Below are 288,358 nucleotides of genomic sequence, written 5' to 3' on the forward strand. Positions count from 1 at the left end.
AACATTCGATAGTCAGCCAAAGCTAAACTCAAATTCACCTAACACCTATAAACATACAAACATTAACCAAATCAAAAACACTCACCCCAACCAACGATTCATTCGCCCCTTTATTCCATCAAATCCCACACAGACCCAAAACACTAACGTAAACAATCAAACCCCTTTTAGACAAATTCCTCCGACCAGACAACAACAACTTAATCAGTACAGAAATTTATACAACGGATTCAGAACAGACTTACTTCAGGACCGTCAAAACGACACCCGAAACTACTATCAGCCCCCCCAACAACCAAGAGTGCCAAAAAAGCGTTTTAGAGAAAGCAGCGAACAATCGCGTATGCAGACAAATGAAAATTTTCACCAGCACGAATTAGATTACGATAACGAAATTGAACACTACATTAATAACGACGAACAGTTCCACGAAGATCAATTACAGAATACTCAGACAGAATTGTTTACAGATCAGCAATATCAACAAGCTGAAAATTTTCCAATACCAGCCTGGGATCCCACCAATACATAGAGATCATGTTTAATAACCACAGATATAGATGCATAGTTGATACTGGCTCTTCGATAAACTTGATGAGCTCAAACTTTTTCAATCTTCAAGTTAACAATAAGCAAATAACTGTCCGAAGTATGACAGGTTATTCTAAATTAAATAAATATGTAGACCTTCCAGCCAACGGTCTTTTTCAACAAACGCAAAAATTCTATATTCATTCATTTTCACCTTATTATGATATTCTGTTAGGAAGAAGAATACTAATGGAGAATAACGGTTTAATAGACTACTCTCGGAAAGAAACAATAATTAACGAAAGAACATTCATTCACAAAGAACTAGATCCATGTGATGAGAACTCTTCGGAAAACTTTAATGCACACTTACAAGAAAACAACTTTACATCAGAAATAAACTATGCCATGGACAACAACATAGACTCAGAACACACATACCGACTAGAACATTTAAATAGTGAGGAAAAATACAGACTTACAAATTTATTAAAAGAGGTCAATGACATTCAATATTCCAAAAATGAAAACCTTACATTCACAAGTATAATACGTCACGATATAAAAACCTCTCACGAAAACCCAGTTTACAAAAGACCATACTCGTACCCGTTTTCCTACGAAGCAGAAGTAAATAAGCAAATTGAGGAAATGTTAAAACAAGGCATTATACGCGAAAGCGACTCCCCTTATTGCAGTCCATTATGGATTGTCCCCAAAAAGATGGATGCCTCTGGCAAACCGAAATTCAGGTTGGTCGTGGACTATCGAAATCTAAATGAAATAACAATAAATGATAAATTTCCGATTTCTAACATGGACGAAATACTAGGCAAATTAGGAAAATGCCAGTATTTTACTACAACTGACTTAGCAAAAGGCTTTCATCAAATCGAAATGGACCCTAAGTCTATACCAAAAACGGCGTTTTCGACCAAACATGGTCACTATGAGTACACTCGCATGCCATATGGCTTAAAAAATGCTCCTGCATCCTTCCAACGGTGCACGAATTACGTCCTAAAATACCTCATAAATAAGCATTGCCTTGTTTATTTAGATGATGTGATCATCTATTCAACATCTCTGAACGAACACCTAGACTCACTGAGGAAGGTTTTTGAGAAACTTAAAGAGGCCAATCTTAAACTCCAATTGGACAAATGCGAATTTTTAAAAAAGCAAACAAATTTCTTAGTTCATATTATAAGTCCAGAAGGCATACAACCAAATAAAGAGAAAGTTAAGGCAATCGAAAAATTTCCTCTCCCAAAGACACCAAATGAAATCAAATCTTTTTTAGGCTTATGCGGATACTACCGTAAGTTCATTCCAGACTTTGCAAAGATTGCAAAACCTCTGACAATATTTCTAAAAAAAGAGCTAAAATAGACACAAGAAACGAAGAATACAATAAATCATTTGAAAAATTGAAAACACTCATATTGAACGACCCAATTTTAATATGCCCTGATTTCACAAAAACATTTCAAGTCACTACTGACGCTAGCAATTTCGCCATAGGAGCCGTATTATCGCAAGACAATAAGCCAGTAAGCTTTGCAAGCAGAACATTAAATGATCATGAACAAAATTATAGCACTATTGAAAAAGAACTACTAACAATCGTTTGGGCAACCAAGTATTTCCGCCCATATTTATAAGGAGTCCCCTTTGAGATTTTGAGCGATCACAAACCCCTTGTTTGGCTAAATAATATTAAAGAGCCTAACATAAAACTACAACGTTGACGAATTAGACTTAGTGAATATAATTTCAAAATCAAATATTTAGAAGGTAAACTTAATCATGTAGCAGACGCTTTATCTCGCGTCAAAATTGAAGAAAACATGGTAGGCGAAGAAGAAAATATTTCAACAGCAGCAACAATACACAGTTCATCAGAAAGCAACGAAACCTACATTGAAATTACAGAAAAACCCATAAACTATTTTGCAAGACAAATTGAATTTATAAAAGATACCATAGATCAAGTAGAGACAACGAAATACTTTTCCAAAATAAAACTAACCATCAAATACGCTGACATGACTCTGACAAAGGCAAAAGATATCCTTATTAAATACTTCTTAAATAATAGCAGTGTTATTTACCTAGAAAACGATAAAGACTTTTTAGTTTTTCAAAAAGCATATCGAGAAACCATTAACCCACATAGTAACGTGAAAATTCTGAAAAGTATCATAATGTTAAAAGACATAAAATCTTATCCTGAATTTAAAGAATTCATTATTAGTCAACATTCTAAATTGTTACACCCTGGTATTGAAAAAACGATACGATTATTTAAAGAAACTCACTATTTTCCCGATTATAATAAATGAATTCAAAACATTATCAATGATTGTGAAGTCTGTAACCTTGCAAAGACAGAACATAGACCAACAAAACTAGTTTTCGAAATAACTCCAGAGACAAATAACCCACGCGAAATTTATGTTATTGACGTTTATGCTATTGACAACAAACAGTATTTATCTTGTATAGACGTTTATTCAAAATTTGCTTCACTTATTAAAACAAACAGTTGAGATTGGTTAGAGGCAAAACGAGCCCTTACTAGAATTTTTAACGACATGGGAAAACCACAGAAAATTAAAGCTGACAAGGACTCCGCGTTTATAAGCACTTCTTTAAAAACTTGGCTAAATAACGAAGACATACAAATAGATATTACCACAAGTAAAACAGGAATAGCAGACATAGAACGCCTTCATAAAACCATAAATGAAAAAATCAGAATTATCAATACTGAAAACAACAGAGAAAATAAAGAAACACGAATGGAAACAATTTTATACATATACAACCACAAGACTAAACATAATACAACCGGACAGATACCGGCTAACATCCTTCTTTACGCAGATACACCTACTTATGATACCCAGATGATTAAAGAAATTAAAATCAAAAATCTTAACAAAAAACGACAGGATTTCGAAATCGACACAAAATTTAGACAAGCACCCTTAACGCGCGCAAAATCAAAGAATCCCTTTAGAAAAACAGGCAGAATAGAACAATTAGACGAAAAACATTATAACGAAAATAATAGAGGTCAAAACGTTATTCATTATAAAAGCAAATTTAAAAAGGAAAAAGAAAGTTAATGACAGCAAATACTTGCAGCAAACCGACACCTCCCAATCATCGGACTCATAATCACCATAATAACTTGTATTGCGACACAAACTACAGCAGGAACAATCGAAATCAACCCAATAGAAAACAATCAAGGATTTATCTTGTTTGAATCTGGAACAATACAAATCCCCATCACCTTTATGCATCACTGTCTCACCATACATATTACAGAAGTTGAAGAAACATTTAATAGTATAATTAAACAATGTCAAGAATTTAAAAATGTCACACAAATTAAATATTTAACCGAGAAAATGGAAAGAGAAATAAATGGCAAACGCATCTCAAAACGAAACAAACGAGGACTGGCTAACTTTGTAGGTTCTACATTAAGATATCTTTTTGGCACACTAGACGAAGACGACAGACAACATATTGAACAACAAATTTCGACTCTATCACAAGACACAGTACAGGCCAGCACTCTAAACCACGTTATTGACAGTCTCAATAATGGCATAGAAATAATTAACAACCAGTCCAATTCGTTGAAAAAGGAACAAAAATTGAATCTATTAATATTTAATATTGAACATTTTACTGAATATATCGAAGACATTGAAATGGGTTCACAACTAACACGACTAGGAATATTTAATCCTAAACTACTAAAACATGACAATATTGGAAACATTAATTACAAAAATCTGATAAACATAAAAACTTCAGCTTGGTATAACGTACCTACTAATGAAATATTCCTAATGTCCCACATTCCTATGAATTCAATTGAACGACCAACTTTCATAATTGCACCTTACCCCGACAATAATGGCCAAATTATTAAGGAAAATATTGAAGGCAAATTCTACTCACATAACAACTATGTTCTAAATACACTAACAAAGAATATTGTCAAAGACCATTGCATAGCTAACATAATAAAACACGAACCACCAACTTGTACTTTTCAAAAATATCGTAAACAATCCTATATTCAATACATTAAACCAAATATACTTATAACCTGGAATATGACCAGAGAAAAACTTTATCACAATTGTAACGGTCAAGAAATTTATATTGAAAATAATAAAATTATAAAAATATCCAACTGCACAGCAGAAATAAAACAAATTACAATATCTAATAGTATTCAACAATACACAAATGTAATATTTACTGAACAATGTAACAAAATGAACAATTCACACATAGAAATTAAAGACATGATTTTGTTAAACAATAAGAGTAACACAATTTACAGAAACATACTAATAATCTTCATATCTGTTTTAGTTTTATTTTACATATTTTACTTTTATATGAAATGTAAAACAGCGCCACACAAAATTATTATCTCTTACCTAAACCAAGTAAAACCACTAACAAAAATATCGAAAAAGAAACAGAAATAGCTGAAATTGCAAATCCAGTACCACACTTATATCCAGAAATAATCGCTTGAGGACAAGCTAATATCTAAAAGGTGGGGGAGTGACATATTCATTTCTTCATACGACATATAGTGACATATTCATTTCTTCATACGACATATTCACTCTAAAGCCGCTAAAGCCGATCTTTTGGAAAGCTTCACTCTCCAAAAGCCTCATAAATAACATACGAACCGTTTAACGGTAACGAGCTTAATGATCTGTTAAGCTTGACATATAAAGCTAAGTAGAACTTAAAAGGCTTATGTTAATCCTCTGTAAAAGGTTTGCTGAGCCGAAAGAATACATTTGTAAATTAGTTCTTAACTGACCTCTGGTGAAACTTATTCAAATAAAGATCATAAAAAGGAAAATATATTTTTTTTCATTAAATCTATCACCAAAAAAAGTTTATTATATAATATATACTAGTGGGCCCTGCGCTTCGCCGCATGTAGTCTTAAAATTCAATGAAAAATTCCTAGAATTGGTTATATGAAAGTCATTTATTTTATTTGAAAATTGTTATTTTCAATCCAAAACATTTGGATAAACTATATTTTTCGTTTGTCCGTTTGGAGCGAATACAAATAAAGAGTTTGGAATGCCAACTCTTGAACAGGCTACGTATAGCTGCACATGAGAAAAACACGGCTCTTCCAAATTCAACCCGCATACTTGAAGCGTTTGTCCTTGTGCCTTATTGATGGACATGGCAAATGATAGACGCACTGGGAATTGCAGTCGCTTAAATTCAAACGGCATGTCTGTTGGTATCAACGGAATACGCGGAATGAGCACCATTTATCCGTTCGCTTTTCCAGTCAATATCGTGGCTTTAATTAAATTCGGCATCAATTACAGTAGCCACATCATCGATTGTCGGTGCATTAAATCGTCTTGCATGCTCTCCGATGGGTGTTATATCGGCTTTTATGATGATTTTAGGAGGAGAAAGAAGAAGGAGGAAGGAGGATGAAGAAGGAAGAAGAACTAATCACCTTGAACGTCGGCTTAAAATTGTCTCTTACAATTTTTGTCGCACCAAAAGAAGTCATTTGAAATGATGCATTGTATTCTTGAATATGAGACAAAAAGTGTGTCGACGGTGATACCATTCCAAAAATCAGCGAACGTAGTGGATCGGGTGGAGATTTAAATGTTGGCAATTTTACTTTGCCGTTAGCACAGCACATGCCATCTGTTTCATTTGGAAATTTGGCTGCACCACAATGTGCACATCTCACCGTCATTCCACCAATACAACCATATGCACTGTAATCAATCGCACTATCGTAATTAAAAGCAGCAAGGAGCGTTTGCTGCAAAACACGAACTCCCGCTCGCATTGGCCGATTTCGAGGTGGCTGCCTATCAAGAGATCGATTAGGTGAGTTTTGATTTCGTGCATATCGATCTCTTCTATCTGCATTAATTTGTGCACGCTCTTCCTCACTTTGCAATGTTCTATTCGACCTTAAAGTATAAGCATTACGTGTACGGCGACTAATATTAGTACGCCTTGGTCGTGGCATTTTATTTGCTGAATGATGAAATTTAAGGCACAACTAACACTATAAATATATGATGCAAAATACTTACATGGAATACGATTTCCAAATAAAATATCCAATCTGATTTCCAAAAGCACAACATTTAATGAAATATAATAGTACTCTAGAACTAAGTGAGCAGAGAAAAATTACATCCTATATTTCAGAAATGGCGCTGCAGCTTAAATGCGGATGAAGAAGAAGAAGGAATAAGGAGCATGAAGACTCCTTATTCCTTCTTCTTCTTCATCCGCATTCTTCCTCCTCCATCTTCTTAATCCTTCTCCTTCTTCTTCCTCTTCCATCTTCTTAATCCTCCTTCTTCTTCTTCCTTCTCCTTCTTCCTTCTTCGTCTTCCTCTTCCTTCTTCTTCATCCTTCTTTTTCTTCTTCATCCTCTTTCTTCTTCCTCTACCTTTTTCTTCTTCCTTCTTCGTCTTCCTCCTCTTCCTTCTTCTGAAAACCTGCGTGATTGTTGATGCTTTAGTCTTCTTGCTTTATTGCGTTCGGCTCGTGTAAATTCTAATTGATGAAGAAGAAGGAGGATGAGGATGAGGAAGTCGAAGAAGGTGGAAGTGGTGAGTTTAACCTCAAATGCACGATACACATAATTAACACAGTTCAACTTACCACCTCAAAAACAAATGCCTGCTGTTACAATTTATTTATGAACCAAATAAAGTTTGTCTCATAAATTAAATAAAACGAAAAGAACAGAGAGGAATAACATCCTATGTTTTAGAAATGGCGCTGCATGTAAAAAACGGTTTTCCCGCTTTTCTTTTGACTTTTTCCAGAATTTCCTTTGCTCTTTTCCTAACGGAGCCCGAGACCTATCCAACGAATGCAAAACCGTTGAAATCGGCTCATGCGTTCTGGAGTTATAATCATTGGTGAAACTTGTTCTCAATTTTCAAGTCGATCTGGCCATGTTCGTCCATCTGTCCGTCTGCCTCTCCGGCCGTATGCACGTCGAGATCTCAGGAACTATAAAAGCTGGAAAGTTGAGATTCAGCACGTAGACACTATAGACTTAGACGCACCGCAAGTTTGTTCACCCATGATGCCTCGCCCACTCTAATGCCCACACACCGACCAAAACTGCCACGCCCACAAATGTTTTGATATTTTTTCACATTTTGGTTAGGCTTGTAAATTTCTATATATATATATTAAACAAAACGTAATGCACATAGATTTTTTGAAATGTTTTAGAAGCTATTTTTTTTATTTTGTTTTTGATGGCATTTGAAAAAAAAAGCATAGGTCAAATATTTTTGTTTGCTCGTTTTGCCGGCTGTTTTATGCTCAGCCATATATGTGCTCTGCTCATATATGCTAAACGGACTCCTTTCACGATGTAAATTATTGAGGGTGCGGGAAGCTGGATACAATCCTTTCTTTGATGATCGTAACGACGCCGCAGCACTACTTCCGCTCATTACTTCTTGTTTATTGCTATAAAAAGCTGATTTTTATACACAAGTCGTCCTCTTGACATACAGTAAGTTGATCTGAAAAAGTGGATCTTCCTTTCATTCCAGTCCCGGAATCCCGGAATTTGGTAGATGATCGGAACGAAGATGTCCTCTCTGGGCTCACTGGACTTCTATTGATTCTGGATGGTTTTATTGGTGAATCTTCAAAGTCTTATGATCTTAGAAATAGGGTGTACGTAGTAAGTGTGATCATCTTTTTTGGGTATCTCTGTATTCGTTGATATCATTGACAAACATATTTTAGGTTGAACAGGGCTTAAGACTAGCTATTTTTGGGATGTTCTGAACTTGCAAAAAGAAATGCACTATAAAATATTACTGAAAGGTATACGTACCTTTTTCACATTGTACAATTTGAAGATATTATTAAAGATCAGTGACCAAAATTCAAATTTATATTATATTTATAACGTATTGCATAGAAGAGTTAATCCATATAGATTCTTTATTCACTAAGCACCAACAAAATTTTTGAATGGATGCATTACACATAAAATATTTTTTTATTCTTTTGGGAATGTTAACAAAAATAAAAAAAACCCAAGTTGCCTATTGTCTATTATAACTCTGTATACTATTGCAGCATTAGTATATATATAATACAAATTGGTTATAGCGAGTTTAGATCATAAACAACGGAATTTATGATTTCTTTCTATAACATTTTTTAAATTAATTTTTCGGCTTTAAATATATTATGGATTGCTTTTTTAGAGAAGCACTTAAGAATGCAAAGAATTTATTCTTCACAATCTTATGCCCAAATGCAAATAACAAAATTCCCTTAAAAAAAATATTATAAAACATGTTGTAGGAAAATTTTACTTGCCAATGGGGTACCCTCTGGTAATCATATTCACAAAGTTATTTTAAACTTAAAGATAGTTAAACCTATATCCTGCATGAAAATACAATGATCATGGAATTTTATCGATTATAATGATTAAGTATTTGGACCATTGGTTAAATGTGATGTATTTAATGCAGATGCTGATCCGTGGAAACGCTATATTACAACAAACTTGTTTGCGTATCATTTATTTGCGTTCGTTTTTCAATATTTCTAAAGTGCTAGAAAACACTCCTAACATTAAATCCATTGATATAAATTCCGCCGGTTTATTATTGTTTAGAGCGGTTTAGTTGTTGAAAAAGTTTACGGTTTACGATGTCGCTAATCGAAAATGTACCGGTGAATACCTTTCGGAATTATTTAAATATTCTAAATGATTCCTCTTCTAAAGACGAACTTAAGCTGAAAGCTACTCAAGAGCTAAGTGAACACTTTGAAATGATAATGCAAAGTCCAGCATATCCATCTTTCTTAGAAAATTCGTTAAAAATATTTTTGCGTATACTTCAGGATGGTGAGCCTCAGTTTATTCAAGAAAATACAATGCAGCACGTAAGTTCCATAAACTCAAGTAACACTTTGTTTATAATGACAAATTAGGACTTCCTGCTTGATATATTTAACTTTAAAATGCAAATTTAAACTTTTTTAAATGTTTTCTTAACAAATAATTAGAACTTTTGTACATATGCATATATATAATTGTGTATAGCTTAATACATATGCATGTATATAGGTATTGACATTTTTTATGTAGAACATATGGTAAAATTGCTTGTCGATCGGGTGACCCAAAGCTCCAGGAACAATCGGTTAAAACAAAAACCACAGTTTTGAATCAAATTTTGGACGTTAAGGGCCATTATTAATCCTTAATCAAGTCTATTCTTTTCACAAAAAACCCCTTTCCTCTATTATTTGATATAAATTGCTCTGTTTCGTTGTTGCTTTCAGCAGCTTAATGGAACGTTTTCACCAACAAACTGATACAATAAAGAAGAATTAGGATCGTAAAAAAAAGTCTATAGTGTATAGTGCTCACAGCATTTTAGCAAAGACCAATAATATTTTCAGGATGCAATGTAGCGCCAAAATTGTATGGACCTAAAAATATAATACCATTGCATGTGTTAGTAATACAACAACCCTTCAGTATTTTTCCTCGCGAGAGTTTGAAAAAACAAATCTCACAGGCTTTTTCTAGCAAAGTTTTGAAAGCTCAAAGAAGCTGGGTCCGCAAAAATCGAATTTTTGAAATTTGAAAGATAGAATCGTTTGACCATGTTTGACCACCAATTACTTTTTTTTGACCACGTCCTGTTTTCAAGATATGAAATTTCGAAAATTTTCGAACTTCAAAAAGTTGACTTTTTTTTTAAATCGCAATAACTTCGTTTGACCACGTTTGACCACCCTTTAGAATTTTGAAAAAACTTTTAGTTTAGAAAATATAAACACTTAAGGAATTCAGCATTTTCCATACCACACAACTCAATATTTTCAAAAAAAAAGGTTAGACCATCCTTTAAAAATGCTTTTTATCGTTTGACCACCCTTTAAAAATTGATTTTTTCGTTTGCCCACCCTTAAAAAAAAATATTTTCGTTTGCCCACCTCTTAAAACTAAATATTTTCAAAAAAAAAGGTTTGACCATCCTTTAAAAATGCTTTTTATCGTTTGACCACCCTTTAAAAATTGATTTTTTCGTTTGCCCACCCACAATTTTTAAAGTGTGGTCAAACGATAAAAAGCATTTTTAAAGGATGGTCAAACGATTTTTTTTGAAAATATTTAGTTTTAAGAGGTGGGCAAACGAAAATTTTTTTTTTTAAGGGTGGGCAAACGAAAAAAAACAATTTTTAAAGGGTGGTCAAACGATAAAAAGCATTTTTAAAGGATGGTCAAACCTTTTTGTTTCAAAATATTGAGTTGTGTGGTATGGAAAATGCTGAATTCCTTAAGTGCTTATATTTTCTAAACTAAAAGTTTTTTCAAAATTCTAAAGGGTGGTCAAACGTGGTCAAACGATGTTATTTCGATTAAAAAAAAAAAATTTGTTTTGAGGTATAGAAAATGCCTAATTCTCTAAGTGTTTATATTTTCTAAACTAAAAGTTTTTTCAAAATTCTAAACGAAGTTATTGCGATTTAAAAAAAAACAAGAGAGAACGCTATAGTCGAGTTCCCCGACTATTAGATACCCGTTACTCAGCAGCTAAATTTAAAAAACAATAAATATGCCTTCATATATTTACGTAACTTTTCGCCGCTCGAATTAGCTTCCGATTAAAATTTTGAAATCGGTACCCAGGGAACACCACGTGGAGGCCGTTGAGTTACAACGGGGTCGTTTAAACCAAAATCAGTTTTGGGGACCTACGAGTCGACTTGAGTTTTCAAACTTTGAAAAATTTATAAAACTCCATGTTCCCCAAAAATTTCGTTTGTCCGTAGCATACGGAGGCATAGATATTGTTATTATTATATTAAATAATTAAAAAATAAATTAAATTAAATTAGCAAACTTATTTAAAAATATTTATTATTATTTTTTTTTTTTTTATTTTTTTGTGGGTTTTTTCTTGTTTTTGTTTTAAATTAAATTAAATTATTAGACTTATTTAAAAATATTAATTATTTTTTTTAAGTTTTTTTTTGTGGTTTTTATTTTTTTTTATTTAATAATAAATACATCTAATAACTAAAAAATTCAATTTTTTTTTTGGGGTTTTTCTTGTTTTTTTTTTAATTAAATTAAATTATCAGACTTATATAATAATATTAATTTTTGTTCTTTTTTTGTTTTTTTTTTTTTTAATAATAAATACTTATAATGAAAATAAATAATAATAATAAATACTTATTTAGTTTATATTTAATAAAATAACTACAATACCTAATCTGCCTCCCTAACGCTAACTAATATACCACTGTGGTAACTATATGTGGTCTCAAATGTGCGCGCAGTGGCCCTATTATCGAAAATATTTGAAAACGCCCAATCAATATGCGTATTGCAATTGGTTGTAGACGAATCCAAATCTAGCAAAGAACCAAAACCCTTTACATCTACTAAAAAATCGAAAATTTGCTTGCAGCAGCCAGAGATGGAGTGGAGGCACAAGTTAAAATCTCCTAACACTAAACAATTACTATTTAAAAATGTGTGGTTCTGAAATAACTCCTTAAATTCAGTTTCAAACTTCTTTAAGGGATAGGTCGGACTTTTATATAAAACTAGAATCCCTAAAGATCGGTACTTAAAGATAGCAAACTCAAACACTGGAGAGGCTAAATTTAAAGGATTTGAAAAAAATCGACCACTTGAGCAAAGACTAACATTCTCAAATAGTTCGTTTCGAATAAAAACGAGAATGCCTCATTTTGGTCGGGCTCCGCTAGCTACTGACTGGCAATCTAATCTCACTGCTGTGGTAAAGCCAGGAATTTCATATACTTCATTTGAGTATGTTGATGCTTCAACGAAGCACAAAATAGAAGACCTAAGCATTAGCCGATCGGAACAAACATCGCTAATGTGGCAGTGTAAACTTTCCGTATTATGGAAAAAAATATGAAGGTTCGGACTATTGATTAAACAATCGAAATGGGTATTCAGTAGCTTAGTGGAACGCAATTCTCGGAGCTCTGCTTCTGAAGCTGAATCCTGAGCGGATCTTGGGGGGAAATAAGGTCCAATAATGAAGAGACCTGCCGCAGTTGTTGCTCTACTACAGGCTACATACAGCGCAGCTCTCTGCATGCTGGAGTTAGTGTGAACTACCACTTTACTGTACGTAGCTCCTTGACTTTTATGAATAGTAATGGCTTCTGCAGGAACCACTGGAAACTGCTTTCGGTCAATTGTAGTTGCCTGATTAGAATTAATTTGAAAATTTTTTATTATTTTCGAAATCGGCGTCCATAAAGCCTCCTCACAATGTCTGCGCTTGGAACGCGCATTTACTCCTATGCTTTCATCTAAAAATTGTATCCAAAGAAGATCTGGAGTGTTGGACGTACTGAAGCCTATCTCCCTAAGGACACCAGTGGCTCCGTTTACGAGGCCATCTGATGTATCTACATTGACCGTCATCATATATTTGGCAGTGGTTTTTAAAGTCAGAGAGGTACACAATCCTTGTGTCTCAGATGTTTTTAGGGACCTAGCTTGTTCCAGACATCTGTTCCTCTGCTCTAAGCTTATTTGAGCGGACTTAACTGAGTCTATAGCTTCCGAGAGAAATTGAGCAGTGGGAATCGAGTTAAGCTTCTCCCTATTGTACCGATCTGTGTCCTGATTACTTGTAAAAAGGTGAATTGAGTCATTTGGAATTTGACTTTCATTGGAAATTCTAGATCTAAGCAAGCTAACATCATCAGACGTCATTTGGCCGGATGCCATGTTATTGAGTGCAATAGCAAACGGTTGGTCATCTCGCTGTCGCATTATTTCTGTGAGTTCAAAAAACCTAAAAGGACTCCACAGATACGATCCAAATATAGCACTGTATGGATCATGCGCCGGGGGCTGAAAAATCCAGCGATCACATACGGGCCGCAACTGTCTAAGATCGCCGAACACGATAACCGAAATACCTCCGAAAGGAGTTTCAACATTAGAAAATATTTGCTTTAGGCGAGAGTCTAAATGAGAAAACATTGTTGCACCGACCATAGAAATTTCGTCTATTATAAGAATTTTAAGATCAAGAAATCTTGAACGAAGGGTATTCAACAAATCAGGACTTAAACTTCTAAATGCGGACCCAGCCTGATTTACAGGGAGAGAGAACATGGAATGAAGAGTGGATCCTCCGATTCCGAAAGCAGCTTTGCCTGTGGGAGCACACAGTAAAATTTTTACCGAAGTTGGGTCGCATCCTACTCTACCATTATACTCCTTGGATAGGGACTGAAATAAGGTTGATATTAATCTACTTTTGCCGACACCTGCTCCGCCACCTACGAACTCATAAAAAGTTCGATTTGTCCTTGCATTATGCAAGACATGAGTAAGAAAAGTTTTTTGCTCCAAATTTAGTGATCTAACTAAATTGGCTAAGTTTAAAGGGGATATAAGTGGCGGAAGCTTTATTACCCGGATATTGCTATCCGGATCAACATCTAACAAATTGTTGCTGAAGTTTAAAACATTAATTTGAGAAGATATTTCAGGAATAGCTAATGCCCTAAACTCCTCATTATGTTCGACCTCCTCTTCTTCATTTTCTTCTATATTATCTGCCTCCATGGCCCTTCTAAGCGCGTCTTCTAAACTATCTATGGCATTATACTTTTCAAAGTTGGCTTTAATAGCCTCCTCATTCTCCTTATAAAATTCCTCGCAATTTCTTTGAATTAAATCTACCTGTTCGTTTCGCCACGGAGAAAAGAGCATAACTAACGATCTAAAATAGTTAATCCTATCTGTATTAATATTAAATGGCCTATACCTAATAATACTAGCCCTATTTCTTTCCCTAATAAAACCGCTTCCATCTCGGAGCGGAAAATATACTTCTCCTAACACGTCATTGCCTTCTTCAGTTTCATCGTCACTATTTGCCCTCTGACGAGTACTTCTACGGCTTTTCGAAAACTCAAAATTTGCTGAAAAATCGGCTAAACACAGGCCTTCATGGAAATCTGGTCTTTGTTCGTATCTATCCAGCAATCCTTTCAGAAATATGTCAGTTGAATTCTGAGGCATATTTTGAAGGTCGCGTGTAGGTCTAAGCATACGAACTCGTTGTTCTGGAGGGAAGGTGTTGATATGAACGCACTTATTACTTGCTTCGGACAACGCCATTCCCAGACAACAATACACGGCTTCCTGAGCAGATATCTCAGTGCCTGAAATAAACTTGTAACCGAGATACTGTAGCTTTTGTCGAGTGCTTGAATTGCCTCTTCTAATGTCATTAGCTGCTTCTCGCATTAACTTCGAAATACCCCGTTGGGATTTGTTAATATAATTAATAATGTAGCTACAGCAAGCAAAAGGGTCCAAAATTAACTGGATATCCATATTTGCCCTTTGCATAGAAAGAATGTGTTTATTATAAGCATTTACTTGAATTTCTGCAAATGTTCTCTTCAGAAAAATCTGTGGTTTTTTCAAACTAGACCTAATATCACATGGTTGTGAGTAAGAAAATTTTCAAATATGCTTAAATGGCTAATCATGTCATCTGCATGATTGCGAAGCAGAAAATCTCGAATTTTTTTGAAGTTTTCGTGATGAAGAGAATTTTGAGTTGCTTCGGGAAGTGGATTTAAAATTTCCGTCTGGGGCATTGGAGGGTATGGAATACCGAAACGACAAATAGATTGTTCCCGCACTTTTTTAAGACACGAATGCCCGTGCTTATGCTTTTGGTATTCAATATACGGAGCCAAATCTGGGTTTGTAACATCCACAGTTACAAACTGATCAATGAAGGCTATTACAGTACGTATAGACTCTTCATTGTTTAAATTGTTTCATTGTGAATATGAGGCGAACCTCTCTGTTGAAACTCAACTCGCCAGTAATAGGTAGTAACGAAATTACTTCCAAAGACACCCCCTGGCTTTTTCATAAGTTTTAAAACTTCTCTATACCTGTAATCAAAATATCTAGCGCACGTCACTGGGTCTGTTCTTATAAGGCGCGCCTTTTCCCCAAACTGCAAACTTGAAGCTTCTTCTTCACTTATATTAACCCTATCTACATTGCGCTTGAGCAGTACTAGCAGCTCTGGCCACCTAGTTTCAGCGGCCGATAAAGTTATGAAAAAAGTTGGCAGCCCAAATTGGCGAATGAGCAGGAGACGTGCGAATGTCCCTAAGGATCCTATATCCCTCATCATGACAAATGAGGTTGCCAATAAAATCTTCATTTAGGACGTTAGCAGCTGTTATGGCACTGGAGGCACTCCGCTTACGTAAGCAAGTTGAAATATTATTTCGAATTTTTATCAATTCCAAGAAAACCTTATCAGTTCGACAACCTCGTCTATCTACATTCCTAAGTTCAGATCTAACTATGGTTGTGTAGCTTTCTGAAGATGGTCTTTTTATGCCAGCATATATGCTAGGGAATGCCAGTTCTTCAGAATCAGTATCGAGAATTACGTCGAGAGGCTTTTGGCCCTCACCTGGAGCTATTGTAATTCTCGTCATTCCTACATTATGTGTCTGGTTATTCTCAAGCAATGTTTCTTGTCCTCCAGGGTTTAGTTCTTCGGCTTCTGTATTCAGATCCGAATTACGCGCCTCCGAATTTTCATCCTCCTGCTGGATGGCTAGTTGTCCCTCTACAAAGGCTACATCAGCTTGAGATGCTACGAATGGAACAGTATCGGATGTGAAGTCAGAGATCCACTGCTCGTTAACTGACACATTGTGCTTCCTATAAAGCTCAGTATTAACTAAATACCTAATAGCGTCAGCAATTTTGGCAGGCCGTATGGTTTCTGCCATGAAATCATGTCCATATTCCATTCTTCGTTTGAGGTGGAGCTGTATTACCTCAGCCTCATTGAAAGCTCGTGGAAGAGACGTCACGATATTGCTTACCGGAATTGGGACATTGACAACTGCTCCTTTAATAGCACTTTGACGCTCGTGACCTATTGATTTAATTATCATAAATGGAAGGCGAGGTGAAATCAGTCGTTCTTCCAAGGGAGTTAGGCCCCTCAAAGAGTTATGAATTTCTGGGAAATCTAAGCCGTTTGAAATGGCTCCTTTGGGCTTTCGGCCGGCTTTTATGTTGCTATGACAAGTTTTGCAAAACTTGAAAAGATTACCAATAAAGCAAGATGTCTTGCATTTTGGTATATCTCTTCCCTGAACTCGCAATGTTCTTCCAAATAAGTCCTAGAAAGCTTACTTATTTGCTTGGGGAACCACAATCCTTTGCAACAAAAGCAAATCTGATCTGGGCCAAGCTTAACATTCCTATTGAATGTAGCTATGTGAGCTTCTATTTCAATAGGCCTGATTCTAATAGTCCTATTTTCCTGAGCTATATCAAGTCTAATCTCCTGACTTCGAAATGCATTCCGAAGATTTTCTGCTTCCCTATTAGCACTAAGGCTTCTATACTGACTAACTCTTTGACTTATATTTCTAATTGCATCGATAGTTGCTTGTCGAGCAGCTAATCGTGCGCTTCGTCGAGCAAGTGTATTTCTTGCCTGCTCGACTACCCTGCGATCCCTACCGGCCCTATCCCTAGCTCTGTTAGCCCTATCACGCTCTCTTTCTAATAAGCGTTCCTGTGTATCTCTTGCTAGTGCTCGACGCAGGGTATTTGCTTCTTGCTCACCCGCGCGATACACGATATCCAAGCGCCTTCTTCTATGGTTGGCAGTGTTTTGTTCCTGCTCCATAAACCTAATCTCGCTATCTTGTCGCCTTACAGAACGACGTCGAGTATCGGCTGCTTGCTCAATTGCGCGAAAAGCAGGATCCAAGCGCCTTTCCCTATGGTCAGCAGTATTTTGAACCTGCTCCACAGCTCGATTCTCGCTATTTTGTCGCCTTTCAGAACGACGTCGAGTATCGGCTGCTTGCTCAATTGCGCGAAGAGCGGGATCCAAACGTCTTTCCCTATGCTCAGCAGTGTTTTGGACCTGCTCGACAGCTCGATTATCGCTGATTCGCCGTCTTATAGAACGGCGCCGAGTATCGGCTGCTTGCTCAACTACGCGAAGAGCAGGATCCAAGCGCCTTTCTCTATGGCCAGCAGTATTTTGAACCTGCTCCATAGCTCGATTCTCGCTATTTTGTCGCCATTCAGAACGACGTCGAGAATCAGCTGCTTGCTCAATTGCGCGAAGAGCGGGATCCAAACGTCTTTCCCTATGCTCAGCAGTGTTTTGGACCTGCTCGACAGCTCGATTATCGCTGATTCGCCGTCTTATAGAACGGCGCCGAGTATCGGCTGCTTGCTCAACCACGCGAAGAGCAGGATTCAAGCGCCTTTCCCTATGCTCTGCAGTGTTTTGGACCTGCTCCACAGCTCGATTCTCGCTGATTCGCCGTCTTATAGAACGGCGCCGAGTATCGACTGCTTGCTCAACTACGCGAATTGCAGGATCTAGTCGCCTTTGAGAACGAAACTGAGTGTCAGTCGCTTGCTCAATCGCACGAACAGAGCGATTCAAGCGTCTAGACAGACACTGTATTGACGCCCTGCTCTGCATTCCTGACTAAGGAATCTTCCCTCCGCCTACGCTGAGATACTGTGTTTGCCACTCTCTCCATCTCTGCATATCCTTCATTTTCCCTATTTATCCTATATCTCAACAATTGCGTTCTTGCACGTTGAGAAGCAGTGGGTCTATTTAAGCGAGGCATTTCTAGCAATTATATACACGACTTAATAAAGTATTTATAAATATATATATTAAATATTTCGAATTTATTATTTATTGAACCCAGAAACAATACTTAACAGAAAAATAATATTATAAGAATGAGTATTTAAAAAGACTCAAGCTTATATTATTATTTTAAATATCAATATAATTTAATTAATAGTATTAGAAGTATAAGTCTTTATAAAGACTAACACTTGCAGCACTATTAAACAAATACGTATAAATATGTAAAATATGTATGTATAAAAATATATAACTTATTCTTTTAAAAAGTATAATTCTTATATTTACAAAAAATTTATAGAATTTGTATAATGGATTTAAATTAACTGTGAAAAAAGCGAAATAATATTAAGTTAAGAAAAAGTCTATATAAAGACTTAAGCTTAAATTATTATTATTAGAACCAACCTAACTAAATGAATAGTATTATAAGTGCAAGTCTTTAAAAAGACTTAAACTTTTAGTACTATTAAGATTATATACGCTGAGTACGTATATGAATAAAAATATAAGAGTAAGCTTTTAAAAATGCTTATATTTCTATTAATGGGAAAATTTATAGAATATATTGAGATTAAATGTGAAAATGGGAAAATTTATAGAATATATTAAGATTAAATGTGAAAAAAATAAATAATAATAAGTTAAGAAGTCTTTAAAAAGACTTAAGTCTTAAATTATTATTATTTCAATATAGTATAATTATATAGTATAATATTATAGTATAGTATTAATAGTATTGTAAGTGTAAGTCTTTAAAAAGACTTAAACTTTTAGTACTATTAAGTTTATATACGCTGAATACGTATATGGATAAAAATATAAGAATAAGCCTTTAAAAAGGCTCAGTTCTTATATTAATATGGGTAGAAAAGCGCGGGCGATATTAGGATGAAGAAAAAACAATACAAATTTGATACTTAGCAATGAGCGCAGCGACGAGACAGCAGCGGGCCAAACGGCTGCGACGTCAATCGAAGCAGCAACCGCACTCACGACCGCGTTCTAATTTAAATTTTACGTTAATTTATGCAACTTTTTATTCAAAAATGTAATCTTTACGTTAAAAATTGAGCCTAACACTTATGGGTTGGCAAGAAAATGTGTGGAACTTGAAAAATCAATTAAAAATCGCACTTGGCTCTAAATAGATGTTGTAATACAAAAATTTAGTCTTCGACTGACTCCCTTCTTTATTCTTTTCTTTTACTATTTACTTTTTCAAGAAAAGCGCGGGAAAGCACCGTAAGCTAAGAGCGAGTTCTACCATTTAGATTTAACATTCTCTAAGAGCAATGCTCTTATTAACATTTCATTCTATGTAACACTAGATCAATATATATTGAATTATTGAAGAGTACCTGAGAAAAGCCAAATAGCCATAACATATGATTAATAGCGCCTGCCAGCTCATAAGAAAAACAAACTTTAAGTTTATAGAATTTAACTTTTCTCTTACCAAAAGAAACTAGAAACCAAGAAACATATAATTTACTATAGTAAAATAAGATAAATAAAAGGTCAGAAAGGAAAAATGGCACATATTGATAATATTATGTTTGTTCAAAAACTGAGTTTCTCTCTTTATAAAGAGTGCGCATCAATTTCTATTTTCAAAGTGTCAACAGAGACATCCCTCTCTCTCTAACATTCACCTGCCACGCACTTGTAAAAATCGTGGAAAAGCGCTCTAAGAGAGAGAGAGAGAAGCTGAGAGCGAGATTTAACACCAAAATTCTTTTCAGCACTTGTAAAAAACGTGAAAAAGCGCCCTAAGAAAGAGAAGCTAAGAGCGAGTTTTAACACAAAAATTCTTTTCAACACTAGATCAATATATATTGAATTATTGAGAAGTGGGAAAGAAAAGCAAAACAACATATGATTTCATTTATTTATTAGAACATTGATCAGCGCAGGATAAATCTTACTCCGATTTACCATTGCTCTGATCGAAATTATATAAATTATATTATAAGATAATATTTAAACATTATATAATCCAAACTAATTACTCTACGTATAACGGGTATAATAACTCAATATTTAGTTATTTATGGGCATGGCATTTTTGCGGCTTGTGGGCGTTAGAGTGAGCGTGGCAAAAAGTAGTTTGGCAATTAGAAATTTACAACAACACATTTTTCTGTGGGCTTGAAAGTTTTGGGCGATTTGTGGGCGTAAGATTGGGCGTGACAAACAAATTTTTGGAACACCGATAGGAATTTACAAAAGAAACACAAAACTGAACAAATATCATAACATTATTCAAAAGTGTGGGCGTGGCAGTGTCGGTCGGTTTGTGGGCGTTAGAGTGGGCGTGGCAAAAAGTTTTTCTGCAAATCGATAGAAATTCACAAGACTAATAATAAAATGAAAAAATATCATAACATTTTTCAAAAGTGTGGGCGTGGCAGTTTCGGCCGGTTTGTGGGCGTTAGAGTGGGCGTGGCCAAAAGTTGTTCTGCAAATCGATAGAAATTCACAAGACTAATAATAAAATGAAAAAATATCAAAACATTTTTAAAAAGTGTGGGCGTGACAGTTTTGGGCGGTTTGTGGGCGTTAGAGTGGGCGTGGCAACATGAATCGACAAACTTGCGCTGCGTCTATGTCTCTGGAGTGTGCATGCTTAGTCTCAACTTTCTACCTTTTGTAGTTCCTGAGATCTCGACGTTCATACGGACAGACAAACGGACAGACGGACGGACGGACAGACGGACGGACAGACGATCATGGCCAGATCGACTCGGCTATTAATCCTGATCAAGAATATATATACTTTATATGGTCGGAAACGCTTCCTTCTGCCTGTTACATACTTTTCAACGAATCTAGTATACCCTTTTACTCTACGAGTAACGGGTATAAAAAGTCAACTTTTTGAAGTTCGAAAATTTTCGAAATTTCATATCTTGAAAACTGGACGTGGTCAAAAAAAAGTAATTGGTGGTCAAACATGGTCAAACGATGGTCAAACGATTCCACCTTTCAAATTTCAAAAATTCGAGTTTTTCAGACCCAGCTTCTTTGAGCTAGTTTTGAACACCGAAGTCAAGCCGACTGTATAGACTTCTGAATACCGTTCTAATAATTGGTGGGATATTTATATATTTTTAAGTGTATATTTAATTTATATTTGTTGATCTAAGGATTTTGAATTTTATAAGAAATTAAACTGTCGCTATAGGCAACGCCAATGCCTCCGTGATTAATTATTTGTTGGAAATACCCTGGAACGCGCCTGTTAGAATTTTCGGTTTTACAGATAGCATGAGCACATTAGAAGGCCAGCAGCCAGCGGCCTTGGCCCTCGCACTGGCATGTGTAAAAAACAATGGAAACAAACAAAAAACAAAAATAATGGAATAAAAGAAAAATAAAAATTTAATTTAACATTTAAATAATTTTTTTACGTTTTTAGGAGATTTTTCTGGATTTACAGGTATTTTCCCGAGGAATACTAAAGGAGTTCCTCTAGTATTCCTCGGAAAAAGACCTTGCTTATTTTTCGATATTCCCCGGGAATTCCTCGAGAAAACCCTTGCTTATTTTTCAAAATTCCCCAGGCATACCTCGGGAACTTCGAATTCGTCGGCTGCCGCTGCGTTCATTAAAGCAGCTGGCTAACATACAATTTATTATGCTGCTAAACAAGTATTATTGTTTGCCTTTGTAAGCGTTATGTTTGGACTACTCGTTCCATACAAACATGGTACCATAACTGGCGTTTACAAAGTGAATTGGACATCGTCTATTGACATAAATTCTGTCGAGAATCAGCACCCGAAACCACAACTTGTTTGTGTTCGTGGAGTTACTGTTTGACAGCTGTATTTGGATGAGTAATTTATAAATAAATAACATGAAAATATCATAATAATATTCATATACGTATTATATTAGCTATAACGGAACTATTTGTGAAAACTGCCTAGATACACGGGTATAATACGGGTATAATTAAACATAATATACCTATATAAGTTCACGGCTTTGAGTTTTTACGACGCGGCTCCCTATTGGGACACTGGAGGTAACGGGGAGAATACAAGAAAGATGATATTTTAAAAGATTCTAACATTTCTAAATTCAGGCTCACACTTTTCTCCTTAAATTTTTTGTGTTATCGATATGCCACAAAAAATTGTGAGCCTGAATTTTCGACGAATCGAAAAATCTCTACTTTGACACGCAAAAACTCACAGACTTTTACTCCCACTGTTCACACTATAAACTAATGCATACACTTAATGAGTTCAATTCGGGTGTTTGATTCTAACTGACTCGCTACTGCGAGGGCATCGCCTTTTAGTCATTCTTACATAGGTTCTTATCATCTAATTATATAATGCAGCGCTTGTAAGACGCTGCAGTCTCCGTTGGTCAATGCAGCTGAGATTTATCTTAAATCTATGTTTGTGGCCTATGACCGCGCTAATCACCTCCCGCGTGATCATATCTCTTGGCACGCTGTCCCGTGCCATGTTGAGTCTTGATGCACATTTGAAGATTTTGCAGTTCATTAGTGTTATTGACAATCAAGTGCTTCAGCGGGACCACGTTCCATGTCTCCTTGTCATCTATAATTCGTAAACTGGGGAAGATAGACATTTCAGACGCTGTTGAAATTACTTTTTGAGGAGTAATTATTGTTGTATCCCCTAATATTGCTGTGAATCCTGCAAGTAGTTGTATAATGCATTGATTGGGCAGTCTTATAACTTGATGCTGTTCGTTGCATCTTATATTAGCAGTTGTATTCCGAAACAGTCTAAATAGCCAACGATTGGATCCACTTATCTCTTTGATGAACGAATTGCCTTGGAATTCCATCATTTCGCATGAGTGTGCCTTGCTTGGTTTCAATGGAGATATTTCGCAAGAGTGATCATCCGCGATTTTCCATGCCCAATTACTTTCGCACAGCCATGTTGTCGAATCCTCTTGTCTGCATTGGTTAATTTCCATTTCAGACATTAGGTGATATGCGTTAATGTCTGTATTGAACGCAAAAAATGTAGAATTCAATTTCGGAATAAGCTTTGTTCCGTTTGTCCACAGTGGTATTGGGATTACTTCAAAGAGATCCGTTTCCTGATTGTTGTATATCGGCAATTTTGCTTCAATGAATAGGACATTATCCTTCAACATAGCTTGTGCCTTCATCAGTTTATAGATCAGTGTTAATTGTATAACTGAATTTCCACCCGGTAGCATTTGTTTTCGTCCTAATTTTTGCTTAACTTTTTCGAGCTCCTCTAGCATTTTATTAGGCGCAATTAGTGTAGGATAAATTCTTCCTTCACTAATGTTCGTTACCATTGATATCGCTGTTGCTTGTAGGCTTTCTGCCTCTTCAATCCAGTTTCGCACTTGATTTGATAACATAAGGAATTTAATTGATAATAATTATATACCATAAAGAGCTCCTTCATGGTTTCTGCAATAATATTGACTTGTAGGGTCAGTTTTCCAAATTCCGGTTTGCTTCTATTGTAGTTGCTCTTATTAATTCTTCCGTGGCATTGATGACCGAGGTCTGATTGTCAACATATTCCATTAGATGTTTTTCGTTTTTTATGATCGTTTGCATATTTTCCTGTATTCTATTTGCATTTCCGATATCAAAGAACAGTATAAACCTTTTCTTTCGGTTGGTACGGTGCCGTAGTATTTTGCCTTTTCTTTTATGTTGTCAATTTTTGTCCGTATTGTCGTGCCGAAGAAATCGCAGTAGTCCCTGAAGTCTCCCATTTTTTTGCAAACCAAGCGGGATTTTTCCAGGAAGTCCTCTGATTGTGTTATGACATCAAAATAGGCTTGCATGTCATAATAAAACAATAATTGCCAACTGGATGTAGCGACTTCAATTTTACCAATTTGGTTCACCATAACTGCAGCTTTTGCGTCGATGTCGTAAATTTTCCCAAGTTCTTTGGGAATTTCTTCCGAATTTTCTGTCGCAGTTGTAGCTTGCAACATCAATAAACAGCATAGCACACTAGCTATGCTTCCAGTGCCATTCCATTTGCCTTTTGGAACTCGCTGCCTAAGCTTCTTGTCCTTGCGTAGCTGCATTGACTCCGTTATAGATGGCGTTGCAGCTCCAGCTGCTTTTGGACTTTATCATCTTGTCCTTTAGTCGCACTAATGATTCTTCCCATTGGCCATCTTGCAGGGTGAGTGTTCTCATGTTTTAAAAGAACCAGCTATCCCACCTTCAGATTTGGCTTTACTTGGCGCCATTTGGTTCGCTGTTGCAATGACACCAGATACTCCTCTTTCCATTTCTTCCAAAAATCACCTCTGATGCGTTGAATAAGCTTCCATCTATCCAAAGAGCTGATTGTCTTACTTTCGTCAAAATGTTCAGGAGCTCCAATTAATATGTCCGTTAATGCTTCGATTTGACATAGCAGCGATGCAAATTCTTCATATGTAAAGCGGTTTTCACCAATAACTCGTTTAAGGTGATGCTTCACTGATTTTACACCGGCTTCCCATAAACCTTAATTTTTAATGGCAGCTACAAATTCTTTGTCCATTTGCATAAGCCTTGCCATTGCCTGTTTGCGAGAGTCCCCCAGCTTTGCCTCTTGGTGGAAAATCTGCCTTCGACGATGACAGTTGTTTCTTGGAATTTTCTCTCGCATTCTGCATTGTCTGTAATCGTCTTATTCGCTTCGTCTTCCAATTCCCAAAAGCGTTCCAGGTCCTTTAGATTTATTGTTGTAGTGGCACTTATAATTTTTTGCTTTGCTGCTCGAGTTATATTTCCGGACACAATCCATCCAAATCTGGTTTTTTGTCCCAAGATTCCATTCACGGTTTTTATTTTCTCCATCATAATCAGGGGAAATAGAGCCACACCTATCACCATGTCAATTCTGCATGGCTCGTTGAATCGTGGATCTGCTAGCCTGTAGCCCTTCCACTCTTTGTTGATTTCAATATCAAACTTCTTGCTGGGAAGGGCTCTATGGAGTGTTGGTAAAACCAATGCTTCCGATGATGTTTTGAAGCTGCTTGGAATTTTTGGTTTGATCGTCAGGTGGACACTATTTTTTGATAATTCAGTAGTCTGGGAGATACCTTCGACCTCTATAGTACTCCTTACTCTGGGAATCCTTAATATTTGTGCTGCTTCCTCTGAAATCAGCGTCTTCTGGGATCCACCGTCAATAAGCGCCCTCAACTCGTTGTAACCTCCAGCTTTGTTTTTCACTAACACAACAGCTGTAGCCAATAGTGTGTCTTGGCCTTGCTTAAGGCTATTGGTGTTGATACTGCGTTTTGTGTCTTTATGAAGAAGGCTGTTGTGTCCTTTGGAGCATCGATTGCATGTAATTTCCTTTCTGCAGTCGATAGCATTATGCTTTCCAAAGCATCTAAAGCACTTGCTGTTCTTTTGAACGAATTCTTTTCTTTTTTCGATTGATTGTGCTCTGAATTTGAGACACTTCATCATATCGTGGCCATCCTTAGAGCAAAAGGCACACGATCTAACTTGCACTTTTCTTGTAGCAAGCTGAGCGGTATTTTTGGTAATGGAATTTACTGAGTTGTATTGTTGCTCAATAAACTCCAGTACATCTTGTGGGGACTGTATAGTTCTTGCCTTTTTTACATGCTGTTCATACAGCTGCAAGGCTTCTGGAGAAAATTTCCGCAGCAGCATTTCTGCTAAAATTACGTCAGCAGAGCTTCCTATTTTTCCTTTTTGATTTATGATGAATATGCTCTCGGTCGCAGTATCCAAAATCTTCCCTACATTTTTCTCATCATGGGGCAGCAAGCACTCCAGTTCCATTAATTTGTTGAAGTGTTGGGAGAATATTTTTCTGCTATTCTCATAGCGTTTGCAGATAAGCTCCCACGCTGCTGCATAGCTAGCCGCTGATCCCGTTATCAAATGGCTAACCACCATTTGAGCTTCTCCTTTTAAGCAGGCTCTTAAATATCCCAGCTTCCTTGTGTTGCTGAGATCCTTCCTGCTGTCTATTAGCTCAGAAAACAGCTCGTAAAATGTTGACCATTCCTTCGCACTTCCATTAAACGTTGGAAGGTCCACAGTTTCAGTGTGTCCGTCACGTTGGACCAATGACTTTTCATCATTGCCAGCTGCTTGACTAGTTCAATCTCACTTGGACTATCCAGGGTTTCGAAGATTAGGCTTATCTGTTGCCTCACCCTGTCCGCTCTTCTGACCACCAGCTGAACCAGATTATCAACTGGAATGGAGCTCCGAGCTGATGCGGTATCAGATAATTTTGATCCACTTGGTATATTTATCTCTTCAAGTGTTTCTACCTTTAACTGCGACTCCTTGTAGGCCTTGACAGCATCCATAGTTTTAATAAATATTTTATCATTAAACAAGAGAGAACGCTATAGTCGAGTTCCCCGACTATCTGATACCCGTTAGTCAGCTATTCGAAGATGCGAAGCAGAGTCTTCAGCACATACAGTTTTTGGCGGTTTTGTGGGCGTTAGAGTGGGCGTGGCAAAAATTTTTTTTGGCAAATCGATAGAAATTTACAAGACTAATACAAAAATGAAAAAATATCGAAACATTTTTCAAAAGTGTGGACGTGGCAGTTTTGGGCGGTTTGTAGGCGTTAGAGTGGGCGTGGCAACATGAATCGACAAACTTGCGCTGCGTCTATGCCTCTGGAGTCTGTATGCTTAATCTCAATCTTTCTAGCTTTTGTAGTTCCTGAGATCTCGACGTTCATACGGACGGACAGACGGACATGGCCAAATCGACTCGGCTACTGATCCTGATCAAGAATATATATACTTTATATTGTCGGAAACGCTTCCTTCTTCCTGTTACATACTTTTCAACGAATCTAGTATACCCTTTTACTCTACGAGTAACGGGTATAAATATTGATGATCGTCAACTCCCAATTTTACCAGCGCATTGTTGTTAGTAGTAAATTGGTCTACCAATGCTTCTATTGCTGGTATAGATGTCTTGTCCTTGATGGCTTGCAGTATTTTGTTTTGCAGCTCTCCTTGGTCTTGCATCAATTTCACAGATCTTTCCGACAACATCTTGGGAAAACAATCACTGTGACTTGTGCTTTCTGCTTGTATTCTTTGGCGTGATCTGTTGGAGGCTTTTTTGATTGGTCGCCCAGTTGACCTAGCTGTGCCTCGACTCACAGCTGATTGATCATCCAAGGAAAAGCAAGAACACAATGTTTCACCTTATAGTCCTAGTACTTTAACGCGTGGTCTTTTATTCTGTGTTTCTTACCACTGATGGGGGAAACAACAGAATCACTCGAATAACCTTGCTCTTTTTACTTTGAAGCGCTGGTTTTTTTCTTCTGTGTGTGGTGGGGGAAACAACAGAATTTCTCGAAGGACCAAAATGCTTACACTTAATGAGTTCAATTCGGGCGTTTGAATCTAACTGACTCGCTACTGCGAGGGCATCGCCTTTTATTCATTCTTACATAGGTTCTTATCATCTAATTAATATAAATATAATGCAGCGCTTGTAAGACGCTGCAGTCTGCGTTGGTCAATGCAGCTGAGATTTATCTTAAATCTATGTTTGTGGCCTATGACCGCGCTAATCACCTTCCGCGTGATCATATCTCTTGAGACTTTGGCAATAGACCACTGCAATCGTACTTATCTGTAGTTGCCACTTATGCTGTTCCGTGACATGTTTATTACAGCCCATAAATAGAACATATTTATAGTTTGTCTACTTATCATGTCTAAACACATGTTTAGACACCCACACTTCAAAAATGATTTCATTTCTTTTTAGTTTATTATTTGTTTTACAAAATCTGACACGGCCCCGATTTATTATTTATTCCCAATTTCTATCGCTTTTTCAACCAACGTTGAAATTTCCCCTTAGCACTTCCATTAGTTGAGAAACTAGTAAAATACTCAAGAAAATCGTTCTATCTGGTTTCCTTTCTGAATTTTTCAACTGTTAATATGAGCGGTTTGACGTAGAACTCTATTAGTGCCCTTGAACTGGAGAAGGACTTGGGCCGAGGGAGAGGCATTCGATGTTCAGGCACCAGGTTGCCAGCGTAAGTTCATCGTATTTGGTTCGTAGGATCTTGGTACGCCTATCACCTCTCCAACAAATCGAGAATAAATATTAAAAGTGCCTGGAAAATAATTAGATTCGTACAGTTTAACTTCCTTACTGCCACACAAGCTAAGCTATTGCTTGATCGTTCGGGTAATATTTCGCTCATACTCCCTCATCTTCACACGTTCGTATTCCAAATAGATCTTCGCATGCCGCGCTTTGATCCGTCAAAAGTTATGTCATCATTTTTAACCTCACGTCAGCGTGACCTTGAAATTCACGTACTCATTTTATTGTATTTGCATTCACAATATATTTTATTGAATAATATATTTTTTACTAGGGCCATGTGTAAGTTGAGTTGTATAGTCGAATTTTCCTACTATCAGATACCCGTTACTCAGGTAGTGGAAGTGCGAACTAGAAATGTCAACATTTTCTGGAATATTGGTTGAAATTGGGAAAAAGATAATAAAATGAAAAAAAAATAAAATATTATGGCGTGTTAGATATGGGCGGTTTGTGGACTTGGTAAAAAGTGTTTTTTGGCACATCTATAGAAATTTACAAAAAAAAAAATACACAGGGGTAGGCGTTACTGTTTTGGGAAGTATGTGGGCATTAAAGTGGGCGTGGCAAAAATATACAAATTTACTAAAAGTATCAAAAAATGAAAAAATATCAAATTTTTCAAGAGTGTGGGCGTTACAGTATTGGGCAGTTCGTAGGCGTTATGGTGGCAAATCTAACATTAATCTCAACATTCTAGATTTAATGGATCAAGGCGTTCATACTGTCCACATACGGCCCTCACTGGCATGTGTAAACAATAATGCAAATAAAAGACAAATTCCTTTGGTATACCTGTAGAAAAAACCATGCTATTTTCGGGGAATCCTGCGGACTCCCTAAGGATTCCTTAGAATATTCTTAGGGATTTATATTGAATGGAATAATGTTGAAATTATACATACATATTTACGTGGTCCAACTAATTATATATATAAATATATGTATGGTCGTATGTATGCTTCTTTGCGTCATTTAGAAATGCATAGAATCAATATTTTATTTCGTTTGTTTAGCCGGCTGTAATTATTTGAGTTTAATTTGAGTTAAGCGGACTCCGTATTTTATTGGTGCTTTCATGTTATACATATATCGCACATGTGGGATGCTGGGCACGATCCTCTCTATCGCATGATGATGGTCACGACGGCTCTGTACTGATCTCTTGCATGTCTTTACCGGTTTTAGTATCTCTAGAATAAACAACGTTATGGCGATGAAATTAAGAGAGTGCTGCACGCCTATGATCTCGTCCTTGTGGTCCTGTGTTGTCGAAGGCCTTGGATTGCTTGCCGCCCATCTTGGAAATTTCGATCTACTGGTTTGAAATGAGGGCCTTCCCTCTACACTAGTAGCCTCCCTCTGCTTTAGATACTTGGCTGTTTGTTGTGTGAATCTTAAAATTCTTACGATCTCATAAAGAGGGCGTATGTTACAGTGTCCAAGTCGCAGACACCCCTCTCATAGTTCATACATATGTTCAGTTTCAGTGTTTTACTCATTACAGTATTCATGACTTATTTTGTGCTGCTAACTGATCAAACGAACCGATTGGCGTTGCCAGACCAACTGTGCAGCCAGACTTTGTCCGTTTGGTGCGAATCGTTAAACTTCAAATTTGAACTTAAATTTAAATCTCGTGCGAAAAGACGCTAACTAATCAAAAAAATATATTCCTCAAAAAATATTACATCTATAACTAGTGTTATGACTAAGACAAGTGCATATTTGTTATAAATTAATAAGTGCCACGAGAGCGTAGAAGCTCCGTAAATCCAAGAAACGCCCGTTTCTCTTACTTCTCAACACGCGATATCGACGAAGTAAGCAAGTCATCAAAGAGCAACCCGGCTCTACTGACCGTCGATGAGAGCGAGCTCTTGCTCACTCCAACTCCTACATCATGGAGCTACCAAAGTCAAACCCCACCACCGCCGGCTTCGATGGAAATAGCCCCAACAACTAGCAGTGCTACAATTACAGCAGTCGCAGCAAAAGCACCACCAGCTACTAAACCAACTAACATTATGGCGAATTCGGTACCAACAGATGGAGAGCAAAATACAATTGCAACTAAAACCGTATGCTTCGATAAGCCACAAGCGGTCTCGGTTATACAGAGCGGTATGGATCGCTACATCCAGATTAAGCGTAAACTCAGTCCACTAAACACGGTCGGTAATAAACCAAAGATCAACCGTACCAAAAAAAGCAACGAACAAACTAAGAGTCAGATTGACAACCGTTTTCCATCTTAGCAGAGGCGGAGAACAACCAAGCAGAGTTGGGGTAGGGTACCCAAAAGAAACCAAAGCCCCCACCTATTTAAATATGGTAAAAAAAAAACTCAAACGCCCTGGTCAACAAAATTGTTGCGCTGGTAGGGGACGATAATTTCCATGTTGTTCCGCTTATTAAAGGAAGAACACTTCCGAGCTGTGTCTAAATACCTGGAGGAAACGAAAAAGGACTTCTACATCTACCAACTAAAGAGCAGCAAGGGACTGCAAGTTGTATTAAAAGGAATCGAACCTGACGACGCTTCCTCTGAGATTCAAGAAGCCCTTAATGCCAAGGGCTTCTGTGCCCAAAATGTCAGTAACATTATTAACATAACCAAAAAGCAGCAACCACTCTTCAAGGTCGAGTTCAAACCAAATAGCAAACCCTTCAGGAAAAACGAAGTGCACCCGATCTACAAGCTGCAGCTCCTTCTGCATCGAAGGATCACCGTGGAAGAACCACACAAACGCAACGGCCCTGTACAATGCTCAAAGTGCCAGGAGTATGGAAACACAAAGCCATACTCCGTAAACTGCCCCACAAACAAAGAAGACCCCTTAAAGAAAAAATGTGGCAACTGTGGAGGAAACCATTCGTCAAACTACAGAGACTGTGCGGTCTAAAAGGAGTTCAAAAGTCGCATGAAACGAGCTACAGCTATGCGTTAACAAAATATGCAAAACGCGTATCATAACCCAAAAAGTACCCCAGACGTATTTTTCGGCAAGGCAGCCAGATCTTCATTCGGTCCGCTAAATACCACTAAGGGCATCTCCTACGCAGAAGCACTACAAACAGACATGGAAAACAAGAGAGAACGCTATAGTCGAGTTCCCCGACTATCTCATACCCGTTACTCAGCTATTTGAAGTGCGAGTAACACTGGCAGTTTTTGCCGGTTTGTGGACGTTAGAGTGGGCGTGGCAAAAAAGTCTTTGGCAAATCGTTAGAAATTTACAAGACTGATACAAAAATGAAAAAATATCAAAACTTTTTTCAAAAGTGTGGGCGTGGCAGTTTTGGGCGGTTTGTGGGCGTTAGAGTGGGCGTGGCAACATGAATCGACAAACGTTCATACGGACGGACAGACAGACGGACATGGCCAGATCGACTCTGCTATTGATCCTGGTCAAGAATATATATATATATGCATATATAATATATACATATCTACTTTATATGGTCGGAAACGCTTCCTTCTCCCTGTTACATACTTTTCAACGAATCTAGTATACCCTTTTACTCTACGAGTAACGGGTATAATAACTCCAGCCACACTCAGAAAACGCTCAGCAGGTCCCAAGGCAGCCGCAAAGCAATTTGGAAACTTTGCTGGTCACCATGCAACAAAGTATGATGGAACTCATGTCGTTTATGAAAACAACAATGCAAACCCTTGTCCAGAACCAGAACATGGAGATTCGGTTGCTTGTAGCACAACAGTCTTTCCATGAGGAATGCCAACGACATATTACGGAATAAACCTGAAATAGCGCAATTCCTAAATTCAAATCACATCGACGCCATGCTGCGGGTTGAAACGGACCTCACTGGGCGATATAACTTCCATATATGAGGTTACACCTTCTACATCTACAGATCATCCGGATTCAGATCATCTTAATCAGAGAACGCATCAAACACCACTTTCACGAAAGGTTTGCAACAAATAACTTGCAAGCCACGTCCATAAAAGTGCAGTCAGGAAACGGCAACCTTTGCATTGCCGCTGTCTACTGCCCACCTCGCTTTACTATCTCTGAAGGTCAATTCATGGAATTTTACAACACACTGGGAGATCACTTCATAGCTGCAGGAGACTTCAATGCCAAACACACGCACTGGGGATCACGCCAAGGGAAGACAACTGTATACTACACTTATAAAAGTGAGCAACTACGTTTTTCCAGGTAGCCCCACAATAAATAAAATGAAAAAGTCTTATTTACTTTATTTTTATACCCGTTACTCGTAGAGTAAAAGGGCATACTAGATTCGTTGAAAAGTATGTAACAGGCAGAAGAAAGTGCTTCCGACCATATAAAGTAAATATTCTTAATCAGGATCAATAGCCGAGTCGATATGGCCATGCCTGTCTGTCCGTCCGTATGAACGTCGAGATCTCAGGAACTACAAAAGCTAGAAAGTTGAGATTAAGCATACAGACTCCAGAGACATAGTTACCACCTTAACGCCCACTGTAGCGTTCTTTCTTGTTTTTATTTAAATGCATGGATATTCTATTTATAATGCAGATAATAATACATTGTGTTTATATAAATTTCATATTATATTGATACCAGTACATAGAATTAAGTGATAATATTGTGTTTCTGTCATTCGGCTTCTTAAGGTGCAAAGACAACCTTAAAGAGTTTCCAGTTGTATTAATAATTCGGTCGCAGAGTTTGCACTTTGAAGTCCCGTTTTTTTTATCAGTGTAATTGGATTTTATGTTCATTTTAACACGTGCACTTTTACTCGGTATCGCTTTGGAAATCAGAGTGAACGAAGGGAATATATCAAAAAAAAAATATCGCAATATCGATATTTGTTCAAAAAAAATATCATGGTATAAATATATCATTTTTAGGAAAAAATATCGATATATTGATATATTATCAACAACCCTATTCAACACCCAGAAATTACGAACCACCCCTATAGGCTGACGTCGCTCAACACTAACTGGATGAAATACAGAAAGTATGTGAGTTCCCACATTGAGCTAACTCCTCAGCTTAATATAAAAGCGGACATTAACCACTCTACCGCCGCTCTGGAAGAGGTACTAGTTATGGAAAAGAGGCGTCTGCGACGGGCGTGGCAAACCAGCAGATCGCCATGCTCAAAGCAACGTCTCAATGAAGACACCCGAAAACTAAACTGGGCTCTGAAGCAAGATGCTGAAAATGCCCAACTAAACTATATTGAAATACTCTCGCCAACCAGTACAAAGCATCCCTTGTGGAGGGATCACCCATCTCTAAGCTCTCCAATTTAAACCGTCAGCCCGATAAAAAATTCTTCAGGTCGCTAGGCCCGCAGCAACAAAGACAGAGCCGAAACATTTGCCTTACATCTCAGGGGCGTCTTTTAGCCGAACCGCTCAGCAATTGCATATGTTCTTCCCCAAATCCACTCCGATTTGGAACTCACGCCAACTTCATTTCAGATGAGATTACAAAAGTCATTAGGGAGCTAATGACCTAATAAGTACAAAAATAATAATGGAACTTCCGTACTGTGCTGTTGAAATCATATGTAAACTCTTCAACGGAATCATATGCCTCAGCTACTACCCAAGTAAATGGAAATCAATTATTATAAAGATACCGAATGATTAAAAAAATGCCTTCTAACTCGCATAATACCATATATACCAAAGCTCACAACATTTTCCCAGCACATCAATTTGGCTTCAGAGGAAAACACGGAACTATCGAGTAAGTTAACAGAATAACATCAGAGATTCGCACAGCCTTGGAGCGTAGAGAATATTGCAGCGCTATATTCCTCGATGTATCTCAAGCATTCGACCGCGTCTGGCTCGAAGGACTTATGCATAAAATTAAAACACACTTGCCTGGGTACACTCATAAACTCCTTAAATCTTACCTCTACAACTGCCAAGGCTCAGTGAGGTGCAATATAACAATATCCGACAACTACTCTATCGAAGCTGGAGTCCCACAAGGCAGCGCAATTGGGCCAACTCTATTCGTCCTCTACACAGCGGATATTCCCACGAGTGACCGACTAACAACATCCACCTTTGCTGACGACACTGCGATTCTTAGCCGCTCCAGAGGCCGATTCGGTGCAACCACCCAACTCGCCAACCATCTCATGGTAGTTGAGACGTGGCTATCTGACTGGCGTATTAAAATAAACGAACAAAAGTGCAAGCACATAACGTTTACTATTAACAGACAAACTTGCACTCCGCTCTGCCTGAATAGCATGCAGATCCCCAAGTCAAAGAAGTAACGTATCTCGGCATCCACCTCTACAGACGCCTAACATAGCGTAGGCACATCGAATGCAAAGTACACCAAATACTGAAAGCCAGCAGCCTCCACTGGATCATAAACGCCCGATCGCCCTTGTGTCTGGACTACAAGGTCCTGCTCTACACCTCCACTCTTAAGCCAATCTGGACGTATGGCTCCCAGCTTTGGGGGAACGCGAGCAGAACCAACATAGACATCATACAGCGCGCTCAATATAAGATCCTGCGAACTATCACTGGGGCACAATGGTATATTCGAAACCAAAAGATCCACAGAGACCTCGGCATTCTCGCAGTAAAAGATGAAATAGACAAACAAAAAGCGTCGTACAATGAAAAACTCTCTGCCCACCCAAAGGGTCTTGATTCGGGTTTCCAACCGAACCGGCCTTCAACGTACCGACCTTCCAACCCAGCCATAATTTGTCAGGGCCATTTCTACTGTTACAGTCCACATGACTCCTAGTTAGGTTATAGTATACGATTTGTTACACTTATTGTTAGTCTCGAAAATGAGAAGATTCAATAAATAAAAGCAAAGTATCTGTACTTCACAACATACATCTGTGCACTCCGTTAAGAGGCTTTTCGCAGGAAAAAAAACCAAAAAGTAACGATCCGACTCCGAAATATAGCTTTGTGATGTGCTGCATGCCATCAACAGAATTGACCGATGGTCAAAAATCTTGTGGCGGTAAACTAATTCAAAAGGTGAATTTACTGGTACTGCGGACGAAACAGAAGTTCTGAGTCTGCGGCTTCAGAGACTTCTCTAGTGGATTAAAACTATTATACCACAAGTCTAGCTTAACGGGTGAACGATTTAATCTCGTTCCCAACCCCTAGACTAGTGTCACAACTGGGACCTTAAACTAATTTGGTCGCTTAAGCCAGGTCTTTCCCCCGTTTTTAATGAAGATGGGAGATTTTTACAATATCCAGCTTTTCTTTTACACTCATTATGATATCAAACAAACGGTTTACGGCGCTGTTCCTGTAGCAAAAAGCCTAGTGAAAGACAGACGTTGCACCCTAACCTTTCCTCAAGCTGGTGCGCACAGACCTGGACGGGAAGGGCGACGGCAACATTTCTGCAGTCCTGCCATTTTAATTTTTTCTGTCACTTTCCCATGCCTTTTCTTAATGATTTTTTTTGTGGTCAAAAAGCAAAAACTGCCTTCTGTTGGAGTAGTTGTAGAAAATGTGTAAACAGCATTGCTACGCGCTATAAATGGGTTGCTTCACATCAAGCGTCCCAAATAATCTAAATTAAAAACAAGAGAGAACGCTATAGTCGAGTTTCCCGACTATCTGATACCCGTTACTTAGCTAGTGAAAGTGCGAAACAATTTTTACCAAATTTTAGCAAATAGAGTTAAATTTACAAGACGAACCAAAATGTGAAAAAATTTCAAAACATTTTTCAAAAGTATTGGCGTGGCAGTTTTGGGCGTTAGGAGCGTTGAGCGTGGCAACAAGTTTTTCTGTAGATCGATAGAAATTTACAATACCAATAACAAAATGAAAGAATATCAAACCATTTTTCAAAAGTGTGGGCGTGGCAACATGAATCGACATGCTTAATCTCAACTTTCTAGCTTTTATAGTTCCTGAGATCTCGACGTTCATACGGACACACTGACGGACGGACAGACCAGATCGACTCGGCTATCATGAATATACTGTGTGGAAATAAATGCTGATTATGGCCAGGACACTTGTAGCAAGCAGATTAAATGAAGCCTCGCTCTTTGGACGCTACAGCAGACGAAAACTACTGCTTTCAAAGAAAAATATAGCAAAACGCCTGCACTTTGCTAAGACCAACAAGGACAAAGATCCGTTATTTTGGAGGATCGTATTGTGGAGCGACGAAAGAAAAATAAATAGGATGGGACCCGATGGAAAAACATTTGTGCGTCGTCCAAAAGGTCAAGCTCTCAATCCAAAGTACACAATGAAGTCCATAAAGCATGGAAGAGGCAGTATTCATTGTTGGGGAGCATTTTCCTGGCACGGTGTGGGTCCGATCTTCCGAATCAATGGAATAATGGATCGATTCCAATATTTAGATATTTAAAAAAACACAATGGAGCCATATGTTTTTGAAAACATGCCTGTTAAGTGGACATTTATGCATGATAAAGACCTAAAGCATTCCTCAAAAATTGTGAAGAAGTGGTTGCAGGAGGAGAAAATAAAGGTTTTAGATTGGCCAGCACAAAGTCCAGACTTGTACCCAATCGAAAACCTTTGGAACGATGTAAAAGTGGCCATTTCTCAAAAAAAAAATTTAAAAATTTTGATGATTTGTGGGAGGGTGTTCAAGAAGCTTGGAATTCTATCCCCAAGGATCGGTGCCAAAAGAGGTGGAGAGTATGAGCAGCAGATTTGAAGCAGTACTCCGAAATAATGGTTACAGTACCAAGTACTAATACCAAGAACAAATAACCAATTCAAAATAATAATAGTTTTAATTTTATAACAATTTAAATGAATCTGTGCCAATTATATGAGCATGCAACTTTTGCCTTTTTTTGAATATTTTGAAAATATCTTTTGAAATTTTATGTTAATTTTAAATTTTTCTTTCTTATTTAAGAGCCCCCAGCATAGGCTTAAAAATTTCATTTCAGTTTGTTTCTTTTCATCAACATTTAATAAAAAAAAAAATTTTTTTTATACGTAAATTTTGTTGTGCCAATTATCGGCCCATAGCTGTATATACCTTATATGGTCGGAAACGCTTCCTTCTGCCTATTACATACTTTTTAACGAATCTAGTATACCCTTTTACTCTACGAGTAACGGGTATAATTACAAATAAGTAATCTCATAACCTTCTCTTTTTAATTTCAGATTCGTAAGCTGATTTTAGAAATGATTCATCGATTGCCTATAACAGAAAGCTTAAGGCAACATGTAAAGACAATAATAACAATGATGCTTAAAATACTTAAAACAGATAACGAAGAAAATGTTCTTGTAAGTCTTCGCATTATAATTGAACTGCATAAGCATTTTCGACCATCGTTTAATCCTGAGGTCAGTAAAAGTTTATTATAGTACTCATTATACGAAAATATATATGTTTGGTTTTCGGTTCGAAATTAAAAATTTGAAAAAATGTATAAAACAAACGATATTATTATGTATTAAATTTCCACATTGACAGTTTTTTGCCGCTTGTGGGCGTTAGAGTGGGCGTGGCAAAAAGATTTTTGGCAAATGGAGAAATATGTACAAGACTAACAAAAATATGAAAAATATCACAACATTTTACAAAAGTGTGGGCGTGGCAGCTTAGGGCGGTTTGTGGGCGTGACAAAAAATTTGTTTGCACATCGATAGAAATATACAATACTAATAAAAACAAGACAGAACGCTATAGTCGACCATCTGATACCCGTTACTCAGCTAGTGGAAGTGCGAATGAGAGTCAAAAGGTGGCAAAAGATTTTTGGAAAATCGATAGAAATTTACAAGACTAATACAAAAATGAATAAATAAAACATTTTTTAAAAGTGTGGGCGTGGCAGCTTTGGCGGTTTATGGGCGTGGCAAAAAGTTTTTTGGCAAATCGATAGAAATTTACAAGACTAATACAAAAATGAAAAAAGATCAATAACATTTTCAAAAGTGTGGGCGTGGCAGTTTTTGGCGGTTTGTGGGACGGACAGACGGACATGCCCTGATCGACTCGGCTATTGATCCTGATCAAGAATATATAATATAATAAACTTTTTTGGTGATAGATTTAATGAAAAAAATATATTTTCCTTTTAATGATCTTTATTTGAATCAGTTTTACCAGAGATCAGTTAAGAACTAATTTACAAATGTATTCTTTCGGCCCAGCAAACCTTTTACAGAGGATTAACATAACCCTTTTAAGTTCTACTTAGCTTTATATGTCAAGCTTAACAGATCATTAAGCTCGTTACCGTTAAGCGGTTCGTATCTTGGGGGAATGTTATTTATGAGGCTTTTGGAGAGTGAAGCTTTCCAAAAGATCGGCTTTAGCTTTTTTATATGAAGAGTGAATATGTCACTCCCCCACCTTTCAGATATTAGCTTGTCCTCAAGCGATTATTTCTGGATATAAGTGTGGTACTGGATTTGCAATTTCAGCTATTTCTGTTTTGGATTCTGTTTCTTTTTCGATATTTTTGTTAGTGGTTTTACTTGGTTTTAGGTAAGAGATAATAATTTTGTGTGGCGCTGTTTTACATTTCATATAAAAGTAAAATATGTAAATTAAAACTAAAACAGATATGAAGATTATTAGTATGTTTCTGTAAATTGTGTTACTCTTATTGTTTAACAAAATCATTTCTTTAATTTCTATGTGTGACATTGGTTCGATTTTTGTTACATTGTGTTCAGTAAATATTACATTTGTGTATTGTTGAATACTATTAGATATTGTAATTTGTTTTAATTTTTCTGTGCAGTTGGATATTTTTATAATTTTCATATAAATCTCTTGACCGTTACAATTGTGATAAAGTTTTCCTCTGGTCATATTCCAGGTTATAAGTATATTTGGTTTAATGTATTGAATATAGGATTGTTTACGATATTTTTGAAAAGTACAAGTTGGTGTTTCGTGTTTTATTATGTTAGCTATGCAATGGTCTTTGACAATGTTCTTTGTTAGTGTATTTAGAACATAGTTGTTATGTGAGTAGAATTTGCCTTCAATATTTTCCTTAATAATTTGGCCATTATTGTCGGGGTAAGGTGCAATTATGAAAGTTGGTCGTTCAATTGAATTCATAGGAATGTCGGACATTAGGAATATTTCATTAGTAGCTACGTTATATCAAGCGGAAGTTTTTATGTTTATCAGATTTTTGTAATTAATGTTGCAAATATTGTCATGTTTTAGTAGTTTTGGATTAAATATTCCAAGTCGTGTGAGTTGTGAACCCATTTCAATGTCTTCGATATATTCCGTAAAATGTTCAATATTAAATATTAATATATAAATTTTTTGTTCTTTTTTCAAAGAATTGGACTGGTTGTTAATTATTTCTATGCCATTATTGAGACTGTCAATACTGTGTCTTGTGATAGAGTCGAAATTTGTTGTTCAATATGTTGTCTGTCGTTTTCGTCTAGTGTGCCAAAGAGATATCTTAATGTGGAAAGTTAGCCAGTCCTCGTTTGTTTCGTTTTGAGATGCGTATGCCATTTATTTCTCTTTCCATTGTGACATTTTTAAATTCTTGACATTGTTTAATTATACTATTAAATGTTTCTTCAACTTCTGTAATATTTATGGTGAGACAGTGATGCATAAAGGTGATGGGGATTTGTATTGTTCCAGATTCAAACAAGATAAATCCTTGGTTGTTTTCTATTGGGTTGATTTCGATTGTTCCTGCTGTAGTTTGTGTCGCAATACAAGTTATTATGGTGATTATGAGTCCGATGATTGCGAGGTGTCGGTTTGCTGCAAGTATTTGCTGTCATTAACTTATTTTTCTTTTTAAATTTGATTTTATAGTGAATAACATTTTGACCTCTTTTATTTTCGTTATAATGTTTTTCGTCTAATTGTTCTATTCTGCCTGTTTTTCTAAAGGGATTCTTTGATTTTGCGCGCATTTAGGGTGCTTGTCTAAATTTTGTGTCCATTTCGAAATCCTGTCGTTTTTTGTTAAGATTTTTGATTTAAATTTCTTTAATCATCTGGGTATCATAAGTAGGTGTGTCTGCATAAAGAAGGATGTTAGCCGGTATCTGTCCGGTTGTGTTATGTTTAGTCTTGTGGTTGTATATGTATAAAATTGTTTCCATTCGTGTTTCTTTATTTTCTCTATTGTTTTCAGTATTGATAATTCTGATTTTTTCATTTATGGTTTTATGAAGGCGTTCTATGTCTGCTATTCCTGTTTTACTTGTGGTAATATCTATTTGTATGTCTTCGTTGTTTAGTCAAGTTTTTAAAGAAGTGCTTATAAACGCGGAGTCCTTGTCTGCTTTAATTTTCTGTGGTTTTCCCATGTCGTTAAAAATTCTGGTAAGGGCTCGTTTTGCTTCTAACCAATCTCTACTGTTTGTTTTAATAAGTGAAGCAAATTTTGAATAAACGTCTATACAAGATAAATACTGTTCGTTGTCAATAGCATAAAAGTCAATAACATAAATTTCGCGTGGGTTATTTGTCTCTGGAGTTATTTCGAAAACTTGTTTTGTTGGTCTATGTTCTGTCTTTGCAAGGTTACAGACTTCACAATCATTGATAATGTTTTGAATTAGTTTATTATAATCGGGAAAATAGTGAGTTTCTTTAAATAATCGTATCATTTTTTCAATACCAGGGTGTAACAATTTAGAATGTTGAGTAATAATGAATTCTTTAAATTCAGGATAATATTTTATGTCTTTTAACATTATGATACTTTTCAGAATTTTCACGTTACTATGTGGGTTAATGGTTTCTCGATATGCTTTTTGAAAAACTAAAAAGTCTTTATCGTTTTCTAGGTAAATAACACTGCTATTATTTAAGAAGTATTCAATATGGATATCTTTTGCCTTTGTCAGGGTCATGTCGGTGTATTTGATGGTCAGTTTTATTTTGGAAAAGTATTTCGTTGTCTCTACTTGGTCTACGGTATCTTTTATAAATTCAATTTGTCTTGCAAAATAGTTTATGGGTTTTTCTGTAATTTCAATGTAGGTTTCAATGCTTTCTTATGAACTGTGTATTGTTGCTGCTGTTGAAATATTTTCTTCTTCGCCTACCATGTTTTCTTCAATTTTGACGCGAGATAAAGCGTCTGCTACATGATTAAGTTTTCCTTTTAAATATTTGATTTTGAAATTATATTCACTAAGTCTAATTCGCCAACGTTGTAGTTTTATGTTAGGCTCTTTAATATTATTTAGCCAAACAAGGGGTTTGTGATCGCTCAAAATTTCAAAGGGGACTCCTTATAGATATGGGCGGAAATATTTGGTTGCCCAAACGATTGCTAGTAGTTCTTTTTCAATAGTGCTATAATTTTGTTCATGATCATTTAATGTTCTGCTTGCAAAGCTTACTGGCTTATTGTCTTGCGATAATACGGCTCCTATGGCGAAATTGCTAGCGTCAGTAGTGACTTGAAATGTTTTTGTGAAATCAGGGCATATTAAAATTGGGTCGTTCAATATGTGTGTTTTCAATTTTTCAAATGATTTATTGTATTCTTCGTTTCTTGTGTCTATTTTAGCTCTTTTTTTAGAAATATTGTCAGAGGTTTTGCAATCTTTGCAAAGTCTGGAATGAACTTACGGTAGTATCCGCATAAGCCTAAAAAAGATTTGATTTCATTTGGTGTCTTTGGGAGAGGAAATTTTTCGATTGCCTTAACTTTCTCTTTATTAGGTTGTATGCCTTCTGGACTTATAATATGAACTAAGAAATTTGTTTGCTTTTTTAAAAATTCGCATTTGTCCAATTGGAGTTTAAGATTGGCCTCTTTAAGTTTCTCAAAAACCTTCCTCAGTGAGTCTAGGTGTTCGTTCAGAGATGTTGAATAGATGATCACATCATCTAAATAAACAAGGCAATGCTTATTTATGAGGTATTTTAGGACGTAATTCGTGCACCGTTGGAAGGTTGCAGGAGCATTTTTTATATATGGCATGCGAGTGTACTCATAGTGACCATGTTTGGTCGAAAACGCCGTTTTTGGTATAGACTTAGGGTCCATTTCGATTTGATGAAAGCCTTTTGCTAAGTCAGTTGTAGTAAAATACTGGCATTTTCCTAATTTGCCTAGTATTTCGTCCATGTTAGAAATCGGAAATTTATCATTTATTGTTATTTCATTTAGATTTCGATAGTCCACGACCAACCTGAATTTCGGTTTGCCAGAGGCATCCATCTTTTTGGGGACAATCCATAATGGACTGAAATAAGGGGAGTCGCTTTCGCGTATAATGCCTTGTTTTAACATTTCCTCAATTTGCTTATTTACTTCTGCTTCGTAGGAAAACGGGTACGAGTATGGTCTTTTGTAAACTGGGTTTTCGTGAGAGGTTTTTATATCGTGACGTATTATACTTGTGAATGTAAGGTTTTCATTTTTGGAATATTGAATGTCATTGACCTCTTTTAATAAATTTGTAAGTCTGTATTTTTCCTCACTATTTAAATGTTCTAGTCGGTATGTGTGTTCTGAGTCTATGTTGTTGTCCATGGCATAGTTTATTTCTGATGTAAAGAAGAGTTCTCATCACATGGATCTAGTTCTTTGTGAATGAATGTTCTTTCGTTAATTATTGTTTCTTCCCGAGAGTAGTCTATTAAACCGTTATTCTCCATTAGTATTTTTCTTCCTGACAGAATATCATAATAAGGTGAAAATGAATGAATATAGAATTGTTGCGTTTGTTGAAAAAGACCGTTGGCTGGAGGGTCTACATATTTATTTAATTTAGAATAGCCTGTCATACTTCGGACAGTTATTTGCTTATCTTTAACTTGAAGATTGAAAAAGTTTGAGCTCATCAAGTTTATCGAAGAGCCAGTATCAACTATGCATCTATATCTGTGGTTATTAAACATGATCTCTATGTATTGGTGGGATCCCAGGCTGGTATTGGAAAATTTTCAGCTTGTTGATATTGCTGATCTGTAAACAATTCTGTCTGAGTATTCTGTAATTGATCTTCGTGGAACTGTTCGTCGTTATTAATGTAGTGTTCAGTTTCGTTATCGTAATCTAATTCGTGCTGGTGAAAATTTTCATTTGTCTGCATACGCGATTGTTCGCTGCTTTCTCTAAAACGCTTTTTTGGCACTCTTGGTTGTTGGGGGGGCTGATAGTAGTTTCGGGTGTCGTTTTGACGGTCCTGAAGTAAGTCTGTTCTGAATCCGTTGTATAAATTTCTGTACTGATTAAGTTGTTGTTGTCTGGTCGGAGGAATTTGTCTAAAAGGGGTTTGATTGTTTACGTTAGTGTTTTGGGTCTGTGTGGGATTTGATGGAATAAAGGGGCGAATGAATCGATGGTTGGGGTGAGTGTTTTTGATTTGGTTAATGTTTGTATGTTTATAGGTGTTAGGTGAATTTGAGTTTAGCTTTGGCTGACTATCGAATGTTTTTGAAATTGGGTCTTCGTATAGACCTTCGTGTTGTGCGGTTTGCCTTAATTTTTGAACGGTTGAAATGTCATATCTCGCTAAGGTCATGAACAACCTATCGGGGAGTGAGCGTTGAATTGTATTTTTTATTGTGGTTGCCATTACTTGTGTATAAACCACCATATTATTTCGGTCATTCTCTAATGCTAACTTATTTATAATTACAGTGGACTTATCTTCTAATTGTTCACAGAATAGACGTAAGTTACCCTTAAAAGGTGTGCGATACAATCTTCCTAGTAGTTCCTCCAGGGGCGTCTGAGTCTTGAATTCCGTGATTAGGGAGTCTCTTAAAGTTGTCCATTCGTTGTGCATTCCAAATTGGGTAACCTTTTCCGCATCTCCGACAATTTGAAGTTCGATGGCTCAAAATATAACCGCCTTCTGTCGAGCGTCGTTTGAAGGGTATAAGTTCAACAGGTATTCGATACGTCTGATGAACGAGCTGAGATTTGATGGGTCTCCAGAGAATTTCGGTACTTGGCGTATTTGCCGAAGTAATTGAGACATATTTTCCGCTGGTAACTCCATTTTAGTTTTATTTAAAAGTTAGTTTCTGTTCTTGTTTACAGACTGCTGCAGTATGTAGAGACTTATGCCTTAAGTGAACTGCACTGTTTTAACTTTTTATTGTTTTATACAATAGTAGCGGTCGCACTTTGGATTTTAGTGGGCTACTGTTTTTGTTCACAGACTGCTACAGTATGTCGAGACTTATGTCTTAGTGAACTGCACTGTGCGCCTTTTAATTGTATTACACCTTAGTGGAGGTCTCACTTCACGAAGCGGTCCACAAAATTAGGTCTTTAAATTAACTCCGATCGCACAGGTTCTTGTGCGGATACCGATTTTAGTCACTTTAAACGAACCGAAATCACTTTGTTGCTGCCAATTCGCGGGTACAATCAGAAAAGGTTACTTGGTCGTACAAGTTTCCTCTTTTCACTAGATTGTCAAAGGATAACGAGTTTACTAGGACTTTTTTCAGTATCCTACCGACTGCTCCAATAAACTTTTTTGGTGATAGATTTAATGAAAAAATATATTTTCCTTTTAATGATCTTTATTTGAATCAGTTTCACCAGAGGTCAGTTAAGAACTAATTTACAAATGTATTCTTTCGGCCCAGCAAACCTTTTACAGAGGATTAACATAAGCCTTTTAAGTTCTACTTAGGTTTATATGTCAAGCCTAACAAATCATTAAGCTCGTTACCGTGAAGCGGTTCGTATTTTGGGGGAATGTTATTTATGAGGCTTTTGGAGAGTGAAGCTTTCCAAAAGAACGGCTTTAGCTTTTTTATATGAAGAGTGAATATGTCGTATGAAGAAATGAATATGACACTATATATACTTTATATGATCGGAAACGCCTTCCTTCTGCCTGTTACATACTTTTCAACGAATCTAGTATACCCTTTTACTCTGCGAGTAACGGGAATAACTACGCTTTTTGAAATGGAAAATTGCGACGAGCATGCCGGTTCACAAAAATATTAGTAAAACTGTTGTCTCCCAACTATTGCAAAGTTTGTAAAAAATTATCCTTCCTAGTTCATGCTTATATCGATACCAATTGGGCTTATGCCTTTCTATGGGTTATGTATCTCACAGCTTTGAGGACCAGTTTCTTTTTTATTCGGTGTACACAGATTTCGCTAAAGGCTTTTACAAAGTTTGTCATTTCGATTTACGGGACAAACGTTACTCAGCTGGTGGAAGTGCAAAGGAGAAATTTCCACAATGACAGTTTTTGGCGGTTTGTGGGTGTTGCAAAAAGTTTTTCTGCAGATCGATAGAAATTTACAATACTAATAAAAACAAGAGAGAACGCTATAGTCGAGTTCCCCGACTATCTGATACCCGTTACTCAGCTAGTGGAAGTGCAAAGGAGAAATTTCAACACTGACACTTGTTGGCGGTTTGTGGACGTGGCAAAAACTTTTTTGACAAGTCAATAGAAATTTTCAAGACTAATACAAAAATGAAAAAAAATCGAAACATTTTTCAAAAGTGTGGGCGTAGCAGCTTTGGGCGGCTTGTGGGCGTTAGAATGGGCGTGGCAAAACGTTTTTTGGCAAATCGTTAGAAATTTACAAGACTAATACAAAATTGAAAAAATATCAAAACCTTTTTTAAAAGTGTGGTCGTGGCAGTTTTGGGTGGCTTGTGGGCGTTAGAGTGGGCGTGGCAACATGAATCGACAAACTTGCGCTGCGTCTATGTCTCTGGAGTCTGTATGCTTAGCCTCAACTTTCTACCTTTTGTAGTTCCTGAGATCTGGACGTTAATACGGACAGACAGACGGACAGACGGACGGACGGACAGACGGACATGGCTAGATCGACTCAGCTATTGATTCTGATCAAGAATATATATACTTTATATGTTCGGAAACGCTTCCTTGCATGTTACATACTTTTCAGCGAATCTAGTATACCCTTTTACTCTACGAGTAACGGGTATAAATACAATAGGTCTCGATTTTGAAAAGTTTTTATGCTAGCTACTTCTAAAATATCTGATACGCTAACGTTTGTGGGATGTTTACCTTCATCTCCCTTGCATCGACGTCATTCTGGATTATTGGACTTATTACGTTTAATTTGGATAGGGTGATTGCAAGTATTAAGTTTTCAAGTTCTTGAATTACAATACGGTTTCTTGCCAAAATCGTCTCGTACAAATGTTCTGTGTCCAAGTTGTCCGACTTTAAAATAGAATTCATGGATGAGGTCAGTGTGTTAAGTTGCAATTGTATTTTGTCGTTTATTTCTATCTGTACGTTTACCGAGTTAGTTAGCTGTCCCTGTCTAAATTGTGTGTATTTCGTCTCGTCTGCGTAGGTCTCGTATGATGTAACGTACGTTGAAAAATATAAAATATAGAGAGTTACTAAAGTATAAAAAGGTAGTTGACGACGCTCGAACTATCACGGGGTGCATTGCAAGTTAACGCCCAAGAAAACACCTCGTGTTCGATAACAAACAGAGTATTTGGGTCTTGTGTTTTATTCTGTGGGATATACAATGGTTAACTTAACCTGCAATACAGTCTTTATCTTACATACCGCAGTTTCCCTTCCCACTCAGTGTGATGCTCAAATCGTAGTAATACTATCCGCCAAAATTAAGCATAACTTTACATGATTTAGTGTGCCCGAATTACACATTCACGAGATTCCTGACACAAATATCTCTAAGTTCTGGCGGCTCTAAAATGCAACTTGACTAACTATCGATAGCCCTAAACCGTTCCGCGACATCCCCACCCCCGTGAAGCACTCGCCTTCACCACGTCCAGGACAGCTAGCCTCGAAGCGGGACGCATCATCGTCTTGGCTCGATCGTTAGTCCGCACCGCCGCTCGACGAGGGATTCCATCTCTTCCGGTGAACACCTCTTCCACGACGCCTCGCTTCCACTCTCTTCGTGGTATGGCCGGATCACATATGAACACCAGGTCTCCTCGACGAATGGGCTCGACATGCTTGCACCATCTCTCCCTGCGCACAAGCGTTGGCAGGTACTCATGCACCCATCTCTTCCAGAATCGATCCCGCATCATTCTCGCTATGCGCCACTGCTTCCTGGTAGCGCATCCGTTGGACTCCTGTCCATTATCCTTGGGAAGATCCGGAACATCGGGTACTCCTTTCAGCAGATCGTTGGGTGTCAGTGGAGCCTCCTGGTCCACCGTCACTGGTAGATGAGTGAGCGGACGAGAGTTCACTATACTCTCCGCCTCAATCAACAGGTTCTCCAGTACGTGCTCCTTGGGCGCGAGCTCCTTCATTGTGTGCGCCAGCACCTTCTTCACGCACTGCACCATCCTTTCCCAGGCGCCTCCCTCAGCTGGGTTCGCCGGGCAATTGAAGATCCATTCGATTCCTCTGGACGACAGCTCGCCCTGGATCTTTGCAGGCTCAAACACTTCGCTGAACTTCCTGGCCTCTCTGTCGGCTCCAACGAAGTTCTTCCCGTTGTCGCTCCTTATCCTGACCACCGGTCCACGGCGGCTCATGAAGTTCCTCATGGCGATTATACAGGAATCTGTAGACAAATCGTGGGCCATCTCCAAGTGGATAGCCCTTGTGGTTAGACACGTAAACAATGCCACCCACCTTTTCTCTGTGTGACGTCCAACAGTCACAAATAGCGGTCCAAAATAGTCCAGGCCGGTATACTTAAATGGCCATCCGTTGGCTTCCAGCCGGTCCTCTGGCAGGGGACCCATCTCTGGCTGCGTAGGCCGCGCCTTCCGCAGCTTGCATACATTGCAGTTGCTCATCACCTTCCGTAGCAGCCTCCTTAAGTTCGTAATCCAGAACTTCTGCCGGATCGCTCCAATAGTTGCCTCCACGTTTTGGTGGCACATCTTCTCGTGGTGATGCTGCACGATCATCTCCGCCAGTGCCTCTTCGTGAGACAGTATGATCGGCCGTCGCGCGCTGTATGGCACACACGCCGCGTCGTCGATCCTTCCGCTGGCTCTCATCACTCCGTCCTTGTCGAAGTACGGTGACAACCCATACAGTCGGCTGCCCTTGGCGGCCTTTCCATGGCTGTCCACGGCAAACGCTTCTCGCTGTGATTGCCTTATCAGTGTGCGCTCTGCCTCAGCGCACTCCATCGACGTCAGTCCGTGGTCCTCTCGAACGCTACGTAGTCCACGACATCGTCGAATAAATCTGAGCACCCATGCGGTGCTCCTCACCAATCGGTTGTAACTTGAAAATCTCTGTAACGATATAAAGTTCGCCATGACTAGGGCAAACTCACATTTCATCTCCTCTTCATCTGGCGTCGGGGGATTCCAGTCCTCGCGCGATCTCGGCCAGCTTTCTTCTGATCCTCGTAAGAATGGTGGACCACTCAGCCACCGCGATCCAATGGACAGGTCCACGCACTCGCGCGGCCTTGTCGCGTCATCTGCCACGTTTTCGGCAGACGGAATCCATCTCCATTGGGACGCCTCCGTGGATTCTAAGATCTCTGCCACCCGGTTTCCGACGAATTGCTTGTATCTCCGGTGGGTGCTGCTTATCCAGTGCAGCACAGTCTTAGAATCCGTCCATAGTACGCAGCTGCTGATCGCCACACCGTGCTCTTGCTTGACGGTGTCCATCAGTCTCGTTCCTAATACTGCTGCTTGAAGTTCCAGTCGCGGGATTGACATAGTCCTCATCGGAGCGCACTTCGTCTTCGAACATATGAAATGCGCCTGCACATCTCCGCTTGCGTATGTGGCCCGCCAATAGGCCGCTGCTGCGAACGCCGACTGGCTTGAATCCACGAAGATATGCAGCTGTAGTGTCCGCACTCGTCCATCGCCGAAATAGTAGCGTGGACATCGGAATTCTTCGATCTTCTTCATCCCTTGCCGCCAGCTCTCAAAGGCTGCGGCCAACGTGTCTGGTAGCGGCTCGTCCCAGCCGACTCCTCTCCGCCAAATCTCTCGCATTAGTACTTTAGCGGTCACCATGTAGCAGCTCAAAAACCCAATCGGGTCGAACGTGGACATGACCAGGCTCAGGAACTCCCTCTTCGTGGGGACGCGTTCTCCTGTCATCACACTTCTTGGGACTCGATGGTATTTGACGCCGAACTTGAAGTCATCTGTAGCTGGCTGCCAGTACATTCCTAGTACCTTCTCCTCAGCTTCGGTCCATCTAACGCTAGCGATGGATTCAAGTGGGTTCAACGCTCTGACCACACTTGCCGAACTGGAAGTAAATCGACACAAATTAAAACCAGCTTCTGCATGTATATCTCTCACCCGTGACGAGACGGCGATAGCTTCTTCTTCACTGGGGAAACTGTCGACGTAGTCATCCACGTAGTGATACTCGTTGATCGCCAGGACTGCTCGCGGATCCGTGCTGCTATACTGCGAAGCATTCACGGTCTTCACATAATCCGCCGAGCATGGTGAGCAGGCCGCTCCAAACGTCATCACCTGCATCTCGTATATGTCGGGCTCCCGACGATCTTCTCCGTTCCTCCATAGGAACCTCTGGGCACATCTGTCCTTTGGCTGCATCAATACCTGATGAAACATCTCCTTGATGTCGGCACAAACCCCAACTGCTCCTTCCCGGAAATGGAAGAGCACCGCTGGGAGGGGTTTGTAGCGCTGTGGGCCTTTCATCAGCGCTGAGTTCAGGGACACTCCGTTCACCTTGGCAGCCGCGTCGAAGACCAGCCGGATTTTTCCAGGCTTGTTCGGGTTCTCTACTCCGAAGTGCGGCAGGTACCATACCTTGCCTTCCTGGGACCTCTGGACTTCCTGGGGCTCCAGTCGTCGTGCGTAACCCTTCTTGACGTAATCGTCCATAATTCCTTTGTAGGCCCGCGCGAAGTCCACATCGCGCTTCATTTTCCGCTCAATGTTGACAAGTCTGTTGAGTGCCATACTGTAGCTCTCTGGCAGTCTCACCTCGTCGTCTCTCCATAGCAGCCCAGTCTCGTATCGTCGGCCTACTCGCTTAGTCGTCTCCTCCAGGATACTCAGGGCCCGTGCGTTGCCGTCATCTGCGACTGACGGCGCCAGCTCCACTCCGCCAGCTGCGACTGGCTGTGCCGGCTTCACTCCGAAACTCTCGATCTCGAAGTAATCGCTGACCATCTTCTCCAGAAGATTATCCTGTGGCACGGCTAGGAGGCACGATCTCTGAAGCGGTGAACTTGCCTTTCCTTTCACCGGTCCATATACCACCCACCCAAGTGGCGTGGCTGCTGCGTATGGCCCTCCAGATCCATAGCTCCTGGTTCTGAAGGGTATTCCTAGGTGCGCATGATCCAATCCAATTAGGATCCTTGGCGCCGCATTGTTGTACGGCTTTACAGGCAGACGCACACTCGCGCCCGCTGCCTTCACATCCTCTCGACGCAAGCTCTGCATCGGGAGACTCAGGTTTGCTACTCCGTACACATTCTTCAGCGCATGGCGCTTCGGCTTGCCCGCTGCGCTGATCTGCAGGCTAACCATCCTTGTGTGCTCTTTGACGGATTTTCCGCCGAACCATTGCACATTTAGTTGTCGACTCTCGCCTCTCAGGTTCAGGCTGCGGATGAGCTCGTCGTCAATGAGCGTGACGGACGAACCTTCATCCAGCAGTGCGTAGGTGTCGACCTGCGTATTCTCCCCGTACAACGTCACGGGCAAAATCCGGAACAGCAGGTGACCTCCATCCGAATCGACACAACTCAAGTTCCGGTGCGATAATTCCTGGCGGTCGCATGTCGATCGCCTCTCATCCTCCTTACGTCCCGCGTCTATAACTGCAGCTGACGTAGGCAGGCTCTTCTCGTTGGAATCCACTGACTGTGGCATTCGTATCCGTCGGCCGCTGTCTCTGTACAGCTGCCGGTCTTGACTGCTCCGCTGATCCCTCCTGCGGCCTCCATCTGCGACTGGCGGTCGTCTGGGATGTCCAGCTGGGTCATGGAGTAGGTAATGATGCCTCATCCGGCATCCGTAGACGTTGCATCCTCGATCCTTCGTGCAGAACCGGGCCATATGTCCATACTCCAGACACGAAAAACATAACCTCAACCTCTTCGCGGACTCGATCCGCCTCGTTGTAGAAGCTCGGTTGAATTCCTTGCAGTCCTTGATGCTGTGTTGTCCCTCACACAAGGGGCAACATCTGGGGCGGTCTGCATACCGCTCCTCCTCGCGAACACTATTCGCGTGCAATACCCTTCGTCTCGGGTGCTCCTTGATTCCGACGTCCGTGACAGTGCACACCAATTTAGCGAATTCATGAAGCCACTCGCTTAGATGCACCACTGTCGGATATGGCTGTATCGTAGCCGCGTGCTTCGCCCAGTCCAACCTCTTGCTCACAGGCAACTTGGCGATCAGCTCCTCCATTAGGGTTGGATTCCCTAAGTGCTGGCTGCCGGTCGTGGTTGACTGCAGGAACGCTGCCAGGTTGCTCACCCTTGTGGCGAACGGCACGATCCTTGCGATGTTGGCCTCCTGTATTGGCTGCACATCGCGCACGCTCTCCAGTTGGCTACGGATCAAAAGCTCCGGACGTCCATACCGGAATCGTAGCTGCTCCATAACAGCTTGCACATTGCTGGGGTGGATGAGCAGCGACTTCACAGCTGCTCGGGCTTCACCCTTCAGGGCTTTCACTAGCCTCTGGTTATTCTCCAAATCTGTACACTGGTAAGCTGCCGTTGTCTCCGTGAACGCGCACAAGAATATTGGCCATTCCTCTGGCTGACCCTCAAACTCGGGAAGATCAGGCAGTCTGCGTGGCGTCCATCCAGGTATGCTCGTCGCCGCCATTCCATATGATAGGGGCGATGGCGTTGATACCTCCAAATTGTGTGTTGGCTCCCGTGGCGGGTGAACATAACCTCGTTCAGGCTGCGCCGTGGCGGTAACACAAAATGGCGGAGAATAGCTCACTGTTGTTGTTGTACAACTCCGTGTGACAGGTTGCCCGTTTGCCCAATGGCCGCCAAGCGTCGGCGCCAAATTTCCACTCAATTGTGGCGGCAAACTTGCACTCAATTGTGCCGGCAACTGCGCATCCAAAGATGGCGTCACTCCAAGCTCCGGTTGCAGATTGTCACTCATAATCTGCCTGGGCAGGCTCTCACTCGAGCCCTGCCGTGGTGCTGCTCTCAGACATGGCACCGTTTCACTCAAACATGGCGGTGTATTCGCCGTACCGCTCACTCCAACGCCGCGTGCCCCGACTCCAACGGGATCCCTGGCGGCCTCTGCATGCCCTTCATTTGCCCTTGCCTTCACCAGCTCCGACTCTAGATGTGCGATCCTTTCCATGAGGGCCGCCACTTGTACAGTCGTGGAGTCCGTAAGCTGCCCCGTAGCTGCGGGCTGCAGGTTACTTGCCGCTTCACTGGCGGCTACTCCACTTTCCTTCGGAGTCTGTGGCCGCTGCCGATCACCAGCCACACTCGCAGAGCTGGCCGGCTTGCCAGTTGCTGTGGCCGTGGTGGTCGCAGTTGCGGGAGCACCCCCGACATCCAGTCTGGGGCTCCGCCGGGGCGAATGCTTCATTGGCATCTTCTCGCAGAGTGCAAATCCAATGCACCTTGCGAATGCAGAGTGCGAATAAAAGAAAATGACGACGCTCGAACTATCACGGGGTGCATTGCAAGTTAACGCCCAAGAAAACACCTCGTGTTCGATAACAAACAGAGTATTTGGGTCTTGTGTTTTATTCTGTGGGATATACAATGGTTAACTTAACCTGCAATACAGTCTTTATCTTACATACCGCAGTTTCCCTTCCCACTCAGTGTGATGCTCAAATCGTAGTAATACTATCCGCCAAAATTAAGCATAACTTTACATGATTTAGTGTGCCCGAATTACACATTCACGAGATTCCTGACACAAATATCTCTAAGTTCTGGCGGCTCTAAAATGCAACTTGACTAACTATCGATAGCCCTAAACCGTTCCGCGACAGTAGTAATATGAACAAGAGAGAACGCTATAGCCGAGTTCCCCAACTATCTGATACCCGTTACTCAGCTGGTGGAAGTGCAAAGGAGAATTGCCACACTGACAGTTTTTGGCGGTTTGTGGGCGTTGAGTGGCCGTGGCAAAAAGTTTTTTGGCAAATCGATATAAAATTTACAATACTAATGCAAAAATGAAAAAATATCCAATATTTGGAGAACCACCAGAACCATCTAGCAATTAGCCTCCTTGACAACAGCCCACAGCGCAGAAGGCTCCGAAGATATCATCCACTTGACCTGCCCTTCCGGATTCCCTAAAGGAATCCTCTGATGACCATATATATCAAATATAAGATTCTCTAGGGAATCTACATAACCGGCCACGTAACACAAAAATTTAATTGATTGCCCTCTTGGGGAGATGTATATAAAAATACTGTTATACAAAAAAAAAAAAATCAAAAAAAAAATTACCAAGCTCTTACAATGTCTAAATGTCGTTGAGGGAAAAGCGACGATAAAATCGTGCTTAATGAATTGGATTGCATTGACGACATATATTTTTACTAAATATTTTAGTGAGTGAAGCAATGTTGTGCGGTCTGTAAATCGCACAATGTGACGCGTTTTTGATTAAAAAGGATGATTGACTTTATAGACGGGAAATCCGCCTGTTCGATCACTATTTGGTTCCTGAAACAGTTTAGAGGTTTTCCTGTTGACTCTACATTGTAGGTCAACGACTCATCGCTGTGGAGAGTAGCGATGTCTGACATCTGACATAAGTGGTTGATGGTAGGTAAAGATGTTTAACTTCTTTCTGAGATTTAGAAGATCCCATACTATGGCTACTAGTTCTCGTTCATTTGTTGCCATTGAAATCTCGGTTTCGCGTAACGTGCGAGAAATCATTGTGATCGAACGACCTTTCTGTGAAAGAACAGCCCCTAAGCCGCTTCCAGAAGCGTCAGTGGTCAAGGCAAATGGCTGAGTGAAATCTGGGTATGCCAACATGACATCCTCAGACTCCAGGATGTAACTCGGGTATAACCCGTAACTCGCAGAGTAAAAGGGTATACTAGATTCGTTGAAAAGTATGTAACAGACAGAAGGAAGCGTTTCCGACCATATAAAGTATATATATTCTTGATCAGGATCAGTAGCCGAGTCGATCTGGCCATGTCCGTCTGGCCGTCTGTCCGTGTGAACGTCGAGATCTCAGGAACTACATAAGCTAGAAAGTTGAGATTAAGCATACAGACTCCAGGGACATAGACGCAGCGCAAGTTGGTCGATTCATGTTGCCACGCCCACTCTAACGCCCACAAACCGCCCAAAACTGTCACGCCCACACTTTTGGAAAAGGTTTTAATATTTTTTAATTTTTGTATTAGTCTTGTAAATTTCTAACGATTTGTCAAAAAACTTTTTGACACGTCCACTCTAACGCCCACAAGCCGCCAAAAACTGTCAGTGTTGACTCTCCTTCGCACTTCCACTAGCTGTGTAACGGGTATCAGATAGTCAGGGATCCGACTATAGCGTTCTCTCTTGTTTTTCGAATGATTTTCGCTGCTCGGTGGTCAGTTCCAGTTTGACTTTATTTGAGTGGTTTGCACAAATTTTTCCGTTGTCACTTTTTAGAATATTCGTCAGAGGTCTTGCGATGCTAGCAAACCCCTTTATGAATAACTGGCCAGTCCCTGAAATGACCTGAGACTGAACAATGTGGATGGAGGTTGGAATTCTTTTATAGCTTTAACCTTTTCTGGTGAAGTTTTAATTCTTCCTCGGGACACTATGAATCCCAAATATTCTACGTTCTCTTTAAAGACCTAGATTTTTTTACAGACACTCTCATGCCTGCATCGCACAAAGTTTTTAGAACCGTGTTTATATCATTTACATGACTCTCCATTGTTTGAGAGAAAATGATTACGTCATCGGCGTAGACATAGCAAGTTTCCCCGGTTCCCCGTCATTGCGAATCGTGGCGACCGTATTTATGTTAAAGGGGAAGGACTCGTTTGGGTCCGCAAAGGCTTTTGATCTGTTTTTGATCATCTTTTTGAAATCTTCGCTGACGGCGTTTAGCACGTGCACGTCATCGATGTTAATAAAGTTTACGTATTTGCATTTTGAGTTAAAAATTTGTTCCAAACCATCATGCTTGATTATATTTTTTGTTAGATCGATTTTTGCATTGACCCTTTTTAGCACATCCAGTCCGACAATTCCGTCATATCCGTTCAGGTTGTTTAACAAGAAGAAGTATGACTTAACATTGAATAGATGGATCAGACACTTTTGTTCTATTTTTGTATGACCATGAATTGACGTGACTTCAAATGGTGTTTCCACCGGTTTAAAGTGTTTTAATTGTGTTAGAGGTTTTATGTAATTTTTGGAGGCTCCTGTATCCAACAGTAACCTAATTTCCCGCCCCGCTATCGTACGAATTATGTATGGGCAGGGACGTTCCCCTATAAAATTACATGATTCGGAATCGAACGTGTTATCTGCCTCGATTTCCGCTGCTTCGTAGGATGACTGGTCATTTGACTTCTCTTGGGTCGTATGGTTCAACCATTGACGACTGCGAGCTGTCTGCTCGCCCCTAAATTTAGAACGTGACGTGGGATCGACGTCCATTGGTTCAGGACCTAGATTTTGAGTATAGCTTTTACGAGGATTATTTGATTCACTGTTCTGTTGCGTTTGGCCTTTATGTCCTTGGTTTTTAGAAAATTGAGAGCCTCTAGTTTGGGTACTAGTGCCCGGCGCATTATTGTTTTGGTTTCTCTGGAAAGCACCTTGGAAGTTGTTGTGGTTATTACCTTGTGGGGTGTTATGAAAACGGTTACCCTGGCGACGGTTTTCCGGATTGTAAGATTTTTCTTTTAAAGTTTTATTAAAGCTTGCAACGAACCAGGCTCGTTCATTGCAAGACTCTGCCCGTTGAGCCACGGCCAATGCTGATGGCAAATCTTTGGGCGCAGCTGAGAGAACTACATGTCAGACTGATTTTTTTAACCCGGTCACAAAGGCGTTTAAAGCGTCCTGCCGAGATCTATTATTTAAGATAGCGGCAGTATTTGTGTCATAGGACAACAATGTCTTACTAATAATAAGAGTTAGCTTTTTCTCAATCTCATTATAAAAGGTCATTAGGGGAAGTTCTCACTGACACATAGTAACCATTTGCTGCTGGGTTGCCTCAATTGGAGTTTGTTCTGCATATGCGCAGTCCATTCTAGCTATTATAGCATCGAAATTTAGTACTGTATTATGTGAAATAAGCATTACTCCCGCGGGAACTATTACCTTGTTAGGTATGATTCCTACGGCCTGATAGGTTCTAGAACTACCCAATTATGGTTTCTAGACTTCGTAGGCGTTAACTGCTGCGGTTCGCCATGCCATCTTGTTTGCCGTCAAAAATTTGTATGAACTTTACCTAGTCCATAGCGGTTCATTACAAGGGATAGCTGAGTTGTGTGGTATTTGCTCGTATACTATTAAGGGTCCACCCTCATTAATTCTATATCTATTTTTAACTTTATTAAGCTTGTCTGAGAATATTTTTTGCTGATGCTCTAGTGCGCCATTTACGGCCGCTTACATGAGTCTAATTACATATTTATTATTAATGGTACCTGAGGTTTTTGCCTGTTCTTGTGTTGGTGTTGCCTCTTGCTTGAATTCTTGATCGTTAACCATTTCTACTTTGTCTGTAAAGCGATCAATTAAGTATTTTAATTCTATATCTTTGTCGGTCTCAATACCGTCAATGTAACACCCTTGCTGGTTACTATTTCTTATGTCTTTATAGCTCTGTAGTAAGTCCTCGTCACTGTCGTTGTTTTCGTTACTGCTTCTATGCATCGATCAATGATACGTTTGTGATTATTTATTTTATAATTTGTATGAGAAAGAATTACTTTTTAGGAAAGATATTAATTATTTTTTTTTTAATTTGTAAATGAAAATCACTATACTTGAACTTTTTATTTCAATCACTTTTTATACCCGTTACTCGTAAAGTAAAAGGGTATACTAGATTCGTTGAAAAGTATGTAACAGGCAGAAGGAAGCGTTTCCGACCATATAAAGTATATATATTCTTGATCAGGATCAGTAGCCGAGTCGATTTGGCCATGTCCGTCTGTCCGTCCGTATGAACGTCGAGATCTCAGGAACTACAAAAGCTAGAAAGTTGAGATTAAGCATACAGACTCCAGGCATATAGACGCAGCGCAAGTTTGTCGATATATGTTGCCATGCCCACTCTAACGCCCACAAACCGCCCAAAACTGCCACATCCACACTTTTGAAAAATGTTTCGATATTTTTTCATTTTTGTATTAGTCTTGTAAATTTTTATCGATTTGCCAAAAAACTTTTTGCCAACCCACTCTAACGCCCACAAAACCGCCAAAAACTGTATGTGCTGAAGACTCTCCTTCGCACTTCGAATAGCTGAGTAACGGGTATCAGATAGTCGGGGAACTCGACTATAGCGTTCTCTCTTGTTATACCCGTTACTCGTAGAGTAAAAGGGTATACTAGATTCGTTGAAAAGTATGTAACAGGCAGAAGGAAGCGTTTCCGACCATATATATATATATTCTTGATCAGGATCAATAGCCGAGTCGATCTGGCCATGTCCGTCCGTCTGTCGGTCCGTATGAACGTCGAGATCTCAGGAACTACAAAAGGTAGAAAGTTGAGATTAAGCATACTGACTCCTAAGACATAGACGCAGCGCAAGTTTGTCGATTCCTGTTTTGCCACGCCCATTCTAACGCCCACAAACCACCCAAAACTGCCACGCCCACACTTTTAAAAAATGTTTTGATATTTTTTCAATTTTGTATTAATCTTATAAATTTCTAACGTTTTGCCAAAAAACTTTTTGCCACGCCCACTCTAGCGCCCACAAACCGCCAAAAACTGTCAGTGCTGAAGACTCCTTCGCACTTTCACTAACTGAGTAACGGGTATCAGATAGTCGGGGAACTCGACTATAGCGTTCTCTCTTGTTTTTTCATTATATCATTATTTATTATGTGTATTTTTTTCAAAAAGTGGCACACATGTCTTGTTGACGTTCAAAGAGGTAAATAGAAAATAAAGATCTCACTTACATGTTATATTGGTATATTGAAATGCAGCGAAGACGGTAGTCGGTTGATCTGTTTGTCCTCTGGTTGTCGTTGATTTTGTTGTTTTACTGTTGATATGCAGCGGTTTTTCACTGCTGCTGTGCAGCGTTGTTGTTATTCACTGTTGTTGTGCAGTGCGTGAGTCCGAAGTGTTTTTAAAGAAAACCCGATCACGAGACCTTGATTACTTGATCTTTTTATTACGGATTTTACTTTATTGCAGAGCTCGCAAATAACAGTTGACCGTTTCTTGCAGTCACCAAATAACTGTTTTATGCGCACCACTTGCGCAAAAAATCAGACAAGAACCGTTCACCAGTGTCTCTTGAACGAATGGTCTGTGCTCAACCAAAAACCAATTTCGTGTTTCCCTATTGCTCTGCTTATTCGCTGACCGTTTTGCAACGAGCGAAGAAAATAAAAGTCTTTTGCATTTGTGTATGTACATATATGCGAATTATCAGTCAATTTGTAAGTCACACGTGCTTGTGGATTCGGTGCGTTTGGAGTGTTCTAATTTTTGTGCCAAAAAAAAAAAAATTTTTGCTAAGCTTTGTTTAAAAGGCTCTGAAGACAAAAGACTGTTTACGATGAGTCTTTCGTTTTTTCGGTCTTCTGCTGACCCTCAACGAGCGAGCGTTCAGTTGGCTCGCTCTCTCTGAGTTGTTGTTGAGTGAGCATAACAAGAACCACGCGACTGAAAACAGTTGACCGAAAACCAAAACAAAGAAAAACGAAAAGTTCTGTTTAGAGCGAGAGCACTCGCGTGTCGTCTTTTTCGGTTGTGTTCGAGTGCCGACCGCGAAACGAAAAACGGTTGACAGTTATTTGCGAGCTATGCTTTATTGCGACACTTAGGCGTGTTGGGCGCCAATTAAACCAGTTAAGTTATTATTTGAATTATTTATTTGTATTAGTTTATTAGAGCCAACTGCTCTTAATTCTGGTCAATTACGAACTAAATACAAATTAAATATAATATATTCAGGTCGCTAAGTCTTCGGTTGGAGGCAGCGGTCTTAGCAGCGCGCACATGCCCGCCTCACATTACGCTGGCCCTTGTACATCGCTGGCTCAGTGTCGTCGTTGTTGTTGTTGGCGCATCCGGTCTTGGATGGCATTTCGGCGGGTCGTTGCACCCCTCTGACTTGCTCAGAAAAATTTTATGTGGTCAAAATCACAACATTGCATTTTATTTTGTATAAACTCACGCGCAACAAAAAATAATTGTTTAGATTTAATAACCATTTCGAAAAAATTTTTAACGGCGGAAGACACATTTGCAATTTACTTTCAAATTTTCATCGTCTCGCGTGTTATTGGCAATCAAATTATTCCCGCTGCTGACGGCAGTAGCTCAGTACATTTTTCACACCGGTAATGCCAAGATCTTTCTAAGTCACATACACACCCTTTTCGTCAATCAAAGGGTCCCAGGTTCTGCACTTTCTGGTACAGTTTTCGCTTTTCGGTATATACCAAAATGTACATGGAGGTAAATCTTGGCATCGATGACCGAATTTATCAGAACGTTTTTTGTAGAGCACTTTCAGACAATAGTTTTAACTTGGTCGGGCTAAACACGCTAACATTCGATACCTCTTCAGCCAAATACTCGGCAATACGCAGCTTGTTTCTTCTCGCTGAGATGCATCGCCCCACTTGACTCCTGTCGGAAAATATTTTTGTTGCTAAGACTTTCCAAAAAGCTCGCTGACGACAGCGTGCCACAAACCATTTACATAGCTTGGATCAAGTGTCTGGATTCGATTTAATCGGTGTCATTATTCCCATTCTCAGCTATTGTTGCTTCGGTCGTTCCACTGGTTTTGCTAACCATCTATTCACAGACAGCATGTGAAAACATCGCTGTTCACTTGCTGACTGGAAAATTGCGTCACCCGTAATGAAAAAATGCTTTTCCTAATTGGAATTATGTGGAGCGCAACTGTACGCACCTCTTCGCTGACAGCAGTACCTAGCTGACCCAAACAGTCTGATATTGTTTCATATTTTATGTGCAACTACATAAGAACTCAAAGCATCTATGTGGCTATTATGACCATCGCTCTTGATGCAGTCATCTGCACCTTGGCCAACTTTATCCCAAATCGTGGATCGTGAAATATTGATGCGGACGCCGTCAAATCAGAACACAGAAAGATAACGTTCAGCACAACAGTTGTCGAATACTATGTTCTTTACAAATGAACGAACATCGCTGACGTCTTCCGTTTCGTACTACTCCTGGCACACTTTTTTCGCCTAAAGAGCTTCGGCGCACATCGTTGTGCCTTATTTGGAATGTGCAGCACCACTCGTATACATTTACGATACTTACGATTATTACGAAATCCAAACCAGTAATTTGTTCTTTAATCTATTTGCTAACAGTTCGTCAGGATATCGTGCTTATCCGGGTTGGAGGACGATTAGACAATGCCGACATTCCTGAATACGAAAAACATCATATCCGCATGAATATACCCTCGTCATTTGCATCTGCGGAATTGTCATACAGGACCCAATGCTCTAGGGCGACAACCTATTCAAAAGTATGGAGCCATACTTACGTATCAGAGGATAGTGTCCTTAAAAGTCGGTTTTAGCCGTCATTATTTGCATGGCAACCAAAGCAAATCAAATCGAAGTGGTTTCTGATCCTCCGAACGAACCATTTTCCGCAGCGCTGAAGAGAATGGTTTCTCATCATATCCAGTAAATCACATTCCGCATGAATATACGCTCGTCATTTGCATCTGCGGAATTGTCATACAGGACCCAATGCTCTAGAGCGACTGAAGAGAATGGTTTCTCGGTCTTTAATTTATAAAGGCACCTACTGCGGAAAAGAAAGAACCCAATTCGTTGGAGCTGCGAATAAGTGTAAGTTTCTGAAGGAAAATTATACTCAAAAGACCAGCGAAGAATAACGCCACCGATTTTTTAAAGTTTAATTTTTTTCCTGCCAGAGCTGCCAAATTTGGAGCCCTTTGGGCAGCGGCTGCGAAGAGCGCAAATGGCCTACTTTACAATAATATTGACTTTATGATTTACGTTTGAGGAGCTTTAAATTGTCACAGCCGAAGTGGTACCCATTCTCGCCCGTTTTCCCCACGATCTCCATATCCCACCGTTCTCGGACTATTTCCTGAAAATGGTCATGATATTAACCTTGTTATTTTTAAAAAACCAATTCATTTATTTTTTGCATCTGTAGTGTATTTATAATTCTAGACATTCTAGACAGAAGATTAACATTTGGAAAACATGTACCCTCGGTTCAGCAAGCATTCAAGTCCAAGCTTGCAAAATTGTCCTGTCTGACGGCACCAAGAAATAAACTGTCCTTGGAAAATAAAGTTGGGATCTATAAGTGCATATTAGCTCCTGGCCTATTTTATGCTATCCAAGTGCCAAAACCCACCTACAAAAAAATGACGAATACTACAGTCGAAAAGCCTGTGTAAAATTACCGGTGCTCCGTGGTATATATGGAACTCTGATATCGAACGTGATTTCAAGGTCACAAAAATAGGAGATAAAATCCAGGAGGTGATAAAAAAATACAAGGAGAGATTGGATTTACTACCTGGGCAACGCGGCACTGCAAATTGCAGATTTCCGGACAGAAGACTCAAACGTCACCACCCTCAAGATCTGCCAGACCGGGTTTTGACTTAACATGTATGAACAAAGTTCCCATTGATGTTATTTGTTGTGTTTCAAATAATACGACGACACGATCGGGTTGAGGGTAATTATGCGAGTGACTTTATTTGGCTATGTTCGGCTCCTTTTATACATGTCTCTGTTATGTTAGTATTTGTGTATACATGTAAAAAGATGATGCAATGTTAATATATAGGTTGCGTAAGAAAGGCTCTTTTCAGGGAATTCTTGTAGGAATATATGATGCAATATTTTTTAGAAATTACAATACATATCACATCTCTCCCCTAAAATTTTATATTGTTAGTAGTTTTACGACTTTTGAAATCTGTTGGCTGGAATCTGTTCTTGGCGAGGTCGGGTACTGCTTCGGATGGGGATACTCGATCGGCGTGGCTGTGGCTTTTGAAGGACTTCTTGCTGTGAAGTGCTGCCCATAGTGCAAACCGCTGTTCTCGCACGTATTTATCTGTACGGCGCTCATTCCTTGTTCTCTTTGTTATCTACCTACATTAAGCTTGGGGGCTGCGCGATTTGTTGCTATGCCCGCTGAAAGTGACAAAAACAGGGTGACCTTTTTAAAGCGCAAATCCAATGCGCTGTTCAGCAGAGGCTACAAACGTCGCTGTCTAATGATACGCTAAGCGGTTACGACGAACCCACTCTTACGGTGAGGCTGGAGCAGATTGATGAGCTGCAAAGTGCCTTCAATGTTCTGCATACAGAACTGGAGGAATTGGATTTCGACGAAATTGGCAGTGAAATGAGCGAGAGTTTCGATGAATTCATCGTTGAATTCAAGGCTAGTGTGCGCGCGGAAATAGCCAAACGCAATGTGCATTTCGCGCCGCACTCAACGCTTGCGGAAGGTGTTGTGCCCCACCAGTGTAGTGGTCATCAGACGCAGCCGTGGCCGAGGCCGATGCCGTTGCCGCCTGTGCAGCTGCCAACGTTTGGCGGAGGCTACGCAAACTGGGCGGATTTTTACTCCGTGTTCACGAGTATAATCGACAGCCATCCGGACCTCTCCAACATTGAGAAATTTCAACATCTGCGGTCATGTTTGAGGGATTCAGCGCTGGAAACTATCCGATCATTGGAGATCTCAAACGGCAATTACGAAGCGGCTTTAGAGTTGCTTCAAAAAAGGATTGATAATCGGCGTCTCGTTTTTCAGGCGCACATCACCGAGATTCTGGGTTTAAAGGTAGTACGGAATGGTTCAGTGGCATCGCTTCGGGAATTGTCGGACAAGTTTAACGCTCACATTCGTGCGTTGAAGGGTTTGGGCACCACTGAGCAAATCGCTGGCTGTATCATAGTGCAAGTGCTGCTGCAAAAGCTGGATGCGGCGAGCCAAGCTAAGTGGGAGGAGCGCTTGGAGGATCCGGTCTTTGTCAACCTTATTCCGTCGTGGGAATCGATGGCTGCATTCCTGGAGCAGCGATGAAGGACTTTGGAGGCCGTGGATTGCGCCATGGCCACCTATGCGCCAGGCGTTCAGGTGGGCAGAAATCGTTCGACGCTAGTTGCTACCACCCAAAATTCTGTTGGTTGCGTGCTTTGCCATAGTGCAGAGCATGCCATATATTATTGCCCGCAATTTAGAGACTTAGCGCCAGTAGATCGTCTGCGCGAGGCAAAGAGACTAGCACTTTGCCTAAATTGCCTAAAGGCAGGTCATCAGCTACGCCAGTGCAGCTCGAGCCGCTGCCGCACCTGTGGAATCAGGCATCATACGCTGCTCCATCTAGATGGTCCGACCTCCTCGCAGCCACATGTTCCGGTGTCTTCAAGCTCCCACACTGAGCCTTCTGCCCCGCTTTCGACTTCTTCTACTCTAATTGCCCAGGCTCTCGGTAATGACCTTGTGCTGCTAGCCACTGCAACCGTTCTAGTGCAGAATCGGTCGGGACTGTTCGTTCCCTGCAGGGCCTTGTTAGATACTGGCTCTCAACTGCACTTGGTCACCTCTCGGTTTGCAAATCAACTGCAACTTAAGAGGTCGAGATCGTCCGGCTCCGTCACTGGAATCGGGGATTCCGATTTCGCGACTGATGGATTCTCGGTAGGAATTGCGATGCGGTCTGTCACTTCGGATTTCTCAACGAGCATAACAGCAGTTATCGCTCCCAATATCACGGATCGCCAGCCAAGTTTTAATGTGGACATTGGGGACTGGAAGATTCCAGAAAACCTGCAGCTTGCCGACCCGGAATTTCATAAAGCTCAGCGTGTTGACCTGTTAATAGGAGCTAGCCTGTTTTATGAGCTGCTGTGCGTAGGTCAGATAAAGTTGTTGCCAGGACTGCCATTGCTTCAAAAAACTCGTCTGGGCTGGGTTGTGTCTGGAGGCTGCGCGCGCCCTTGTGGTAGCGCCTTAATTGCTTCACGTGTTCCTTCTTCAGCCAGCAAGGAAAACAGCATTGATGTTGAACTTGATGCACTTCTGCAGCGCTTTTGGGAGGTAGAAAATTGTCCCGGCCCAATAGTTCTAGCCACTAAGGAGGAGCTAGATTGCGAGGCCCACTTTGTTAAAAATTACACCCGATTGCCAGCTGGCGATTACTCGGTACGGTTGCCGCTAAAACTCCATTTGGATTCTTTAGGAGATTCCTATCCTCAGGCGTTGCGGAGATTCTTGTCGCTGGAGAGGAAGCTTACAAAGCACCCTGGCTTGAGGGTTAAATATGCGGCGTTCATGAAGGAATATCGTGATCTGGGACATATGTCGCCTGTGCCTGCATCTGAGGTCAGCTCGTGCCGATATTTTTTACCACATCACTGCGTCATGAAGGAGGATAGCACTACCACCAAGCTTCGCGTTGTCTTTGACGGATCAGCTGCCACTTCCACTGCTTACTCGCTTAACGATGTGTTAATGGCTGGCCCGGTCATCCAGCCCAAGCTATTTCACATCCTAATTCGATTTCGCTCACACCCAGTTGCCGTTACAGGAGACATACAGTGGCGAGCAAAAGTGAGTGCATGTTCATAACTCTCGACTTTCATCATCTAAAAAAACAAAACTAAAGCAAGTAATCCAATAATTTTTTTAATTTTTGTTTACCTATCCTATTTTTAACAAATAGGACAAAGAAAACCGTAACAATATGTATTCAGCGAAGACTTAGAAAATAAAAACCAAAAAAAGTCGCAAAAAATCACTTTTGCACGTTATAAGAAAATAAAGAAAAAATTAATTTTTAATATATTGTCCATAGAGCCTTATTATGAATTACTTGATTTACTTGAGATGGCATACTCTCTACCAAGTTTTTCAGTAAAGCTTCTAACTTCAAAGCGAACGGTCGCTTTTTTTTTTTGCGCTCCGAATTTATTTTTGTTTTGCTAAATCCAACGGTGGAATTTAACAAATTATTTAATAATTCAATTTCATAATCCGTACTAGTTAAAGTGCCGTTCGTTTCGCGAGTGAATCTTTTGTGATATGTGCATTATTTTAATAAATTAATTCAATCTGTTCTCTTTCTGTCTTTGCGTTTTGTTTACTCTATTTTTCGTGCGTTGTCCGTAGTGCTGTTTGGTGTTGTTTTTGTACTCAACTGCACGGTGCACCCGCTCTCTCGCTCTCCCACACAAAATCTTAAAGTGCACACTGCGCTCTTGCGGTACATTTTCTGATTTTGTCCTTTGGTACAGTGGTCAAAACCCAATTAAACATGGAAACCAATGTTGTCTGCTTCCATAACAAATGCCGTCAGGTAATAAAGCCTGATCAGTCAAAAATGACCTGTTGGCTATGTGATAGAATGGTGCACACTAAGTGCGCTGGTTTTAACGGCCGAACAAGTGATGACCTAGCTAAAGGCCCTAATCTAAAATACTGTTGTGATACTTGCCTAGGAGTTGCGAATGAAATGCAACCATTTGTCCGCTATCCAATCCGTTACAAACAGACTGTCCGATAGAGACCAAGGTGACTTTAATATACCAGGCACTAAGTGGTCCACAGAGGAACAGTCAAATATTCTCCTGCCTATAGCACAGCATGACTTTATTGACGGCTTGCTTGACATATCGTTGTCGCAAGTTAATTATATTCGAAATTCTCTTGGTCGTTTATTGGATCTATGTTTTGTTTCAAGTCCTGAAAGTGTGTTTCTGACTAGAGTAGCACCTCTTAGTCAACCAGAAGATCCATACCATCCAACTTTCGAGGTGACAATTGACTCAGGTACCATAATAAAAGAGAGGCCAGAAAAGTCAACCAAACGAATTCATTGTTTTCGTAAGGCAAACTTTCAGAGGTTAAATCTTTTTATATCTGGCTTTAAATGGTCCGATCTATATTCTTGCAACATAATGGCCGATGCCATAGATATTTTTATACCCGTTACTCGTAGAGTAAAAGGGTATACTAGATTCGTTGAAAAGTATGTAACAGGCAGAAGGAAGCGTTTCCGACCATATAAAGTATATATATTCATGATCAGGATCAATAGCTGAGTCGATCTGGCCATGTCCGTCTGTCCGTCCGTCTGTCCGTCCGTATGAACGTCGAGATCTCAGGAACTACAAAAGGTAGAAAGTTGAGATTAAGCATACTAACTCCTGAGACATAGACGCAGCGCAAGTTTGTCGATTCATGTTGCCACGCCCACTCTAACGCCCACAAACCGCCCAAAACTGCCACGCCCACACTATTGAAAAATGTTTTGATATTTTTTCATTTTTGTATTAGTCTTATAAATTTCTATCGATTTACCAAAAAACCTTTTTGCCACGCCCACTCTAACGCCCACAAACCGCCCAAAGCTGCTACGCCCACACTATTGAAAAATGTTTTGATATTTTTTCATTTTTGTATTAGTCTTATAAATTTCTATCGATTTGCCAAAAAACTTTTTGCCACGCCCACTCTAGCGCCCACAAACCGCCAAAAACTGTCAGTGCTGAAGACTCCTTCGCACTTTCACTAGCTGAGTAACGGGTATCAGATAGTCGGGGAACTCGACTATAGCGTTTTCTCTTGTTTATACTGCAATTAAATCATTTTTCAACTCTTGTGTTCCGATGTACTATCCGTCTATCTCTAATAAACCACCTTGGTTTAATAAAGAGTTGACACATCTAAGAAATGTTAAGTCCAGACTTTATATAAAATTTAAAAATACCGGTTCTCAATCTATATTTTCTAATTATGTAAGTGCTCGGTTAAATTTTACCGTGCTTAATGCTCAGTGTTTAAGAATTATTTAAACCGTTGTAGTTCCAGTTCGCACAGGATTCGTTAACTACCAGTTCGATTTTTGAAATACTTCGTAACATCGATCAGGCAATAGCCGATCTATTTGCCAAGTTTTTCAAACACATATTCTACGTTACTCATTCGAACGACCTTACTCTTACGCAGTATCAAAGTCAAATTAATATTCTGTAAAAAAGTAGCAAATCGATGCAAGCAATTACAGAGGAATCTCCAAATTATCTGCTATCCTAAGCTTTTGAAACGTTATCACTCCTCATTTGCAGCACTTTGTAGGTCAATTATTTCACCATGTCAGCATGGTTCATGAAACGCAGATCAACAACTACTAACCTTCTGGAGCTAACCTCTTCGTAGTACAGGTTCAAAATAATCTTCAAACAGATGTCATTTATACGGATTTTAGTAAAGCATTCGACTCTGTTAATCATTCACTTTTAATAAAAAAACTTGATTTATTAGGTTTCCTGTTATCTCCTAAATTGGATTCTAAGTTATCTGAATGGCTGGACGCAACGGGTCCTCTTTAAAAATTCTCTTTCTTGTATTCTCCGAGTCACATCCGGCGTCCCACAAGGGAGCCACCTAGGTCCGCTCCTTTTTACCTTATTTATTAACGACCTTCCCTTAATAATAAATCATTCGCGTGTACTAATGTACGCTGATGATGTAAAACTATGCTTGCAATATAAGGACATTTCTCGCCATTTGGACTTACAATCCGATCTAGATTGCTTTTAAACATGGTGCCGTGATAACGTATTAAACTTAAATGGCTCTAAGTGTAAAGTTATGACCTTTTGTCGTGCCAACTCAATGCACGCAACTTACACTTTAAGTGGGTGCTCCTTTGGACAGAATAACACATGTTGATGATCTTGGTGTTCTTCTGGACCCTAAACTTAAATTTTCAGACCATATTTCGTCTATTGCCAATAAGGCCAGGGGTGTGCTTGGTTTTATAAAACGGTGGTCAAAGGAATTTGATGATCCTTACATGACCAAAACCTTATTTATTTCTCTAGTCCGTCCGATCCTCGAGTATGGATCACCTGTTTGAAGTCCACAATATGAAGTTTACTCGGACCGCATTGAATCGGTTCAAAAGAACTTCTTACTTTTTGCCTTACGGCGCCTTAATTGGGATGCAAATCGTAGATTACCTCCTTATTCGAGTAGATTAATGTTAATTAACTTGGAGGGTAAGTTAACCGTAGAACGATGCTGGGAACAGTCTTTATTTTTAACCTTATTCGTGGTGAAGTGGATAGTCCCGACTTGGTTAGTCGGCTAAACTTCACTGTTCCAAGCAGATTTACTAGAAATTACGTACCTTTAATTTTAAATCATTGTAGATCTAACTATGAGTTGCATGATACCTACAGAGTATTATGTTCTGACTATAATAGATTCTATCCTATTATCTCTAATTCTGACTCTCTGCCGTTTCTAAAGCGATCAATACTAACATACTTAACGAATTCTTAGATATTACTACTAGCATACATATATTTCCTCGTCCATTACTGTCTTCTATATCGCGTCTATCTTCCCGCGATTCGAGCCGTACGATACACGGCAGCGCCCCTCGGTCGGTTGGGCGGGAGGTGTGGCCGTGGGACTCGCGCGTAAAAAATAATAAAAATGTTTGTTGGAGCTGAGTCGTACTGCCCGAGCCTTCGTTTCACGACTGACCAAAGATTTTCAATCGGATTGAGGTCAGGACTTTGTCACTCCATCAACTTGAAATTTTGTTCACCAATCCATTTCTTGACAATTTTCGCTCGGTATAAGCCAATCGGCAGTGATTGCAGCTCAAAAACGCCGAAATGTGACATCAAGATCGCAACAGAAAGGTCGCAAAAAATTATTATCGGACTCAGATGCCCGACTAAGGAATAAGGAATATCCCAGATGAAGAAAAATAGGCTGCTAACACCTAAAGAAGCATCTTTGGCCATAAACAAAAACGTTAGCGAGTGGACTGCCAGAAGAGCGCTGAGCAACATTGGATATGCAGCGGCTGTTAAAAAAAACAAACCTCCATTATCCGAAAAAAATGTTAAGGCGCGTCTAAAATTTGCGAGAGAGCACAAAGATTGGACCACAGATGATTGGAAACGTGTTGTCTGGTTTGATGAGTCCAAGTTCAACCGTTTCCAGTCAGATGGTAAACAATACTGCTGGCGTAGACCCGTAGAACGGATTCAAAGACACCATGTGAAGCAAACGGTTAAACATGGCGGCGGAAATATAATGGTCTGAGGATGCTTCACATGGTGGCAAGTCTGCCCCCTGCATTTAATAGATGGCATTATGCGAAAGGAGGACTATCCGCATATTTTGCAAACCCATCTTCCCATTTTTATGGGGAAATGTGCGTATTCGGAAGAAGATAATATTTTTCAACAAGACGGCGATCCGAAGCACACAGCGAAAATTGTCAAGGAATGGATTGGTGAACAAAATTTCAAGTTGATGGAGTGGCCAGCACAAAGTCCTGACCTCAATCCGATTGAAAATCTTTGGTCAATCGTGAAACGAAGGCACGGGCAGTACGACTCAGCTCCAACAAACATGACCAATCTTTGGGAGCGTGTACAAGATGAATGGAACCGAATTTCCAAGGAAGTCATTGAAAACTTGGTAGAGAGTATGCCATCTCGAGTAAATCAAGTAATTCATAATAAGGCTCTATGGACAATATATTAAAAATTAATTTTTTCTTTATTTTCTTATAACGTGCAAAAGTGATTTTTTGCGACTTTTTTTGGTTTTTATTTTCTAAGTCTTCGCTGAATACATATTGTTACGGTTTTCTTTGTCATATTTGTTAAAAATAGGATAGGTAAACAAAAATAAAAAAAATTATTGGATTACCTGATTTAGTTTTGTTTTTATAGATGATGAAAGTCGAGAGTTATGAACATGCACTCACTTTTGCTCGCCACTGTATGTAAAATGTACCGATGTGTAAGAGTCTCGCAAGAAGATAGCTATTTGCAGTGCATTGTATGGAGGGACTCCCCAATAGATGACCTTCAAGTATACAAACTCGTTTATGTGGTTTCTAAAGGGAATCAAAGTTTTAGCCATTTGCTTTGTCCGAAGTCGCGCATAGCTCCGTTGAAGACCATAACAGTACCAAAGCTGGAGCTTTGTGGTGCGGATCTTCTGGCTAAAATCATGAGGGAAATAGTTGGCTTGAAAGTATTTAAAGGACGCTACTATTGTTGGTGCGACTCGACGGTGGCACTTTCCTGGATCCGAGATGAGCCCGCCAGGTTCAACATATTTGTGGCAAATAGGGTTGCTGCCATTCAGGAGCTGCCAGATGTAACGGCTTGGCGTTATGTTCCAACAGCGTTAAATCCGGCTGACATCTTATCCAGAGGATCCTTGCCGTCTGAGCTTAGCGAATCGTCACTCTGGGCGCATGGAACCGCCTATCTTACGGAGCCTGAAAGAGATTGGCCAACAGCTGTTTGTCCTGACAAACCGGTGCTTGAGCTTCGTCGAAGTGTGTTCATCGTAAAGTCGCCGTACGTGGATGTAATTGCTAGCTCCAAATTTGCAAATTCGTACCCCTCACTGCAACGAGTGTTTGCATACATTTACAAATTTTGTAATGGAATTCGTCATCCTGGGCTCACCGTCGCACACATTCAAGAGGGTACTCAGATGATGCTGCGGTTGGTGCAGCGCGCGCAGTTATGGGAGGACATGCAGTCCCTAAAAACGCTGGGAAGAGTTTCCTCGTCTAGTCCCATATCCTCGCTGTCGACGTTCCTGGATCAGTTTGGACTTCTTAGAGTAGGCGGTCGCCTCCGGAATTCGTCATTGGACTTTGATGGCCGCCACCCAAAAATCCTTCCAAGGTCCCATCCGGTGACTCTGGCAATTATTTCGCATTACCATGAAAGCAATCTTCATGCCGGACCTCGAGCTCTTCTGGGTGCAATTCGATCCCAATATTGGCCTATTGGGGGGAGGAAGACGGTTACCAAGGCCGTGAACAGATGCGTTAGATGTTTTCGGATGAAGCCGCGGCTGATAGAGCACATAATGGCGGACCTTCCCAAGGAGCGCTTGGAAGGATCTCACGCTTTTGAGGTTGCTGGCATAGACTTCTGTGGACCCTTCTTTCACAAGTCGGATACTCGCAACAAGCCCGCGGTTAAATGCTACGTCTGCGTATTTATATGCTTTGCAACCAAGGCAGTGCACCTGGAGCTGATCAAGGATCTCTCGACAGTTGCGTTTCTGTGCGGACTCAAGAGGTTCATATGCACCCGGCGGAAGCCGAAGCAAATTTGGTCAGACAACGCCACCAACTTTGTCGGCCAATTTTTGCCTTTCGGAGACGATTGACTGGCGGTTCATCCCTCCACGGTCGCCCCATTTCGGTGGACTTTGGGAAGCGGCGGTGAAAACGGCCAAGCATCATTTCTACCGCGCTGTGGGTACGGCGGTACTGACCTTCGACGAGCTGAGGACGCTGGTGTGGCAGTTATTAACTCCGGCAGTTATTAACTCCAGACCTTTAGTTCCCATATCAGAGAACCCTGCCAGATCGGACGTCCTCACTCCGGCGCATTTTCTCAATGGTGGTCCGCCTTCGTCGTTTGACGAGCCAGATATAACGGGCCTAAACTATAATCGGCTTGACTCTTGGCAGCGCATCTCCTTTCTTAAGCAAATCTTTTCGTCGCGATGGAAGGAAGAGTACTTGACGTTGCTCCAGCAGCGCTCCAAGTGGCGCACCCCAAAGCCTGGCGTAGCGGTGGACAACATCGTTCTTGTTAAGGACGAGAATCTTCTCCCAATGAGATGGCCTTTGGCAAGAGTCATGCAGTTGATTCCTGGCAGAGACGGCGTCGCTCGATTTGCAGAATTGAGGACCGCGTCTGGAGTAATAAGACGGGCAGTGAACAAGCTGTCTCTGCTTCCTCTTGAGGACTCTGTTGGAAACCAAGCTGCCAACGAGGGGAGGATGTTGGGTCATTCAGCCGGCAAAACTGTGCAGTATACTAATCTTATAATCTTAATATGGTAAGCCGAAGTAGTCAGTGGTAGCAGTTGCGATGCCCGTAGTGCAAACCGCTGTTCTCGCACGTATTTATCTGACGGCGCTCATTCCTTGTTCTCTTTGTTATCTACCTACATTAAGCTTGGGGGCTGCATTCGCCTGTCTGTCCCGCCAATTGTCACTTCTTCGTTTTTCGGCAAAGACTCAACTTGTGAATTCGATATAGCTCTTGGTCGGCCCTAGCTGTCATAAACAATTAACAAAATAAACAGTATCGGAAAATAAACAAACTTTCTTCGGCTATTTATTATTCGCAACAGCTATTGAAAAATCTCAATAGCTAAACACTGTGGATGTTTGTAGAATAAATAACATATGGCCGATGGGCCATAGGTTAGGTTGTATCGGTTGTATCCGATGTGGATCGGTGTCGGATAGGTCGGACAGTGCTGGGCAGTGGCACAATAAATGCTCTACCGTTTCTTCCATTTCCTCGTCCCTACAGCTACGGCAGAAATCATTATACGGGGCATTTAGTCTTCTGGCATGGGTGCCTATCAACCAATGCCCTGTGATAACTCTCATGGCAGTGCTGAGGTCTGCTCTGGTCAGCCTTAAGAGCTTTGACGTTCTTTTTGGGTTTATTTTTGGCCATATTTGGCGTGTTAGGCGACAATGTGTGGTATTTTCCCATATTGTCTGTTTGTTTCGGCTTAGGTTTTCCCTTAGTAGTAATATACATGTGGCTAAAGGCATACTCATGCCCTCTATCTCTTGTATGAGTGGCGCGGTAGTGCCTTCTCGAGCTAGTTCATCTGCGATGGAGTTGCCTTCTATGTCCCTGTGTCCGAGTACCCATATAAGGCTGATTACGAATTCTTGTGTCATCTCGTGTAAAGATGATCGGCAATTCGATACTGTTGTTGAGTGGCTTGAGATTGAGCCAATCGATTTGATTGCTGCTTGGCTATCACTGAAAATGTTTACGTATAAGCCTTCCGGTTTTAGTGCTTTTAAATGCTTTAGGGCCTCCCTTATTGCTGCTACTTCCGCTTGGAAGACGCTGCAATGATCGGGGAGTCTAAACGAGATGCGTAGGCCTAGTTGTTCGGAGTAAACTCCTCCTCCTACTCTGTTCTGTAGTTTTGATCCGTCCGTATAGAAGCATATTGCATTCTGGGGGCCAGGTGTTTGTGAGTTCCACTTGTACCTTTCTGGGATAATAGTGTTGAACGGTGTTTGTATGTATTCCGTTGGAGTACAGTATTCTGTCCTGAAGGGGACTATTTGGGTGTGTTTTAGGATACATAAGTGACCCGCTTCTTGTGGGTTCCACTGTTTGGTATCTCTAAGCCTGATTGCCGCTACTGCGGCCTGTTCCATGCCAGCTAGTTCTGGGCTTGGGAGGTTGAGTATGGCGTTTAGGGCTTCGTTTGGGGTGGTGCGTAAAGCACTACTGATGCAAAGTGCCGCGGCTCTTTGCATCTTTGCTAGCATTTTTATGCTGGATTTCTTTTTCAGGGCCGGCCACCATACTACGATCCCATACAGTAGTATTGGTCTGATGATGGCCGTATATATCCAGTTTACTATATAGGGTGTCATGACCCATTTGAGCTCTATTGCTTTCTTGCACGTGAAGAGTGCTATTGATTCAGATTCCAGTTTAGTTTCCTGTCAAGTATTACGCCCAGGCACCTTGCGCTGCTACTGAAGGAAAGTCTTTGATTGTTGAGGATAGGTGGGACTAAGTCTGGTATATTATACTTCCTAGTGAAGAGAACCAGCTCGGTCTTTGAGGGGTTAATTCCTAATCCGTTATTTTTGGTCCAGTTGGACAAAACACTGAGCTTTTCGCTCATGAGATCGCATAATTTTTGAGGGTATTTGCCTGGGAAGATGATAGCAACGTGGTCCGCATAGGCTATTATCCTACAGCCGAATGATTCTTTCAAGGGTCTTTAGTAGGAAGGATGACAGACTAATTGGTCTGAAATCCTTGGGGGTCGTGTGTGATTGTTTCCCTGCTTTGGGGATGAAGACAATTCGGGACTCTAGCCACGATTACAGTAGGTGTCCAAGAAGTAAGGACCTTTTAAAAATGTCTAGAAGCCTGTTTATGGCTATGTTTCCCGCATGTCGGATTTGTGCGGGTATGATTTTGTCTGGACCTGCAGATTTGGGTCCACTGGGATTTTTTCCCTTAGAATATTTTTGTATTTTTGCCAGTCTGTTTTCCTTGGGTTAGAAAAAACTGCTGGTCTTGGGGGGCTGGTTGTGAGGGTTGTTTCTATATACCTGTGGTCCGAGAAAGTGTGCTTATCTAGCACCCTCCTACTGTCTCTAATAGTGGTTTAGAGACGAGAGTTAGGTCTATTACCTCGTTACGGTTCTTAATGATAAAGGTGGGGTCATTACCTTTATTGCATATGAAGAGATTTGAACTAAAGATAAAGATAAAAAGAGACTCACCGCGGTCGTTTGTGTCTGTACTTACCCATTGTGTATGGTGGGCGTTAGCATTACAGCCTATTAGTAGGCCTATGTTTTGCTTTTCGCTGTCTTCTGCCAGTCTCCTTACCAGCTTATCTGGCGGTTCTTGCCTTTCGTAAGCCATGTACGATGACAGCACTCGGAAAGGAGATGGCTGACTCTCCACGGTGTCTGCCCCGTTATCTGCATCGCTGTAATTGTGGAGCAGAAAAATGCTAAGGTGCTTTTTGGCTAAGATGCCCTTACTTTACCTTCGCTGGGAGCTGTTAGAAGCTTATATTCCTTAGTCCCTAATCCTGAAACCTTCCCAAGGTTCCTGGATCAGGACTATGTCGACTCCATCCTCAGCCAGATGGAGTTGAAGAGCAGCGGAAGCTGCCTTACTGTGGTGGAGGTTAATCTGGTTGTGTCGGCTCCCATCTCGTCCGATGTATCTAGGTCCGTCATTGGACCCATGTTCGCAAGGCTGCGGAGGATTGAGGCATCTGTCGAGTAGCCGTCCTCGGTTTCAGATGCCTCGATCTCGGATGCAATCTCCGCGATCACTCCTCCACCGCCTTCCTGATCCTCCTTGGCGGAGTCCGATTTATAGACCTTTATGGTCACTGAGCTGAAGCCGAAGCTTAGCTCCCCGTGAGCGGCCTTAATGGGAGCTAGGGACTCCTTGTTGAGGATGAGGATGGCCTGGTTTGTTGGCCCCTCCATCTCGTCGACCTTCACCACTCGCCAGTCCAAGGTGGGAAGGTGCGGGTTGCATCGCTGCAGCATGGCGGGGATCTGCTCCGGCGCCTTGGATGCCGGGATCCAGATCTTTGCACGGGGTCGGCAAGGTACGTCGGACCAGCTCAGCGCAACAAGTCCGGCGCCCTCATACACCTCCCCCAGCTCCTTTACTGCGGCTTTGTACAGCTTCGCAGAGCGTTCGTCGTCGCAGGCGATCACCTTGACGCCACCTTGAAACCATCCAACGTCTTTGCAGTCGGGAGGGGGGCCAGGTTCTTTGGCTAGGATATCAAAACATTTGGTGGCTAGGGCTGCTTCCACCCATTTCAACTTGTTTCGTAGAATTCTGCCGCTCGGGTCGTTTCTGTCGACCACGCCCAGGAGAATGCCTCGCCCTGCCGGTTTGCCGAGGGGTCTGAGGGAACGTCCTGGGAGCGCTCCCTCTTAAGTGGAGGTCGCTTTTTGGGCTGTGTGGGCTTGGACGGCTTGGGGGCTTCCTTGCCGCTGTTTGGCAGTACGGATCTTGCCCATTCCACATTTTTCAACCATTCCGCAGAAGGAGCCGTCTTCGATCTCTCCTGGCTGCGTAGGATTTGTCCCGCAGATCGTTTCTCTGCGTAGGTGTGTTTGCCGTTACCGGTTGCCACTGAGTGCTTGTCGTCCTTGGCTGCGCCTGAAGGGGGCGTCATGGCACTGGGGCCTGGAGATGTTCCCATGACGACGGCGTTGGGCGACTTACACTCAGTCGCCTCAGATTTGAGGCGGGGTTCACCCCAAACCCCATCCTGTGGTGGTGGCCTGCCAGGTGGGCTCATTCGGCAGCTTCGCTGCCTTGAAATTAGTACGTCCAGACTCCGTCGTCACTGCCTTTTGAGTAGGTTTTTTGGGAGATCCTGACTCCTTTTTGTTTGTATTTTTGGACTCCATGTAGTTCCCACGAGTTGCGGAGAAAAAGAGGGTCCACCCGGGCGGAGATCCGCGACGCCCGGGTAAGGCTTCTTAGAACAGGGGGTCGCCAGGTGCCCTGAGCTCTCCGTTTGAGACTGAGCTATTTTGTGACCCGGGCCCTCAGTCAGGCTGACTCTCGGCACGGGTCGAGTGACATCTTTGTCCGGCCCGGGACGCCCGACTACCATTTGCCAGCATCGACATAACCTTGCCAGGGGACCTGTTTCCAGCCGCCCTCGCGTGGAGAGTATAGTCGCACTTCCGGATGTATAGACAATTACGGCGCGTTTTTCTAGCAAGCTTGAAACTACACGTTAGTCCCCTTGTCCATCACCCGACTGACGGCCCCGATGGGCCTATCGATAATAGCTTTTATCCACTTTTCTCCCCTTGCATAATTCTTTGCGATTACTTTTTGATTTGGAGAATACTTGGACGGTTTATTCTGCTGCTTTTCAGTTTGGTTCTAAAAAAGTTGACTTAAGATGGTACGTACTGGGCGACCGTGTAGAAGTTCTGCAGGTGTTTTACCTTCTGGGTTAGGCGTAAAACGATGTGTATTCTTTCCCACGCTGATGCTTTGGAATTCGTTAGCTGGGGCTGGGTTACCTATCTTGCAAACGCTAAAGCTCTTGGTTAGTTGTGCGATATCTTCGTCGATACCTGGCCACCAGACGTTTTGACAAGCTAGTTGCTTCATGCGAACTTTTCCCAATGACCGACATGGAGGAGTTTCAGAATTTTATTTCGAAGCTTACGAGGAATAATAATTCTGTTGACGTCCGAGTGGAGACATAGCAGATTGTTGTTAATCGTCAAGGCAAATCTGCGACTGAAATATGGCAGAATTTCGGGATCATGCTACTGCTCTGGCCAACCAGTTGATACGAAATGATAAACTTTTTTCAAAACATTATCGCTTTTTATATTTTCAATGATGATATCGGAATTTATTGGACAGGATACAGGATACGTCATCTGAGCTAATAGGAAGACGTAAGAGTGCGTCTGCATTTCCATGAGCTGTTGTTGAGCGATATTTAATTTCAAAATTATAAGCCATCAATATTATAGCCCATCACACAGACTACAGTCTGTTGAATGTCATAGTTGATAAATGCTTACTCGGATTAAATATTGTGACCAATGGCTTGTGATCAGTTATTAATATAAATTTCCTGCCGTATAGATACTGATGAAATTTCCCAAATATAATTCAAAGAGCTTCCTTTTCAATTTGGCTGTATCGAACTTGGTGAACATCTAAGGTTTTTGATGCGAGTGCTATGGGTCTTTCTTTACCATCTGTGTGAAAGGACTACACCAATGCCGAATGAGAACGCATCAGTGGCTAGAACGAGCGGAAGATCTTCGTTGAAATGTGCGAGCTCTGTAGCATCACGGATATAACGATTCAAGGCTGTGAATGCCTGCTGTTGGTCTGGCCCGAACTTAAATGGCCTGTTCTTCCTACGAAGTTGATTTAGGGGTGAGGCTATCTAAGAGTAATTTGGGATGAAATTGTAATAATAGTTTACTTTTCCCATAAACGCATCTATCCGCTGTAGATTAAAGGGCGGCTTTAATTCCTTAACGGCTTTTAGTCCTGATGAATCCGGAAGGATGCCCTTGACACTGACTCTTCTCCCAAGATACTCTATTTCGTCCCTTAGAAAGAAACATTTCTCTTTCTTACATTTTATGCCATTCTCCTGTAAGACTGATACAATTTTCTCAAGAATATCCAGATGTTTATCCACTGTTGGAGCCGAAATAATTACATATATCATCTAGATAATTTCCACAACCTTCTATTCCACTAAGAAGTTGCTCAATATGACGCTGATAGCTGGAGCGCTAGCTATTCCGTAAGGTAAACGTTGGTACTGGAAAAGACCCAACGGAGTGTGGACAACCATAATTTGTTTCGCTGTCTCGTCTAGCTCCATTTGTAAGTAGGCATCTTTTAGGTCTATTTTGGAGAAATGCGTGCCGTGACGAATTTTATGTAAAAGAGACTCACGTGTTGGCAATGGATATTGCTCAATGTCCAATTGGGAATTGACACCTTGTTTAAAATCGCCTCAAATTCGTAGTGCTCCACTCGGCTTGGGTGCTAGTACTATAGGCGATGCCCAGTTGCTGAATTCTATAGGTTTCCAAATACCTGCTTCGGTGAGACGCTGCGCTTCCTCCTGGAACTTATCTATTTGGGCAAAAGGAATTTGCCTGCTTTTGTAGAATTTTGGAACGTAATTGGGTTTTAGATAGATGCTTGCTTTAATGTTTTTTATTGTTCCCATAGCCGGCTCAAATACTTCCTTATACTTATTGCAAAGTTCAGTCATTTGAGTACCCTGTTGCTCACTCACATTTGCGATTTGTTGAATTTCGAAATTGAATGTTTTGAACAAATCCAAGCCGAATAGATTGTTTGAGTTCCACGTTTGCGACAATGATCACTACATTTGCAAATTTGTTTAAACACTTTGCTACAGTGTGCAGTTTACCTAACAGAGGGATTTCATTTTGGCCAATTGCATGCAAAATTTGGTCACACTTTTCAAGTTTCGGACGGCTAAGCAGTTCATATGTTTTTGAATTTATAACTGACACTGTTGCACCAGAATCCATTTGAAAAGTAACGCTCGTATTAAAAAGTTCCACATCAATCACCTTTCACAATTCACCATCGAATGGAGTATGCAAAATTATTTGATCGCGGATTATTAACATAATTTAATGAACATCCATCAGTTTGGCAAAAAAATTGACATTTACGGGCGATTCCACGTAAATCGGCGACCCATTCCTTATGTGTTTGCGAGTCCCGCATTTGACGTTTGAAAAATTCATATCGAGCAGCAACTAAATGGCGTTTCTGTTTGAAATGCTCTGTCAATTTATCCGTTATTTGCGTATATGTCTGCTGGTCCAAATTTTCGCTACCAAACATATTTGTAACAATTTCAAACGCGTTTGTGCCTACCCACGATAAAAAATACGCTTTTTTCTTATCCGCGGATTGCACTGAGTACGCGGCGAAGTGCTGAGTTAATTGTTGGAGATACGTTTCCCAATTTTGTAGGTCTTTGTTAAAATTTAGAAACTTCGGACAATCTGATTGTTCTCCCGATCTTTCTTCGTTGCTTACGCCAACTCGACGACACGATCGGGTTGAGGGTAATTATGCGAGTGACTTTATTTGGCTATGTTCGGCTCCTTTTATACATGTCTCTGTTATGTTAGTATTTGTGTATACATGTAAAAAGATGATGCAATGTTAATATATAGGTTGCGTAAGAAAGGCTCTTTTCAGGGAATTCTTGTAGGAATAGATGATGCAATATTTTTTAGAAATTACAATACATATTATGTTATCGATAGCCCCAACACAATATAAATCTATATAAATATGTAAATAGCTGTAAATAATTGTATAAAAAAAATGGCTCATTATATTAAGCTGCCCAGATGGTAGTAGTACGGTTTTCCTATAAACAAAGATTTCTATCTAAAGAAATTTACAACACAATAATCCTCTATCTATATATGTATATATCAAACTGTGGCGTCTGAATCTGAATTCAGTCATCTGAATTCCCTGGCTACCGATCGTTTCATATACCATTCCACCTTATTATTTGGACTGCAAGGTTATATCACATTCGGCTTTCAAAAGCTTGTTTACAGTCTTTTAGTAATTATTTAATAACTTCTTATTTATTTTTTAGATTCAACTGTTTTTGGGATTTGTTAAGGATATCTATACAAATCTTCCAAACCATCTTACATCTATATTTGAAACATCTAATGATGTTTGGGTTAAAGATTTAAAGGACTTAAATTTGGAACTGCTTTTATCCGAAGCATATTCTGTTAGAACTATACATGTCGAAAAGGCACTTGATTCAAATTCTCAACAACAACTTGTAAGTATTTTTAGCTAATAACTAAATAAACAAAATATATTAAAAAAAAGGGTCTTCGCAGCCACTTCATTATATTTTGTAGAGCAAAAATGTTATAATATGTTTCTTCGTCCGTCAGATATCCCACACTCAGCTGGTGTAAGTGCTAGTAGGGTTCCTTGACTACCAGATATCCGTTGCCCAGCTAGTGTAAGTGTTAGTATGTAACAGGTAGATAACAGGTAGATCTTCTAAGGCTTATTCCTTTGTAAGATGTAAATTTTTTTTTCCACTTTGTATCAAGATGTCAAAACAAGGTCACAATTCTTGCCAACTTCTTACACAATGCTAACGAACCGCTTAAATTTTTCATTTAAAAAGCATGACAGATCAGGAAATTGGTATTGTTAAAAAAATACAAAGTTTTTTTGACATTTTTATTTTACAAAAATATTTTAGTTATTAAGTCGGTTAGTCAATGTTACATTGTGTAACATGTAATCAAAGACTCGGATATAAAGAACCTTAAAGTGTGGAAAAACATTTGTTTCTTTCTAATTGCATAAAACTTGCATATATCTCTGTTAAAAAAAGACAACAACTTAATGGATAAAATACAATTCACAAATCCGTTTGCCAAGAAATATATTTCATCCCACTTTTGTGACCAAATTCGGAATTCAGAATACATTTAAAAAATTATAACTCTAACCTTATTATGTGGTTGTTGGGTTCCAACTATCTAACATCGACTATTTTTTTTATACACAGTATTTACTAATCACCTGTTTTTCGTTTCAGTATAATCTCCTTCCTCGTGGAATATTATCCTTAAAAGTTTTACAAGAGCTCCCAATAATTGTTGTACTAATGTACCAAATATATAAAAACGCAGTACATCAAGAAGTTTCTGAATTCATTCCTCTTATATTGACAACTATTAATTTGCAACCAACAGTAACTCGAAGGTAAATTTAAATATGGGACGTTTGTCGTTTATTTTATTTTTAATTTTTATTTAATTTCCACTTAATTATAGCTCGTACTCGTACAGTAGAAAGATGTACTGTTATATTCGTTAAAAACTTTTTGACAGGTAAAAGGAATCGATTCCGTCATATTAACTAGCCGAGTAGCTCTGGCCATGTTTGTCTGTCCATCCAACCGGAACGTCTAACAGTATGTCGACGAACCGGTTCGCAAAGTGCAAGTTTATCCCTCGTTGCGTTCACCTATGCAATTCTTATCCGGACCTTCATAATCGTAATATTCCCAATTTAGTGATGTACCAAAGATTGCGACTTCGTCGGTGTAATAATATTAGCCTTTTTTGCAAATTTCGATTGAATTTATTTTTCTTCGAGAAATTGCTTGCTTGGTGTACGAAACGAGAGTATTGATTTCAGAATGACTTAATTGCAGAGCGAACAGTAGAACGCTAAGCCAAAGGTATAGGTGCGAGAGTAATAAAAAAGAGACATAGCGCGAGAGGGGAGAGTTTAGATGCTCATGCTGCTGAACTGCATAGATAACAAAAATAATGCTGTTGAACTGTGTCCCAAAAGTTGGCATGTTTACAAATAAAAAATTTAGGAATTTGGCAACTGCGAGACTCCCCTCGTAGGAAGCGTGGCTTTCAACAGAATTCTTAAGGGGCAGCAGACGCAGCTCATTCACTACTCGCTTCGTCAATCTTACTGCTGTATGATCCTGCGGTACGCTGATTGGATTTCCACCGAAGACTTCTCCAGCTGCCCATATTCTCGACGAAGACCATCTTGGTCAACAGAGGGTGAAGCTAAGTGTGAAAGCTAAATTTAGCGTAAGAAAGTCTATGCGTTGAGAACAATGAAACTCTGGGTCCGCGAGATTACGATTTTTGGGTATGTTCCAGTTGCAAATGTCAGTGTCATTCAATAATATTAAATGCAATAAGAAACAGCAGTGATGTCAGCCGAGTAGTTAGAAGTTCGAGATCGCATTGAAATGTTTACTGACGCACCATCTGTCTCAAAACTAGAATCGCCTATTTGAGTATCACAAGCTGCAAATTTTGCCTTCTCAAGTTTAAGCTGATTTGCGAATCGGGATGTTATAAGGTGCAGTTGAGATACAGAGTCTGGCAGAGCACGGGAAGGAACGAAGCTTCCAGAAAGCAGGCTGTGGTGCTTAGATCAGCATGCACGTCAATTGCTGGAATTGCACTGCCTCAGTTGATGCCCAGTCTTGAGGCAATTTATTCAAAGTGGGAGCCCTTCTCTGAATCAATTAGCTGAGGTCAGGTTTTTGAAGCTCTGGCAACAATTTATTGAGTGCACAGAATCATTGCTGAACACACAGGTCGAAGGGCTGACACTTGTAGCAAGAAGCCATGACCTACGCTAGTCAGATGCTCTGATGCTTTCCACCTGATTGCCTGGCGCATAGCTTGCCATGGCGAACTCAATGTTTTCCAGCATCCTGCATCGCTGCTCAAGAAACAATTCCATTGATTCCCACGTAGTACGTAAATTTTTGAAGACTGGATCCTCTAAATGCACCTCCCATTTTGGAAGCTCAAGAGGGAGCAGCGATGGTGTCCTATTCCGGAGTGAACGCTGCCGATGGCCACAATCACACGGAGAAATGCCGGCAACAAAGGTTGAGTGGAAATGGATTTGTGAAGCGCGCTTTGAAATCTCCCCACGAACTGAGGATTTAAGCGTTACGAGAACGTCATCAATTTTCTCACACAAATCGTTTTCATTTTTTTATTTTCTGAAATGTATGTTGCAGCTCATCGATCAGCTCCAACCTCACATGAAGAGCGGAATCGTCAAACGAAGTTAACGTAGAACTTGAAAAAGAATCTTATAATCGTTCCACTCTATTATATATTGCAGTCGCCTTGTACCTAAAAAATGTACCCTGTCTGCATCAGCGGTAACCTTTCCAGAATTTTCAGCAGCCATGGCAACAGCAACAACAACAAATTCGCTTCAAGCGGGAAGATCCTTGGCTTTAATGTTCACTGCCTTTAGTTTTCGATTATTGTTAACAAATATTGTTTATGCACAAATCACTCAGCAGTACCAGCGATATAAAGTTTAAGCTCTAAACAGCTTTGTATGATTGCACTATAAATTGTTTATGCATATATCACGTCAGGGTTACCAAAATGTTGATCTAATAAGCTATTTTATAAGCATTTTTTGTAAAGTGAAAGACGATTTTTATGGTAGCGAATTCAAGCGATTTAATTTATTTTTCTTAATAAAATTAGTGCAGCTTGGGGGGGGTACGAAACAAGAGAATTGATGGCAGATCAACTTAATTGCAGTAGAACGCTTAGCCAAAGGTGTACGTGCGAAAGTAATAGACAAGAGAGAGAGCCAGAGGTAAGAGCTTAGATGCTCACGCAGCTGAACTGCATAGATAACAAAGATATGCTGTTAAACTGTGTCTCCAAAGTTGGAATGTTTACAAATAACAAATTTAGGACTTTCTGTCTGCGAGACCCGACAATAGTCATTTCACAGCACAAGTGCTTGAACTCTAGGGCCGTAGAAAATGCAAGCGCACTTGGATTTCTGCGTCTTAATAAAATTACTGTATGTAGATAAACTCTGGATTCATGTGCTTTAGAAACATTGTTAGACTAGAGGACAAGCTTTTGTTAGATCCTATGCGTTTTGACATCATTTTTTCCTCTAGCTGTTTATATTCTATTTCAGGGTTTTGTGAGGGAGGGGATGATATTTCTCGTGATAGATCAAACTAGCAAGAATACTATTCCACTATCTAGTGGCAATATCATCGCATACATATCTCTCCTTTCATTGCGAAGGATTGGAATGGAAATCGTTTCAAATTCAAAAACAAACATATAAGGCAACGTAGGACTTATACGGGGGCCTTCCTCGAATTTTTAATGACGTATAGACAGGGCCACAAAAATCAACGCCACATATCGCAAATGGGCGGAGAGCACGGAGTCTATCTGCGGGTAGATTTCCCATAATTTGTGTCATTAGTCGAGGCTTGCATTTGAAGCAGCGCACACATGATCGAACTGTCTGACTGCAGAGTTCCTGAGCGTTTACGGTCCAAATACGCTGTCGTAGGATGATTACAAGTGCTCGAGGGCCGACATGAAAATTGGAATGGTGCAAATGCCGGACGTAGCTCTGCACAAACTGCGAGCGTTTCGTCAACAGCAAGGGAAACTTGGCATCATATGATATAGGAGCGTTAGCTAGTCGCCCCCCAACTCGCAACAACGAAAAGTTGCACCAAGTGCCTGTATCCTCATGGATGAATGGGTTCAATCGATGAAGACTTGGGCCGACCTCGGAGCCTTTACGAACCTTTTCAATTTCTACTTGATACTCGTGCTTTTGTACTATTTCGATAATCTTATGAAACGCTTCATTATATTCAGTTGGTGACAGAGTTTCTTCGAAAACTATACTCTTGTCTTTGCATTTTCTTATAAAGCGCAACATATAAGCGAACACTCTAAGCAGTTTGAGGTGTGACGAAAACCCCTCGATGACATCCAGCAAATCAGAAGTTTGCACAGCAGCGGTCAGCCCGACCACAGTCTTCCTACCTTCCGGACGCAAGACTTCCTCACCCGGCTCGAAATGCGCATTTTTGGGCCAGTTCTCTTCTTCGTCCTTCAGAAATGGTGGGCCAGTGAACCAGATCGACTGCCCCATTTCGTCGACGTCACAACCTCTCGAAACGATATCTGCTGGGTTCTGCTTTGTGGGAACATGCCGCCATGTAGCTTCTCCTGACCATTCTTGAATCTCCGCTACCCCGTTCGAAACGAATGTCGACAACGAAGATGGATGAGATCGAATCCAGTGAAGAGTAACTTCAGAGTCCGACCAGTATACAATTCGTTCGATAGGGACTTTTAATAAGGGTTTGATTCTATGGCAGAGATCTGCGAGAAGGTGAGCGGCACATAACTCAAGCCTTGGGAGCATTTTGGTCTTGAGCGGCGCTACTTTTGACTTTGAAGTCAACAACGATAATTTAAAACCTTCGGCAGTTTTGCTACGAATATAGACGCCAGCTCCATAAGCTCTCATGGAGGCGTCGGCAAAGGCATGTAGCTGTACCGGTGACAATGGGTCGGTATGCACGAACCGAGGAATCGATATCTCATCCAGTTGAGACAGAGTGCATTTTAGCATATCCCAAGCTGTTTCCAAATGCATCGGAATTGACTCATCCCTATCTAACTTATTAAGCCAGAGTTCCTGCAGTAGGATCTTTCCTTTAATCACAATGGGACTTAACAAGCCGAGGAGGTCAAACAGCTTCGATGTCACCGATAGTATGTTCCGTTTTGTCGCTCGGAGACCCATGACAGAAGTGTCAATTTTGAACTTGAAGGCATCTTCGCTAGGCAACCACGATATTCCTAACGCCTCAGTTGACTCTGAATCCGAAATAGGTATCGACTTAACTGTGCTCTCAGATGCAGTGAAATCAGGTGAGTTTGAAAACCACTTTGTCAATTCAAAACCTGCTGTTTGAAGAACCTGAGACGCTTCAGACTTAATTGTCTTTAGCTCCTCTACGCATGCAGCACCAGTTAACATGTCATCGACGTAAAAATCGGATCCAATTACGTCGGCAGCTCTAGGGAATGAACATTTAGCAGATTCACTCAACCTCTTTAAACACCGAATAGCCAGAAATGGGGCTGGTCCAGTACCATATGTGACGGTGTTGAGCTTGTATAATCTCAAGGATTTAGAGGGGTCTCTCCTCCACACTATGAGTTGAAACTTCCTATCCGCTTCATTACCCATTACTTGGCGATACATCTTTTTTACATCGGCAGTCAGGGCATACCTGTGCAGACGGAAGCGGAGTAGAGTGGAGTACAACTCTTCTTGAATTGTCGGCCCCACCATCAGGATGTCGTTTAAGGCCACCTGAGACGATGTTTTGCAGGACGCATCGAACACGACGCGTAACTTTGTTGACGTACTCTGGGGCCTTAACACGCATTGATGGGGAATGACATAATGTGGAGTGGAAGGGATTTTGTTGTCTGTAGGCGACATATGACCTAGGGCGAGATATTCTTCCATGAATTCCAAGTACATGGTCTTCAAGTTAGGATCTCGAGACAACCTTCGCTCAAGCAACAAAAACCGCCGTTTTGCAACCTTGAAGGAGTTGCCTAATCTATTTGGATCAGATTTAAACGGCAGCCTAACTTCAAACCGACCTGATGGCAATACCTGAGTAGTCTTCCTATAATGGTCTTCACATAACTTGTTCTCAGGCGACAGAATTTTCTTTGGATTTGGCATTTCCTCCAGCGACCAAAATTTCTGTAGTGTGCTGTCAATCGATACTAAAGGTTCTTCACTACAACTGAAACTATTCACAACTTGTTTCGGTACTGCAGACTTGTATCTGCCCGAAACAACCCAACCAAGAAGGGTCTTTTGTAGAGTTGGATAGTCAGGACCTTGTCTAATTTGACCAACACCTAGCAATTCGAAAAATGATTCTGCTCCTATCAACATAGCAATTTTTTGTGACTTGTAGAAATATGGGTCTGCTAATGGTTGGTTCTTCGGGATCTTCCAATCACTGACGTTCACCGACTGACCAGGATGGTAACCGGAGATCGACTTTAAGATCCAGAAATCGAACGAGAACTCACTACCATTTATTCGCGACTTCACCACTGCGTGTACCGTTTTTTTGACTTGAGAATTGGACTCGCCAATACCAAGTAAGTTGATACACGACTCCTCTCTACGAATCTGTAAGCGGTTCGCCAGTTCTTCTGTTATAAAATTCGTTTGAGACCCAGAGTCCAGCAGAGCTCGGGCCAAAACGTATTCTCCGTTTTTCGTACGGACGCTTACGATTGACGTAGCCAAAATCACCATGTCCAAGGACGTGGCATGCATAACATGTGACGTGGAAGGCTGATCTTGGTTAAAAGTAGGAGACATGGTCTCTGGCGGGGGTGGCAACGCTAAACTGTTCTCAGGCACTGTATATCTATGAAGCAGAATATGGTGTGAGCGGTCACAAGCTCGACACTTTTTGCCTTTGCATTTTGAAACAGTATGGCCTTTTCGCAGACAATTAATACATAAGGAGGCATACTTAACAAACTCGAACCTTTGCATTACAGAGAAACGCCCAAACGGGCTACAATTCTGTAGCAAATGATCTGCTGCATTGCAATAGCTACAAGTTTTCTGAGGCTTGCTGTTGGAGAAGGAACACGAGAATGAGCTACGATTATGTGGCTTGCTCGACACAATTTTATCTTGCTTCGGCTTTGTCGATTCTTCAGCTGATAAATGCTGATATCGGCGAGTTAACATTTTTTCAAAATCGGCCCAAAGCGGCAAAGTCTCATAATCGAGCTGTTCCTCCCATTTTTGTTTGGTCACTGGGTCGACTCTATTCAATACCAAATATATCAACATTGCATTCGAAATTTTTGTATCATTTCCTATCGATAACAGAGAACCATAAATCGAGAAACAGTATCGATAAGGTTTCTCAAGGAGGAAGCGGACTGATGCGATATTTTAGGAAGACTAAACAATGTTGATATATTATTCATAAAGATGAGGCATTCGTTATCGTAAACCTTTATTAAACTGGCTAGTGCCTTTTCGTAATTGCTCTCGGTGACTTGGTAAGCTTTAACTGTTCCTAAAGCTTCACCAGAGAGACATGAAATTAAATGGTTAAATTTTTCGATAACTGGAATGCTGGCGTCTTTATGAACCAAAGTTTCGAAAAGGCTGATGAAATTTTTGAAGTCCGAATAATCTCCACTGAATTTTGGCAATGCCAAATTCGGAAGTCGCGCACGAGTTGGAGCTACAGCAGCTGATCCCGGAGCTTCGCTGACGCTTGCTACCTTCAAGGCAGACAACAGGGACATTATTTTTGCCTTGGTCACTATACAAAGCTCTTCCAACTCGTCGCCAAATTCATCGCTACAATCTATAGGTTCTATCTGTTCTTTTAATTGATTTGCCTTATTAATTGAAGCATTTAAGTTTTCTAGTCGACATTTCAATTCTTACTGTAATAGCGGAATCGATCCCGTTTCTCATCGCTCATTTAATCGGCGAATTGTTCTGACCCGACTTTGGAGCTTGCTTTTCAGCTCTTCCAGAATCGATTTATTTTTGGTTTCTAAGCTCATTTTAAATTACATATTTAAATTAAATTAATTAAATATTATTTCCGAATTAAATAAATAAATGGCCGAAACAAATTATCCCAAATCAAACCGACAATATAATTTAATAACCTTCGAATCAATAATTAGAAATTTATTAAACCAAAAAAATTAATTTCATAAATTAATTATTTATTGTTCGAAATGTATATTAAATATTTTTCTGATAAGAGCAACGAAAACCAATTATTTAAATTGAAATTCAAGTCACGCAGTATCAATTAATAGTGGGTGCGAAATGATGCCGAAAAGGGTATACCCGCAGAATACAGGGTAGAGCGTCACTTGACGGTCCGCTAATCTAAGCGCGCCAACGAAAAAGGGCCAAACAACAACAACGCAGGTAGCGGTGCAAAAGCGAAGCGAAAACGAAAAGTTCACAGCTGCAGCTGCTAGTATGTAAGGCTGTCTGTGTATTAGTGTGCAAGCTTGGATTAACTTCCCAACTTTTAATGCGAGTTTCAACGAACGAGAGGGGGAAGGGAGGCGACAGTGATTGCAATAATACAGTACCAAATAATAAATAAATGTTGCGTTCAAAAGCGGTTCAATATATGTATGTGTATTTATTTTATCAACCATAAATTGAATAATTTGCATGCAATCTAGCTCTACTATATTAATACGTACATATGTGCTAAGAACTGAAAGCGAGGTGCAATATTCCAGCACAAGACAATAAACATTAAATTTGTCTATAACTCTAGCTTTCAATTTTTTGCACAAATACCTGTGATTTCCGAATGCTAATTTTAGCGGCCACTTTCCTTAAAAGTTCCCTCGGTGGTGGCGGCAATTCCGGAAGTAGGGTATTTCGCGACCGACACGGAATATGTTTAAGAAATATTTATTGTTAATCACAATAGCGCGACGCGGGCAACAATATATTTATTTATTGCACTCAAAAAAAAACAAGAACAATTGTTTTTTATGTTGCACTTTTATATTATTATATATATATATTATATTACTTTTATATTCACTTTTAATTTGTTTAAACTAATTCTTGTCCACCCGGGGGCCCCATGAAAATAAAAATAATAGAAGTGCTCATGAGCTGCAACTTTAAACTTAATTTTATATATCAAAAAGTAAATGAATGTTCACAAACTAAATTTGGTTTCAACTTTGTGATTATTTTTAACAAAAACAAATCAATTTTTTATTAAAAATGTTGTTAATTTTTTATATATAATTAATTTAAACAAAAAAGTGCTGTTCAAAAAAATAACAGTACGGAATGAAAACAGTGGAATTAGTTGAAAAAAAACATTGTGGAACTCCAAAATCAATTTTAATTTGTTTGCTTAGGTTAGTACTTAGTCGTGTACCGATTATTATACCCGTTACTCGTAGAGTAAAAGGGTATACTAGATTCGTTGAAAAGTATGTAACAGGCAGAAGGAAGCGCTTCCGACCATATAGAGTATATATATTCTTGATCAGGATCAATAGCCGAGTCGATCTGGCCATGTCCGTCCGTCTGTCCGTCTGTCTGTCCGTCCGTACGAACGTCGAGATCTCAAGAACTATAGAAGCTAGAAAGTTGAGAGAAAGCATACAGACTCCAGAGATATAGACGCAGCGCAAGTTTGTCGATTCATGTTGCCACGCCCACTCTAACGCCCACAAACCGCCCAAAACTGCCACGCCTACACTTTTGAAAAATTTTAAGATATTTTTTCATTTTCTTATTAGTATTGCAATTTTCTATCGATCTGCAGAAAAACTTGTTGCCACGCCCACCCTAACGCCCACAAGCCGGCCAAAACTGCCACGCCCACACTTTTGAAAAATATTTAATATTTTTTCATTTTTGTATTAGTCTTGTAAATTTGTATCGATTTGCCAAAAAACTTTTTGCCACGCCCACTCTAACGCCCACAAACCGTCAAAAACTGTCAGTGATGAAGACTCTTCTTCACACTTCCACTAGCTGAGTAACGGGTAATAGATAGTCGGGGAACTCGACTATAGCGTTCTCTCTTGTTTTTTATTACGTCCTGGTATCTGCGAGGCCGTCCTGTCCTGCGCGTCCTGGCAGCGCTTAACAGGGATCCGCTCTTATGATTTTTGAACAACCTCCCAAATAAATCCAAGAAATATGTTGATGTTCTGCTAAAATGCTTAAAATGATAAATCGGGCAGAAATGCCCGAAAATCGTAGTATCCTACGTAAAACCACGCCTCATGAGGACCGATCTAGTGTGCGATATAGCAGGGCGCAGCCTTTTGCATCGTCCAGCGAGATAAAAAATGACTTAAGCTTGAATGTTAGTGGCCTTACTATTCGGCGACGTCTTAAAGAACAAAATCTCAAAACGTGCCATCCAAGAAAAGTTCCACTGTTAGCAACCAGACATAGCAAAGGACGTTTGGAGTTCGCCAAAAGTCACCTTAATTGGCCCATTACAAAAAGGGCGAAATATTTTATGGAGTGACGAAAGTAAAATTGTGTTATTTGGTGGACAGGGCTCACGACATAATGTCAGACGTCCACCTAACACAAAGTACGATCCTAGGTACACTTTGAAGACAGTTAAACACGGTGGATTGAGTATTATGGTATGGGCATGTTTTTCTGGAAGTTGAGTGGGCCCTATAGTCATGATGGATGGGATCATGGATCGAACTGTATATGTTAACATATTAGAAAATGTAATGTTTTCTTATGCCAATTGGAAAATGCCACTAAAATGGACGTTTCAACAAAATAACGACCCCAAACATACAAGCAAACTGGTCAAAAGCTGGATGGCATAAAATCGGATCGATCTTATGTCATGTCCTGCGCAGTCTCCGGACTTAAATCCAATTGAAAACCTATGGGAAGATGTTACACGATATGTTGCAAATGCAAATCCAACATCTCGATCACAACTTTGGGAGGTTGTTCAAAAATAATGAGAGCGGATCCCTGTCAAGCGCTGCCAGGACGCGCAGGACAGAACGGCCTCGCAGATGCCAGGACGTAATAAAAAATAATCGGTACACGACTAAGTACTAACCTAAGCAAACAAATTAAAATTGATTTTGGAGTTCCACAATGTTTTTATCAACTAATTCCACTGTTTTCATTCCGTACTGCTATTTTTATGAACAGCTGTAAACAGCACTTGTTTGTTTAATTTAATTATATATAAAAAATTAACAACATTTTTAATAAAAAATAAAAATAATCACAAAGTTGAAACAAAATTTAGTTTGTGAACATTCATTTACTTTTTGATATATTAAATTAAAGTTGCAGCTCATGAGCACTGCTATTTTTATGAACACAGCTGTATATGTATACATATATATATGTATTCGAAAGCAAAGAAATATAAACATATTTGTTTCTTCAACAACACAGAAATGTAATCGATATTAAGAAGTGTGAGCAGTCGAATGGCTGGAGATTTTTGGATCGCATTAATTTCAGCTTAAACTTCTTATATTTTTTGTTTATATTTTTTCAAAATTACGAAAGAGTATATGTACATAAATTCTTATTCTAAGTACTGTTGTCTTAAACATTTTAAGTACGACATAGAACATTTTTAAGAACGTTCGTTCTAAAATTATTCGTTCATCAGTTTTATGAGTGTACCACCATTAATGCCGTACAACTAAAATCCCCCGGAACCGATTACATGGTAAAAGAACTTGCACATTAACATATAATTGAAATAAAAAAGATTTTGAAAAAATAAAAGGGCCATGTTTGCCATCCTCTCTGGGGTTCCCGCAGAGCCAACTCAAAAGGCAACACCATCGCACTATGGAATATTTTTTTACGTTTTCTTAAAATTAATTTCGGAGCCTTCTTCTCATCTAAGCACAAAAAAAGATGATTTGCTGATAGTGTTTGTATATTAAATTATTTTCCAAAAGTTAACAATAATAATAACAATTGAAATTGTAAAAGTTCAGCAACCGTTTCCTTTTTAGCATAAGATTACTCGATAAAGGGGGTTATGTCCTACAAATTAAAATTTCTCCCAAAATATTAAAAAAATGTAATTTTGTATACAAGTTTCTAAACAAGAAAATGTAAGCTAAAGATAAAAAATGAGGAACATTTAAATGATAGACTCGCCGTCCTCACTTTAAATCCCTATTCAAAGCCATTATCAAAAAAAAGCTTTTGTAAGGCAACTTACTTTTTACTAAATTACGTGCTAAATTACACGAGCTCTTTTTTTATTGACGGTCACAAACACTTAAAATGCACTGATTAAAATGCCTTTTACAGTATGTGAATTAACGCTCTGGTTCCAAATATATTTTAACTTTTGTAACGGAGGAAAATCTTAACGTTGCAGATAGTTTTTTAGTTGATTTCTTTGTTGTAGCGCCAAATATTTTAATTTCTGGTGTGCAGATTAAGATTGATTGATTATAAATTTGTACAGTTAATATTACTGTAATATTCCGACTTTCAGAAAAGGGGTTTGGCCAGAAAATCAATCAGCCTGCCCTCAAACTCAGATTCCTCAGATATTCAACGATATCCTAAATTCTCACATTCCCCTAGCCTACAAAGTTAGCCTAGTCCTTCCTATATTGAAACCACAGAAACCATTACTAGAAGTTAAATGTAAAGTCTTTATGGTAGTTCGTTGTATCTCATTCACAACAACTACTTGGGTTAAGCGCTTCCACTCTTTAACGCGCCATCTCTTCATAATAAAGCCTTTGAAAAAATGGGCATTCACTTCTTTATTATTCAATACGTTTCAAATTTTATGACAAACAGGAAATCATAGCTAAAAAGTCAGTCATTCTATTTCTAATCGCCTACAATTCTGCAACCGCAATTATCTCCCCTCCCAAATTTCCCTCTTTAACAATTTAAACCAATGTTGCCCTTACTCAGATGTCTCCCTTTCAATAGATATATACCAAATACTTCACATATGTTGTAAACACAAATGCAAACCAAAACAAGAGAGAATGCTGTAGTCGAGTTACTCGACTATCTGATACCCGATACTCAGCTAGCGGAAGTGCGGAGGAGAACAGTTTTTGTCGTCTTGTGGGCGTTAGGGTGGACGTGGCAAAAAGTTGTCTTGCAAATCTATAGAAATTTACAACACTAAAAAAAAACTGGAAAAAGATCAAAACATTTTTCAAAAGTGTGCGCGTGACAGTTTTGGATGGTTTTTGAGTGGGCGTGGCATCATGGGTCAATAAACTTGCTCTGCGTCTATGTCTCTAGAACGTATATGCCTAATCTCAATCTTCTAGCTTTTATAGATCCTGAGATCTCGACATTCATACGGACGGTCAGACAGGCGGACGGACAGACAGACATGACCAGTTCGACTCGGCGATTGATTATGATCAATAATATATATATGGTTGAGCAAATAGTTTTATTATTAGCTATTTTTCATTAGTCGAAATATCGACTTAATTGTAAAGCGAAAGCAGAACGCTAAGTTTAAGGTGCAAGCGCGAGAGGACCAAATAGAGAGAGGGGAGCTTAGATAACGAAACATAATCGCACAGCTGAGGTGCCGTAAAGCTTTATTGTGTCGACATTAACATTAAACAATAAATACAACTAAAAAATTCTGAAGGATACATAAAGCTACCAACACATCACTATCAAAATACAACAAAACCAGCACACGCGCCATAACTATTATATATATTTTTTATAGTTCTTGAGATCTCGACGTTCATACGGACGGACAGACAGACGGATCCTGATCAAGAATATATATTCTTTATATGATCGGAAACGTTTCCTTCAGCCTTTTACATACTTTCCAACGAACCATTTTACTCTATGATTAACGAGTATAAATATAAAGCCTCCCCCATAAACATCCGTATGAAAAGCACAAACGGTCTGGTAAATACACTGATTGGCCTTATCGGAAAAGATAGCTTTCATATAGTTCCCCTCGAAAGAGGGAATATTCGTGAAATTATTATTATTATTACTATTAACGAAAACGGAAGACAACTACAGAAAGGTTACAAAGTTCCTTTCCGAAAACTAAATATGCTACTATTCCTACAAACTTAAAATCAGCGAAGAGGTAACTGATACGCTACAGGAGAAGGGATTCACCGCCAAAAGCATTTTCAACATTAAAAGCAAAAAGAAACAGACTTAGGAATTGCATGAATTAAGATCAAAATATCTAAGGTATACAGCTCAAGATTCATGACGTAATTTTGTTAGCAGTTGTCTAATTTCAAAAGCATCAGGGTAGTGAGTTGATTGCGAGTAGTGAGGTTTCGCAGATTCCTTTTAATTTGAATTTTTGTCGAATTTATTTCAAGAGGTACAGTTGTTTTGGATGTTGATATTTGGGAGCGCTATTCGTATTTGTACAGCACACCTTATATATTGTATTTGTTAAATTCTCTACAGCGTAGTCTACCTCCTCTCGAGGTAACAGCGGGATTTTATGCGGTTTTTCCAACATATGGTCCCTAATATTGAAGAATGGTCTTAGTGGTCAAAGTTTTCCGTTATTCGCATGTGTCATTATGGGATTTCAGGGAATGCCACGAGCTCAGTCAAGTCTGTTATCTTTTGACTACCTGTTGGCCAATATGGAGGCTAACTAGTTGATCAGTTTTTATGTTGTTGTTGTGTTTGCCATCCAACAATAAATTTTGTTCCCAGACCTTGAAAAATTGTAATAAAATAAAGTTCTTTTATTAAGATTCTTGGTGGAAGATAAATCGCTGTTATTGATACACTCACGTGAATTGACAAGGAGTGCTGCACCTTCGTGAGCAGTGTAATTCGTTATTAAAAGAGAGGATATTTTATTTACATACATAATTGGAAAGAGCATTGGCATTCTATAATCCTAAGCTTACAAATATTTGTATATTTTTTTACAAGTTAGTTATCTTGTAAAAATGCCCATCGGGCATTCTTCCCGTAGTCTCTTTCAAAGAGGTACAATTCAGCCTATAGTGCACTGCATTATCAAGCCAATTTTTTGCATCAATTTTTTTTTTTCCCTTCAAATAGCAATATTTTATCAACACGCGGAATTCTTTTTTATCCATTTTCTTCACAATAACCATAGTAATAACCATGTAATCTAAACGGCACACTCGCCATTGAAACCGTGAAAGCTGAGAACCGCCGACTTGATTCTTCTAAAGGTGTTTGCCAATACCCATCCTTAAGCTTCAGACTAAAGCGTGCCTCCCTTAGTTGGTCCAGGATGTAATTTATTCGTGGAATTGGGTCGCCGTCCTTTATGGATTTCGCGTTTATCTGCCTGAAGTCCGCGCACAGTCTCCATTTTCCCGTCTTCTTCTTCACCATGACTATGGGCGAGCTGTACGGACTCCTCGAGTGCTCTATAAGTCACACTTTCAAAAGTTTGTCTACCTTTGCATTAATCTCCCCTTGAATTTCAGGATCCTTGAGCAAAATTCCACGCGCTATGTTTCCAGGAATTAATCCACGTCGTCTACTTCGCCGTCGTTTTGGACTACTGCGACCGACAACTTCTCAAGCCACCCGTAATGTCTCTTTCTGGCCGGTACCGGCGCATCTGATTTCGGCCCGACTTGCGTGAGGAAATTCCATCCCACCACCAACGCATCTACTACTGCTGGTATCAGTTGTCTGTTGCTTCTCACCTCGACTTCTACCTCGGACTGTGTACTAATATCGCCGCAGCTCTCGTCTGCCAACCTAACTTGCCGCAAGCTGGTTGTCCGCCAGTTCTTCGCTTACATACTATTGCTTGCTATTGCCCCGGTGTCGATCGTGGCCTTGTATGTGTCCCTCCAGTCACCGCTGCGGGCAGGTGCTACTCCTCTTCGATTAATTATACCCGTTACTCGTAGAGTAAAAGGATATACTAGATTCCCTGAAAAGTATGTAAAAGGCAGAAGGAAGCTTTTCCGACCAAATAAAGTAAATATATATTCCTAATCAGGATCAATAGCCGAGTCGATATGGCCATGTCCGTCCGAATGAACGTTGAGATCTCAGGAACTATAAAAGCTATAGAGTTGAGATACAGCATGCAGACTCCAGAGATAGACGCAGCGCAAGTCTGTTGACCCCTGTTGCCACGTCCACAAACCGCCCAAAACTGCTGCGCCCACACTTTTGAAAAATATTTTGATATTTTTTCAAATAACTGTTAGTCTTGTGAACATCTCTGGATTTGTCAAAAATTGTTTTGCCACGCCCACTCTAACGCCGACAAACCGCCAAAAACTGACAGTGTTTAAGTCTCTCTTTCGCACTTCCACTAGCTGAGTAACGGATATCAGATAGTAGGGGAACTCGACTATAGCGTTCTGTCTTGTTATTTCTACAGTTACTCGTTTTAGCTATTGGCATTGTTATTTCTACAGTTACTCGTTTTAGCTATTGGCATTGGATAGCAAGATCGCCCGTTTTAAACGTGTCGATTTTTTAAGTTATGTCGGATAAGTTATCCGACATTATTGATGCCTATTTAAGCTCGCTGTATTGATAATACATTAAACGCTGTAGTTTGTCTGTTTACGGCAAACTCCAAGGTGGCGCCAATTACCGATTACTTGCGATGATATGAGCACTAACATATGTAAACTACAGTGGGCTGATCGCTGAAATACTTATTTTTTTTAAATGTGTTAATCTTTCCAAAAGTCTTTTTTTTAAATCAAAAAGGCAATGAAGAAATCGTTCTACAATTTGTTGACTATAATCTTTATTCTTTGAAATTCGTTTTTACAAAGTACCAATTTACAATTTACAAAGTACTAAATTAACTTAGTATTTAAGGTATAATATATAAGGTAGATATATTAATGATAGAAATGAGAAAAAATATTTAAAAAATATTTTCGCCGTCAATTTAATTGGGTTTTGCAAAATTTTCTTTTCAGAAATTCTCCACAGAAAGAAATTTATGTAGAATTTATGGGTGCACAAATAAAAACCCTGTCATTTTTGGCGTACATTGTTCGAATATTTCAGGTAATATAATATTATTTATATTTTTAAACATAATGATAAATTAATTTTAATTTTAAATATAAAAAAGTACTCTTTTATATTGTTGAACTAATAAGCTTCTTTAGTAGCTATTTTGTAGCGATTTCGAATTTGTATGGTTTATTTGTTTGTTCGAACGAGATTTTGCATCAATGCGCATTTGTACAAAAGCTATTGATATGGGCGGCTTAAATGCAGATCGAACAGCAGATTGCTAAGCCAAACGTTCTAGGACGAGAGTACAAGATATAGACGAGCTTAGATAAGGAAAGATAATCGCACAGCTGAGGTGCCATAGAAATAAATTGTGTTTCTAATGTTGGCAATCAACAAAAACATAAGTTTAGCGACTGCTGGCGGCTGCGAAACCCGACATATATTAATGCAGAAGGTATAATTTCTATTTTAATTCGTTAAAAACAGCCGGAGAATTACTTGAAAATTAATCAAAACTTCATTGTTGTACATTCCGTATGTAACAGTATGTAACAGGCAGAAGGAAGCGTTTCCGACCATATAAAGTATATATATTCTTGATCAGGATCAATAGCCGAGTCGATCTGGGCATGTCTGTCCGTATGAACGTCTAGATCTCAGGAACTATAAAAGCTAGAATGTTGAGATTTAGCATGCAGACTCCAGAGACATAGAAGCAGCGAAAGTTTGTCGATTCATGTTACCACGCCCACAAACTGCCTAAAACTGCCACGCCCACACTTTTTAAAAATGTTTGGATATTTTTTCATTTTTGTGTTAGTCTCGTTAATTTCTATCGGTTTGGCAAAAAACTTTTTGCAACGCCCACACTTTCGAAAAATGTTTTGATATTTTTTCATTTTGGAATTAGTCTAGTAAAGTTCTATCGATTTGCCAAAAAACTTTTTGCCACGCCCACTTTAACGCTCACAAACCGTCAAAAACTGTCAGTGCTGAAGACTCTCCTTCGCACTTCCACTAGCTGAGTAACGGGTATCAGATAGTCGGGGAACTCGACTATAGCGTTCTCTCTTGTTTTTTTAATGTTTAATGTGTTTATATTCACTTATTTGACAATCGCACAACCACTTTTCCATCGGAATATTTGAATACCTAGTACTGATGTTGGTAGTGAAGATAGCTGTGTCATCAGCGAAAAAAAGTGCGCAAATTTCTAGGTCTGCATGATATTGAAAAATACTTAGCCAGCTCAAAACTTTTATCTTCTTCTAAACCCTGACAATTTGAACGCGTCTTGGTCTGTCATGTTTAAAAGCCCACCTTAAGAGCATTTTGCCCTGCATATGGCAACTTGTGTATATATGTACATATGTTTTGGTATCCGTATCGGGTTGTGGTAGCACTTATTCTATGTATCAAACCAACGCCATTCCATGAAGAAGATCCCCACATAAAAAAACATTTCCCCCGTAAATTTCACAATTCATAATCGTGGTGGTGAATAGATAAGTACGATAATAAAATAACACGCTACATAACTTTTAAAGTTACTTTTAGTGGATGGTTAAAAATACACGTGACCCGTTACACGTAGAGTAAAAGGGAATTACAAGATACGTTCAAAAGTATAAAAGCTAGAGAGTTGAGATTCATCATGCAGACTCCAGAGAAATAGACGCAACGCAAATTTGTTGATCCATTTTTCCACGCCCACTCCAACGCCCACATACCGCCCAAAACGGGTATCAAATAGTCGAGGAAATCGACTATAGCGTTCTCTATTGTTTTAAATGTTGTTGACCGCGCTGCTATTTTACAAGAGAAATAGACCAGCTTTCGAACGCTTTCATATACCGTCCGATCAGCTGATTAGAAACAAATATATTAATTACAAAGTTACAAGCTACGCCGGACAAAGCGGACGTCTGTTAAGGATGGCTTCAATATGCGTCAATAGAGTGGAAAGTTCCTCAAATTTTAATGCTTTCGGTCCAATTATACGTCGCACGTGAGGTTTTATTGAGCGTACTCCAGGTTCCCACAGACCCCGTTAATGTGGGGGAGACGAGGGAATGAAGCGTTGGTAGTTAGGTCGATAATTACCTCCATGTGAATTGCCGTAGTAGTTAAGCATTCAAAAATAGAAAACCAGGCCTTTCCAATCCGCGGGATTCTTCCCTTGGGCCAGCGTAATCAAAGCTGGTAGTTGAAAACAACTGCTGGCTTGAACTTGGGGAATGGGGAGCGCACCCATATTTTGGTGACTGGTGTTCTTGCGTTGGAGGAAGCTGAATTTGAATTGGAAAACAATGTTTCTGAAGATATTGCGGGCACCCAGAATATCCAGTACTGTTGAAGAAGATGCGTAAACGTTGCATTCACTCCAGTGTAAAAATTAACTGCATCAACAAGTTTATAGGCTGGTTTGGCCAGCCATGACTTTGGAGACTTGGATCCCTCGTAACATCTTTTCGATATCGACGCATAGTACAAATTTATGCTGTCGTAAGCGTAAACAAACTCCAAGAAGGTCACGCTTAATCGGCGGTCCAGAGCTGTTCCTGTCATATCCATCAGTTTGATGACAGCGTGGTGCGGCAAATAACACGTTTCTGCGTTCTCTTCAATCTGAGCGGGTGTGAGCTGTTCCATATGACCCTGTTGTAAATAGTCTTCCAAGAAGTCCTCGTCCTGCTGCTTAAGTTCCGGAGATCGACGAAATTTTCGTTCTAGTGAGACCAGACGTCCGATGGTAAAGTCGAATCCATGGGCGGCACCCCAGTTTTAAATAGGTACTCGAAAACGTAGACACCGTCCTCTGAGCGCGTGTATGTGTCCGCAAAAATGTCGCTTCGTGGGAGCACTGGCGTCTAAAAGCGCTTGGCTAGACTGGATACTGTCCATCCCATATTGTCAAGATCATGAGTGTTTTGATGTACAGTTATTAATCACCAGGTAGCCAATTAAAACAGAGCTTCTTTAATTTGAGAAATTCCCGCCGTGATGCAAGATCCAGTGCGATGAATTGTTGGCACCTAAACAGTGTATGATTCTGTGTGCACGATCGACAGTTTAGCTCATCCCGCCTTAGCGTCACTTCAGCGTGGTTCGTGACAGATGATCTTCGAGTTTGGGTTGTGCGTCCGAGTTGAAAAGCCTCTAAAGTGTTGCAACGAGATTTAAGAAATTTCAAAAATTGGTCGATGGTCACGCCCCTTTTTACGGAGTCCGCACACTGAGCCCAGGCTTCGCGAGTACAAGTATGAAAATTAACCAGGGATCTCATTCCTTACAGTCTTGTGCCCGTAACCCACGAATAACTTAATCAGCGCTAGGAAAAGGTGGGGAGTTTTATTTGTTGAAACTGAACGTCAACCTGGCATCTCTGCGTGGTGTTTGGAGTTTGAACAACGGTAGAGGTACTACTTGAAGTACCCTGAGCCCGTAATTCTTCGAGGGTATTGCTGAAAATGGCGTATGTAGAGTAATGCTTCTCCCTATACGCAACAAAGTCGTCGTAAGGGGTTTTCCCAACCTTTTTTCTCCTGGAAGGCTCTTCCGAGAACCGCAGATAATTAGTCCATACAGCATACAGCTCTTCCGAGAACCGCACAAACCGCAGATAATTAGTCTGTTTTTATAATCTTTATCTAGTTGGACTTCGGAGCCCACGTGGTTGCATCGAGAACAAAAATGTGACTGAAGCGGTGAATGGATTATTTAATGTTTATGCTAAAGATGTAAACAAGTTTCCGTTTACCATATGTAGGAATAACACGCGGATATCCGCACATGATTAGCTTTTCCTGTGAGGCGTACAGCGTTGCAGCATAATCGCCTTTCCATAACAATGGTTTCCATTCGGGGTAAAAAATAATATTGCCAGATATCAACACGGATAAGATCTATTGCAAGCCTTTCGTCTAGTCTCGCCATGCGAGACAAACTCGCACGTTTGGCCTTATTAACCATCTCCAGATTGGTCTCGGTTTCCGTTAGTTTAGTAGTTTATCATTTTTAAATAGAAATAGAAGTGAAATTCGCTCTGGAAGCTTGAATCTTCTTTTCACAGCTTTTTGGCTGCCGACTTGTAAAAGGTCCTTTGAGATATTGACACGCGTTTTCTACTGGGAGCCTGAATACGTTGCTACCGAAGGTATAAACTACTAAGACTATATGAACCAGTCACAGATTCCTTAACGTCTTGAAATCGCTAGACAACGGGGGAAATAGCGCAACGATTTTGCCGTCATCAGATTGCACTTGCCGAGAGGACCTTTCCTGGAATTAAACATACGAAAGCCAACAATTCCTTAATCGCTAAGTCGGACACAGTTTGGTTTTGGACCCAGACAAGATCTTTCGGTAGCATTTTGCATGTTAAATGAGTCGGCAAATTCCATTCCTGGGTACGTGAACGTCGTAAGGACACTTTTTCTGTTATGTAGGCATATTAGTGTGGTCGTCCTGAATAGATCTTCGGTCGAGGGAGAGGAATCCGATGTTTAGACACCAATTTGCCAGCATACGCTCGCCGTATTGGAGTCGCGGGATCTTGGACCTTTTCACCATAACAATAATGAATGCCTGAAAAGAGCCTGAAAAATAATTAGTTTTTGTTTTGTTCACTGTTCGACAAGCTTAGCTGTTGATTTATTGCAAAAATAAAATTTATTGCAAAAATAGCCAGTGTTATCCTAATCAGACCATGCTGCTCCAGGAAAGGGTTGCTTTTTCCTTCGCTGCACAAAACGAACGACATCAACCAAGTCAGCTAGATGTTGTTTGGGTGTACATGTAACCTTTTCTTAACCGCGGTGGATTGGTCGATTACCAATGTTACCCAGCGACAGAGTAGCTTGGCCAACCATTCCAATACAATGGTTTATACATCTTTCATAGATGTCCTATTTGTAATTGTATTTACAAATAAGCAAGCTATAAGCTACAATTGATCGGATGCTGACAGCTCAATTTTAGTGGTGCAAATCGTGAGCCTCTATTGGGAGTAAGAAGATTTACTTCTAGCTTTGAACGGGCTTGAATTTTATCTAATTGGGCACACTATGGAAATACGGTTCCGAAGTGTTTATTCAAAATGTTTTAATGTTTTTATATATACCCGATACTTGTTGAGGAAAAGGGTATACTAAATTCGTTGAAAGCATATCCAACCATATAAAGTATATATATTCTTGATCAGGATCAATAGCGGTGACGATCTGGATTTCTATCGATATGGCAAAAAATTGTATGCCAAACAACCGAATATTTCCACGCCAAAGTTTTGAAAAATATGTTGAAGTTTTTTCATGTTACGAGTTGTTTGTCTTTCCATTTCTATCGATACGCAAACAAAATTTTGGTCGCGCCTAGTCTAACTCCAAAAGTAACTACGCTTACACTTGAATTTTTAATTTATTTATTTTAATTTTTATATTTAATTTTTTCTACCGATTTGCCAATAAGATTTGTGAACTTTTTTATTCGCACTCTTAATAGCTTAATAACGGGAATATGATATTCTAGGAACTCGACATTAGCCTACACTCATGTTTTTTAAACGTTTGGATTTGTTTAATCTTTGTTATGATTGTAAGATCACGGCACTTTCCATTTTCATACCGTTCATTGTAATTGATATCAGAGCAGTAATGGAGACATTTGGGGTCATATAAAAAGAACGAATTATATAAACATTTGAGTCTAAATATCCAAGTCCGCACGAAAACTAGTCTCTGAGCTTTAAGTTAATCTACATGAAATATTCCCAAAATGTCTTCTTTCCGTTGCAGATGGTAAATAAGTCAAAACGGGCCGGATTTGACCCACCATTTTATGCCACAAGAGTTATCTAACAATAAATGGAAAAAATAAATTAAAAATGTTCTAACTTGGAATACACGTTTTTTGACAATGTGTAATTTCTATTGTATTTTTATTAAATCTGGTGGACTATATCTCATATACCTGCCGAAGAAAAAATTCGAAAACTTAATTCAAAATAATAGAAATAAATAATCCTGTCTTGTTGTAGGTATACATCAGTATGTTTTAATAGTTATATTAATACTGCAAGTGTATATAGGCTTCCACTAAGTTCCTTTCATGTTTTATGTTTATATATGTAGTAGTAGACTTTTTTCACTCTGCGTGTGTGTTTCGTATCTAAGTAGACTGCGGCTCCCAGCGATTTATATTACGGTAGTTAATAGTAATTAAAATAATTTATATCTTACTACTTTTGTCTTATTTTAGGAAGTGGTAATAGCTAGTTCCTTATCTGTAACAAGCGGAATGCTCAACCTGATGAGAAATTGTCCCAAGGAAGCCGCTCATCTCCGAAAAGAACTTTTAATTGCTGCTCGACATATATTTGCTACAGATTTACGTCAAAGTAAGTTTTAAATTTTAAGTTCTATAATCAAAACAAGATTGGATAGTTTTAATAGAAACCTTTTTAACTAAAAGCTATTATATATTGAAATAAGAAAATACAATATCGGAAATTTATTTATTCGGCACGCTTCAATAGAAAACGCCCATCCCAACCGTGCCGAATAAACAAATTTTAGATCTTGTGTTTGCTTTGATGAAATTTTCCACTGTAGTAGTTCGCATAAATTAAGTATTATCGTTTATACTTGTTTTGTATATTTTTTATAAAATACACTTTGGTATTCTATACACAGTTTCTATACATATACTTACACAGTCTATATTCAGTTTCTAATTTAAAACAAACCAGAAGGGTCAAAAAAGTGTAAATTAAACGTGAACACTATAATCAATTGCCTTGACTTTGAGATACCCCTTACTCAACCAGGGAGAAATTTCCAAATTCAATTGGCTGGAAAATAGTAAAATAAAAGAATTCAAAACAATTTCCAAAATGTAGGGGTGACAGCTTGGTCAGTGCCAAAAAGGTTTTTACCATATAATTACACATTTAAGAAGCAGGGCCGAGAAAATGGAAAAGATGACTTTTAAAATTTTTTTCATTTCACTACTCGATAATGGACTACTGCAGTCCTCGCCGTCTGCTGCGCGGCGTCGCTCCTTCGTTGTCCTTCCTTCGTCCTCGACAGCAGCGGACCTCGTGACGGCTCGAATGAGATCTAGGATTTTATGGTGGCGGGCCGCAAGGTGTGTCGTCTGTTAGGTCGAACCAAAGCTTCTCCAAGAACCACTGTTGCAACTCCCGGAAGCGCACGTCTGTTAGGACCTTTTATGACTCCTGTCACAGGGCACCAACCACTGACTCCACAATCCCTTCTGACCACGCCCAATTCTTGTCTCCTCCTGTCCCGTGGATCTCTGCGTTTCTCCGTTCTGCACTGCATTGATCGTCCTTGTATGTCCGCTGCGACACTCACTGACTGATTCCTTACTGTGTCCTGCGCGTTCCAACTGACCGGTACCTTGTCGACGGGTGCGCGATTTTCACTGACGGGTTTACTCTTTACTGCGTTCCTCCTGTTTTCTGACTGTCCACGACTTCGGAATCTGTTCCTACTGTCGAGCCGCACGCCCGCGTCCTGACTGCGCCACTCGCGCCCGTAGGACGCCTAGTAACAGCAATGAATGCAGCAGGAGTAAAGGGCAGCCAGGTCAAACGGTATAAAATGGACCTTGTGTTCAAAAAAGAAACCCTGTATTTCTAGGATTAATGCACTAATGTATAAGTATACAACTATCCTGAGGATATATAGTGATCTCAGTCTAACGAATATGGTGTAAGAAAATATGCATACTGTTTCTCCTTTCACTAACTTCAGTCGCTAATAAAATTCCGCAGCGTACCCACGGTCTCTTTTATTTTTTCTGGTATTAGAGAAATTAAATTAAAATTAAAGCGCGCTGTTAATGACTCTCAACTAAGAACAACAACTGCGCTTTATGAAATAGACAAGTTGGAGGACTCGAACTATGACACCTAAAAAAAACAAATGCGATATGTGTTTCTGCATTCCATTAAATACATCTCTGTTGGCTTACATAAAGAAATGAGATACAGCACTGCTTGGGTAAAAATAAAAAAAGTTCATAAACCAAGCGGACCTGTACGAAAGGTACAGTTTTACACGAAACTGCTTAGCAAGCGAATGGAGCAGGGTCAAAGCAATACGACCTACATAAATAAGTTTGTGGAAACACTCGATGGTCTGTCTGGAGTTGGAATAGAGCTCAACGAGAAACTTCGTTCCATAGTGTTGCTTGACTTGCAGAACAGTTTGAGCATTTCGTGGTGGCTATGGAATTCGAGATCAGTTGCCTTCTTGGCGCAACGAAACATATGTGTTGTGAAAAAGAGCTCTTCCTAAATATGGAGAAGCACACTCAACAGATCGGACTGGCCGATGCTGGATTCCTGCAAGCTAAAGAAATAGGGGATGTCACGATTCAAACACGCTTGTGCACGGTCACGCTCAAAAATATTCTGTTCGTACCGAGGATGACAGTAAATTTTATGTCAGTGAGGAGTGCTGTGCAGAACAGATGCAAATTGATTTTCGATATACAAAATGCCAAAGTGATGTAGATGGAGAATGCATCGTGAAAGATAAAAAAAAGTTTGGCAACCTATACTTGTTCGACGTAGATGGAATTTTGCTGCACAACAGATTTGGTCATTTAAATTTCTCTAGAATTAAAGAGATGATATCCAAAGGGATGGTTCTAGGAGTGGACAATATTTCTGTGCCAAAAAGTATTCCATGCAAGACGTATATGGTCAGCAAAATCCATGCTCAGCCTTTTCCAACTACGGCAAATAACCGAGCTAAGGACTTATTGGTAATAATTCATGCAGACGTTTTTGGACCTTTTCCAACGAAAACTCTGGGAAGTTCCAAGTATTTTCTGACCTTTATCGACGACAAATCCTAGAGCTCTTTTTATATTTTCTACGTGGAAAGAACCATGCTGACGAAGTTCATCGGGTTTAAAAGGCTGGTTGAAAGCAAAAGGCAAAAAGCTCAAATGTCTGCGGAGCGATAATAAGCAATTTGATGAATATCGCAGATGTCACGGAACCGCTGCCGCAAAGCTTTAAATAGCATAAACTCCCCAGCAAAATGGTGTTGCCGAAAGAGCTAATCGGACGCTGGTGGAGATGTCAAGGTGCCTTATGGTACACGCGGGACTGGGAGATGCATTTTGGGCCGAAGCAGTAAACACAGCGGTTTATTTTCGAAACAGGTTATCTACCAGCGCAGTTGAATGCATGACGCCCATGGAAGCGTGGGTGGGTATGAAACTAAGTGTTAATCATCTCAAGGTGTTCGAATCTCTTGCAGTTTCTTTGGACAAGGATCCGAGGAAGGGCAGCAAGTTTCAATCCAAGGGCAAGGAGTACACCATTGTTAATTACTCGGCATCAGCCAAAGGATACCGTTTGTATGATGCAGCGGCTCCACAATTGGTGTCCTGTTTGACGAACATCATTTGAAATCAAAAGAGGAACCTGGCCAGCCGGATGAGCCTGATACTGCAGAAAACGTTTTGAGAGATCAATCGACGACAGTAGTTTTAGTGCGAGCACCGATCACGACGAAAGTGCGAAGACAAAGATATGGAAGTACCGGATGTACCAGAGGACCTGGTCGGCCCAAAATGACCGGACCGAAAAACTTTGTTGTCCAAAGAAGCAATTTTATATCCTGAGCGCTCTGGTTTCGGAAAACGTTCCAATTGCAAAGAGGCTTTAAGCAGTACACATGGGCCAGAGGGGCGTGAGGTCATGAAAACAGAGTACAATTTACTAGTTGCCAATCACACTTGACAGATCGCGGACTTGCCAAAGGGTCAGCAAGCCATTGGATGCAAGTTGGTTTTCAAAGTTCGGAAGGGCATTAAACGAGAAGCCTAATAGTGTTCTGAAGGATTTGGGTTTTATTGCCTATGACAACGAACCATGTCTATACAAACAAAGCGGAAAGAGTAATTTGTCACTAATCCTTGTATATGTTGACGATATTCTCATAGCCTGTCAGACTCAAGGGGATTTAACGAAGGTTAAGACCGGAATCTCAAAAGCTTTCAAGTGCATTGACAAGGATCCTCTAAACCATTTTTTGGAAATGGAAATAGCGAGATGGCGAGATGGTCATTCACAATATATTAAGGACTTATTGCTTACCCATGGCAGCGATAATTGCAAGACGGCAAAAGCTCTGGATGCAGGATTCCAGATTGACTCACGATTTTGTATTTACCATTCGGTTGTTGGTGAGCTTATTACAACGGAATGAAAATCCGCATGCTGAACATATGACTGCCATAAAGCATGTGTTCAGATACCTTGCTTCAACATTTGACATGACGTTACACTATAAACAGTGCGGTCAACCTTTCTGTGGATTTGTGAACGCGGATTGGGCAGGTGATAGGATTGACCGGACGACTTACAGTGGGTACATCTACTTTCTGGCTGGTGGTCCGTTTTCATGGCGTTCATCTAACCAATATGGTATAAGGAATTATGTATACTGATTTTGTTTGACCTTTCGTTATCTTCAGTCGCTAACAAAATTCCGCAGCGTACATACGGTGTATTATTTTTCTGTCTGGTAATTCTGCCAATCAATAGCGAGTTCTTGCAAATACATTTTATTCTTCTAGTTAGCATTCTGAAAGATTTTCCATTCTTAGGACGGAGCTTTCAGTCGTTACTGCATGTTAAAATTTCTCGTTCGCACTTCCGCTACCTGAGTAAAGGGTATCTGATAGCCGGGGATCTCGATGATAAAATTCTCTCTTGTTTAGATCTAACTATGAGATGCATGACCCCTACAGAGTATTATGCTGTGACTATTATCTCTAATCCTGACTCTCTGCAGCTCTTAAAGCGATCAATACTAACCTTTTTACACATAATTATAACTTACTAGTATATACATATTTCCTCGTTCCTTTACTATTTCCTAGTATATAGCGTCTATCTTCTTGCGAAACGAGCCGTACGATACACTGCAGCGCACCTCGGACGGTTGAGCGGGAGGTGTGGTGGGACTCGCGCGTTAAGAAAAATAGGCGATTGTGCTAAACTCTATCAAACGCTGGTTAACCTTTTCATACCCTATACTCGTAGAGTAAAAGGGTACGTCCATATGAAGTTCGAGATCTCAGGAACTATAAACGCAATGAGATTATGAGATGAGGCAGGCAAACACAGTTTGCTTACTCATGTTGCCAAATCCACAGTTTTGGAAAATTATTTGTTTTTTTAATTTTTTGTTAGTCTTGTAAATTTCTATCGATTTGTTATAAACTTTTTGTCACGTAACTTTTAACGCCTTTGATTGGTTTATTAGTCTTGAAAGCAATGTTTCAAAAGTGTGGGCATGAACACTTTTGAAACATTTTTTTTACATTTATATTTAAATTTACAATTTCTATTAATATGCCAGAAAAATGTGAAAATTTCTCGTTCGCAAATCGAGGAACCCGAGCCCACACCCCCATTCAATTTTTTTTATCAATGTATTCTTCCCTATCTTTTCATTCAAGAATTAATTATACGCCTGCATGCTTACATTTGACTTCTCGCAGTCTTTTCGTAAAATAGCATACTTGAAGACTTTGTTTTCAAAATTCTGTTTGGAGTGAAACATTGTGAAAGGTAGCTGTCTTTGGAAGCCGGAAGTTTGGTCACAATATTTATCCAGGTCTATTGGCAATTGACATGACAAGCATATTGAAATTGTCATGCTCAGAATGATTTGGATGTTTTTTATCAGCTACTGCCGTTAATTGAAATGAGTGGCAGCCTTTCTGATTTTGTTTTTCCCTCGAATCTCACAGTGCTGATCCTTTGTGATTCAGAATTAAGGCTAGAGTTTCCTCACCGGTAGAGCGCACAGAATGTTCTACGGGCCTGCATGTTCACTTTCTTATGATCTTGCCTTTAGCTAGGCTACTGTTCATACCCGTTACTCGTAGAGTAAAAGGGTATACTAGATTCGTTGAAAAGTATGTAACAGGCAAAAGGAAGCTTTCCCGACCATATAAAGTATATATATTCTTGATCAGGATCAGTAGCCGAGTCGATTTGGCCATGTCCGTCTGTCCGTCCGTATGAACGTCGAGATCTCAGGAACTACAAAAGCTAGAAAGTTCAGATTAAGCATACAGACTCCAGGGACATAGACGCGGTCTCTTTTATTTTTTCTGGTATTAGAGAAATTAAATTAAAACAAGAGAGAACGCTATAGTCGAGTTCCCCGACTATCTGATACCCGTTACTCAGCTAGTGGAAGTGCGAAGGCGAGTCTTCAACACTGACAGTTTTTTTCGGTTTGAGGGCGTTAGAGTGGGCGTGGCAACATGAATCAACAAACTTGCGCTGCGTCTATGTCTCTGGAGTCCATATGTTTAATCTCAACTTTCTAGCTTTTGTAGTTCCTGAGATCTCGACGTTCATACGGACAGACGGACGGACAGACGGACGGACAGACGGACATGGCCAGATCGACTCGGCTACTGATCCTGATCAAGAATATATATACTTTATATGGTCGGAAACGCTTCCTTCTGCCTGTTACATACTTTTCAACGAATCTAGTATACCCTTTTACTCTTCGAGTAACGGGTATAATTAAAGCGCGCTGTTGATGACTCTCAACTAAGAACAACTTTATGAAATAGACAAGTTGGAGGACTCGAACTATGACACCTAAAAAAAACAAATGCGATATGTGTTTCTGCATTCCATTAAATACATCTCTGTTGGCTTACATAAAGAAATGAGATACAGCACAGCTTGGGTAAAAATAAAAAAAGTTCATAAACCAAGGGGACCTGTACGAAAGGTACAGTTTTACACGAAACTGCTTAGAAAGCGAATGGAGCAGGGTCAAAGCAATACGACCTACATAAATAAGTTTGTGGAAACACTCGATGGTCTGTCTGGAGTTGGAATAGAGCTCAACGAGAAACTTCGTTCCATAGTGTTGCTTGACTTGCAGAACAGTTTGAGCATTTCGTGGTGGCTATGGAATTCGAGATCAGTTGCCTTCTTGGCGCAACGAAACATATGTGTTGTGAAAAAGAGCTCTTCCTAAATATGGAGAAGCACACTCAACAGATCGGACTGGCCGATGCTGGATTCCTGCAAGCTAAAGAAATAGGGGATGTCACGATTCAAACACGCTTGTGCACGGTCACGCTCAAAAATATTCTGTTCGTACCGAGGATGACAGTAAATTTTATGTCAGTGAGGAGTGCTGTGCAGAACAGATGCAAATTGATTTTCGATATACAAAATGCCAAAGTGATGTAGATGGAGAATGCATCGTGAAAGATAAAAAAAAGTTTGGCAACCTATACTTGTTCGACGTAGATGGAATTTTGCTGCACAACAGATTTGGTCATTTAAATTTTTCTAGAATTAAAGAGATGATATCCAAAGGGATGGTTCTAGGAGTGGACAATATTTCTGTGCCAAAAAGTATTCCATGCAAGACGTATATGGTCAGCAAAATCCATGCTCAGCCTTTTCCAACTACGGCAAATAACCGAGCTAAGGACTTATTGGTAATAATTCATGCAGACGTTTTTGGACCTTTTCCAACGAAAACTCTGGGAAGTTCCAAGTATTTTCTGAATTGTTTTTACTCACACCATGAAGTGTATACTATTTTTAGATTTTTGCGCTTTTATTTTTACGCGAGCGGAGAGAGAGAAATTTTTTCGCAACTAAAAAAGTATCTGCGTAAATATCCTATATTAAATAGACAGGCTTTTCTCGTTCGTGAGAGATTTCTTTTGTTGCTCAGATCGACCATAACCAATTGATGGCCTTTATTGGGGAATACAAATCCTATTCCCCTCGTTTTCGGCCGAAACTACATAAACAAGGCTAAAACATTATAAATCTATTTGCTTTTCATTCAATTCTCATAAGAGGGAAATTAGAGCGCAGGCAACAAACTACACCAAGCTCAAAGAAAACAATTTCACATCATTAATGACTCGGGGACAACCCGAAATTACGAGAGGACAGACGATTTCTTTGATCTGCTATTGATATGTAGCTTAAGGAAGCTTTAGTTATCTTCTTTTATTCTATAATTACTGATAAATATTAAATTTACACATACAGTTTTAAGTGTTTTACTGATACTTAAACCGTTTAAATTAATTAAATTCTGACTATTAAATTTTCTATTTTTTAGAATTTATTCCATCAATTGAACAACTGTTTGATGAGGATTTGCTTATTGGAAAAGGAGTTACATTGGATTCTATTCGGCCATTGGCGTATTCAACATTAGCTGACCTTGCTCACCACGTTCGCCAAAGCCTAAGTATAGACGTTTTAATAAAAGCAGTAAATCTGTTTTCAAAAAATGTTCATGATGAATCACTTGCTGTGGGAATACAAACCATGTCTTGCAAGCTTTTGTTAAATCTGGTTGATTGTTTACGTCATCACAGTGAAATAGAACCACAAAGATCAAAAGCTTTACTCTCAAAACTGTTAAGAGTGTTTGTCCAAAAATTTGAAACTATAGCTAAAATTCAGCTTCCATTAATAATTCAAAAGTGGTAAGTAGTGCATATATTTTTAGCTTAGACTAAGATGAAATACGATAAATGAATAGCTGCTCTATCATTGTTCTCTAAAGTTAAGAACAATGTATTAATACGACTTATTTCTGGGTTCTTTGACATTTAGTCTGCTCACTGATTATACTCGTACCAAACATTAAAATAAAATTCATCTGTTACGTGAATTTCCTTAAAATTCAGTTACTTCAAGAGATTCGTTGGCTAAGTTTGTGAGTAACGAATATCTGATAGTAAAAGTTAGTTTTGTTTAGCCCATTAGTGAATTTTCATTTCTACTCGTAGCTTTTATAGTTCCCAAGATCTTAACGTTCATATGGACGGACGTGGCTAATTTGATTTGGCTATTGACCAAGAATATATATACTTTATAGGGTCGGACACTCGGACACCCCTCACCTGTTACATACATTTTAAATCATCTAGTATGCTGTTTTCTCTACGAGTAAAGGGTTTAAAAACCGGATTATTTTAGTTAAAGTTAACGTTGAATCACTATTATATTGATATTTACATGTAGTTGTAAATGGACCGATAGTTAAATCAATCCAGATTTTGCTTTGGTAGCGCATCTAGCGATGCGACCCTTGACTTGGAAAATAATAAATGAGAGGAATATAGTTCTCGTTTTTCATATCCGATGTAGACGCAACTGCGAATGTGTTATAGAAACCGTAAATCTCGTAAGTTGCATGTAGCGTCAAAACAAAGCAAGGGAATATTAAATATATACAAAAACAAGAGAGAACGCTATAGTCGAGTTCCCCGACTATCTGATACCCGTTACTCAGCTAGTAAAAGTGCGAAGGAGTCTTCAGCACTGACAGTTTTTGGCGGTTTGTGGGCGCTAGAGTGGGCGTGGCAAAAAGTTTTTCGGCAAATCGATAGAAATTTATAAGACTAATACAAAAATGAAAAAATATCAAAACATTTTTCAAAAGTGTGGGCGTAGCAGCTTTGGGCGGTTTGTGGGCGTTAGAGTGGGCGTGGCAAAAAGTTTTTTGGCAAATCGTTAGAAATTTGTAAGACTAATACAAAAATGAAAAAATATCAAAACATTTTTCAAAAGTGTGGGCGTGGCAGTTTTGGGCGGTTTGTGGGCGTTAGAGTGGGCGTGGCAAAATGTTTTTTGGCAAATCGAGTGGAATTTACAAGACTAACAAAACTGTGAAAAAATGTAAAAACATTTTTCAAACGTGAGAGCGTGACAGGCCTGAAATGAATCAACAAAGTTGCGCTGCGTCTATGTCTCTGGAGTCTGTATGCTTAATATCAACTTTCTAGCTTTTGTAGTTCCTGAGATATCGACGTTCATACGGACGGACATGGCCAGATCGACTCGTCTATTGATCCTGATCAAGAATAAATATACTTTATATGGTCGGAAACGCTTCCTTCTGCCTCTTACATACTTTTCAACGAATCTAGTACTTTTTTTTATCTTTTACTCTACGATTAACGGGTATAAAAATTAAAATGTTAAAAATTGTGGCCACATCATTCTGCGGTTTGTTGCCCGTATAGGAAGCGTGGTAAATTTGGAGTTTTCAAATTGTAAGTGGGACATTGTTGGACGATTGGTTGGCCTGGAAATTTTTGAAGAAAGACCTACAAAAATCTAGGTGCTTAATAGATGCATACAAGTTTTATTTTCTTATATCTCATACTGTTATCTGTTATATCTATACTGTTCTTTTTGTTTCGTTAAAGCAAAGGGCACTCTTTTTCTGGAACATTAATAAATTCTTCTGTAAACGCTTCCCTATCACACATTAATGCTCCAGATGTAAAAGACGTACGTATTACAAAAAAATTTGATACAGAACATATGCTAACCAAATTATATTATTTTAGGACATATCCAATATCCAAGCCACTGCGTCTGGATCACAATGGGTTTATTCCGTTAATGTAGCTGAATTTCGAAGCTTAGTTAAAACTCTTGTGGGAGGAGTAAAAACTATAACATGGGGTTTTTTTAACTCAAAGGTAAGTAAATATTTTTTTGTTTTCTATTTTTTTGTACTATTTTTTGTTTAAAGTTTCAGCTAACTGATACAATTCTTGCCAATCATGAAAAAATTTTCGGACCTGAAATCGTATGTTCTTACATCGACTTAGTTCACTATGCGATGGAGGCTTTAGATATATACACTATAAACGTGAATCCAAATCAACAGAGAACGTCTGGGTTGATTTCTAGAAGTAAAGAAGAAAAAGAAGTATTGGAGCATTTCAGTGGCATAGTAAGTATTCAATAATATGGTTTTGATACTGAAATTTTTTTTTTATAAAACAACTGAATAATTTTCTTTTCCACGATATAAATGATTTATAAAAAAGGTTTTACTGCGTTATTGTTGCCACTGCCACAATACTGTATATAGATATTTAATTATACGGGTCATTGAATTATACTCTTTTGACGTATAGTCATTTGATTTGATAAAAAGTATATAACCGGTAAAAGGTCTTACCACATATATATCCCTGATCCTGATATATACGTATTCCTTATCGAGCCCAGTCGATCTAGCTTTGTCCGTCGGAACAAACGTAGCGAAATCGGTAACTATAAAATCTAAAAGGAAATATTCCATGAAGATTATACTGTAAAGACGTAGACGGACCGCAAGGTTTTTTTAGAACATTGCCAAGTCTCAAACCGCCATGTGAAAACTTAAAAAAAAATTTAATTTTTTTCACATTTTTATACCCGTTACTCGTAAAGTAACCATCTGAGTAACGGGTATCAGATAGTCGGGGAACTCGACTATAGCGTTCTCTCTTGTTTTTATTTTAATTTGTAGCTAATTTGCATTGATTTACCATACAAGTTTTTGCCACGCCCACTCTAATGCTAATACTTAAGAAAATGCTCTAATTTTTTTGTCATTTCATTATTTATCTTGCCTATTTATACTGATATGACAACAGAATTTGTAAATTTTCCGCACTGCCATTAAGGGGGTCGTCTACCCTGGTGCTCAAATTTCGGGCCTCTTATTCAAGGATGGATTGCAAAAAAACCACACATGATATTTGAACTAAATTTTTGTTATATAATTAATTAATGCTTAAACTCAAAGAATATAAAAAAAATGTGCGCGTCGTTGAATGCACCACTGCCGGTGCGACGAGGTCAAACGGTCGTAATAATATTTCAGCTTCAGAACCTATAAACAATCAATTTTTACTTAATTTTAAGAACGTTGACTATGGCATGACACAAGCTTTTTTCAAAATTTAAAAATTTCACAAAATGGCAGCGATTTAAAAAAAAATTGCACTTTTTGACCATGTTTTCCAATCGAAAAAAAAACTATAAAAAATCGAAAAAAAAAATTTTCAAAAAAAGCTTGTGTCATGCCATAGCCAGATGTTTTGTGTATAAGTGACGCTTTACAGATTTAGGATGTCTTCTATAGTTTCAAAGAAATCTTGACGACCGTTTTGAAAAACACTACTTTTGGGAAAACGTGTTTAAAGATAAATAATACGCTTATGATCGATGTAAATGGCATTGCGGGCCATGTTTGAGGCTCGATATCTCTTAAACCAGCATGCTTTCGATCAAATCCTTCACAGGGCATGTTTTTAGTTATGTCTACATTAGAAATATGAAAAAAAAAAAAAAATTGATTTTTCTAAACCGCGAAAGTAGACGACCCCCTTAAATGAGTAAAAACTTTTGAGAAAGTCTCACTGTGCAAAGGAGGGACAATCTCCCATTTTCTAGGATACTAGATACTCCCATAATCATAGTATTCTAATGTCATAGCACAAGAACAACAAATCGCTGAAAAATTACAAGACTAAGAAAAAAAATGAAAAAATATTAACACATTTTTCAAACGTGTGGGCATGGCAGTGTTGGGCGGTTTGTTGGCGTTAGAGCCAGTCTCAACTTTCTAGTTTTTATAGTTCCTGAGATCTCGACGTTTTTACGGACGAACATGGCCAGATCGACTCGGCTATTGATCCTGATCAAGAATATTTATACTTTATATGGTCGGTGTGGTATGCGTACATATCGAGAGCACTCTGTACTCAGAATACTTGCATAAATCAGTAATATAATTACATACATTGGCACTGCTAGCATAAGCAATTATGTTCAAGTGGAAGTGTTATATGATCGCCGACTTATGGAGCACACTACATAAGTGCATGGTCAGCACTCCCACGCTAACCGAAAGCCGCTATGTACATAATGTGCGCACATAGCATTCTCTCCCAACTCTCTTAACATAAGTAATACATAGTGCAGCCTCTTCTCTGCCGGCTTCACCAGGCGGCTAAGGCGCACTTCATAGCCTAAAAAAAAGATGTTATTAGCAAAAAGAATCAATCAAGTTGGAGAACTGAAACAAAGAAGTTACAAGTAAAATAAACGGAGCTATGCTCCATAAGAACTACAACGGGTATAAAAGCTAACTCTGTCACTGCGTATTCACCTAAAAATGACTGATTGGCGATAGCAAAACGCAAATCTGTAGTTTTAACGGATTGAACTATTTCTCTACAATTGCGCAATCGATAAATAAACAGAGTTACACAAATTTGGATGGATTATGATGAATAACAATCACGTCGAAGCTATTAGTTTTATAATTCAAGACAAAATAGCAGGTGCAGCTACGACATATACAAAAGGTCTTTATAATAATACGAGGGTCGTTTGATAAGTCCGTGACTTTTTGAATAAAATATATTTTTTTCGTCGAAGAAGCGTTTTATTTCTCAACATAATCTCCTTTTAGCTCTATACATTTAGTCCAGCGTTTTTCCAATTTTTTTATTCCTTCCAAATAATAGGTTTTCTCAAGGCCCTCAAAATAGTCGTTTGTTTCTGTGATGACCTCTTCATTTGACCCGAATCTCTTACCGCCGAGCCATTTCTTCATGTTTGGAAACAAAAACAAGAGAGAACGCTATAGTCGAGTTCCCCGACTATCTGATACCCGTTACTCAGCTAGTGAAAGTGCGAAGGAGTCTTCAGCACTGACAGTTTTTGGCGGTTTGTGGGCGCTAGAGTGGGCGTGGCAAAAAGTTTTTTGGCAAATCGATAGAAATTTAGAAGACTAATACAAAAATGAAAAAATATCAAAACATTTTTCAAAAGTGTGGGCGTAGCAGCTTTGGGCGGTTTGTGGGCGTTAGAGTGGGCGTGGCAAAAAGTTGTTTGGCAAATCGTTAGAAATTTAAGAGACTAATACAAAAATGAAAAAATATCAAAACATTTTTCAAAAGTGTGGGCGTAGCAGTTTTGCGCGGTTTGTGAGCGTTAGAGTGGGCGTGGCAACATGAATCGACAAACTTGCGCTGCGTCTATGTCTCAGGAGTCAGTATGTTTAATTTCAACTTTCTACCTTTTGTAGTTCCTGAGATCTCGACGTTCATACGGACAGACAGACGGACAGACGGACAGACGGACAGACGGACAGACGGACGGACGGACAGACGGACGGACGGACAGACGGACGGACAGACGGACATGGCCAGATCGACTCGGCTATTGATCCTGATCAAGAATATATATACTTTATATGGTCGGAAACGCTTCCTTCTGCCTGTTACATACTTTTCAACGAATCTAGTATACCCTTTTACTCTACGAGTAACGGGTATAAATAGTCACAGGGGGCTAAATCTGGAGAATATGCTGGATGGGGTAGCAGTTCGTAGCCCAATTTATGAAATTTTGCCATGCTGACTACACACGTGTGCACCCGTGCATTGTCCTGATGGAACAGCACTTTTTTTTTCGCCAAATGCGGTCGTTTCTGCTTCAAATCAATATCGAATCTGTCCAAAAGCTCTGAATAATATTCGCCGGTGATCGTTTTACCCTTTTCAAGGTAATCGATGTGAATGATACCTTGTGCATCCCAAAAAACTGTGGCCATGACCTTGTTGGCCGACAGACCCACCTTGGCCTTCTTTGGTGCACGTTCACCCGGAGAAACCCACTGTCTTGATTGTTCTTTGGTCTCTGGTGTGGTGTGGTGGATCCATGTTTCGTCTACGGTAACGAAACGGCGCAAAAATTCGTTTGGATTGCGGTTGAACATCGCCAAACACTCCTTTGAAATGGTCACACGGTTGCGCTTATGGTCGTGTGTGAGCAATCGCGGCACCCATCGCGCGGAAAGCTTTTTCATGTCCAAATATTCATGTAAAATGTGATGTACCCGTTCAGTTGAGATGCCTACAGCCTCAGCTACCTCACGCACTTTCATTCTCCGATCATCCAATATCATTCCATGGATTTTGTCGACGATTTCTGGCATGACGACCTCTTTTGGGCGACCTGAACGTTCGGCATCACTTGTACTGGTACGACCACAACGGAACTCAGTAAACCATTTCTTAACCATTGAAATTGATGGTGCAGAGTCCCCATAATATTTATCAAGTCTTTCCTTGGTTTCGGTGATGGATTTTTTACGCAAAAAATAATGCTTAATTAGCACACGAAATTCACTTTTTTCCATTTTCGTTAAAATTCACGAGATCGTCTGCTTTCAATGCCTATAAAACGCAAACCAAAAAACGCAGCTTTCTCAAAATTTTACAGTCAGCTGTTAATCGATAACTGCTGACAGGAGCAGTGTTGTATTTAGAGCAGGTGCGCGGCAAATACAAAAAGTCACGGACTTATCAAACGACCCTCGTATAAGGCACTGAATTATCGAATTGAGCTTTAAAATTTTAAACTAGAAAGGTAATGCACACATTTAATTATAGGAATTATTAATTGAGGAATTATTTAAAGGAGTTAAAACTCCGCACAAATGCATATGTCAACTGCGGTAGGAGGGCCTGATTGTTGCCAATTACGCAACAAATCAGTGCGAAGGAACGGTAGTGCTAAACGGAAAGTTTGGAGAAGCCGAATCTGTAGAAAGAGAGTTTTGGTGAAACTGAATCTGTAGTATGAGAGTTTTGAGATTCTGGAGATCAATTGGAAAACAAAAGTCTGGAGAAAAAGAGTTTTGATAGAGAGAATGTGGAGAGCAACAGAAACGACACGAGTTAAAGCAGGACAAGTAAAACGTCCAAATTTAAAGGAAGCGAAGGTACCATGCTGGACTTTGGATCAGGACAACGGTAACGTAGAGCAGCCTGAAACAAGTCAGCTATTTGTGCGAAGCACCGCTTTATGGTTTTGCCCGGTTTTCGATGCTGAAGTGATTTGCGGTGCATACTTTGTATTTTAAATTTAAAGCGAACTTGAAAAGTAAAACATTTGATTATACTTGAAAAATTGTAAACCCCATAAATTATAAAAGGGTAGTTCTTGGCAAGGGTACCTATTCTTCGGTATCCGAAGTAAATTTTACATGGATTTAATAATAATTAATCATTGCTTGTTTTTATTTATTTAACAGTTTTTAATGATGCACTCCCAAAACTTTCAAGAAATATTTTCAACTACAATTAATTTTTTGGTGGAAAGGATCTACAAAAATCAGTCCTTACAAGTAATAGCGAACTCCTTTTTAGCAAACCCTACTACTTCACCTCTGTTTGCTACTGTACTGGTTGAATATCTTTTGAATAAAATGGAAGAAATGGGATCAAACGTGGAACGCTCCAACTTGTATCTACGATTATTTAAGTTGGTTTTCGGAAGCGTAAGTCTTTTCCCAGTCGAAAATGAACAAATGTTGCGTCCGCATCTCCACAAAATAGTGAATCGATCCATGGAATTGGCTTTAATATCGGAGGAGCCGTATAACTATTTTTTACTTCTGAGGGCATTGTTTCGGTCAATTGGAGGAGGAAGCCATGACCTTTTGTACCAAGAGTTTCTACCACTTCTACCAAACCTTTTGGAAGGATTAAATCGGCTGCAGAGTGGATTTCATAAACAGCACATGAGAGATCTTTTCGTGGAACTCTGCCTTACAGTTCCAGTCCGCTTGTCATCTTTACTACCTTATTTACCAATGTTAATGGACCCTTTAGTTTCTGCGTTAAACGGATCTCCTACACTAATAAGTCAGGTAATTATAGTTGTCTTTTAATTTACAATTAATATTTTTATTATGTTATGTTAAAAGATCGTGTGGCTTTTTCTTCGTGACTATTACTTTAACAAATTTTAAATCGACAATTTCATTGTATCCGTTAATCGTTGAGTAAGAGTGTATTCTGCATTTGGCAAAAAGTATGTAACGGGTTATAAAAAGTATATTCTACCCTATAAAGTAAATACATAATTTAAGCGAAGCAAATGCGCATTTTAACGAAGAAAAACTTAGTGACATAATACAATGTGAAAAATAATTTAAAATTTCAATTCCGGGATGGAAAATACAATGAATTGATATTAGATTAAGTAGATTTTAGACATTATAATGATTTATTTTATTTTTTTCATTTATTTTAATATAACCTAGATTTATTTATTATTTGGATATAAAACTAAAAATACTTTTTTTAATTTTAGTTATATATAATATTTAACAGTCTATTGAACTGCATTTGGAAAAACACGGACCTAATGATTATCGTTGTGTCGGAAGGTGGTTGTTAGGATGTGAAGATAATTTGCTAATGTACCTATGTTTTTTATACCTAACGGGTCGTTACTCGTTGAAAAGTATGTAACAGGCAGAAGGAAGCGTTTACGACCATATGAAGTATATATATTCTTGATCAGGATCGATAGCCGAGCCGATCTGGCCATGTCCGTCAGTCTGTCCGTCTGTCTGCCCATATGGACATGAACGTCGAGATCTCAGGAACTATACAAGTTAGGAAGTTGAGATTCAGCATGCAAACTCCAGAGACATAGACGCAGTGCAAGTTTGTTGACCCATATTGCCACGCCCACCCTAACGCCCACAAATCACTCAATACTGTCACGTCCACACTTTTGAAAAATGATTTGATACTTTTTCACATTTTTGTTATTTATTTGATATATGATATTTTTTTTTTGACTTCTCTCGCTTTGCCATAAAACTTTTTGCCACGCCCACTCTAACGACCACAAACCGCCAAAGACTGTCAGTGTTAAAATTTCTCCTACGCACTTCCACTAGCTGAGTAACGGGTATCAGATAGTCGGGAAACTCGACTATAGCGTTCTCTCTTGTTTAATTATACCTTCTCGGACGGATCTAATGTTCAGGTTTCTTTAGATATTTGCGTTTCGGATATACCAGTGTGCTCCTGTGATTGTTCTCAATATCTTTGATAAAGCCCTTTGAATAATGTCAATATTACTGCTGCTGGCACGATAGTGGGAAGCCGCACGTCCAGATCTGTTTTAATATGGAATTATCCAAGATAAGTAACTTCATTTCGACACCGTGCGTAAGACCGATACCGTTGTAGTAGTTGTTGTTATTGCAAATGGAGTAACGAGGATGGGTAACGAGGTCGACGTGTTGGTTATAGTGGGTAACGTCAGTTCTCTTTGGCTTATCGTTGATATTCACGTTGAGCTAGAACGCGCTCTCTCGCACGTTGTAAGCATAATATGGTGTGTCGGGTTGGGGTTTGCCATCCAGGTTTGCATTTATTTCGTGCACTTCCGCAGATTGCAACGCATTCGCGTTGTTTCGGATCAAAGAGAGACGACGTTCGTCTTTCTATCGCTGACGTTGAGCCCGAATATCGTTTTGAATCATTGTATTAGTTTGCTGTCTAGGAGAATAGATGCATAAAACAAACGAATTGCACAACTATTTTTATAAACGATTTTGAACAATTTTTTTTCGTAAATTGTTGATTATTATTCACTTTTTGCTTGGATATGTTGTATATATTTTTAGAGCACAGAGAATACAGACGTCCGCACTTCGATAACTGTTGGTTGAACGACCAACTATATTAAATACATTATATTATCAGAGTACATTTATTAGGATATGGTAGGGCAGGGATGGTAGGTATTTTTTCCTGATTTATTTTTTAAATTGTGGGCAACATTAATAGTATAACCACAGACCAATAAATGCATTAATTTTTACACATACGTGCGTCTGATAGCCCGCAGTGTAGAATAACAAGTGTCTAATCTAAAAATATCAATAAATACGTAAAACAAATATAACATTTCATTATTATATTTATATTTATCCAGATTTTATATCGCTATACAAATATATCATTTCAATTTATCTATATCTTTTTATATATATTATCCATAATCCTACAGTTGGGAACTAGACATTTGCATGAATGCATCCATTAGGATAAATGAATCAATCATTCTAAAAGAGGTTAAAGAATTCAGATAATATTACTTTCCTTGATCAAAAAAAGTTCCTTGATTTAGTTCAGCGAGCACTAGCTGAGGTTTTACTGGCGAAATGGGGCGGTGGATCTACTTGATCGTCTTTCTTGAGTACTTCTATGATATGTTCTTCTAAGTCTGTTTTCCTTGTCAGTACAGAATGGAAAGGTTGAAATTTGCATTTTTTGCATATACTTACTCTAATTCCAATAACGGACTTCCGTTGTAGGTGGTGGTGCAGATACCTGTCCAGCTATTGTTGTTATCGCCATTTTGCCTCTTAGACGTTATTTCTTGGCCACCTGCGTTCGACTGAGATCACTGCGGTCTTGAGCCGCACTGCTATCACCGACTTCAAACTGTAATATCTGTAACATGCCACCCTTAGGGTTATAATTAATAAGAACGCACGAATAGGTTATATTAATGTACATATATGTACATATGTTCTGTTTTATTCGGAGATGCAGACTGCCTAAGCAAAAGCATAGCTTCGAAAAATAAACCTATATGCATAAGCTTACAAAAGTAGTTTAGCTAAATAGATATCGCGACAGCTGTAGCGAGATATGAAAGAAGGGCGAAAAGAGAGACTCGACCTGTATTTAAACCTCTCAAACGACCTCGCTTAGCCTAGTTAAGCGGTTAGCGTCGGCCAGAAGGTCCCGCAGTTCTCATAGTTAAAGCGTATCATAAAAAGAAACTATATATTCATAAGTTTTTATATTAATTCCTTTTAAGAAAAAGGAAGGAATTTGATTTTGATATATAAGATATATCTATATAATGAATATAATTATTATAATACAATAATATTTCTTCGGAATATTAACATATCAATTATAAATAATTTGACATTTATAAAATGAAATGGCAATAAAACGGTATAACCTGGTTCTAAATGTTTCTCTGTTTAGCTCTCCTAAGTTTTTTAAGCAGTTTTCTCGCCTCAGGTGGTGAAAACTATACAAAACTCTCTTCAGTTTGAGCGTCGTGTGGCCACTGGAAAAGGATCCACTTGGATCTGCACGTAAGCCTCTTGTAGAATAACGTTTTAAATGCATAATACTGATCACCAGGCCATGAACCAATCGCTTATAGATCAGTCTCAAGGTAATAAGAGCGTGACTACAATCAATTTAAATCTGTGAAAAAACACGCAAAGCCCATACTACAGCATGAATAAATTTTTTGTCCGAAAGGCTATGACTCTTCTAAATCCAATAGTCTTTTTTTGTTAGTTAGCTATTTTCAAGTTTTATCCAACTACAGCTTCTTGTCCACTTCCCCGATTAGTTTGAGGATTGGTAAAGTGCTGCAACCTATTTAGCTAGGTCCGCTATATTTGGCAGTCATTCGCTGAATGACGAACTTTGCCAATAACCGGAGTAGAATTACTGTGGGAACGATTGTGGCCGTTGGACTGACTATTAAACACTCGGTTTTGGGGAACCCAAATCCCGTTGAGCTATACTGTTTATTGGGACGAACTATATTGAGCACAGAAAAGGATACAGCGTGATCAAATCAATTAACAACTACCCAGCATCAACCTGTCGCTGACACCTCAGATATTCATATGTTAATCCAACATGGTTATGTTGTGCAATATATGTACATATATGTAATATATATATATACTATATAGAATTTATTTTTGAATTCATTTACGAAAAAAATTTATAATTCCGGTGCAAGTGAAGCCTATCCAGCTAAATCGTCTGTTAAAAGACTTTGGAGAATTTTTATTCCCCTGCAAGAGCTAAATTTGTTTAGACCATTCCCGTGACACTCAAAATTATTTATGACCAATCAACAAAATATCAAATGTCAATAAGTTTACAGGTTCAACAGGTGCGCTGAGCATGCAACTTTTCAGTCAACGATCTTAAAAATTCTTGAACTTGGACAAATGCATTAAAAAAATTAAAAAAGTGCAAAATCTGTATTATTTATTTGGTGAATTTTCTGTATAATTTAATTGTTTTTGTGTTTTCTATGTATATGCTTAATTTATTAAAAATAGAAAAGACACAATTTTAAAAATCAATATCGTCTTCTAATTACAACGAAAATGATTTAATTTAAAGAACTTTTGTTTTCCTTTTTTAGGGCCTACGAACCTTAGAGCTTTGCGTTGATAATTTACAGCCTGACTTTTTGTATGATCATATACAACCAGTAAGAGCTGCTTTGATGCAAGCCTTGTGGAAAACTTTAAGAAACCAGGACAACGCCGCTTTGGTTGCCTTTCGCGTTCTTGGAAAATTTGGTGGCGGAAATCGAAAAATGATGGTGGAGCCACAAGCTTTGTCGTATATTCGGAACGATCAGCCAACCATTTCGATTGTAACTTATTTTCAGGAATACGAAACACCAATCGATTTTCCTGTTGATGAGGCGATTAAGTCCGCCTTTAGAGCATTGGGATCAAATTCTACTGACCAGTTTTATAGGAGGCAAAGCTGGGAAGTAATTCGGTGCTTCTTAGCTGCATTTATAAGTTTGGATGATGAAAAACATATGCTGCTAAAACTTTTTACACATGTAGATTTTGTTGAAAATAAAATTATGAATTGGTCTACATTTCAACATAAAGTCGGAAATGAAACTGTGCGAGAAACCCATCAGACAGCCCTCATAGGAATGTTGGTTGCATCAGCAACAAAGGACTTGCGTGATTCAGTGTGCCCAGTAATGGCAGCTGTTGTCAGACATTATACTATGGTAGCTATTGCACAACAGTCAGGTCCTTTTCCACAAAAAGGATACCAAGCCACGCATGGAATTGACCCCATGATATTAATAGATGCTTTAGCATCTTGCATGGGTCATGAAGAAAAGGAGTTATGCAAACCCGGAATAGCTTGTATGGGTATTATACTTGACACTGCAACAAATATTATGGGTAATAAAGAAAGAGCATGTAAATTGCCTATTATCCAGTATCTAGCTGAAAAAATGGTATCCCTGTGCTATGATCGGCCATGGTACTCAAAAGTAGGTGGTTGCCAAGCTATTCAGTTTTTATGCAAACATATGTCTTTGCGATCCCTTTTTCAAAATCTCTTTAATTTTATAAAAGCGTTCATGTTTGTATTAATGGACCTAGAGGGGGATGTATCTAATGGGGCTATTGAAATAACAAAAAATTATATGAAGAGCATGTTGGAAATTTGTTTAACGCCAATAAGCGACTTTTATAAAAATATGGATCTAAAAGATTTACAAGTCAAAGCCACTTATGAAGTTATTCACGAACTTGTGCGTCACATCACAAGCCCTAATACCATTGTTAGGGAAGAATCTATGATACTACTTAAACATATTGGTACAATACAATCCAAAACCGTTTCTGAAGTTATGGATCCGCATAAAGACGTTCTCGCTGATATTATACCGCCAAAAAAGCATTTATTGAGACATCAACCGGCAAATGCGCAAATCGGACTAATGGATGGCAATACATTCTGCACAACTTTGGAACCACGACTTTTTACAATTGGTAAGCTAAATGGTTTTCTTAAAAAATTATAATTTTTTTCCTTGCCATTTTCTATCTCTATTCCAAGAAAATTTTTAAATATCTTCCTCGCAACTAAAATGATTAAAATTGGTGATAGCATTACGCAAACCGTTTGTTTTAACTACTATTACTATTATTATTACTGTTAATATTGCGCAATCGATAGTTGCAAAAATTATGATAGGTCTTCATTTTAAAAATGAAAATACTAAAAATATTTATTTTCCAAATGTTTATAACTTTGTTTTAAAAAAGTTTCCATTTAATTAAATCGCAAAGCGCTTTACGAGCGGCTAGTATATTAGCTGTTTATACTCATTAAGCACTTGCTTGTGTAAGTGATATCAGATATTATTTAATGCCCATTCCTGTGGCAGCTTTATATTATTTTTCTCTTAAAGCTCAAAATATACATTATAGAAAAAATTGTGTATAACGAATAAGAATAAGAATGGCAGGACGCAACGGGTCCTCTTTAAAAATTCTCTTTCTTGTATTCTCCGAGTCACATCCGGCGTCCCACAAGGGTCCGCTCCTTTTTACCTTATTTATTAACGACCTTCCCTTAATAATAAATCATTCGCGTGTACTAATGTACTTTTATGATGTAAAATTATGCTTGCAATATAGGGACATTTCTTACAATCGATCTAGATTGCTTTTAAACCTGGTGCCGTGATAACGTATTAAACTTAAATGGCTCTAAGTGTAAAGTTATGACCTTTTGTCGTGCCAACTCAATGCACGCAACTTACACTTTAAGTGGGTGCTCTTTGGACAGAATAACACATGTTGATGATCTTGGTGTTCTTCTGGACCCTAAACTTAAATTTTCAGACCATATTTCGTCTATTGCCAATAAGGCCAGGGGTGTGCTTGGTTTTATAAAACGGTGGTCAAAGGAATTTGATGATCCTTACATGACCAAAACCTTATTTATTTCTCTAGTCCGTCCGATCCTCGAGTATGGATCACCTGTTTGGAGTCCACAATATGAAGTTTACTCGGACCGCATTGAATCGGTTCAAAAGAACTTCTTACTTTTTGCCTTACGGCGCCTTAATTGGGATGCAAACCATAGATTACCTCCTTATTCAAGTAGATTAATGTTAATTAACTTACCCTCCTTAGCTAACAGTAGAACGATGCTTGGAACAGTCTTTATTTTTAACCTTATTCGTGGTAAAGTGGATAGTCCCGACTTGGTTAGTCGGCTAAACTTTACTGTTCCAAGCAGATTTACTAGAAATTACGTACCTCTAATTTTAAATCATTGTAGATCTAACTATGAGTTGCATGATACAGAGTATTATGTTCTGACTATAATAGATTCTATCCTATTATCTCTAATTCTGACACTCTGCCGTTTTTAAAGCGATCAATGCTAACGTACTTAACGAATTCTTAGATCTTACTACTAGTATACATATATATCCTCGTCCTTTAATGTCTTCTATATCGCGTCTATCTTCCCGCGATTCTAGCCGTACGATACACGGCAGCGCCCCTCGGTCGGTTGGGCGGGAGGTGTGGCCGTGGGACTCGCGCGTAAAAAGAAAAAAGAAAAAAATAAGAATAACATTTTACAATTATTATATATAACAATTATACGCGTTACACGTGAGTTTTCGACCCTATAATATATATATTATTGACCAAAATCACTAACCGAGGGTCTGTCTGACCGTCTGCATGAACGTCGAGATATTAAGAACCATTAAAGCTAAAACGTTGAGATTAAGCATGCGACAATGAAAAATGCGTTTGCTCGTGTTGAATTCAATTTTACGACTTCTTCTCTTTTTTACATATGTGTTCTTAGGCCTAGCTTAACAGAGGTTGGCGAAGACGGGGCGAATTCGCAAAGAGCGAGAGAGAACTTTATTATGCTCCCGCCTTCGCCATAAACTAACTTACACTAGACTTCAAATTCTTTCTACTTAACAATAAACAATAAACATGACCGACAATATGAGTTCCGCCAACACCGGCAGCGGCGCCAGCTTGTGGATCGCCCTCCGGAAGATGGCTCCATCACTCCTCCTGACCTTGCCGTCCTTTCCTGCGTGCGTCGCGACGATCCTTCCCAGGAGCCACTGTTGAGGCAGCAGGTTGTCCTCTGCCACGACGACGAGTTGGCCCTCCTCGACGTTGGCCTTCTCCCCGTGCCACTTGCCCCGAATCTGAAGGCCCAGGACATATTCCCGGGACCATCGCCGTCAGAACGTTTGCCTGACTGACGAGACAAGCCGCCATCGCCGCAAGCAACTGAGACCCGCCTGGTCCGGGGTCCGGAGTGCTGGTGCTGCGATGAGCGGCCCGCCTGTCAGCAGGTGCTCGGGAGTTAGCGCCTCTCCGTCGCTTGGGTCCTGGCTGAGCGCTCCGAGGGGCCACGAGTTCATCGTGGCCTCGATCCCGACGAGGACTGTTGCCAGCTCTTCGGCGTTTAGGAGTGCGTTGCCCACCGCTCGTAGGAGAAGGTGCTTTGCAGTTTTCACACCTGCCTCCCATAGTCCGCCCATGTGCGGAGCCCGAGGGGGTGTGAACGCAAATTCGCATCCGCTTTTTGATGCGAACTCGCGAATTGCGTCCGCCTGCTCCTCGATCCGATCGCGAAGAGCCAGGAAGTGGCGACTCGCTCCGACGAAGCTCGTCGCGTTGTCGCAATGCACCGTCTGCGGATATCCTAAGTGAACCGCCTTGGACGCAAAACAAACAAATAAGGCAATGTAGGACTTATACGGGGGCCTTCCTCAAATTTTTAATGTCGTATAGACAGGGCCACAAAAATCAACGCCACATACCGCAAATGGGCGGAGAGCACGGAGTCTATTTGCGGGTAGATTTCCCATAATTTGTGTCATTAGTCGAGGCTTGCATTTGAAGCAGCGCACACATGATCGAACTGTCTGACTGCAGAGTTCCTGAGCGTTTACGGTCCAAATACGCTGTCGTAGGATGATTACAAGTGCTCGAGGGCCGACATGAAAATTGGAATGGTGCAAATGCGGGCGTAGCTCTGCACAAACTGCGAGCGTTTCGTCAACAGCAAGGGAAACTTGGCATCATATGATATAGGAGCGTTAGCTAGTCGCCCCCTAACTCGCAACAACGAAAAGTTGCACCAAGTGCCTGTATCCTCATGGATGAATGGGTTCAATCGCTGAAGACTTGGGCCGACCTCGGAGCCTTTACGAACCTTTTCAATTTCTACTTGATACTCGTGCTTTTGTACTATTTCGATAATCTTATGAAACGCTTCATTATATTCAGTTGGTGACAGAGTTTCTTCGAAAACTATACTCTTGTCTTTGCATTTTCTTATAAAGCGAAACATATAAGCGAACACTCTAAGCAGTTTGAGGTGTGACGAAAACCCCTCGATGACATCCAGCAAATCAGAAGTTTGCACAGCAGCGGTCAGTCCGACCACAGTCTTCCTACCTTCCGGACGCAAGACTTCCTCACCCGGCTCGAAATGCGCATTTTTGGGCCAGTTCTCTTCTTCGTCCTTCAGAAATGGTGGGCCAGTGAACCAGATCGACTGCCCCATTTCGTCGACGTCACAACCTCTCGAAACGATATCTGCTGGGTTCTGCTTTGTGGGAACATGCCGCCATGTAGCTTCTCCTGACCATTCTTGAATCTCCGCTACCCCGTTCGAAACGAATGTCGACAACGAAGATGGATGAGATCGAATCCAGTGAAGAGTAACTTCAGAGTCCGACCAGTATACAATTCGTTCGATAGGGACTTTTAATAAGGGTATGATTCTATGGCAGAGATCTGCGAGAAGGTGAGCGCCACATAACTCAAGCCTTGGGAGCATTTTGGTCTTGAGCGGCGCTACTTTTGACTTTGAAGTCAACAACGATAATTTAAAACCTTCGGCAGTTTTGCTACGAATATAGACGCCAGCTCCATAAGCTCTCATGGAGGCGTCGGCAAAGGCATGTAGCTGTACCGGTGACAATGGGTCGGTATGCACGAACCGAGGAATCGATATCTCATCCAGTTGAGACAGAGTGCATTTTAGCATATCCCAAGCTGTTTCCAAATGCATCGGAATTGACTCATCCCTATCTAACTTATTAAGCCAGAGTTCCTGCAGTAGGATCTTTCCTTTAATCACAATGGGACTTAACAAGCCGAGGAGGTCAAACAGCTTCGATGTCACCGATAGTATGTTCCGTTTTGTCGCTCGGAGACCCATGACAGAAGTGTCAATTTTGAACTTGAAGGCATCTTCGCTAGGCAACCACGATATTCCTAACGCCTTAGTTGACTCTGAATCCGAGATAGGTATCGACTTAACTGTGCTCTCAGATGCAGTGACCTCAGGTGAGTTTGAAAACCACTTTGTCAATTCAAAACCTGCTGTTTGAAGAACCTGAGACGCTTCAGACTTACTTTGTTGACTACTTTGTTGACGTACTCTGGGGCCTTAACACGCATTGATGGGGAATGACATAATGTGGAGTGGAAGGGATTTTGTAGCTGTAGGCGACATATGACCTAGGGCGAGATATTCTTCCATGAATTCCAAGTACATGGTCTTCAAGTTAGGATCTCGAGACAACCTTCGCTCAAGCGACAAAAACCGCCGTTTTGCAACCTTGAAGGAGTTGCCTAATCTATTTGGATCAGATTTAAACGGCAGCCTAACTTCAAACCGACCTGATGGCAATACCTGAGTAGTCTTCCTATAATGGTCTTCACATAACTTGTGCTCAGGCGACAGAATTTTCTTTGGATTTGGCATTTCCTCCAGCGACCAAAATTTCTGTAGTGGGCTGTCAATCGATACTAAAGGTTCTTCACTACAACTGAAACTATTCACAACTTGTTTCGGGACTGCAGACTTGTATCTGTCCGAAACAACCCAACCAAGAAGGGTCTTTTGTAGAGTTGGATAGTCAGGACCTTGTCTAATTTGACCAACACCTAGCAATTCGAAAAATGATTCTGCTCCTATCAACATATCAATTTTTTGTGACTTGTAGAAATATGGGTCTGCTAATGGTAGGTTCTTCGGGATCTTCCAATCACTGACGTTCACCGACTGATCAGGATGGTAACCGGAGATCGACTTTAAGATCCAGAAATCGAACGAGAACTCACTACCATTTATTCGCGACTTCACCACTGCGTGTACCTTTTTTTTGACTTGAGAATTGGACTCGCCAATACCAAGTAAGTTGATACACGACTCCTCTCTACGAATCTGTAAGCGGTTCGCCAGTTCTTCTGTTATAAAATTCGTTTGAGACCCAGAGTCCAGCAGAGCTCGGGCCAAAACGTATTCTCCGTTTTTCGTACGGACGCTTACGATTGACGTAGCCAAAATCACCCTGTCCAAGGACGTGGCATGCATAACATGTGACGTGGAAGGCTGATCTTGGTTAAAAGTAGGAGACATGGTCTCTGGCGGGGGTGGCAACGCTAAACTGTTCTCAGGCACTGTATATCTATGAAGCAGAATATGGTGTGAGCGGTCACAAGCTCGACACTTTTTGCCTTTGCATTTCGAAACAGTATGGCCTTTTCGCAGACAATTAATACATAAGGAGGCATACTTAACAAACTCGAACCTTTGCATTACAGAGAAACGCCCAAACGGGCTACAATTCTGTAGCAAATGATCTGCTGCATTGCAATAGCTACAAGTTTTCTGAGGCTTGCTGTTGGAGAAGGAACACGAGAATGAGCTACGATTATGTGGCTTGCTGGACACAATTTTATCTTGCTTCGGCTTTGTCGATTCTTCAGCTGCAAAGTCTCATAATCGAGCTGTTCCTCCCATTTTTGTTTGGTCACTGGGTCGACTCTATTCAATACCAAATATATCAACATTGCATTCGAAATTTTTGTATCATTTCCTATCGATAACAGAGAACCATAAATCGAAGAAACAGTATCGATAAGGTTTCTCAAGGAGGAAGCGGACTGATGCGATATTTTAGGAAGACTAAACAATGTTGATATATTATTCATAAAGATGAGGCATTCGTTATCGTAAACCTTTTTTAAACTGGCTAGTGCCTTTTCGTAATTGCTCTCGGTGACTTGGTAAGCTTTAACTGTTCCTAAAGCTTCACCAGAGAGACATGAAATTAAATGGTTAAATTTTTCGATAACTGGAATGCTGGCGTCTTTATGAACCAAAGTTTCGAAAAGGCTGATGAAATTTTTGAACTCCGAATAATCTCCACTGAATTTCGGAAATGCCAAATTCGGAAGTCGCGCACGAGTTGGAGCTACAGCAGCTGATCCCGGAGCATCGCTGACGCTTGCTACCTTCAAGGCAGACAACAGGGACATTATTTTTGCCTTGGTCACTATACAAAGCTCTTCCAACTCGTCGCCAAATTCATCGCTACAATCTATGGGTTCTATCTATTCTTTTAATTGATTTGCCTTACTAATTGAAGCATTTAAGTTTTCTAGTCGACATTTCAATTCTTCCTTTAATAGCGAAATCGATCCCGTTTCTAATCGCTCATTTAATCGGCGAATTGTTCTGACCCGACTTTGGAGCTTGCTTTTCAGCTCTTCCAGAACAGATTTATTTTTGGTTTCCAAGCTCATTTTAAATTAATTAAATTGTATTTCCGAATTAAATAAATAAATGGCCGAAACAAATTATCCCAAATCAGACCGAAAATATAATTTAATTACCTTATTTATTTTAATATCATAATATCATATATCATATTATATATATCATATTTTTAATATCATAAATTATTAATTTATTGTTCGAAATGTATATTAAATATTTTTTTGATGAGAACAACGAAAACAAATTATTTAAATTGAAATTCAAGTCACGTTCCATTATGTGCTGGGGTGCATTTTCCTGGCGAGGTGTGGGTCCGCTTTACCGGATCAATGGCGTAATGGATCGCTTTATGTATGTGGACATTCTCAAAAATCAAATGGAACCATTTACGTTTGAGAACATGCCTCTGAAATGGACATTCCAGCACGACAACGACCCAAAGCACACATATCGTGTCGTTAAAAAGTGGATGAAGGACGAATCCATCCAAGTTCTGGAATGGCCGGCTCAAAGCCCTGACATAAATCCAATAGAAAATCTATGGAATGATGTCAAGGTTATGATATCCAAAAAAAAAATTTCGAATCTTGACGATTTGTGGAAAGGTGTCCAAGCAGCCTGGAACTCCATTCCAAAGGATAGATGTTTGGATCTTGTGGAGAGTATGGGTTGAAGATGTAACGCAGTCATCAAAAATCATGGATACTCAATCAAATATTAAATTTGCTTTACATTAATTACTTTTAAACTTATTTTTTATGATTAATTGAAGATATTTTGAAATTGTGCTATTTCTGTGACCACGCATTTTTCGTTGTTTTTTAGTTTTTAAATTTCCACATCTTTTTTTTTAAACATTTATTCATTTTGATTAATTAATTTATTAGTTTATAAGCTAAGCTATGAAGAACGAAAGCTGTTTTATTTCCAAGAAATTTTTTTTCATTAAAAAAACTATTCAAAAAGATGAACTTCATTTTGTGCTATTTATACGTCCACGGCTGTATGTGCCAAGAACTGAAAGCGAGGTGCAATATTCCAGCACAAGACAATAAACATTAAATTTGTCTATAACTCTAGCTTTCAATTTTTTGCACAAATACCTGTGATTTCCGAATGCTAATTTTAGCGGCCACTTTCCTTAAAAGTTCCCTCGGTGGTGGCGGCAATTCCGGAAGTAGGGTATTTCGCGACCGACACGGAATATGTTTAAGAAATATTTATTGTTAATCACAATAGCGCGACGCGGGCAACAATATATTTATTTATTGCACTCAAAAAAAAACAAGAACAATTGTTTTTTATGTTGCACTTTTATATTATTATATATATATATATATTATATTATATTATATGTGTCACTGTCACTTTTAATTTGTTTAAACTAATTCTTGTCCACCCGGGGGCCCCATGAAGAATTTAATTAGTTTATTAAAATATTTATAGAACTTGGTGGCAAGAATAATTAGTTTATTTCGGAACGACAACGAAAAATGCGTTTGCTCGTGTTGAATTCAATTTTACGACTTCTTCTCTATTTAACATATGTGTTCTTAGGCCTAGCTTAACAGAGGTTGGCGAAGACGGGGCGAATTCGCAAAGAGCGAGAGAGAACTTTATTATGCTCCCGCCTTCGCCCTAAACTAACTTACACTAGACTTCAAATTCTTTCTACTTAACAATAAACAACAAACAATAAACATGACCGACAATATGAGTTCCGCCAACAGATGAAATGTCCCTAGCGTAAGAAAAGTTAAATTTTTCCACTTTCATGGTATCGGGTTTTGTTTAGTCTTATATATAAGACACTTCATCAGATGATGTTTGACCAGGGAAAGCCGAGAAACGAAAATTTGTTTCTTTAGTGGAACCACAGTGAGGGGTTTTGTCACTGCAGACTGTGTATTTGTAGAGCCAATTTGTGCCGATAGTCCGGACTCAATATTTTTTTATAGTGGTAAACTAATCGGGACAGGTGGAATCGCTAGTTGAGAAAGCATAACAGGTTAATCTGATTGCTCCGAATTTTTTTTAGCTGCCGATCTTAGCAACATTTTAGGATTTGCTGCGATCGACAACTGATCAGCTGTGCGCTAAGTTTGTAATTCAGCCATTCAACCCTATTCGAGACAAAATACCATATACTGACGCCGTCGTGTAGCCAGTGTAAAAAATTATTTGTGCATCGGCGACTGCCGTCGTTGCCCAAACTGAAAATGGATGTTTGTGTGGTGGATCGTTTCAGGTAAAGAAATGAGCTCAAAGAAGCTGGGTCCGCAAAAATAGAATTTTTGAAATTTAAAAGGTGGAATTGTTTAAACATCGTTTGCTAATGTTTGACCACCAATTACTTTTTTTTGACCACGTACAGTTTTGAAGATATGAAATTTCGAACATTTTCGAACTTCAAAAATTTTTTGGAAATTTTTTTTTAATCGCAATAACTTTGTTTGATTACGTTACCCACCCTTTAGAATTTTGAAAAAACTTTTAGTTTAGAAAATATAAGCACATAAGGAATTAAGCATATTCCATACCTCAAAACTAAATATTTTCAAACAAAACCCTTTAAAAATGGTTTTTATCGTTTGACCACGCTTTAAAAATGGGTTTTGTCGTTCGCCCACCCTTAAAAAACATATTTTCGTTTGCCCACCTCTTAAAACTAAATACTTTTAAACAAAATCGTATGACCACCCTTTAAAAATGATTTTTATCGATTGACCGCCCTTTAAAAATTGTTTTATTTGTTTGAACACCTCTTAAAACAAAATATTTTCAATTAAAAATTACTTTCATTAAGTTGTGGCGCCAATTCACACGCACACGTGTTACTTGCCGCATTGACAATGCATACATATGTACGTACATATTACAGTCTTTATAATCGTGATTTTTGTATTTGCCGCACTGCTTAAATACACTGCTCTGTCAGCATTATCGATTAACAGCTGACTTAAATTTGAAAGCTTTTTTTTTTGCTTTTATAGCATTGAAGCAACGATTCGTGATTTTACGTTCATCAGACAATGCACGGTGCACAGTTGTATCACATGCAAAATTTATAAATTTACAATGCTACCCATCAGCATATTCTCAGATTTAGCTGTGACTATTTTTTTTCAAACATGAAGAAATGGCTCGGTAAGAGATTCGGTCAAATGAAGAGTCATCACAGAAAAACGACTATTTGAGGCTGAAAATCTATTATTGAAGAATAAAAATTGGAAAACGCTGACTAATGTATAACAAAAAATGTAGTGACATATTACAAAAAAAAAAAAACAATGTTGTGTATTCTGCTTATTCTTAACTAGTTCCTTATGCTGAGCAACAACAATTTCATATGCTTAACAGTTAATTTGCTGTTCGACTGAAAAGCTACATAGCTAAAAATCAGTCATACGTTTCGTTGCTAGCAAATTGGTTTACATACATACAACCCAGAAAAAAACAAGATAGACCGTTACTCAGCTAGTGAATGTGCGAAGAGAAATTACAACACTGACCTTTTTGGCGGTTTGTGGGCGTTAGAGTGGGCTTGACAAAAAGATTTTTGGTATATAGAGTTAAATTTACAAAACGAACAAAAATGTGAAACAATTTCACAACATTTTTCAAAAGTATGGGCGTGGCAGTTTTGGCCGGTTTGTGGGCGTTAGGGTGGGCGTGGCAAAACTTTTTCTGCAGATCGATAGAAACTTACAATACTAATAAGAAAATTAAAAAATATCAAAACATTTTTCAAAAGTGTGGGCGTGGCAACATGAATCGACAAACTTGCGCTGCGTCCATGTCTCTGGAGTCTTTCAACTTTCTAGCTTTTGTAGTTCCTGAGATCTCGACGTTCATACGGACGGACAAACAGACGGACAGACAGATGGTCGGACGGACAGACGGACATGGTCAGATCGACTCGGCTATTGATCCTGGTCAAGAATATATATACTTTATATGGTCGGAAACGCTTCCTTCTCCCTGTTACATACTTTTCAACGAATCTAGTATACCCTTTTACTCTACGAGTAAAGGGTATTTATGTTTTTGTCAGCATTGGAAACACAATTTATATCTACGGCATCTCACTTGTGCGATTATCTTTTCCTATCTAAACTTGGATGTATCTCTCTCTCTATCTTGTACTCTCGCGCTTGCACCTTTGACTTAGCGATCTTCTTCGCTCCGCATTTTGAGTCGCTCAGCATCGATGTAAAATCTCGTTCATCTCATCGCTACACACTAACTCGTCCTTCATTTCTCGGAAATTAACAAATTTTTGTGTCTGCAATATGCAGACAAGATTAAAGGCAGTGAACATTAGAAAGTAATTCCGTTGGTTACGCAGGAGTGCATATAGATATGGAGTTATATTTTGCGCGTACATAGCCAAGGAACTGAAGCTGCCGCAAATTGCGCTCATCCTACCGCTTGACTTGCATTTGCCATGACTGCTGAAAATTCTGGAAACGTTACCGCTGATGCGCAGGGTGACATTTTTAAGGCGACTGCAATTTAGAGTCGAACGTTTAATGGACTCTTTATCAAGCGCTTCATTAATTAATTTGACGAGTCCGTTCTCCATATGAGGTTTGAGCTGATCGATGAGCTTCAGTAAACAAGTAGAAAAGCTCTCAACGAGCTCGAAGAACTGGATTTTTCGTGACCCAAAATGCGTGTCGCAAATATATCCGTACTCAACATTTGCTGACGGAGTTTCTCCATGTGATTGTGCCCCACAGCAGCGTCCAATCCGGCATAGGACACCGTCGCTGCCGCCTCTTGAGCTTCTGAAATTCGTTGGAGTCTTCGTTAATTGGCAAAATTTGTATTCTATGTTTCCATCGATAATAGATAGCTATCCTCAGCTCTCAAACATAGAAAAGCTACAGCTTCTTCGTTCACGTCTAAGCTACACTGCGCTAGAAGCCTCTCGCTCACTGGAAATATCGGATGGCAACTAAACTGAATTGAACTGTCTGATAAATTTAACGCTCATACTCGCGCTCTTAATGGAATGGGCTCAACGGAGCAGATCGCTGGATGCATAATTGTCCAAGTCCTTCTTCAAAAGCTGGATCCGGAAAATCAGGCGGAATATGAGGAGTCGGTCTTAAAGAATTTAATTCCAACGTGGGAATGGCAGAATTTCTGGAGCAGAGATGTAGGACCCTGGAGAATATGGAGTTTGCCATGGCAAGGAACACGCCAGGCAATCAGGTGGAAAGTAATAGAACATCTGATTTGCGTAGATCTGCGACCTTTGCCTTCTGCAAAGCTTCTGGGCACTCAATTCATTATTTACCGACCCAGCCGGCTACAGCCGCCAGTCTCGTTTGCGAACTGCTGTGTGTCGGTCAAGTCAAGCGTCTGCCAGGATTGCCGATAATGCAAGAGACTCGGTTAGTCTTGTTTCTGGAGGTTGCATTCGCTCAGATGTCACGGACCCCATAACTGATTAGCCACCTATGATATTAACAGAGAAGCCAGTACTAGAATTTTGACAAACTGTCTTGCTTGATAAATCTCCCTAAACTAAAGAATTAGTACAGCCATCTAGCTCACGTGCTTCGCTTTTATCAGCCTGGGAAAACCCCAATATATAACAACATAGTTTTCGGCAACTTCCACTTGCCACACCGCCCCACCCCCCTCCTCACTACATGGGAGAAAAACGGGGGCACCCACATAGTACCAAGCGCACCCTGTGTTTTTCTGCGAACAGCAACAACACCCAGCAGGGCGATCGCGTTACCAGACTGTTCGCTTTTCTACGAATAACAACACAACACCGTAGACGCCACTCCCCGATGGCGACAGGTGGCAGCCCCACCACTGGGATAAGCCGCATCTGGCCAATCACCAGATCGGTCGAAAAACTTACAACGATTACTGAAACTAATACGAGAAATTTAAACTAAACGGCTCCCAAAATTCGATAAGGACCATAGGCATTTCAAAACGGACACGAATTGGACAATGGAACGTTAGAACTCTAAGGGAACCATCTAGGTTATCACAGTTCGAGGCGGAGATGGAATCAGCGAGATGAGGTGGACTGGCAGTGGGGAAACAACAACATCAGATAGCAATCTAGTCCTACACAGTGGCAACAGTGACGGCAGCAGATATGGAGTGGGAATTTTCGTGTCCAAGCGCATAAAGAAGGCACTGGTTTCCTGGGAACCCATTTCTGATAGAATCATGACCGCCAGGTTCAGATGTAGAGCTAGATATATAAACATCACCCAATGCTATGCCCCGACGGAAGACGCAAACGACGACACCAAGGACGACTTCTATACTGCCCTTACAGCAACCCTCAACAAGTTACGGCAAGGTGACATTAACATCCTCATGGGTGACTTCAATGCAAAAATTGGCCCCAACAACACCGGACTAAGATCTGTCATGGGCCAGCATGGAACTGGGACTCGCAACGATAACGGAGAGAGATAAGTGGAACTCTGCCAGCTATTCCAACTGGTCATCGGTGGCACTATATTTCCACACAAAGATGTCCACAAATACTCCTGGACATCTCCAAGTGGTAATACGCGCAACCAGATCGACCACATATGCATTACCAGGAAATGGAGACACTCGCTACTGGACGTACGGAACAAAAGGGGAGCAGCCATAGGCAGTGATCATGAGTTGGTCATTGGAGAACTTTCAATAAAGCTCATCCGCAACCACTCAAGGAACACTGGCAACAGTCAACACCGGCGTGCGCCCCCCCTGAACCTGCACCTCCTTAGCGACTCTACTCTGAAGGCGAGAATGACGTCCACGCTGCGAGAACAGCTGATCCCCCTAGAAGACCACCCATGGGAGTACACCTGCAGGCAACTAAGGACCACGGCGGAAGAAATACTTGGCCTGCAACAACGCGGAAGAACGGACTGGATATCGCGGACTATGCAGAGCGGTGAAAAGGTCGGCCAGAAAGGACAAAAGAGCACAGCTGGATAGACTTGCGGCAGACGCAGAACGAGCAGCCGGCGAGAACAACATGCGCTCGCTATACCAGCAGATCTCACGGATCACAGGAACCTATCACAGACAGAACAAACCAGTCAGAGATCTAAAAGGTAACCTCTTATCCAATGATGACGCACAAATCCGAAGATGGCGCCAACACTTCATGGGAATTAGCCACACCACATCACCAAACGTGGCCATAGACTACAGGAGTGTTGTGCCGCCAAGTGGGAGTAGCAGGATACCCTCTGCACCCTCGAATGTAAGAGAAATCGTGAATGCAATAAAGAAGCTGAAACACAACAGGGCAGCTGGCGAAGACAACATACCAGCCGAATTGCTTCAAGTTGAAACCCAACTAATGGCTGAAACATTGCATCCACACTTCTCACGCATATGGGAAGGCGAGACGGTGCCAGACTCCTGGAAAAACGGAATCATTGTGAAGCTTCCCAAAAAAGGCGACCTTAGTGACTGCAACAACTGGAGAGGGATAACACTGCTTAACACCAGCTACCAGATCTTAGCTACACTTCTGAACGAACGCCTCCAGGAAAAAATTGAGCCAACAATACGATACGAACAGGCAGGCTTCAGACCACACAGGAGTTGCGTAGACCAGGCAAATACACTACGCATAATAACCGAGCAAGCTGTGGAATGGAGAGCCCCGCTTTACCTCCTGTTCATCGACTTCAAGAAGGCATTCGACTCAGTTGAAAGAGCAGCAATATGGCGAGCACTTGCAAGAAAAGGAGTACCTGCAAACCTCATCGCCATCATCAAATCGATGTATGACGATGCCAACCAGGCGGTACTGCACAATGGAAAAACTAGTGCACCTTTCCAGACGAACGCCGGAATTCGGCAAGGATGCCCGCTGTCACCACTCCTCTTCAACATCGTAGTCGACGAGTTAATGAGCGAAGTATGCTCTTCCAAGCGCGGAATTTCGTTGAACCTCACCAGACACCTTGAGGACTTGGACTACGCAGACGACATCTGTCTCATATCGCACAGACTCGGCGACATACAGAGGAAAAGTGACGACCTCGTCAGGATAGCCAGCAGCGTAGGGCTCGAGATAAACATAGCGAAAACAAAAGCTATGCGCTTCAACCACTCCAGCCAAGGAAACATCAACATAAATGGGAACCCAATCGAGTTCATTACGAGTTTCCCATACCTGGGCACCATCATATCCAACAGTGGTGGAGTGGATGATGATGTCTCCAACCGAAAAATCAGCCGACGAACAAAGCTCAGGATCTACAATGCGTGTGTGAATTCCATACTGCTATACGGAAGTGAGACATGGCTCGCCACGAAGAAAATAACGCAGAAGCTACAGGCTTTCAGCAACAAATGCCTGAGAGTCATATGTGGGGTATTCTGGCCAAACAGAATAGCCAACACAGAACTGTGGCGCGTTACAGACGAGTCTCTGATTCATATACAAATAAGGAAGAAAAAATGGATGTGGATAGGGCAAGCTCTCAGAAGAAACCCGAGTAGCATTGTGAGGATGGCACTAGACTGGAACCCCCAAGGAAGCAGGCGAGTAGGAAGGCCAAGAGCAACCTGGAGAAGAACCGCTCTCCAAGAACTAGCCCAAATAAACACTACATGGGAAAGTGCAAAACAGACAGCTCAAAATAGAGTTAGATGGAAGGCTCTCGTAGAAGCCCTAAGTTCCCGAGGGGAATAGAAGGAATTAAAAAAAAAAAAAATAACAACTTAATACAAAGAAAATAATTTAAAATGTCTTATTGATACCAACCCCCAGTTACCTTGATATCCCAATACATTCTTGCCCTACCAATTAAGAATACCAATATTCTCATGCATTCCAGAAATGGACCGCTTATTGTCAATAAAAGTATAACCATACCTTCAAAGATTTTGTTCCCAACACCAACGAAATTTCAATTGCACCCATTCTCTGAAAACTAGGAAGAAAACTGTTGGGAGAGGGAAAAGCAACAATAAGCAACCACAATCAACTGGTTACTCTTTACAAAAGCACATACAAATAAATTGAAGGCAAAGCAGCACAAGCAAAGAGTCACTTTCAAGATGTAAGCATGGCACCTGACACCATGCTCAGACGACCAAGAAATAATTCACCCAAGAAAAACAAGGATTGTGCGCACTTCTGCGTGACATATAGTACCACGAGGGTGATAAGTTGACATTTTATCACAGACAGACACCCAATCCCAAACATAGACGAAATTTTAGGAAAACTAGGCAGATGCAACTACTTTAGGAATATAGGCCTAGCAAAGGGTGTCAACCTGTTCGAAATGGATGCAGATTTATTTCAAGATAGCCTTTTCCACCAAGTACGGTCAATATGAATACTTACGTATGCCATTCGGATTAAAAACGCACCAGCCACCTTTCAACGGTGCATAAATCATATTTTGCGACCTCTTTTAAATAAGCATTGTTTCGTGTACTTGGACGACATAATTGTATTTTTGACATCCATGAAAGAGAACCTACAATCACAATGGACTAGTTTTTGAAAAACTGCCAAGAGCCAACCTTTAATTACAGCTTGACAAGTGTGAGTCCCTAAAGCAGAAAACCATTTTTGCATAAAACAAAACCGTGATAAATTTAAAGCTTTAGTGTGCGCTCTGTGACAGTTCAGCGACGACTGACTCTTCATTTATTCAGCAAGTGTGTGTGTACTGTTTACATTCGCGACTCTTATAATTAGGTTCTTACATTCTAATATTGCAATGGGACTTATACTACTATGCTTATATAAGTTAACAACACGCTTTACCAAAAGCTTATAAAGTAAAGCTTAGGTCAGAGTTTGCATTATTTCCTGCACGCGCCAACAAAAATTAAACCAAATCATAACACAAGTAATATTAACAGAGCATTGAACTGCAGTTGCAAAACAGTTCACACGGGCACCTGCAATTCCTAATAAATATCAGCCACAACAGGAAATGGACAAGCAGGTCACACGGGCACATGCAATTCATGCGAAATATTGACAACAACAGGAAAAAGCCAAATTTATTAAGAAGTCATCAGCAGAACTGCAATTAACCAATTACAGCCGACTGCACAACTATCAAACTTTGATTCGTCGCTGCCACCGTCGCTGCCACCGTCGCTGCCACCGTCGCTGCACCAGCGCTGCCATCGTCGCTGCACCAGCGCTGCCACCGTCGCTTCACCAGCGCTGCCACCATCGCTGCCACCGTCGCTGCACCAGCGCTGCCACCATCGCTGCCACCGCTATACAAAATTCTGATTAACAAAAGGTCAGATTAGGGAGCTAGAGTAGAACTTTAATTTAGTCTAATTTTGGCATTCAATCAATAAAGGTGAAAAAAATAAAATTGTACATTTATTTTTTATCTTATTCATAAACAAATAAATTAACTGGCGCCCGAACAGGGACTGGTTTATAACATATAACATAAACCCGGGTAGGGTTTTAAAGGGAGAAAAAAACAGGTTTTTACAGATTTTTTTTTGGGCGTACGGTGAAAGTAAATTTATTTCTGATTATTGTACATTAAAGAGTAGTAATTGAACTATATTCTGTGAAATATTGGTTGAAAAATATTGAAAATTGACCGAATGGCAGCAATTCTTCGCAGGCGCCTCAGAAAAAATACATTTTGCGGTGCACGTCATACCTCAGCACTGGATAATCTGATATGAAATACCCAAAGTTTTTGCATCAATTTTAATGTCCCTCTAGGTATCCCTGTCGAGTTTTTCAATTTTTTTATAATTTTTGAACTATTTACAAAACTTGAAAGTGAAAATACCGATTTTTAGCCAAAGTTCATCACTATTGTTGTTAATAATAAAAAAATTAAAATCAAAAACGAAAAAATCTCGACAGGGTTACCTCATAAATTATGTAAGGAAATACTGTAAAAAATTTGAGAACGATCGGTTGAATAGATTTTCAGATACAGAGTGCACCGACTTAAAAAACATCGATTTGAGAAAAACGAGTTTAAAGTTTTTGTTGCTGTCTTCCCCGCTGAGGGATTACAGCTCAGGTAGTCGTTCGAGACCCGCCTACTTCCAAAGCTATATCTTTGTGAGTTTTGCTCCGATTGACTTCTTATTTACAGACAACAATCTTGAGTTACTAAACTTTCATAATATGCAATAAAAAAAATCACTTTTTTTGAACCCTCAAAACCCTACCCCCCCCCTTAACGCACACATTGGTAGAATAGTTTCAGAAGCCATCGCTTCTTAGGTTCCCCAATTAATCAGACAACAAAATAACCCGAATAGTAATTTCTTAAATGTACCAAACCAAATAATTCAGCCTCAACATCGGGGAAATCTGAACGATTTAGATAAAATACCGGATGTAGTTAAAAGCATCCGAGAGTTCTCAGGCGACCGCGGAGAATTTAGTTCATGGAAAAAGGGCGTAGATAGAATCATAGAGAACTACGCGGCACTACAAGGCACTGCTAAATATTTCGGTATAATACATACTATAAGAAACAAAATTGTTGGCAATGCCGACACAGCCTTAGAATCCTATAACGTACCACTGGACTGGAATGCTATTGCAAAGTGCTTAACAATGCATTACGCAGATAAGCGCGATTTGAGTACATTAGAGTACCAATTGACAACCATTACTCAGGGTGCCAATCAAACAGTAGAGGAATTCCATCAAGTAGTTTATCGTCATCTGTCCTTACTACTGAATAAAGTTGGTTGTATGGAATTATGTCGCGAGTCAGAACAAATAATGACTAAGCTTTACAGAGATAAAGCTCTAGACACTTTCATTCGTGGATTGAGAGGAGGCCTACCTCGCCTTCTGGGAATGAAAGAGCCTGAAGATCTACCCCAAGCTTTGCATCTATGTTTGAAAATCAAGAACCAATCATATCGATCAAACTATGCTACAGGCAAAATTCAATCTACGGTCTTCCGACCAAGCCAAAAACCAATACCAATGCCTAGAACTCAATACTTGAATAATTCGACTCCCTGAGCATTTTAAAACATGCCTCAAAGAGCACCAATTGCTCAACAATATGTCAGACCAATGCACAACATGACATTCTTTAGCAACCAGGCACCAATACATCAACCGTACGTACAACAACCATACGCACAGCAACTATACGCAAGACAGCCGTTCACACCAAACCCAACTTTCTCACCGAATCGCCCCACGGCACTAAAACCGCTGCCCCGTCCTGAGCCTATGGACGTGGACCCCAGCATCCGCACAAGACAAGTGAACTATATGAACAGACCACGGAACTTCGAAATGGGTAAACGACCAGGAAACCCCATTCAATATAGAAAGTAATGAACAAAATAATGACACTACCACACCTAGTAGCAATGACCAGAACACAGAAAACGAACAAACAGAATATGAACAGTTAGAAACAGACTCAAACGAATTTGGACAAACGTTAGACGAATACCAAGAACAATACGAGTACTGTTACGGGACCGATGTAGGACAAAAACAATACGCCGATCTGCATTTTTTAGATTAAATAGCTCCTCCTTACCTTATTTTGAGGTGAACGTAGGAGGAGAAGTTTTGAGAATACTTATTGATACGGGATCTAATAGAAACTATATTAAACATAGTTTAGTTAGTAATCCCGCTCCAATCGAGAAACCGTTTCAAGCCGTTACAGTTGGAGGTAACGTTAAAATTACACACTATAAAATGGCGCATCTGTTTAATATCCGAGATGTGCGTTTTAAATTTTTTCTTTTGCCGACATTAAAATCTTTCGATGCCATTCTCGGCAACGACACTTTAAAAGAACTTAAAGCAGTAATTCACACACACTCGAATTATATGATCATTAAGGACAACGTAAAAGTAATTATTAAAGAAAAAAAATATGACTCAATTAACAATATTTGCCCCCGTACAGACCATTTGTCCGATCAACAAAAAAATACTTTAGAAAATTTACTAAAAAATTTTCCCAACTTATTCTCAAAACCAGACGAAAAATTGACGTACACTACTAACGTGACAGCAGAAATACGCACGAACAATGAAACACTTGTATATTCTAAATTCTACCAATATCCCATGTCTCTAAAAGACAAGGTTAATAAACAGATTTCAGAACTATTGGCAAATGGTATAATACGACCATCTCGTTCCCCGTACAATTCACCTGTCTGGATTGTTCCCAAGAAGTTCGACGCTTCAAACGAAAAGAAATACCGAATGGTAATAGATTATAGGAAATTAATCAAAGTAACAATAGCTGATAAATACCCTATCCCCGAGATAAATGAAGTGCTTGCCCAATTGGGCAACAACAAACTTTTTTCCGTTCTCGACTTATAAAGCGGATTTCATCAAATAAAACTAAAGTCCTCAGATATAGAGTAAACCGCTTTCTCTATAAATAATGCCAAATATGAGTTCACACGCCTTCCCTTCGGTCTTAAAAATGCTCCATCCATTTTCCAACGAGCACTAGACGATATACTACGTGAACATATAGGGAAATTTTGTTATATCTATATTGATGATATAGTTGTTTTTAGCCAAGACGAAAAATCTCATCTTGAAAACTAGAATACCATATTCGATACCCTATATAGAGCCAATATTAAATGCCAACTTGATAAATGCGAATTTCTCAAGAGTAAAGTTAAATTTCTAGGTTTCGTCATAGCCGATAAAGGTATTGAAACCAACCCTGACAAAGTTTTGGCAATAGCTAATTTTCCTACCCCAAGGACAATAAGAGAACTCAGACCATTTTTATCAGTATACTATAGGAGATTTATAAGGGATTACGCAAAACTTGCTAAACCACTCACCATACTGTTAAGAGGTGAAGATGGACACGTAAGCAAGAAAGCAGCATTAACTAAAGCAATAAGCTTCAACCAAGAAGCCATAATCGCATTTAAGAAACTAAAAAATTCATTAATATCACAAGGTGTAATACTTACATACCCCGATTTTAAAAAAAATTCCACCTCACCATCGATGCATCAAACTATGCCATTGGTGAAGTTCTCTCACAGAACAGTCAACCTATCTCATTCATCTCACGAACCCTCTCCAAAGCTGAAGAAAATTATGCAGCTAACGAGAAAGAGATGTTGGCCATTATATGGGCAAACAGAAAAAGGACCTCGAATATCATAACCAGAAACGTAACGCATTAAAAAACTACAACGTAGGTGACGAAATTTATGTTGAGATAAACACACGACTTGGTTCTAAATTATCAGCAAGATATAAAAAAGAAATAGTTAAAGTTAACAAGAATACTACAGTTGTAACAGAATCAGGAAAGAGAATACACAAAAGTAACATACGAAATAACTAAAATTATCTTACCCTTTTAGGACATTAATGCTATGCACCATAACAATAGCGAATGGACTTCTAGACATTACCAACTATATCACTGCAGTAATAAATAAAGGATTAGGGGAAATTCAAACATCCACCACAAGAATAATTCATGTTATAGATATAAACCACATTACAAACACTTTAAATACCTTAGCTTCATACGTAGATAACAAACTAAAACATTCAAACAGTTACCACACTATAAAACATTCTCTATTCTCCAAACATTATCCCCCACACTACATAATAATAGAAACACTAGAGCAATCAATTTAATAGGAACCGCATGGAAGTACATTGGCGGTACTCCAGACCACGACGACTTAATTCTACTCCAAGATAATATGAACGATCTAATTAACAATAGCAACAAACAACTTTTAATAAACAATCAATTTCAAGAAAGACTAAATCAGATAACTAAATTTACTAATTCTTTATCAAACTCTATCAGAAAAGACAGCTATGTTAACACAGAAATAACTTTTAACTTGCAAAATCAAATCAGGCTCGTCAAAGAAGAAATCATAAATGTTAAAAACGCCATTCAATGGGCTTAGCTAAATGTAATAAATACATTCTTATTAAATGAAAAAGAAATAATTGAAATTGATAAAATATTCAAAGAAAGCAATATGCCATGACTATCCATAGAAGAAATGCTAGAATTTTCTGATGTAATTATATTAAATAACAAAACAACAATTTTATATAAAATTAAAGTCCCAAATTTAGAAAAAACAAGAGAGAACGCTATAGTCGAGTTCCCCGACTATCTGATACCCGTTACTCAGCTAGTGGAAGTGCAAAGGAGAGTTTTTGGCGGTTTGTGGGCGTTAGAGTGGGCGTGGCAAAAAGTTTTTTGGCAAATCGATAGAAATTTACAAGACTAATACAAAAATGAAAAAATATCAAAACCTTTTTCAAAAGTGTGGGCGTGGCAGTTTTAGGCGGTTTGTGGGCGTTAGAGTGGGCGTGGCAACATGAATCGACAAACTTGCGCTGCGTCTGTATGCTTAATCTCAACTTTCTAGCTTTTGTAGTTCCTGAGATCTCGACGTTCATACGGACGGACAGACAGACGGACAGACGGACAGACAGACGGACAGACAGACGGACGGACAGACGGACATGGCCAGATCGACTCGGCTACTGATCCTGATCAAGAATATATATACTTTATATGGTCGGAAACGCTTCCTTCTGCCTGTTACATACTTTTCAACGAATCTAGTATACCCTTTTACTCTACGAGTAACGGGTATAACTATATATGAAATGGAGTGGGCGGAGTTGTTTGATCAGGATAATTTGGCTTCAGCGTCGTTGTTGTTGCTGTTGTGGCTGCTGCTGATAATTTCCTCCAGAAAAGAAAAAGTCTCGGGATCGACTTCAATGTGGCACTTTATTTCAGCACTTGTAAATTAAGACTAACTTAAAACTAACATTGGGCATTAACATTGGGCAGTGGTGAATAGAGCGAGAGGAGAGAAGGAGAGCGCGAGCAGCGGTGCTTGCGAGCCGTGGAGGAGCTTTACACTGCTTACACTGCCGCTCAATTGTTTGCGCCCTTCTGGCGTGAACATTCTCCCCCCCCTTGCGTAGGCAAAGGTATCCCTGGCCGGCTAGACAGCAGGATCGGCCTATTCACTCCGTGCACGCTCCAGAAACGGTCCATCCGAACACCGTGTTCTGCGCGACGGGCAACCCATCCTCAATCTTTAGGAACCCCGGTTGGATCAGATTGGCATATACATCTGACCCCAACACGAGGGAGATGGTAGCCGGCCGGTGGAAGCGCTCGTCCGCGAGACGAACACCGTCAAACTTGGCCCTTGCGGCGTCGCTCAGAGCTCGGATGGGTGTCCGGATCCTTAGGCTGGGTTCGATCTTCAGGACGACGTTGAGTTGGAAGGTGCTTGTTCGGGACCGGAGTGTCACCGAGCAGACCTCGTCGTCTCCCAGCCGTGTGATGGGCAGCCGGAACGCAGCCGCCAACGACCGGTCGATGCTGCTCACCGGCATGCATGGGTCGATCATGGCCCCGGTCTCGAAAGTCTTCGAGCCCGTGTCCAGCACGACGACGGCTGTAGGCAGGATGGGGACAGCCTTCTGCTGCCCCGTTGCCACCGACGGAGACGCGACGGAGACCTTCGGACGCGGGCGATTGTTGGCGACTGGGGCTGGTGGCGGAGTGCCGGAAATCTGGACCGGACGAGGTGCAGCGGGATGGCGCTCTCTGCGCGTCGGAGCTGGTAGCGCTGCCGGGGTCGGAGCGGGGAGGACCTCGTGCATGTGGAGTAGGGTGTGGTGGTCTCCTCCACACTTCTTGCATCCGTCTTGGCTGCGGCAGTCTCCTCCTGAGTGCTGATGGGCGAGGCAGTTCGAGCAGTACTTATTAATAAGTACTGCCCGAAGGCGCTTTTCAGCGCTCAGTTTGTGGAACCTCTTGCACTTCCGAAGAGGATGGATTCCAGAGCAGACTCGGCAGCGGTAGGATTTAATACCTCGAGTACGTCTGCTCTCCAACGACTGGGTGGCACGAGGACGAGGAGCCATTATTTTTAGGAAGTGAGTAGTAAGTCTGCCAATAAAAGAAGTAAAAAACTTAGTATGAGCCGACTACTATTTGGGCCCCGGAATGGGGGAAGTGCCCTAATCCCTAGGAACGGAGGACTCTTTGTCCTCCATCGGTAGACGGATAACCTTGTGGACCGGGCGTTTTATGGTGCCGCGAGACGTACGGATCTCAACGACTCGAATGCGGTCGTCGGCTCCTGGAAAGGCAGAAACGATTCTGCCGAGCCGCCATTCGTTCGGTGGTAGATTGTCCTTCTTGACAACTACCATATCGTCGGCTTGGAGGTTCCTGGTCGGAAATTGCCATTTGTTACGTTTATGGAGTTCTTTAAGATACTCCTCTTTCCACCGTGCACTAAACTGCTGATGCTGTGCCTTGAGGTGTTGCCATCGATTTATTATCGACTTGGCTTCGCCCTTTATCTCGGGTTCCGCCGTGGAAAGCAACGGCCCTCCAATAAGGAAATGGCCTGGTGTGAGGGCCAGCAAATCTGAGGGATCTTCGGACATAGGGGAGAGGGGTCTAGAGTTGAGGCAAGCCTCAATCTTAGCGAGAAGCGTCGCCAGCTCCTCAAATGTGTATTTGCGGGCTGACGTCGATTTAAGGAACAGGGTTTTGAAACTTTTCACCCCTGCTTCCCACAAACCCCCCATATGTGGAGCCCCTGGTGGGATGAACCGCCATACGAGTCCCTGATGGCTATATGCATCAGTCACGGACTCTTTGGTAGCTTGGAGAAAATCCCTGGAAATCAAAGTTGCCGCCCCCACAAAGGTCTTACCATTATCCGAATGGACCCGCTGAGGACAACCGCGCCTTGCGACGAAACGAGCAAAGGCCGCTAGAAATTTCTCGGTTGTTAGATCGGAAGTGGGTTCCAAATGGATAGCCTTCGTGGAAAAACACACAAACACACAAACATATCCCTTCGTTATGAGACACGCTCTCTCTGTATAATTATACCCGTTACTCGTAGAGTAAAAGGGTATACTAGATTCGTTGAAAAGTATGTAACAGGCAGAAGGAAGCGTTTCCGACCATATAAAGTATATATATTCTTGATCAGGTTCAGTAGCCGAGTCGATCTGGCCATGTCCGTCTGTCCGTCCGTCTGTCCGTCCGTCTGTCCGTCTGTCCGTATGAACGTCGAGATCTCAGGAACTACGAAAGCTAGAAAGTTGAGATTAAACATACGGACTCCAGGGACATAGACGCAGCGCAAGTTTGTCGATTCATGTTGCCACGCCCACTCTAACGCCCACAAACCGCCCAAAACTGCCACGTCCACACTTTTGAAAATTGTTTTGATATTTTTTCATTTTTGTATTAATGTTGTAAATTTCTAACGATTTGCCAAAAAACTTTTTGCCACGCCCACTCTAACGCCCACAAACCGCCCAAAGCTACCACGCCCACACTTTTGAAAAATGTTTCGATATTTTTTCATTTTTGTATTAGTCTTGTAATATTCTATCGATTTGCCAAAAAACTTTTTGCCACGCCCACTCTAACGCCCTCAAACCGACAAAAACTGTCAGTGTTGAAGATTCTCCTTCGCACTTCCACTAGCTAAGTAACGGGTATCAGATAGTCGGGGAACTCGACTATAGCGTTCTCTCTTGTTTTTTATTTCGAACGGGCCGGCATAGTCGACACCCGTGTAGGTGAACGCCCTCGAGAAGGAGACTCTATTTGTCGGGAAATCGCCCATCAGCTGTGTTTGGAGTCTCTTCTTGTAAATCGTGCAAATCTTACACGGATTGACCACAGCCTTCACCAGATTCTTGATTTTAGGAATCCAATACTTCGATCGGATCAGGCGTACGATCAATTGACTGCCGCCATGAAGAGTAATCTGGTGGGTAAATTGGACGATGAGGCGCGACAGTCTACAGTCATAGGGGAGAATAATCGGATGACGTTCATCATATTGCAGGGTTTTGGAGGCAGTGAGACGGCCGCACGCCCTTAAAAGGCCGTGTTGGTCAATGAACGGGAACAAATTCACCAAAGGACTTGACACTGGAAGAGGCCTTTTCTCGGTCAGATGCTGAAGCTCTTGGCCATATGCTCTGCGCTGCGCAATGGAGGTCAGAGTTCGTTCTGCCTCCCGGATCTCTTCACTTGTAGTGCGTGAATTGGGCAAGAACGAACCTTTGCGGCAGCGTTTAAGGAAGCGTTGAACATAGACCAGAACTCGCAGGGCCTTGTCCAATTTGGAGAAACGTTTGAGAAAGTCGATGGACGGGGCCTTGACAAAATGCACTTTGACCGCGCGCTGCTCTAGCTCTGTCACTGGAACAGTGTCGCTTTGTGCTGGCCATAGCTCTCGTGGCCCTTGCAGCCACTCTGGTCCGTGCCACCAGAGATGGTTTTCGGCCAATTCATGTAGGGATACGCCTCGACTGGCTAGATCGGCGGAGTTTTGTTCTGAGCGAACGTGTGCCCAACAGTCGACTGGCGTCGCCTGCGTGATCTTGGCAACTCTGTTGGCCACAAATGTGGTCCAGTTGCACGCAGGCTTTCGTAGCCAGGCTAAGACGATTGTGGAATCTGTCCAGCAGCGGATATCTGAATTGGCGGAGGGCATGTGCGGAAGGATTGCTGTCACCATTTCGGTTAACAGCACGGCACCACAGAGCTCTAGCCGAGGAAGGGAGACGGTTTTTACCGGGGCCACTCGTGTTTTGGCTGTAAGCAGGCGAGTCAGGATCTTTTGCCCCATCTCGACGCGGATGTATATAGCCGCTCCATAGGCTCTCTGAGACGCGTCACAGAAACCGTGGTGCTCTATGATTACCTCAGGCTGGTACCAGATCCATCTCGGAACGCGGAACTGGTTGAGGTCGGAATACTCGTCTAAAAACGATTGCCACCGCTGACTCATTTCAGTGGGAAGCTTATCGTCCCAGCCTAAGTTCTGCAACCAAATCTCCTGCATGAACATTTTTGACCGGATTATGAACGGCGCGAGCCACCCGGCAGGATCGAACAACCTAGCGATTTGGGACAAAACTTCTCGCTTTGTATAGGAGGGTTCCGCAACAATTTCGGGGGGAACGAAATAGAATTCGTCGGACTTTGCCCTCCACCGAATACCGAGCGTCTTGGCCGTGCTTTCGGCATCGATGTCGAGGAACTCGCTATGAAGGAGGTGTTCGGCCGGGACGTCTTTAAGGACGCTTTTGTTGTTCGAGGTCCACTTTCTTAGCGGAAACCCGGAGGCACTTAGGACTGCTTGCAACTCTCGAATCGAACTTTGGGCTTCGTTTACGGAATTCGCCCCTGCCAGAACGTCGTCGACGTACATGTGCTGCTGGATGATGCGGCTGGCATTTGGAAATGGCACTTGGATATCCTCTGCCAGCTGTTGCAAGACTCGAATGGCGAGGATGGGGGCGCAGTTGACCCCGAAGGTAACTGTTTTTAGTTCAAAGTCTCGGATATCTCCTTCCTTGTTTCGGAACAGAATTCTTTGAAACGGAGTATGCTTTGGATCGACCCAGATCTGACGATACATTTTCGTAATGTCTGCACTGAAGACGTATTGAAAATAACGCCATTTCAGGACCTGGATCGTTAGATCGGATTGTAGGACTGGACCAGCATGAAGGATATCATTTAAGCTGGTCCCATTTGCCGACGGACTTGAAGCGTTGAATACAACGCGAAGCTTTGTAGTGGTGCTTTCGGGCTTAACTACCGCGTGATGAGGAAGATGATACGAGGGAGAATTGTGAGTCGGCGGAACTTCTTTCATATGACCCAGATCCAGGTACTCCTGAATCACGCTGTCATATTGCTCTTTTAAGGGAAAGTCTCTTTTTAAACGATTTTCGTTTCTAAGAAACTGAGCTAACGCAATGGACCTTGAATATCCTAAATCGGATCCGGTATTCTCGGGGTCCCGGAACGGGAGCGTCACCACGTACCTCCCGCTTGCGTCTTTTGTTGTTGTTTGGAGGAAGTTCCTTTCACAATAGGAGTCCGACTCTTTTACCATCTTTACTGGTAGATCCTCCACCTCCCAGAACTTGCTGAGAAGCGTGTCGAGCGAATCAGGGTCGCCTATTTGGTGCACCTGGGTCGTGAAGGATGCGACCCGTTTCGGCTTACCCTTGGAAATCGGCCCCGTTAGCACCCACCCGAAAATAGTTTCTTGGCCCAGGAGCGAGCCGCAAATATTTTGTCGGGTGCCATCCATCATTATGGATGGTAGAATGTCAGCCCCGATCAGTACGTCAATTTGAGAGCTCTCAAAAAAGGTAGGATCTGCCCAGCGGAGTGCGGGCAGGTCCTTCAAAGAATTCCGAGGGATCGGATAGGAGGGCAGTTTGCCTGAGAGCTCCGGAAGGACGTACGCTTCAGTGTCTAACTGTAGACCTGGCTTTGTAGGAGAGCGAATCCCGAAGTGACACAGCTTCGAGGATTTCGCGGAGACCGAATGATTTAGCCCGGAGACTTGGGTCTGGGTGTTGCGGAATGGCAACTTGATGAGGTTGAACAGGCGTTCTGAAATGAACGTCGCCTCGGATCCCGAGTCGATTAAGGCTCGGGCTCGGTAGTTCGTTCCCAAATGGCACACGTCAATGATCGCTGTGCTCAGTAGGACGGCTGAAGTGCCGGACGCGAAAAAAGTTTGCACCGCTGAGGTGCTTGCCGATGCATTTCTGCTGGAGGGTCTCGGAGGTTGCTGTGTAGGGGGCGAGGTTGAGGAACTCGCATTTTCGGAATTTGGGGGGCTGCGATGCAGCAGCGTATGGTGCCTGCCCTTACATGTAAAGCAGCTGTGTGTGCTTGTGCAGTCGCGTAGCTGGTGACCTCTGGCAAAACAATTCAGACATAGCTGCTTCTTTTTTATATAGCCGGAGCGCGAGTCAGCAGACATTTGAAGAAAACGCGGGCACAATCTGACTGGATGGTTCTCCTTAGAACATAAGTCACACCCTTTCTGTTTGGTGCTGACCTTTGTCTCGAAGGATTGAAGCCTTTTTGGAACTGCCTGAGTCGGTTTCATATCTTCGATGGCTTCCAATGTCCGATACCTTTCGCTCAGGAAGGCATTCATTTCTTCCCAAGCTGGGATCTCGGATTTGGCAGTTAGCGACTGTTCCCATAAGGACAGGGTCTGCTTGGGCAGTTTGCTCGCGCAAAGGAAAACCAAGAGACAATCCCAGTTATCTGTGGATACCTGGGAATGCGCTAGTGCTGTTAAACACCCCTGAATCGTGGATTGTAGCTCTTTTAGAGCATGACCAGATTCTTGCGAAATTGAACTCAAGTTAAAAAGGAGCTTGAGCTGGCTGTTGACTAAAAGTCGCTTGTTTTGGAACCGATCTCGAAGCGCCTCCCACGCCGAAGCAAAACCATCATTCGTGAGAGGAGAGTTCGCCACGATAGCTTTTGCTTCGCCACTTGTTTTGGTTAGGAGATGGAATAGCTTCTCGACCGGAGTCAGCCTGGGGTTGTTTACGTAAATTGCCGTGAATAGGTCCCGGAAAGTGGGCCATCGGAGGTAGTCGCCATCGAAGACTTCCGTGTCGCATGGAGGTAATCGGCAGCCGGACGAAATTAGCGGCTGAGAGGGTGCTTGCGCGACTTGAGGCGTTGCTCTGTCGATTGTTTCGCCAATTTGTGCTGCACATGACTCGTATACTGAGTAGCAGTAGTCATATTTGGCCTGGAGAATAGACACTGTGTCGAGGGATCCTTCTTGGGCCATTAGGTCAGAGCATGTTTCATATTCTCTTTCCACTTTGTCCCATAAGGCTCGCACCTGTTGCAGACGGACTTGTAACGTGTGTAGGGACGGAGAGGCTTGATCAGGAGTGTTGATCTTCGCTTCGAAAAGGCTTACGCGATCGCTGACGGCGATGAATTTATGCAACGCTGCGGTTGCGGGCGTTGGCTGCTCAGAGGATGCCATTTTCTTTGTGGTAGAGCGTGTGACGCGGAGGAAATCAGTCCCGACAGCGGAGGGACTCTCGGATTTTCTCGATAGAGAAGACTCACTAGACGCTCGCGTCACTGGTCGGGAAATGACAATCCTAGGAGTTGTCTTCGAACTGGTCGATGGCAAAACCTTTGCTTTCGGAGTGAGAGTCGCGGTTTTGACCCTGGGACTAACGGACTTGGGTGCTGGCTTACCGCGAGTGGATAGCGGAGATTGCGGGTTGAACTTTTGTTCTTTTCCAGGTGCGGGTGTCTTTTTCTTGTCTCCCTCTAGGGGCATGCTCAGCTAAGGAAGTCAAGAAGGCCTGCCCGCCGCAAAAAATGTGGAATCGAAAAAGAAACAGACACAGAGAGCACCCAAATCTGGATGGACAAAGAATCCCGTCGGAATTCGGGAGAAAGTTGCAATTGGGATCTGGAGATTGGAGCACGAAAGGAGAAAAAAAATCCCAATTTTTGTGAAATAAGGCCCCAATAGATCTTCAATCAACTGGAAAAAGCTTAAATGAAGCACAATATAGCTAAAATTCAGTGCGAAAAATAGCTAGGAGGATTCTCAAAAAAACAGCTAGAGTGAAGTCCACAAGAAGATATAGCTATATTGGAGTCTAGAAAAACAATAGCTTAAATTTATAAAAAAGAAAAACTATGAATTGCAATTTCTAGAAAAATAGCCAAAAAATAGCTACCAGCTGGAGTCTGGATAATAGCCAATGATTTATAAAAAAATCGCTACCGACTTGAGATCCCGAAAAAAATAGCTAATATATAGAAAATAGCTATAAATTTGAATTTATGGAAAAATAGCTAAAAAATAGCTACCAGATGGAGTCTGGGTAATAGCCAATAATTTATAAAAAATCGCTACCGACTTGAAATCCCGAAAAAAAATAGCTAGTATATAGAAAATAGCTATAAATTTGAATTTATAGAAAAATAGCTAAATAATAGCTACCGAATGGAGTTCGGATGATAGCTAATAATTTATAAAAATAGCTACCGGATTTAGGACCACAACGAAAAAATCGCGACAAACGGATGCGAAACATAAACACCAAAAAAAAACCAACAAACACGCCAAAAAGCCAAGTTGGGAGGCTGATAAATTTGGGTGGAACTGATAAATAATTATTTTAATTTAGGAACCAGAAATAGGAGCCAGAAATAGCTTGTAAAAAATTTGGCTTAAATAATTATTAAATAATCGGGTCAGTTTTTTCTTAAATTTTGTCGTCGGACTTATTTATTTTATTTTATGTTTCGATTATAGGGTATTCTCTCGTCGCTATGCGCCGGTTTTTGTCAGGGCAATAAAGAACAAAGAGGAGACGAAAGAACTTGCACTTGGCAAGCCTATGTAAGTCGCGACTGTGTGTATGTATGTATGTAATTTTTGGAGTTTAAACATATACATATATGTAATGTAATAACGGAAGAAAAAGTCAGATTTTATTTTATTCTGTATGTCTAGATTTGTGTTTTATTTTGAGCCAAGAGATAAAATTTGTTCTCAGTTCGGATTCGATATTATTTATTATTGTTTGGAAATGTGTTTTATTTGTGTATTAAACTGGTTAAATATATGGAGTGATTTTTATATATGTATGTAGATGTAAATTTTATTGGAATATGTATATGTATATTTATATGGATATGTATATTTATATGTGTATGGATATATATGTATGGATATGTATTTATGGGTATGTGTAATTTTATGTGTATGTAAAATTTTGCTGAATATGTATATGTATATTTGATTTAATTTATTTGAAATTGTGGTTTGTATTTTATATTGAGGCAAAAAACAGCAGTTTAGCAGCGGACGATAATAGTGAATTTTGGACAGTGTTTTAAAAAAATGTAAATATACATATGTATATGCGCTTGGATACCAGCGGATCACCGTGAGACGAAGTAGGGGGCCGGTATTGGCAAAGTGCTTTTTTATGCACTTAAAAAAGAAGTAATCACGGTGGCTGGGCGCATGTACTTATATATTTTCACTTAATTTTCACTTTTCACTTGATACGGATGAACGGAAAGAATAACGCCGTTGGAAAAAAACGAAAATGGCGACCACGGACGGAATAGGATATAAAGCCGTACTTATCTTGATTTTTTTTTTCCGCAAGGAGCGCTGGCAGGATCACGATGTGTCGCGGACTCGAAGGACCATGAAATGGAGTGGGCGGAGTTGTTTGATCAGGATAATTTGGCTTCATCGTCGTTGTTGTTGCTGTTGTGGCTGCTGCTGCGGCTGCTGCTGATAATTTCCTCCAGAAAAGAAAAAGTCTCGGGATCGACTTCAATGTGGCACTTTATTTCAGCACTTGTAAATTAAGACTAACTTAAAACTAACATTGGGCATTAACATTGGGCAGTGGTGAATAGAGCGAGAGGAGAGAAGGAGAGCGCGAGGAGAGAAGGAGAGCGCGAGCAGCGGTGCTTGCGAGCCGTGGAGGAGCTTTACACTGCTTACACTGCCGCTCTGCGCCCTTCTGGCGTGAACAATATACGAAAACACACTTATCAAGCTCATTATCAAAAAGAACACAATTGTAAACATAAAATTTCAAGAAATATTTTTTAATAACGGAAATATGTTTAGCATAAGAAATAAATGTAAAACTTATCATAAGATTAAAATTTGTAACAAGAATAATATTGTAAACATTAGCAATAGTACTTGTCTACCTAAGCATCTGATAGCAGAGAAAGGGTTATGTGAATTCAGCAACGCAGACCACATCGAAACAATAGAGGAAATAAGCAGCGGTCTTATAATGGTTAACAACTACAATGGCACACTAGAGTGGAACAACAAAACGCAGAAACTGGAGGGAACATACGTCATCAACTTCTTCAACGAGACACTCACCATCAACGGAAAAGAGTTCAACAACGTTGAGACAAAGCCCATACAATCATCAAGGCCCATGATCCAAATAACCCCTGCAGAGAAAGAACGAATCAAAATACTATCTCTCAACGCTCTGGAAAGTTTACATATTAACAACACCAAACGTTTGGCAGAATTGAAAACAGATACCAATTACAACAAATACTACATCACCCTTCTCTTCGCTACCTCCACAATCGTCGCAGGGTTTTTATACTGTTGCAAACGAAAGCAAGAGAAGATTATTCTACATCTCCCGAACCCCTGAAAACCACCAACAGAGTTAATCTCAACACCATACCATTCTTCTATCGAACGTCGCTTGAGGACAATCTCAAAATAGAGGGGGAGGAGTTAACAACACGCTTTACCAAAAGCTTATAAAGTAAAGCTTAGGTCAGCGTCTGCATTATTTCCTACAAAAAGTAAACCAAATCATAACACAAGCAATATTAACAGAGCATTGAACTGCAGTTGCAAAACAGTTCAAACGGGCACCTGCAATTCAAAAAAACTTTTTGCCACGCCCACTCTAACGCCCACAAACCGCTTAAAACTGCCACGCCCACAATTTTAAAAAATGTTTTAATATTTTTTCATTTTTGTATTAGACTTGTAAATTTCTATCGATTTGCCAAAAAACTTTTTGCCACGCCCACTCTAACGCCCACAAACCGCCAAAAACTGTCAGTGTTGAAGACTCTCCTTCGCTCTTCCACTAGCTGAGTAACGGGTATCAGATAGTCGGGGACCTCGACTCTCTTGTTTTTGCATTCAATCAATAAAGTTGAAAAAAATAAAATTGTAAATTTATTTTTTATCTTATTCATAAACAAATAAATTAACTTATACAATTACTACTTCTACTACTACAAAGCTATTTAAAAATATCCGATTCCGATTAAACCAAAAGAAATAAAAGCTTTACTTGGACTGACGGGATAGTACCGTAAGTTCTTTCCAAACTTTGCAGAGCCCATGACGAAGTGTTTAAAAAATAACACGAAATTGACACTAGCTACCCAGACTCGCCATTCAAAAAATTAAAATATCTAATACTAGAGGACCCAATTCTTAGAGTACCCGACTGTACAACGAAATTTACATCAACCGCAGACGCAAGTGATGTTGCTTTAGGTGCAGTACTCTCACTAGAGGGACACCCGAACATAAACATGAAACAAACTACAGCACAATTGAAAAGGAATTCTTATCGCGAGCGACAACAACTTTTCGACACTACCTTCTTGAAAGACACTTTGAAATATCTAGTGACCATCAGACACTGAGCTGGTTGTTTCCGACCGTTGTCATAATTTTACTTATTTTATTGTACTCATATTAAAGATACGTATGATGCTATATGCAACTTTAAAATTAAGCAAGAATTCAAATCAAAACACATAACAACAAATCGAAATGGTAGAAGCTCCATTACCCCTACTATGACCATCCATTACAGTCCAAGTATAGGTTAAAGTGAGGGTAGTGACGTATTTACGCCACCCAAACCGGCCAATTCAATTGTTCTCAGAACAATAAACAATAAAGCACTTAGTTCCATACTGCATGCCATCTGCGCAGTAAACGCTCTTATTTGATTAGCGTTCTTCTGTTCGCTACGCAATGATGTATAACTTATCATTCGCTATCCTTAACCTATGAATATGCGCATTGGTTCCAATTCTCGCTTCAACCAACTAAAATAAACTACATTCTTAAGAAAATCTCAAATTTCAATCGTCGTCTTTTTTTAAATATCTAATAAAAAATCTTATTAACTCAACATCTGTTTATTATGCATGATGATATATTATTTGTTTGCAGAACTGAGATTTGCAATTTTTTTTTTTTTCGGAGACCAAGTTTAAAAACCAGACTAATCAGCGATTTTGTTTTATACTTTTCAGATTTGACGAATACCTACCACAAATTATTTTTTCACGAGTTACTTACACTAAGTGAAGCCGAAGATGCCACACTAGCGAAGTTGGATTGTTACAAAAACGTTCCGAATCTTATACCACTTAGGACTAGTGCGTTGCGAGCTTTAGCAGCATGCCACTATATAAGTGATATCGGATATAAGGAAAAAATAATAAATATAATTTTTAAAGTAATGGAAAGTGATAAATCAGAACTTCAGACAACTGCGTTCCTATGCATGAAGCATTTTATAACTGGAGTTACTCTAGAAAAAGAAAAGGTATGGTGTTTAGGATACGCAAATTATTTCCAATTTCGCAATTAACAGTTTAACCGTTTACATTAACAATTTTAAAAATATCTTCAAATTTAGGGCAACTAATGATAAAAGCGAACGATAGTATTTAACAAATAGGCAGGTTTCATTATTTCTTAAAAGATGGATTTGTTCTATTACAATTAAATATTTACGCAAAAATAGTATGCTTCTAATAATTATTGCAGAGTTGAGCTTAAAGTCTAGATTGGTTCATGGAATATCGCCCGGGGTATTTCAAATTCAGAAATACAGTCCAGTTAAAATTAGTTCAATTCACAAAACTTATTGGTTTGTTTGAAGCAGGTTTATTGACAAGGAGAAGATACTAATACTGCGTACGCAATCCCTAAATAGCACAGTGGGAATTTAACAGGTGTGTGGTACTGGCTGGACCAGCAGACGTGGAATAAAGGCAAAAGTATGCAATGTATTGGAGATACCTACGCAGGACGCTACAAGCACGTCACGTACGTTACGCATTTCGAACCAGTATGGTTCTAGATACGATCGAACAGGGTGTACGCTTGTGGATGACAACGCGTATACCCGAAGCAGCTGGAGTCAATAAGTAAAACTAATCTTTCTCGAGAAAGAAACGGGTTGTCTAGTTTTTTTTTGTAAATATGTTAAGCACCGAAATATCTCGGTAATTCCATTAAATACCTTTTCCAAAAGTTTGGAAAATGCTACTACAAACAAAAACACATATTTCGTTAATAGGAAGAATTTATTTATTTAGTTAGTCGTACTTAAGCAAAAGTTTTAAAATCATAGTTGTTTAAAAAAAATAAGTCACAACAGAATATTCACGCATTTACTATGACCAATCTTGGCAATTCTATCCAATTTAGAATTTAGAACACGGGCAAAATATTTGTTACATTTTTCAACTTTAGAAATGACAATATTTTGAGATCCCTTTATAAAGAAATAACTTATAAATCAAATATATTTATACCCGTTACTCGTAGAGTAAAAGGGTATACTAGATTCGTTGAAAAGTATGTAACAGGCAGAAGGAAGCGTTTCCGACCATATAAAGTATATATATTCTTGATCAGGCTACTGATAGCCGAGTCGATCTGGCCATGTCCGTCTGTCCGTCCGTATGAACGTTGAGATCTCAGGAACTACAAAAGCTAGAAAGCTAGTAAGATTAAGCATACAGACTCCAGGGACATAGACGCAGCGCAAGTTTGTCGATTCATGTTGCCACGCCCACTCTAACGCCCAAAGCGCCCAAAACTGCCACGTCCACACTTTTGAAAAATGTTTCGATATTTATTCAGTTTTGTATTAGTCTTGTAAATTTCTAACGATTTGCCAAAAAACTTTTTGCCACACCCACTCTAACGCCCACAAAACCGCCAAAAACTGTCAGTGCTGAAGACTCTCCTTCGCACTTCAAATAGCTGAGTAACGGGTATCAGATAGACGGGGAACTCGACTATAGCGTTCTCTTTTGTTTTATTTAAATATCTATATGATGATTAACATTAATGATGAACATTAAATATCAATAAATTTGATAAAAATCTAATTTGATGGAGAAGTTAACGCAAAGTATTTACAAAAAAAATACATTTTTGCGTTAGCGGATTCAATTCTGGTGCGTGGTCGGTCCTCCTCTGCTTGGTGACGTCAGCTTCACCAGTTACTCCACTGCCACTTTTGACTGATGGCGAGGAGTTGTACAGGTATTGTTAGGGTTCCGGGACGCATCACCGTTTTTCGGCTGCATGGTCAGCCGCTACAATGTCATGTTTATTTTGCAAGATGGTTTCACTTAGTTGTTTTGGTCGCACAGCTGCCACTACACAGCAGCTCTGGTCTATGTGGAATCTGCCTAGACAGCGTGTCTGAAAAGTGTCACCTCGTTTAGTTTTCGCTTCCTGCACGCAATCTTAAAGTCAGTAGTACGACAACAGTTCTATTGCTCATTTAGAAACTCTCCCTGAGGCATTTTTATATTGTTTAGCGACTTCAGTGCAATGTGATCCTTTACTACTACTAGATAGCCTTATGCCATCTTTAGTTTCCACTGTTAGAATCGCACCTATTTCATAGTTTCTGGGGTCCAATTCTATGAACATCTGAACTTCTTTCCAAAGTCGGGGCACACTGGGTCTGGGACAGGGCTTGGTTGTGTCCCTGTGGCCATACCCATTTTGAGTCCTTGCAAAATTGCTTGTTGAGCGGCTCCGCAGTCCCTGAAACAGTCGATCTGGTCTTAAGCATCCCACACACGGTTGAAACTGGGTTCGCCTGCTTAAATACTATTAGACTCCCGTGTTAACGCTAGGGCCTGATCTCCATTATTGCTTGCTTACTAGGCGTCTCAACTATAGGGACGTTCTGCCTATAGGAACATCGGCAGCATGTGTTTCAATTCGGTGACTTGCTTTGCGCTGAACGAATATTTCCGATAATCCGTGGCAACTCCACTGTTCAGGTCCAGGTGTGAACTGGTAACCTCTGAAACCGGCAGGTAGACGCTCTCTTTTCTCTTGCCGTCTAGCTTCAACTCGAGCCGTCTTTGCTCTCTTCCACTTTGTTCACTTTCATTAAACTCTTTTTTTCTAAACTGAACTTTTCATCTGCGCGGAGTTATAAAGTGATAAATAGTAGATTTTATACTCGAAAATTAATGTTTTTGGAGGCAGTTTTCTCAATTTTTATCCAATTTCGACAATTACTTTTCATTTGTTTTCTCTGAAAATGCTAATAATAAATAATAAATTTTAAAGAAAAAAATGTAATTTTTTATACCCGTTACTCGTAGAGTAAAAGGGTATACTAGATTCGTTGAAAAGTATGTAACAGGCAGAAGGAAGCGACCATATAAAGTATATATATTCTTGATCAGGATCACGACCGAGGATCAGGACCGAGACGATCTGGCCATGTCCGTCTGTCCGTCCCTCTGTCCGTCCGTATGAACGTCGAGATCTCAGGAACTACAAAAGCTAGAAAGTTCAGATTAAGCAAACAGACTCCAGAGACATAGAAGCAGCGCAAGTTGGTCGATTCATGTTGCCACGCCCACTCTAACGCCCACAAACCGCCCAAAACTGCCACGCCCACATTTTTGAAAAATGTTTTGATATTTTTTCATTTTTGTATTAGTCTTGTAAATTTCTGTCGATTTGCCAAAAGACTTTTTGCACCGCCCACAAGCCGCCCAAAGCTGCCACACCCACACTTTGAAAAATTGTTTTTATATTCTTTCAATATACCCGTTACTCGTAGAGTAAAAGGGTATACTGGATTCGTTGAAAAGTATGTAACAGGCAGAAGGAAGCGTTTCCGACCATATAAAGTATATATATTCTTGATCAGGATCAATAGCCGAGTCGATCTGGCCATGTCCGTCTGTCCGTCCGTCTGTCCGTCCGTCTGTCCGTCCGTCCGTCTGTCCGTCTGTCCGTCTGTCCGTATGAACGTCGAGATCTCAGGAACTGCAAAAGGTAGAATGTTGAGATTAAGCATACTGACTCCTGAGACATAGACGCAGCGCAAGTTTGTCGATTCATGTTGCCACGCCCACTCTAACGCCCACAAACCGCCCAAAGCTGCTACGCCCACACTTTTGAAAAATGTTTTGATATTTTTTCATTTTTGTATTAGTCTTATAAATTTCTATAGATTTTCAAAAACTTTTGCCACTCTAACGCCAAAACTGTCAGTGTGGAAATTTCTCCTTCGCACTTCCACTAGCTGAGTAACGGGTATCAGATAGTCGGGGAACTCGACTATAGCGTTCTCTCTTGTTTTTATTTTGTCAATTTTTCATCTATTTTTACCTTTTTTATCTTTTTGTTCAAAATAATTATTCAATTTTACTTCATTTAATATTTTTGAAGAATAATTAACCATTATACATTCATTTAAAATCATTACAAAGTCAGGGATTGAAAAACAAGCCGCCAATACAGCAAAACATGTATGCCCGCCATACAATTTCGTACTGCGCAGCAACTGCGCTTGTAGCAGAATTTGCACTAAGCCGCGCGTTTTTTACGCTGAGTTGAAAGTATCTTTTTCGTGGGAAATTCGGGGTGGGACGTGAGGGATCTTTTCTGATTCTGATACAAAACGTATTCAAGAACAACACCTCATACTCCACACCCATGGAATGGTAGGGAATCGATTTATATACTCCATCAAAGTTGAAAAATATGTGAAAATTAGTACTTTGGTAAAACAGGTATGCCTGCACGTGCAAAGAATATTATACATTTATTCCACCTTGGTTTTACCGAGATTTGATGACCCTTTCCATAGAGACCATAACCAAGCCGGTCGGTTACATATTTTACCTAAGAATCGACCGCAACGTCCGAATTAACTACAAAAAATACCGGCTTTTTTTGAAACCCAAAAAAGGTGTTCAACTTTGAACACGTGTAATTTCTAATGTACTGAACCGATTTGAATTATTTTTTGTATTCAACCCTATTGAACTATTAACTGTTGAATGGGATATCCCATCATCAAAAATTTGAATTTAATTCAGCATCTGTATCTAATGCTAACGAGCGCTAGCATTGATTCTTGAGAATCGATTTACATGTATGTATAATTCACGAACTGAATTAATCTGAAAATTTTACATTTATTATATGTTGTTGTTGAATTATATAATTTCTTCTTAATTCTTAACTGTAAATTTACTTATTTTATTTATTTCGTTACATGCTTAATATGACATCTGCCGATATTGTAATTGCGATACATTTATTTTTTATATTATTTTTTATTTTTTATTTTTTTTTTTTTTTTTTTTGTGTTTTAATATAATTTATGTCTATAGTTATACGGTTGATTTCGTCGGTGTGATTTACATTTGGCGAGTCTAACTGACTCTATACAATTTTCGATGTATTATTCATCTCCGCTATGTATGATATCGATAACGTACTCTGCTCTTCTGATTCAATGCTATGCTGAGCTATTAATATTTTAGCATTATATAACCCAGAAATGCAATTTCACCTTTTGGATTAGCTTCAACCTATCTAAATTTCCCTTTTTTCACTTGTCATCGCTTTAACTATATCTAATGGTGGTCTACCTAACAAAAAGTGTTCCGGCGTCAACACTTCTTAGTGTTTAGCTTAATTTTCTACAGTGTACACGGGTCTTGAGTTTAAACATGCTTCTATTCGACATAACAATGTGGACATGTATTCGTATGTCAGACTATTGTCGTCGATAACCCGTTTAAGATGATATTTTTCAGATTTAACGCCGGCTTCCCAGATACCTCCGAATTTAGGTCCTGCCAATTAATTATTTCGCTTTCAAGGTGTGCGGCAATCATTGTACTGGATTGTCTTAACCAAATTATGATCTAACTTTCTTGATTCTCTTGAAATTTGTTCCGTAATCTGAAAAGATGTTTGCACGTTTACCTCTTCTAGCAATAAATCTTCCGAGGGCTAGTTAAAAATTCATCTATAGTTAAATCACAATATTTCTAAGTGTATGGTTTCGGTGGCCATACACACGAAAAGAACAATGTATCCTTTATAGGTTTTTAGTGCACGATTTTTGACGTGATAAGAACCTGCGTAATCTATTCCAGTATTAAAGAAAGGATAGGACATTGTAACTATGTATTCAGATAACTTACCCATTACCCCTAACCCAATAATTCAATAATTTCTTTGAATACAATTTCGCATAAGGTTTATTCCTTTATGAAAAGTTTTCTTATGAGCATCTTTTATTATCAAATAAGATATACGTATAACATTTATCTCAAATTATTGGATGTTTAAGTTCAAACGTTGCATCGGAGTTTTGCAGTTTTTCTCCTACCCGAAGTACTCCATCCTTATTCAGAAACGAATTCACTGACAATCAGGCATGCTCCGGTAATCGAAATTTTTTTTGAATTCGACTTGGGCCAAATCTTTTGATTTCGTTTTTAGGTACTCTGGATTTCGCGAAATTTTTGCTATCGGAATGTTTCGTTTCTCATCACTTCTTGCTGCTCAAACACCTGTTTTATTTTTTTTGTCAAAATCGAACAACGTGCAAAAATGCCTTTTATATTTGCAATTGCTTATTTTGAAGCCAGGAGAAGACAGAAATAGGAGGGCTTGAGAAAATCCTGAGCTGCCAGACAAAAAATGCCCGTTTTACAAATCGTAAAATTCTTACGATTTCGAAAACCAAAGCACCAATTTTTCGATTTCAAATCGAAGTCGTAAAATTCGTACGAATTTTATTTCCGGAGGATGCCTTTTTGTACTGATTTCTTTGTTCTCTACACTGTTTTTTTTATGACTAACCTTTCAGCTACCATTAATTTCATTACCTGAAGGATACGATTCATTTCTTTTTTTTATTTTTTAAATCTCATTGTGTAGGCTATAATTATACCCGATACTCGTAGAGTAAAAGAGTATACTAGATTCGTTGAAAAGTATGTAACAGGCAGAAGGAAGCGTTTCCGACCATATAAAGTATATATATTCTTGATCAGGATCAATAGCCGAGTCGATCTGGCCATGTCCGTCTGTCCGTCCGTCTGTCCGTCTGTCTGTCCGTATGAACGTCGAGATCTCAGGAACTACAAAAGGTAGAAAGTTGAGATTAAGCATGCAAACTCCAGAGACATAGAAGCAGCGCAAGTTTGTCGATTCATGTTGCCACGCCCACTCTAACGCCCACAAACCGCCCAAAACTGCCACGCCCACACTTTTGAAAAATGTTTTGATATTTTTCATTTTTTTATTAGTCTTATAAATTTCTAACGATTTGCCAAAAAACTTTTTGCCACGCCCACTCTAACGCCCACAAACCGCCCAAAGCTGCTACGCCCACACTTTTGAAAAATGTTTTGATATTTTTTCATTTTTGTATTAGTCCTATAAATTTCTATCGATTTGCCAAAAAACTTTTTGCCACGCCCACTCTAGGGCCCACAAACCGCCAAAAACTGTCAGTGCTGAAGACTCCTTCGCACTTTCACTAGCTGAGTAACGGGTATCAGATAGTCGGGGAACTCGATCATCATCATCATCATCGATGCATCAGCTAGCCATTTTGGACCTTTCCACCAAAAATCAGAATTGACAAGAGTCAATTCCCATACATGATAAATCAGTTGGATTTTCTTCAAACCTTACATGATTCCATTCAGTATTGGTTAGTTTTCGATAGTCATCTGTTCTTAATCTAATTTGATTAAATTAAATTAAATTTCTACTTTGCGCTTCCACTAGCTGAGTTCCCATTTTTGTTAGACTTTTAAATTTCTATCGATTTGCAGAAACGCTTTTTGCCACGCCCACTCTAACGCCCTGAAACCGCCAAAAGCTGCCACGCCCACACTTTTGAAAAAAGTTTTCATATTTTTGTACATTTTTGTTAATCTTCTAACTTTCTCTCGATTTGCCAAAAATCTGAACTGAAAAACTAAAAAAAACTGTCAGGGCTGAAATTTCTCTTCGAACTTCCACTAGCTGAGTCGGGGAACTCGATTACAGCGTTCTCCCTTGTTTTTTTTTATATAATAACTAGTTAATCTTAAATTTAAACTTATTTGATGATCCTGATGTCGTGGTTGGACCCTCTCAAAACCTTTTCGTTGTCTCTGTAGTTAAAGCTGATGTTGTTGCTGAGTGGTCGAAGGACCGAAATGTAACGAAAACACAGCTACATTTGTTGATTTATATTTCTAAACTGTTTTTATTTTTATAAGTTTTAGCTTACGTAGCTGAATTTTAAAACTAGTTCTACCGCGTAAGCACAAGCGTTACATCTGTTTGCTTATTCGTGAGATATTTCTAAGTGATATATCCCACAAGTGGCTTACGACCCGCAAGTGACTTGTTTTTATCATAAATCACTAGTTTAAAAGTTGTATATAAATGAAGTCCATAACGTCAGATCGTTAAGTGGCGCTCATGTTCACTATGCTTCTAGCCATACATTATATGTGAATAATTATATATTTCTTTTTCTTTATAGGTACAATCCGCAATGCGCCCACTGCTGTTAAAATTGGGCGACCACAGAAATTTATCTATACCAGCTATAAAACGGTTATCTTACTTTACTCAGCTCTTTCCTCAAATGTTCAATGAGAAATTAAGTGAGCAAATATTGCAACACTGCTCTAAAATTATGGAATTATTTGTTGGTGAATTTAAATCTACAAGTCCGAGCGTTAATTTTTTTGCATCATCGAAAGGAGGAGAATATGAACAAAAAATTGTCACACTAATCGAAATGTTTTTCTATATCTCAGCATCAGTAAAATACATTGAAAAGTTATGCCTACTTGTCTTAAAAACAGAAAAAAACTTAATGATTGAGGCATCGAGTCCATACCGAGAAGCCCTAATTAAGTTTCTTCAACGATTTCCAACAGAAACAGTGGATTTATTTTTAACGGAATCTCTTATGATAGATCCGCAATGGAATCGGCTTTTTATATACCTTTTGAAACATGAATCGGGAGTATCATTTCGTGCAGTTATTAAAAGTAGTCGGTATAATAATTTAATACTTTATTTGAATACTAACACAGAATATCCACAAGCGCCCAAATACGAAATTCAGCACCAAGCCGTTTTAATAATTTTTACATTAATGGAATCAGACGATCAATGGATACCAACACGACAAGATATTGTTGACGCCCTTAAAAATTGTTGGCAAAATTATTTAAGTACATTAAGCTCTGAAGACGTTCTATGTGATTTATGTCATTTGATAGGAAAAATACTCTTGCATTACTTTTCTAACAATACAAATGACATTGAACTGCTTTTTCAATTACTAAGGGCTTTATGTTTTCGATTTATACCGGATGTCTATTTTCTGCGAGACTTCTTGCAACACACAGTAGCTCAAAGTTTTACAGTTAATTGGAAACGAAACGCATTCTTTTACTTTGTTGAAAATTTTAATAACAGCTTTCTTTCAGAAGAGCTAAAAGCGAAAATAATTACAGCTGTCATAATACCTTGTTTTGCTGTAAGTTTCGATAAAGGCGAAGGAAATAAACTAATCGGGGCTCCTCCGACCCCATATCAAGAAGATGAAAAAAATATTGTATCCGTTTTTATTAATAAAGTGTTTGACCCAGATAAACAATATGATGATGCAGTAAGAATTGCTCTATTACAACTAGCATGCTTATTGGTAGAACGTGCATCTCAGCACATACATGACGGAGATGCTAATAATAAACGCCAAGGTAATAAGCTTAGACGTCTCATGACCTTTGCTTGGCCTTGTTTGCTTAGTAAAAGTTCAGTGGATCCTACTGCACGATATCACGGTCATTTATTGCTTTCGCATATAATCGCAAGATTGGCAATTCACAAGAAAATAGTCCTACAAGTATTTCATTCTTTGCTGAAAGGGCATGCATTAGAGGCCAGATCTATTGTTAAGCAAGCACTAGATGTTCTAACACCAGCTATGCCGTTGCGAATGGAGGATGGAAATACTATGCTAACGCACTGGACAAAAAAAATAATAGTTGAAGAAGGTCACGCTATGCAGCAGTTGTTCCATATTTTGCAACTCATTATTCGTCATTATAAAGTAAGAACAACTTTTTGTTTTAAAACAATCTTATAATATGATCTTTATTTCAGGTGTATTTTCCGGTTCGACATCAACTAGTGCAACACTTGATTAACTATATGCAGCGCCTAGGGTTTCCTCCTACTGCATCTATTGAACATAAGAAACTTGCTGTGGACTTAGCAGAAGTTATTATAAAATGGGAGCTTCATCGTATTAAGGATGATCGTGAAACTAAAACAGATGGAGCCGAGGAGGAGCTAGTACAGGAATGCTCAATAAAACGACCAGGGATCGATTTCGTTGAAACTCGAAAGAAGTCATTAGATATTATAAAAGAAACGGCAGTCCAAGGAAAGTAAAAATTATCACAACCTATTTTTAAACTTAGCAAGAGAGAACGCTATAGTCGAGTTCCCCGACTATCTCATACCCGTTACTCAGCTATTTGAAGTGCGAAGGAGAGTTATTAACACCGACAGTTTTTGGTGGTTTGTGGGCGTTAGAGTGGGCGTGGCCTAAAGGTTTTTGGCAAATCGATAGAAATTTACGAGACTAATACAAAATAGAATAAATATCAAAACTTGTTTTAAAAGTTTGGGCGTTTCAGCTTTCGGCGGTTTGTGGGCGTTAGAGTGGGCGTGGCAAAAAGGTTTTTGGCAAATCGATAGAAATTTGCAAGACTAATACAAAAATGAAAAAATATCAAAACATGTTTCAAAAGTGTGGGCGTGGCAGTTTTGGGTTTGTGGGCGTTACAGTGGGAGTGGCAACATGAATCGACAAACTTGCGCTGCTTCTATGTCTCTGGAGTTTGCATGCTGAATCTCAACTTTCTAGCTTTTATAGTTCCTGAGATCTCGACGTTCATACGGACGGACAGACGGACGGACAGACAAGGTTATTTATGAAATGTAATATGTATTATTATGTACATATATTCGGATATTGCTGTGCTATATGCTGTAATTAAATAATTATCATGTTAAGGCAATGAAAAATTCGAGTTTTTAGAGAGTGGTAATCGGTCACTCAAACAACATGGCCGCAATGAGCTTTCAAAGTTTGAGCCTCCCTATGGATAACCCTTTATATGCTGTATTTGAATAATTATGACAAATTAGAGTATTTTTATGGTAATCGGTCAAAAAATAGATTCAATGTCTATAAACTTGTAAAGTAATGGGCAATTTTGTCAAATTAAGGCAATGAAAAATTCGAGTTTTTAGAGAGTGGTAATCGGTCACTCAAACAACATGGCCGCAATGAGCTTTCAAAGTTTGAGCCTCCCTATGGATAACCCTTTATATGCTGTATTTGAATAATTATGACAAATTAGAGTATTTTTATGGTAATCGGTCAAAAAATAGATTCAATGTCTATAAACTTGTAAAGTAATGGGCAATTTTGTCAAATTTACGATGAATGAGCATATGTGTGCACACATAAAGTGGTCGACTGTCGCTGCATGCGTACAAGAGAGCTGCTGGCTCTGAAGCGCTCTCTCTCTCTCTCTGGCTTTTGAACAAAAATTCGGCAAAGCCTGAAGCCAGCTCTAGGGCCAGCACACAAAAATCGTGTGCAAACAAATCGTGCGTCGTTACGCATCTTGTTATTCTAATGTCTTTGGTTTAAGATGAGTGAAGAAGGGTTGGCGGTTGTCGGGGCTTTTAAATCGATGTGACAATCTATCACTTATTATAATAAAGCGACCCTTTTCTTACTACCAAAACTGCTCAAGGCCAATGGGCAATTAGAACTGGGTAATTGACAATGCATCAGCATTATATATTTATTTTTGCAAAATCGATCAGGAATTCAACTTCTCGTTCACTTATACAAGATTGTACGGATTACGAAACATACCTATGATCCCAGCTTAAAACCCCTTTTTCGAGCTTTATGCTCATGAAGCGTAACAGCATTGCATGTGTCATATAAAAATCTTTGAAACCGTTTGGGGGAATTAGTGCGAATCATTGTATTATGGTTAATAGTATTCTAAAGGATGAATTGTAGGCGGTAAGCAGTTTCGCAGCATTCATTATTATGGTACACAACAATTTTGGATACATTTTTACCATTTTTTTAAATTTATGTCAAGCCAATTCTTTGTTTTAGCGATATCTTTCGATTAATTTATCCTTAGCACTGGCGGATTTTTGTTCAAGACCTTTCCGGTACCAGAGTGTTCATTGAAATATGAATGGGACCGCGGAATGCCTTTTTGTTTTTATGAACATAATATTTATGAACTAGTTGTATAAGTTTTAATATATTAAGCAAGAAGGCTATATATAATTTAGTTTAGATTGAAGTTTACGGTTTTTTTGAGCAAGCCTTACATGTAATTGCTATTGTAATTGTAATAATACAGTCAAAGCAGCATTTGGTACTCTCACTCAAAGTTCGGACTGACTGAGTGAGACATGGAGTAAAACGGATTTGGCAAATGTCGTAAAGGCATGAGTAAAAAATTTACGGCACGAATGCACGAATGAGTACTCGCGACCGAGTACTCGGAGTAACCGAAACGGTTAACTGTGCGTGTTTGTTTTTTCGTTTTTGTCTTGCAAGACTTTACAAGATATAAAAAAATAGAATGACATGGATTAGTTATTATATATATGTATAAAATTTATTTATTTTATTTTTCAATTACTGAATGTAGAAACATAATTTTGTTTATAGTATTAGAATTGTTAGCAATTGTTAGCAGAAAAACGATGTATTTTCTGAAATTAAATTTCTAGCATCTGAAAATGCTCTACTATTAATGTGTTATTCTATTTACACATATATTATGTATGTACATACATATATTATGTTGTACATATGTCCGCAATTTACTAAAGCTTACGCTTTAGTCCAAACTCTGCATTCTAACCATTAAATTTGCTGCTCTACTGCCTATGCAAGCCAGGAACGACGAGAATGCCAAAATTTTACCCGAGTACTCTGAACATTTACTATGCATCATTCTATCCATTCCGCTTCGGTTTGAATTTCACTCATTTCGCATACAACGAAAACAGCGTTAACCAATGCGCAATTCACTCACTCTGTTGAAACCGTTTCGGCACGCCGAATTGCGAGTTAGGCTTGTGAGAACTCAAATAACCGAAAATTTTGAGTGCACTCGTGCAGACCTCTATTGGGCACCACTGCTCTAGAGAATTGCCTACCTACATAGTACATATAAAAAAAGTTTGTGTTCTAGAATATCTAACATTGGGTTTTCACCAAACGTATTAATTTCTATATATATTTAACAAATGTATAAGGTTATCATAAAATAAAAAAAAAAAAAACAATTTAACTTTTACTAATAAAATATATTATTTTTTTTATACTTTTTTATTTATGCAGGCGTGGGATCTTATACTAAGCCTGATGACATATTGCGCTCAATAGATAAATCCTACTGTGATACGGTTTTAAATTTCTTAATACGTTTAGCATGCCAGGTTAATGATCCGCAAGCCCCAATAATTTCGCCCGGAGAAAGTCTATCGCGAAGGTATGTTTTGATGTTATATGCATTTCTTACTTTTATACTAGAAGTGACACCAACAGCGACAATCATTTCCATAAAATCATTATTTGTGTACATATATATATACATATTTTAATAAATGACAACATTAATTGCCGACCGGAATTAATAACAGAAGTCTCCAAGAAAGAAGCACAATTCATTACTGGCACCGCCGAGTCAGCCAACTTCAACGGATGTACTTCCATTTCTCTGACCGAAACTATCTCTTTAAAAATAATTGTGATAAAACTGGGGAATGCTTATTTAAAGTCATTGTTATTAGTATTTAATTAATCACGTATTATTTATCTTTAAGATGGTGTACCGTAATGTAGCGATAATTAATAACTCCTGTAACTTATCTAGCGCAAAAATAAGAGAGAATGCTATAATCGAGATTCCCAACTATCGGATACCCGTTACTCACCCGTTACACATGAACTCGGCTACTGTAGATGTTTTCAATGGACCCTCACAATATCCCACTTTCCCAAAATCATACCTGCCATGCTTGTGAGCTTGTACTACTTTGTAAAGACCAAGAAACTTTCCTTTTAACTTTAACCAACTATATACTTAGTAGGCCTGATCGCAACTAGATCTAGAACTATTGACCTTGTTCTGCCTTCCGTCCTTTCTCTTCTGATTGAAAGTTTGCCTGTTTTCTACCTGCAATGCTTCTATATTATTTGTAGCCTCCTGACGCATCTGTTCACGATCCGCGTCCAACTCCTGTATCAAAGACTACTTAACCTGTTCTTTAAGCTCTGAACTGTCTGTTTGTTGACAGTTTAGAGCATTTCAACACTGGTTTATAGTTTGAATGGTGACACTTTAGTGCTTAATGATTATTTAATGATAAGTCTCCTTGCCTAGGAGCAATCTGAATAATTTTAGTATCCATTCCAGATGGAACGACGATTAGTTCTTTATCTGGATCCTTGAACATCATCTGGCTAATGTAGTAATCCTCATGGCTCTTCGTTTCAACTAACCTTCTGACTGCCTTGATCCAATCATCTGCTAACTGTGCTTCCTTTAGCTTGTGTATTATGACCTCTGTCAAAACAAATCACGAATCTCGGCTGAGGGCGTCTACATGCCTTACTTGTGTTCCTGATTGTAATTCCTCGATCACACTGTCCATCTGTACCATTGTAAAGTTGTCTCTCACCATTTCCTTGATCAACTTATGATAGTCGCAGCACAAATGTTTCTGTCCATCCCTTCTCGCTACAGCGAGAAACGTACTCGGAAATACTGGGCTTGAGAATCAAGCCACTCCTGAACCTGCTTGTCTACTACCTTCTGCTCAGTGTAAGCAATACGTCGAGCATGCTGAAACACTGGTGTTTCGTGTGTAAGCACAATTTTATGTCGACCGGACAAAGAACGTTTCTTTTCAGCTCGTATTCTTCTATCTTACGTTCTAACCACCTCATAGCGAATGTGGCAAATACGTCAAGCTTGCTTTATGTTTGCTTTGCGGATACCATGCACAAACTCTGAAACTCGTTCATCAATTGTTTGTTAATGTGGCTAATGGGAAGGCGTTGGGCCTGAGTTGGGTTATAGAAGGAAAAGTCATAACGTGATTAAGTTTAATTGGATGGAGGTTACATAATGGGCAAGTTGCCTGAGGGCTTTTGCTTATACCCGTGAGTTAACTTTGTATAACCTAATCCAGTTGAGCTATTGGTTGTGTTTTTGTTTGAAAATGGGAAATGTTTCCTCAGAAAGGGAGTTGAAATATTTAGAGACATATTTCTTAATGTCTCCGCAATTGGGGTTAATTGTGTAAACGATAGATTTGGCTGCGAAATCTGCAAATTCATGGCCAGTTATATTGACATGGCTGGGAATCCATAATAGAGTGAATTTTGGAAAGTGTCTAGTTAGTAAGTTTCGAATTTCGGTGGCATAATATGAATGATTAGAGGTGTTTTTATAACATTCAAAGATGATAATTAATCTGAACAAATTATGTATGTACCACGATTAGTTTTTAGTGTCATAATGGCTTCATAAATGGCTATTATTTCTGCTGTGTAGACGGTAGAATATGTTGGTTTCTTTATTTGCGACCCTTCCGTGTAAATAAAGGTGTTTTATTGCTAGTGAGTTCGGTTTGGATTCTGGCAAATTCCTTTCTGAACGTTTTGGGGATAGTAACGTTTTTATTGAGGTAGCTGTGGGAGATATTTATGGTTTTTTGCTTAAGTGCCCAAGGCGGTGATTTTTGGATATGTTTTTTTGAATGATTAATTTTGTTTTGAAGTGTTTGTGCGATTCTATAATTTTGTCTAGAACAGACAGTTTTTTACCCTCAGGGGTTTTATATTTTTTTATTATATTACAAATGGGCGCATCTGCGCTCTTAGTGATGCATGTGAATAGAAGAGTGATAAGGAGCTTTTGTATAATGGCGAGAGGCGCAATGTTAACCTCAAATTACGTGTTGGTGTTGAACGAAGGGCGCCAAGATCTATTCTAATAGCTGCAAGTTAAGTTGAATTAACTTTAGTTAGATCACTTTTGGGAGCAGTTCCGTAGAGTGGTAAAGCGGAATCAATTTTGAATACTATTAAAGCTTTCACTACAGAAATTATTGTTAATGTGCTACATTTTGGACTAAATAGACATTTTATAATATTAAGCCTACAAGATGTCCCACTTGTGTTTGTTGTTGAATATCACGCCTAAACTTTTGAGGAGGTTACATTGGGAAGTTGAAAGTTGCCAAATGATACATCGTATCTACAATTGTGCTTGTTGCATATATGCATGTGCTTACACTTTTCGGGGGAAAGGATAGCCCCAGAATAAGAGCACCAGTTGGCTATGTCATTGTATAGCATAAATAAATTTAATATTCCATTTTTTGTTTTATTCATTTTAGTAAGCAAGTTGACTTCGGCAGCATAGGTGCTTATTTGTATTTCTTTGTGCAATGCTATCAACTCGACAAGATTTTGGTAAGCTATGACAAATAGTACCACTAATAAGTTGGTACTATGTTACCTTGATGGTATCTTTGTGGGATACCATTATCGAGTGGCAGTGTTTTGGTCATAAAATTAACTATGTTAATGATTTTAGGGCCAAGTTTCCACTTTAATAGTTGGTTGATAATCGCATGTAAATGCCAAATGTTTTGCAAAAGTCGAGCGAGATAATAGAAAGATGATTCTTGGTAGCCAGGCTTTTGTTAAAAATGTTATCGATAAGTTTGGCCATGCAATAGTTAAGCGAAATTGGGCGGTATGATAATGGGTCGGTTTTATCTTTGACAGTCTTGAGAATGGGAATGATTACACTAATTGTATATGGTTCGGTATGTGGCCGTTTAGTATAAGATTTTATAAGTCAATTATTCGGTGCTGAAGATTCGTAGGTAGAGCTTTAATCATATCGTAATTAATTCTATCAAAGCCTGGAGTTTTTACTTTCAGTGTGTTTAGGGCAGAGGAGAATTAAATAATGTCAATCTCTATTGGGAGAGCTCTTTTCTCGGGTGTGTGTCGTCAGTTGTCTTGAGTTATTTTAATTTTGTTTTCAATAAATGTTTGGGATAAATTTCGATCGAGTGATTCAGATGACAAATTTTCGCAGAACAAGTCAGCTATGTTTTGTTGTTGGGTGATGAATAGGCTAGGAATGTGTGGGTAATTTAGACAGTGAATTCCCTTGGTGGAATTTAGCTCGCAAAATCGGCGGATATTACTACATATCTTTTGTATGGACGACTTAGGATTAATCTCCTCGGAAAACTGGTAAATTGCGCCTCTTTTAGAGATTTTAAGGGCGCGCCCAAGGATCGCTGATTTTTTCCTGTAATCGATAATGTTTTCGGTGGTAATATTTCTTTTTAGAGCATATCATGTAGTATTTTTGGCAATGCGTAGGCCCTTGAGCTCTTTGTTCTACCAAGGTACTGATTTTTGTGCTCTTGAAGAAAATTCTGGTATGCTTTGGTGTCCACTTTATAAAATAATATTGTTGATAATGGCTGCTTCTTGATTGATAATCGCGCTATAGGGGGTTGTCAGATTAAATGAGTTTGACAGCGATTCATAAAATTTCCAGTCAGCTTTGACTGTATTAAATGGGGATCTTCTTATCATTGAGTGTATTTGGGTGGATAAAATAAATGCGTGATGATTGGAAGGTGATCACTTCCGAAAAAGTTGATTTCTATTTTCCATTCTGCATGTATTGCCAGCTCTGCTGAGCAAGGAGTGAGGTCTATGTGTGTGAGAGTGTTGCGTGTGCTTAAGTGTGTGGGGCTCTTGTCATTAAGAATGATATAGTTTGACTGCACAATGTATTTTTGCAGGATGGCTCCTTTTTTGTTGTTAGTGGGAACCCCAGCTTCTATGCCAACAGTTGAAGTCTCCAGTAACTAGCGTTGACTTGTTGTTTGCAGGGAGCAGTACTGCTTGCTAATTTTTGATATTAAAGATGGATTTTGGTTGGAGGTAAGTGGATATTATATTAATTTTTTTCTTGGGAGCATATCTCAATGCAGATTGCAGTGGCGAGAAAAAAATCTTTGAATTGTCTTGTGAATAGGTATTCAAACACCGCTATAAGAAGGTGAGAGTCAAAAACTGATAGTTTGTGGGGATAGGGTATATTGAGTTGAATCTAAGATGAGTCTCTTCCAAAGTTAAAATATGTGGGTGGTGTTCTTTTATTAATGTTTGCAGCTCACTGTAGTTATTGACGTAGCCATTTATGATCCATTGCAAAATTTTTAGAGACATAGGATTGGTAGGGAATTAGAGAAATGCTATCAGAGAAAAAGTTAAGATGATATGCAGATGACTGGAGGACTACGCTCTACGACATCAACTACAGTGAGTACCGCTGTAATTAAGAGCCGCTCCCCCTCCCCCGTCGATCCCCACGCCTAGCGCAAATCTATTGATTTGCTGGTGTCGGGTGTAGCACTTGATGGGGAAAGGGGAGCGGACTCCGTGCACTACAGCATTAATTAAGTTCCAACATCTGAGTCGTCGCGTGACATGTCAACGTTCGAGAAGATGACATCGTTCGTCTTGTCATAGCTTGTAAATACAAGAAGGTAAATTCTTTTTTAAAATGATTACTTGTTTTTTTTTCTTTCTCCTTTAGTAGGGTCTTCACGATTAGATAAGTTTTTCGGAAATATTTTAACGGTGGAGTTGAGAGGGGTAATTGTAGGTGTTATTTCGCTATTGGTTTTTTGTGGTGTAATATAATAATTAGTTGTTAGGTCTGGGTGTGCCTCGAGTTGTAGATTAAAATAGCCTTTCTAACCTCGACATTTTCTATAGTTTTTACGAATTTCTGCTGCATGACAAAGATCGGGCATACTCTGTAAATTGAAGAGTGGTTGCTGTTGGGTAACTTGGCGTATTTGCACTTAACGCAGTTTGTGCCATAAAAGCAAGTTTTATCATTTTCTGGATTGGTGTGGAATTCGCTTGCACAGTTGATGCAGAGTTTAGTGTTGCGATATACGTTGGAGATGTTTTCGAACCGGAAGGCATGAACCTTAACTGATTTGTAGCCGATTTATATATTCTCCGGAGTTGAGACAGAGGCCAAATTAAGAACAAGAGAGAACGCTACAGTCGGGTTCCCGACTATCTGATACCCGTTACTTAGCTAGTGCGAAGAGAAATTACAACACTGACCGTTTTTGGCGGTTTGTGGGCGTTAGAGTGGGCGCGTAGTTAAATTTACAAGACGAACAAAAATGTGAAAAAATTTCCAAACATTTTTCAAAAGTGTTGGCGTGGCAGCTTTGGGCGGTTTGTGGGCGTTAGCGTGGGCGTGGCAAATAATTTCTCTGCAGATCAATAGAAATTGACAATACTAATATAAAAATGAAAAAATATCAAAACATTTTTCAAAAGTGTGAGCGTGGCAGTTTTGGGCGGTTTGTGAGCGTTAGAGTGGACGTGGCAACATCCATCGACAAACTTGTGCTGCGTCTATGTCTCTGGAGTCTGTAAGCTTATTCTCAACTTTCTAGCTTTTACAGTTCCTGAGATCTCGACGTTCATACGGACGGACCGACTGACGGACGTACAGACGGACGTACAGACGGACATGGCCAGATCAAAGACATTAGAATAACAAGATGCGTAACGCCATACGACTTTTTTGCACACGATTTTTTTGTGCTGGCTCTAGAGCTGGCTCCAGGCTCTCTAGAAAGTTTGTTCAGAAGCCAGAGAGCGAAGAGCTCTATACCCAGCAGCTCTCTTGTACGCTTACAGCGACAGCTGTGCACACGTATGCACATGTATTGTAAAAATGTGCCCTTCATTTTAGAGGTGTTTAGACTTCAAATCTATATTATTTTTTATAAACTGCCACCTCGTAAAAACTCTAGTTTTTCATGGCCTTAACATAACAATTATTCATATTCAACATAGAAATAATAATAGCGCAATCTGTGTGCACAATAATACATAATAATTTTTAAATATGACTTTATATTGGAATAATTGTCATTAGAGTATTTAGCGTGCGACGTGTGAGAATTATAAGAAGACAATGATTCTTCGGTGATTATGTCCGCACTTCGTGCTTCAAGAAATCAATTTTGCAATAAATAGTTTCCATATTTTTATTTATTTTATAAATATTAATTTCTTACTGAAATGAAATATTTATTACGAATATATTTTGGGTGGGAAAAAAAGGGCGCCAACTTTTTTGTTTTAGTTTTTAATTCCTCTGAATCCGTTTGCTTAAAGCTTATACGCAGAAGCTCCTAGTTTTTTTTTAAATTTTCGCTATATAACCGAAAACATATTCAATTGATGTATTTTTGTTGCATTAGTAAAATACGGAAGTATAAGCGCCAATAGTAATTGCGATAATTAGTGATAATATACATATAATTACATTTGTAACGCCCTCCCAGTGGTGTTCCCTGGGTACCGATTATTACATGTTATTAATTATCAACCTAAATATTTAAACGTTAGCTAATTCGAGCGGCAATTTTAACAAATGATATTTCAATACAAAAAAATTCTTTCGGCATCAATTCATAAATAACATTTTATTAGATCATATCGAAACTGACCAAAACATTAATCAAATTCGTTTCTTAGATACAAATTGAAAATCGTCTTCTTGTGCTAACTAGCACAAGCACGCACACATACACACCATCTCCTTTATTGTTTTTACTCACAAGTATGTAAGTTCAATTTTTAGATTTTTAGGCTCTCAATTTTAGGCGAGCGAAAAGAGAGCAATTTTGGTCGTCACCAAAAAAAAGGCTGCATAGTGCAAAACCAATGTATGGTCGTTACGCATCTTGTTATTATAATGTCTTTGGCCAGATCGACTCGGCTCTTGATCCTGATCAAGAATATATATATCGGGAACGCTTCCTTCTGCCTGTTGCATACTTTTCAACGAATCTAGTATACCCTTTTACTCTACGAGTAACGGGTATAATGACTAATCCAGTATCGACTAGAACTTCATACTGTTTTTTTTTTTTTTTGACCTCGGACATGTTTTGTGCTTTTAATTCCTTTTTGATTTCTTCTTCAGTAGAGGCGCGTAAATCATTTGAGTAAATACGCCTTCTGTAGTATTGAGCGTTGTGTGTTCAGAGACTTCAATTGCGAGCTCTCCCATGATTTTAAGTCTTAGTAGTTTAAATGCTTGGAGGCAAGTTTTGGTTTTTACCAAAGGATTCCTGTTCTTTTTTTAGCAAATATAACTTCCCCATTACAGGTAAAGTCAATTTGTTATACCCGTTACTCGTAGAGTAAAAGGGTATACTAGATTCGTTGAAAAGTATGTAACAGGCAGTAGGAAGCGTTTCCGGCCATATAAAGTATATATATTCTTGATCAGGATCAGTAGCCGAGTCGATCTGGCCATGTCCGTCTGTCCGTCCGTCTGTCCGTCCGTCTGTCCGTCCGTCTGTCCGTCGAGATCTCAGCAACTACAAAAGCTAGAAAGTTCAGATTAAGCATACAGACTCCAGAGACATAGACGCAGCACAAGTTTGTCGATTCATGTCGCCACGCCCCCTTTTACGCCCACAAACCGCCCAAAACTGCCACGCCCACACTTTTGAAAAACGTTTTGATACTTTTTTCACTTATGTATTTTTCTTGTAAATTTCTATCCATATGCCAAAAAACGTTTTGCCACGCCCACTCTAACGCCCACAAACCGCCCAAAACTGTAACGCCCACACTTTTGAAAAACGTTTTGATATTTTTTCATTTTTGTATTTGTCCTGTAAATTTCTATCCATTTGCCAAAAAACGTTTTGCCACTCCCACTCTAACGCTCACAAACCGCCAAAAACTGTCAGTGTTGAAGACTCGCCTTCGCACTTCCACTAGCTGAGTAACGGGTATCAGATAGTCGGGGAACTCGACTATAGCGTTCTCTCTTGTTTTTTTTTATCAAAAACGGTGAAGTTTTAATTTTTGGTTCGTAACAGGGCTTTGGTTTGTAACGGTGGTTAGATAAAACGCGCAAATAAACACACACTGACACGTCTGGTCAGTGCGAAAGTCAAACTCGAACTGAATTTGTTTATAACTAATTGAGATTATATAGATAATTTGATATACTTATAACAGCCCTGACAAGCATACAAATTCTCTAGGCAACCAAAAAGTACGTCAAAATATCTGATTTTATTGAATTTAAATACACAAGTTTTTTTATAATTTAATATTAAAACCAATAATTTTATTTTCAGGTGCGTCATGCTTTTAAAAATGGCGATGCGTCCCGAGATCTGGCCTCAACCATTTGATATTAAACTTAATTGGCTTGATAAAGTACTTGCTACAGTGGAAACTCCTCATCACAACTTGAACAACATATGTACTGGAATAGATGTGTTAACATTTTTAACTACTATACTGAATCCAGATCAGTTGGTGTCAATTATAAGACCGGTTCAACGAGGGCTGTCCTTATGTATAATTCATCAAAATACAAGAATTGTGCGGCTGATGCATATGTTTTTAACTCGAATAATGGGAATTTTTCCACCTGACACGCAACATAAACATGACGATCTCGATTTATTATACAGCGCTGTTAGTAAAATGATAGCTGAGAACCTAACATTATACGAACAGACTCTGCAACCGAATGCTTCGTCGCTTTTTGGTACCTTAATGATATTAAAAGCGTGCACTACTAATAATGCATGTTATATTGATCGAATTTTGGTCCAGTTTATAAGGGTTCTGAATCGTCTTACAAAGTTTCATATAAACACCATTGGCGGTAATACTGTTACAAGCCAATCTCCTGATTCAAATACTTTACCTTTAGAGCTCCTAGTTCTCTCCTTGGAATTAATCAAAAATAGGATCTTTGTAATGAGTGTGGAAATCAGAAAACTTTTCTTAGGCACAATTTTGGTTAGTCTAATAGAAAAGAGCTCGGATGTAAAAATTATAAAATGTATAATTAAAATGCTGGATGAATGGATTAAAACGAAAGAACCAAATGCTATGATCCAAGTTCCTTCTATTCGCGAAAAGTCGGCCTTGCTGGTAAAGTTAATGCAAAACGTTGAAAAGAAATTCACTGATGAAATTGAACTTAATATTCAATTCTTGGAAATCATAAATTTTATATACAGAGATGAAATTCTTAAGCAAACAGAGTTAACAAACAAATTGGAGGGAGCATTTTTAAATGGGTTACGATTTCAAAATCCAAATGTACGTTCAAAATTTTTTGAGATATTAGACTCATCAATGCGGCGTAGACTTCACGATCGATTGTTATACATAATTTGTTCCCAAGCTTGGGACACAATTGGTTCCCATTATTGGATAAAACAATGCATTGAATTGCTTATTTTAACAGCCAATACAATGATGCAAATTCAATGTTCAAATGAAGAATTCAAAATACCCAGCATTACTTCAGTCATTCCAGTACACCCATCAGATACACAGGAAAATTCGTTTGTATCCTTTTTATCATCTCAGTCGGAATCTTTTGATATTATACAAACTGTTGATGATAAGGACGACGTGTTTGATATTGATTTAACACTTGAGTTCACTGCTGATCGCAAAGAAGATTGCCAACAAATACTACCAAATCGACGTGTTAATCTGATTGAGCTAGTTTACAAGCAAGCTGAATTTTTAGAAGCAAACCGAAATATTAGGACCGACCAGATGCTTGTCGCCACATCTCAGCTATGTCATATTGACACACAATTAGCGCAAAGCGTTTGGCTATCTATGTTTCCCCGTATTTGGAGTATATTCACTGAAGATCAAAGGTATAATATCACAAAAGAACTGGTTCCTTTTTTATCATCAGGAACTAACGTTAATCAAAAAGACTGTTATCCAAGTACATTAAATACTTTTGTAGAGAGTTTAACTAAATGTGCGCCACCCATATATATTCCACCTAATTTATTAGCTTACCTGGGCAAATCTCATAACCTATGGCATAGAGCTATACTTGTTTTAGAAGACATGGTCGTCAATCAATCAATGCAATTCAAGGATATTGATGGAGGTGAAATTCACTTGTCTGACTCAGATGTACAACAATCTAATAATATATTCGAGTCACTCTCAAAAATGTATTCTTCAATGCATGAGGAAGATCTTTGGGCTGGCCTATGGCTTAAATTTGCACACTATCCAGAAACAAATATAGCTGTTTCATATGAGCAAATGGGATTTTTTGAAGAAGCCCAAGGTGCCTATGATCTAGCAATGACCAAATTTAAACAAGATTTAAGTAATGGAGTTGTTAATACATATGTTAATTGTGAATTACTGTTGTGGGAAAATCACTGGATGCGGTGTGCTAAAGAATTGAATCAATGGGACATTTTACTGGACTATGCCCAAACTAATAAGGACAAAAATATGTTTTTAATTCTTGAAAGTTCATGGCGTGTACCTGATTGGAATTTGATGAAAACCGCGCTAGCTAAAACAGAACAATGCTATTTAAAACACTACGGCTTTAAAATCAACCTTTACAAAGGGTATTTGAGTATTCTTCACCAAGAAGAAAGACAAATAGGCAATATCGAACGCTATGTAGAAATGGCATCCAGCTTATGCATTCGTGAGTGGCGTCGATTGCCTAGCATAGTTTCACATATTCATTTGCCGTATCTTCAAGCTTCACAACAAATTATGGAGCTTCATGAAGCAAGTCAAATCCACCAGGGACTAGCTCAATCGCGCAATAATTCACTTCACGACATGAAAGCCATCGTAAAAACTTGGCGTAATCGTTTACCTATTATTTCTGATGACTTGTCGCATTGGAGTGACATATTTACATGGCGACAACATCACTATCAAATAATAACACAACACTTAGAACAACAATCGGATCAAGGAAGTACAATGTTAGGAGTGCACGCATCAGCACAAGCTATAATTTCTTTTGGAAAAATAGCTCGAAAACACAACTTGACTGGTGTTTGTCAAGAGACATTGTCGAGGATATATACAATTCCCTCTGTTCCGATTGTGGATTGTTTTCAGGTAATTTAATCGAACATAATGGGATTAATGTATTAATGTATAATGTATTAATTAAGGTTTAGAGTTAACATAAGAAGATAGTTATAACTATTACTCGCAGAGTATTCTATATTCCTTGAAAAGTATGTAATAGGCAGAAGGAAGCGTTTCCTACCATGTAAGGTATATATCTTCCTCACGATCAATAGCGGAGTCGCTCTGCCCATGTTCGTCTGTCCGTCCGTATGAACGTCAAAATCTAAGGAACTAACGGGTGTTTTTTTTAGAGGTATAGAACTTTAAGTTGGCATTACTGTTCAAGATGGCGACCGATTTAACAGCTGTCAAGTGATTTATTCTCAGTTTGGTTTGGCAATTCGTCATGAATAGACTCACGCCTGAACAACGCTTGCAAATAGTGCAATTTTATTTTGAAAATAATGGTTCTGTGCGGAATACGTATCGCGCACTACGTCCATTTTATCGTATTTAGCGATGAAGCGCACTTCTGGTTGAATGGCTACGTCAACAAACAAAACTGCCGCATTTGGAGTGAAGCTAATCCTCAAGTGTATGTCGAAACACCGTTACATCCAGAAAAACTGACTGTTTGGTGCGCTGTATGGGCTGGTGGAATCATTGGTCCGTACTTCTTCAAAAACGATGATGGCCAGAACGTTACAGTCAATGGTGATCGGTATAGAGCCATGATTACTAACTTTTTCATTCCTGAATTGAACGACCATAATGTCAGGAGCTGTGGTTCCAACAAGACGGCGCAACGTGTCACACAGCTCGTGCCACAATCGATTTATTGAAAGATACGTTTGGTGACCGCTAATTTCACGTTTTGACCTGTGAATTGCTCCAAGATCTTGTATTTAACACGCTAGACTACTTTTTGTGGGCTATGTAAGTCATTGTCTATGCGGATAAGCCACAAACGCTAAACCATTTGGAAGACAACATCGCCGTGTTATGCCGATATACGGCCAAATATGTTGGAAAAATCATTGCAAATTGGACGTCCAGATTGGACTACATCCGAGCCAGCGTGCGGTCATATGCCAGAAATCATATTTAAAATGTAATGCCACAAGATTATCTTTCATGTCAATAAAATTCATGTCAATCGAATAATCCATCGTTGTTTTATTGCAATTTAAAGTTCTATACCTCTAAAAAAAACACCCGTTATAAAAGCAAGAAAGATTAGATTAAGCATGCAAACTACAGAGACGCAGCGCAAGTTTGTTGACCCATGTTGCCAAGCCCAATTCAACACAAACCGCCCTAAACTGCTACACCCACACTTTAGGAAAATGAGTTTATTTGTTTTCCTTTTATAAATCGTCTTGTAAATTACTATAGATTGCCACGGCCACTCTAACGCCCACAAACCGCGCAATACTGCCACGTCTACACCTTTGAAAAATGGTTCGGTATTTTTTCAGTTTTTTATTATATATTTAAATTTATACCAATTTTCAAAAATCTTTTTGTCACGCCCACAAGCCGCCCAAAATATTCACGCCCACTCTTTTTAAATTTTTTCATTTAATTCTTTTTTTTAAACATATTTTTATTAATATACAGGAAAAGTTTGAAAATTTCTCGTTTGCACATCCACTAGCTGTGTAACGGATATCTGATATTCGGGAAACTCGACTATCTCTTGTTTTTGTTATACTTGGAAATTTTTCAAAACGTTTTTTTGTTTATAACTATTAAGACTTAAGGAATAAGTGGATCGTTATATTAATTTTCCTTAAATAACAAGAATGTTATATTCCTTTGATCTGATGTTTTTTTAAACATGAGTTATTAATTTTGACAAACAAAAGTGTTAGCATCAACCTAAAATATTACTGCAAAGAGAGAGCAAGAGTGTTAAAGCTTGCTGATTTCCGATAGCGTTTTGTTCTTATTTTTTAAGTGTATACCGTGGTAATTTACTATATATTTTATTTTTTAGAAGATAATTCTTTGTACGTATTTATGAAGTGAAAGCTCTTTTTAATAAATATTTTTCTATTCCTTTTAAAATAAATGTATATGTATATTGATAAATTTATGTATGGGGCTTCCAGCTACAGTACTAAAGCACATATGTTAAATTCTACTATCATATGTCTGTTTGGTCATTGTTATTTCTTTATTGCTGTTAAAGATGATAAGAAAGGTGCTGCCATCGCCAACCTTTTCTAATGGTTTTAGGTATTCTATTGATATTCTATTAAATTAAATCTTTTACTCATGCTTAATCAGAAAAATTGTGTGATTTATTTTTATTTTTCTTGCCTATTTTAAGTTGGTTTAGTATTAATAAAGTTTGAATCGGTTATCCTGTAATAGAATCACCTGATTTTAGTTATTTTACCTCTTGTTTGTTAGTTATATCTTACTTATAGGATTCCTCTTTTCTGAAATTTGCAGAAAATTCGGCAACAGGTAAAATGCTACCTGCAAATGCCCTCAACATCTGGAAAAAATGAAATTAATGAAGCCCTGGAGGTCATTGAGTCTACCAATTTAAAATACTTTACTGGTGAAATGAATGCAGAATTTTATGCTCTAAAGGGGCTATTGTTAGCTCAAATTGGAAGATCAGAGGAGGCTGGAAAATCATTTAGTGCTGCTGCACAGCTTCATGATGGCCTAACCAAAGCCTGGGCGATGTGGGGCGACTATATGGAACAAATATTTTTAAAAGAAAGGCAAATTGCATTAGCCGCCAATGCTTTAATTTGTTATTTACATGCAAGCAGAAATCAAATTGAAAGCAAAACCCGAAAATATATTGCAAAAGTTTTGTGGTTTATGTCTTATGATAATAATACTAAAATTCTCATCAGTACTTTAGAGAAGTATGTTCCCGGCATTCCACCCTCTTATTGGCTACCATGGATTCCTCAGTTGCTTTGTTGCTTAGAGCAGTTCGAAGGCGATGTTATATTAAATCTCTTAAGCCAAGTAAGTATAAAAGATAACATTTGTATGTCTCTGCACAGATGAAGACGTTTCTGATCCCATTTCAGGTTTAGCAACACCATCCATCTCAATATAAACTAGATTGTCGGTTTTTGTTTGACAAAAATGTTCGGCGCTTTTACGAAGCGACCATATCGTTATCAAACAGTATTTCCAAGTAATTCCGTCAAATTGATTTTCCCACAAAAGTTCGTGAGTTCCAACTCACATACCCGTTACCCGTGCGAACGAGAAAGTTGAACAATATTTTTGGCATAACAATAGAAAATGGCAAAAAAAAATTAAAAGTAAATGTTAAAAGTGTGGGCATGAGGTTCATGGGCGGCTTGTGGTCATTGGAAGAGACGTGGCAACAAGTTTTTGTGCATATTGATACAAGTTGGTGTGGAAAACAGTTTTTTGACATAATGATCGTCTTAATAGGGGAAAGTCAGAAGTTTAGATAAAAGGATAAAGTCCATTATAGCCAGAACATTGTACTCTGTTGTACGCTTGAGATCTCGGCGCCGACTGGACTCATTAATTGATTTGTCGTTTTGCATAAAATTGGCTTAGCGATTTATAAAGTTTATGGCATTGGCCCTTTGTTCGTCCGCCTGTCTGTTCGTCCGCCTGTCTGTCCGTCCGCCTGGCTGTCCGTCCGTATGACCGTCGAGATTATAAATTAGGCTTGCAAATTCCAGAGACATAGACGCAGCGCACTTTAACTGACGTCCACATTTTTAAAATATGTTTTGATAATTTGTTATTTATTTGGTTAGTCATGTCGTTTCTATCGATTTGCCAAGCCACTTTAGCACGTCCACTCCTGGTTCGCACTGTACCGTTTCTCTTGCCTTATTCTTAATATGTAATCGGGTAATTTTATACAGAAATTACTTTCTTAAACAGCTGAGTTTGTTTGCATGTAAAATGTGCAGTGGTAAACTGTTTTAAAATTTGTTTAATGATTATTCAGCGCAATATTGTTGACAAATATTGCTACGCCCACAATATTTTTTTACGCGCGAGTCCTTCGGCTACACTTCCCTACCATGTACCATGTATCTACCATGATTTAAGATTAGGGGTACGTAGTTTCCGATTCTTTGCGGTCCGAGTGAACTAAGTATTTTGGACTCCAAACAGTCGATCCATACTCAAGAATCGGACGGACTATGAGTATGAATATGAAAATTAATAAGGTTTTGGTTATGTAAGGATAATCAACTTCCTTTGACCACATTTTTATAAGGCCAAGCACACCCCTGGCCTTATTGACTAATGACGAAAACGTAATTATTTTGTTTGGATTTTTTAATCATTTTATTAGTCTTGTAATACGGATTTATAAAATATTCTTTTATACTGCATACATTGTTAACATCTACATATATTCTTAAATCAAATCTTATAATTAATTTAGATTGGAAGACTTTATCCTCAAGCGGTTTATTTCCCGATTCGGACTTTATATTTGACTCTAAAAATCGAACAACGCGAAAAACATAAAACTGCTGAACAGGCCGGAAAAGTATCATGCTCGGTAAGTATATTATTTTATATTTGCTCATTTATTTACATTCATGTTAAAAGTTTATGCACTTTGAAATGTAAAGATACCAAGCACATTGACATTAATGACATTGCCATTTTTAATGCACGTAAAACATCCTTTGACCAATCAATGGCCAACGTGTTTCTTTTAATGAAGCAAATGACCAGCACAAATCACCAGCACCTACGTTGACGATTAAGATTAAGAATGCAGATTCTAGAGACGCCAGGATGTCACGCTTACTTTAACGCCTACAAACCAGACATAACTGTTATTCCCACACTTCGGACTTTTTTTTATTTTGTTTAATTTTATCTATTTTATTCTTAGGCTGTTATGCTTCTAAAGAATTCTATAGACACAATATAGAAACGAGTACAGAAATGAGGAAATATATAAATATAAGTAATTTTTTTAGTAAGATCTAATTAAGTTTAAAAAAAATAAATGTATTGATTTAAGAGCGGCACAGAATCAAAGTTAGAGATAATAGGATAAGGTCTATTATAGTCATAATTCTCTGTAGGGGTCATGCATCTCATAGTTAGATCTACAGTGATTTAGGACTAGGGGAATGAAGTTTTTAGTGTATCTGCTTGGAGCAGAAGTTTAACCGACTAACCAAGTCGGGACTATCAACTTAACCACGAATAAGCTTACAAATAAAAACTGTTCCAAGCATCGTTCTACGGTTATCTAGGGAGGGTAAATTAATTAACATTAGTCGGACCAGAGAAATGAATAAGGTTTTAGTCATGTAAGGATCATCAACTTCCTTTGACCACATTTTTATAAAACCAAGCACACCCCTGGCCTTATTGACTATAGACGAAATATGGTCAGAAAATTTTAGATTGGGGTCCAGAAAAACACCAAGATCATTAGGTTATTCTGTCCAAAAGCACCCAATTAGAGTGTAAGTCGCGTGTCTAGGGTTGACACGACAGAAGGTCATAACTTTACACTTCGAGCCATTTTAGTCTAGTACGCTATCACTGCAGCATATTTGAAAGCAATCTAGATCGGATTGCAAATCCAAATGACAAGAAATGTCCATATACTGGAGGCATAACTTAACATCGTCTGCGTACATGAGTACACGCGAATGTATGATTAGTAAGGGAAGGTTGTTAATAAATAATTTAAAATGGAGCGAACACCTAAAATGACTCCAATTTACAAGATTAACAGGGAAACCGAATAAATCAAGTTTCCTTACTAGTAGACAATGATTACCAGAGTCAAATGCTTTACTAAAGTCAGTGTAGAGGACATCTGTTTGAAGATTGTTTTTGAAGCCCTGTATTACCAGGGAAGTTAGATCCAAAAGGTAAGTGGTTGTTAATTTGCGTTTTATAAAACCATGCTGACATGGTGATATAATTGACCTACAAAGGTGCTGCAAATAGGGAGTGATAATGTTTTCAAAAAGCTTGCATCCAATTTGTTACCTTTTTTATGGAGAGGGATCACAATGGACTCCTTTCATATATTGGAGAACTGCTAAGATTTCGGGGCCTGGCGAACTGGCTTAACATTATGAAAATCGTAAAGCAGTGAAGCTTTCGATTAGAGTGGACAAAATATTAAATTTGACTTTGACAGTTGAAGAGTAAGGTAATGAGGTAACGTGGTAATATTAAAATCACCTGGAACTACCAATCAGCTATGCGAAACAGCAACAAAAAGTACCTCCTCTGACGTAAGGGTAGACCTAACCTCAATTAGGATTCCACCTCTCCGTCTGGAGGGACAATCATGCCTGTATATTTTGTACATATTTTGGAAAATTTCAGAGTGAAGTAATTTCGGCTTTACCCCGTGTTTATAGACAATGATATTGGATGCAAAGGAAAGGCTATCAGAATACAATATAGTTAGCTTGCTATGCAAGCCTCTTGCATTTTGATAGGAGATAGTAAGACTAGATGTTAATTTTTTGAAGAAGAAGAATAGGTGGGTGGTGCAGTGGTCTGACCGCGTAAGTGAAGTTTCGTATATCTTATTTTTAGTCTTAGGCTTCAACTCCTTCTGGCTAAAAATCACCAGAACATATGATCGTAAATAGTTATCTATTAGTAGGACAGTTATCTTGAAAGATGAAATGTACCTAGCGTAAGAAAAGTTAAAAATGTCCACTTTTATATTGTTGGCTTTTGTCTTGTCTTGGTGCTCCCCTTAGGCATCACAACAGTATTTTAGATTTGGGTTCCTTGCCAGGTCATAACTTGTTCGGCCGTTAAGACCAGCACGCTTAGTGTGTAATTTTTGGGTGCTCAGGTTTTATTACCTGACGGCATTTGTTAAGGCATTTATTTCCATGTTTTAAAGATACAGACCACTGTACAAAGACACAAAATTAAAACTTGTAAGCGAGCTGTTAAATGTACCGCAAAAGCGCAATCAGCACACTTAGAACTTTGAATTTTGTGTGTGAGAGCGAGAGAGAGCGAATGCGCGCACAGCGCGGTTTATGTGCATACATAAGCAAAACCAAACAGCACTGCGAAAAAACGCACGAAAGAGAGAGTAAAGAATCGACTCGGCTATTGTTCCTGATCATGAATATATATGCTTTATATGATCGAAACCGCTCCCTTCTGTCTGTTACATAATTTTCAACAAATCTAGTATACTCTCTTACTCTACGAGTAACGGGTATACTAATAAAAGTGTTTCAAAAGTGTGGTCGTGATAGTTTTGTTAGGATAGTGGGTGTTGGAGTGTGCGAGACAAAAACTTTTTTTGGCAAATCGGTAAACATTTAATACATATCAGATTTGGCTGGTTGTGGGCGTTAAAATGGGCGTGGAAAAAAGTTTTTTGGCAAACCAAAAAAGGATTACATGCTAATTCAAAAATGAAAAAATATCAAAACATTTTTCAAAAGTGTGGGCGTGGCAGTTTTGGTCGGCTTGTGGGCGTTAGAGTGGGCGTGGCAACATGAATCGACAAACTTGCGCTGCGTCTATGTCTCTGGAGTCTGTATGCTTAATCTCAACTTTCTAGCTTCCTGTAGTTCATATGGACGGACGGACAGACGGACACCGCCAGATCGACTCGGCTACTGATCCTGATCAAGAATATATATACTTTATATTGTCGGAAACGCTTCCTTCTGCCTGTTACATACTTTTTAACGAATCTAATATACCTTTTTACTCTACGTAAACGCTCGGTCGGAAACGCTTCCTTCTGCCTGTTATATACTCTTCAACGAATCTAGTACATAAAAATATAAATAAAATGAAACAAACTCAAAACAAATTGTTAAAGTGTGGGCGTTGCAGTTGTGGACGGTTTACAAGAATGATAATATCAAAACCCGTTTTTAAATGTGTGTAGGCCTGACAATTTTGTGTGTATAATGGGCGTTAAGTGGTCGTGGCAACGTCTGGAATCTGCATGTCTAATCTCAGCTTTCTAATTTCTGTAATCTCGTCGTTTATACGGACGGACATGGCCAGATCGACTCAACTACTTTATATACCAACGAGTATAAAAAGACCGTTGGGTAAATTTTAAGTAGAAAGACGGGATTGAGTAAAAAGGCAAGTGGCAGATATTAAATTCTGACTACAATTTTTAAGACCTTACAGCGGTTAAATATGTATATGGTTTAAAAACTCGCATTTTTGAACCTTTTTAAGATTAAGTCGTACGATTAAATATTTTATTATATAAATGTTACTTTTTTTTTTTAGAATATGGACGGAACTACGTTAAGTTTTGGAAGGGGCGCAAGTCACGGAAACATTTCATCAATTAATCCAATTAAAGCAACTCCACCCATGTGGCGCTGCTCTAAGGTGATGCAATTACAGAGAGAAGTACATCCCACAATATTAAGTTCTTTGGAAGGAATTGTAGACCAAATGGTTTGGTTTAGAGAAAGCTGGACAGAGGAAGTTCTTCGACAACTACGCCAAGGCTTAATAAAATGCTATGCCATAGCGTTCGAGAAGAGGGATACTGTTATCCATTCAACTATAACCCCTCACACGTTGCATTTTGTTAAAAAGCTTGGTTCAACGTTTGGCATTGGAATAGAAAATGTTCCGGGATCAGTAACCTCCTCAATTTCGAATTCTGCAGCTTCGGAGTCTCTTGCTCGACGCGCCCAAGTTACTTTTCAAGATCCAGTATTTCAAAAAATGAAGGAGCAATTTACTAATGACTTTGATTTTTCAAAACCAGGTGCCATGAAATTGCACAATTTGATATCAAAATTAAAAACATGGATAAAAGTTCTAGAGACAAAAGTTAAAAAGTTACCCACATCATTTTTGATAGAAGACAAGTGTAGGTTTTTATCAAACTTTAGTCAGAAGACAGCTGAGGTTGAACTTCCTGGAGAATTGTTAATTCCCTTATCATCTCATTATTATGTCAGAATCGCAAGATTCATGCCGCGTGTGGAAATAGTACAAAAAAATAACACTGCAGCGCGTAGGTTATATATAAGAGGAACTAACGGGAAAATATATCCGTACCTTGTAGTTCTAGATTCCGGTTTGGGAGATGCTCGCCGAGAGGAAAGAGTTTTGCAATTAAAACGCATGTTGAATTATTATTTGGAAAAGCAAAAAGAGACAAGTCGAAGATTTCTAAACATAACAGTACCAAGGGTTGTCCCAATATCGCCACAAATGCGATTAGCAGAAGATAATCCAAACAGTATTTCCTTGTTAAAAATATTTAAAAAATGTTGTCAGAGTATGCAGGTTGACTACGACATGGCAATAGTTAAGTATTATGACCGACTTTCTGAAGTACAGGCCAGAGGAACTCCAACCACACATACCATATTAAGAGAAATATTTTCTGAAATACAATGGACTATGGTCCCAAGGACATTACTAAAGCATTGGGCTTTGAAAACATTTCCGGCGGCTACTGACTTTTGGCATTTCCGAAAAATGGTAAGCAATATTCAAGTTTTATATAAATCTATCACCCTTTTATTATGAAATAACTTTGAAATTTAAATTTTTTAATATTTGCTGAGCACGTATACATTAAGTTTACGAGATTTTTGTGTATTCTCTTTTTATTTGTTTCGTAAGGATCATATTAGGTAATGAGACTTTTTTTATTTGTATATACCAAGTAGGACACTGCTCTTTAAATTTGTAAAACAGGAATCTTAATCATTTGAAGACATAAGCGGAAATGGTTTCGTGAGACGCATACAAAAAGTTTACGAAGCTTAATAGCAATGTTCCTAAGCTAGATTTTTGTGTATTCTCTTTCTATTTGTTTAGTAAGTCTCATATTAGGTAAAAAAGGTTTTTTTAAAGGTATATACCAAGTAGGACACTGCTCTTTAAATTAGTAAAACAGGAATCTTAATCATTTGAAGACTTAAGCGGAAATGGTTTTTTTCGAGAACTCAAAGGATATAAACTTATAAAATTCGTTGGAACTTTAGAATTGGTCTCGAAATGCAATAAATCTGGGGTAAAACGAGATGGGATGTATAGATGGGGACTTTCTAGTTAGGGGTGCCTATAGTGATAAAGCGATAATGATGTTATGTAATAAGACTGCACTACGATCCATCAATGTAGACAGGTTAAGCAAAGCCTGTCTCTCTAAGGCTGTAAGGTGCTTCCCGTTTCCCAGTTTGTGGTTTTTGCTAATACAGTAAAATGTTTCTGAAAAGATTTTAGTATATGCTAAGTCCACATTTTATAGTACTATTCTTGTGATCGGCACCATAATTAAACTTAAACAGTAATTCTGAAACCCGTGGAGTTTAAACTCGTATGTCATCATTATGGGTATAAATATAAATGTTAGAGTTATTAGGGGTGCCAGCTGTTGGACTTGATGAAACCGGATCGGCAGTAAGTTCTATATGGTTTGTCACTTCAATAGCAATGTTTATTTTTGCGGTCTGTGATTTGAACTGAAGAATTATCATTACGATAGGCAGTAGGTGATTACAATGAAGAATTAAAAAACATTTTGGAACTTGCTTAAAAGAATGCTTAGTCGATTATGTTGGTGTAAGCTTAGCTTAAAGAACGGCTCAAGCTCGAGATGACCGAACGCCGCGCAAGATAGATAAATAGAAAATCGACTTAGTATAAAGATGTATAGCTTAAAAATTAATATTAAGAGTCGTAGTAGTTAAGAAATTCGGATGTAATGGATTGCAGAACTTCGGAACATTTGGGACTGTTAGATTGTTAGAGAGTAGTTAAGGCACTATTGGGTCATGCCAGCAAATTAATGAATATATTCAAGGTTCAGCACCGTTAGATCGAGGCGTCTTAGTTCTGGGTCAGTTATACAATACCTGTTGCTATTTTATTTTTATACCCGTTGAGTAAAAGGGTATACTAGATTCGTTGAAAAGTATGTAACAGGCAGAAGGAAGCGATTCCGACCATATAAAGTATATATATTCTTGATCATGTCCGTCTGTCCGTCCGTATGAACGTCGAGATCTCAGGAACTATAAAAGCTAGAAAGTTGAGACTCAGCATGCAGACTCCAGAGACATAGAAGCAGCGCAAGTTTGTCGATTCATGTTGCCACGCCCACACTTTTGAAAAATGTTTGGATATTTTTTTATTTTTGTGTTAGTCTCCTTAATTTCTATCGGTTTGCCAAAAAACTTCTTGCCACGGCCACTTTAACGCCCACAAACCACAAAAACTGTCAGTGTTGAAAACTCTCCTGCGCACTTTCACCATCTGAGTAACGGGTATCAGATAGTCGGGGAACTCGACTATAGCGTTCTTTCTTGTTGTATTTCCTGTATTGACGCCCAAATCGTAACAATAATTAGAGCTGTTTCTAAGAGTTAACAGATCGCTGAGACGATTGTTAATCGTCTTCATTTACTTAAGGTAGAAGAAGGCTTTATTGTCATTCACCATTTTAATAACAATAATTAAGTTCGGGTTACTTTGATCGAATTCTGACGACTATATAATATAGGTTCCATTGAAACATTCCAAAAATTAATGGAGACTTTTACTTTTGACCGTCCGCTTCTACGGAAACTTGTTTTTCCCTTTCTTTTTATTACGAAAAAAAAACATGTACGAAGACTTAATTTTAGTTTTTAATAATATAAAACTTATAGCTCTGGGTTAGCACTATAATTGGTGTTAAGGTCGATTTCGGACATTCGTTTTCAAGATAATTACAAAAATGTAAGATATTCGCACGCGACACAGACAGAACTCACTGATTTCAGCGAAACTTGATGAAAGATTTTTATGCAATTAATTTAAGTAGTTTTTTTTAAATTGAATTTTATTCACTGTCGCACGCGACATTTTCTAGCATCATATTTTCTAAATTGTTTTATACTTTTTAATTAAATTAGAAAAACATAGAATGAATTCAAAGTTTTTATACCCGTTACTCGTAGAGTAAAAGGGTATACTAGTTTTTAATATATTTAACATTTTTTTTAATTAATTTCAGACTTATGAAAAACTACTTATATTAACTAACTTAAATTATATAGTTGAAGAAGTCAAAAACAATTTTTTAAATGAATATGCTGTTTTAGCAGCTTTCGTATGTTGGCGATTGCAACCAAACCTATGCATCTGGCTTATACCAGGTATAAACAGTTGTTCTTTTTCGATGTCGCACGATTAATGAACGACATTAATAGAAACTGATAAGCTCATGGGAAATTTTCTGTAATTAGATACGTGAAAAAACCCCACTTTTATAGAGTTTGAATTTTTTGGCGGCGGTTGTACTTTCTGGAGAATTGCCTATATGTATATCTCGGACCCGTACAAATCTGATTACTATATTTTAACAATTATTTAACAAATTATTTGTCAACATCGGTACAACGGATATTCGGCATTGTATCTTAAACCTATTGCCTTGGGTATCGTTCCAAACACTTTCTATTAATAATAAGTTGTAAGTTACTTTTGGTTACTTTATAAGGGACAAGTTTGATCGAATTTCAATTGTGACAACCCTATAGCGTACTCAGTTTCTACCCCTATATTCTTCACTGTACAAATTCCTAAGCGTTCTGTCGCACCTTTTCTCGTTTATTGTTGAGTTCTTCTATCTCTAAATGTTTAGAAAACTCGTTGTTTCTTCTTTCATATTTTCAATCCAGTCAAAATTTGTGAATATACTTGGTAGTACCATGCTAAGTGCTGTTATTATTTATTTTCTAAACTCTGTCGACCTGGCGGTTCCAGTTGAGTTGATTATATTAGCACATTTTGTACATAATTTAAAACATACATTTTTTATACATTTTTTAAAAATCATATTTTTATTTCAGCAAAAACTAATAATAGGTTTTAATTATTTTTCAGCTTACCTTGCAATTGGCTTTGGCATTCCTATGCGAACACGCTTTAAATCTTACTCGTCTGAATGCGGATATGATGTACCTTCATCAAGACTCTGGACTTATGAATATATCTTATTTCAAGTTTGATGTTAATGATGATAAGTGCCAGCTTAATCATCACAGACCTGTCCCATTTCGCCTGACTCCGAATGTTGGGGAATTTATAACACACTTTGGAATAACTGGACCTTTATCTGCAGCAATTGTGGCAACAGCTCGGTGTTTTATTCAACCAAATTATAAATTATGCTCAATATTACAAACTATTTTAAGAGATGAAATAATAGCCCTGCAAAAAAAAGGGTTCAGAGAATGTAAATTAAACGAAGGATCTGAAGACCGCTATTCCGAAGGAAATTGTATGGAGCATACAGTAAACATTGTGAATTCAGCAGTGGATATCATATTGACGCGATTTAATAAAATATCTTATTTTGATAGCATTGAAAATAAGAAGATTTCCATGCTCGTTCAATCAGCAACTAACATTGATAATCTGTGTCGTATGGATCCTGCTTGGCATCCCTGGCTATAATATCCTATTTAATTAGTTATGTGTTACAGTTAACACCAAATAAAAAGATATTTTGTATCGAAAGCCATTAAACTATAATAAATGATTACATTTGAATTCAACTAATTTATTTACTAAATGTTGCAAAGGGTATTAAACATTTTTCAAAAAGGGCCGACCATAAAATACGAAAGGTCGACTAGTAATTCTTTGACACAAATATAGAGTCAATTAAAAAGAATACATAATTTAATTCATGAGACCGAATCTCGCTGTCCAGTTTTAAAATGCTGATCTTGTCCTGGAAAAGGACATGAACCAGGGGAGAGGCATCCGATGCATAGGCACCATTTTACCAGCATAAGCTCGCCGTATTTGGGTCGTGTGATCTTGGTCGTTGGATCTCTCACTTCTCCAATAAAAGCAGAATAGATTTATAAGTGTGAAAAAAAAAAAAAAAAAAAAAAAAAAAAAAAAAAAAAAAAAAAAAACCCACAAAAAAACCAAAAAAAAAAAAAAAAAAAAAAAAAAAAAAAAAAAAAAAAAAAAAAAAAAAAAAAAAAAAAAAAAAATATAGAGTCAATAAAAAGAATACATAATTTAATTCATGAGACCGAATCTCGCTGTCCAGTTTTAAAATGCTGATCTTGTCCTGGAAAAGGACATGAACCAGGGGAGAGGCATCCGATGCATATGCACCATTTTACCAGCATAGGCTCGCCGTATTTGGGTCGTGTGATCTTGGTCGTTGGATCTCTCACTTCTCCAATAAAAGCAGAATAGATTTTATAAGTGCGTGAAAAAAAAGTTTTTATACCGGTCGCCAGTCATTCGTCCTCACTGTCCCACCACATCTTACCTGTTGCTATATTCCCATACCTTCAAACTTTACGTGTGGCCTTTTATGTAGAAACCGCCTTGAATCATGTAAAATTTTGTTATAAGTGCTACTGGGAATTACCTTTTAAAACAACAGGAGGCTCTGCAGGTTGTCCTATGGGACGGCTTAGATACTAAGGCTAGGTTTGCCTGAAAATGCGCACTTCCCCAAATACAGAATATGCTACCTACCTTTGGCCTGGCTCTGACTGACTAGTGGTATAGCTTATTCTCTCCCGGAATCCAGAAAGAATCCCTGTTTCAGGCAAATCGAGGTATTTTTCCGAAATAGAGCTTTTAGTCTTACAATTTTAAAACAAGGGCGCATGTAAAAGGCTCGAAGTTATCAATGAGGAGACGGATGGAATGACTTCGCAAAAGAACATGCGTACCCCATTCGGACTATCACCTGATCTTGTTTTTTTTCCTCCTTTTGTATCTGGCGACCAATTAACTTCTGCAGTCCTGAGCCCCATTTGCTATATACTGAGTTAGCCAGGCTATTGATGGGGGTATTATTGGGCATTGATATAGCTAGCAATGCGGGTAAAAACCTATAAACCTGTAATAAGAACAATTTCAAAGGCCATCATGAAAAGGTTTGTTTAAAACATGTATTACATGTTCTTAGGTGACATAAAAACCTTTTGCATGGAACACCCCGACACTTTTGCCCATAGCATTGCCCAACTCATATAACGTTTTGCCCCATTTATCCCCATTTGTTCCATTTTATCCGGTAGGCTTAACTCTGGGTCTGCGAATTGTATGCCGCCTAGTTTTCGTAAAACCAGGTATGCAGAGCCGTGGTCATCCCAAACATTGCATACTCGTATTATGGCTCCATACCGATCGACTCTTGTAGGCCACTTTGAAGGGTAACTGAACTACCATCATTGGTCCGTGGGTGCGGTCCAGAGGTCTGCATGAATACAGTCACAGCAACATTTGGTACTCTCACTCAAATTTGGCAAATGTGGTAAAGGCATGAGTAAAAAATTTACTATAACCGTACGGCGAGGCAATGCACGAATGAGTACTCGCGATCAAGTACTCGGAATAACCGAAACGGTTAACTGTGCGCCGCATTGGCGTCGTCAAATTTATTGCGTGTTTGTTTTATAGTTTTTTTTTAATACAAGACATAGAAAAATAGAAAGACATGGATTAATTACTATATATATGTATATAATTTATTTATTATATTTTTCAATTACTGAACGCAGAAACATAATTTTGTTTATAGTATCAGAATTGTTAGCAATAAAACATCGTTTTTCTGAAATTAAATTTCTAGCATCTGAAAATGCTTTACTATTAATGTTTTATTCTATTTACACATATATTATGTTGTACATATGTCCGCAATTTACTAAAGCTTACGCTTTCGTCCGAGCTCTGCATTCTCATCATTAAATTTGTTGCTCTGCTGCGTGTCCAAGCAATGAACGACGAGAATGCCAAAATTTTAGACGAGTACTCTAAACATTTACTCTGCACTCATTGTATCCATTCCGCTTTGGTTTGAATTTCACTCATTTCGCATACAACGAAAACAACGCTAAACAATGCGCAATTCACTCTGTTGAAACCGTTTCGGCACGCCGAATTGTGAGTCAGTCTTGTGAGTACTCAAATAACCGAACATCTTGAGTGCACTCGAGCAGACCTCTAGTGCGGTCCCATAATGTCTGGTTCTAAAACCAGACCTTTGCCCGGGCTGTTCCGTTCCTGGCATTCCTCCTCGTTTGGAGGGTACCCAGAGTTTTCAAGCTCTATCGTCATAAATGCGTAATTTGTCCTAGCTTTATGGCGAACGGTCGTGTTTTTTTTCTGCACTCCGAATTTATTTTGCGTTTATCAAAACCAGTGGCGGTTTTAATTTAATTTGTATAATTCAATTTTGTAAACTTAATAATTCTTTTCTTTACTCTCTCTTTCGCGCGATTGTTTGCAGTGTAGTTTGGTGTTGTTTTTGTGCGCACATTAACCGAGCTGTGCATGCGCTCTCTCACTCTCTCGCTGTCCCAAACAAAATTTAAAGTTCTAAGTGTACATTGGGTACAGTGAACAGCTCGTTTACAAGTTAAAGTTTTTGTGTCTTTGTACAGTTGTCTGTATCTTAAAAACATGAAAATAAATGTTGTCTGCTTCAGGTAATAAAGCCTGAGCAGCCAAAAATGACTTGTTGGCTGTGTGATAAAATGGTATACATTAAGTGCGCTGGTTTTAGCGGCCAAGCAATTGATGACCTTGCAAACGAGATGAAATCGTTTATGCGCCAAACGAAAATGGCATAAAAGGACAGATCAGCAGTTATGGCGTAGCTAGAGAAAGTTTTCGTCGAGCTGATGATCTCTTTTCCGCGCTAGACTCACAATTTTACAGCCTTAAGCTGTAAAATAATTAGGATACCTAAGGATACCATACCGCAGCCAATGGCAAATGATCAACAGGAACAGCTGATAAGTTGTCAATCGCTCCAAATACTCAAATGTTGCTAGGATCGGCAGCTAAAAAAGATTCGGAGCAATCCGATCCATTCGTTGAGGAGAGAGTCCACCTTGGGATTGCTTGATATTCCGATTTGTCCGCACTGGTTTCTCAACCAGTGATTCCACCTTTCCCCATTAGTTTACCACCACAAAGGACTATTGAGTCCGGACTACCAGCACAAGTTGGCCCTTAAGAAATACAAACTGAATGTATTGAATTATATACAAGACAACAAAAGCCGAATATATAAATGTGGAAAAATTGAACTTTTCTTGCGATAGGGACATTTCATCTTTCAAGATAACTGTCCCTAATGAACTATTTTCGATCACATGTGCTGGTGATTTTTGGCAAGGTAGTATGGTGGTAAAGGAGTTAGAAGATAATATTAAAAACAAGAGAGGACGAGTTCCCCGACTATCTGATACCCGTTACTCAGCTAGTGAAAGTGCGAAGGAGGCTCTTCAACACTGACAGTTTTTGGCGGTTTGTGGGCGTTAGAGTGAACGTGGCAAAAAGTCTTTCTGCAGATCGATAGAAATTTACATTACTAACAAAAAAATGAAAAAATTTCAAAGCATTTTACAAAAGTGTGGGCGTGGCAGCTTTGGGCGAATTTTTTTTTTTGCAAATGGAGAGAAATTTACAAGACTTATAAAAAAATTTAAAAATATTAAAATATTTTTTAAAAGTGTGGATGTGGAGGTTCGGGCGGTTTGTGGGCGTTAGAGTGGGCGTGGCATAATGAATCGACAAACTTGCCCTGCTTCTATGTCTCTGGAGTCTGTATGCTTAATCTTATCTTTTTAGCTTTTGTAGTTCCTGAGATCTCAGCGTTCATACGGACGGACGGACAGACGGACATGACCAGATCGACTCGGCTATTGATTTTGGTCAAGAATGTATATACTTTATATGGTCGGAAACGCTTCCTTCTGCCTGTTACATACTTTTCAACGAATCTAGTAACGGGTATAATAAGAACAAGGGGCCCGTGGGAATTTAACTTCCCTCTTCTTCTTCAAAAAAAATACTAACATCTGGTCTTACTATTTCCTATCAAAATGCAATAGGCTTGCGTAGCAAGCTAACTAAATTGTGTTCTGATAGCCTTTCCTTTGCCTCCCATATCATTGTGTATACAGAGACTTGGTTAAACTCTAAAGTTTTCCAAGGTACATATATACACAATATATAGGCATGATTGTCCCTCCAGACGGGGAGGTGAAATCCTAATTGCGGTTAGGTCTACCCTTACGTCAGAGGACGTACCTTTTGCCGACTCCCGTAACGTTGAATGAAGTAAGCTGTCATTTTCTCATAGCTGATTGGTAGTTTCAGGTGATTTTAATATACCAGACACTATGTGGTCCCTATAGCACAACATGTCTTTATTGACGGCTTGCTCCACTTATCGTTGTCTCAAGTTAATTATATTCGAAATTCTCTGGGTCGTTTATTGCATCTATGCCTTGTGACAAGTCCCGACAGTGTGTTTCTGTCCAGAGTAGCACCTCTTACTCAACCTGAAGATCCATATCATCCTACTTTCGAGGTAGAAATCGACATCGGTACCGTAATAAAAGAAAAGTCAGAGAAGTCAACCAAACAAATTCATTGTTTTTGCAAGACAAACTTTCTGGGGCTCAATAATTTTCGTTCTGGCTCGGTTAAATTTTACCGTGCTTAATGCTCAGAAATGCAAGAACTATTTAAATTGTTGTAAGTTCCATCGCGCAGGATCCGAAACAGTTTTATAATTTCGTTAACACTAAGCGCAAAACAATTACTTACCCTTCCTCGCTATTTATACCCGTTATTCGTAGAGTACAAGGGTATACTAGATTCGTTGAAAAGTATGTAACAGACAGAAGGAAGCGTTTCCGACCATATAAAGTATATATACATATATATGCATATATATATATATTCTTGACCAGGATCAATAGCCGAGTCGATCTGACCATGTCCATCTGTCCGTCCGTCCGTCTGTCCGTCCGTCCGACTGTCCGTCCGTCCGTCCGTCCGTCCGTCCGTCCGTCCGTCCGTATAACCGCTTAGATTTCGGGAACTACAAAAGCTAGAAAGTTGAGATTAAGCATACAGACTCTACAGACATAGACGGAGTGCTAGTTTGTCGATTCATTTTGCCACGCCAACTCTAACGCAAACCGCCCAAAACTGCCACGCCCACCCTATAGCTGAGTACTTCTAATAGCTGAGTAACGGGTATCAGATAGTCGGGGAACTCGACTAAGGCGTTCTCTCTTGTTTTTGAAATTACAACGGTTACATCGGATCAGGCAATAGCCGATCTATTTGCCAAGTTTTTATACCCGTTACTCGTAGAGTTAAAAGGTATACTAGATTCCTTAAAAAGTATGTAACAGGCAGAAGGAAGCGTTTCCGACCATATAAAGTATATATATTCTTGATCAGGATCAATAGCCGAGACGATATGGCCATGTCCGTCTGTCCGTCCGCCTGTCCGTCCGTTTGAACGTCGAGATCTTAGGAACTACAAAAGCTAGAAAGTTCAAATTAAGCATACAGACTCCAGAGACAGAAGGAGCGCAAGTTTGTCGATTCATGTTGCCACGCCCACAATCCGCCCAAAACTGCCACGCCCACATTTTTTTAAAATGTTTATATATTTTTCCATTTTTGTATTAGTCTTGTAAATTTCTATCGGTTTGCCAAAAAAATTTTTGCCACGCGCACTGTAACGCCCACAAACCGTCTAAAGCTGCCACTCCCACATTTTTAAAAAATGTTTTGCTATTTTGTCATTTTTGTATTAGTCTTGTAAATTTCTATCGATTTGCCAAACAACTTTTTGCCACGCCCACAAACAGCATAAAGCTGTCACTCCTACATTTTTAAAAAATGTTTTGATATTTTTTCATTTTCGTATTAGTCTTGTAAATTTCTATCGATTTGCAAAAAACCTTTTTGGCCACGCCCAAAACCCGCCCAAAGCTGCCACGCCCACACTTTGGAAAAATGTTTTGATATTTTTTCATTTTTGAATTAGTCTTGAAAATTTTTATTGATTTGCCAAAAAACGTTTTGCCACGCCCACTCTAACGCTCACAAAGCGCCAACAACTGTCAGTGTTGAAATTTCTCCTTCGCACTTCCACTGGATGAGTATCAGATAGTCGGGGAACTCGACTATAGCGTTCTCTCTTGTTTTAAATTGAATGCAAGCAATTACAGAGGAATCTCTAAATTGTTGGCTGTCCCTAACCTTTTTGAAAACATGATCACTCCCTATTTCCAGCACCTTTGTAGGTCAATTATATCACCATGTCAGCAGGGTTTTTTAAAACGCAGATTAACAACCACTTACCTTTTGGATCTAACTTCCCTGATAATACAGGGCTTCAAAAACAATCTTCAAATAGATGTCATCTTCACTGACTTTAGTAAAGCATTTGACTCTGGTAATCATTGTCTACTAGTAAGGAAACTTGATTTATTCGGTTTCCCTGTTGATCTTGTAAATTGGATTAATTTTCGGTGTCCCATAAGGAAGCCACCTTGGTCCGCTCCATTTTAACTTATTTTTTTTTGTTGGTCGGCTAATCTTCTCTGCTCCAAGCAAATACACTAGAAACTACGTACCTCTTATCCTAAATCGTTGTAGATTTAACTATGAGTTGCACGACTCCTACAGAGTATTATGTTCTGACTTTAATAGACTTTATCTTATTATCTGTAATCTTGACTCACTGCCAATCAATTCTATCTTTTTTGATACATAATTAGATCTCACTAATAATATTAATAATATTTATACATTTCCTCGTTTCTGTACTCGTATATATATCGCGTCTATATTCTATGTATATATGTATATGTTATATATTCTTGCGAACCGGTCGGTTGGTCGGGAGGTGTGGCCGTGAGACTCGCTTGACAGATTTTTATCTATATGAGTTGTGAACAACGTATCTGGAACCATAATTAGTAACCCTTTGCAGTGTTTAATGGTGAAGCCAAATGTCTGTAATTTGAGACTCCATCGTGCCTTTCTCCCGGAAAGATTTTCTTGGGCCATGCGATACAATCTTTAGTATGCAAATCACAGATTTTACTGTCCTTATTATCGAATATTTGTCCTTTTTCTTTTTATTTTATTAATTTTTCTTTACTATAGGCAAACAAATTTAAAAACACTTTTCATTTAGTAAGATAAAAGTAAAATTCTAGCTCAGAATAACAATATCTGCGATTTTTAAAAGATTTTTCTAATTTTTAACATGTGTTTGTCAATCTTTAAGTGAATTTATATGAAAAGCTTAGACTGTTCAATACCCATTGTACATACCCTTGGTACAGATGAACAAGCATCCGATTGGACTAGGAACTGGTATGGATCGCAGGGTAGTCGAGTAGGTGAGAAATATAATTGGTCGCCGAAGCGCACGAGCTGCTCGTCCAGAAAATTAGCTGCGATCAGAAATATAAGCCTTAGAGCTAGTAGGAAAGGAGAAAATCTTCAGAATGGACTTGAAAGTCAGGACATTAGACTTCATATAGCTGATTAAAATAGGAAGATTAGAATCGGGCCGAATGAAATATACGCACATTTAATAGGAATGTTAGGCTTGGCCCAGATCAGATTGGCTTTTGTTGCAAAGAATTTAGGTTACTCAGCAATAAGTAAGCTTTCTAGGTGACAGAAAAATGCAAGACATCTTGCTTTCACTAGTAATCTGTTCAAGTGTTGCAAAACTTGTCACAGCAACAATGTAGCCGACCGAAAGCCCAAAATGACCATTTCAAACGGCTTACAGAAACTCATAACTGACAACTTCCTTTGGTTGCATTATATTACAGTAATTGGTAAAAAAATTGTTTTGGAGAAAATATAAATGTGTTTCGTCCTAACAGATTTTTCTTCTTTTAATGTTGCTTTTGCATCGCACATTCTTAAAGAGAACCACCATGATATTCTTGGAGGTCTTGCCGCTCTGGGATCTTTAAGAGTCAATCTTCTTGATCACATCCAGTGCCTCAACGACCTCGCCAAGGACGATGTACTTGTCCAATCAGGCGGTCTTCACGGTGCAAAAAAAGAACTGGGAGCCGTTCGTATCGGCGCCAGCGTTGGCCATCGACAGAATGCCGGAGCCGATGTGCTTCAGCTCGAAGTTGGGGAACTTCTTACCCTAGGTAGAATTGCCGCTAGTGAAGTTTTTGTTGGTAAAGTCACTGCCTAGGCACATGAAGATGGGGATGACGCGGTGGAAATTTTCCGAATTTCTTTTCGCCGATGCACAAGGCGTGGAAGTTTTCGGTGGTCTAAGGCACGACATCGGAGCTCCATGACGATCGAGGGGCCCCGGTCATATCAAAAAATAGCCTAGGCAAAAAACTTATCTTCGACGCTTTTGAATATTCGAGAGCTATCTGAAATCAAATTGCAACTTACCCCTTTTCGCACTGCTTGCTGACGAAGCGAGGGCTATCGATTTTTTAGCTAAAATGTCAAATTATAAATTTTTTAATAGGTCATGAGCGTCAAAGTGCCATTCCAGTAAGCAATATCGTGCCATCTCTTCCACGAGGTTTCACTGCGGCTGAGGTAATTGAGCTTCACCTCAAACGAAGTATGGAATATGGACATGATTTCATGGCAGAAACCTACGATTTGCCAAAATTGCTGACGCTATCTGGTATTTAGTTTATTTATATTCTGTTCGCAGGTTGTAATGACCAGCCGGGTTTTGGGAAACTTTGCCCAGGATTCTCCGCACTATCTCAAAAAGCTTTTAATTTTCTCGGCAATTCCTTCTGGAGATTTCGGCTGCCTTCCTGCCTGAGAATTGCAATAAGAATTAATGAAATTTATGCTCAAGCCTAGACTGTCGGGTCATGCTGATTTCAACTTTGCCAAGCTTTCTGAGAGCTTTAGATCGCTCTCCGATTCAGCGTAAAAACTTCTGCTTTATATCCATGTCGACGAGAAACTTCTTGGTTAACTTCACGCCGTTGTGCGTAACCACCACTTTTGGAACTTCAAACCTCGCGACTATGCGTGTGCTTTCCTTAAGATCTAGACTGCTAATAGAGCGCGCTTCCCATAGTTGGTCGAGAATTTATTTTATTCGTGGCATTGGGTAGGCGTCCTTTATAAGTTTGTGTTTATTTGTCTGAAGTCCCGGATGGCAAGGCCCATGGAGGCACTGGCATACTAATACGATCGCGAATCAAACACCACTTTGCTAGTAATTGGCAAGAAGATTGCCTACAATCTACCTCTATAAGCCTCCAATGCTATAACGGTGCTCTCACACTGGCTGCTGTCTATTGCCCACCCCGCTTCGCACTATCAGAGGACAAATTCACAACACTCTTCGGCTCGCTCGGTGAAAGGTTTGTTGCAGCTGGTGATTGGAATGCCAAGCACATGTACTGGGGATCTCGGATAGCGACCCCTATAGGAAAACAGCTATACAACGAAATTATTAAACCGCAAAACAAGCTTAATTATGCTTCTCCGGGTACGCCTACATACTGGCCAGCAGATCCTAAAAAGCTTCCAGACTTGATTGACTTTGCCATCACCAAAAGAATATCCCAATCAATGATTACAGCTGAGGCACTTTCAGAACTTTCATCTGATCACTGCCCGGTGCTCTTTAATCTTTTGTACCAACTGCAACACATCGAGCGGCCGCATAGACTCACAAGCAACAGGACCAACTGGGAGAGGTACAAAAAATATGTTTGTTCACATACCGACTTCTCAAGCTCATTGGAAACCGAGCAAGACATCGATCAGTTTGCTGGTAGCCTAGAATCAACACTAGTCGCAGCAGCAAAAGCGTCAACTCCACAAGATACCAACGGATGCAGTAAAAAGTTCAACATGACAAGTCGAGATACCGAACTCCTTGTGCTTGAAAAACGACGACTTCGAAGGGAGTGGCAGGAGCACAGATCACCTGGCGCAAAGAGTAGACTAAAAGCAGCTTCTCGCAGACTTACTAAAGCGCTTAAGAAAAAAGAAGCGGACGCACAACTGCGTTACATCGAGAACCTCACGCCCACCAGCACAAAAAACTCATTGTGGAAAGCCCACAGGAATCTGCAGGCACCAGCAGAAACTGTCGTACCCCTACTTAACTCTACCGGAAACTGGTCTCGTAGTGACATGGACAGAGCAAGAGTCTTCGCTGATCATCTCAAAAAGGTATTCCAACCCAATCCAGCCACTAACTCATTTACTCTCCCACCCTTAACTGCATCTGAATTAGCACCACAAGATCCCATAGAATTTCGGCCAAGCGAAATAACGAAAGTCATTAGAGACCAACTGAAGACTGGAAAATCGCCTGGCTTCGATTTAATAACACCTAAAATGATCATCGAGCTTCCAATGTGTGCAGTTCTACAAATCTGCCTACTCTTCAACGCTATTACCAAAATTGGATACTTTTCTCAAAAGTGGAAGAAATCAGTTATAGTTATGTCCCTAAGCCTGGGAAAGACAAAACACAGCCATCATCATACAGGCCAATAAGCTACTTACTTGTCTCTCCAAGTTATTTGAAAAAGTACTGCTGCTACGAATCAGTCCCCACCTTAAAACACACGACACACTCCCATCGCACCAATTTGGTTTTCGGGCAAAACATGGAACTGTTGAGCAGGTTAACCGCATCACAACGGAAATTCGCACTGCTTTCGAGCATCGTGAATATTGTACAGCTTTATTCTTAGACGTTGCACAAGCATTCGATAGAGTATGGTTGGATGGACTTATGTTTAAAATAACCAAACTGCTGCCCCAAAACTTACATAAGCTTCTAAAGTCTTACTTATACAAAAGAGTGTTCGCGGTTAGATGTAGTTCAAGCACTTCAAGTGATTGTACTATAGAAGCTGGAGTGCCCCAAGGAAGTGTATTAGGTCCAATTCTATACACCCTATACACGGCGGACATCCCAACAGACTACCAGCTAACAATATCCACATTCGCTGATGACACTGCAATACTGAGTCGATCCAGATGCCCAGTAAAAGCTACGATGCAACTAGCACGCTATTTAACATGTGTAGAGAATTGGCTTGCAAATTGGCGCATACGAGTAAACGAACAAAAATGCAAACAAGTTACGTTTACCCTTAACAAACAAAGCTGCCCGCCCTTGGTTATGAACCACACGCGCATCCCACAAGCCGATGACGTAACATACTTAGGTATTCATCTGGACAAGCGGCTCACCTGGCGGAAACACATAGAGGCCAAGACGACGCACCTGAGACTAAAAGCAAAGGATCTACACTGGCTTATAAACGTTCGGTCTCCCCTAAGCCTGGAGTACAAAGTCCTTTTGTATAACTCCGTTCTTAAGCCCATATGGACCTATGGCTCCGAGCTATGGGGCAATGCATCGAGAAGCAACATCGACATCATTCAGCGAGCACAGTCTAGGATTCTGAGAATCATAACCGGAGCTCCATGGTATCTTCGGAACGAGAATATACACAAAGACCTAAAAATAATACTTGTCATTGAGACAATAACAGAGAGAAAAGTTAAATACAAGGAAAAACTAGGCTCACATCCAAATCCCCTGGCAAGAAAACTTCTTCGAGTATGCAGCCAAAGTCGACTGCACCGCAACGATCAACCAGCCCAGCGTTAAATTTGTTAGGCCACATAGCACAAATCATCTCATAAAATGATAATTAGTTAGCTTAGAATAAGATTTGAAAACTTATTGTTAGTCTCTTAAGTAAAAGGAAAGATTCAATAAATAAGAGAAAGAAGGAAAAAAAAAAAAAAAACATTTGTCTGAAGTTCACAGTCTTCATATGCCCGTTTTCTTATTCAACATGACTATGTATGGGCTGTGTGGGCTTCTCAAGTGAATCCCATTTCCAGGAGTTCGTTTACTTCCCCATTGATTTCCCCTTGAATTTTGGGATTCTTGGGGTAAAATCTCTGGTAATCTTGTGCTGGGCTACATTTGATGTTCCAGCCATAGAGCAAAAGCCCTCTGTTTCTTTCTGTCTTTTTGTGCTAACGAACCTTGCTTTTGACATAGTGTTAAGTTTAGCCAGTTTCTGTTGTTGAAAATTAACCATTCAGGGCCCTCCCATGCAATAATTCCGGCATTGCTCAAGGGTGTTTTCGCTTATTCCGGTTGGCCTGACTTGGGTCTCTCTGGACTTGGCTTTCTTGCTCTGCTCGATTCCCTTCGTTGACCCTCCAGCATTTCTTTCATTCTCAGATGTGCTAATGGGTCTTCGCCCTTGGGGCTCGTCAAGTTTATGATCATACCGGGTCTGTCGAGCTATGATGCTCGTCCCAGATTTCTGCGAGCCTTAGATCGATTCGGTTTCGGCGTAATATTCTGGGAATGCGTTTCGCATATCTTCAGATCTTCCCGACAGCGATATGGGCATCCGCTGTGCAACATATGCGATCCAACTTTTACCCATACTCAATCACGTTTTGGGCGCCAGATGTAAAGCATTAAGTACTGCAAGCTCAGAAGATATTGTATATTCATCCAAAAAAATGTATATAAACGTCATCATCCGGTTATCACTTACAACACTTTGCAGTTTCAGTTTCAATGGTTTTTTTTTATCTTTCGTAGTACACTTGGAATAACTTGTACGCTGCCCGATCCTTCCCTGCTTGGGTGATGTTTGCCTCGTTTCCGCCAACGGCTGCTTCCAGGCAACCGACGGGTAAAACCCACTTCTGTTCGGTTCTCATGAACGCTCCGGGCAGCCACCCGGTATACGCAACGCAATCTTCGCAACAGTCGACCGGGTCTTTACAACAATCCCGGCACGTACAACGGTCCTTGCTAGGATTGTGTTCGACTCCAAACTCTCTAAATTTTGGCGGAAATTATAACTCTGCTGATTGCATGCCTCCTAGTCTTATTAGAAATGGGTATGCAGTCCCGTGGGTAATCGTTCTCATTCCAAACATCACATAGTATGGCTCCACGCCAATCGAGTCATGTAGGTAACTTTGAAGGGTACATTTAATACGATTCAGTTGAGAATCCAAATTTCGGTGATTCGTTGCAATCGATTCTCGAAGAAGTAGCGTTGGACTGTAGTACTTATGTGTCGAAAGCCGTAGTGGTTTATTACCTCAGCAGATGGTTGAGAAACAAATTGTTTTCCATTATCAGAGTGTAAAATTTGTGGTACTCTGTGGTACTATTTCAGTTGCCACTGCATGTCTCATACGGTGTAATCATTCCAGGCCAGTAATAAAACTTCTGTAGTCTTGCTAGGGATTAGTCCAAGCCCCCCATGTCCTGCGGTCATGGCATCGTGTACTCCCACGCTAGATCTGCTCGTGGCTCGAAATGTACTAAAAGCTTCAAAGTTTTGCGGTCATGGCATGGTGTACTCCCACGCTAGATCTGCTCGTAGCTCGAAATGTACTGAAAGCTTAAACGTTTTGCCTTCGATTTGACGGTGGCTCCATTTGACGTACTCCAGGGATTACAAGAAAGTGGAGTTCAACTCGATGTGATCCAGCTGTTCGTGGTCGCCTTTATGTACGTTATCCATATGGATTCTGGATAGCGCATCTGGGAGCACATTCAGTGATCCTCTGCGGTGTTCTACGGTAAAGTCGTATGACTGTAATTTGAGACTGAACCGTGCTAACCTCCTAGAAATATCCTGCTGTACTGAAATGTAATAGAATTTAGTCGCTCAACCTGTCCGTTTACCCTTAACAAGCCAGTAATCGTCTTCACTAGCTTTATACCCTCGTCGTCTCAATATTTTACAATGTCTTGCGATGTAAATGCCGGGCCTTTATCCGAAATAATGACATTTACTTTGGCTGCTGGGCTTCACAGTCACCTCGTTTTCTGTTGTTTACTTCGTTGGATAGAAAATTGAGTTTATTATCGATTACAGCCAAAACGAGTTTGTAGTCCTTATGCGTTGACTCAAGCGGACTCAAAAAGTCAATACGGTATGTAAGCAGTGGGACGTCTTTTTCTGGAGCGGGTGCAGTAATCCTTTTTTCTTGCCTTGGTAATACAGCACGTATACAGCACGCGATTAATTTTTAATCTTGTCTTCAATCTACTCGGCAAATTTACTGTTTTGACTTCTTACTAGCAAAATTACCTTTGTCATGGGCACTGCTTATATTTCGCTTTTGCATTTTGTTTGGCACTACAAGTTTGTACAGTATACCTGTTTTAAGAAAGGAGTCATCAAATCTAATTGTTGCCTTTTTTCATCGCTTAAAACTTGTTTGATTGCTCTAATCAGTACATATGCTATCTTCTATGTTTCTAATACATTTTATGTAAAAGCGTTGATGTCAGTTTACAGTTTAAATGAATGCCTAACAAATACTCCCTAAACTTTGACAAAACTTCGATAATTGCCAATATTTCTAGCTCATAGCTGCTGTATTTACGGTATTTTTTGTCATAGAATACACATAATGCAGTAGACCATCGTCGACGTTCATCTGTAGTAAAACTGCTCCGAATCCATCAATATTCGCATCTGTATGCCGCCATTTTCATAAGTCAGATTATAAATACATAAAATAGAGTTTTCAATTCTTCGCTTTCTCTCTCTTGCTCCTTGTTGAGCGTTGTCTTTGCGAATTCGCCACCACGCTAATTAGCCACCTTCTTCATCTGTAGTCGTTGCTTTCCTCGTTCGTTGGGACGTTAGGGATCGGCCATTTCATATTAGTGGTATTTGAGTAAGCAGCCAAAAACCTATCCCACATATAAGTTAACTAAAGCAAACGTCGTTCCCACGGGCGCATGAAATACGACAAGATCGGCATACTGCAACGTAAGCATTATGCCGGATGTCGATACGTAGCCGGCAGACACTGCAGATTTGCGTGGCCGCTACGAATATGAGATCGCAACAATGTGTTTCGTTTTCATGCTAGCTCCTAAGTTTGAATTCTTGTATTTTATATTCAGTTCTGATTTTGTCTCCGACGCTACAGCTCCGCTTGGCTCGGTGTAATAAAGCATAAAAAGTAACTCCTAATCTTTCATTGTCACGGCTCCGCCTGACACCTGATTAGTAAAAGTCGCGCGCGTTAACCGCCGGCCAACCCTTATTATAATTGGCGCCCAACCAGTGGTATTTGACTGTGCGTTAGTCATTACCCACGAACACAAAAAAAGTGCAAAACAAACTAAAATAAATTCTAAAAATCTAAAACCTAACTACAAGTTAATCAGACTCAGCCACATTAAGCCACATATCAGGCTGTAGCAACAAAACAAGTGCTTGTGACCACTGTTGTTTACAACAGAACTATTTAACAAGTGGCTGCTGCTGACCTACGTCAACACAGGCAGCACAGCTACAACGCCATTAACCTCGCCTCTTGAGTGCAGTTGGCTGAGGTGCGCTATAGCGCAAACTTAATTTAACGTCACACCGAAGCCGCGGGTGCTCTTCGGGCAGCGACTTATCGCCAGATTAGCGCGCAAGCTATCTGGACAGCGGAGACGGCAGCGCGGGAGGCAGAGACAAGCAGTGTACAAAAACAGAAACCAACTTCAGTTTAGAACACAACACAACACCAAAAAAAAATGTAAGTGGGCACCTTTTTTTTAAAACTGCACTTAAACCTGCGAAACAAAAAATAAGCATATAAACACATTTTTGCAAGTGTCTTTCCTTAAATGAAATTAAATAATAAATAGTTTTAACATACGTGAAACTAGTAAAGGATTAAGTTGACGGAAAACTATTGGCAGCAAAAATATATAAACATTTGTTGAATAATTACTTAAAGCGGCGCATGAAATGCATGCGCGCACAAATTTTTTTTTCCGTCTGCCTTCATCTTGTTCGTTTTGTTTGGTCGTTCAACGTAATACGATCCGTGGGATTTCGCAACTTTGTTGCCTCCGTCCTCAAGCGTTGTGTTCGAGTTTTCGTTGTTTACATTAGAAGCATATGACTTCACCCTTCCTTTTCTATAGAAACACTCGCCGAAAGTGTAGTGATTCTGACTCTGATTGCGACGACCATCGCATTCGCTGTTCAGTGCCAAGACGCACACCCTCACCCCCACCCTCACCTCGTCCTACAGACAGCGTCATGGACCCAGACCAGTTGAAATTCGTAATGCAGGCAGCCGTCACCGCTGCCTTAGCTGAGCAAGCCGCTGCAAATAAGGTCTTGCTTGACAAAGTCAACGCAATGTCCCAGCAGCTGGCCGTAGCGCATATTACGCCACCAGAGGTGCAAGCTTATGCACCCATAGAGATAAGAAATGATATCCGCTGCGACGAGCCATTAGATGCCGTCAAATGCTTGCCCGAGTTTGCAGGCGCACATGAATCGTATGTTTCATGGAGACAGGCGGCTCTCGCAGCCTATCGTATTTTTAGGCCGTACGACGGCAGTTCACGCCATTATCAGGCGGTCATAATTATAAGAAACAAAATCAGGGGGGCCGCTGTTCTAGCCTCTTTCGGCACAGTTCTTAACTTCGAAGCGATTATAAGTCGCCTCGACTTCACGTACAGCGACAAACGTCCAGATCACGTAATTGAGCAAGAGCTGGCCACGCTGAGACAAGGCAACATGTGTCTGCTGCAATACTATGATGAGGTCGGCAAAAAGCTTACATTGTTGACTAATAAAGTCAACATGTCATATGAGCCGGTCCTAGCAAAGGGCCTCTGCGAAAAGTTCCGCGAAGATGCACTACGTGTGTTTGTTTCGGGACTCAAGCGTAGTCTCACAGATGTGCTGTTCTCAGCAAAGCCAAGGGACTTGCCGTCAGCTCTGGCGCTCGCGCAAGAGGTGGAATCGAACCATGAAAGATATGCGTTCGCTGCCAACTTCGCGAGAAGCATTGAGGAAAAAGAACACAAGGCAAGTACCCAACAGCGGGTCAAGCCACCCCAACAAGAAACACAGGCAAGCGGGTCAAAGAACCCACATTTTAGTAGGCAGAACAAGCAGCAAGGCCAATACGGCCAGCGAAATGCCGAGCAGCAAACTCGCGCCAGTGCTCCAGAACCAATGGAGGTAGACCCTTCGCTGTCAAAATTTGGCGCTGGCGTCAGCAGGCGGTCGGCCATGTCCGATCGCTCTAACGGAAAGGGCAAGCAACAAAGGGTGAATCATGTAACCCAAGATGCTGGGCAGGGGCAGACCTCGTACGCCGAAGCCGCCAACGGCGCTATGGCGCAGATCGAGGACGATGCCGAAAGTGATTCTGACGCCCTCAATTTTTTAGGGGAAAATCCCTGCTACCCGTCATTAGACGAAGAGTAGCAGGGCAGGATATGAGCTTCCTTATTGATACCGGCACGTCCAAGAATTACATCAGACCACACAAGGGGTTGCGTGGCGTCCGTCCGGTTAACTCGCAATTCACCTTGCATTCCATCCATGGCTCAACCACCGTCACACAAAAATGCTTTGTTGCGTTGTTCAACGTGAAAGCAACATTTTTCATTTTACCAGACTTGTCAACCTTCGATGGGATAATCGGTCTCGATTTGTTAGCTCAGGCTGGGGCGTCACTCTGTTTGGCCTCCGGTCAGCTCAAATGGGGTACGGAAGTTGAGAAAATCTCCTTCCACAAATGCACTGATGTCAATTTCACCGATGTGGATTGCTCAGATGCACCCGCTTCAGTGCGGGAGACTTTTCGGAAATTATTAAAGGCCAGAAAAAAGGCCTTTGCAGACCCAAACGAGGCTCTGCCATATAATACTTCGGTGGTTGCCACCATCAGAACGGTGAGCGAAGAGCCCATCTATGCCAAGCTGTACCCATATCCATGGGCGTAGCTGACTTCGTTAATAAGGAGATCCAAGATCTTCTAAGAAACGATATAATTCAGAAATCGGCATCCCCCTACAACAACCCCATATGGGTAGTTGATAAAAAGGGCACCGATGATGCGGGAAACCGCAAGAAGCGCTTGGTGATAGACTTTCGCAAGCTTAACGAGCACACCATTCCCGATAAATACCCCATGCCAAATATATCAATGATATTAGGCAATTTGGGCAAAGCACGCTATTTTTCGACACTGGATCTTAAATCAGGATACCATCAAGTCGTACTAGCGGAGCGCGATCGTGAAAAAACTTCTTTCTCGGTAAACGGAGGAAAGTATGAGTTTAAGAGATTGCCATTCGGCCTCAGGAACGCCGCCGGCATCTTCCAAAGAACGATCGATGGCATCCTACGGGAGCAAATAGGCAAATTTTGCTATGTTTATGTTGACGATGTGATCATCTTCTCGCAAGACGAGGAGGCTCACATCAAACATGTAGGGTGGGTGTTAAAGAGCTTAGAAGAAGCTAACATGAGAGTATCGATCGAGAAATCGCGTTTTTTTAAGAAAAGCGTGAGCTTTCTCGGGTTCATTGTCACCAGTAACGGTACAACAACGGACCCAGAAAAGGTAAAGGCCATAAAAGAATTTCCAGAGCCTAAGACGGTATTCGAAGTCAGATCGTTTCTGGGCCTCGCGAGCTACTATAGGTGCTTCATCAGAGACTTCGCTGCTATAGCAAGGCCCATTTCAAACATATTAAAGGGCGAAAATGGAACAGTTAGTAGGCATAGATCGAGGAACATTCAGGTGCATTTCTCTGAGTCCCAGCGAGAGGCGTTCCAAAAGCTGCGCAATATATTGGCATCAGAAGATGTCATGCTCAGCTACCCGGACTATAAGAAGCCATTTGATCTAACGACAGATGCTTCAGCCCATGGTATAGGTGCGGTGTTGTCTCAAGAGGGCCGCCCTATAACAATGATTTCAAGAACTCTTAAAGACAGTGAGGCCAACTACGCGACTAACGAGCGTGAGTTATTGGCCATCGTTTGGGCCCTGGCTAAACTGCGGCATTACTTGTATGGAGTGAAAGATATAAATATCTTCACTGACCATCAGCCGTTAACATTTTCTGTGTCGGAATCAAACCCGAACGCAAATATTAAGAGGTGGAAGGCCCGCATAGACGAGTTCAATGCTCGTCTATTTTACAAGCCCGGTAAAGAGAACCTGGTAGCGGACGCCTTGTCCAGACAACAGCTTAATGTGCTGGAACAAGAAGAGCCCGAATCTTGCGCAGCAACGATTCACAGTGAGGTGTCTCTCACCCACACAATCGAGTCAACAGACAAGCCATTGAACTGCTTCCAGAACCAGATAATACTGGAAGAAGCACGTTTCCCGTCTAAAAATACCTTTATTTTATTCGGGAATAAAAGGCGCCACACGGTTAACTTCGTCTGCAGGGGGTCTTTACTAGACGAACTGGCAGACATAATCGTCCCAAGGGCCGTAAACGCCTTCCATTGCGATTTGCACACGCTCGCAATGATACAAGATGAGATAGTCCGGAGGTTCCCAGCCACAAAGTTCTGGCATTGCAGGAACCGTGTCGTGGACGTACTCAGAATCGAAGAAAGAAGGGAAATCTTAACTGCTGAACATAATAGGGCGCACAGAGCAGCGCAAGAAAATGTAAAGCAGGTATTGTCGGAATACTATTTCCCCAAAATGGCCAAGCTGGCCAACGAGATCGTGCAGAATTGCAGGACTTGTGCAAGGGCAAAGTATGACAGGCACCCGAGAAAACAAGAACTCGGTGAAACGCCAATACCAATATCACACACAGGGGAAATGTTGCACATCGACATTTTCTCTACCGACAAAAAGTTTTTCCTCACTTGCGTCGACAAGTTTTCTAAATTTGCCGTCGTACAACCAATCGCCTCGAGAACTATTGAAGACCTGAAGCCGGCGCTGCTTCAGCTCATGAACTTTTTCCCAAGGGCAAAGACCATTTATTGCGACAACGAACCGTCGCTGTAGTCACACACGATCGTGTCCATGCTGTGTAACAACTTTGGGGTAAGCGTTACAAACGCACCACCACTGCACAGCACCTCCAACGGGCAGGTGGAGCGTTTCCATAGCACGTTGCTGGAGCAAGCCAGATGCATAAAGATAGACAAGGGCTTGAGTGATACGGTCGAAATAATAATGTTGGCCACTACCCAGTACAATAAGTCGATTCATTCGGTCATCGACAGGAGACCGGCTGACATCGTCCTAACACACCCCGATGAGCCGCAGCTAGAGATCCGCAATAGGATCCAGAAGGCTCAGACCGCGCTGAGGGCCAGAGAAAACGCCTCGCGGCAGAATAGGACATTCGATGTTGGCGAGAAAGTGTTGGTAAAATCCAACCGAAGACTCGGCAACAAGCTCACGCCGTTGTGCGAAGAAAGAGCTGTAGAAGCGGACATGGGGACCACGGTCCTTATTGAGGGGAGGGTGGTCCACAAGGACAATTTAAAATGACGCGCTCAGCAGCGAGGTCAGTGTTTCGCTTAATTTTAAATTTTTTCTAGCCACTTGGCGTAATTTTTAATAGATCTAAGCGTAGCGCCATCCGCGCACATTATATTCTTAAGCATTTTTATTATTATTAGTGTTGGGTTCCCCTTGTCTACAAAATAAAAAATCAACCATTTAAACTTTCACCCACAGGACCAATCTTATCCTTCTCGTGTCTCTATCATTGGCATCGGCTCACATCACCGATTATTCGCGCGCCAAATACATTCCCATAATCGATGGCCAGATCTTGGTGTGGGAGAATTTCGCCTACGTGAGGCACTCCGCAAATCTTTCGGAGTACGCACGTGTAGTAGAGGAGACGGTCGGTCTGCTTAGCCACTTCCCGCAGTCACACATGAGAAATTTGCTGAATGTAGATTCAGCACGCCTCCGGGACTTGCTGGATGCGCTGGGCACGCACCATCGAGTGGCCAGAAGCTTGGACTTCCTGGGCTCCATACTAAAGGTTGTAGCCGGTACACCTGATGCCAGCGATTTGCAAAACAGTAGGGTCGTAGAGGCGCGATTGATAGACGCGAACAATAGGCAGATAGAAATCAATACAAAAATCCAGAGTCAAATTAATAAATTAACTGCCACCGTCAACTTAATCCTCAAAGCAGCAAAAGTGTCGCAAATTGACTCCGGTCATTTGTATGAAACGTTGCTCGCGAGAAATAGAATGCTCATGATGGAGCTTCAAAATTTAATGTTGGCCGTGACACTTGCAAAAATGAACATTGTTAGCCCAAATATTCTTGATCACGCAGATTTGAGTTCAGTTTAGCTAGAGGAGCCCACTAACACCCCCATAGGGGACCTCATGTCCGTATCGTCCGTAAAGGTTCTGCAGTCCAATAACGCATTACACTTTATCATTAAATTTCCGGTAATTAAGTTCGCCTGTAAGAAAATTACTATTTTCCCCGTCAGTCACGAAGGAGCCATGCTACGTTTAGATGATGGCGTTATCGCAGAATGCGACAACGAGATCCACACCGTCAAAGCTTGCACCGCATCAACCAGCGCCACCTTCTGCCAGCTATCATCAGGCAGCTCTTGTGCGAAAGAACTCCATGCAGGCGGCGAGGCGCACTGCGAAATACAACCCAGCAGCCTGGACCCCATCACCTATGTAGATGAGGGGATCGTCATCATCAACGACAGGGCCGCCAAGGTACAAGTGGACAACGGCTCTGAAATCTGGGTGCATGGTACGCATCTTGTTACCTTCGCCCGACGTGCCGTCATTAACGGAACCCTGTACGTCAACCAGAACGGGATCCAGAACAGAGTACCGGGGGTAGCGAAATTCCCTCTGCTGAACATCACCTCTCACCAAAGCGTGCTCAGTCTCCCGTACCTTCATCGCCTAAATGAAGGTAACTTGGAGACAATCCGGAGGTTCAGAGAAGAATTCAACGCCGAACGACCCCAGCGAGTGGCACTGACCGTAGCAGCATCATGTTTCCTCCTGTTATGTGTTGCCATTGTGGGCTGGCGCGCCTGGAAGGCCAAGAGGTCCGCAAGACAACTGAACGTGGCGATTGCTGAGTTAAGGTCGGCCGAGGGCGGCCTCCGTCTTGAGGGGGGGGTAGTTAACTAAAGCAAACGTCGTTCCCACGGGCGCATGAAATACGACAACATCGGCATACTGCAACGTAAGCATTATGCCGGATGTCGATACGTAGCCGGCAGACACTGCAGATTTGCGTGGCCGCTACGAATATGAGATCGCAACAATGTGTTTCGTTTTCATGCTAGCTCCTAAGTTTGAATTCTTGTATTTTATATTCAGTTCTGATTTTGTCTCCGACGCTACAGCTCCGCTTGGCTCGGTGTAATAAAGCATAAAAAGTAACTCCTAATCTTACATTGTCACGGCTCCGCCTGACACCTGATTAGTAAAAGTCGCGCGCGTTAACCGCCGGCCAACCCTTATTATAATTTATATATATGCAGATATATTTTCATTAAATTCTATTTATATTTCTCAAAAGTAAATTTTTTCCATTACCTAAATAATGGACATCCGATTTAAAAGACTAAAAAAAACTGGTCATAAAGTCATTAATGTATTCTAAAACATTTACACGAGTTCTCTGTCGCAAAAGTTGGGGATTTTACTTTCTGATAATTGGGAATTTCAGTTTTATACAAAAAAAAATAAATAAAAGATTAGCACGTAAATTGAAACTACTTAAGTCCAATGTTTTATAGATAGTCAAATTATCTTTGGCACTTTTATATGAAAGTTATGCTTGTTTATATACACTAATCTCACACTACAGATGTCTATGCTTAATAAAAATCTTTCATGGAAAGATCTTTTGCATGTGGCCAAGCAGAAAGACTATTCCCTGACCTGTTTTGCGATATGCGATTCCGCGTAAAGCGGTTAGTTGGGACTGGATCTCTCTAGGCATGGCTTTTCCCCTCTGCTCGATTTCCTGCTGCATTTTTTCAGTTCTCAGATTTGCAATAGGGTCTTCGCCTTGGGGGTGCGTCAACTTAATGCTCTGTCAACATAAAACTCTGCCCAGATTTCTGCGAGCCTTGGATCGTTTTCCGTTTCGGCGAAATGGTGATTACCGTCTTAAAACACATTCCAGAAGGTTCTCTCGTAAACTCTATTGTAATACCGCAAAAATGGATCAGATAAGCATCTGAGAGTCCGATGGCATAAAAAATGTGTATAAATAAAACAAAGCGTTGCCAAAAGCAACATGCAGCCTCTAGACCGGTTAAGTATCTTTTTTTTTTTAAGGCTTAGAAACAGAATACCATGTAAAAATATGTAAAAAACGATACTAATTTACAAGAGTAATACAAAAATGAAAAAATATCAAAACATTTTTCAAAAGTGTGGGCGTGACAGCTTTGGGTGGTTTATGGGTGTTAGAGTGGGCATGGTAAAAAGTTTTTTGGCAAAGCGATAGAAATTTTCAAGACTAATACAAAAATGAAAAAATATCAAAACATTGTTCAAAAGTGTGGGCGTGGCAGTTTTGTGCGGTTTGTGGGCGTTAGAGAGGGCGTGGCAACATGAATCAACAAACTTCCGCTGTCTGTAGACTTCCGCGCCTATGTCTCTGGAGTCTGTATGCTTAATCTCAACCTTCCAGCTTTTGTAGTTCCTGAGATCTCAGCGTTCATACGGACGGACAGACAGACGGACATGGTCATATCGACTCGGCTATTGATCCTGATCAAGAATATATATACTTCTGCCTGTTACATACTTTTCAACGAATCTAGTATACCCTTTCACTCTACGAGTAACTGGTATAAAAACATGTTGCCCGACACCAGGATCGGTTTGCAGGCGAGCCCATAGCTCAGAATACGCACTTCGGATGGATCCTCTCTGGACGTGCTGAAGGAGTGAGAGAATCAACTAAGTTACGCTGTCACCGAGTGCTTTTGGACACCGAGGCATTACTGAAGCGTTTCTGTGAGGTCGAGTCGGTTCCAGACCGCCCCACAGCAACAGACGAGGACCTGTTGTGCGAGTCCTTTTTCCAGAAGACTTTTGTGCGTCGATCGGATGGCCACGACGCAGTGCGGTTGCCCTTTAAAACCTATCGAGATCCAGCCATGGTTCTGGCAAGATCTCATCAAATGACACTTAATCGGTTCCTGCATTTGGAAAGACGTCTGTCTAGCAGCCCAGAACGGTGGAGCAAATATGTGGAGAAGATCGAGGAATACCTTGCGCTCGAGAAAATAGCGCCAGCGGTGGGCAGTGAAAGCAGTTCTGTAAGGAATACTTCCACGAATAGGCACGTAGCATCCTGTGTGCTCCCGCATCACGCTGAACGACATGTCGGCAGTCATACTCAATTGGCGGAAATATCGTTTCGTTTTCACGGCGAATATACAGAAAATGTATCGCTGTATCGATGTGCACTCGGAAAACGCCCAATATCAGCGGATTTTATGGCGGGCGGCGGATGGATCCATCAATGTTTATGCGTTGACAAACAACGCTAACATTCGGAACGGCTTCTGCACCCTTCACGGCCATCAGGGCTGATAGCGAAGGATGAGCGGCGCTCATTTCCTAAGGCGGAAGAAGTTTTGATCAGCGAGATATATGTGGACGACATTCTGTCCGGAGGGCATAAGATACAAGAGACGCAAGATAAACGAACACAGGTAGAGAGTGCTAGAAAAACTGCTCGCATGGAGTTGCGTAAATGGTCCAGCAACGAAGCGAGTATTGTCCGCTCGATTCCGTTAGACCATCAGTGCAGTCGAACACCTTTAAACTGAGACACTACGGATTCTATCAAGTCGCTAGGAATGTATTGGCTCCCAAATAAGAACTGCTTTGCGTTTCAGGTCTCTTTTGAGATTTTGAAGGAGGTAACCATGTCCAAGAAAACGCATGCCGACGGCACTCTGACGGCCCTGGGTTGGGACGACGAGGTTCCTAATGCTCTTGCGGTAAGGTGGCAAGCATTTCGGGACAGATTGCTTAAGATCGACGGTATAAGCATACAGCGGTGGATTCATTATGCTTCTGGATCCATAGTTTTAGCTCAACTTCACGCGTTCTGTGACGGGTCTTCCACATCCTACACAGCTACGACCTATCTAAGGCTCGAACATGAGGGCGGAACGCGCTGTTGATTGCAAAATCAAAGGTTACTCCTACTAAACGCTTAACCATACCTCGAACAGAGCTGAGTGCTGCAGTACTGGCGGTCAAATTGCTCAAATGGCTGACCACGGCTAAGTGGCTGAAGGACCTTCCCATCCAGACCTTTTATTGGACGGATGCTACAATTCTGCTGCATTGGCTGCACGGGGACGTCAATAGATGGAAGACTTTAGTCGCTAACAGGGTCGCTTTCATCCTGGATCACTCCTCACCATCTCAATGGAGACATGTCGGAACTAGAGAGAATCCAGCGTACTGTTCGACAAGAGGGCTGCCTCCAAGTGAGCTGAAGGACTTTGACTTGCGGTGGCGAGGCCCGGAGTGGCTTACACAGTCAAGGTGACTGGCCTTCGACGGAGATCGGACAAGTCGACATGAATGATGCCGCGCTAGAGGCAAAGGCGGACAACGTTCGCGTTCACCAGTTTTTTCGAGTTTTAGCCAGGGGGTACGAGTCATAGCATATATATTTTGGTTCAAAACCCATGCTATCAGAAAAGAAGGAGAAAGGTGCACTGGTCCTCTAAGCATTCAGGAGCTGGACTATGCTGTGTTCGCTATCGTGCGCATCGTCCAAAGAGAGTCTTTCTCGTCCGAGCTGACCGCGGTAAAAAACGCTAAAAGACTGCCTCCCAGAAGTAAGCTTTTCCGCTTCATCAAGTGATCCTAGTACACCGTTCCGCTGTAGAACTGAAGGCAGCACTCTTGCGAGAGACAAGATTTTATAACGTATACATCGCCGTTTTTATTTGTATTTCAACAATGGCGGGTTTCTTAGAAGCGGTGACAGGCCTCACGACGGAGCCTTTTCTTGTGGCTCTGAACAGATTAACCGGTCGACGAGGAATGGTTTAGCATCTCTACAGTGACAACGGAACCAACTTTGTGGGCGCGGACAATTTAATGAAGGCGTTCTACGGCAGGCTCAAGGATGACTACGAGAACCTCATAGCTCCCAAGCTTGCTTCACAGCGGACCACATGGCACTTCAAACCCCTCAGTCGCCCAATTTTGGCGTGCTTTGGAAGGCTAATGTGAAGTCGGTAAAACATCACCCTTAGAGGGTCATTGCAGATCGGCGTCTGACCTATGAGAAGGTGCTTATAAGCATAGAAGCCTGCCTCAAATCTCGGCCGCTTTGCCCTCTCACTGCTGATGCAGACGACTTAGAGGTGCTCACGCCGGCTTATTTTTTGATTGGGGACTTTATTCTGGCGCCTCCGGAATATCGACCACAATCCAAGTCTATCGTGGAGCAGTTTCTCATTCATCAAACCTTGAAGGCCTGGAGTCGAGACTGGCTAGCTCATCTGCAGCAGAGACCCAAGTGGTGCCAGGAGGCTGAAGGTATTCAGCTCAACGACCTTGTCATCATCAAGGATAACCGATTTCCGCCGTCACAATGGTTTCTAGGACGTGTCGTCGAGTTGCAGGCTAAAAACCAAGCATTTGCATTTGTGCCGAGTTTTAACTCCTCACAAGTATGATTTGAAATTTGGTTAACATTAGTTTACCGACAATAAATAAGTTTTGGTAAGAGGCAGCAATATCAACTTAAAGGCAATTATCATTAGCTCAAGGTCAAGCGATTGCTAGGATTGGGTTCGCCTGTTTAAGCACTATCGGACTTGCAGTGTCAACACCAGGGTCTGGTCTACATTATTGTTGTTAAAGTGTTATCGTGCTTTGCTTTACATGACCCCAGCTACCTGCCATCAGATATGTCCCGAATGTCTCGACTGACATTCAACCTACCTCCATGCTGACTTTTACGTTCGTATCTCCTTTGCTTTGTTCTGGTTTTCATTGACTGTCCTGCTTTTAGCGTTAAGGCCTGCTTATATAGTTAACGGTTATTTCTTTACTTCTTGGACCAGGACAATGTCCACGGCTTTACCGTTCGTCAAGTGCAAAGTCCAGCTTTGCTCCATTGCATCATCGGAATTGGCATGCAGTAACGCTCTGAGCTCCTGCCGTCCTGGTCTGTCTCTACGGTCTGTCTCCGCTTTCATTTCTCCAACCTCTCTTTCTCCAAACCATCTTTCGCAAACCTTTCTTTCTCCGATTCGCAATCGATTCTGGAAGAAGAAGCGTTGGACTGTAAGGAATAGAGCTCCGTTCTTATGTGTCGAAAGCCGTAGTGGTTTATTATCGGCAGGTGTTTGAGAAAAAAATAGTTTTCCATTATCAGAGTGTATGAATTCTGGTACCCTGTACCTTTCGCAGGCATTTTCTGTGACTCGCTGTTCTCTCATAGGTGGACTCCTATGGTTGCTGATCGTCCGTGCTTCACAGTCCTTCACTACTCTTCGCACATCTAAAACGATTCCAGGCCAGTAATCAAACTTCCGTAGTATTGCTAGGGACTTGTGTAGACCCCCGTGTCCTGCCGTCATGGCGTGGTGTGCTTCCAAGCTAGAAAGAAAGCGGAGCTCACTTTGATGTGATCCAGTTGTTTGGCTTCACCTTTATGTTCGTTATCCATATGGATAGCCTTCAGAGATCCTCTGCGGTGTTCTATGGTAAAGTCAAATGCCTGAAATTTGAGACTACACCGTGCAAACCTTTCGGAAATATCCTGCTGGCTCATAAGGTATTTTAGACTAGCATGAAATGTGGAGAATAGCAGCATAGCATTCCAATTCAGTAATGCTATAATATATGTGATCCGGTGTTCACCGCTTGATTCATCGCTTTTGGACAAGACTCCGTCCACTCCAGTAGTTGATGCGTCGCATTTGCAAGTGAACAGCCTTTTAAAATCAGGAGTGACTAGCAATTGGAGTCAGCGTGGCAACATTTGAAAACCAACTTGATCCTGATCAAGAATATATACACTTTATATGGTCGGAAACGCTACTTTGCTGTTCGAGTAACGGGTATAGCAATTAACAGGAGTTGTTTGTTTCTCTAACATGGTTCCACCCGACTAACATGGCGCCGTTTTCCACATATTAGTAAGTACAAGGTACCTTACTGGAACTGGCGTACCAAGGAATATAATAGAATATAGTCGAATAGAATATAATTGTTCACATATGAACACGGATATACATATAATATTATACGTATATATATTGTACGTAAAACGAATGGACCGCTGCAGCACATGCATTGTCAAAAATGGGTCTGCCTATATCTAAAAATAAACAACGCTTGAGCGTTAGAGATATAATTCTGGAAAAATACCACGAACTCCTGCGTGAGTTCATCTCTTAAACAACGATGCAAGTGGTCGTATAGCATTTTCTTGTAGATAAGGAATGCCGTGCAGTGGAAAATTCCCGCACTTACAATCCGTTCCCATGTTTGGGGAACAAATAGCCACTGCGTTGGTGTAGTTAGAGATAAGATTAGAACATGTAAATTTCGTATTAGCTACCTAATCTCGGACTTAAAGAAATAAAATTCAGTTTGAAATATCAACTCAATAAATGTAGACGTTTGCTTATTTTGCAGCCTCTTTACAATAATAGAATATAATAGAATACAATAAAATATAATAGAATATCATAGAACATCATAGAATATAAAAGAATATAATATATAATATATAATGTCAATTTTTGGACATTTCGCCACAGGAAATAATACTTCAAGCGCGCATTGACCTGATCCGCTAACGTTGCACGTGGAATGACAGGCAATGTTTGTCGGAAATCTACTGACAAAAATATTAGTACACCACCAAAAATTTGTTGATTACGACGTAGATCTTGCATTGTTCTGTTTAATGCTTCCAGAGATTTTTTATGGGTCATTGTACATTCATCCAATAAAATAATTGCTGCTTGGTGCAAAACTTTTGCCATTGCAGAATTTCTTGATATGTTGCATGTGGGATTGTCAATCACCTGTACGTTCAAAAAAATATATAGTAATTAGCACTAATGTATTTTAAATAGATCAATCAATGAATACAAACAAACCTGCACATTTAACGGAAATTTTAATGCTGAGTGTGCTGTTCGACCACCATCCAATAAAGTAGCAGCAATTCCTGACGAAGCAAGTGCCAATGCAATTTTTTGTTGTGACCGAATGGCTGTCAAAATCAATGATACCACAAATGTGTTACCCGTACCTCCAGGCGCATCCAAAAAATACAATCCACCAACATCATTTAGTACTGCTTGCATAATATTATCGTAAACATGTTTTTGTTGGTCGTTCAATTTGGGTAAATTCCAATTCACAAATGTTTGCAATTCATTGATATTGTACTGTTGTTCACGTTGCAATTCTCGATCAAACAAATCATGCATTGGACGATTCGGTGAAGGCATACCTAATTGACCTAATGCTTTATTTGCCTTCGCATGGCACATATCTTCAATCGATATCAATGCCTCGTTATACATTTCCAATGAGATCAGCAAATCGTGATTTCTGGTATGCTGACGCATTCGATTTAAAAAGTCTTCGGCCATTAAACCTTTATATTTATTCCACAAATCAAGTGGATTCGATGGAAAGCATGTCGATAATATTATGATGCTTTAGTCTTCTTGCTTTATTGCGTTCGGCTCGTGTATCTTCTAATTGATGAAGAAGAAGGAGGATGAGGAAGTCGAAGAAGGTGGAAGTGGTGAGTTTAACCTCAAATGCACGATACACATAATTAACACAGTTCAACTTACCACCTCAAAAACAAATGCCTGCTGTTACAATTTATTTATGAACCAAATAAAGTTTGTCTCATGAATTAATTAAAACGAAATGAGCAGAGAAGCATGACATCCTATGTTTTAGAAATGGCGCTGCATGTATAAAACGGTTCCCCCTTTTCTTTTGACTTTTTCCAGAATTTTCTTTGCTCTTGTCCTAACGGAGCCCGAGACCTTTCCAACGAATGCAAAACCGGCTCATGCGTTCTGGAGTTATAATCATTCGTGAAACTTGTTCTCAATTTTTATATATATAGATATGTATATCTAGATAGAATTCAGTTTACGAATTATTGGTGCACGAATGTATATGTATGTATAATTCCATCAGTATGCAACACCCAGGATCTAACGCGTCGAGATCTCATCGCTCAGGATTAAAGTGGGGTAAGTTTGACGGAACACTATTTCCGTATTTTCGCTATATTTTGATATATGCGTGAATTCTCGTGCCAATTTAGTTTTCATACGATTAGGAAATATATGTATATTTTTTAAATAATGGTAACCAGACACCAGGTATACAAAATATTTTATTGTTAACCTCTTCCAGGCAATGTATTTCATTGATAGAAACTAAATGTTTAATGTTCAATATTGTTTAAATAAAAGCAAGAGAAAAGCTATAGTCGAGTTCCCCGACTATCTGATACCCGTTACTCAGCTAATGGAAGTGCGAAGAGGAAAAGAGTGGGCGTGGCAAAAAGATTTTTGGCAAATAGAGAAAAATTTACAAGACTAATACAAAAATAACAAAATATCATCAACGTTTTTTAAAAGTGTGGGCGTGGCAGTTTTTTGCGGTTTGTAGGCGTTAGAGTGGGCGTGACAAAAAGTTTTCTGCAAAGCGATGGGCAATTTACGGACGGACGGACAGGCGGATGGACATGGCCAGATCGACTCGGCTATTGATTCTCTTCAAGAATATATATACTTTATATGGTCGGAAACGCTTCCTTCTGCCTGTTACATACTTTTAAACAAGTCTACATTTCATGACGATCCAATACAAGGAGGCCACACAGGCTTCACAAAAACCCTGGCCAAAGTCAAAAGATATTATTACTGGAAAGATATGTCACCGTAAGTATACTTAAGTATGTCGTCGGCTATTTTGGCCGCCTTTAATGCATCGTTGCCCCGAAGGTATTGTGCAGCCTGTCGCCTGGTACTGATTCCTGTAAAAGGTGGTATTAGGGCTCGACGGCTCCCAGCTCCGTCGGTTAGTGGTGCCCCTAAAAGATTGCTATACTGGTGCAACAATTGGTGGATGCTCGTAAGCAACTTAAGAAGTCTCCTAACCCTAAAGTCTGTTATTAGTGAGAAGTTGGTGGTGACCCGAAAGTCTACCAGCGGTAAAAAGTTAGTGAAGATCTAAAAAACAGTAAGGCGGAACCAAAAGTACTAAACTACAACATATTCGGATAATTTAGATCCACAAGACTCCTGCATATGAGCTACCAAACGGTAAGCTTACCCCACCTTTTTGCTTTCGGCATCTGAGTATCTAACTCGTTACACATTTTCTTAATTTTAGCTTCAATATTAGGCTATAAATAGTTTATCTTTGCATTCCGTACGGATTGCTTGAATTCAGTTGCAACTAATCACATTTTGCAATTCTTTTTCTCTTGCATTGACTCAAGAACCACCTTCTTTTTTACGTAGCCGAACGGTTTAGGAAAACCGTTCAGGAACCTTTGTTCCTTTCCCTGATGTACTCGACTCAAGCTCCCATCTGCACTTGATAACGTCCCGAGTTGTAAACTTGGTTCAACTTAAGAAAACAAAATCGTCCGCTTGTGTTACCGGAATAGGTGACTCTAGTTTCGAGACAGATGGTTTGTCAGCGATCTCGAACCTCTGAGATTTTTATTGACTTCTATCACTGCTGTCATTGCTTCCAATATAACCGAACATCAGCCCAACTTTAACATCGACGATTGTAACTGGAACATACCCCAAAACCTGAAGCTCGCGGATCCGGAGTACAGTCTCCCCCAGCGCGTTGATTTGTTGATAGGCGCCAGTCTATTTTATGACCTTCCAAGCGTTGGTCAAGTCAGACTTCTGCCGGGATTGGCTTTAATTCAAAAGACTCGTTCAGCTACGGAAGATCTTGACTGCGAAGCGCATTTCGTTAAACACTTTACTCGCTTGCCTGCTGGGGATTATTCTATCCGATTGCCATCCAAGTTCCGTTTAGATATTTCGCTGTTCGTTCGCTTCTTCGTTGTCGCTCGCATACAGTTTCAATCACAGGAGACATCAGTGCCCTCTCTATAATTATTTATTTAAATAAATTAATTCAATCTGTTCTCTTTCTGTCTCTGTGTTTTGTTTACTTTATCTTTCGTGCGTTGTACGTAGTGCTTTTTGGTGTTGTTTTTGCACTTAAACTGCACTGTGCACTAGAGGGCTGCATAACAGCATTCTCTTTGTTTGCAATTAGAGTATCCATTCGTTTTACTACGTATTCAGAATACATGCCATTCAGTTGGTAGCGTTCTCTTTGCGTTCACATCGTATGTGTTCGGACTTTTAGGCGTCCAATCGAAATGAACTCACTAAATGTGTTCAAAGAATGAATGAAGCCAATGAACTTTCAATGGTAATTCACAGTGCTCAGAATTCTTTATGTTGTCATTGGGTAAAATAAGTTAGGACAGCGCGGAGGTTCTTCAAAGTTTGTGTTTTATTATGTTTATGTGTATTAATATGTGCGTGTGCGTCTTATTTAATAATAATAATAATATCAGCATACAATAACTGTCTTTTATTGAAACTAACACACACATGCGCAGACAATCACCCATTCACTTTACTCGGACTTCACTTCATTTGTTTTAGAATGTGCCGTTTGAATTGAAGTCGGCAACGCGAGCTTTTAAATGCACGATCATTTGCAAACGAGCCGAATTCACTTCTCTTATTTCAACACGACTGTCTCATTTGCCGGTTTGAATGGTGTTATGCAGCCCTCTACTGTGCACCCCCTCTCTCGCTATCCCACACAAAATCCAAAGTTCTAAGCGTGCAGACTGCGCTCTTGCGGTACAATTCTCAGCTCGCTTACAAGTTTTGATTTTGTGTTTTGTACATTGGTCCGAATTCAATATAATATGGAAACTAATGTTGTCTGCTTTCTGTCTGTCAAAAATGACTTGTTGGCTATGTGATAAAATGGCGCTGGTTTTAACGGCAGAAAAAGTGATGACCTAACCAAAGGCCCAACTCTAAAATACTTTTGTGATGCTGGCCTAGGGGTTGCGAACGAAATGAAATTGCTTATGCGCCAAACTAAAGGTACCTTGATAGGACTGATCAGCAATTTTGGCGTGGCTAGAGATAGTTTTTGTCGAGCTGATGATCTTTCTTGATGATTCTTTCTTTCCGCGCTAGATTCACAATTTAATAGTCTTAAGCTATTAAAGGAATCTCCAAAGCGCAAGAAAGCCGCTGGTTTCCTAAGGGAAATGCCACGCAACCTCCGGCAAGTGATCAACTCGTAGAGTAAAAGGGTATACTAGATTCGTTGAAAAGTATGTAACAGGCAGAAGGAAGCATTTCCGACCATATAAAGTATATATATTCTTGATCAGGATCAGTAGCCGAGTCGATCTGGCCATGTCCGTCTGTCCGTCCGTCTGTCTGTCCGTCTGTCTGTCCGTCCGTATGAACGTCGAGATCTCAGGAACTACAAAAGCTAGAATGTTGAGATTAAGCATACAGACTCCAGGGACATAGACGCAGCGCAAGTTTGTCGATTCATGTTGCCACGCCCACTCTAACGCCCACAAACCGCCTACAACTGCCACGTCCACACTTTTGAAAAAGGTTTTGATATTTTTTCATTTTTGTATTAGTCTTGTAAATTTTTATCGATTTCCCAAAAAACTTTTTGCCACGCCCACTCTAACGCCCACAAACCGCCAAAAACTCTCCTTCGCACTTCCACTAGCTGAGTAACGGGTATCAGATAGTCGGGGAACTCGACTATAGCGTTCTCTCTTGTTTCTAAATATGTAAGTGCTCGGTTAAATTCTATCATGCTTAATGCTTATAAGAACCATTTAAACCGTTGTAAGCTCCAGTTTGCACAGGATTCCAAACAGTTTTATAATTGCGTTAACATTCAGCTCAAAACAACCTCTTACCCTTCCTCGCTATTCTTTGAAAATACTACGGTAACATCGGATCAGGCAATAGCCGATCTATTTGCCAAGTTTTTTCAAACCACAAATTCTTCGTGTTAAGCTTGTCTATTCGTCCGGTCCCAAAGGAATTCCTGGCTGTGTGCTTAGATTCTGAGCGGATACCTTGTGCAAGCCTCTACTGAAACTGTTTAACTTATCTCTGGAATCTTCCAAAATTATCTTCAAACACGGATTTTAGTAAAGCATTTAACTCTGTTAATTATTCCCTTATAGTAAGGAAACTTGATTTATTACCATTCCCTGTTGAATGGCAGGACACAACGGGTACTCTTAAAAAATTCTCTCTCTTGTATACTCCGAGTCACATCCGGCGTCCCACAAGGGAGCCACCTAGGTCCGCTCCTTTTTACCTTATTTATAAACGACCTTCCCTTAATAATAAATCATTCGCGTGTACTAATGTACGCTGATGATGTAAAATTATGCTTGCAATATAAGGACATTTCCCGCCATTTGGACTTACAATCCGATCTAGATTGCTTTTAAACCTGGTGCCGTGATAACGTATTAAACTTAAATGGCTCTAAGTGTAAAGTTATGACCTTTTGTCGTGCCAACTCAATGCACGCAACTTACACTTTAAGTGGGTGCTCCTTTGGACAGAATAACTCATGTTGATGATCTTGGTGTTCTTCTGGACCCTAAACTTAAATTTTCAGACCATATTTCGTCTATTGCCAATAAGGCCAGGGGTGTGCTTGGTTTTATAAAACGGTGGTCAAAGGAATTTGATGATCCTTACATGACCAAAACCTTATTTATTTCTCTAGTCCGTCCGATCCTCGAGTATGGATCACCTGTTTGGAGTCCACAATATGAAGTTTACTCGGACCGCATTGAATCGGTTCAAAAGAACTTCTTACTTTTTGCCTTACGGCGCCTTAATTGGGATGAAAACCCTAGATTACCTCCTTATTCAAGTAGATTAATGTTAATTAACTTACCCTCCTTAGCTAACAGGCTGGAACAGTCTTTATCTTTAACCTTATTCGTGGTGAAGTGGATAGTCCCGACTTGGTTAGTCGGCTAAACTTCACTGTTCCAAGCAGATTTACTAGAAATTACGTACCTCTAATTTTAAATCATTGTAGATTTAACTATGAGTTGCATGATCCCTACAGAGTATTATGTTCTGACTATAATAGATTCTATTCTATTATCTCTAATTCTGACTCTCTGCCGTTTTTAAAGCGATCAATACTAACGTACTTAACGAATTCTTAGATCTTACTATATACATATATTTTCTCGTCTTTTACTGTCTTCTATATCGCGTCTATCTTCCCGCGATTCGAGCCGTACGATACACGGCAGCGCCCCTCGGTCGGTTGGGCGGGAGATGTGGCCGTGGGACTCGCGCGAAAAAAAATAAAAAAGAACGCTATAGTCGAATTCATCGACTATCTGATACCCGTTACTCAGCTGGTGAAAGTGCGCAGGAGAGTCTTCAACACTGACAGTTTCTGGCGGTTTGTAGCCTGGAACGTTCTCGCTTCCCAGCGAGGGACTTGTTACCCCTTTTTGGGCCCATGGACCGTCCTTTCTGTGTAGCAGTAAACAGTATTAACGGAGACGCCAATACTGTTTCTGAAATCTCCGTACACCGATATTGTTGCATGTTCCAAATATGCGAATTCATTTGCTGCTTTGCAGCGCACGTTTGGATACATCCAAAAGTTTTGCAACCGTATTCGACATCCTGGGCTTACTTACTCTGACGTTCAAAGTGGGACTTCTCTGTTGCTCGTGCTCATTTGTGGAATGACATTAAATCCTTGCAGACCAGTGGGGTAGTACAGCCGTCTAGTTTACTGGCCTCGCTGCCACCCTTCATTGACCAAGATGAACTTCTTCGAGTGATGGTCGGTTGAAGAACACTTCGTTGGATTTCAATGGCCGCCACTCAATCATTCTACCGAAGTATCAACCACTACCGAAGCCACTATAAATCACGCTCATGAGCTCATCCTACACACTGTTCCTCGCGCTCTTCTCAGCATTCGTCTGTTCCTTTTCACCTTATTTATTAACGACCTTTTCTTAATAATAAAACATTCGCGTGTACTCATGAACGCAGACGATGCGAAGTTATGCCCCCCCTATAAGAACATTTGGACTTAAAATCCGATCTAGATAGCTTCCAAATATGCTGCCGTGATAACGTAATAGACTTAAATAGTTCGAAGTGTAAAGTTATGACTTCCGTCGTGTCAACTCAAGACACACGACTTACACTCTAAATGGATGCTCTTTGTACAAAATATTATGGGTTAATCATCTTGGTATTCTTCTGGACCCCAAACTAAAATTTTCAGACCATAATTCGTCTAAAGTCAATAAGTATTTCATGATCCTTACATGACCAAACCCCCACCTGTTTGGAGTCCAAAATACGTAGCTCACTCGGACCGTATTGAATAGATTCAAACGAACTTTTTACTGTTTGCCCTAACGGCGCCTAAATTGGGATGCAAACCTTATGTTACCTCCTTATTCCAGTAGACTAATGTAAATTCATTTATCCTCCTAATTAATTTACCTAATCGTAGAACGATGCTTGGAAAAGTCTTTACTTGTAAGCTTATTTGTGGTAAAGTTGATAGTCCCGACTTGGTTATTCGGCTAAACTTCTCTGTTGCAAGCAGGTACACTAGAAACTACGTACCCCTAATCCTAAATAGTTCTAGATCTAACTATGATTTGCATGTTCCGTGGCAGTTTTGGGCGGTTTGTGGGCATTAGAGTGGGCGTGGCAACATGAATCGACAAACTAGCGCTGCGTCTATATCTCTGGCTTTCTAGCTTTCGTAGTTCCTAAGATCTAGACGTTTATACGGACGGACAGATGGACATAGCCAGATCGACTCGGCTATTGATCCTAGTCAAGAATATATATACATTATATGGCCGGAAACGCTTCCTTCTGCCTGTTACATGCTTTTCAACGAATCTAGTATAGTCTTTTATTCTACGAGTAACGGGTATAAAAAATCTATCCTAATATTGGCCTATTGTGGGGAAGAAAACCGTAAACAGGCCAGTAATCAAGTACGTCAGGTGTTTTCGAACGAAACCACGTCTAATTGCCCACATAATGGCGGATCTGCCAAAAGAGCGTCTTGATGGATCTAATGCGTTTGAAGTCACTGGCACCGACTTCTGTGGAACATTTTTCTACAAGCCTGAGGCGCCCAATAAGGCTCCTGTAAAATTGTATTTGCTTTGCAACCAAGGCGATACATTTGGGGCTCATTAAAGATCTCTCTACAGTTGCTTTCTCGCATGACCTAAAACGGTTCATATGCTCAAGAAGGAGGCCACGACCTCTTCGTACCTTCTACGAACTGAGATCCACATATCCACCGCCACATATCTGTGGTAGTTAATTTCGACCTTTAGTATCAATTTAAGAAAGCCCTGCCGATCTTGAAGTTTTAACTCGCATTTTTCGGATGGTAATCCGCCTTCATCGTTTATCGAGCCAGATGTGACAAGATTGGATAGCTGGCAGCACATCGTCTGACTGCAGCAGATTTTCACCAAATAAAAATAAACAAAATTCGTTTGAAATTCGCTACAAAAGAAATCCGTATTTTTTTGCAAACAAAGCTAATAAAAAAGCTTATAAGCTCAAAGGCAGTAATTAACTCTTTTACGACCTTTGTTATTTGCATAAAAAAGTTTGCAAATTGGATTAATTGTGATCCCAACGAACCAGTGTCCCTTCCCGACGGTTCACGTACACAGGGATGGTTAATGCCGCCTTATTTGACTATTTGAGTTGTGCTATAGCATAAGACTAGCTCTGGAAATTAAATAGCTTGCCTCATTGTGTTCCACCAAGGCCATCCAAGGAATACGTCCAACTGATAAATTTCTTTCTGATTTTGCGATGGTCGTATACAAGACAGATGTTGTCGCTCATGTGCTTCGCTTAAATGCTGCTGGGGGCTCCATATTAATATTTTTAAAGGGAGTTGGTAGAACTAAATTCTTATTATTTTGTATGCAGGCCAATTTCAAGGCTTATTTTTTAGACATTATAACACATTATTATTATTATACTATGCGGCTAAACAAGTATTGTTTGCCTTTTATGCCCAATAGATCGGCATAAACTACCTTCAACAAAGTTTCCACACATCAGTCGTCAATTATGCGACAATTTCCACTTTAAGGCGAGAGCTTTTTTCCAATCTGCAAAGATTGCATGTTGCACTAATACAGTGACAACGCTTATCAGTTTACAGAACAAAATTTAATTATGTTTAGTATTAAATTTTGTACTACGTATATAACACCACACCTCTCCGATTTTACAGAACTACCTTGTTCACATAGCCAGTTTAAATTAAAAAAGCTTATAATATTTTAAATGCTTAATTTTATATTTAAATAAGTTTACAATGATTTCATGGCGCAATAAAAATGTAAAAACACTTCACAATTTACAACACAAAAGTTAAAGGTATTTATTATTAAATTTTCTTTAAAATTGTTTATTTGTTCCAAATTTTAATTCTGTGCTTTTAAGCTTACCTACTTTACAACTGCTTCTTGGTACACATAATGAGTTTTAATGAATAAAGCTTAAATCGATTTCCAAGATTATCATAGATATAATACATTTAACCTGGTTTTACGGGGTGGGGGTGACCAAAATGTTTTGAACGTATTGATAGAAATTGGCCAAACAAAAAATTGAATAAAAATCATTTTTAAAATTTTTGGAAATTAAGCCTTTTGTACGAAAAGACAGACAGATAGACGAGCATGGCCAGATTGACCCGACCGAAAGCTGGATAAAAATATATATATTTTACAGGGTCAGAAAAGCTTCCTTATCCTGATACATACTTTTCAACGAATCTAGTACAACCTTTTATTTTACGGGTATGTTGTCTCCAAATGCGCTACTGTACTATACAGTGCAACAAGGTAATGATGGTAGTTATTTGCTGCTAAAATGTGTTTCTATATTAAAACTAGATGCGGCGGTAGCTTGATTTCTAGAGCCGACCTTGTAGAAATTACGCACTCTTGGGGTTTTGCGAATTATTGAGTTTTGGTCGCGTTTTGTATTAACTTGTTTTTCAGTACCACCTTTTTTTATATTTAGCTTGTTGGGTTTTCGTTGAACGACATTCTGACGAAGTTTAGCTGGAAGCAAACGATGACTCACTTCTATGTCTTTAGTATTAAATACTTCACAATCTACCTGGATCATTTTCATTTTACCGGTAATTCCGGGATTTTCTAAGGGAAGTACCAACGACAATTTTGGCCGATAACTACTGTTGTAACTTAATGCGGGAAATAGTGCATGATCCATATTAAATGAAAATACGTAGAAAGTATCATCCCTTCTTTTAATTTGACTAATTACATTTATTTGTTCGCGCATATTTTCAAAAGATTTCGTATTGTTTAGCTTTCGCTGTTTTTCTGGTAAAACAGTAGTGTAATCATTTAAATCAATAAACATTTTTTGCTTTTCGTGTTTAATGTTTATGTCACGTTTTTCCTCGAAGGATTTATTTAATAATTCAAAACCATTTGAGTCCTCTTTTTCATTTGCAATTTTCGACGACATGTTTACAGTGCCGCTAATCCATTTATGTAAATTTTGCGCGAGTAAAAAATATTTAGATTGATTGGATGAAGAATTAAAGGACCTGCACTTGCTTATACAGTTTTGTGTAGTCAAATATGTTAATGGTGGAGGTTCATTAAATGAGTAATGCGATACATTATTGGAAATGTTTTCTAAAGAATTATTATTATGGTTGTGTATACCAGAACTTAAAAAATATAAAGGTGGTTCCGTCGGTTTGTCTGAAAGAAATGTATTTAATTTGATGTGTTCTTTATATTCCTCCTCTGAATCAGCCCAGAGTAACCGTCGACTGGACATGCTTAATTGTTTTCCGATAGGCTCTAGATCACTTCTGCCTTCCATGTTATTTGGTATGTTAAGATATTTTTGAAAATTTCCAGCATTCAGAGATACCATAAAAGCCATAGCAAATAATATAGCGACATTTTTTTTAATGTTTCCCGCGGTATTATAATTATTGCTATGCTTTGCCTTTGATGTAAAACTTCCGGTTTTTTTTTCGTTTCCTTCAGATTCTGAATAGTTAAGTAAAAGACCGTTTGCATTTCCAGATTCACACTGGCAAGACGTTGCAAATAGGAATAACTGATCCCGTATTGTAACATTTTCCTGCAAGAAAGGTAAACAAAAATAAAAGTAATTTAGTTCAAAAGTTATTAGATACCCGTTACTCAGCTAATGGCAGTGCTAGGGGTGCTAGTGCTAGGAAAACAGTAAAATCAAAATCTTTTTTAAAATTTTGGGCGGTTTAAAGGCGTGGCTAAACTGTTTATCAATATGAATATCAATAGAAATTGGCAAGACAAAAAATAAAATTAAAATCAAAATCAAACAATTTTTTAAAAAATGTGACAGTTTCGGCCGTTTGCTGACGATCTATCGATCTTCAGAAACAAACTTCAGCAGCGCTTAACTAGAATCTGCACGGCTATGGTAGACATTTCATTGTAAAAACAGACCACTTACTTACCTGTTCTCTAAACTAACTCATATGACTTGAATTAGAGGAGTATAATTTTACAGTTGAGTATTTAAAGGGAAAGGATAACTATGTAGCTGATGCGTTATCAAGAATAACCATCAAAAACTACAAGAATTGACAAGAAATATAAAAAAAAGACACTACAAGATATTAAATTAGACAAAAATCCTATGCAGTTTTGTTACCATTTATCGTACTTCGACACTTTTGATGACAACGCTGAACATTGGGCGCCAATCTGTTTTTTTTTGTGGGTAATTTAATTTAGTATATTTAAAAAAAAATGTACAATTATGAAATCATTTATTATTCTTATATTATATATATACATATATATTATATTAAGAATTACATATTTAGATATAAAAGGAGTTTTTTAAGGAGCTTAATGTTTTTTTATTTAAAATTGAAATAGAAAAAAAAATTGCGGTAGAGAGCAGATTTTTTTTTATTTGAAAGATAATTTGATGGCGGTAATGATGACTTTGCCAAACCAATCTTAACATAAAGCACTCGACAGATGTCAGCTGACATCAAAGATGGCAAAACTGAACTCTATTGAAAAAAAAATATCCTGAAAAACACCAGATATAAGATATAACTTGTGGAATGGTAAATTCAATAGAAAACTTTATTACTACGTGTATAAGATAAGTTTCACGATTTTAGAAAACCTAATATCGGCGTATAAAAGCGGCATTTAAAATGGTAGAGTGTACACCATTTTTGTAAATACTGTAGCGAGTACACACTGTACCAACAGGGACATAGTGTAACAGTGTGACGTAAACGGGAAATTCAGGCCATTAAACCAGGCCGGAAAAATCCGATCATCCGAGTACTCTCGCGCTCTTGCTGTTACCAGCCACATATATGAGCATAGACATATCAAAACTCCAGTCCATAGTCGGAAGTTTAGGAAAGCTTTGGAAAAATACTAATTCCAGAATCATTCTCTATCCACACAGCAAGAACACTATTTCTTTTTTCACAACAAAGAAGCTTTCTAGAAGCATTGAAATATCAGGAACTATTCAAGTTAGACGCTTATAGTGTTCTTATATAATCTATTACATTGTATGCTCTACAATATATTAACGAAAATAAAAAAAACTAAGTTTGCCGATTCTTTACATTTTTGCAATCCTGTATTTTCGGATAGAAGTCGAAATTCAGTTTTAAGATTTAATTTTCTTCAGTTGACGAGTTAGCAAAGTCAACTTTAAGCGCTGTTTACGATATGGACTAGAGTGTTGTAATGAAATTTCGTATCTACATACTGTGAGAAGTCTTAAACCTCCCAACAAATCAAGGTGCAGGAGAGCTGCCTAGCAACAGCGAAGATGGCTGGAATGCAGGATGAGTCAAGGTCTAACGGGAAATAATGGACCTTCAACCCCGGCAAAGCGGAGAGTCCGTTGACAGTCGGAACAGATGTAAAGGCGTGAACACAGTCAGAAAGCAAGAGGAACGCAGTCAAGAGTAAGCCCGTCAGTGAAAAACGCGCACTCGTCGACAAGGTACCGATCAGTGGGAACGAGCAGGACGCAGTAAAGAATCAGTCAGTGAGTGTCAAAGCGGACATACAATAACGATCAATGCAACTGCAGAACGGAGCCAGGCAGAGATCCACGGGACAGGGGGAGGCAAGGACCCGGTTTAGTCAGACGGCGAAGACTGCAGTAGTCCATTATCTAGTGGTCTAGCAATAAAGCATATTAATCTGAAACCCTGCCCTGTCTTCTCATTGGTCTGGCAATCACACAAATCATAACTTTGGTGGGACGAACAAACAAACTCTCTGAGCTAGCCGTAGCGAGCAGAAACAAGAAAAGCTGTTCATTACAGTGTATGGGAGACAATTATACTTATAGTTTGACAAACACTTAATCACATTTAATGATTTGGACAGTGAGTAATTCAAACTTTTAATACATGATATGATACATGATACATAATACAATTGTACCTGGAATCGATGGATAGATCTGAAAACTTTATTTTTTTTAGTATTTATACTCGTTACCCGTAGAGTAAAAGGGTAAATTATATCCGTTGAAAAGTATATAACAGGTAGATGGAAGCGTTTCCAACCATATAAGTATATATATTCCTGATCAGGATCAATAGGCGAGTCGATCTGGCCATGTCCGTCTGTCCGTCCGTCTGTCTTTCTCATTTGTCTCATCTCAGGAACTATAAAAGCTAGAAAGTTGAGAAAGTAATGTACTAGATACGCCCAGAGTTATCAACGCACAAAGGGCCGCCTAGTGGATAGTGTGGCAACCGTACCTTATTAGGTCCAAAACCCAAAGGGGAATAATACCTTGCCTAACTCCGGATAAAAAGAAATCTAAAAAAATGAATTTGCACAAAGCACTGACACGACACGAAGAAACACAAATAAACACAGTGCCCTATAACCACTTACATTAAAATTAATATGCAGGAAATAAAGGCAGCTCCTACGAAGTTTGAGGTCACCCTGACTCTATTGCTTGGCCAGATGGCTGAGGTTAAGGAGGATATCAAAAAAGTTAACATCAAGGTTATAGGTTTGGAGCGTGATCCGGAAAGGGCTAACGAAGTCATTCCCCAATCAAAGCCCCGGCCCGTACTGAGTACGAGTTGAGAGAAAATGCCAGATTGTCGGATTGTGCATCGTGTCAAATCTGAATTACCTCAGAACCGTCGCATCCTCGACTTCAGCAACGGACTCCGATGCTACCTTCCACAGCGCATTTCATTACGCATCTGATCTGATTCCCCATGTGGAGGTACCTATCAACGTATTTTGGAATCAGCTAGTGTTTTTCCCCATCGAGTCAAAATCATCAGTCCATCTCCGCGAGAGGGTGACCGAAGTTCTTCACTATTTTACAGCCCCAAAAACAATAGTATCAGACAATGGAAGGGGCTTGCTCTGATCCACAGTGCTTAATTACTTACAATCACTCGGAATAGCCGTTTATTACACTCCGATATAGCAACTCTATCCGTTCCATGACAAACCGCAAGCAAGTCGACATCTTTTTCGATGGAACTTCGAGAATAAACTACAAGGGACTTACTGATTTTAAAGAACAGACGCAAGAAGACATAAGGGGATTAATGTTACACAAACAGAAAATGTCAACTGATAAGTTCAATAATGGCAGAGCTACGGTCAAAACTAAATCAGGGAAAATCATTCACAAGTCTCACATTAAAAGTAAGAGACCACCAGGTGAAAAAAAACTTCTAAAAACATATAGACTTAAAGAAAAAAAAGTAATTAGAAATGGAAAAATATTAATAAGAACACATATAAAACACACGCAAATAACAGGAAAAAATAAGAATTACATTAGAATAATACAAATAACAAGAGAGAACGCTATAGTCGAGTTCCCCGACTATCTGATACCCGTTACTCAGCTATTCGAGCTATTCAGCACATACAGTTTTTGGCGGTTTGTGGGCGTTAGAGAGGGCGTGGCAAAAAGTTTTTTTGCAAATCGTTAGAAATTTACAAGACTAATATAAAAATGAAAAAATATCGAAACATTTTTCAAAAGTGTGGACGTGGCAGTTTTGGGCGGTTTGTGGGCGTTAGAGTGGGCTTGGCAACATGAATCGACAAACTTGCGCTGCGTCTATGCCCCTGGAGTCTGTATGCTTAATCTCAACTAGCTTCTAGCTTTTGTAGTTCCTGAGATCTCGACGTTCATACGGACGGACAGACGGACATGGCCAAATCGACTCGGCTACTGATCCTGATCAAGAATATATATACTTTATATGGTCGGAAACGCTTCCTTCTTCCTGTTACATACTTTTCAACGAATCTAGTATACCCTTTTACTCTACGAGTAACGGGTATAAATATATAATAAAAAATAAAATAAGAAAAAAACAAACATATAAGAATACGTACAAAAATGCACACAAACCTAACAGAGATATAGAACCTACGTTAAGAATGACTACTACACACTACTACTCTTTCCCAAGTATTGCGATTATCCAAATCGCGACTGGTCTCCACATCTTTAATTATGACACACCGCTGCAACAAGGCGTGGTATGGCGAGTCAACGGGGTGTTCAAACTCGTCCGCATAATTGACCTGAACCAGTTTTAAAAAATAATTGACAAAACCACCGAGGAAACATCAGCGATCACCGACAACAGAATCGCATCTCTGATATGCCACTACCTAGAGGAGTCCACAAGCGGTATTACAAGAATGACCTTGGCCCACCGCAAGCCTCGGTCCATAGACTGGCTAGGAACAGCCTGGAAATGGGTGGCCGGATCACCCGATGCATCAGATTGGAATACCTCCAATCTCAAGACGAAACAATAACCAGCAGGTACATATAAATACGAGGTTGTTCGACGCCACGCATGACTCCCTGCGGAGGCTTCACGACATGATGGCCAGGATGAACTCCATTGACGGCGAGGCCCATATGGCCATGTGTCCAAAGGCAATGATACTGCTGAAGCAGGTGGACGAAATCACACGGGCTTGCCAACTAGCAAAGGCGTCCGTAGTGAACACGAATCTCTTTGACCTAAAGGAGGTGGAATTCGCGGAACCATCAATTTGGACTAACGGAACCTGCCTATTATACGTGTTGGCACTACCCAAAGCTGTAGTTGCCAAATATAAGCTGATGCTTCTTTACTCCACAATTGCGGATGGCAAACAAGTTATGTTGGCTGGCACAGGTTGGCAATGAATCCCCATGAAATCTATGCGGTATTGGGAAACTGTCTTTCCATAGAAAATACGACCGTTTGTCAAAAAAAAACTTAAGGAAACTGGACGAAGCTGGTTGTATCCCCAGGCTGCTAAAAGGAGGACACGCTTTCTGTGACCACCTGAGAAACGATCAGGAAGTAGTGGACTTCGTTGACGACGGCACCCTGTTCTTGACAAACTTCAAAATGTCAAGACATACTCGACGACGCATGTCATACAGCAGCTACTTAATGGACGGAGACACAGTGCCGACGAGACGATACCCGAATTGGTCTTAATTTTCCGTGTGTTCCTAACGAAAGCGTCTAGCGAAAAACCCCGAAAATCCCTCTGCAGTTGGGACTGAATTCCTAAGGGTAACTCGATCTAGCACCATAAAAATGGAATCCTCAGATTCACAAATTCATTGCCAGCGATCGCATAAGCCTTTTCGAAGCCAAGATCAACAATCCTGATCAAGCTTCTCCGTCCCCACACACGTTGCAAGTCCGTCTGCAAGAAGTCCGAGCCTTATGGGACAAAGTGAAAAAAGGATACGAAACATGCTCGGACCTCATTGCCCTAGAAGAATCCCTCGACACATTGCCTCTTCTCCAGACCAAATATGACTAATACTACACAGTATACGAGTCATGCGTAGCACAAATTGGTCAAACTATTGACAAAGCAACGCCTTAAGTTGCGCAAGCACCCTTACAGCCGCTAATTTTGTCCAGTTGCCTCCTTGCGATACGGAAGACTTTGATGGCGACTACCTCCGATGGCCCACTTTCCGGGACCTATTCACGGCAGTTTATATTAACAATCCCAGGCTGACACCGGTCGAGAAGCTATTTCATCTCCTCAAAAAAACAAGCGTAGAGGCAAAAACCATCGTATCAAAATCCCCTTTTACGAATGAGGGGTTTGCTTCGGCGTGGAAAGCGCTTCAAGATCGGTTCCGAAACCAACGACTTTTAGTCAACAGCCAAATCAAGCTCCTGTTTAACTTGAGTTCGATATCCCAAGAATCTGGTCATACTCTGAAGGAGCTGCAGTCCACGATTCAGGGGTGTTTAACAAATATATATGTTTAGCAAATATCCGCGGACAATTGGGATTGCCTGTTGGTTTTCCTCTGCGAGAGCAAACGGACCCTCTCCTTATGGGAACAGTCCTTAACGTCCAAATCCGAAATCACAACTTGGGAAGAAATGAAAACCTTCCTGAGCGAAAGGTATTGGACATTGGTGGCCATCAAGAATATGAAACCGACTCAGGCAGTTCCAAAAAAACTGCAATCCTTCGAGACAAAGGTCAGCACTAAACAGAAAAAGTGTGACTTATTCTCAAAGGAGAACCATCCGGTGAGATTGTGCCCACGCTTTCTCCAAATGTCAGTTGACGCGCGTTCCGTCTACATCAAAAAGAGACAGCTATGTCTAAATTGCCATTAGCTACGTGACTGCACGAGAACACATAGTTGTTTTACTTGTAAGGGGAGACACCATACGTTGCTGCATCGCAGCCCCCTGAAACCGAGAATACGAGTTTCTTAACCTCCCCGCCTGTACACAGCAATCTCGCCCTTCGAGACCCTCCAGCTGAAATTCATCGACAAGCACTTCAGCGGTGCAAACCACTTCCGGCACTTCAGCCGTTCTACTGAGCACGGTTAGTATTGCAGTGTATCATTTGGGGACGAACTACCGAGCACGAGCTTTAATCGACTAGAGATCCGAGGCGACGTTAATTTCTGAACGCCTGTTTAACCACATTAAGTTGCCATTCCGTAACATCCACACTCAAGTCTCCGGGCTAAATCATTCTGTCTCCGCGAATTCTTCGAAGCTGTGTCAGTTTGGGATTCGATCTCCGAATAAGCCAGGTCTACAATTAGACACCGCAGAGTACGTCCTTTCGAAACTAGCAGGCAAACTGCCCTCCTGTCCGATCCCCCGGAATTCTTTGAAGGACCTGTCCGCTTTCCGCTGAGCAGATCCTACCTTTTTGAGAGCTTTCAAATTAAAGTATTGATCGGGGCCGACATTGTACCGTCCATAATGATAGATGGTACCCGAAAAAATCTTTGCGGCTCGCTCCTGGACCAAGAAACTATTTTCGGGTAAGTGCTAACGGGGCCGATTTCCAATGGTATTCCGAAACGGTTTACGACTCAGGTACACCAAATAGGCAACCCTTATTCACTCGTTAGGCTTCTCAGCAAGTGCACTCAGCACTCATGCGGTAGTTAAGTCCGAAAGCACCATTACAAAGTTCCGCTTTGTATTTAACGCTTCAAGTCCGTCGGCAGATGGAACCATTATATCCTTCATGCTGGTCCAGTCCCACAATCCGATCTAACGATCCGGATCCTGACGTATCGATGGATCGACGACGTTTTGGCAGGGGCGAATTCTGTGAACGAAGCCCAAAGTTCCACTCGAGAGTTGCAGGCAACCCTAAATTTCTTCGGGTTTCCGTTGACAAAGTGAACATCAACCATAAGGGTTGAAAGACGTCCCGGCCGATCACCTCCTTCATAGCGAGTTCCTCGAAATCGATGTCGAAGGCACGGCCAAAACGCTCGGTATTCGGTGGAGGGCAAAGTCTGACGAATTATATTTCGTCCCTCCTGAAATAGCTTTGGAACCCTCTTATACAAAGCGAGAAGTTTTCTCCCAAATCGCTAGGTTGTTCGATCCTGCTGGGTGGCTCGTTCCGTTACAAAATGTTTATGCAGGATATTTGGTTGCAGGACTTAGGTTGGGACGATTAGCTTCCCACCGAAATTAGTCAGAGGTGGCAATCGTTCTTAAATAAGTATTCCGACCTCAACCAGATCCGCGTTCTGAGATGGGCGTATACCAGCCTGAGGTAACCATAGAGCTTAACGGATTCTGTAACGCGTCTCAAAAGCCGATGGCGCGGCTATCTGCATCCGCGTCGAGATGGGGCAAAAGATCTTGACTCGTCTGCTTACAGCCAAAACACGAGTGGCTCCGGTGAAAACCGTATCCCGTATCCGGGCTAGAGCTCTTTGGTGCCGTGTTGTTAACCGAAATGGTGACAGCAATCCTTCCGCATATGCCAACCGCCAGTTCAGATATCCGCTGCTGAACAGATTCCACTATTGCTCTAGCCTGGTTACGAAAGCCTGTGCAACTGGATCACGTTTGTGGACAACAGAGTTGCCAAGATCACACAGGCGACACCAGACTGTTGGGCACAACAAAAATCTTCCGATCTAGCCAGTCGAGGCGTATTCCTACTTGAATCATCCAGTGACAGAGCTAGAGCTGCGCAAGGTTAAGGGCATTTTGACAAAGCTCCGTCTATCAACTTTCTCGAACGGTTTTCCAAACTGGACAAGGCCCTTTGAGTTCTGGCATATGTTCCACGTTTCATTAAGCGCTGCCGCAAGAGGCAAAAATAACTCTGATCTCCATTGCGCTGCACCGAGTATACGGCCAAAAGCAGAAGCATCTGGCAAATACAAGGCTCCTTCCAGTATTCAGTCTGTTACTGAATCTGTTTCCATTCATGGACCAACACGCCCTTTTAAGGGTATGCGGCCGCCTCACTGCCTCCAGAGGCCTACAATATGATGAACACCGTCCGATAATTCTCCACTACGACTGTACGCTGCCTTGCCTTCTCATCCAATTTGTGCACCAGATTACTCTTAACGGCGGTAGTCAATTGATCGTACGCCTGATTCGTTAGAAGTATTGGATTCCTAAAATAAAGAATCTGATGAAGGCTATGGGGAATCCGTGTAAACTTTTCACGATTTACAAGAAGAGACTTAAAACCCAGCTGATGGGGCATTTTCCGACAGATAGAGTGTCCTTCTCGAGAGCCTTCACCTCCACGTGCATGCACTATGCCGGCGCTTTCGAAATTAAAAACAAGATGGAACGCTTTCGTCGACTATTTGATACTCGTTAATCAGGTAGTGGAAGTGTGAAGGAGAAATTTCAAATTAACAGTTTTTGGCGGTTTGTGGGCGTGGCCAAAAATTTGTTGGCAAACGAGAGAAATTTACGAGACTAACAAAAATGTGAAAAAATATCAAAACATTTTTAAAAGTATGGGCGTGGCGATTTTTAAGCGTTAGAGTAGGCGTGGCAATGTAAGTGAACAAACTTGCGCTGCGTCTATGTCTCTGAAGCCTGCATGCTTAATCTCAACTTTCTAGCTTTTGTAGTTCCTGAGATCTCAACGAACGGACATGGCCAAATCGACTCGGTTATTAATCCTGATCAATAATATATATACTTTACATGGTCGGAAACGCGTCCTTCTTCCTGTTACATACTTTTTAATGAATCCAGTTTACCCCTTTACTCTACGAGTAACGGGTATAATTACACGGGGGGAGCGTGTCTCATAACGAAGAGATATGTTTGTGTGTTATTCCTCCGATCTTACAACTGAGAAATTCCTAGCGACCTTTGCTCGTAGCGAGGCGCTGTTGTCCTCAGCGGGTCCATTCGGATAATGGCAAGACCTTTGTGGGGGCAGCAACTTTACTTTCCAGGGACTTCCTACAGGCTTCTGTGCCTCTATGCATCTGTGGTTGATGCATATAGCCAACAGGGACTCGTGTGGCGGTTCATCCCACCCGGGAGCTCCACATATGAGGGGTCTGTGGGAAGCGGGACTAAAAAGTTTCAAAACCCTTTGCTATAAATCTACGTCCGCCCGCAAGTACACGTTTGAGGAGCTGGCGACGCTTCTCGCTAAGATAGAGGCTTGCCTCAATTCCAGGCCCTTCTCCCCGATGTCCGAAAATTCCTCAGATTTGCTGGCAACGGCTTCCACGGCTGAGTTCAAGATAATAGCCGAAGCCAAGTCGATATTAAATCAATGGCAACATCTCAAGGCTCGACATCAGCAGTTAAGTGCACTGCGGAAAGGGGGGTATCTTAACGAACTCTACAAACGAAATTATTCCGACAAGGAATCTCCACACTTCTTTATAAAATCGTAAAAGATTCACACAGAGCGAATCCTTAAGCAAAGGGAGGTGTGCAACCCGTTTGATGAGTCAAACTGATACCAAGAAAGAAAAGTACAGCTCGGCAAATATGGGATATATAGAGAAATATTACTCCTTGGCGGAAATTCTTACCCAACCCAACCAATCACGGAAGTAGATGAAAAGCTCTAGTCCGGTATGGTCTCACTAGAGATCAGAGTCGTCCAGATCGGAAAACCAGATCTCAGAATTCAGACCAGTTAAGTGCCAGTTCAGGCCGCACTTTTAATTTCATAGCCGTAGCAGTGTTCTTTAAAATAATGAAGATGTACAGAAGATCCGTCTAGCGGCGCTGGAATCGTCACCATGCTTTTTTCGCTTACGCCATCCTGTATAAGGGATAAATCCAAAAGGGGAAAGCAGCTCCAAAATTCGAAGTCCTTTTAGCAAAATATAAACTAAAAATATATATATTAAATTCAAATAATTACCCAAAAGGATAGGCAGCCAGCTAAACAAAAGAATAGCAAACAAAATGCGAACATATGCCTTTTTGGATACTTGGAAAGTACAATAAACAAAAATAAATGCAGAGAACAAGTAATTAGAGAAGCATATAGCGGTACCACAGTGCAAAGGTGCTGCAGTAAAACATACATTCCGACATACTATATACATAGTATATATACAACGCTTATTTTGTTTTTATATGTTTTATCAAATAAATTGTGAAGTACGTACATATATAGTATATATGTATATCTGTAAATCCAACAAAATATCTCCCAACACCCAGGTTCCAGTGCGCCAAGATTTCATCGCCAATGATTAAAAATGGGTAATTTTTCCGGAACAGTTCCCTATTGCGTTATTATATATGTTAATATACAGTTTTGAATTGTATTATTATTGATATTATCTTATAATTTGCTTACTACTCAATATATATTGTTCAATAAATATAATATATAATGTAAAACCGAATACGACAGAATAAGTTCGTAACTACAATTTATAGCGGATGCTGACACGAAAGGAGGGGAAGGTAAAAAACGATTGTATTGTATCGTATTGCAAGGCCTGTGAAGATTCCAGGTGTGACACGGGTGGAGAATCTGACTATAACACAGCCCGACCGTTTCCCATATCCTTCCACCAAAACAAACCACGGCTTAATTCACTTTGAGAGCGAGTTAAACTATCATGAGCGCGGTAAAGAAGCTGCATCTAAGCTCGCCTATCCCACACTCTCTGCCACTCTCTTGAACTCACTCTTTCGTAACTCATGCATATGCGCATCGACGTCAAGTTTCGCTCGAAACAGAAAATTAAACATAATAATTGGAAATCGAAATACATAAACAGTACATCACACAAAGCTGCTTAAAGCTAAATTTAAATTTAATTAAGACGCTGTTGTTGTTGAGTGCATTGTCGAACGACAATATTTGTCTGCAATATTTAGAATAGATTAAATGAGAGAGCAATAAAAGAAATTCCGTTGGTTGCGCAAGATTGGATATACATAAGGAGTTATAATTGTGCATTATAGCAAATATATTGGAAGATGCTGCTAATTGACTCTCCAAAAAAGCTGACATCTATTTTTTATACAAAATTTATACCATCTATATTTTCTAAATATTTAAATGCTCGAGTAAGTGCTCGCAAAATAATTTCTTACCCTTCCTCGCTATTTATACCCGTTACTCGTAGAGTAAAAGGGTATACTAGATTCGTTGAAAAGTATGTAACAGGCAGAAGGAAGCGTTTCCGACCATATAAAGTATATAAATTCTTGATCAGGATCAATAGCCGAGTCGATCTGGCCATGTCCGTCTGTCCGTCTGTCTGTCCGTCTGTCTGTCCGTCTGTCTGTCCGTATGAACGTCGAGATCTCAGGAACTACAAAAGGTAGAAAGTTGAGATTAAGCATACTGCCTCCTGAGACATAGACGCAGCGCAAGTTTGTCGATTCATGTTGCCACGCCCACTCTAACGCCCACAAACCGCGCAAAACTGCCACGCCCACACTTTTGAAAAATGTTTTGATATTTTTTTATTTTTGTATTAGTCTTCTAAATTTCTATCGATTTGCCAAAAAACTTCTTGCCACGCCCACTCTAGCGCCCACAAACCGCCAAAAACTGTCAGTGCTGAAGACTCCTTCGCACTTTCACTAGCTGAGTAACGGGTATCAGATAGTCGGGGAACTCGACTATAGCGTTCTCTCTTGTTTTCTTTGAGTTTATTTTCTCGCGTCAGAGGAATTTTAAGTCGCAAGTACTGATATCCTTTTATAAAAAATGTATTTCTGACCCCACCTCATATTTGACAAACAAAATGTTGCCGCCGGCAACAACAATTTACGATTTGGTAAATGGCCGATAAGTACGTCACCAAAAGCTATCGCGAAGATTGTCATATTGTTCATGGAACGAAACAGGCAGGTAAAAGTACTTATAAAATATAATATAAAGAATTTATTAATTAATTAAAAGGAGGGCCAAAAGTGTTGTTTGTAATTAATGCTACTTAATTTAAGTACCTAAATGGTCAAAGTTCTGTAAAAAAGTAATTGCGAACATCGACTCTAGTAATTGCGAACATCGACTCTAGATTTTCTCAAGCCCTTAAATTTCTGCCTTCTCCTGGCTTCGACTCTAGTAATGGCGAACATCGACTCTAGATTTTCTCAAGCCCTTAAATTTCTGCCTTCTCCTGGCTTCGAAACAAGCAATTGCAAATATAAAAAGCATTATTTCACGTTGTTTGATTTAGGGAAATAAAATAAAACAGTTGTTTGCGCATCAAGAAGCGATGAGAAACGAAATATTCCGATAGAAAAGCGATATCAAAAATTTTGCGAAAACCAGAGCACCTAAAAACGAAATCGTACGATTTGGCCCAAATCGAAATCGAAAAAATCTTACGATTACCGGAGCATGCCTGATTATGAAGAATATGAAGAAAGACAATAACAGGGCGGCAGCATTCTTTTGTGTAAGATAACTCAGCCATCTGCAAAGTTCTGCAAATGACATTTTTTAAAACATTATCTATAAACATAGACCAATATTTTAAAATTAATTTCATCGTGCTATCAGGTGCTCATCAGTTTTGAAACATGAGTTCACTTAACATTTAATGCTTAAAAAGACACAGGAAAAAGTGCAGTTACAAGAAGCGTCTGTAGAGACGGTAAGAAAAGAATGGCGAAAAATATAATAAGCAAAATTGTTGACAAACATAATTTTTTTTTTTTTTTTTTAATTTTTTTTATTAAGGCATACGGGGAAATCTTGGAGCCCCTTTGTGTCCTTCTTTTCTATTAATTCAGCCCATTTGGGCGAGCCGGCTAACTATAGTTAGCCTTTTCTATTTTACAATGATTTTACTACAATTACATAACCTGGATCCTTTTGATTTGACTGTCGCATGCCAAGCCCCAGATTTGGCACCCGTACTTCCAATTTGGAGCTATAATCTGTTTGTAAATTGTCAGCTTGTTGGATAGCGACAATTTACTGCGCGAACAAAGTAGCCAGTAGTGCTTCGCCACCTTAGCACGTAGGCGCGTTCTGATGTCGGTCACATGCTTGGCAAATGTGAGTCTGCGATCCAGAAGCACTCCAAGGTATTTTGCTGCGTTCGGCTGTGGTACAGGGGCTGCCTCGATGTAGACGGGCAGTGGCGTTCTCCGCTTTAAAGTATAGCGGACGTTGTTGGACTGCTATTGATGCCAATGTTCTAACGTCTTGCCCATTCCGAGAACCGATCTGCAAAGTCCTGTATACCATCGGCTGCGTCGTGCTCGCATCTGGACCTGTAGGTGACGCACACGTCATCGGCAAATGTGGCCAACATTGATTTCCCGTAAAGGCTTACATCCGGCTGCGGCATGTCGTGGCTATACAGGCAGTAGATTACAAAAGAAACATCACAAAAACATAGGACAAGCAGCAAAATACGGCGAAAACTTGACCTTGAAGACTGCAAGACAGCTTGAGTTTATTATTGTTTACACGTATGTTTGCAAATATTTGCAGCTAGACTTACGATTTTTATTTCCATAAAACATTGACAAATACACTGATAGCACTCATTAAGGGGGGATCGGGGGGCAATATATCTAAAAGTTTACTTAAGCTAGGAAAATTACGTTCACATAATACACAAAAAAAGGTATAATCCATCAAAAATTCACCAAATATGATAAATCAATTCAATGAATTTCACAATTAGAATTTATTAAAATACCTGAAAGTTAAAAATTCATTTTAAATAATTAAAATTGGACCTATCTATCGCACGTTTGACCACTTTGAAATTCACTTTTGTTGCGACGAAAAGCAATCAACACTCCGCTGAGCTGCAAAAATGAACAGTTGTTCTCCCTTTACACTCTATTTTTAGAATGTCCCGTTAGAGTTAAGACAAAACGGTGTTGGCATACACATATTTGGACATTTTAGAGACAATCTGGTTACTTTTCGTAAATTTTTGGAAACATTTTTTTTTACATTTTTGGCCTATGGGCGCAACCACAGTGCAGTGGTTTCATAAACTGCTCAACAGAACATTGGATACATCATTATTATTTAGGCAGTGCAACTCCGGCAATAGCCGTGTATGGGGATCTAAGCACCACTCTCTCTTTCCGAAATTAACAAAATTTGTTTCACATATCGATAAAATTAACCCCAAAACAATTAAATTCTTTTTCAAAATAGAAAATTACATTGATAGAAATTGTCATAAAATAATGTATTATTAATATTAAATATAAAGGAAGGCACCACTCTTCAATACCAATAAAAAACGAACACAATTTTTTACTTTCCAAAAAACACGCACAATATTTACAATTGGGCCCTAAAGTTTTCTTATACAAAGTACCCAAACTAGCACCTTAGCATCAGAGTCAAAATAGCAGGAACAAATAACACGGAGCCGAGTACTGAAAACATGTTGAGGCTCAGCGCTAAGCTGAAATTTTGACCCAATGCGCATGAAGAAGAAAACCCACAAAATATCGCCCACCAGTACAAAATATAACCAATGAAAAGATACCCAAAGATAAGCACGTTGATCTTAACAGACATGCCTATCAGGAACTCTTCAGGGCACCTTCCATATATTCACCTTTCACCAAACAAGAGACAATTTTAATTCTCGAATAAAGTGTTCTGTTCAATATCAGTATTCTGAAGAGTATGTATTTAAACACGTTACTTGTGTGACAGTAAAACAGGAAATTTATATTTGTATATGTCTTAATTATTTATTATATTTATTAAGTCAAATTACTAGTATGTAATTAATCCATTTTCAGTATTAAAAATGGAAAAAAAAAATTTATATTTTAAATTTATATTATTAAATATATTATTATTTGTTATTTATAAATTATCAACATAAATATAAATATGTAAACGGTAGCTAATTCGTAATCCGTAACACCACACAATAGCGCACTACAATTAGTACAAAAAAAAAACACATCCCGACTTAGAAAAAAAAATGGCTATCGTAAAATTAAAAAAATACTGTTCGATAAATATTCACTACCTAATATCAGGATTTCACAAAATAGAACTTGAAGAAAGTTCAAGAGATTAACGTCCTTCTGTTCTCTGGACTTGAACCTTCTTAAGCATTTCTTTCTTGTGGTCGTTAAAGTGCGAGAAAAACTTACAAGACTAAACAAAATGTGGAATAATATAAAACGATGGTGGGTCAATAACAAAAATCGTGGCCTTTCACATAAAGTTAAAACTTCTTCACACACATAATGGCGGCAAGACACTCTTTTTCAGTAACAGAATAGTTACGTTGGCTTTGATTTAATTTGAGTGACATATACGCAATTGGAACTTCATTACCATCGCTGTCTGACTGCATTAATACGCCGTCGACACCGGTATGGCTAGCATCGCAGTTGAAAGCAAATGGCTTAACAAAGTCGGGACTATGTAAAACCGGACTTACGCACAATAACTGCTTAAGGATCTCAAATGCACTCTGAGCGTCTGCGGTCCATTCATATTTTCGCTTAAGCTTCAGCGTATCTGTAATCAGAGCGGCCACGCCAGCATAATTATGCACGAGTTTATGATACCATCCCGTAAGACCAAATATTGAGCGGCAGAATTCTATAAGAGAAACACCGTGGGTTCGCTGCGGAATTTTATTTGCGATTGAATAAGCAATGAAAGATATGACAAAATGGTTTTACATATTTTCTTATTTCTGATTCGTTAGAGAGGGATAAATCTATGATCGGTAACGAAATACAAGCGTGCATTGTATACATACAGGGCATATACAGGGCCTCTATTTTCTACACCCTTCCTTAATGCATGCATGTTTACAAATTATATTTAATACAAATGTAGCATTTCGTGTTTGGTCTTCAGAAGGTTCTTGGTCAAAATATCTGCCATCATTTCGGTTGTACATTTAAATTTTAACAAAACTTCCCCTTCCTTTACGGCATCTCTAACAAAATGATAACGTATGTCAATATGCTTCGTTCTGGAATGGTTGACAGAATTCTTGGGTAACGCCTGCGCGCTCAGATTATCGCCATACACGACGATCGGGGTGTTGTCGTCTCCGCAGCCAATTTCCAAAATTAGCCTTCGCATGACTATCGCCTCCTTAAAGGCCTCCGACAGTGCCATGTACTCCCCCTCGGTACTGCTTAACGCCACGCTTCGCTGCTTTTCTGAACTCCAAGAAATTGGACCACCGGCCAACAAGTAGATGTAGCCAGTGTAAGACTTCCTGTCAAGCCTATCTCCTGCCCAATCCGCATCCACGTATCCACAGAACGATTGACCACATTGCTGATAATGTAATTTCACGTCAACTATGGATGAGAGATACCTTAGAATGTGCTTTATGCCAGCCATGTGCTCAGCATGCGGATTTTGGTTTCGTTGAGCCAATTTGGACACTGAATGCACTATGTCCGGTCTTGTTGTCAGAGCTAGCCACATAAGCTCTCCCACCACAGATTGATAGACCGTGGGATCCACCTTTTTGCACATGTCGCTGGTGCAATCTATCTGGAAACCTGCATCCAGGGGAGTTTTCGCCGACTTGAATAATTCGCTTCCATGGGCTCGCAATAAATCCTTGATGTATTCCGAATGTCCCAAAGTAATGCCTCCAAGGTCGCCTTCTCGCTCGATTTCCATTCCCAGGAAATGGCTCAACGGACCCTTGTCAACGGACTCAAACGATTGTGAAATGCTCTTTTTAATTTCCAGCAAATGCTCGTGCGATTGGCAAGCTATAAGTATATCGTCAACATATACAAGAATTAGTGAAAGGTTACCTTGTCCGCTCTGTTTGTATAAACATGGCTCGTTGTTGCAGGAGATAAATCCCATATTCACCAAAACGCCATTTAGCTTTTCGTTCCAGGCCCTTGCTGACTGCTTTAAGCCGTATATTGCTTTCCTCAGCACCAATACCTTGTCAGGATTCTTCTCGTCAATATATCCCTCCGGCTGCTTCATGTAAACCGTCTCTCTTAGATCGCTGTTGAGATACGCCGTGCATACATCCATCTGATGAAGATATAGCTTAAGCTCCGCCGCCAGTGCTATCATTAGACGCACACTCTCCAGTCGACATACCGGCGGAAAATTTTCCAGGTAATTTACGCCAAACTGCTGGGAGCATACCTTTGCTACCAGAAGAGCTTTGAAACTTTCTATTTGCCCATCCTTATTTCGTTTCACGTTGAAAACCCATTTGCAACCAATTTCTCTCTGATTCTTCGGTAAATCAGTAATCTGCCAAGTTTGATTGGCAACCAAGGAATCATATTCCTTAGCCATAGCTTCGCACCATTCCATAGCATTCGAATTTTCCACCGCCTCTTTGCAGGTCAAAGGGATCGGAACATTTTCCGAAACAAGAGCGCCCAAGATGTTATATTGTTTCTTCGGACGTCCAGGGTTTCCAGTTCGGACAATCGTGGGGCGGCCAGGACCTCTGCGTGCCTCTTCTAGGACCTGCTCTTCATTATCGTCAGCACTCTCATACTGATCTATGCTCTCATCCGAGCTGCCAGTATCGACGGATATGTCAGATACGGTTTCATCGTCTTCGGCCCCATCTCGCTGGCAAGGCTCTTCGAGTTCCTCCAGGTTGATCAACACAACATCATCTTTAGATGCCGCAGCATGATGTTCATCAAACAAAACATCTCGTTTCTCGACCAGTTGTCGAGCTGCTGGGTCATACAGCCGATAACCTTTGGCTGCCACAGAGTACCCAACCATAATATACTCCTTGCCTTTGGGTTGAAACATGCTGCCCTTCTTCGGACCTTTGTCCAGAGCAACTGTAAGAGATCCAAATACATTTAGATGTCTCACGCAAGGCTTCTTACCAGTCCACGCTTCCATCGGAGACTCTTTACCGCGCTGGTAGGAGATCAGATAAACCGCCCTTTTCGCCACACCATTTTACTGCGGCGTATGCGGTATTGTTAGCTGTCTGGCAATTCCATACTTCCTGAGGTATTCATCAAACTGCTTATTGACAAACTCTCCGCCGTTGTCACTCCGCAGGCATATCAGCTTTTTGCCTGTCTGCCGTTCCACCAGATTCTTTTTGATTTTTGAAAGCACCTCGTTCTTCCCACCCAGAAAATAAACAAAAATCCCATCAACTGCTGACATGGCGAAACCCGCATCGACAACAAACAAATACAAATTGCCAATCTTTTTGGCTTTCACAATGCATTCTCCATCTTGCACCACCATGGCCTTCTCTAGGTCAAATGTCACCTTGCATCTGTTCTGCACAGCACTGCTCACGGACATGAAGTTTCCTGTCATCTTCGGGACGTAGAGAACATTCTTGAGAGTCAACATGCACAGGCCTGTCTGAATCTTGACGTCACCTATACCTTCTGCTTGAAGAAATCCAACATCGGCCAGTCCGATCTGCTCTTTTTTTTCGTTTCTTCTGCCCATACGTCTTTGTCTGCCAATTTTGCCTCTGTGTTGTAGCGAATGCCTTAGTATTGTCAATTCGCTCTTCTGCTATTCCTTTTCGTTCGCTGTCTTCCTTCAACTTTATGGTCAGAATCTCGAAAGTAGGCAACTGTTTTCATGGCCACCACGAAATGTTCGAATTGTTCAGAAAGGCTCGACAAATTTCTTCAAGCAAAACGATAGTTTGTAACTCATCGTTTAGCTCTATTCCAACTCCAGCTAGACCATCCAGAATTTCCACAAACTCAAACTTATGTATGTCGACATGCTCTGCCCCTGCTCCATCCGATTGTTAAGCAGCTTCTTGTACAAGTGTACCTATCGTACAGGCCCGCTTGGCTGATTTACGTCCCTCAATTTGTTCCATGCCTCCACAGCAGTCGAGTAATTCTTGATGTAGGCCAACTGAACACTCAGTGTTAATGTTGCTAACGCCTTATTGTCCAAAGCCACAAAGCTGTGTCCCTCTGGAATGTTCGTTGCTGTTAGCTCTCCTGACGTCACACTCCATAACCCGAAATGCACCAATACAGATCGCATCTGTACTTTCCACGTGTCATAGTTTTTCTCCTCTAACTTTTCAATTTGATAAAGAGCACTCATTGTTCTTGATCGTGAGTCAGACACCGCTCAACCAAAAACTTTATCAAATTCACCAATGTCTGGGCCCATAACCTATTGAGCGGCAGAATTCTATAAGAGAAACACCGTGTGTTCGCTGCGGAATTTTATTTGCGACTGAAAAAGCAATGAAAGAAATGACCAGAGCTCGCAAATAACAGTTGACCGTTTCTTGCAGTCACCAAATAACTGTTTTTTGCGCACCACTTGCGCAAAAAATCAGACAAGAACCGTTCACCAGTGTCTCTTAAACGAAGGGTCTGTGCTCAACCAAAAACCAATTTCGTGTTTCCCTATTGCTCTGCTTATTCGCTGACCGTTTTGCAACGAGCGAAGAAAATAAAAGTCTTTTACATTTGCATTTGTGTATGTATATGCGAATTATCAGTCAACTTGTAAGTCACACGTTCTTGTGGATTCGGTGCGTTTGGAGTGTTTTAATTTTTGTGCCAAAAAAATGTTGCTAAGCTTTATTTAAAAGGCACTGAAGACAAAAGACCGTTTTCGATGAGTCTTTCGTTTTTTCGCTCTTCTGCTGACCCTCAACGAGCGAGCGTTGTTGAGTGAGCATAACAAGAACCACGCGACTGAGAACAGTTGACCGAAAACCAAAACAAAGAGAAACGAAAAGTTCTGTTCAGAGCGAGAGAACGCGCGCATCGTCTTTTTCGGCTGTGTTCGAGTGCAGACCGCGAAACGAAAAACGGTTGACAGTTATTTGCGAGCTATGAAAATGACCAAATGGTTATACATATTTTCTTATTCCTGATTCGTTAGAGAGGAATAAATCTATGATCGGTAACGAAATATAAGCGTGCATTGTATACATACAGGGTATATAGAGGGCCTCTATTTACTACACAAAAAGCGCGAGACTGGGAATTCTATAATAGCTTCCACCTTTTCTGGATCAGTTTGATTTGTTCCGTGTCCAATTACATGACCCAGGTACTTGACCTCTTTTCGACAAAAATGGGATTTTTCCACATAAGACTGCGATTTGTTTATCAAATGCAGATGACACAACTAGCAGGTCATCGAGATGAACGAAGCTTCGTTCCTTAGCGAAGGCGGAATGATTTTATCAATGAGTTTAAACCTGGAACGGTTAAGGCAGTTTTGCCTCGTGCACTTTCTTCTAAGGGAACTTTCTTCCTTGAATGAGGAAGATAATTTTATGGCCGCTGCTAGTTGTATTTTCTGTTGCGACGTTATGGTTACCTGGTTTTGATCGTTGGGGAGACTTGCTACTCGCGGAACTGTAGTAGGTAGACTTTAATTCGCATTAAATTCACGCAATAATTTATTCCCAGATATAAATCCTGAGATTTCCATATCCACGCAGTCGATTCCCATCCCGAATACTAGGCCGTATGAAATTTGCTCCTAGAGACGACGAATATTTTGCTTGTTCAAACAATGTGACGCAACTGGGAGATACGTGTAATATTTCATGTTGAATTTCAGTTAACACACAATGCTGGTTCTGTCATTGGTGTCGAAAGTTTACTCGCAATATAAAGTATTTCGTCATAAAACTTGTCAAATATTTCCGATGGTTGTTGTTTCCTTTGAGACGTTTGAGACGCCGTACCGATTTCTGTCACTTCGACCATCCTGAAATTGAGCTTTAAGAGCTAAACTTAATTGCTCCCAAGTAACCAAAGCACTGCCTTCAAACAGGTTACTCGGTTTACCGTTTAATGTCTTAAATTTATCTACACCTGATCGGTGATCGGTAGGTTTATTATGTAGGGACCATTTGATATAAGATAATAAGCATTTTGTATTATTGAATATGGTACAATGTATAATATTATATGATATCACTACCTGAGGGTCGTAAGTCAGCGTATAGCACTCCTTATCCCTTAAACGTTGAGTAACAGCAATACTCATAAGAATGTAAATAATAAATATATAAGAGCATGTCCGGCGGCGCAGCTCCGCGGTATAGGCAGAGACGGTTTTTTTATAAGAAAAAACGAACGTTGAATAAATTGAATTATAACTATACGGACGTGTTTTATAAACATATGCCCCGTCATGTGTTAAAATTGGAAATGGATGACTACAACACACTACAAGTAAATACCTTTTTGATGCTATAATTATCCTATCAAACTAAAATATTTTTTAAATAATGCCATAAATATATAGATCATTAGTTCATGATTAAACAAATTAAAAGCTTTTCTGAAATCGGACAAGACCACATCTGTTTGTACTATGGATTGGAAACCTTGGCCGATTAAGCTGGAGATTATTCGATGTTAATCGACTTTTACTAGCCCTGCTAGCACAACAAAATTATCTAATGGATCTTCGAATTGAGCTATGCAACGTAAAACGATTTTTGTGGTCTGCTGGCTACGAGATACGTGCGGCTAGCTCAGAAGATTTCGTGTGTTCGTCCCACCAAGTATATATTTAACGTGATCACCCAGTTTCCAGTAACAACACATAGCAGTTCTCGTTTCCTTGATTTTCATTTTTTGACTAGATTTCACACTGTGATTCTAATCTCCCGTGATGGGTCTGCTCCCGTCGAAGGCGAAAGCCCATTGAAAGACGAACGTTTCACTCCAACCCTTTCCACTAGCTGGTGCGGACGGACATGGATGGCCTGCTCAGCGGCTTCGTTCTGCTGTTCTGTTCGGACCGTGTCGCTGGTAGCTTCACTGTAGCTTCCTGCTTCGATCCCCAAGTCAATCGCCTGGTAAAACGACAACGCATCAACCCCGTCTGCTCTGACTGGTGGCGCCGGTACCACGCCTGCTCGGTTCTCACGGACGCACCAGACAATCGCCGGGTTCACGTACATAATCTCCGATACAGTCGACCCGGTCCTCACCACAATTCCCGCCGCTCACTCGGGTCCTTGTAAGGTTTGGGGCCCGCCTGTTAAATGCTTTCGGACTCGCTGGGCTAACGCCAGGGTCTGGTCAACCTAACCGTGCTTCGTGTTGGTGGACCTCAGCTACCTGTGTCTTAATTCGGAAGCTTTTCTTGTGCCGTACGTCTCGACGTAGCGATCTTGCTCCTTGTTGACTATCACGGATGTAGCTCCCTTTCTGACTTCGTTGCTTCGCGTTGCTCACTTGTATCCTCGTTCTCCTTGACTGCCTAGTTTCCTGTTTATATAGGCCTCCTTTAACGGTTAATCCTTATTGTCTCCAGTTTCCGGATCCAAAGTTAACGGTTTTACCGTTGGCCTTGTCCAAAGTCTAACTTGGTCTGGTCTCTCCTTACCCTGGTCCCCTTACCATGGCACGTCGACGCTTACTGTTGACTTGCTGTCCTGCTCAAGTACGTGCCGTCGCACTCTCGCTCTCCATATTCTCTCTCTACAAACTCTCTACAGATTCCGCTTCTCTAAACTCTCTACGGATTGCTTTTCTCCAAACTCTCTTTCTGGGACTCCTCGGTAAACTGAGGAAATTGAGAAAGATATCTGCGAGTCATTTAATTTACGTTTGCGCAATCTATCGTTTTAAGGTATTAAGCATAAATAGTGAATCTGGAGATAATCTGGATGGCCGAGAGATACCGGAAAAAGATGGAAGCGACAGAGAATGGAGGGTCATAGCAACACTCACCAAATAAGTTTCCATTAGGACGGAATATTTTGAAGGAAAGTAACTCAATATCAACATCGCAATCGCTGAACACCTAAAAAAGCAGAACTAGGGCAGTTGATAAGCGATGAAGACTCCATCCCACAAAGAATTTGCTTCGGATTAAGTGGTTAAATAACTGCTGGTTCGAAAGCAGAAAAGTTTTTATTGAATAAGTTTTTACGGTAAATGTCAATGCTGTAGCATCCAAACCGACATTGGCTACCGAAATTGAAACACTGTATCAGCATAATATTAGTATCAGCAGAAGCAGATTAGAGTCAACCCCCCTCAGAAGCCATTTCTGTAGCTTATGTTACTGCGATGGTATAAATAGAAGCATAATCATTTGCAAGTTCCGGAGGATCACCCAGCGGACTAAAAAGCAATAGTTGCTTGTGCGGGTATTGAAGGAATTGGCAGAACAAAGCTTTCATGCCGTTCAAGAGATTCCTCTTTATATCTATAGAATTTGCGAGCTTCATCACAACCATCAGACTTTTATAGTTCCTGAGATCTAGACGTTTATATGTTTTCACTTACGAAAACGGGCAGATCGACTCGGCTAGTGATCCTGATCAATTCAATATGTATATATCTTGGAGGAGATGTTAATGTTTAATTCCTTAAATTTAGTTAAATTTTAGCTATGCTGTTGGTGGTGTAAAGGAAGGTTAAATTTCCATATTTGCTTCCGAAGGATAAGTTAAAATGTGTTAAATGTTTATTAATTTAAAGATAGTACTTACAGCGGTTAGTCCTTCGCATTCTTTTTCAAGGTTATTTATTCGAGTCTCCAATGAAACAACATACGCCTTTCTTTTTTTGCGGGATAAGGATGCAGACTCCCGGTTTTTAATCATACGTTGATGTTTTTTGTAGATTTTTTCATTTATTGTATGTGATTGAGTGCTTTCTTTTAATGATTGTACAATTGTTCCATTTTTTTTGTTTATAACATTATTTAAAATCTTAGACCCGACATTAAAATTTCTTTTGAAGGCCCTATCTCCGGGACATTTCACTGTTTGCATAAGCGCTTTGTAATCATGTGAACTTAAACATATTGTCTTTGACAAAGGTAAATCAGGTTTTGATACCTGATCTGTGTACAGCTTAGTATTTATTGGCCAGGTATTGGCTAAAGATGAATTAATTGTCGAAGTGTTATATGAAGTAAGCCCCGAATCGTGGGAGTTTTCCTGCAAAACGTTTTTGATATCAGATAGGTTACAAAACGTGCTGTTGAATTCTTTGTTGATACTCGTAACTTTAGTATGTTCAAAAAAGTGTTCAACTTTATCTGAATCGACTATTAGTGGATATGGTGCTCCTTCCGGTAATTCGTTAGAAGTATCATTTACATTTGAACTGCTTAAACTTATAGTGGGAGACGCATTGGGTTCAGGCATATGATTTACATTTCTTTTAATTTCACCAGAAATAGCGAAACTCGAAGGCATTGTATTCGAGCAAAATTCTAAAGCTTTTGGGTTTGACGAGAAATGCAATTCAAAGAGTTCATTTTGATGGTCAGGTATTAATTCGTTCAGATCTAGCGATGTATCATTGCAGAATGCGGATGAGTTCAGAATGTCGTGTAAAACATTATTGTCGTAGTCATTTTGGTCCGTTTCTCCCAACAGCGATAAATCATCTGAAAAATATTGTGTTATTTATCTTGAAGAATAAAATATTATAAATTCTTTCGAATATTACAAAAATAATTATCATTTTCCAAAAAATATTTTATAGAAACAAAAAAGACCCTTTGTCTATTTGCCCATAAGCAAGAAAAACTAAAAAAAAATAAATAATAATTTTAAAACATTTTTGAAAACTTTGCAACCTAAATGCTTTAAACCTACTTTCTAGCTTTTATAGTTCCCGGGATTACAGCGTTCATACGGACAGACGGACGGACATGGCCAGATCGACTCAGCTAGGATCAAATACGCTTTTTTCTACCTGTTACGTACTTTTTAAAGAATATAGTATAAAAATGTACTCTAAGAGCAACGGGTAAATAAAAACGGAAAGCCCCAAATAGTTGATATCGCCAGTATGTTGATCAGCATTGGCACTACCAGTGCGACAAAGTTTGCCTAGAAATATTTCCCAAAAGTTAGAGCATGGCGGTTCTGACAGTTTGTGGGCATGGTGAAGTACTTAAACAAACTTGCACAGCATAGATCTATATAATTAATCTTAACTAACTTCTTAAACAGAAGGATCGACTCGGTTAGGGATCCTGACCAAGAATACAGATTTTCTTAAATGGCTCATATTTACTTAATGTATTCCCGACACTAGTAAAGTAGGGTATACTAGATTCGTTGAAAAGTATGTAACAGCTATCCTACTCTATACCCCACCCCTATATATATCCTAGCTATGAGGTATATATGTAAGACTATACAGAAAACAGCAAAAGCAATTATAAAACTCAGTTACACCTCAAACCTCTTGCAGATAAGATGTTATTACTGAGATTCCCTACTGCGAATCGGTAACAACAACTCTGACCTGTAAAAACATATAAGCAAATATATATAAAAACAAACACATCAAAGACAAATAGACGTGTAGGCCGCTAGCCCATAAAAAAACAACATTGGAAGAGCCCCTGGCACACGTAAATTATCATGTACCATAAACATTTAGGCCAACCTAAATACACAGTCATCAAAAGAACCGACAATAAATAATTTGAAAACTTATCACATTTTCTAAGTAAAACAAGAGAAAATCCTATCAGATACCCGTTACTAATCTGGTGGGAGTACGAACGAAAAAAATCTTTTCGGCATATCGATAGAAATCGTCAATAAAAATAAGAGAGTGTGGACGTGGTAGTGATATAGGGGCTAAGAGTAATCTAAATATTTTTGATTTCGATTTCTTTTATATTCAATTTTTTTTTATTTTTGTGGGCGTTAAAGTGGACGTGGGAACATCAGGGAACAAACTTGCACCTGTCTCTATAGCTTTAATAGTTCCTGAGATCCCGACGTTCGTACTGGCGGACAGACATAGTCAGATAGACTTGGCTATTGATACTGATCAAGAATATTAATACTTTATAGGAACGAAAATGCTTCCTTCTAAGTTACATACTTTAAATTTTATTCTACGAGTAACGGGTATAACTATACTGATTCGTATTATGTCCGACTTCTTTTCCTTCCAACCCATTCATGACACTCGAATAATCAACTCACATTAGCCTAGGCGCATATGCTAATGACTACAATTTGATTCTAAAACTAAAATAAAAACAATATTTATATAAAAATAATCTAAATCTCCATTATCACTACAATATTAAAAAGTTGCCAATACTCAGGTGCCAAACTCTCCACCACAAAATGCAAGCACCTGCACGTTTGCTGAAAATAAACTGGAACTTTATCCTATCCACACAAAATATAAAAAAACAAGATCAGACATCACAAATAATAGTTGCTCTACAGTGAAACAAAAAATACAAGTGGAAAACACACACTGGAATATTCACACATCAACTCAAATATTTAATGAACTTAACAAAATGCCTCTAGCCCAAAATTTATCTGCAACATAGCCATCACAAAAGAGATCTTTATCGCAAAAATCTACCGGCTTTCAATCTAGGGATATTGCCCACAAACAACACTACAAAAAGTGAGAACAACAATAAAAACTGCCTTCAGAGCTGCTCTTGTCGTATTCAAAACGACACCTATTGACAAGATCCTTAACGAAGCACGAGCAGACCAGATAGGATGGACCTACTTACAACTAAATTCATAAAATCCATAAAATATCGTACACCAAGCCTCCACGATACAAATCAACAATTGACTCTATATTAGAAAAATCAACAGCCCTCCAACTCGCACTTAAACCTTTCAGTACCAATCCCTAAGGATTCTCTAAGGAATCATTAGTCCCCTTTTATACAAAGCGGCGAGGAATTTCCATACAAAACGTAAACAAGTTTTTTAAATATTAAATTAAATTTTTATTTTTTCTTTTATTACATTAATTTTTTCCTTTTTTTGTTTGTATTGTTTTTTACACGTGCCAGTGCGTGGGCCAAGGCCTTCTCTGCTGGCTGCTGGCCTTCTAATTTGCTTATGATATCTGTAAAAAAAAAATTTTTAATGATAATTATATTATGTAGTTTGGAAAGCAATTAGCTTTGCTAATTTATCAATGCGAAACACTACTTACCAGCTTTTTATATTTAACGTTGAAAATGTTCCAAACACTACTTGTTACGTTATACAATTGAATGCAAATGCAAAGGAAAAGGGGTGACGGAAAACGAAAGCGAAAATTCTGACAGGCGCTTGCCAGGGTATTTTCGACCATAATGATCCCGTGTAATTAGAATTACAAAGACAAATAATTAAAAACGGACGCATTGGCGTTGCCTATAGCGACAGTTTAATTTGTTGCAAAATTTAAAACCCTTAAAACAAATATAAATTAAATATACACTTAAAAATATATAAATATCCCACCAATTATTAGAACGGTATTCAGAAGCCTATACATAGCGTTTTTTTCTCGACTCTGATTTTGACTTCTCTGATCACTCACTCTCATTTTCGGTCACTGCTCTGAACTACTTCAAAAAAACAACAACAAATATGAACTGCGGGCAGAGGCAACGACAGAGCCACGACAGAATTCGGCTTGACTTCAATGTTTGAAACTTTGCTAGAAAAAGCCTGTGAGATTTGTGTTTTGTTTTTCGAACTCTCGCGAGGAAAAGTGCGGGCGAGGAATTTTGGTACTGAAGGGAATAGTACAGTCGGAGGAACATTAAGTTAAAATCCAAAGTCCAAAATAAAATAAGTGCATGCAATAGAAAGGGAAAAGAAGAAAAGAAACCAAATAACGGTGAATAGAAGCTGAGTCAGGAGAGAAAGTGAGATCTCTTGATAAGCTGCAATTACGAACGGCTGCGTAAAGAGATCTCATTGCAAGCTGTTAGAAAAGATACTGAGTTGAAGAGTGTTAGTGATGCAAGCTGTAGTAAAGGAATGCTGCGTAGAGTTATCTTTACAAGCTGTAATATTGAAAGACTGAAACGAAAAGGCTGTGCCGAATATAGCTGTAACAATGGAAGCCTGCGTGAAGAGAATTCTCTTTACAAGCTGTATTCACTTGACATATGTATTCACAGAATTTGAATGGATGATAAACTATACAAGCCAAAGTAAGATCAATAAATTGTTGGTCTTAGACGGCGAAAATGTAACTATAGATATATTTTCTTTTGATCTTTAGATTGCAAACAAAACATGGCTGAGCACAATTTGAAAGCATTCTTATGGGAAGGCCTATAGCGAAGCGAATAAGGAAAATGGCTACGAGCGTTCGATATATGTACATATCGAAGTTGAGAACGTAACATCGCCAAAGCAAAAGAGGAATAAACTACTACATAGTGCAATTGCAGACTGTTGCGTTTTTCTTGCCAGTAGCTATTGTTAATGGAAATCTATTTTAGTTGACAAACCCTAAACAAAACTTTACATTTGAGAGGCATTTAATGTAGATTTTTCAAAAATCTTTTTGATTTCGATTTCTTTTATATTCCATTTTTTTTTTATTTTTGTGGGCGTTAAAGTGGACGTGGGAACATCAGGGAACAAACTTGCACCTGTCTCTATAGCTTTAATAGTTCCTGAGATCCCGACGTTCGTACTGGCGGACAGACATAGTCAGATAGACTTGGCTATTGATACTGATCAAGAATATTAATACTTTATAGGAACGAAAATGCTTCCTTCTAAGTTACATACTTTAAATTTTATTCTACGAGTAACGGGTATAACTATACTGATTCGTATTATGTCCGACTTCTTTTCCTTCCAACCCATTCATGACACTCGAATAATCAACTCACATTAGCCTAGGCGCATATGCTAATGACTACAATTTGATTCTAAAACTAAAATAAAAACAATATTTATATAAAAATAATCTAAATCTCCATTATCACTACAATATTAAAAAGTTGCCAATACTCAGGTGCCAAACTCTCCACCACAAAATGCAAGCACCTGCACGTTTGCTGAAAATAAACTGGAACTTTATCCTATCCACACAAAATATAAAAAAACAAGATCAGACATCACAAATAATAGTTGCTCTACAGTGAAACAAAAAATACAAGTGGAAAACACACACTGGAATATTCACACATCAACTCAAATATTTAATGAACTTAACGAAATGCCTCTAGCCCAATTCTCTTTACAAGCTGTATTCACTTGACATATGTATTCACAGAATTTGAATGGATGATAAACTATACAAGCCAAAGTAAGATCAATAAATTGTTGGTCTTAGACGGCGAAAATGTAATTATAGATATATTTTCTTTTGATCTTTAGATTGCAAACAAAACATGGCTGAGCACAATTTGAAAGCATTCTTATGGGAAGGCCTATAGCGAAGCGAATAAGGAAAATGGCTACGAGCGTTCGATATATGTACATATCGAAGTTGAGAACGTAACATCGCCAAAGCAAAAGAGGAATAAACTACTACATAGTGCAATTGCAGACTGTTGCGTTTTTCTTGCCAGTAGCTATTGTTAATGGAAATCGATTTTAGTTGACAAACCCTAAACAAAACTTTACATTTGAGAGGCATTTAATGTAGATTTTTCAAAATGGTTTTGCGGTTACGCCAACAAATGTATAAATGCTCATTTGGAGCATCTAAAACCGCACCCGGCTAATAACGGAAGCTACCCCTGTACCTCTTGGATCGGTTCTTCTGCAGTTTGATACAAACAGTGATCCGTTGATTATTTCATTTGCTAGAAAAGCCCTGACTGAGATTGAAAGACGCCACTTTCAAACGGCGAAATATAGCACTCGCTTGGACAGTAGAGAAATTATACTATTGCTGGTCTACATTTTGAGCTGGTAACAGATCACAAGCCTTTAGGGGCTATCTACAAACCGACATCGAAGAGATAATTACTACGCCCTTAATCATACAATTTTAAAGTAATCTATAAAACTTGAAAGGAAAATATACATATCTGATGAATGGGAAATATCATCTTGCGGATAGTGGAAAGCGCTATTCCCCAGTTAATGACCATCTCAGAGATTGCTGAATCGTAATTGCGAGACGAAGAATTTGTCGATGGGAACAAGAAACAGCAACGAAATTATCCATTATATATATATATCCAATTATATTTATTTCGATTTGAATTGTCGACTATAAGACCTCTCCTGCTAAGAGGATATCGCATTGTAATCCCAACAAATCCTTGCAAACGGGTACTTGAATTGGCAAATGAAGGACACCCAGGAGAATCAGCTATGAAACCATCGGGATAGCTCCAACTCAATTGATGTTTAATTGAATAATACGCGACAAAATACCAGGGATTGAAGAATTAAATAAACAGTTCACAGACTCTGCGGAAAGAGATAGAGACATCATGCAAAAAGAAAAAGGGAAGAAAGCAGCAGATAAAAAGAGAGGGTATTGATATTAAAATGGGCGATAAAGTGTTGGTACAAAACATAGTTTTTCTAAATAAATTAACACCGACTTTCGACCAAACTGAGTTTAATGTATTTTAGAGACAAATTAACATAGTAAAGATAGTAGGTGGGGGCAGAAGATACCAAGCGACGTATCTGTCCCACCAGTGCCCGGATCGGGTACCCTCCAAGCCATTCCAACATCTTTTCAGGAGGCTCTAGAAGACCAGCAGTCTGCAGCACGTGCTCAACACTCTCCTTCGAATGTGAAACACCTGAAGCTCCGTCATATAAATAAAGGAAGGATGTGGAAACCTGTACCAAACAGCGACGCTACTGGACCATGCAGCGACGCACAGTGGCGCCTTAGATACTTTAGGTGTACAAAAATCATAACTCTTGAATCATTTGAGATAAATTCATAATTTTGTGATAAATAGCAGATTTTATACCCCAAAATTAATGTTTTTGGAGGCAGTTTTCTCAATTTTTATCCAATTTCGACAAATACTTTTTATTTGTTTTCTATGAAACAAAAAAACAAAAAATAAATAAATTTTAAAGAAAAAATATTATTTTTTCTTTTATATTTTATTTTGTAAGTTTTTCATCTATTTTTACCTATGTATGCACTTTTTGTTTAAAATAATAATTAAATTTTACTTCATTTAATATTTTTGAAGAATAATTAAAAGAATAAATAATCATTATACATTCATTTAATTTGCGCAGAATTTGCACTAAGCCGCGCGTTTTTTACGCTGAGTTGAAAGTATCTTTTGCCTGGGCAATTCGGGGTGGGACGTGGGGGGACCCGATCTCTTTTGATTCTGATAAAGAACATATTCAAGGACGACACCTTATACTCCAAACCCAGGGAATGGTAGGGAATCGATTGATATACTCCATCAAAGTTGAAAAATATGTGAAAATTAGTACTTCGGTAAAACATGTATGCTTGCACGTGCGAAGAATATTATACATTTATTCTACCTTGGTTTTACCGAGATTTGATGACCCTTTCCATAGAGACCATAACCAAGCCGGTCGGTTACATATTTTACGTCTTTATAGTCTGGATCCTGAAATACCCGCCACTGTATGTGTGCAAATAATCTATATTATTTGTAATAAATTGCCACCACGTAAAAGCTCTAGTTTTGCCTTAACACAACAATTATTGGAGTGCACCATGTTACTTTTTATACCCGTTACTCGTAGAGTAAAAGGTAGATTTGTGGAAAAGTATGTAACAGGCAGAAGGAAGCATTTCCGACCATATAAAGTATATATATTCTTGATTAGGATCAATAGCAGAGTCGATATGACCATGTCATCTGTCTGTCCGTATGAACGCCCACAAACCGCTTAAAACCGCCACGACAACACTTTTGAAAAATGTTTTGATATTTTTTCATTTTTGTATTAGTCTTGTAAATTTCTATCGATTTGCCAAAAAACTTTTTGCCACGCCCACTCTAACGCCGAAAAACCTCCAAAAACTGTCAGTGTTGAAGACTCTCCTTCGCACTTCCACTAGCTGAGTAACGGGTATCAGATAGTCGGGGAACTCGACTGTAGAGTTCTCTCTTGTTTCTATTGCCACCATGTAAAAAACTCTTATTATTTCATCTTTCAAGATAACTGTACCTAATGACCTATTTTCGATTTAATGTTCTGGAGTGTTCTCTTCTTCAAAGGTGTGGGCGGGACAATTTTGGGCGATTTATAGGCGTTAGAGTGGACGTGGCAACGTCCAGACAGACATGGCCAGATCGACTCGGCCATTGATCTTGATCAAGAATATATATACTTTACTAGCTGACCCGGCCACGCGTTGCTGTGGCTAAAGTTTTTGTTATATTAAAGACGAAAATGTTGATGTTGGTATATAAATTCACTGGATTAAGATTTGAAGGGGAAGTACGTTGAACACAATTAATTAAAATGTTCTTACACTTGATATTAAGCAGAAATCAATACAAAATAAACATTTATCAGATTGATTATTTCCATTTAATTTTATAACAAATAAGTATATATTACAGTATAATACAGCAAATAATATGTGACGCTCAAACTCATGAATGAGGTAGGCAAGGCAGACAGTCTTAAACTTCTAAACATTAATATCTATTTTTTAAAATATAAATACTTTCAATTTCAATTTAATTTAACACCAATCGGTGCACACTGTTTTTGGTTAACCTGTCTTTAGCTAAAACAAATAGATTCGATGGTTTCCCAACACGTGAACACGCAACATATAGTTGCCCATGAGAAAAACATGGATTTTCGAAATCTAAACCACAAATGGACGGAATTGTTTGACCTTGAGATTTATTGATAGACATGGCGAAAGCTAAACGAATTGGAAACTGTAGCCTTTTGAAGGATATGGTAGAATCTGATGGTATCATCGAAATACGTGGCAGCAGGACCACTTTTCCTTTAAACTTCCCAGCCAAAATGGTTGCTTCAAGAATGTTTCCGGTGATCTTTTTGATGACCAAACGCGTACCGTTACATAATTGAGGTGGATTCAAATTACGGAGGAGAATAATAGGGGAACCAATCTTTAATCGAAGATTATGTGGTGGCATTCCAGGGATATCTAATGAATTTAAAAATTTGATCGGAAAATTAACACTTTTATTTTCATCAACAACAGTATCGATTGATTTAAAAGACATCAGATCGCCTGGTAACAACTGTTGTATCTGGAAGTTAATTTCGTCAACATCAACGTTTTTGGCTGCCAAAATCGCCCGTTGACTGAGCCATTCATGATTCAAATAATTATTATGTATATCCGGGAAAATACTCTGAATCAATTCATTTTTATCCTGAACAACAGTGCAAAAATTGTCTCGAACACAACCGAAAAAGACGATGCACGTGTGCTCTCGCTCTGAACAGAACTTTTCGTTTCTCTTTGTTTTGGTTTTCGGTCAACAGTTCTCAGTCGCGTTGTTCTTGTTATGCTCACTCAACAACAACTCAGAGAGAGCGAGCCAACTGAACGCTCGCTCGATGAGGGTCAGCAGAAGAGCGAAAAAACGAAAGGCTCATCGCAAACGGTCTTTTGTCTTCCGTGCAAACAAACCATTGCAACAATTTTAAGTTAAAATTTTTAACATATTTATTAGATAGATAGATATAACTTTAAATTTAGTACTTATTCAGTGTTTAGCTTTACAGGTAGTAGCGAATTAACATTAACAAATGCAAAAAATCTTCGCTCGTTGCAAAACGGTCAGCGATGAGCAGAGCAAAAGAGAAACACGAAATTGTGTTTTTGGTTGAGCACCGTGCATTCGTTCAAGAGACACTGGTGAACGGTTCTTGTCTGACTATTTGCGCATGTGGTGCGCAAAAAACAGTTATTTGGTGACTGCAAGAAACGGTCAACTGTTATTTGCGAGCTCTGGTTAGAATCATTTGGAGTTAACAGATAATTGTGACTATAATTTGAGATTTAAACTATCCTATCTCTCAAGTTGGATCGAACTGCACATGGTGTGCGAATTTTATTGTAATCGGTTGAGTGGTTTAGGAGTCCATTGAGGACAAACATTGTGACACGAGATTTATATATATTAAGAAGATAAGATATGGTCGGGAACGCTTCCTTCTGCCTGTTACAAACTATTCAACGAATCTATCATTATTATTTATAAAATAAATACATATATGTATGAAACTTGTTTATTGCTTAATTGATTTCATGAGGCCCGACGTGCCGACATATGCACGTAGGAATCAGTGCCTTCACATTTTTTTAACGTCGTAAGCTGAATAATTTAACGACAATTACTTTAGTATATAGTAATTTATGAAATTTTTTATGTAATATTATTCCTTTGCTGTATTAGAATATTTATTAAGTTTAGGCAATGTAAAATACGTTTTTTTATATGGTAACAATCGATAACAATGCAAAATCAAGAGACAACACTATAGTCGGGTTCCCCGACTATCTGATACCCGTTACTCAGCTAGTGAAAGAGGGAAGAGAAATTACAACACTGACTGCTTTTGGCGGTTTGTGGGCGTTACAGGGGGCGTGGCAAAAAGATTTTAGGTATATAGTTAAATTTACAAGACGAACAAAAATGTGAAAATATTTCAGAACATATTTCAAAAGTATGGGCGTGGCAGTTGTGGGCGGTTTGTGGGCGTTACCGTGGGCCTGGCAAATAGTTTTTCTGCAGATCAATAGAAATTGACAATACAAATAAGAAAATTAAAAAATATCAAAACATTTTTCAAAAGTGTGGGCGTGGCAGTTTTGGGCGGTTTGTGGGCGTGGCAAAGTTTTTTTGCAAATCGATAGAAATTTACAAGACTAATACAGAAATGAAAAAATATCAAAACATTTTTCAAAAGTGTGGGCGTGGCAGTTTTATGCGGTTTGTGGGCGTTAGAGTGGGCGTGGCAACATGAATCAACAAACTTGCGCTGCGTCTATTTCTCTGGAGTCCTCTGGAGATTCGGAGCAATCCGACGCTCATCTCTAATTCACACGCTAATCTCTAGTGCTCGCTCTCATGGAGTTAGTTATGATTAGCACGCCGAAGTGATCGATTCGGGGCGAAGAATAAATGTATAAAACGCAACCATATTCTTTTATTCTGTAGTGACAATCACGGGTTACTACATTGGCGACGAGGATGGGATATTAAACAAATAACAATAAAACAAGTTGGAAGTGGCCGATTGACATAAGGTTTGTTTAAACATAAATTGCTTCCTAATAGAAGAGTCAACATAACGGCAGATTTACAGTTCACAAGGAGAAAAAAATTATTGCTTCTCCTTCTTGTGCGATGTTCGTCACGTAGACAGCTTGCTGAACTCTTGCTAGCTCTGCATGCGGGTGTGATGTATGTATGTTTGCACACGCTGACATACATATGTACATACACATGTACGCATGCATGTGGGGGAAGAATTTGGCAAATTGCGAGCATCGAATTTGATGATAATTCAAAGAAGACGGAGGGACAAATAAGCAAGCGTCATCGTACGTGTGTATGTATTATATTCATTGGGATGTGAATACAGTGACAAACATCAGAGGCAGTTACATAGCTGACAGAAGTCAGAGACCGCAAGGCCAAGTAATTGGCTGAAAAAAAATACCAGAGGCTGGTAGCCGCATATTAAAAGCTGACAAAAGTCAGGGACTGCTAGCCGAATATTATCTGAAAAATATCAGAGGTTGTTAGCCGCATAGTAAGAGCTGACACAAGTCAGAGGCAGTAAAGCCAAAGTAAGGCGAAAAGAGTATCGTAATTATCGAAATATGTATGTATCTCAACATATACGCATATGTGTGCCTGACATATGTAAATATAAAAGAAACTAAATAATTTGAAAGTTAGTCTTGTCAAACACCAGGGTCGAGCTGTGAAATATAAAAAAAAAGCTCACAGCGACCAGTTCGATACATGTAAATATAGTAAATATTAATTCATTACAGATCATGACAGAAATACTAATAAAACCATTCCTGTGTGAAAGCATCGACAAATCACTGCTTCGTAGCGAATGGGAAAAGTGGTTGAGAGCGTTCCAAATTTATGCAGAATCAGAGGATATCACAAACTTCAAGCAGAAGAGGACCATGCTATTACACCTTGGTGGAACTCAACTACAATCAGTGGCATTATCACTACCTGATGCTTTAGCAGAATTCAACCAAGACGAGCCTAATGATGTGTTTCAAATATTAGTGGATAAGTTGACAACATATTTCTCCCTCAAGCAGAACTCATCGTTCGAGAGGCATTTGTCGCTTTGGCAACAGATCCAAAAATGTGCATTTGGATCAACAAAAACGGAAATAGAAGAGATCTGTATAAAAGACAAGATAATCGACTCATGGCCAACGGTGGATTTAAAAAGGAAGCTTTTAGAAAAGGAGCATTCGCTGGACGAGATTATCGAAGCTTGCCAAATCAAAGAAATAAAAAGCAATCAGTTTCAATGACTAAGCCTATATCAGAATCAATAAATAAGATTTCAACAAGAAAACCGGGAAATCAAAATAACGAATGCGGAAGATGTGGACGAGTTGACCATAAAGCAGACAGCTCCACCTGTCCAGCCCGACAAGCCAAAAGTAATCGGTGTGGCCGTCTTGGTCATTTTGGGTCTAAATGCAGGACAAACTTGAAGAGACAACACTGGCAATCACGATCTAGAACACAAGAAGAAATGGTACCCACCAGCTCAGTTCGGAATGTTCAAGATAAAAGCGGCCGCAATAAAAAGACGAAAACGGAGAATTGTTTTAAAATCGATTGTAAAGGCGTGGATGAATGGATTAGATGCCGAATCGGTGGAGCACATCTATCTCTTATTCTGGGTCTAGGTACAACCTCATCTGTTAAGCAGACTGGCTATCTCTACAAAGGAGCAACGCCATAGTCTTCAATGTTCGGCCCAACTCACAGAACCAGTTCAAGGGCTACGCTTCGGACCAAATCGTTAATGTAATTTGCGTATTTGAGGCATCAGTAAGTGGAAACTCGGAGAAAATTGCCACCTTTTTTGTGATCGAAAAAGGAAAGCTGTCACTATTGGGCCGAGAAACGGCCATTGGTCTAAAAGCCTTGCGTTTCGGACTTGAGGTTCGACACATTCAGGAAATCTCTGCCTTCCCAAAGTGGAAGGGAGCAAGCGTTAAATTGGCAATTGACTATGATGTAAAGCCAGTACAGCAGCCTATGCGGAGGATCCCGATTGCCCTGGAAGACAAAGTGTGTTGAAAAATTCAGGAGTCTCTCAAACAAGACATTATTGAACCAGTAAATGGACCCAGCTCCTTGATTTCCCCAATGGTTATAGTGTTCAAGGGAAACGGTGATATCAGATTATGTCTGGATATGCGTTTATCAAACAAAGCAATTTTCAGAGAGATAATTTTCCACTCCCTAAGTTTGAGGCATTCATGACCAAACTCCGGAATGCAAAGTACTTCTCTAGGTTGGACCTAAAAGACGCATACCATCAACTTGAGTTGGATGAACAAAGCCGGAAAATAACAACTTTTATAACCCCAATAGGATTATTCCGCTATAAACGGGTTATGTTTGGAGTCAATTCGGCGCCAGAGATATTTTTTAAAAGAGACTTGAGCAACTTTTGGCACCAGCCACAAATGTCCTGAATTACATAGACGACATCATAGTTTTTGGTAAGACTAAGGAAGAGCACGATGAAGCCGTAAAAAGAGTCTGTCGCATTCTCAAGGAGAACAATGCTGTATTGAATGGAACCAAATGCATTTTTAGGGCTTCTAAGATAAGTTTCCTGGGACACATTTTATCAAGTCAAGGCATTGAGGCTGATCTGGAAAAGATAAAAATCATCACATCATTTTGCGTACCTAAGAACAAAGAAGAGACTCGAAGTTTTCTGGGGCTAGTAACCTACGTGGGCAAATTTATATCGGAGTTGGCAGACAAGACAGATCCCTTAAGACGACTGTTGAAAAACGATGTGAAATTCATATGGGGCGTTGATGAACAGAATGCGTTCGAAAAGCTTAAATTATGTCTGACCCAGATACCTAACTTGCACTACTTCGACCCCAAACAGACAACGCAGCTAGTCGCTGATGCCAGCCCGGTGGCGTTAGGAGCCGTATTATTACAACTTCATGGTGAAAATGATCCGAAAATTATATCTTTCGCTAGTCGCAGCCTTACCGATGTAGAAAAACGTTACTCTCAAACCGAGAAGGAAAGCCTAGCATTAGTGTGGGCGGTTGAGAAATTTTACTACTACCTAGCTGGTTTGGAATTCGAGCTCATAACGGATCATAAGCCGTTGGAAAAAATTTTCCAAGGTATGGTGGCCACAAATAGACCGGGACGCCGAGAAATTCGTAAAATCCTGCATAGACTGCACAATCGTATCGCAGGCTTCAAATCCCATGCCTATGAAGAGACCGACATTCCCAGAAGGGCCATGGATCTTTGTAGCCACTGACATTTTGGGACCGTTACCGAACAATGACTACATTCTGGTACTAATTGACTATTATTCCAGATATACGGAGTTTAAAATAATAATTGCATCCTTCTCGGTAATTGAGGCTATGAAAGAAATGTTTAGCAGACTAGGCTACCCAAAGAAACTAAAGACAGATAATGGGAGACAATATATTAGTTCAGAATTTAAGACATATTGTAATCAATGCGGAATCGAACAGGTAAAAACTCCACCATATTGGCCTCAAGCCAATGGAGAAGTGGAAAATATGAACAGGTCGCTAGTGAAAAGGTTAAAGATAGCATACACGAATAAGAATAACTTTAGGGAAGAAATTCAATCTTTTGTAATGATCTACAACGTAACCCAACGTCATGGAACCACGGGGTCAGTTCCAACTGAATTAATGTTCAACCGAGTAATTCGAGATAAGATCCCGTGTGTGCAAGATATAATTGGGGAATACAATGACTCAGTAGAGAATGATCAGGACTTAGTAAACAAGCATATGCTGACAAAAGGAGAGGAGCTAAGGAAATTAGTGTTAAAGCAGGAGATAAAGTATTTCTAAAAAATGTTGTATTCCCACATAAACTCACACCAAACTTTGATACTACCGAATACCTTGTAGAAGAAAGAGTAGGCGATATCATACGAATATCTGAGGGTGGAAAGAGTTTAATGAGAAATGTTACATGACTTACATTTCTCATTAAAAGGTTCAAGAAGCACAAATTACAACCACTGCAACTGATGACGATGACCTGCCACGTGCTCACGGAACTTGCGACTCTGCGCATCATTTTATTATCAGGCCTCCGGAACAACCTATAGCGGACACAGGAACGACTGAGACGACACCCATTTCCAGAGAGGGATTAAAGCTGAAGCTCATCAACAAGGGAGGGATGTGGGAGCCTGCAACATCAAGCAACTCAGACGCTCATCTCTAATTCACACGCTCATGATTAGTTATGTTATGTTAGTTAGTTATGATTAGCACGCCGAAGTGATCGATTCGGGGCAAAGAATAAATGTATAAAACGCCCATATTCTTTTAGTCTGTAGTGACAATCAAGGGGTACTACACGATCAATTCGTTGAGGAGAGAGTCCACCTTGGGATTGCTAGATATTCCGATTTGTCCGCACTGGTTTCTCAACCAGTGATTCCACCTTTCCCCATTAGTTTACCACCACAAAGGACTATTGAGTCCGGACTACCAGCACAAGTTGGCCCTTAAGAAATACAAACTGATTGTATTGTCTTATATACAAGACAAAACAAAATCCGTATATATAAAAGTGGAAAAATTGAACTTTTCTTGCGCTAGGGACATTTCATCTTTCAAGATAACTGTCCCTAATGAACTATTTTCGATCACATGTGCTGGTGATTTTTGGCAAGATAGTATGGTGGTAAAGGAGTTAGAAGATTATACTTAAAACAAGAGAGAACGCTATAGTCAAATTCCCCGACTATCTGCTAGTGAAAGTGTGAAGAGAAATGTCAACACTGACCGTTTTTGGGCGTTAGAGTGGGCGTGGCAAAACGATTTTTGGTAAATAGAGTTAAATTTACAAGACGAACATAAATGTGAAATAAATTGTATAACATTTTTCAAAAGCATGGGCGTGGCAGTTTTGTGCGGTTAGTGTGCGTTAGGGTGGGCGTGGCAAAAAGTTTTTTGGCAAATCGATAGAAATTTACAAGACGGACAGACGGACATGGCCAGATCGATTCGGCTACTAATCCTGATCAAGAATATATATACTTTATATGTTCGGAAACGCTTCCTTCTGCCTGTTACATACTTTTCAACGAATCTAGTATACCCTTTTACTCTACGAGTAACGGGTATAACAAGAGAGAACCCTATAGTCGAGTTCCCCGACTATCTGATACCCGTTACTCAGCTAGTGAAAGTGCGAAGGAGGCTCTTTAACATTGACGGTTTTAGGCGGTTTGTGGGCGTGGCAAAAAGTTTTTCTGCAGATCGATAGAAATTTACACTACTAACAAAAAAATGAAAAAATATTAAAGCATTTTACATAAATGGGGGCGTGTCAGCTTTGGCCGAAATTTTTTTTGTGCAAATGGAGACACAATTTACAAGTCTAATAAAAATATATAAAAATATTTTTCAAAAGTGTGGACGTGGAAGTTTGGGCGGTTTGTGAGCGTGGCCAAATGTTTTTTGGCAGATCGATAGAAATTTATAGAACTAATAAAAAAATTACAAAAATGACTGGAGTCTGCATGCTGAATCTCAACTTTCTAGCAATTATAGTTCCTGAGATCTTGAACTTCATACGGACGGACAAACGGACATGAGCAGATCGACTGCTAATTAAGAATACTTTATATGGTCGGAAACGCTCCCTTCTGCCTGTTACATACTAATCAACGAATCTATCATACCCTTTTACTCTAAGAGTAACGAGTATAATTATTATTTATAAAATAAATACATATATGTAACTTGTTCATTGCTAAATTGATTTCTTGAGGACGTGCGAACATATGCACCTATGAATCTCTACCTTGAAATATTTTATACACGTCGCAAGCTGAATACTGTAACGATTAATCTCATATAAGGTAATTTATGAAATTTATGATGTATTATTATGAACATAGATTCGACTATTATTATTTCTATGCTGTATTCCAATAAGTGTTGTGTTAAGGCAAAACCACAGTTTTTACGTGGTGATAATTTATTAAAAATAATATATATTCGACATCTAAGAACTTGTAAAAGGAAGGGCATATTTTGTCAAATTTATAATGCATGAGCATACTTGTGCACATATGTATGCAATGGTCGGCTGTCACTGCATGTGTACAAGAGAGCTGCTTGTTCTAGAGCTCTCCGCTCTCTGGTTTTCGGACAACATTTCGAGAGAGCCTGGAGCCAGCACAAAAAAAAATAGTGTGCATAAAAATCTTATGGCGTTACGCATCTTGTTTTTCTAATATCTTTGTTTCGATGTTGTTCTGCACTCTAATATTCATTACAAATGTATAACTTTATTTAAATATAATTAACTCTGTGTAAAGCTTAAAAGTCGAGCTGCGCGCACACTTTTGGCTGTGCACAGTGAAGCGCTAGATTGCAATTGCATGGTGTCGGCCACTGCGCAACACACTAAGCACAATATTGTATTCATACGAATGTATGTCAAATTTTATAATAGAAATTAAGGCCCTTAAAGTTCGGAAAGACTTATTTTACTTGATTTATTTATTACTAACAAGAAACGAACTTACTGTATAATCTATATTCATTGATGTCCATAGCTAATCAGACATAGAATGCGAAATGAAAATGTTTATTGAACCAGAATTGATTACCACAGCAAACGTCAGCAAATGCACAACGTTTTGTCACGTTAAAACAAAATTATCAATAATGTATAGTGTAATAGCCATTTCACATTTTAGGCTTATATAGTAAGTGTACTTTTCACATCCGGCATAGCAGTTGAAATTCCCTAAGATATATCGATATCGAAAAATACGCAGAATGAGTTTCGAGATCTTCTTTTGTCCATAAGCGAATAGTTATTGGAAAGAAAACAATAAATCATTAAATTTATAGAGGACAAAACGTTTTGTAGAAAAGAATTGAAAAGTTAAATGGAAAAGTTTCCGTCCCTAAAAGTATAAACATACGTAATCACGATCTATATCCAAGACAAACTGTCCAAGTCCGTCCAAATAAACGAGATCTACGGAACTATAAAAGCTATGCAGCTAGTGACAGCTAAGATGTATGAAGTATGAAGTAGATGAATATGAAGTATGAGTATGAAGTATGCAATTGGAGTGTTTCGAAAAGTCAAAACGATATTTATCCGACAACAACGCCCAGGTCCAAATAACTAACCCAAAATAAACCACAAGATATACATTTGCATTCATGCACACATACAGCAACCGTTAACACACACAACCCTCGCACAAATATAACATACATAATATTTAACAATCTAACCAACAAAAGCTAATTTAATTTGAGCTTCAGAATCCTGTAAGGAAGAAGGCAAAAAAACAGGACTATAAATGGTGAGTGAACATTTTTTACACATTTCTCTGAATCCAAAAACCAGAAGCAACAAAAAAACAGAAAAAAAGAAAAATGTAAAAACCCAATTGTTTATAAAAAAAAGGAACAAGCAAGATATAAGCGGGATATCAGACCGAGAATAAACAGCAGGACTGCGTGCCTTAGCGTTATTAATAGTCAGGGAAATTGAAGAAACTAAGGAAGTTCTGAGTCGTTCAGATGACACGATTATGGCTCTGACGACCAAGATAACTGGAGTTAAAGAACTTGACTTGAAAGCCTTGACGCGTCCGCGCACCGAGTATGACCTATGAGAGTCTTTGGTATTGCGTAGAAGAGTTTCTATATTTCGAGGGGGATCCCAAAACTTACATTTTTTTTAATAATACAGTCCAATCCATTTTTAACGATTATCACGTCGTTCTGGAGAAGTCCATTTATACATAGGTCGATTCTTATTCAGATCCAGCAGAATGTTAGATGAACGCGCCCTGAAGGCATTCCATGACTTGAAATCAATCCTCTTGTCATCTGTGCCGACCAACTGCGTATATCTCCCGTTTATTAAATCAAACAAAAGAAAGTTACGCCACAAATGAGAAAGAAATGCTCCTGATAGTATGGGCTTTGGAAAATCATACATAAACGGCGTAGCATTTATACAAATTTACACCGATCATTAGCCCTTAACGTGTCCATTAGGGAACAGAAACCTTACCGTCAAATTAAAACGTTGGAAATATTGAATAGTACAATTGCGAGTAAATTTATAAGCCCAGCTAGTTTAACGTAGAAGCCGACGCACTTCTACGAATCGCAAAGAATGTCAACCATCTGTGCTCTGATACGCTGCCGCCTCCGAATATGATCCCATAGCCACCATGCATAGCGCACTTCAGGACTCCTCTTACTTAATATTCCATGTTGAAGCTCCAATTAATGCCTACCGATAATAATCAGGACAACAATTCTGGAATTCTACCTTCAATACCTTTAAAGTTGCTGTCTCCCAAATTTCAAACAATATAAGATTCGTATTACATAACGACTTATAACGGACCTCACGGATGAAGAAGAAATCTGCGAAGTCATCGAACAAGACATCGCAGAGGTCACAGAAAACCGAAAGAAGTTCACATCCAGCTATTCAACCCTCTCAACTCTCTATCTCTACTAACCCAATTCCTCCTGCCTTACCTGTCAATTACATAAGTTTGATAGACACCCAAATAAACCTGTGTTGCAACCGACCCCTAATCCAAATTAACCCTGTGAAAGTTGCATTGATAAATGTTCTAAATTGCCAAACTTTTTCGCACACAATCACCTTCGCGAAACATAACTGAACGCACGCCACTACTTCAAAGTATCAGATAATGAAAGAAAGTTATTTTGTCACACGGTCCTTAACTATTTACGAACTTAAACTTTACCATACATCCACTTAGAACAGCAAGGTCAATGGTCTGGTTGAAAAATGCCATTGTACCTTCAAGGAATTATACCGCTGCTTGAGAAGCAAATATACGGAACTTGTCATAATTGTTGTAAATAGATGAAACGAATAGAAAAAGCGAAGTTTGGCATCGATGCGCGCTTTCATAGGTTACGAAAGCGAGAGTTTAATTAACTGCAGAACGAACAGCAGAACGCATTGCCAAAGGTATGGGTTTGAGATGAATAGAGAGAGAGGATATCACGCAGCTTATATGCATAGATAATTAAAACGGAGGTGCCGTTGACTAATTGTGTCTAAATGTGTGGGCGTGGCAGTTTTGGTCGGTTTGTAAGCGTTAGAGTGGGTGTGGCAACATGCGCTGCGTCTATGTCTCTGAAGTCTGTATGCTTAACCTCAACTTTCTAGCTTTTGTAGTTCCTGAGATCTCGACGTTCATACGGACGGACGGACAGGCGGACATGACCAGATCGACTCGGCTATTGATCCTGATCTAGAATGTATGTGGGATTGGTTTTTGGCTGTTTACCCTAATCCCACTAGTATGAAACAGCTGATCCCTAGACAACGACAACGACGATAACAACGACGAGATGAAGATGATGGCGAATTAGCGAGGTGGCGAATTCGCAAACACGACGATCAACGAGGAGAAAAAGCGCAACGCTACGAGGGCGAAGTGCTTTACGACAGCGGTAGAGAGAGAGTTGTTTGTTGCTCGGATAAGAAGGAAGTTGTGCGTTCTGCCTGTGTGGCTACGAGATCGACAACAATACAACGACGGTGACGATTAATTTCAATATCCTATATTATTTGTTACAAAATTCAAATAAAACTTATATTATAATAATAAATCCCCACATATATATATTTTATATGGACGGAAACGCTTCCTTCTGCCTGTTCCATACTGTTCAACGAATCTAGTATACCCTTTTACTCTACGAGTAACGGGTATAATAACATACATTTAGGAGCTGCTGGCAGCTGCCGACATACTCCCCCCGTTGGAAGAGTGGCTTCCAACACCACTATTGAAGATGGTAAGGGGTAGCAGACACAGCTTATTCACTGCCCGCTTCGTTAATCTTGTTGCTGTGTGTAAAATCCCAAATGAGAAGACTTTACTCGTTGAGTTTTTGTAAGAAACTAATTTTATTTTGAAATATCTTTGGTTTAAATAAGTGACATGAGAATCGCATCTTAGAGTAAATGGCCTACGCAGAGGCCTAAGTAAATAGTCCCCGCCTCATCGAGGTCCCACGCTCCGGCACATCTGCCTATCTTGAGCGGCGAGGACCTTATCTGTGGTCTCCCACTAAGGCACTTTTTAGGAGGCGGGGAACGATCTCAAGTGACTGACTCATGTAGTGTGCACTTAAATTACATGTTTTTGAGCACTGCACCCATGTCGCCTTAGATAACAAAATCCTAAATATAATTTATCGCTCTCGATTCATTTACATAAGATATGAACGTAGCCCATAATTGTAAGTCTTTAAATATATTCGTGTTCATGTGTGAACATTCTGCCAAAGGGCCAGCAAAGCTGAGATGTACATTATTTGATATATGTTCATTTATTTTGCAACTAAGATTTCAATGGCCCTAGTTTTCCTGGCTTTTAATTTTATTGAATTACAATTATGGTTTGTATTATTTTTAATTCAACAATTTGTACTCAATTAACTTATTTTAAACATTTTGCTTTTTCTATGTAGAAGTACATTTTCTATTAAACAACGATATAGTGGACTGTATATTTTTTTTGTTATATAACTTTATTGTTTATTTACTATTGATATTTATAGTACTGGCAACAGACCTGCAAAGGTTATTGCTTGCATTCATTGTTGCACAGCACATTTCCGTATGAAATATATTATTAATACTATCATTATTATTAAAGCAATAATTAATCCAGCATGTCCGGAAATATGATGGAAATCTAAATCTTTCAATTTTTGATGGTTCTCTTTAATAAATTTAATTTCATTATTCAATCGTTCAAATTCCTCAGTATGATTTAATATTGATAGTTTCAGCGGATCCCAAATAATCTTCGGCACTTCACTAACTTCTCCTATATAAGGTGTTGATAATAATTCTTCACTTTCGGACTGAATGTTATGGTGGGCAACTAGAATTATATCGTCGGTTCTTGCCGTACAATATGGCGCAATGCTTAAAACTCCTTGGTGAGGCAAATCAAACAATTCAATTTGAGAGCCAGTACATTGCAGACGGACTTTTGAATTCACAGGAACCTTAAACAACCAACTACTTTTGTTTTCCACTTAACCCAGAAATCTTTCTTCATTTTTTGGATAAGTCTCCACCTATCCAAATTTCCGATTTTTTCATCTTCCAGCGGTCTTCCAATTAAAAAACAAGAGAGAACGCTATAGTCGAGTTCCCCGACTATCTGATACCCGTTACTCAGCTAGTGAAAGTGCGAAGGAGTCTTCAGCACTGACAGTTTTTGGCGGTTTGTGGGCGCTAGAGTGGGCGTGGCAAAAAGTTTTTTGGCAAATCGATAGAAATTTAGAAGACTAATACAAAAATGAAAAAATATCAAAACATTTTTCAAAAGTGTGGGCGTAGCAGCTTTGGGCGGTTTGTGGGCGTTAGAGTGGGCGTGGCAAAAAGCTGTTTGGCAAATCTTTAGAAATTTATAAGACTAATACAAAAATGAAAAAATATGAAAACTTTTTTCAAAAGTGTGGGCGTGGCAGTTTTGCGCGGTTTGTGGGCGTTAGAGTGGGCGTGGCAACATGAATCGACAAACTTGCGCTGCGTCTATGTCTCAGGAGTCAGTATGCTTAATCTACGTATGCTTTCTACCTTTTGTAGTTCCTGAGATCTCGACGTTCATACGGACAGACAGACGGACAGACGGACGGACAGACGGACGGACAGACGGACGGACAGACGGACGGACAGACGGACATGGCCAGATCGACTCGGCTATTGATCCTGATCAAGAATATATATACTTTATATGGTCGGAAACGCTTCCTTCTGCCTGTTACATACTTTTCAACGAATCTAGTATACCCTTTTACTCTACGAGTAACGGGTATAAAAATGACCTGGTGTTAAAACCTCTTGTTGGTCCATCTCACTAACTATAGTGTATAATGACCTTGAATTTAAGCATGCTTCTATTTCGTAAGTCAAAATAGTGTCGCCGATTTACGCTTTAAATGGTATTTCATTGACTTAACCCCAGCTTCCCAAATACCTCCGAAGTGAGGTCCTGCCGGGGGAATAAAATGCCAATCAATCCTGTCCTTTTCAAGCTGCGCTGCAATCGTTATATTTTCTTGTATTGCATTAAATAACTCTTGATCTAATTTTCTTGCAGCTCCTTTGAATTTGACTTCCTTCTATTCTTTATTATTAATCATTTGCTTTACAGGTTTTACTTCCTGTGAAAATGATGATATAGAATTGAGCCTTTGCTCTAAAAAGTCCATGACATCAGAAAGTGTCTGTATTTCTTTTGTCTTTTTAACATGGCTTTCATATAAATTGAGTGATTCTTTATTGAATTTCCGAAGAATTATGTGAGCGAAAATTGCATCCACATCTTCTGGTAATTGTGCCTTTAATTTTATGATATAAATTGACTCGTTAATCGTGTCAATAAATGTTTTTATTTGCTTATTGGATTCCAAATTTAAATTTGGCATCTCCATAAGCCTATTCATATGATCTGAGAATATGTTTCTTTTATTCTCATACCGCTTGGTCAAAAACTCCCAAGTGGCTTCATAATTTTCTCCAGAGCCGAGCAGTAAATGAGTAACCACATTTCTGGCTTCTCCTTTTAATGCTGACTTTAGATAATTAAATTTTAGAGAAGGACTGAGATCCTCTCTCACATGTATGAGCTCTGTAAAGAGTTCTTTAAAAAGATCCCATTCTTTGGAATCACCAAAGAAAGTGGGTATCTGTATTTTAGGCAGGGTTGGTAACTCCTCCGCCTTAACAACCGTCGACATTTCAGCTTTATTTATTGTGCAACTGAGTCGACTATTAATGGCTGTTAGAATATTTTGTTTGTCAAATTCAAGTTCGCTAATTTCTTCTTCAAATAGCGAACTCTCAAAATGACTATTCACCTGTTCAATCAGGTTATCTATTTTATGCCATAAAAATTCAATTTTATTTTTCCTTATTTTAAGGAAATCTGGACTACTGTCTATTAGTTTAGACGTATCTTCTAGATATACTCGAAATTGGCCAACATTAATTCGGAATGCCTGCTTTACTTTTAAAGCGTTGTTTTGTGCTATACCCTCTTTTTCAGGGTGACCACACATTTCAAGTTTTAATGTAGGAGGGGGGTTTGATTTAGGGACAGTGTTTGATTTAGGGAAAGTGTTTTCTACCGACTCGCCCTTAATTTTTTCATTTTTATTTTTAATTTTTTCTAACACCATCATTATTAAATCATACTGCTTCGTGTTAAAATATTCATGATCGACAACGCCGATCTTCAACAAATTGCTATGATTAGCAATGAAACATTTTTGAAGCTCATTTAATTTTAGAATTTCTACATCTGTTACTGTTGGTTTTACTTCCAACTTTCTAATTTCCAAAATAATTTCGGACTGCTTCTTAAGGAATTGAATAGTCTTTACTGACATCATTTTGAAAATTTTTTGTAATTTCTTAATATATATAGTACGTGTATATGTATTTTATATGTATTTATATATGTATGTTTGGATAAACAGAAAATTCTTGTTTTGGCTTAGCTGATGTCGTCGT

General features: G+C 39.7%; 2 protein-coding genes, 1 long non-coding RNA gene and 1 pseudogene across 8 annotated transcripts; 1 reads left to right on the plus strand and 3 right to left on the minus strand.

Moving 5' to 3' along the window:
- The first annotated feature begins 9,239 nt into the window (after positions 1-9,239).
- LOC122626569 (transcription-associated protein 1) lies at positions 9,240-198,776 on the plus strand. Of its 5 annotated transcripts, none has more exons than XM_043806879.1 (21): positions 9,241-9,531; positions 37,652-37,837; positions 80,385-80,582; positions 81,363-81,529; positions 97,654-97,744; positions 103,958-104,096; positions 111,877-112,249; positions 113,981-114,065; positions 114,125-114,259; positions 114,313-114,516; positions 119,665-120,282; positions 124,638-126,030; positions 160,324-160,619; positions 168,642-170,228; positions 170,282-170,564; positions 173,580-173,730; positions 182,489-185,282; positions 187,698-188,234; positions 189,658-189,777; positions 193,494-194,711; positions 198,108-198,776. In XM_043806879.1, the coding sequence occupies exons 1-21, from the start codon at positions 9,295-9,297 to the stop codon at positions 198,678-198,680; spliced, it is 11,385 nt and encodes a 3,794-aa protein (XP_043662814.1). In that variant the 5' UTR covers positions 9,241-9,294; the 3' UTR covers positions 198,681-198,776. The 5 variants fall into 5 exon arrangements, with proteins under 5 accessions (XP_043662816.1, XP_043662817.1, XP_043662818.1 ...); XM_043806880.1 differs by having other exon boundaries at positions 114,319-114,516; XM_043806881.1 differs by lacking the exons at positions 97,654-97,744; positions 103,958-104,096; positions 111,877-112,249; ... (12 more) ...; positions 193,494-194,711; positions 198,108-198,776 and adding an exon at positions 81,601-81,722 and having other exon boundaries at positions 9,240-9,531.
- An 8,149-nt stretch (positions 198,777-206,925) lies between these two features.
- LOC122623924 lies at positions 206,926-207,525 on the minus strand (annotated as a pseudogene).
- A 20,356-nt stretch (positions 207,526-227,881) lies between these two features.
- On the minus strand, positions 227,882-228,782 carry LOC122626600. The gene is made up of 3 exons (XR_006326716.1): positions 228,723-228,782; positions 228,012-228,620; positions 227,882-227,936 (listed from the first exon to the last, which is right to left on the minus strand). It is a non-coding gene; the product is annotated as an uncharacterized LOC122626600 (long non-coding RNA).
- A 9,056-nt stretch (positions 228,783-237,838) lies between these two features.
- Positions 237,839-281,468, minus strand: LOC122611724 (cyclic AMP-dependent transcription factor ATF-6 alpha). 2 transcript variants are annotated; one of them, XM_043785006.1, is made up of 4 exons: positions 281,322-281,468; positions 263,286-264,193; positions 238,185-239,192; positions 237,990-238,126 (listed from the first exon to the last, which is right to left on the minus strand). In XM_043785006.1, the coding sequence occupies exons 1-4, from the start codon at positions 281,347-281,349 to the stop codon at positions 238,082-238,084; spliced, it is 1,989 nt and encodes a 662-aa protein (XP_043640941.1). In that variant the 5' UTR covers positions 281,350-281,468; the 3' UTR covers positions 237,990-238,081. The 2 variants fall into 2 exon arrangements, with proteins under 2 accessions (XP_043640940.1, XP_043640941.1); XM_043785005.1 differs by having other exon boundaries at positions 237,839-239,192.
- Positions 281,469-288,358: the final 6,890 nt, after the last annotated feature.

This window comes from Drosophila teissieri, chromosome 2L (genome assembly GCF_016746235.2).
Source record: "Drosophila teissieri strain GT53w chromosome 2L, Prin_Dtei_1.1, whole genome shotgun sequence".
NCBI classification, from domain to species: domain Eukaryota; kingdom Metazoa; phylum Arthropoda; class Insecta; order Diptera; family Drosophilidae; genus Drosophila; species Drosophila teissieri.

Excerpts from the sequence above, each read along its gene's own strand:
- LOC122626569 (XM_043806879.1), top strand. The coding sequence starts at position 9,295 with ATGTCGCTAATCGAAAATGTACCGGTGAATACCTTTCGGAATTATTTA. Across the intron at positions 114,517-119,664 it reads TGGAGCATTTCAGTGGCATA|TTTTTAATGATGCACTCCCA; the intron begins GTAAGTATTCAA and ends TTTATTTAACAG. Across the intron at positions 173,731-182,488 it reads GGAGAAAGTCTATCGCGAAG|GTGCGTCATGCTTTTAAAAA; the intron begins GTATGTTTTGAT and ends TTTTATTTTCAG.
- LOC122611724 (XM_043785005.1), bottom strand. The coding sequence starts at position 281,349 with ATGGACATCAATGAATATAGATTATACA. Across the intron at positions 264,194-281,321 it reads CAATGAATATAGATTATACA|ATGATTTATCGCTGTTGGGA; the intron begins GTAAGTTCGTTT and ends AATATTTTTCAG. Across the intron at positions 239,193-263,285 it reads AATGCGAAGGACTAACCGCT|GAAAATGTTACAATACGGGA; the intron begins GTAAGTACTATC and ends CCTTTCTTGCAG.